We start from the raw sequence: 288,358 nt of genomic DNA, 5'->3' as shown, positions 1-288,358 counted from the left end.
GCAGTAGTTGGGTAATTTATTGAAGCAGCAGTAGTTGGGTAATTTATTGAAGCAGCAGTAGTTGGGTAATTTATTGAAGCAGCAGTAGTTGGGTAAGTTATTGAAGCAGCAGTAGTTGGGTAATTTATTGAAGCAGCAGTAGTTGGGTAATTTTTTGAAGTAGCAGTAGTTGGGTAATTTATTGAAGCAGCAGTAGTTGGGTAATTTATTGAAGCAGCAGTAGTTGGGTAAGTTATTGAAGCAACAGTAGTTGGGTAATTTATTGAAGCAGCAGTAGTTGGGTAATTTATTGAAGCAGCAGTAGTTGGGTAATTTATTGAAGCAGCAGTAGTTGGGTAATTTATTGAAGCAGCAGTAGTTGGGTAATTTATTGAAGCAGCAGTAGTTGGGTAATTTATTGAAGCAGCAGTAGTTGGGTAATTTATAGAAGTAGCAGTAGTTGGGTAATTTATTGAAGCAGCAGTAGTTGGGTAATTTATTGAAGCAGCAGTAGTTGGGTAAGTTATTGAAGCAGCAGTAGTTGGGTAATTTATTGAAGCAGCAGTAGTTGGGTAATTTATTGAAGCAGCAGTAGTTGGGTAAGTTATTGAAGCAGCAGTAGTTGGGTAAGTTATTGAAGCAGCAGTAGTTGGGTAATTTATTGAAGCAACAGTAGTTGGGTAATTTATTGAAGCAGCAGTAGTTGGGTAATTTATTGAAGCAGCAGTAGTTGGGTAATTTATTGAAGCAGCAGTAGTTGGGTAAGTTATTGAAGCAGCAGTAGTTGGGTAATTTATTGAAGGAGCAGTAGTTGGGTAATTTATTGAAGCAGCGGTAGTTGGGTAAGTTATTGAAGCAGCGGTAGTTGGGTAAGTTATTGAAGCAGCGGTAGTTGGGTAAGTTATTGAAGCAGCGGTAGTTGGGTAATTTATTGAAGCAGCGGTAGTTGGGTAATTTATTGAAGCAGCAGTAGTTGGGTAATTTATTGAAGCAGCAGTAGTTGGGTAAGTTATTGAAGCAGCGGTAGTTGTACTTTTAAGTGGTAATATTGACATGAACAGATTTAGTTGAGTAGTAAAGAATTGAGATGGATGGGGAAAGTGAGAGTGGAGTGGGTCTGGGGCTCTGAGAGGATTTAAGCACCATGGTCCAGCAGACTGACTGCTGCTGTTATGGGGGGAAATGGAAAATAACTTCTTGGACCTGACTGTTGAATTTCCACAGGGCTTCATTTAACTCTGAAAACTCCATCCAATACTGAGGATTCAGTGAAAAACCTCTCCTTTTCTCCTCTCTCTCTCTCTTTCTCTCTTTCGTGCTTTGTCTTTCTCTCTCTACTTTCTGTATTTTCCTCTTTACTCTCTCTCTCTCTCTCTCTCTCTCTCTCTCCTCTCTCCTCTCTCTCTCTCTCTCTCTCTCTCTCTCTCTCTCTCTCTCTCTCTCTCTCTCTCTCTCTCTCTCTCTCTCTCTCTCTCTCTCTCTCTCTCTCTCTCTCTCTGTCTCTGTCTCTCTGTCTCTCTGTCTCTCTCTGTCTCTGTCTCTCTCTGTCTCTCTCTGTCTCTCTCTGTCTCTGTCTCTCTAAGCCCAGCTGGGTATCATTAACGCTGAATACAGTCCAGATAGTCTTGCCAGCCAGACAGTCAGGGAGAGGGTCACTAGAATCAGGGCTGGGAGTGACACCAATTGAGAGTGTGTAGTGTTTGAGTGTGTGTCACACAGAACCCTACAATTGTGTTGTTGATTTGGACTTCATCCTTACATTATCATCCTAGGTAGCACATATGGACCTGCCATCATTGTATATTATCTTCCCTTCTCCCCCTCCCTGCCATGTGTCACACATTAGCATTACACATAAATGCACATAATGGAGTCTTGTGTTCTCCAGTGTTTCCTCTCCCTCCCACCTCTCGTGTGTGTGGCGTGCATGCGTGGCGCGCTTGTGTCACAGTCTGAAACTTTACAGACTATTTTTTTACATGCCTCCACCTGGCTCTGGTTTTGGATATAAAAAAAACAACTACATTTGATTAGGATTTCATGCATTCCCATCCAAATGAAATCTCTGCTATGGCATGTTATGTTATGTTATGGGCTTAAGGGGAAACTAGAGAGGCTGTAATCAGAAGCTGATGTGGCTGGTCATGGTAGCTTGTCTAGCGTATGGCTGCATACACACACATACACAGCTCCAGCTAATGAACGCATGGCCAATAAAATGCTCTCTGCATTGTTTTACTTTCTGTTAATTTGCCCCGCCTGTCTGCCCAGGTTGCATTGCTCTTGTTGTGCAGGAATGTACCAGTCATAGCTTGTACTTTCATACCCTTGAATTAATCAAATGTTTAGATTTTTTATGTTTTCCAGAGAAGAATAGTTTGTGGATATAATTGTATGTTTGCATGTGCGTGTGTGCAGTGTACACGCATGTTTGTGCTTGTGTGGCCAGCGTGTGTGTGTGTCAAATCAAATGTTATTGGTCACATACACATGTTTAGCAGATGTTATTGCGCGTGTAGTGCAGTGCAGTAATATCTAACAAGTCAAAAATAACAATTACACAACATATACCCAATACACACAAATCTAGTAAAGGAATGGAATTAAGACTATGAAAATATATGGACATGCAATGTCAGAGCGGCATAGAATAAGATACAGTAGAATAGTATAGGATACAGTATATACATATGAGATGGGTACTGCAAGATATGTAAACATTATTAAAGTGACTAGTGTTCCATTTATTAAAGTGGCCAGTGATTTCAAGTCTATTTATATAGGGCAGCAGCCTCTAAGGTGCAGGGTTGCGTAACTTGGGGGAAGCCGGCTAGTGATGGCTTTTTAACAGTTTGATGGCCTTGAGATAGAAACTGTTTTTCAGTCTCCCTTTCCCAGCTTTGATGCACCTGTACTAACCTCGCCTTCTGGATGATAGCGGGGTGAACAGGCAGTGGCTCGGGTGGTTGTTGTCCTTGATGATCTTTTTGGCCTTCCTGTGACGTCGGGTGCTGTTGGTGTCCTGGAGAGCAGGTAGTTTGCCGGTGATGGTGGTGTGTGTGTGTGTGTCACCCTCTTAGCCCACTAATCACTACCAGATCTCAACACTGACTGAAGTTGGGAGTAAATTATAGCTTTCAGATAATCTCTCTGCTTTTTCTCTTCTCTGTCTAACAGTCTGTTTCAGAGGCAGATATCTTTCAGTCAAGCTCTATGGTGTATTAATGTACAGGGAAAGATGTAAAGATCTCAGCTCCGATATGCACAATCATGACACTTCCTGAAGCCACATCATAGGATAGGTTAGGAAAGGTTAGATTCTGTATAAAAAAAAATTGGTTTACACAACCTGAATACAAGAGGAAGAGGAGGGTGCGGAAGGAGAAACAATTAGGGGTCACAGTTTATATTATTCTGTATGTATTAATTCAGCCTTCTCCTCGTTCATGTGTAACTAGGAACATTCAGGACCTCACATCCTAGTGGTTGACTGTGTTTCAAAGCAGGCTGTGTATAGTGGCAGGTAGTGTGTTTCAGAGCAGGTTATGGGTAAGTTGTAGGGATGCCCCTTTAATCAAGGCTGACTGGTGATTTCAGGCTGCTATCATTGGTCTGTACAGCTTTACTTCACTGTAATTGGCCACTATAAAAGATAACTACCCTGCCTGGCGCACTACACAGTCGGGCTGAGGGAAGGTAGACCCTACACACACATACACACACACACGCAGAGACAGAATTACACACATTGCAGACTTTACTCAATGGTCTCAGGTTGTGCAATAGAGCCCAGTTGGTTCCACAGTAAATCAAACCTCTCCATTCCTCTTCCTTTACTGTCATTAAGCTCTCCTCCATGCACAGAATACTGTACATAGACTTACTTTTACAAGTATATTCAACAGTTGTTCCTACACCATCAAATGATCTTAGTTGCATAACCATTTTTCACTCTGCTTCCATTTTGCTGTCGTCCTTTGCCGTTATTGAGCTGATCACCCCATGAAAAGTCTGGAGCAAATGTTATTCACATCGCAGTTCACTTTTACTCTGAGCGTGGGCTTGTTCCACAGCCACTCTCCTCTCTCCCCTTCTCCTTTCTCCAGTCGTTCTCTCTACCCTTCTCCTCTCTCCACTACTCCTCTCGCTCATGGCATAGCATGTGAGTGCTGCTGACAGTAGAGCCAGGCAGGACAGGGCAGAGGGCCAGGGCAGAGGGCCAGGGCAGAGGGCCAGGGCAGAGGGCCAGGGCAGAGAGCCAGGGCAGAGGGCCCATGGAACTATGACAATGTACCCAGGGAACTATGACAATGTACCAGGGTGTGGCAGGGGCAGGACAGGGGACCAAGGCAGGGGACTAGAGCAGGGGACCAGAGCAGGGCACCTCTGTGTGTTGACTCTACCGGTTCTCCCATGGTGCAAGGACCATCAGCCCTCTGTTTGACCGTGAGAGGACGAGGGAAGGAGAGGAAGTCTTTCCAGGAGAAGATGATTTGTTTCTGCACATCCAAAACCCCTGTGCAAACAGCATAAAACCCACATCCCCTCTCTTTTCAGTCCCACCTTGTACTAAATACAGTGTGCAAGGTTTGATCAGTAGTAGCAGACCGTTTCAGTTCACAGACAGTGCTCACGTCTTGGTATGTGTCTGTCTCCACACAGTCAACATAAAGGTTTCTGTCCAGTGCAGCCAGTTCATGATATCTGTAGCTGAATAAAGATTTCCCAATTCCAGCCCCACAAAGCCCAGTCTGTGGTTTTCTGACAGGAGTATCTGTCCTTGGCCACTTCCTGTTCTGAGCCTGGGGGAACCAATAGTTTTGGAGAACGTTCTTTTTCCCAGCACCAGAAGCAACGTTCTGGTCTTCATATTCAGGAACAGCAGACTAAGTTGCTGTTCTGTACAACTTCAACCCACTAACTTCACTTTAACCTTTATTTAACTAGGCAAGTCAGTTAAGAACAAATTCTTATTTTCAATGACGGCCTAGGAACAGTGGGTGCCTTGTTCAGGGGCAGAACAACAGATTTTTATCTTGTCAGCTCGGGGATTTGAACTTGCAACCTTTCGGTTACTAGCCCAACGCTCTAACCACTAGGCTACCCTGCCGCCCCACTTTACATGAACATACATTTGGAGTTAAATTAAAGCAAGAGGGAGTGACAGAGCATGATGATAGTGAGAACATTTCTGATCCAATCTTCAAAATAAAACATTAATGAAAAGTAAAAACATTCATGAAAGCTTTTAAGCACAGTAATATGTCTGTCCCATAGGTTTTACCACTGTGAACCTGTGAGAAGTTAAGTCAATATTTCTGACTGGTCGGGTTCTGGTGGCAGGGGAGTGGTGGGGTAGTAGGAGGGTGGGGTTAGGTCCGGTGGGAGGAAGGGGAACTTGATGATGGTGGGCAAAGGGGGTGGGTGGGTGGCTGGGGGAGGCTGAGGACTTCTAGTACTGGGGAGTGGTTGGGACTGGTGGGACAGCAGACCACCTGTAACCATGCTAGCCCAGGACCTCTCCTAGCTGTCCCACCAGTCCCAACCACTCCCCAGTACTGGAAGTTCTCAGCCTCCCCCTTTGCCCTTTGCCCTTTCTCACTGTCTTCCTGGCAGGTGGGATGAGGTGAAGCTGGGAAGAGGTGGATGGGAGGTTAAGCTGTATGGGGATGTGGGATTGAGGGTTCCTGTGGTGTTTCACAGCCATTTTTATTTTACACACATTGTCATGTCCAAACCTTAAACAACGTACCAAATTGTACCATTGTGTATTTTCTTCTGCTAATTCCCATGATTGTTTGAAAAAAAATTTTTTAACAGGAATACTTATGCAGTGCTTTGACCAGCTGTGTGTGTGTGTGTGTGTGTGAGGGAGGGTCAGTCAGTCAGACTTCTCAGTCACATCAGCCTATTCATCAGTAGGAATTATCCACCAGCCTACACACACAGTCCACACACACACACACACACACTGCCACGTCTCACCTCCCTTTAATTATCCAGATGTGTCACTTCAACAAAGAGTCCATTGAAGGGGAATACGTCCATATTTTATACAGGGAGAGTAGACTCTTCTGTGGTAGAAAAATATACAAGGAAAACTTTAGTTTATGAGTCTTTCCTTTTGACAGTTACATAATGTATTGCTCTGGGAGCACAAGACAGGGCACTGTGTTCAGATAGAACTATACTGAACAAAAATACACACGCAACATGTAAAGTGTTGGTCCAATATTTCATGAGCTGAAATAAAAGATCCCAGAAATGTTCCATATGCACAAAAAGCTTATTTCCCTCAAATGTTGTGCATGAAAGTGTTTATATCCCTGTTAGTGAGCATTTCTACTTTGCCAAGATAATCCATCCACCTGACAGGTGTGATTTACCAAGAAGCTGATTTAGACCTCATGATCATTACACAGGTGCAGCTTGTACTGGGGACAATAAAAGGCCACTCTAAAATGTGCAGTTTGTCACACAACACAATGGCACAGATGTCGCAAGTTTTGACGGAGTATGCAATTGGCATGCTGAGTGCAGGAATGTCCACCAGAGCTGGTGACAGAGAATTGAATGTTAATTCCTCTACCATAAGCCACCTCCAACGTTGTTTTAGAGAATTTGGCCTCACAACCGCAGACCACCTGTAACCATGCAAGCACAGGACCTCCACATCCGGCTTCTTCAACTGCGGTATTGTCTGAGACCAGCCACCTGGACACCTGATGAAACTGAGGAGTATTTCTGTCTGCAATTAAGCCTTTTTGTGGGGAAAAACTCTTTCTGATTGGCTGGGCCTGGCTCCCCAGTGGGTGGGCCCTATGCCTTCCCTGGCCCAACCATGGCTGCGCTCCTGTCTAGTCATGTGAAATCCATAGATTAGGGCCTAATAAATGTACTTCAATTGAGTCATTTCCTTATGAACTGTAACACAGTAAAATCATTTAAAAAATTGTCTTTTTTTCTCTTCAACGGTTAAACCATTTTAGACAATTATTATATCTGTACTTATTATTTAGGATCCCGTTTGGATTTTATTTTGCAGTTTTGAGTTCATAAAAAAGAAAACTGTGGTCTCTCAATTTATTTTCATCTTTCTCTGTCTCACTCTTTCTCTCTGATAACCCCATCAGTGATTTGACCTCCACACCTCAGACTCTCCAGGTATCAGATATGGCCCTTGTGAGTGCTTTGTTTGACTTCTCTCCCACCGGTTCAAGCCTGCTTGATTTCCTTTGTGGCCGCCGTGAAAGCATTGAGAAGTGCTTTGCTGTCTGACATTCGTTTGTTATTCTAAAGATGACTTTGATCTGAGTTTTCTGTTGACTGTTTGACTTTGTCAGACAGACATGCTCTGAGACGCCCAGCTTAATCTGTTATTAATGCATATATGGTAGGGTGGACCATAAGGTTGAACTCCCCTTCAGGATTTAGTACAGAAATAGAATCAAGCATTTAGTTTGCCCCTGTCTCATGATGTCAGTTTATTTGACAGCAGTAATGAGGGACAGACAGCATTGGACCAAAGCACAACCGTTCACTTGCTTTGTTAAATATCAATCCCCAGCCTCTAACCCTATACCCTATCCTCTACCCATGACTTCTATTCCCTGCATGCTCCAGTTTAGTGCACACTGTCAAGCCCATTGCATGTATCAGAAGTCAACTGTATAATATGTGCACACTATGCACAGTATGGTACATACAACTCCAACCAGAGCCCAGTGAGTAATATAGGCTTTGAGAGCTGGTTTTGGGGAGGCCCTACTTAGTAAGTCTAGGTTGATTCCTGCAGGAGCTATAGGAGTGTATGAAACCCATTCCTGGGTAAAATTAGCCCTATAGTCGGCCCCGGCAGCCCCATAGAGCAGGCTGTGTACTAACACACAAACACACACACACACATACACAAACACACGACAGTAGACCCCTAGCAGCAAGCCCACTTGAGCAGGCTGTGTGAGGGGGAATGTGAGGGACAGTGTATGGCAAGACACAGGTCCTGTCTGTCCACTCTGCCCCACTCCGGCCCCTCACCTTAGGCCTAGGAGGGGCCCTAACTCCCCCTGTGCCTCCTCCTGTACCTCGTTCTGTCCTAATACCTCCGCCTCTCTTCCTGTCTCCCCTGTTCCTCCCCTGTCTCCCTCTACTCCCCTGAATTTACCTCCAGATCAGAAGATCCAACAAATCTCTCTGCTGTCTATAGGGCCTAGTATAGTATAGCTGCAGAATGATAGTTAGTTGGACCCTGAAGAGCTGGGGGGTGAATAGTCTGATCCTCTCCACCTCATTTTAGTCAGGAAGTATTTTAATCAGTGAGGTGAGACGTCGGGCTTATGCACCTGTCATCTCTGACCTGTGGACATACTGTACCTGTGCTCTCTTCTTTTTTTCTTCCCTCTCCCCCTCCCTCTCCCCCCCCCCCCCTCTCTCCAGTACTGACAGCCTGTCAGTGAGAGGTGAGTGTAACTGAACAGCAGCTCAACCATTGGACTGTAGAAACACTACTCTCAATAGTTTTCTGCATCAGAATAAAACATTGTCAAGAGCAGTTACTCACTGATCATTACTGAAAGCTTGATCTCAGCTCCTAACATGTCAGCAAACTTTTACAGACATTGCAAAAACATTTACCGAAAATGGCAATTTGGACTTGATAACTATCGTAACTTTTCACATGAAAAAGGAATTTGAGTTTAAAACGATACTGGTGAGTGGATAAGTGTTCCATGCTGCTATGAAATGAGAATGAGCAGAAGTTTTCCATAATGGTGAATGTGAGACAGCCCATAACCCTGTGTCCTGTGTGTCAGAGCCTGCTCTGATGTTACCATAGCAAAGCCTTGTTATGAGACAACAGCCCTACGCTCCTTGCAGATACCTACCTGGATGGAGAATACAGCTCTTACTAAGAGAGAGAGAGAGAGAAAGGGGCAGTGGTGTAAAGTAACTAAGTAAAAGGACTTTGAAGTACTACTTAATTAGTTTTTCTGCATATCTGTACTTTACTATTTGTATTTTTGACAACTTTTACTCCACTACATTCCTAAAGAAAATATGTACTTTTTACTCGCATCCATTTTCCCTGATACCCAAAAGTACTTGTTAAATTTGGAATGCTCAAGCAGAACAGCAATATGGTCAAATTCACACACACATCAATATAATGTGTTGTCATTACCACTGCCTCTGAACTGACGGACTTACTAAACACAAATAATGTGTCTGTAAATTATGTCTGAGTGTTGGTGTGCCCTTGGCAGTCGGTAAATTAAAAAAACAATTAAATCGTGCCATCTGGTTGGCTTTATTTAAGGAATTTGAACAGTGGTGGGCCGTCAGGGCCTGCAAGGCCTTCTCTGCTGGCCTAAACATCATCAGAATATAATTTTTTTTTAAATATATTTTCCCACATATGTATTAAATTATTCCCCAGAGTAAGAGTTATACACTTCATTTCATAGCTTTCCTCTTGGTTGCACTGCTTCCAGCCCCAGGTTGAGATTTGGAGGGCTGGTCTTTATGTTAGATCTTTTATCCAATCATATTCAGCCATCATGTGTTGCCAGGGGTCTAAAATCTGCCCTCAGGCCTTCAGAATCAACAGTGCGGGCGCTTGTCGCTTATAGTGAATGGAAATGAAAATTTAGTGTCAACCAATCAGCTTTAGAGTTGGCTATTGTACGCCTGCTGGCTGGCTCCAGTGTTACACAGGAGCCAGCTAGCAGGCGTAGTGCGTGCACGTCTTTTGATTGGATTACCAATATTGAGAGGCAGGTCCTATGGAGATCTAGGAAACTGAATTTGATAAACGAATTAATTCGCGTACTACTAAGCTGTTTTTTCAACCCACAATGGCGGAAGGAGGAGAAGATATCGATTTGGTCGAGGATATAATTATAACGCCATTCTCAAGACGAACTTTTCAAGAAAAGTTAGACATTGTAAGGAGAGGTTGCCTGACGCCACAAAGCCTGTCACAGGCGGGAAAGGGCTTCGTTCGCTCGCCACTTTCAAAGTTTCAACTACGAGCGCTGTCAATGGCTCCTTGGCTCCGAGAAGCACTGCAAACTGTACTGCTGGGAATGCCTATTATTTGCAAGTGATCGATTTGGTGTTTGGAGCCACACTGGCTTTGCAAACTTGAGTTGTCTAACCAAGGCAGCAACGAGACACCAAAGTACGGCTGGGCACTAACAAGCAATGTTGCTTTTGAAAACTTTTGGGGACACCGGAGTGGATCTACAGCTCAAAGAACACGCGCGCAGGGCAACGGAGCTGCACAATGAAAAGGTGAAGGGAAATATTGAAAAGACTCATTGATTGTGTCATGTTTTTGGGTAAACACTGTTTACCCAAAAATGTCAATTTGTCAATTTCAAGGTGACGCAACGCCTGGTTATACTGCGTTTCTGTCTAAATGTATAGTGTCTAGAGCCATGGCATCATAATGAGGTGGATTAATTCGGGTGGGACTGTGTAATACCTCACTGAAGGCCCAGGCCCCAGGCCCACGGCACGCCACTGAATTTGAAGTATGACAGTTGAGTACTTTTTCCACCACTGTACTTACACTACCGGTCAAAAGTTTTAGAACACCTACTCATTCAAGGGTTTTTATTTTTACTATTTTCTACCTTGTAGAATAATAGTGAAGACATCAAAACTATGAAATAACACATATGGAATCATGTAGTAACAAAAAGTGTTAAACAAATGTAAATATATTTTATATTTGAGATTCTTCAAAGTAGCCACCCTTTGTCTTGATGACAGTTTTGGACACTCTTGGCATTCTCTCAACCAGCTTCGTGAGTGGGGGGAGTCACCTGGAATGCATTTCAATTAACAGGTGTGGCTTCTTAAAAGTTAATTTGTGAAATTTCTTTCATTCTTAATTAGTTTGAGCCAATCAGTTGTGTTGTTGCAAGGTAGGGGTGGTATAAAGAAGATAGCTCTATTTGGTAAAAGACCAAGTCTATATTATGGCAAGAACAGCTCAAATAAGCAAAGAGAAACGACAGTCCATCATTACTTTAAGACATGAAGGGTCAGTCATTACGGAAAATTTCAAGAACTTCGAACGTTTCTTCTTGTGCAATCACAAAAACCATCAAGCGCTATGATGAAACTGGCTCTCATGAGAACTGCAACAGGAATGGAAGACCCACAGTTACCTCTGCTGTAGAGGATACGTTTATTCGAGTTAGCTGCCTCAGAAATTGCAGCCCAAATAAATGCTTCACAGAGTTCAAGAAACAGACCGATCTCAACATCAACTGTTCAGGGGAGACTGTGTGAATCAGGCCTTCATGGTCTAAATGCTGAAAAGAAATCACTACTAAAGGGCACCAATAATAAGAAGAGACTTGCTTGTGCCAAGAAACTCGAGCAATGGACATTAGACCGGTGAAGATGTGTCCTTTTGGTACCAACCGCTGTGTCTTTGTGAGACACAGTGTTGGTGAACGGATGATCTCTGAATGTGTATTTCCCACTGTAAAGCATGGAAGAGGAGGTGTTATGGTGTGGGGGTGCTTTGCTGGTGACACTGTCAGTGATTTATTTAGAATTCAAGGCACACTTAACCAGTATGGCTACCACAGCATTCTGCAGCGATACGCCATCCCATCTGGTTTGCGCTTAGTGGGACTATAATTTGTTTTTCAACAGGACAATGACCCAACACACCTCCAGGCTGTGTAAGGGCTATTTTACCAAGAAGGAAAGTGATGGAGTGCTGCATCAGATGACCTGGCCTCCACAATCCCCTGACCTCAACCAAATTGAGATGGAGATGGTTTGTGATGAGTTGGACCGCAGAGTGAAGGAAAAGCAGCCAACAAGTGCTCAGCATATGTGGGAACTCCTTCAAGACTGTTGGAAAAGCATTCCAGGTGAAGCTGGTTGAGAGAATGCCAAGTGTGCAAAGCTGTCATCAAGGCAAAGGGTGGCTACTTTGAAGAATCTCAAATATATAATATATTTTGATTTGTTTAACACTTCTTGTTACTACATGATTCCATATGTGTTATTTCATAGTTTTGATGTCTTCACTATTATTCTACAATGTAGAAAATAGTAAAAATAAAGAAAAACCTTTGAATGAGTAGGTGTTCTAAACCTCTGTGCAGGCCAGTCAAGTTCTTCCATACTGGTCTCGACCATCCATTTCTGTATGGACCTCACTTTGTGTACGGGGGCATTGTCATGCTGAAACAGGAAAGGGCTTTCCCTAAACTGTTGCCACAAAGTTGGAAGCACAGAATCGTCTAGAATGTCATTGTATGCTGTAGCGTTAAGATTTATTTTCAATGGAACTAAGAGGCCTAGCCCGAACCATGAAAGACAGCCTCAGACCATTATTCCCCCTCTACCAAACTTTACAGTTGGCACTATGCATTCGGGCAGGTAGCGTTCTCCTGGCATCCGCCTAACCCAGATTTGTCCGTCGGACTGCCAGATGGTGAAGCGTGATTCATCACTCCAGAGAACGCGTTTCCACTGCTCCAGAGTCCAATGGTGGTGAGCTTTACACCACACCAGCCGACGCTTGGCATTGCGCATTTTTATCCTAGACTTGTGTACGGCTGCTCGGCCATGGAAACCCATTTCATGAAACTCCTGACGAACAGTTCTTGTGCTGACGTTGCTCCCAGAGGCAGTTTGGAACTCAGTAGTGAGTGTTACAACCGATGACAGACCATTTTTACGCGCTTCAGCACTTGTCGGTCTCGTTCAGTGAGCTTGTGTGGCCTACCATTTTGCGGCCAAGCCGTTATTGCTCCTAGATGTTTCCACTTCACAATAACAGCACTTATGGTTGACCGGGGCAGCTCGAGCAGGGCAGGTGGGATCCTATGACAGTGCCGTGTTGAAGGTCACTTTTACCACCACTGGAAAGTTGTAGAAAGGTTTGTGTGTGTGTGCACGCATGTTAAAGCTCTGTTACACAATCACATTGTTAACCTCAAGGAAGGGAAGATAGGACAGATTTTAAGAGTATTTCAACAGAACAGGGCCTTGGTAAATGGAAAATTTGTTTTTTTTCATGCTAACTCTATGTCCACTTTTACATGAGAGCTGTTCTCTCTGGCCACATGGTAAATACCTCTCTGACTCTCCCTCCCCAACACATGACACAAGCCACCAGCTGTTTGTGTTTCATTAACTGTTTAAGCCCAGCATTAGCACCTATATATTTACCCTTATAAGGAGGCCAGTGTCTTAGTGTGATATGGCTGTAATCTAATACAACAGGAAATGAAGCACTTCTGAAAGAGAAACTAACTCGATGATGTTTGTTGATGGTGAATGCACAATGAGGCTATTCAGAGGTCAATGGGTTTTGGTGAAGGGGAGCTGTTGAGAGAGTTTGTACAGTTTTACAGCTGTTTGGTTCTCTGATTAGCTGATTACAATAACATGATTACAGTGATGTGTGTATTTGTGAAAGGAAGGATGGTTTAGAAATCGTATACCGAATGTCTGACGACTTGCATGAAAGCAGGATTCCTTATATTCTGGAATTTAAGATATCATAAATGTCTATTGGTTTCTAGGAACTGTATAGAAATGAAGAAGTCATTCTGTAATGTCGGGTGTCATCAGAGTTCCATCTTGGCAGTGGTATTGGGCAGCAGATCTGAATATGTATCCCACAGCCAGAATACAACTCTGTTATATTGTATGAAACTCCAGGTTTTAACACTGATATCTGGCAGTGGCCTGGTTATTGTGAGGTTCCTAGGTGGTGTAAGTGTGGTCTCTGGGTGTAGAGGTATGTGAGTGTGTGGAGGATGGTGAGTATGTGTAAATGTTTACTGCAGAGGGCACTTAGAGGTTTAGTGGAGGGGTGAGTGTGTGTGGAGGATGGTGAATGTGTGTAAATGTTTACTGCAGAGGGCACAGAGAAGTTTAGTGTGTGTGTGTGTGTGGTCATGTTTAACTATACTTGTGGAGACCAGAAGTCCCAACAAGTATAGTAAACAAACAAAAAATGTCAAACTGGGGACATTTTGTTAGTCCCCACAAGTTAAAATGATATTTCTAGGGGGTTTAGGGTTAAGGTTAGAATTAGTGTTAGCGGTAGGAGCCTGGGTTACATTTAGGGTAAGGTTTGGAGTAAGGGAAGTAGGAAAAATAGGATTTTGAATGGGACTGAATTGAGTGTCCCCACAAGGTGAATTATACAAGACTGTCTGTGTGTGGGTGTGTGTGCCTGCGTGCGTGCGTGCGTGTGTGTGGTTGTGAGGAGTACTGTGCTGCTTGAGCCTGACATGTTGATCTATCAGCCACTCCTACGCAGCCTCGCACCGCCAAGAGAAAGTTGTTTGGCCAGGGATGAACAGCCGGAAATGTCCTACACACGTGCCCCTTTGGCCTAGGATGAAGACCAGGGAACCTCCCCTTTGGCTTTCTGATCTCTCCAGCTTAACTCTATACAGTCCATAGTAGAGGTCGACCGATTATGATTTTTCAATGCCGATACCGATTATTGGAGGACAAAAAAAGCCGATACCGATTAATCGGCCGATTTTTTATTTATTTAAAAAAATAAAAATAAAATATATATATATATATCATACACACACACATTTTTGTAATAATGACAATTGCAACAATACTGAATGAACAATGAACACTTTTATTTTAACTTAATATAATACATAAATACACACACGCACACAGCTCTGAAGTGACAATGATACTGAAGAGTCTGCTTAGGAGACAAATACTCTCAACTGTTTGAATAAAAATAGAGTTTAAGTTACCTGTGATGAATGTTGAAAACAAAAACTTTAATTTCTATATGCAGGAAATCCTATTTTAATAATGGGCATGGTAAGAATTGATAACCAAAGTGCGAGTCATAATTCCCATGACACCTAGCAAAATCTGAAAAGCAGTTCCTTCATTTATTCCATAGGATATATTTAGATTCACTTAAAATAAGGTCTGTGTTTCGTGTAGGCTTACATCACCGTGCCAATTTTATAACTGTGTAGATATCCATAGGACAAGGTAACTCTGATCAATATTGGCTAAATATAAGCGAAGATACAAAAAAAAGTAATTGTAGAGTGGATTTATGAAAATATGTTGACAAACGTTACCTTATCCTAGTGAGATTTACACGGGTGTCAAAGCGTCAAGGAGGTTTAAGCCTGCACGAAACACAGACCTTATTTGAAGTAGATCAAGACATTCTCTATGGAAGACATGAACGGTAAAATAACGAAGGAACCCCTTTCAAATTCAGTTATTACAGGAATTATAACGCGTCGACTATTTCTCTCTAAACCATATACCTTTGACTAATCCGGAAACTATCACCTCGAAAACAAAACGTTTATTCCGTCCGTATTTTATCTAACGGGTGGCATCCATGAGTCTAAATATTCCTGTTACATTGCACAACCTTCAATGTTGTCATAATTACGTAAAGTTCTGGCAAATTAGTTCGCAAAGAGCTTGAAATCGGCCCCGATTAATCGGCCGACCTCTAGTCCATAGTACACTCTTCACCCCTCTGCCTTTCTCTTCAAAACAACACTGCCACTTTACCTAAGGTTCCGAAACTCTATGAATTTACATGGTAGTTGCATAGGTGCAGTGTATTGACATTGCATTTCCACATTGTTACATGGTACTTCCAACTGTTGCTGTCCAAAGATTACAATCTTGCTAGAGAAATGTTCACTTTTATATAAACAGAGATAGAACAACCACTAATGATTCTGCTCCAGTCGTTCTCCTTCTTTAAATGGTGTTTGTTACATAAGAAGCTATTAACACAGTGAGATCGCCACATCCTTAGACTGTATGTAATTATGTAACAATCAGTTAGAATGACAGTAAAGCATTTACATGTGCAACCCCGACTCTCTCCCCCCACACCTTTTACTGGATCATTATTAGTGGTAGGTCAGACAACCACATGAGACTAGAGTAAATCACTGAGTGGACATCGACATTTCCTCTAAGGTAAGAGGAGATTAGACCATTGGCTGTTTGGGGCTGTTGAAGAGAGGAGGCGTGCTGGACCTCTCTCTCTCTCTCTCTCTGTCCCTCGATCTGTCTCTCTTTCTTTCTGCCTCTGTCTCTCGCTCTCTCTCTCTGTATCTCTCGCTGTCTCTCTCTCGCTGTCTCTGTCTGTCTCTGTCCCTCTATCTGTCTTTCTCTGTCTCTCTCTGTCTCCCTCTCTGAAATGCTGCCTTAATTTATTCCTGCCTCCTTCTGTCTGAAGTCCTCCCTAACACACACACACACACACACACACACACACACACACACACACACACACACACACACACACACACACACACACACACACAAACACAGCCAGGGGATGGAGAACTACTGAATAATGTTACACACACACACACACACACACACACACACACACACACACACACACACAGCCAGGGGATGGAGAACTACTAAGGAATGTTACACACACAGCCAGGGGATGGAGAACTACGAAAGAATGTTAAAGTATTTACATTTAGATGTATGGATATAGTTTTATGTACAGTTTTATTACTCAGCGCTGGCTACTGTAATGTTGAATTATCCCCGCCATTTTAATATGCTTTCACTCTTCACTCGTGGTAAGATAATGAATGAATGGAAATTCCACTTTCAGACAGCAATTATTGTCTTTATTGAGCAAATGAAAACCATTCCTCCAGTAAAAGCTGCAGCTTTCCCTTGAACCTCTCAGATGATCTGGTTCCCTGGAGGAAAGACATGGAACTGCACCAACTGCCTGAATATACCACATGGATCCGAATACAGACCCTAAAACTTCTGTTTCATTTCACCACAGTCCAAATACTTCAACTTGTATGACATATTCTGACTGTTGTTTTCTCATTGATTTCAGGTTTGAAGACCCTCTGTGTGTGAAAGTGTGTGTGTGTGTGTTTGGGATGAAGTGCCTGTGGGGGACACACTTTCCGCTGATCATCCTGCTCTACTTGTTAGGAGACGTCACCTCGCAGGTTAACCCAGGTGAGTGTTGGCATGGGAACGGTATGGGGAACGTTGTGTGTGTGAGCATGTGTGTGTACGTTTCCATTTGGTGGCCTTAACTGCTACTGCTGTCTCTTTGATGTGAGTGGGACTGTTCTGTTGTCCATGGGTCTCTCCACTGTTCTGTTGTCCATGGGTCTCCACTGTTCTGTTGTCCATGGGTCTCTCCACTGTTCTGTTGTCCATGGGTCTCCACTGTTGTGTTGTCCATGGGTCTCTCCAATGTTCTGTTGTCCATGGGTCTCTTCACTGTTCTGTTGTCCATGGGTCTCTCCACTGTTCTGTTGTCCATGGGTCTCTTCACTGTTCTGTTGTCCATGGGTCTCTCCACTGTTCTGTTGTCCATGGGTCTCCACTGTTCTGTTGTCCATGGGTCTCTCCACTGTTCTGTTGTCCATGGGTCTCTTCACTGTTCTGTTGTCCATGGGTCTCCACTGTTCTGTTGTCCATGGGTCTCTTCACTGTTCTGTTGTCCATGGGTCTCTTCACTGTTCTGTTGTCCATGGGTCTCTCCACTGTTCTGTTGTCCATGGGTCTCCACTGTTCTGTTGTCCATGGGTCTCCACTGTTCTGTTGTCCATGGGTCTCTCCACTGTTCTGTTGTCCATGGGTCTCCACTGTTCTGTTGTCCATGGGTCTCCACTGTTCTGTTGTCCATGGGTCTCTTCACTGTTCTGTTGTCCATGGGTCTTCACTGTTCTGTTGTCCATGGGTCTCTCCACTGTTCTGTTGTCCATGGGTCTCTTCACTGTTCTGTTGTCCATGGGTCTCTTCACTGTTCTGTTGTCCATGGGTCTCTTCACTGTTCTGTTGTCCATGGGTCTCTCCACTGTTCTGTTGTCCATGGGTCTCCACTGTTCTGTTGTCCATGGGTCTCCACTGTTCTGTTGTCCATGGGTCTCTCCACTGTTCTGTTCCCACTCTAGGGGTGGTTCACTGAGGGAAAGTGTGATGTCAATGAGACGACCAATTATATTTTACAAGGAAACCCAGTGCCAAATTTGGTGTGCAGAGATGGAGCACTAACACCATGGCAACAGCAAGCAAATCAGTCAAGTCTTGAGAAATGCAACGACCTTGCAACGACCTTGGACCTTGGATGTGTCACAACATTATGGACTGTAGTATGTGTCACAACATTATGGACTGTAGTATGTGTCACAACATTATGGACTGTAGTATGTGTCACAACATTATGGACTGTAGTATGTGTCACAACATTATGGACTGTAGTATGTGTCACAACATTATGGACTGTAGTATGTGTCACAACATTATGGACTGCAGTATGTGTCACAACATTATGGACTGTAGTATGTGTCACAACATTATGGACTGTAGTATGTGTCACAACGTTATGGACTGTAGTATGTGTCGCAACATTATGGACTGTAGTATGTGTCACAACATTATGGACTGTAGTATGTGTCACAACATTATGGACTGTAGTATGTGTCACAACATTATGGACTGTAGTATGTGTCACAACGTTATGGACTGTAGTATGTGTCGCAACATTATGGACTGTAGTATGTGTCACAACATTATGGACTGTAGTATGTGTCACAACGTTATGGACTGTAGTATGTGTCGCAACATTATGGACTGTAGTATGTGTCACAACATTATGGACTGTAGTATGTGTCACAACATTATGGACTGTAGTATGTGTCGCAACATTATGGACTGTAGTATGTGTCACAACATTATGGACTGTAGTATGTGTCGCAACATTATGGACTGTAGTATGTGTCACAACATTATGGACTGTAGTATGTGTCACAACATTATGGACTGTAGTATGTGTCGCAACATTATGGACTGTAGTATGTGTCACAACATTATGGACTGTAGTATGTGTCGCAACATTATGGACTGTAGTATGTGTCACAACATTATGGACTGTAGTATGTGTCACAACATTATGGACTGTAGTATGTGTCACAACATTATGGACTGTAGTATGTGTCACAACATTATGGACTGTAGTATGTGTCGCAACATTATGGACTGTAGTATGTGTCACAACATTATGGACTGTAGTATGTGTCACAACATTATGGACTGTAGTATGTGTCACAACATTATGGACTGTAGTATGTGTCACAACATTATGGACTGTAGTATGTGTCACAACATTATGGACTGTAGTATGTGTCGCAACGTTATGGACTGTAGTATGTGTCACAACATTATGGACTGTAGTATGTGTCACAACATTATGGACTGTAGTATGTGTCACAACATTATGGACTGTAGTATGTGTCACAACATTATGGACTGTAGTATGTGTCACAACATTATGGACTGTAGTATGTGTCGCAACATTATGGACTGTAGTATGTGTCACAACATTATGGACTGTAGTATGTGTCACAACATTATGGACTGTAGTATGTGTCACAACATTATGGACTGTAGTATGTGTCACAACATTATGGACTGTAGTATGTGTCACAACATTATGGACTGTAGTATGTGTCGCAACGTTATGGACTGTAGTATGTGTCACAACATTATGGACTGTAGTATGTGTCACAACATTATGGACTGTAGTATGTGTCACAACATTATGGACTGTAGTATGTGTCACAACATTATGGACTGTAGTATGTGTCACAACATTATGGACTGTAGTATGTGTCACAACATTATGGACTGTAGTATGTGTCACAACATTATGGACTGTAGTATGTGTCACAACATTATGGACTGTAGTATGTGTCACAACATTATGGACTGTAGTATGTGTCACAACATTATGGACTGTAGTATGTGTCACAACATTATGGACTGTAGTATGTGTCACAACGTTATGGACTGTAGTATGTGTCACAACGTTATGGACTGTAGTATGTGTCACAACATTATGGACTGTAGTATGTGTCACAACATTATGGACTGTAGTATGTGTCACAACATTATGGACTGTAGTATGTGTCACAACATTATGGACTGTAGTATGTGTCACAACATTATGGACTGTAGTATGTGTCGCAACATTATGGACTGTAGTATGTGTCGCAACATTATGGACTGTAGTATGTGTCGCAACATTATGGACTGTAGTATGTGTCGCAACATTATAGACTGTAGTATGTGTCGCAACATTATGGACTGTAGTATGTGTCGCAACATTATGGACTGTAGTATGTGTCGCAACATTATGGACTGTAGTATGTGTCGCAACATTATGGACTGTAGTATGTGTCACAACATTATGGACTGTAGTATGTGTCACAACATTATGGACTGTAGTATGTGTCGCAACATTATGGACTGTAGTATGTGTCGCAACGTTATGGACTGTAGTATGTGTCACAACATTATGGACTGTAGTATGTGTCGCAACATTATGGACTGTAGTATGTGTCACAACATTATGGACTGTAGTATGTGTCACAACATTATAGACTGTAGTATGTGTCACAACATTATGGACTGTAGTATGTGTCACAACATTATGGACTGTAGTATGTGTCACAACATTATAGACTGTAGTATGTGTCGCAACATTATGGACTGTAGTATGTGTCACAACATTATGGACTGTAGTATGTGTCACAACATTATGGACTGTAGTATGTGTCACAACGTTATGGACTGTAGTATGTGTCACAACATTATGGACTGTAGTATGTGTCGCAACGTTATGGACTGTAGTATGTGTCACAACATTATGGACTGTAGTATGTGTCGCAACATTATGGACTGTAGTATGTGTCGCAACATTATGGACTGTAGTATGTGTCGCAACATTATGGACTGTAGTATGTGTCACAACATTATGGACTGTAGTATGTGTCACAACATTATGGACTGTAGTATGTGTCACAACATTATGGACTGTAGTATGTGTCGCAACATTATGGACTGTAGTATGTGTCACAACATTATGGACTGTAGTATGTGTCACAACATTATGGACTGTAGTATGTGTCACAACGTTATGGACTGTAGTATGTGTCGCAACATTATGGACTGTAGTATGTGTCGCAACATTATGGACTGTAGTATGTGTCGCAACATTATGGACTGTAGTATGTGTCACAACATTATGGACTGTAGTATGTGTCACAACATTATGGACTGTAGTATGTGTCACAACATTATGGACTGTAGTATGTGTCGCAACATTATGGACTGTAGTATGTGTCGCAACATTATGGACTGTAGTATGTGTCGCAACATTATGGACTGTAGTATGTGTCGCAACATTATGGACTGTAGTATGTGTCGCAACATTATGGACTGTAGTATGTGTCACAACGTTATGGACTGTAGTATGTGTCACAACATTATGGACTGTAGTATGTGTCACAACATTATGGACTGTAGTATGTGTCACAACATTATGGACTGTAGTATGTGTCGCAACGTTATGGACTGTAGTATGTGTCACAACGTTATGGACTGTAGTATGTGTCGCAACATTATGGACTGTAGTATGTGTCGCAACATTATGGACTGTAGTATGTGTCACAACATTATGGACTGTAGTATGTGTCACAACATTATGGACTGTAGTATGTGTCGCAACATTATGGACTGTAGTATGTGTCGCAACGTTATGGACTGTAGTATGTGTCACAACATTATGGACTGTAGTATGTGTCACAACATTATGGACTGTAGTATGTGTCGCAACGTTATGGACTGTAGTATGTGTCACAACATTATGGACTGTAGTATGTGTCACAACATTATGGACTGTAGTATGTGTCGCAACATTATGGACTGTAGTATGTGTCACAACATTATGGACTGTAGTATGTGTCGCAACATTATGGACTGTAGTATGTGTCACAACATTATGGACTGTAGTATGTGTCACAACATTATGGACTGTAGTATGTGTCACAACATTATGGACTGTAGTATGTGTCGCAACATTATGGACTGTAGTATGTGTCACAACATTATGGACTGTAGTATGTGTCGCAACATTATGGACTGTAGTATGTGTCACAACATTATGGACTGTAGTATGTGTCACAACATTATGGACTGTAGTATGTGTCACAACATTATGGACTGTAGTATGTGTCACAACATTATGGACTGTAGTATGTGTCACAACATTATGGACTGTAGTATGTGTCACAACATTATGGACTGTAGTATGTGTCGCAACATTATGGACTGTAGTATGTGTCGCAACATTATGGACTGTAGTATGTGTCACAACATTATGGACTGTAGTATGTGTCGCAACATTATGGACTGTAGTATGTGTCGCAACATTATGGACTGTAGTATGTGTCACAACATTATGGACTGTAGTATGTGTCACAACATTATGGACTGTAGTATGTGTCGCAACATTATGGACTGTAGTATGTGTCACAACATTATGGACTGTAGTATGTGTCACAACATGATGGACTGTAGTATGTGTCACAACATGATGGACTGTAGTATGTGTCACAACATTATGGACTGTAGTATGTGTCACAACATTATGGACTGTAGTATGTGTCACAACATTATAGAGCTGCTTTCATTAAATAGAAGTTTAGAATTGTATAAAAGAGCAGGGCACAGGGCCAAGCAATAGACCTAGGAGTGTGTGTGTGTGTGTGTGTGTGTGTGTGTGTGTGTGTGTGTGTGTGTGTGTGTGTGTGTGTGTGTGTGTGTGTGTGTGTGTGTGTGTGTGTGTGTGTGTGTGTGTGTGTGTGCACTTGCGCGTCTGCACGTGCGTGTGTGCTTTGAGGTCTTTTACAGCTGTGGCGTGGCAGTCTATACTCTGAGGGAGATATTTGGACAGTCAGTCCTCCACATTAACATAGCTGTTTAATTACATCCTGCTCAAGGCAAACTACAAACACACCAGAAAATGTTTCACTAACTCGTCTGGGGCGCCTCAAAGTAAACAAAGGCTATGTTTCATATGCTGTAAACTTGTATTTATCTGTAGCATGGTGCAGAGAAATGACAATTCGTTTTCGTGGACTTTCATGATCATACATAACAACTTTAACATATCTTTTAGTGGAGTGACACACACACTTGACACGCCCTTCTCTCCATTCGTGTGTGTATTTTACAGCCTACAATGTGGCTGATCTTTAAGACTAGCATGTTGCTATAATGGCAGGCTGAGCGAGAGAGTAGGTTTTAAGAAGAGGGTGTTCTCTCCAAAGGGACAGGGCAGTGGTGGGTGCTGTGGTTGTTTTCAGGCCTCTACATCTCGTTATGACTGTTGATAGAAGTCTCTGATCTGGTAAACCAGATATACAGCAGAGTGGATCATCTTGACAGTATCCAGCTTTCACCTATCTCTATTACTCGATTTATAGTCCAGCGTTATACCGTTTTTCTCTCTTGCTCCATCTCTACTCCAGCCTTATAGTCCCTCTCTATTTCTCCTCCATCTATCTCTACTAAAGCCTTATTCCAGAGTCTCTATATGGCTCCCAGTCTACAGCGAAAAGCTTGTCGCCCACTCAGAGTGGAAATAGGAAAGACAGAGATGGTATAACAGCACTGTTCAAGGATTTTAAAAAGGGGAAAGTTGGCATCACCTTGCCTCTCAGTGCTACTAAATGCAGCCATGCAAATTTCATGCATTCTGATATTTATTTTTCTTCATCCATGCAACAGAATGGTAGTTAGACACAGTAAGACCTGTGATGGAGTCAACAAGACTCATAGCAAATCTGTTGAGTGACAAAGGACATAAAGATATAGCTTATTGGACAGACACACAATTCCCTCATCCATTCTTGCGTTTAGAAAGTCTTTGTCTAGTCTAGAGGATTTGAAATATGGAAAGAATGATGATTTCTCCCTCACTTGTCTTCAAAATGATTGTCCCACAATGGGGCATATTTTGGATTTAGAACATTTTGTTGAATGAATTTCAATGAACTTTGGCCATGTTCCGATCCATTAGTACTCTGCACTCCACCACTTCTAAGTGGTCAACAACAATCCCAGCAAATACACATGGCAAGCCCCTTTCAATGTACATTCCCGCTGTCAGAATGTCTGGAATGCATTAACCACAGACTCCAGTGGGATAGCTGGATCCTCTGCATGCACACACACACACACACACACACACACACACACACACACACACACACACAATATGTCATCAACTCCCACCAAGGTCAGGTCGTCCAGTTGTTTTAGGTTATCTTGAGCCTCTGCGATATTGCTCTCATAGTAATACAATAGAAAGCTTATGAGAGTTTACACGAGACGGTCACAAACTAAATTGACTATAATATCAGAATTGATGACTGGGGGGGTGCGTGCGTGTGCTTGGATCCTGTGGTTAGACAGCAAACACTATGAAACAAGCCTGCCTTTCACTGGCCAGGGCACATAGAAAAAAATAAGTGGTGAGAGAGGGAAAGAAGCCACTTGGAGCAGGATCGGTGTGTGTATGCTGTGTGCGTGCATGTGACCTGTAAGAGTGTATTAGCCAATAGTGACGTTACAGGGTTCGTCTAGCTCTCTCTCTCTCTCTCGCTCTCCCCCTCCACCTCTGTTCCATGCTTTAGTTTAGGATGGAGTCTGATTTAGCCACTGGTAATGACTCTTATTTTCACCAACTACATCCCAGGAAATATCAAACACTTTCTCTGCCTTCTCCTCTATTGTCTGTGGGCTGAGCCATTGGATCTGTCTGGCTGTAGTTGATGGAACATTACATTATTATGCATCAGTTTGCTTATTTTCACCAAGTGAATCCCAGATAATGTTGTTGTTCAGAGTTTCATTCTGTTGTATTTGTGTCCTGCTGTGACAATAACATCATGAGCTTCATTCACACAATATTAAGTAATAAGACACGTAAATAATGTGATTTTTCAGTTACTCTAGTCTGAAATCAATAAACTATCAATGCATGCAAATTCAGGCCTCGTCTTCCCCTATTTCTCTCTTTCTCTCTCTGGTTCTCTTTCTCCCTGCCTCTGTTTGCAGTGGACACCTGTATGTGAATGGACTCATGTTTCTCTTCGTTCATCAGACCAGTGGTGAAATACCATGGTCAACTAGCCCAACCTCCACCACTCATTAGGGAAATATTTACATCACGCAAAAGAGCACAGATCTGTGAAAAATGATCAAATGTACTATAATCTGCAGCGTGATTTCATTTGAAACATTATTATTTTACCAGAGGTGAGTAAACTGCAGTAAAATTGTTATGGATGTTTTTCTCACTTATGGAAGGGTTTCCCAAACCTGGGGGGCCAGGATCGAGTATCTGAACTGCCTGGAGAGCCAATTAAATGTTTCCAAATACAACACATGAATCAAAACGGACATTATTATTGGAGGAATTGCAGATGTTATCACATTTGATTGCAATTATATTACCAAGATGACCACTAATAGACTGGAAATATGAGAAGTGTGTGATGATTGTGGCTTACGTCTGTCGGGGCATGAGGGAGGGGAGGGATGGAGGAGGTCAGGGGAAGATAAAGAAAGGGGAAGGGAAGATCGGGGATCTGCAGAGGAGACGGCAGTCTCACATCAGAAATAATTGTTTGTTTTGGGACTGATCTCTTTCTGAATTGAATCTCACCGTCACTGCCAGGATGAACTCTGCAATGTTTCCCCATCTTGACTTTTTAAGCAAATATTTGGAAGAGAGAGGGAGGACAGAAAGGAAGGATAAAAAGCGAGGGAGGACAGAAAGGGCCTTGAGCGTTGTGTGTTCTGTGTGCTGTTTCTGGCAGTTTCACAAAGACTTTCCTGTGTCTCAGACAGAGCTGAGCTGAGGGGCCATGCTGAAGGGAGAGTCCCCCTGGCCTGCACCACCACCTCTACTCCCTGTGACCATCCATCATACTGTACACTACAGTATACGCAGAAACACTCTCTCTATCTCTCTCACCAAGTGTCCCCTTGCATTTCCTCTGCCTCTCCTACTGACCAGTCAAACTTGTGCACACTCACTGTACACCCACACACACACACACTGTACACCCACACACTCACACAGGACATCTATACAGTTTGATGAAATGTTCTGCATAATCATCTAAGACATTGGTTGGGTTGTATTCAAGTTAATTGTTAACATCAGTTTTCTACTGAGTAGAGAAGACAGTTGAAGCAGTGATTATAAACCTCAATAAATATTCCATATATACCCAGCCCTGCTGGGATAATATTGATGGAAAATCACCTTTTATTTTTACTCTTAGAAACAGCAACAAAAGTAAATGATATTCTATTTCAGGCTTGTAAAAGTGAATAGATACCATCTACACTGAGTATACAAAACATTAAGAACACCTGATCTTTTCATGACAGACTGACCAGGTGAAAGCTATGATCCCTTATTGATGTCACTTGTTAAATCCACTTCAATCAGTGTATATGAAGGGGAGGAGACAGGTTAAACAATGATTATAAAACCTTCAGACAATTGAGACACAGACTGTGTATGTGTGCCATTCAGACAGTGAATGGGCAAGACAAAACATAAAAGTTTTTTTTATTGTAGAAGAAAGTAGTAGGCGGGTGTATGTCTTCTGTGATTAGACAGATAAGCCTGGTCAATACAGACTATGTGTTTGTCTGAGAGCTCAGCACTCCCACCAGTAACACGGAACCCAAAACGGCTGCGCGTGTGCGCCATCGTGCATGTATGTATTTTGTTCCCCCACACCAAACGCGATCACAACACGCAGGTTGAAAAAATATCAAAACAAACTCTGAACCAATTACATTAATTTGGGGACAGGTCGAAAAGCATTAAACATTTATGGCAATTTAGCTAGCTAGCTTGCAGTTGCTAGCTAATTTGTCCAATTTAGCTAGCTTGGTATTGCTAGATAATTTGTCCTGGGATATAAACATTGAGTTGTTATTTTACCTGAAATGCACAAGGTCCTCATCTGACAATTAATCCACACATAAAACGGTCAACCCGAATCGTTTCTAGTCATCTCTCCTCCTTCTAGGCTTTTTCTTCTTTTGACTTTATATTGCGATTGGCAACTTTCATAAATTAGGTGCATTATCGCCACGACCTCGTTCGTCTTTCAGTCACCCACGTGCCATCTCCTCATTGGTTATACCCACGTGGGTGACTGAAAGACGAACGAGGTCATGGCGGTAATGCACCTAATTTATGAAAGTTGCCAATCGCAATATAACCTGCTTCTATAAACCAATGAGGAGATGGGAGAGGCAGGACTTGCAGCGCAATCTGCGTCACAAATAGAACTGACTTCTATTTTAGCCCTTGGCAACGCAGACGCTCGTTGGCGCGCCCGAGCAGTGTGGGTGCAATAATTTAATAATATACATTTCTACATTTAATTTGCAATGCTCGCGCACGCGATGCGAGCAGTGTAGTCAGCCTGTAAAAGTTAATACCATACACCTTTGTGTAGCGGAGGTGGTCCAGACCTGAATATTTCTTAAGCTATTGCCTATATTAGGGTATCCCAACCTGCGACCCGCGGGCCGGATTTGGCCGTGTGTGGTTTTATTTGGCTTCCCAAAGAACATTTTTTTGGGAGGTTACATTTTCATTGTTGGTCATAAACTGTAAAAACACCAGGAAATCAGCTCCAAGTGATTTTCATTTGGGGAATCTGTTCCCAAGTATTTCCATGCATAGTAGAGAGATGTGATCATTTACAAATGTAAGCAAGGTTTGAAATTAATGTTTTAGTCAAATATCATATCTGTTTGGGCTTCTTGCGGTCAATTTGCAGTCAACAAATTATTTGTAATTATGTTCTGGCACCCCGACCAAAGAAATCGCCCCGCAGCTGAATCTAGTAGATGATTCCTGGCTTACAGATGAAGTCGGAAGTTTACATACACTTAGGTTGGAGTCATTGAAACTCGTTTTTCAACCACTCCACAAGTTTCTTGTTAACAATCTATAGTTTTGGCAAGTCGGTTAGGACATCTACTTTGTGCATGACACTTAAGTCATTTTTCCAACAATTGTTTACAGACAAATTATTTCACGTATAATTCACTTGATCACAATTCCAGTGGGTCAGAAGTTTACATACACAAAGTTGACTGTGCCTTTAAACAGCTTGAAAAATTCCAGAAAATGATGACATGGCTTTAGAAGCTTCTGATAGGCTAATTGACATAATTTGAGTCAATTGGAGGTGTGTACCTGTGGATGTACACTGCTCAAAAAAATAAAGGGAACACTTAAACAACACAATGTAACTCCAAGTCAATCACACTTCTGTGAAATCAAACTGTCCACTTAGGAAGCAACACTGATTGACAATAAATTTCACATGCTGTTGTGCAAATGGAATAGACAAAAGGTGGAAATTATAGGCAATTAGCAAGACACCTCCAATAAAGGAGTGGTTCTGCAGGTGGTGACCACAGACCACTTCTCAGTTCCTATGCTTCCTGGCTGATGTTTTGGTCACTTTTGAATGCTGGCGGTGCTCTCACTCTAGTGGTAGCATGAGACGGAGTCTACAACCCACACAAGTGGCTCAGGTAGTGCAGCTCATCCAGGATGACACATCAATGCGAGCTGTGGCAAGAAGGTTTGCTGTGTCTGTCAGCGTAGTGTCCAGAGCATGGAGGCGCTACCAGGAGACAGGCCAGTACATCAGGAGACGTGGAGGAGGCCGTAGGAGGGCAACAACCCAGCAGCAGGACCGCTACCTGCCAGAGCCCTGCAAAATGACCTCCAGCAGGCCACAAATGTGCATGTGTCTGCTCAAACGGTCAGAAACAGACTCCATGAGGGTGGTATGAGGGCCCGACGTCCACAGGTGGGGGTTGTGCTTACAGCCCAACACCGTGCAGGACGTTTGGCATTTGCCAGAGAACACCAAGATTGGCAAATTCGCCACTGGCACCCTGTGCTCTTCACAGATGAAAGCAGGTTCACACTGAGCACATGTGACAGAGTCTGGAGACGCCGTGGAGAACGTTCTGCTGCCTGCAACATCCTCCAGCATGACCGGTTTGGCGGTGGGTCAGTCATGGTGTGGGGTGGCATTTCTTTGGGGGGCCGCACAGCCCTCCATGTGCTCGCCAGAGGTAGCCTGACTGCCATTAGGTACCGAGATGAGATCCTCAGACCCCTTGTGAGACCATATGCTGGTGCGGTTGGCCCTGGGTTCCTCCTAATGCAAGACAATGCTAGACCTCATGTGGCTGGAGTGTGTCAGCAGTTCCTGCAAGAGGAAGGCATTGATGCTATGGACTGGCCCGCCCGTTCCCCAGACCTGAATCCAATTGAGCACATCTGGGACATCATGTCTCGCTCCATCCACCAACGCCACGTTGCACCACAGACTGTCCAGGAGTTGGCGGATGCTTTAGTCCAGATCTGGGAGGAGATCCCTCAGGAGACCGTCCGCCACCTCATCAGGAGCATGCCCAGGCGTTGTAGGGAGGTCATACAGGCACGTGGAGGCCACACACACTACTGAGCCTCATTTTGACTTGTTTTAAGGACATTACATCAAAGTTGGATCAGCCTGTAGTGTGGTTTTCCACTTTAATTTTGTGTGACTCCAAATCCAGACCTCCATGGGTTGATAAATTTGATTTCCATTGATCATTTTTGTGTGATTTTGTTGTCAGCACATTCAACTATGTAAAGAAAAAAGTATTTAATAAGAATATTTCATTCATTCAGATCTAGGATGTGTTATTTTAGTGTTCCCTTTATTTTTTTGAGCAGTGTATTTCAAAGCCTACCTTCAAACTCATTGCATCTTTGCTTGACATCATGGGAAAATCAAAAGAAATCAGCCAAGACCTCAGAAAAAAATGGAGCAATTTCCAAGCGCCTGAAGGTACCACGTTCATCTGTATAAACAATAGTACGCAAGTATAAACACCATGGGACCACGCAGCTGTCATACCGCTCAGGAAGGAGACGCGTTCTGTCTCCTAGAGATGAACGTACTTTGGTGCAAAAAGTGCCAATCAATCCCAGAACAACAGCAAAGGACCTTGTGAAGATGCTAGAGGAAACAGGTACAAAAGTATCTATATCCATAGTAAAATGAGTCCTATATCGACATAACCTGAAAGGCCGCTCAGCAAGGAAGAAGCCACTGCTCCAAAACCGCCATAAAAAAGCCAGACTATGGTTTGCAACTGCACATGGGGACAAAGATCGTACTTTTTGGAGAAATGTCCTCTGGTCTGATGAAACAAACATAGAACTGTTTGGCCATAATGACCATCGTTATGTTTGGAGGAAAAAGGGGGAGTCTTGCAAGCCGAAGAACACCATCCCAACCGTGAAGGACAGCATCATGTTGTGGGGGTGCTTTGCTGCAGGAGGGACTAGTGCTCTTCACAAAATAGATGGCATCAAGAGGAGGAAAATTATGTGGATATATTGAAGCAACATCTCAAGACATCAGTCTGGAAGTTAAATCTTGGTCGCAAATGGGTCTTTCAAATGGACAATGACCCCAAGCATACTTCCAAAGTTGTGGCAAAATGGCTAAAGGACAACAAAGTCAAGGTATTGGAGTGGCCATCACAAAGCCCTGACCTCAATCCTATAGAAAATTTGTGGGCAGAACTGAAAAAGTGTGTGCGATCAAGGAGGCCTACTAACCTGACTCAGTTACACCAGCTCTGTCAGGAGGAATGGGCCAAAATTCACCCAACTTATTGTGAGAAGGTTGTGGAAGGCTACCCTAAACGTTTGAACCAAGTTAAACAATTTAAAGGCAATGCTACCAAATACTAATTGAGTGTATGTAAGCTTCTGAACCCACTGGGAATGTGATGAAAGAAATAAAAGCTGAAATAAATAATTCTCTACTATTATTCTGACATTTCACATTCTTAAAATAAAGTGGTGATCCTAACTGACCTAAGACAGGGATTTTTACTCTGATTAAATGTCAGGATTTGTGAAAAACTGAGTTTAAATGTATTTGGCTAAGGTGTATGTAAACTTCCGACTTCAACTGTATATGCTTTGCATATATGTGTGCATTTGCATGGGTGCGCACATACATGCTTGTACTAAAAGCTGAGTTGTGTTGTAGGTGTGTGTCGGTACCCTCTGGGGATGTCCGGAGGACAGATTCAGGATGAAGACATCTCAGCCTCCAGTCAGTGGTCTGAGTCTACAGCTGCTAGATACGGCAGGTACTGTATACACACACGTGTGCGGACACACATACACACCCACAGTGGAGGCTCCTCAGAGGAGGAAGGGGAGTACCATTCTCAGTGAATTTCATACAAATAAAATAGTGAAACATTGAAGTTAACCTTTTTAGTTAAGACTATGCTAAATATATTCACATCACCAAATAACTGATTAAAACACACTGTTTTGCATTGAAGGTCTACAGTATCCTCAACAGCTCTCTGTAGGGTAACACCATGGTGTAGCCGGAGGACAGCTAGCTTCTGTCTTCCTCTAGGTACATTGACCTCAATATAAAACCTACGAGGCTCATGGTTCTCACCCCTTTCTATAGACTTGCACAGTCATTATGTCAACTTCTGGAGGACGTCCTCCAACCTATCATAGCTCTTGCAGCATGAACTGACATGCTGTCCACCCAATCAAAAGATCAGATAATTAATCTATTACTGAAAGCATAAACTAAAGCTAGCTAGCACTGCAGTGCAGTGCATAAAATGTGGTGAGTAGTTGACTCAAAGAGAGAGAAAGACAATAGTTGAACAGTTTTGAACAAATGAATTTCTTCCTAAATTAAGGAGAAGCAAGAGAGAGAGAGCGCTAACTATATTTGGTTGTATTTTTTTAACTTTCATTTAGATAGCATATGCAGCTAGCTAGTTTAGCCTACTCAAACACCTGGCTCAAAAAGAGACGTATGCTATGTTAGCTAGCAGGCAATGGCTATCCAACACTGGAACTCTTCCAAGTCAAGGTAAGCTTTTGGTTTTATTAATTCATTGCCACCGGCCCACCGGTGTAACTGCTAATCTGCTTTCTGACAGTACACTGTACTGCATGATTGTAGCGGGTTTACTAATGAGTTAGTTCTAGTAGCTATGCTTACTATGATGTGACAACGATGTAGGATGTGTGTAGCGGTCATGATATGCGGGTTTGGTTGGAAAGGTATTTTTTGCCTGGTTACAGACAGCTGATGTGTTGTGCACAAGTCCACAGACAAGGTGAGAGGAGGAGAGCACATAGATGGTTGTGAGAAGGAATTATATATATATAACAAGCAAAGTGATTGTGCTGTTTTTATGTGGCTGCTATGAAAGTGAACTCTACGCCGATTCTGTTGAAAAACGTTTCTTAAACGGAAGCTAACGGAAAGAAGCAGGGATAAAAAAAATACCTGAATTTGTCCAATAGAAATTCACATTTTCAACTGTTGGACTAATGATTACTCCCAAAATCGTCTAGATGCAGGCAAGGGTGTGCAAGGCGGTATTGAATGTGTCACTCTGTCACCTTGACTACTCTCTACCTGTGCACCCAGCTACATTGTAAACTTTCATTCATAGGCTAGGTTGTAGCAACCTCATGATGGTGTCATGACGTGTCCCTTTTTGGGTTTAGCTAGTGGCTTCCCCCTCTCTCTCTCCTACACGAACAGCCCTTTTCTACTGTTACGAATAAAAACCCCTCTTGAAGAAATCCTCTTCAGACCGTGCATACCTTGGTCAGCTGAGGGGGCAAAGGTTTGAGTAGAGACCACAAACATCTCAGTTTAAGCTAAGGTTGTAATGGTTGTTGAATTCCTAACCATACCACGTGGAGCATTGGCTACACTCGGGAAATGGTTCAACTGAGACTATCGATCCTGACAGAATAAGAGCAAATCTTAGATACTAATCACTAGTCTGCAGCTAGAAATTATGTCAACCTGGGATGCGAAGACTGACAACTGCCGAAACATCTATACCTATGAGAACATTTCTGAATGGTACTCTGAAGTATCCATTCTAACCACGAAAGACTTCAGGGAAGCAGAGAGAGACGCTCGGACGAACTCTCCGACAGAAAGACGGACAATTCCAACAGAGATCACGACGACACACTGAGCGTAAATATATATTGATTGTAATTATTCCAGAATGAGTGAGCGTTCATGTGCAGAGGATTAGCATTTCAATTAATATAATTATCAACTGTGTAGTGACTAATTTTTGGCTTTCCCGCCCTTCTCAGTCTACACCCACTTCCGTTTGTCCACCAAGCCGTCATGCTTAGCCCACTAGGGAACCTCCCCTATCATTTCCTTGTAACCATATCTACTGTGTTGTTTGTTTAATGCATTTCTGTGATTATTTAGTTAGTTAGTAAATAAATGATTAAGACAATTGGTGTATGGATGATTCATAGTAAAGGCTGGGTTTGTGCAGATAACCAACCATTTACGATGTTTGGAATGAGACTAATGTGAGGTAAAGAATAATTCATTAATTAGAAGACTAATTGATCAGATATTAAAATATCTGAAGAGTTATATTAGGAAAATTATAACTTTGTAATCTGAAGATTTTCCTTGGTGCCCCAACTTCGTAGTTAATTACATTTACATGATTAGTTTAATCACGTAATAATAATTACAGAGAATTGATTTGATAAAATAACAGTCTTCACTTTAATGATGCCAAAGACACGACAATGGGTATAGGGGAAATTAGAGTATCATGTAGTAGCCTAAACCTATTGATGTTACATTTATCTGGGTGAATAGAATATGAATTACAGTCATCCATTATGCTGTAATAGAAATAAAGCCATGCTCATAACAACAATAATCATCCTCCCTCATCTTAAGTTGCACCGGCCGCCAGTGACACACACAAACACACACACATACATCCATAAATACCTCTCAATTTCGATTGTGGACTGGACACATGCAGGCTCCCCCACAACTACACACACAAACACTCATGCACATTCATATACACTCGCATACAGTTTTCAAGATTGTGTGTGTTTTCAGTTAACTTTGTATCAGTTTCTGCTCTCTGTGTGTAAAAAAACACATGGTTAAGCCTGGAAAGAGCGAGAGAAAAAAATAAGAAACAGAGAGAGTGATTGTGTGTGCGTGTGCATGTGTGCTTGTTGGAGAATGGGTGGCCTGCTCTCATTTTTAGAATAATGATGTAATCTAGGTTCTGTTCTGGACAGCATAGTTTTATTCTGGCCTAGCCTCCCCTCTCCCCTGCCAGCTCAACCCTACATTAACACTTTCACATTAATTTACGACAAATGTGTTTGTTTAACAGACTGTATGAACTGACATCCACCCACCACACTCACTTTCCACTGACCTCTCTCTCCCTTTTCTCTTCCCTTTCCCTCCATCTCTCTCTCTGTTCCCTCCTCCCTTTCTCTATCTGTGTTCACCGCCTCCCTTTCTCTCTACTCTCCTTTTTATTCCTGTTCTCTCCCTCTCCTGCCCTCTTTCCACCCCTTTCCACCCCTTCCTCTCTCCCACCCCCTCCTCTCTCTCCCACCCTCTCCACCCCCTCCTCTCTCTCCCACCCTCTTCACCCCTTCCTCTCTGTCCCATCCTCTCCACCCCTTTATCTCCCACCCTCAGGTTAGACTTTGAGGAGGGTGATGGTGCGTGGTGTCCAGAGATAACGGTGGAACCAGACAGCCTGAAGGAGTTCCTCCAGATAGACCTGCGTTCCCTCCACTTCATCACCCTGGTGGGCACCCAGGGCCGCCACGCAGGGGGCATCGGCAACGAGTTCGCCCAGATGTACAAGATTAAATATAGCCGTGACGGCAGCCGCTGGATTTCCTGGAGGAACAGGCATGGCAAACAGGTAATCAGTCAGTCAGTCAGTTATTGAATATTGATTTACAAGATTAATGATTGAGAAGGAGGACAGGAATATAAAAATGTTAATACATTGATAATGGTAATATTGGTGATTTGTGACGTCACTCTCGGTGGTTAAGGGGAACTGGAATGTGTGATTTATTTCTTATTAATTAGGCTAATTGGTTGATTGATTAATATCTGTGTGTGACATGGCTGTAGGTGATAGAGGGAAACAGGAATGCATATGACATTGTGCTGAAGGACCTGGAGCCTCCGATCATCGCCCGCTTCGTGAGGTTCATGCCCGTCTCAGACCACTCCATGAACGTCTGCATGAGGGTAGAGCTCTACGGCTGTGAGTGGCTTGGTAAGACAGATGGAGAGGAGAAAGGGATAGGAGGAGGAGCTCCCTACTCTGAGCCATAGGTAGACAGAGTTGGGCAAACTCACTGCCTAGGCTTTAGCTCAGTGGGCTAATGCAGTCTCTCTCTCTCTCTCTCTCTATTTCAGATGGTCTGGTGTCCTACAACGCCCCAGCAGGAGAACAGATGAGTCTGGAGGGCCAGCCTGTCCACCTCAATGACTCGGTGTATGATGGAGCCGTCATCTACAGGTGGGTGTGCATAACTCCTTTTCCTTCTCGTCCTCCCTCGTCATCTTGCTCCTCCTCTTTTCTCTTTTCCTTCATCCTTGTCCTTATTTTTTCCTCCTTCTCATTCCGCCTCTCAATATATCCCTCCTCTCTCGGTTCATCCAAACTCATTCTCTGTTCTTCCTCCTCCTCCTTTTGTCTTTCCTTCACCAACCTCTGAGCCTTGGTTCTACACTGGCCCTGTTGTTGCCTGGTTGCCATAGTTCTGGCAGGATGTAGACCGTGGCATGGGTCACTGTGGTTATGCCACACACACACACACACGTCATTTTTCTCTGTGCAGTTATGCAATGGAGTGTTAGGAACACACACACACACAAACAATTACACCCACGGATGGCTTCTGATCCATGAATGCGTGGGAGTTTGATTAAGTGTCTTTGGAATTAAACCTGACGTCTTGGGAGAATAAATTACTATTTGGGTATCCTTCCTTTCTGTGTTAGTGTTTGAGTCACTGTGTGCTGAACAATATCCTCCATTACACTGCCATCAGTTTGTCTCTGCTATAGTAGTCAGGAAGTCTCTCTCCCTCGCTCTCTTTCTTTCTCCTCTCACTCTCTGAGTTTGAGTCTGTTAAAGTAGTCCAAGAAGAGAAAATGGCTGTTTTGACACCACAGCCAAGATGAGATATTGAGGGTGGTGGATAATATGATGCTACCACCTAGTGGTGGGTGGAGGGAGGTTGAACAAACACATAGTGAAATAGTTTCTCTCTACCTTCCTCCTCACAAAATAAATATTTAGCATTGTAAATAAAATTTGTAATTAAACATGAAACTAGTCATTATTGTGTGCCAAGCAAGGTTGTCAAGTAGTTGTTTACATGTCGCCAGGTCTCCTTAAAAGGATAGTTCAGCCACAGACTCTCTTGTTCACCACAGAAACAAAGTTTTCTAGACATTTTTACTTTGTATTTTGACTACCTCAAAATACTCCAACACTGAGCTCTATCTTCATCTCCTCTCCCCTTTTCCTTCTCCATCCCCAGTATGACGGAGGGGCTAGGCCAGCTGACTGATGGAATGTGTGGATTAGATGACTTCAGCCACAGCCACGTCTACAATGTGTGGCCTGGTTACGACTACGTGGGATGGACCAATGAGAGCTTTCCCAATGGATACGTGGAGATCATGTTCGAGTTTGACCGCACTCGCAATTTCACCACCATGAAGGTGTGTGTGAAAGGATTGGGGGGAGGCAGACAACCTCTTTTTTTAATTTAACCTTTATTTATTTAACTAGGCATGTCAGTTAAGAACAAATTCTTATTTACAATGACGGCCTACCCCAGCCAAACCCTAAACCGGACGACACTGGGCCAATTGTGCCTGTTGTGGTACAGACTGGAATCAAACCAGGGTCTGTAGTGACGCCTCTAGCATTGAGATGCAGTGCCTTAGACCGCTGCGCCACTCGGGAGCCCCATTTCTTGCTACTCCAGCTGGCATTTCAAGTGTTCACCACCTCCCAAATAACAGGCATTGCATTTCTAAATCTTTCAGCTTCTTGACCCTATTTCCATCACCCTAAAATGTTTTTCCTGCAGGTTGACTGTAATAACCTGTTTCACTGTAACAACATATACCCCTCTTGCTCTCCCCTCTCTCTTTCTGTCTCTCTCTTTCTCTGTTTCTAGGTGCACTGTAACAACATGTTCATGAAGCATGTCAAGGCGTTCCGCCAGGTGGTGTGTTACTTCCGTTCTGAGGCTGACTGGGAGGCCACGCCCCTTTCCTTTAGTCCAGTGGTGGATGACGTCAATCTCAGCGCCCGCTTCGTCACCATCTCTCTGGCCAATCATATGGCCAGCGCAATCAAGTGCCAGTTCTACTTCGCTGAAGCCTGGATGATGTTTAGCGAAATCACCTTCCAGTCAGGTAAACATGTGTACCGGTACACACACCTCAGATCACCTCCAACTCATGTATAGAGAACACCCCTTTCAATATGAATCTGTAAACTATTATCTGTTCTTTGTTGTGATTCACGTCTGTCTCTGCTCTTCCAGACACAGCCATGTACAACACTACCCTGGCTCCCCCCAAGACTGGCAGCAGCCCCCCCACTAACACTCAACCAGGTCAGTGCCCACTCCACATGCATCACACAAACACAAGCTGTAACAGTTTTTACCTTTTTTAACACACACTCCCACCCGTGAGCAATGCATTTCGTGCAAAGAATTTCCTGCTTTAATTATGTAATCCAATCAAATGATGTCTTCCTCTATCCCCTCCCCAGGGGATGACCCCACCCACAAAATAGATGACAGCAACACCAGAATTCTGATTGTCTGCCTGGTGGCCATCATTCTTATCCTTGTCGCCATCATTGTCATCATCCTCTGGAGGCAGGTCTGGCAGAAGATGCTGGAGAAGGTGAGAGATGCCACCTGGTCACACATACATACAAATTAGTTTTGCCTGAGTTAAAAAGCATTTTGATGCTCCATATCTCTGAATTGTGAACGTTAGTTATTGTGACTGTTTGTTACTATCCGGAAATGTAAAATATTATTAAAAGTTGGGTAAATAAATCCTACCATGTGTTGATCAATCAAGGCTGGTCAGATGTGTCTCTTTACCCCAGCATCCTTTATTCTAGGCCTCGCGGCGGATGCTGGACGATGAACTAACTGCTAGTCTGTCACTACAGAGCGAGACGTTCGCCTACAGCCACAACAACCCGACATCATCGTCAGCACCCAGCGAGCAGGAGTCTAGCTCCACCTACGAGCGTATCTTCCCCCTGGGCCCTGACTACCAGGAACCCTCACGACTCATACGCATGCTACCTGAGTTCTCCCACACCTCCGAGGATGCCGGTGAGTAGACCAGACACACAAGGCAGAGTTTAAATGACCAGAAAAGACATGAGAGAGTTGAATTAAGGAGGTTGAAAAATGAGCATGAAGTCACCCCATTGTGTATGATGATGTCATATTACTGAATCTACCTTCAACTCTTTTCTCTGGTATCAGCTTTGATCAGCACAGCAGTGACAGCCTCCAAGGCTCCCACTGCAACAGTTGCTCAGGACGGAGTCCCTCACTATGCCGAGGCAGACATCGTCAACCTGCAGGGCGTAACCGGGGGCAACACGTACGCGGTCCCTGCTTTAACCATGGACCTGCTGTCAGGGAAGGACGTGGCAGTGGAAGAGTTCCCCAGGAAACTGCTCACCTTCAAAGAGAAGCTGGGCGAGGGACAGTTTGGAGAGGTTTGTGTTCTCTGGACATTACATAGTAATCAATGCCATGTTTGATTTACATTATTTCAACTAATTTCTTATGCACTTCTGAGATTAACAATATTGATCAGGGTCATTAATTAGATTAATCTGGTGATTTAGGCTGAAGAAAAAGCTTGCACAACCTTTGTGGCTCTTTAGAACCATCGTTAGTAACCACTAGATGTTGTGTGTTGATCAGAGTCTCCAGGCTCTTCAGAACCATCGTTAGAACCATCATTAGTGACCACTAGATGTCGTGTGTTGATCAGAGTCTCCAGGCTCTTCAGAACCATCGTTAGAACCATCGTTAGTGACCACTAGATGTTGTGTGTTGATCAGAGTCTCCAGGCTCTTCAGAACCATCGTTAGAACCATCATTAGTGACCACTAGATGTTGTGTGTTGATCAGAGTCTCCAGGCTCTTCAGAACCATCGTTAGAATCATCATTAGTGACCACTAGATGTCGTGTGTTGATCAGAGTCTCCAGGCTCTTCAGAACCATCGTTAGAACCATCGTTCGTGACCACTAGATGTTGTGTGCTGATCAGAGTCTCCAGGCTCTTCAGAACCATCGTTAGTGACCACTAGATGTTGTGTGTTGATCAGAGTCTCCAGGCTCTTCAGAACCATCGTTAGAACCATCGTTAGTGACCACTAGATGTCGTGTGTTGATCAGAGTCTCCAGGCTCTTCAGAACCATCGTTAGAACCATCGTTCGTGACCACTAGATGTTGTGTGCTGATCAGAGTCTCCAGGCTCTTCAGAACCATCGTTAGTGACCACTAGATGTTGTGTGTTGATCAGAGTCTCCAGGCTCTTCAGAACCATCGTTAGAACCATCGTTCGTGACCACTAGATGTTGTGTGCTGATCAGAGTCTCCAGGCTCTTCAGAACCATCGTTAGTGACCACTAGATGTTGTGTGTTGATCAGAGTCTCCAGGCTCTTCAGAACCATCGTTAGAACCATCGTTAGTGACCACTAGATGTCGTGTGTTGATCAGAGTCTCCAGGCTCTTCAGAACCATCGTTAGAACCATCGTTAGTGACCACTAGATGTCGTGTGTTGATCAGAGTCTCCAGGCTCTTCAGAACCATCGCTAGTGACCACTAGATGTAGTGCATTGATCAGAGTCTTCATGTTCCGTCTCCCTACAGGTCCACTTGTGTGAGGCAGAGGGCATGAAGGAGTTTATAGATGAGGATTTCTCCTTCAACATCAGTGACAACCAGCCAGTACTGGTTGCTGTTAAGATGCTCAGAGCAGATGCTAACAAAAACGCCAGGTGAGGGGAAGCACACTCCTGATTAGAGAACACAGTGAATGTCTGCCTATGCCGCTCCCAAATGTATTGACCACGTAGACATGTTTTGAGTGATTCCTCCAGCACATGTTTTATGTGTGTGTTTTGGGATTAATTCCTATTTATCATTCAAAGCTCTCACAGTCTCCCTAATGACCTCTAACCGCTGACCTCTGTGTTATAATCAGGAATGACTTTCTGAAGGAGATTAAGATCATGTCACGTCTGAAGGACCCCAACATCATCCGTCTGCTGGCCGTGTGTATCTGCAGCGACCCCCTCTGCATGATCACAGAGTACATGGAGAACGGTGACCTCAACCAGTTCCTGTCCCGCCATGAACCTGAGGGAGAGATAGCACTCATCAGCAACGTAACCACTGTCGGGTAGGGATAAGGGGATGGAGGCTGGGGCAGGGGTGTGTGTGTAATCCTGTATATCTCTTCACCTCTCCTGGTGCTGACTCTCTCTCTCTACATCTCTGCCTCTCCTCTGCTCCAGCTACAGTGACCTGTGCTACATGGCCACTCAGATTGCCTCAGGGATGAGGTACCTCTCCTCGCTTAACTTTGTCCACAGAGACCTGGCCACGAGGAACTGTCTGGTGGGGAAGAACTACACCATCAAGATTGCTGACTTTGGCATGAGCAGGAACCTGTACAGTGGAGACTACTACCGCATCCAGGGTCGGGCCGTGCTGCCCATACGATGGATGTCCTGGGAGAGCATACTGCTGGTGAGGACTGAGGGACGGAGGGAGAGAGGGAGGGAGAAGCTGGTGAGACGTGGTGGCCCCCTGGTGGTCTTATATGGAATAGATACCTTAGTTCACTTTTCTTTTTTTTTTCTTTTTTTTTACCTTTATTTAACTAGGAAAGTCAGTTAAGAACAAATTCTTATTTACAATGACGGCCTACCAAAAGGCAAAAAGATTCCTGCAGGGACGGGGGCTGGGATTAAACATTTAAAAAAAAATATAGGACAAAACACACATCACGACAAGAGAGACAACACAATACTACATAAAAGAGACCTAATACAAGAACATAGCATGGCAGCAACACATGACAACACAGTATGGTAACAACACAACATGACAATAACATGGTAGCAACACAACATGGCAGCAGCACAAAAAATGCTACAAGCATTATTTGGCACAGACAACAGCACAAGGGCAAGAAGGTAGAGACATCAATACATCACGCAAAGCAGACACAACTGTCAGTAAGAGTGTCCATGATTGAGTCTTTGAATGAAGAGATTGAGATAAAACTGTCCAGTTTGAGTGTTTGTTGCAGCTCGTTCCAGTCGCTAGCTGCAGCGAACTGAAAAGAGGAGCGACCCAGGGATGCGACTGGCAGAACGGGTGTTGTATGTGAAGGATGAGGGCTGCAGTAAATATCTCAGGCCTCCCCCTATCTAAGAGGGTTTTATAAATAAGCATCGACCAGTGAGTCTACAGAGACGGGTATACAGAGATGACCAGTTTACAGAGGAGTATAGAGTGCAGTGACGTGTCCTATAAGTAGCATTGGTGGCAAATCTGATGGCCGAATTGTAAAGAACATCTAGCCTCACGAGAGCACCCTTACCTACCTATCTATAAATTACATCTCCCTAATCTAGCATGGTTAGGATGGTCATCTGAATCAGGATTAGTTTGGCAGCTGGGGTGAAAGAGGAGCGAGTACGATAGAGGAAACTAAGTCTAGATGTAACTTTAGCCTGCATCTTTGATATGTGCTGAGAGAAGGACAGTGCACTGTCTAGCCATACTCCCAAGTACTTGTATGAAGTGACTACCTCAAGCTCTAAACCCTCAGAGGTAATAATCACACCAGTGGGGAGAGGAGCATTCTTCTTACCAAACCACATGACCTTTGTTTTGGAGGTGTTCAGAACAAGGTTAAGGGCAGAGAAAGTTTGTTGGACACTAAGAAAGCTTTGTTGTAGTGCGTTTAACACAAATTCCGGGGAGGGGTCAGCTGAGTATAAGACTGTATCATCTGCATATAAATGGATGAGAGAGCTCCCTACTGCCTGAGCTATGTTGTTGATGTAAATTGAGAAGAGCGTAGGGCCTAGGATCGAGCCTTGTGGTACTCCCTTGGTGACAGGCACTGGCTGAGACAGCAAATGTTCTGACTTTATACACTGCACTCTTTGAGAGAGGTAGTTAGCAAACCAGGCCAAAGACCCCTCGGAGACACCAATACTCCTTAGCCGGCCCATAAGAATGGAATGGTCTACCGTATCAAAATCTTTGGCCAAGTCAATAAAAATAGCAGCACAACATTGCTTAGATTCAAGGGCAATGGTGACATCATTGAGGACCTTTAAGGTTGCAGTGACACATCCATCACCTGAGCAGAAACCAGATTGCATACCAGAGAGAATACTATAGACATCAAGAAAGCGAGTCAGTTGATTATTGACAGGGCAAAATAGAAATAGGCCTATAACAGTTATGATCAGCTTGATCTCCCCCTTTAAATAAAGGACGAAACGTGGCTGCCTTCCAAGCAATGGGAACCTCCCCAGAGATGAGAGACAGGTTAAAAAGGTCAGAGATAGGCTTGGCGATGACAGGAGCAGCAACCTTAAAGAAGAAAGGGTCTAAACCATCTGACCCCGTTTTTTGGGGTCAAGTTTAAGAAGCTCCTTTAGCACCTCGGACTCAGTGACCGCCTGTGGGGGAAAGTTTTGTAGCGGGGCAGGGGGAAAAGAGGGAGCAGCATCGGGGCTAGTTGCATTAGAAGGGGTGGGAGATGAGGAAATGTTGGACCTGCAAGGAGGCATGGCTGAGTCAAATAGTAATCCTGACTTAATGTGGTCAGTGGTGATTAAAGAGCTCAGCCATGTGCTTATTGTCAGTAACAACCACATCATCAACTTTAAGGGACATGGGCAGCTGTGAGGAGGAGGGTTTATTCTCCAGGTCTTTAACCGTTTTCTAGAACTTATTGGGGTTAGACCCACAGAGAGAGAACTGCTCCTTAAAGTAACTAACTTTGGCCTTCCGGATAGCCTGAGTGCACGTATTTCTCATTTGCCTGAACGATAGCCAGTCAGCCTGAGTATGCGTGTGCCGAGCCTTTCGCCAAATGCAATTGTTGAGGTGGAGTAACTCTGCAAGATCCCGGGCGAACCAGGGGCTGAACCTGTTTTTAATTCTCATTTTCTTTATGGGGGCCTCTTTGTTAATAATACCGCTGAAAATATCAAAAAAGCCTGAGGGCAAAGGGGGGGGGGGAGGGGGGGCATGTTCCTAATGTTTGGTATACTCAGTGTATGTTTACTGTAATGGGCCTGTGAATGAGGGCTTTGGTTATCAGTTGAACTATCCTCTTTTTTAAGCCCCTACAAATCATCTAAACTCAATAACTTATGTAGCCTAATGTCTGTTGTTCTGCCTCTTCACTCCCAGGGTAAGTTCACCACAGCCAGTGACGTGTGGGCGTTTGGGGTGACGCTGTGGGAGACCCTGACCTTCTGTAAGGAGCAGCCTTACTCCCAGCTGACTGATGAACAGGTCATAGAGAACACTGGGGAGTTCTTCAGGGACCAGAAACGACAGGTGAGAGACACACTCAAACTGACTCACTCTCTTTTGCTGCAGATCTACCTGCCTATGTTCTACTGTATTGTACCTGATTGTCTTCTCTATATGTTGTAGATCTACCTGCCCCAGCCAGTGCTGTGTCCTGACTCTTTGTATAAGATCATGCTGTGTTGTTGGAGAAGGAACACCAAGGAGAGGCCTTCCTTCCAGGAGATTCACCGAGTGCTGCTGGAAAGCCCAGCTTAGGGCCCGAACCCCTGGGCCAGCACACACACACACAGACAGACAGACAGACAGACAGATGAAACGCATCAACAACACATTAAGCATCGGTCTATAAGTCAAAGGGTCAACTCAGTTCAACTTCGATGCACAGAAAAATTACGAATGGCTGTCTGTTGTCTCAGCTAGAGAAGTAAAAGTGAAATCTAGCAATGAAAGTTCTGCACTTTTTAAAATGTATCATTTATTCCAAATGGTGCTAGAAATAAGTATAAAGTTTCCACCTTGTTTAATGCAGTGTAATGTAATGCCACGTCTATGAATTCAATTGTGTTTTCTTTAAGAAGACTGCTTGAATGTAAATCAGATGTCTTCATTAAGCAAACCATCAGTGTTCAGTTTGGAGAATTTTGATACATTAAAAGTTTTCTTTTTCTTTTGCAAGGTTATTCATCTCAGTCACTCTGACCGTTTCTTTGTACACTTTGCTTAGAGCTAACAGGGATAATGGTAATGTAGTCAATGCATTATATGACTCTTTACATGATCCTGACTTACTATCACCCATTTTGAATCTGTTGACAATGTGTCATATAGATATAACATATCTAATCTGTTGGCTTTGAGTAAAGAGTTACAAGTGATGAACAAATTTATAACAGGCAATAACCATTATTCGACCATATCTCAGCTATAGTACTCTCTGGCAGTACACTTTGCCACAGTGTCTGCCAGTGATATTTGACCAAGAGTGCTCAAAGACATTGGTGTGTATGTACTTCAATAGATCTTGTTAAATCTCAAATAGTAATATTTTGTATTGATATTTATATGTATTGTTTATATTTCAGTTTGCTTTCTGTTTATATATTTGGGTACTGATCAGCTTCTTTTTGCATGGGAAAATTTGTACAAAGTTGTACGTTGTGCAATTTTCAAGATTCAGTTTTGTAGTTTTGTATTTCGTTGAACATCTCAGTCGAGAGTAGTTTCAGAAAATGACAGTAGGCTTTGTGGAATGTGGGGTGGACAAATGTTGGTTCTCATTCATATTTGTGACCAAATCACTGTCCAAATCAGATCGTAGATCAGCTGCAATAGTGCTGGTCCATGTTCAGTCCATACTGAGCAGATTATAAATAAACTGCATTAGTGCTGGTCCATGTTCAGTCCATACTGAGCAGATTATAAATAAACTGCATTACTGATGGTACATGTTCAGTCCATACTGAGCAGATTATAAATAAACTGCATTACTGATGGTCCATGTTCAGTCCATACTGAGCAGATTATAAATAAGCTGCATTACTGATGGTCCATGTTCAGTCCATACTGAGCAGATTATAAATAAGCTGCATTACTGATGGTCCATGTTCAGTCCATACTGAGCAGATTATAAATAAGCTGCATTAGTGCTGGTCCATACTGATCAGATTATGGTGCTAATCAGGATCCAGACTGGAGGGGAGAGGATGTGCTAACTAAGTTCTGATGGGTCTTTGTAGGAAACAATGCTTCTAGAGAGAAAGATTTTTTAAATGGTTAGTGTGTTTGCTACCTTTGTACAACAAATGTTCTATGCTATCATTGTGTTGTATTGAACGTGTTAAAATGCACAGTTGTTCTGAACAGGACAACAACTGTTTATGATGTATCTCTGTTGAAAGAGAGTGAGAGCTGAATGGTGATTAAAGGGTTTCTGAATACAGTTACAGTGAGGATGATAATCAGTCAGAAGGATTTCAGACAATCTCAACTGCACACAAGGACAGTTGTTGTACAACAAGACCGTTACTATAGTAACTATTATGATTATGCAATTCTTTCACCATTAGCTTTAGGTTTGAACCCTAAATGACTTCAATATGTTATCAACCTGTCTCCAGTCTTCATGGTCTACAGGCTTAGTTTTGATGTCCTGCTTCCTACAATCACACACAGATGCAACTTTACTCAGGGGCCTTCTCCTTCTTATCAGCAACCTTCGCCCCTGGACCTTATTATTCACATTCTGGTGTCATTATGGGCCATCTTTATAGGTTGTGTTCAGTTATAGGCTGAGACACAAATCAAACACTATTCAAGTTTTAATGTAACATGCACAAGCACAGTGAAATGCTTTTCTTGCCAACTCAAAACCCAACTATGGGCTTTCAATAACAATGTATAAATAGAAAAAAAACACGAGAAATAAGAATAGGAATTATGAACTACACGATCAAGTAAGTAAGCGTACTATATACAGAAAATATTTTAAAAGTCAGTTGTTTTATTTCTGTATTTCATTTATCATTTTCTGATTCTCTCCTGACCATGAACTGACTTTATATTGCCCTGTGGGAAGTATATTTGTACATATATTGTAGTCCATAGTAATGGTTTGATAGTCAGTAGTATGGATGAGGCATGCATTGATATATATCCTTAAGACCAAAATGGGACCCATTCACAGCATCTCAATGTTTCAGCTTGTTTGAATGCTTTATTGTATTATTACAGAATTTGCATCGATAAAGCAAATGAGGGCATACTTATTGTATAGTAATGAAGTTGTATAGAGGTTATTAGTGTGTCAGTGCACAAGAAAATTAAATAGTGGTTGAGTTTTATAAGATCTTTGTACTCAAATGGGGTTTTTTTATCAATAAAAACATTGAATTTTGTCTCATTTGTCATGGTGATAATTTGTTACAGACGAAATAAAACAAATCACCTAAATGATGCATTGTCTATTGTTTTGATTTACAATAAAGTCTACATTCATGTGACCAATGGATATAGGTTTATGTGAATCACAGAGTTCAGGATATGAATATGTGACACTTCGACAGGATTTTCTACTCAACCATTTCTTATTTTCCTATATCTGGGCTGACAGTAGTCTAAACGCTATTGGCTGGGGCTGGGGCTAGGATGTCGCCCAATCATACCATAGGATGCGGTTGTAGCAAGGGGCAGTAGTCTGATTTCAACGTCGTACTCTACAGTTTGTGGACAAATTGTTGCTGTATTTATATATAATTATATTGATTTAAACCAAGGGCGTGTTAGTTACCGGAGCGAACACGTAAATATACACGTCTTGGTTTTATTACTGTATCGGTGAAGGAAACAAGTTTTTTGCAACTTTCTCTTTCTCCGCTAGACTAGTGGACAGCGCTGTAACTGCAAATAGATTAGCGTCGTCACTAGTTACCACAGCCACCCCGCCTATTTCTACAATGTATTTTCTTTAAAGTGTGATTTTAAACCTAACCGTATCCTTAACCTTATGCCGAACCCTGACCTTAAATTAAGACCAAAAAGCTAATTTTATATATACAACTTTGACTTTGTGGCTGTGGTAACTAGTGAAACCAACCCTTTTCCTGGAGCGCAACCTTCCTGCAGGTTTTCCCTCTAGCACACCTTCCCAAAAGAGTAGAGGCAAACACGGACCAACTCCATGTTAATGCCCATGATTTTGTAATGAGATGTTCAACGAGCAGGTGTTCACATACTTTTGGTCATGTAGTGTATAGATAGATAATCATAAAGACATCTGTTTGGGTCATGTAATCTTATTTTATGAACTTTTTATACATCACCTGAGAGAGTAGTTTTTGTAAAGACATTGAGGACACTGGATCCATCTGCCCTTCACCAACTGCCTTTTCATAGCAACACTTCATAAAAAATTAACACCACAGTTTCTATGACAATAGTTCTGTCCTCTTCCCTGGAGATTTTTTTTGCTCACTGCTGATTCCAGAGTCACCTCTACTATTCTGCTTACCTCAGGGTTCTTCTGACCTCAGGGCTCTGTATTGGAGAGCCCAGTTGACTGTGGTGGTGTCTCTTATCACTTCTGTATTGATGACCAACCTAACCTACAGCATCCTGCACTCTTTCCCCACCCACCTCTGGAACCTGCTCATGCACATTCTCTGGCTGGTGTGTGTGTGTTGTGTGTGTGTGTGTGTACGTGCGTGATAATAGTATTTGTTTAAAGGGGAATTTTACTCAAATAATTTGTTCCACAAAACTGTGCATGTCAACGCTCAAGTTTTCAAGATGTATTCAGTTTCCAAGATATACAGTGCATTTGGAAAGTATTCAGACCTTGACTTTTTCCACATTTTGTTACTTCACAGACTTACTCTTAAATTGCTAAAATAGATTTTTTCCTTAATCAATCTACACACAATACCCCATAATGACAAAGCAAAAACAGTTTATTTATAAATTTTTGCAAATGTATAAAACCTTTAAACTGAAATATCACATTTACATAAGTATTCAGACCCTTTACTCAGTACTTTGTTGAAGCACCGTTGGCAGCGATTACAGGCACACCTGTATTTGGGGAGTTTCTCCAATTCTTCTCTGCAGATCCTCTCAATCTCTGTCAGGTTGGATGGGGAGAGTCGCTACACAGCTATTTTCAGGTCTCACCAAAGATTTTCAATCAGGTTCAAGTCTGGGCTCTGGCTGGGCCACTCAAGGATATTCAGAGACTTGTCCCAATGCCACTGCTGTGTCGTCTTGGCTGTGTGCTTAGGGTCGTTATCCTGTTGGAAGGTGAACCTTTGCCCCAGTCTGAGGTCCTGAGCTCTCTGGCGCTCAAGGATCTCTCTGTACTTTGCTCTGTTTATCTTTCCCTCGCTCCTGACTAGTCTCCCAGTCCCTGCCACTTTAAAACATCCCCACAGCATGATGCTGCCACCACCATGCTTCACTGTAGGGATGGTGCCAGGTTTCCTCCAGACGTGACACTTGGCATTCAGGCCAAAGAGTTCAATCTTGGTTTCATCAGACCAGACAATCTTGTTTCTCATGGTCTGAGAGTCCTTTAGGTTCCTTTTGGCAAACTCCAAGCGGGCTGTCATGTGTCTTTTACTAAGGAGTGGCTTCCTTCTGGCCACTACCATAAAGGCCTGATTGGTGGAGTGCTGCAGAGATGGTTGTCCAAGTGTCACGTCTGGAGGAAACCTATCTCCCATCTCCACAGAGGATATTCTGGAGCTCTGTCAGAGTGACCATCGGGTTCTTGGTCACCTCCCTGACCAAGGCCCTTCTCCCCGGATTGCTCAGTTTGGCCAGGTGGCCAGCTCTAGGAACAGTCTTGGTGGTTCCAAACTTCTTCCATTTAAGAATAATGGAGGCCACTGTGTTCTTGGGTACCTTCAATGCTGCAGACATTTTTTGGTACCCTTCCACAGATCTGTGGTTCAACACAATCCTTTCTCGGAGCTCGATGGACAGTTCCTTCGACCTCATGGCTTGGTTTTTGCTCTGACATGCACTGTCAACTGAGGGACCTTATATAGACAGGTGAGTGCCTTTCCAAATCATATCTAATCAATTGAATTTTCCACAGGTGGACTCCAATCAAGTTGTAGAAACATCTCAAGGATGATCAATGGAAAAAGGATGCACCTGAGCTTAATTTCAAGTCTCATAGCAAAGGGTCTGAATAATTATGTAAATAAGATATTTCTGTTTTTGTTTTTTAAAAGCCTGATTTCTAAAAGCCTGATTTCTCTTTGTCATTATGGGGTATTGTGTGTAGATTGATGATGGGAAAAATATGTAATCCATTTTAGAGTAAGAATAAGGCTGTAAGGTAACAAAATGTGGAAAATGGGAAGGTGTCTGAATACTTGTCACGTTCTGACCCTAGTTATTGTGTTAATTGTTTGTTTTAGTGGGTCAGGACGTGAGTTGGGTGGGCATTCATTGTTTTGTGTCTGGTTTGTCTATTTCTGTGTTTGACCTGATATGGTTCTCAATCAGAGGCAGCTGTCAATCGTTGTCCCTGATTGAGAACCATATTAAGGTAACCTGTTTGGTGTTGGGTTTTGTGGGTGATTGTATTTCGTGTCAGTGTTCGTGCCACACGGGACTGTTTTCGGTTTGGTCACGTTTGTTGTTTTTGTATCTTGAAGTGTTCAGTTTACTTTCATTAAATAATGAACACTTTCCACTCTGCGTCTTGGTCCGATCCCTACACCTCCTCTTCAGACGAAGAGGAGGAAATCTGCCGTAACAATACTCCCGAATGCACTGTATTGCTTTCATCATGATGATGAGTCTGATCTCTCTTGCTTATTTGGATAGATTAGAATCTTTACCAACTTATTCACCTTGACTCAGTAAAATGGAGCGGAGGCTCTGGTATGTACACACACAGACACACACACACCGACTCACTCACACACACACACACACACACACAAAATGTAGCAGAGGCTCTGGAATTTACCACAGATAACATGCCCTCACTGGTATGTACAAGCATCAATAGCACTTCTACCTCTCACAGTGAACCATTGAAACAGATTACCTTTCTGTATTTATATCGCACACAATATTAGCGCTCATCTCTGTTTGTATTTTAATGCTGTGACTTAAGGATTCCATTTTAAGGGTTTGATTAATCTATACCTCTTTTAATTGTGCAGTTCTGGCTGTTTATGCAAAAACCTGATTCTGGATCCTCGTGCTAAATACCAAAGTCTAACCTCAAGCCTGGGAAACAACTACACACACCCTCACAAGGTAGGCTATACAAACCACAGATATCCAGTCAATCCAAGCTAACTGGCTAGGCTATAGCTGTACAAACCACAGATATCCAGTCAATCCAAGCTAACTGGCTAGGCTATAGCTGTACAAACCACAGATATCCAGTCAATCCAAGCTAACTGGCTATGCTATAGCTGTACAAACCACAGATATCCAGTCAATCCAAGCTAACTGGCTAGGCTATAGCTGTACAAACCACAGATATCCAGTCAATCCAAGCTAACTGGCTAGGCTATAGCTGTACAAACCACAGATATCCAGTCAATCCAAGCTAACTAGCTAGGCTATAGCTGTACAAACCCAAGTCAATTCAAGTGTGTGATACTGTACACATTAAAAGTTGTAAGCCGTTTTCACAACAACCTCAAGTTATCTGAATCTGCGACATAAACATCACATATTTCTATTGTTCTGTTTTATAAATACAGTACCAGCCTAACTATTTTTGAGTACTAATCTACCAACCAAGCAAGATCTCAATTACAATCATATCAGCTTGGCAAGTATTGATATGCATTTGTCTGATTATATTACTCGTTAGATAATTTTGAAGTGGTGGATTGTAACTGTAGATTAACATTGCATCCGTTCAAATGATTAAATATTAAGTAATTATTCTATCTGTTGGGTGTCATGACTTGCGTTTCTATTCTTGTTAAATCCACTCCAGAAAGCCATTTGCCAGACCATACTATCAGTCAGCAGGTTGTTTAGCAGCAGTCCCCTGCTGTGTCTGATCGCCTCTCTGTTCCCTTCTCAGATGGATATTGACGGGACATGTCAGATGCCCTGTATGATAAACTACTGGAACTGGAAGACAAAGTGCACAGGAAACTGAAGGAGGAAAAGAAGGGTATTAGAGCAACTCCACAGTAGCCTGAATGAAGGAACACTGGACAAGAGATAACTCCTATCTAATGGACAGACACTCCTATCCTGTCCTGCAGATGACTGAGGCGATAAAAAACGAATCTGATTGACACTATGTCATTGATGGAAGTGATGAATACTGTTTGCCTTATTTTTCTACATTGGCAGGCCTCAAAGACAATGAGTGCTGGTATTATGTTCCAATTTGATTGCCACCATGTCACTCATTGCTGCTGCTACTAATGTATTGTATTTGTATTGCATGTATTGTCACAAACACATTTTAAAGTATGTGTATTATTTAATGTATCAAATAATGTAATAACATTCCAATAAACCATATGACTTTTATTAATGATGTCTGCCCCACTGATGCCCTGAATGACTTTGTGGATTCAAAGTGGTAGACCTACGCTAACTGTAATGATTTTGTTCATTTTAACCAGCATATAGGGCCTACTACTGTAAATGCATGATCCACTTCACATAATTGTTTCTCTGGCTTGCTTGTTTTTTAGTGCTGTGATAACAATCAATAAAAAGGTTTCACCAGACATTGAAATAAAAGCAAAACTGCACATAGCTTACTCACAGCATAGGCTACACAAAAACAGAAATATTCACATGACGTGCCATCACTGTCTAAATAAATGCATAGTGTCAATCAATCCAAATTGCGCCACGATTGACTGTTGTCTCCACATGCAAATCCTGTGCGGTCCATTGTTAAGAGGCTGTCAGCAGTAGGTCTACTATCCCCCATAAAGTTCACATATGTGGTCTGTGTGATCCAGTCCCCTGTCCTCTGTGGTGTCCCGCCGGGGTGCGCACATGTGTGGTAGTGTATCTGCTCCGGGGGTGGCTGGGCGCACACCCAGCAGCTGTCGTCCTCTGCCGGAGCCTCTGTCAGCATCTCCTCCTCGACACCGCTGAGTTTCGGGTTGCAGAATGCCCAAACCATGCCGCAGAAATACACGAAAAACGACCCCATGACGAAGACCATGAGAGCGTAAGATTCGATCATCGCCTTCGTAACTGCAGATGTCATCGTTCATGTGAATTATGTTGTGCGTAATTAATGTGCATACACTTTCCACCAACCAAACACTTCTCTCTCTCCCCAGCAACAATAGGCTGAAGCAAGCAGATAAATCGCCGCTATAAAATGATATAGAGAGCTATAGAAATCCAGACAAACATTGATATCCCGCCAGAGATGACTTGGAAAGGTAGTAAATGGCTTTGATCCAGCCTCGGAGGAGCATTCCCTCTGCGCAGTCTGATGTGATGTCCTGACAGCTCAATGACAATGACAGTCACTACTGTCCCGTCTGTAGAGCGGTGGAGATCATGAGCAATGGCTATCAGGGCTCAAAAACATGATTCATCATATTCTTATTTCAGAGAGGACAGCATCCTGGGATGGGCTAAACCTTTAACAGAACCAGTCATGGCTAGGGTGGGCACTAGGCAGACAGAAACAATTGGATGTAAAATGGAGCTTCCCTCTCTGGAACGAACCCCCTTTCATCTGTGGTGACAAAGTAGTACCATTCCTCAGAGTCTGGTTGATTCCTCCACTATGGACATGGCTAGACTATGTCTCTCAATGTACATAATAATGTTGACCGACATCAGGTAGGAGTTATGAGGTTATCACTATATAAATGAGTCATCTCGCAGTGTTTGTCATTATACCCTGATGAAGACAGCTTGTCTGTCGAAACGTTGGACATAAATATTTCTCTCTATTTCTTAGGAGTTATCAGGTGCTTTATGCACTCCTAGCAGGAAAAATACACCTATTTAGGTCTGCGTCCATATTAACCAAGTGTCTTAGAGTAGGAGTGCTGATTTAGGATAAATGTTGCCTTTTATAATGAAGCAGATTATTATGGACATGACCTGATCCTAGATCAGCACTCTGAGACACTTGATAAATACAGGCCCAAATCTCAGCACTTCAGAGGCCACTCCACACAAATAGCATGTTTATACCCTCCATAGGCTACAAATAGTAATTCAAACCCTGATTAATCCTCTTTGTAATAAGATAGAGACATAATAAGACACAAATCTGTTAGGCAGTGGGCCTGGCTCTTCTCCTCTGACTGAAAAGTAACCTATGGCTGCCATCTGCTGCCCTTAAATGATCTTTTCAGACCTTTCCTGTTTGACCATGACCCCTTGTTCCCTTTTAGCTAGCAGCATCCCATCTAAAGGAGTCCGCATACTAGCTGGCCCTCATACTTTCTGTGTCACTCACTGTAAGTTGCTGATCAGCATTCCTCCCCATATGCAATGAAATTATCAATAGCCCCTAGGGCCTATAAATCAAATCAAAGTGTATTGGTCATATACACATGGTTAGCAGATGTTATTGCAAGTGTAGCGAACCAACATATACTGATACTTAAAAGATCACAAATGATTGACTGTTCTGAATTATGCACAGATGTCTCAGGTCACTACCAGAACAGTGTTTTAGATTTGTAAGTCAGACTTGGTCAGGCCTAGGCCTAATTGACATTGCAAAGAACTGTGGAGGCATTCTATGGAGCAACAATGTTGCAAAATGTTTGACAGTGAATATGGCTATTAGGTGTGTGTGTGTGTATATACAGTGGATTTAGAGTATAGAAAGGGTGGGAAAGATCTCCCATACAAGCCTCATACAAAGTAAATGCTTGAATGCAAATTGAAAACTACAACAGACAGCATGAGCATTCATGTTTGTCAACTGGAGAAAAACTAAATTATTAACTCTTCCCTCGTTGTGGGTATGGTAGTTTATTTGAGTGAGCCGCCCCTTATGTTTTTCCGACACTCTCCCTCATCAAAGAACTACACGCCCCAACTGGCGCCAAAGTTTGTGTCCCGGATGTCTATCACGCCGGAAGAGAAGTAGGTTCTTTCCTCAGCCATCTTGTGGCAACATCTAGCGAAGTGTTCGCACCAAGCCTCGTAGAATCGGAGGAAAATCCTGCTTAAGGGGCGCCATCATGCCCGGACATATGCAAGAAGGTTTCGGCTGTGCCATAGCCAACCGATTCGACCAACTATTTGACGACGAGTCGGACCCGTTCGAGCTGTTGAAGGAGGCGGAGAACAAGAAGAAGGAGGCTCCTGTCCCTGGTGCCGCCAAGACCGCGGCGCAAGTTGCCAAGCTCCAGAAAAAGGAGTCCCAGAAAGACAGGAAGGTCGTCCCTGCAGATAAGAAAGATGAGCCTCTGGCACCGGTGACTCTGAAGAAAGATGGTAAGACTGTTTCCCGCAATAGTTGTCCTCTTGATCTGCAAAATCGCAGTTCGCCCTGGATAGTTAAGTATTAACTTTAAGTTAGCTAGCTAGCAATGCGTTCAAAGCCTCCATGAGGTCGACATGATTCCCTTTGTCAACTAAAGTTGAAACGCGTATCACAGTCGTTGCACAAAAAAGTCACGACAGTGTAACTAGGTGTGGTACAGTATTGTGCCCCCTGAAAAAGAACTTGCAGGCGAACTTGTTTTGCTGCCAATATTAAAACGCCTCTGGCCTTGTTTAGCCAGGATTGTTAGCCGCAAGTTAATTAGCTAACGTTAGCTAACCAAAGTCATTTGCTAGCTTGCTACCAACTACCCGTTGACCAGTGTTTGATTAGTGCATACTTATTAAATGCACGATTGGCGAATTAATTTTTTTGCAACAAATTGTTTACCTAACTAACGGTGAATTCACACCGGGGTGTAAGCCAACTTTCACATGTGAAGCAATCGTGCTAGGTTAAAATTGAGGATTGTTTTCTAACTAGTTAACATACGAATTGGCTAGGTAGTTAACTTGTCTTTTGCTACCTGGTTGCATTAACCCGCGTCGTGACCAACCTCGTGGCCCAGGTTTGGAGTGTGCAACAGCGGCAGCCACCTAACTGTCACTCGCTAAATGGCGCACGACATTGTTATCGACTAGGCAGGGAATGATGTCATCTTGCGTAGCGCGGTTGTGAATATGGGCGTTTTGTGTTAGTCTCAAATAAAGAAGCTTTACGAGTATGCTTTCTTCTGCTACTCGGTAAACGAACAAGGTGAGCAAAGGCGATATATATTGACCAAACAATTACATTGTCGTTTACGTCTGCGTGAGTAAACTAGTGTTACTCGCCTATACATTGTCATGGTTAGTGTAAAATAGGAGGCCCCTGTATTTTGTTAGCAGCCTAGTTACACCAGTCAGAAGCAAAGTAAAAAAAAAAAAAAAAAAATGGAACCCCAAGAGAAGAGACAGGTGCATGCACCAACGTGCGTTCAGCTGCTGGTGGTGCATGGTGTGGGAGTCTATTTTGGTCAACAGTGGGAGGGACTTGTCAGACCAGTCTCAGAGCATGTTTTCATCTGCTGTGTACTGGCATGGTGGATAATACAAAGCTCAACCTCAGTTTATGTTTGTAAAGAAGTTGACATTTTATTTAAATTCTCTGTATTTTAATAGTGTGCCCTTAGCACATCATCCTGCTCTCTTTTGGAGTTGGGTCTTGAGAAAGGTTCTAACTGTAGTCTCCATTAAACCCCTGTTTTGAGTTATTTTTTTGTAGAGAATCTTTGGAGAAAATTAGTATTGTACTTGTTTTATTGGGGGATCGATTACTAACTCTCCTCTGTCCTGTCCTACTCCAGGACCTGGTCCCAGGAGGATGGGTCCCAGACGCGAGGGTCAGGGCCCCGCCGGGGGTCCACCCCGTGAGGGCCAGGGCGAGGGCCGCCCCCCTACAGACAGACCCCCCCGGACAGACAGGCGGCCGCCACGCCGTTTCGAGAGGCCCCCCGGCGGAGAAGATAAGCCAGCCGAGGGAGGAGAGTTCTCTGTGGAGAAGTGAGTACTGGGTAGAGCAAGGCTGGGTTCAGTTGGCACCAAACGGGAGTGTTTTGAAAAGGAGTGAAAGGAAGAGATACTAACCCCAACAATAATATGACTCAGATCCCTGTGGGTGCAGGCCTTTGTTGCAGCCAAGCAGTAACCCATCTGTAACCCATTAACTTTCTCAGTATGACAGCAGTCAAAAATGGTAAATTGTTAGCTCGCGCTTACATGGTGTCACATAAACAACGAGACGTTGCTGATATTGTTTTTTGCTTGTGATGTAGGGTCTGTTCTCTGTGATGACATTTTGTGCTAGCATTGTCACTGTCTTATTTTATCTAAACGGTGCCGTCCTTTCCTGTCTCAGTTTCATTTGGTGGTGGCTCGGTCACCTTCTCAGGGTGCACCGTTCTGACTTTTTTACGCTTAAGCCTCGAGGGTGTAGGTTCAGGCTGAGGCTCAGAAGAATAATCATCAAGATGTCATGATTAATTTCTTCCCCACCATCTGAGTCGTTGTCATTGGGATTTTGTAGAAACGCTAACGCAGCATGTGCATCCATTCGTCTTGGTCCATTATGGACGCTTTCACTGTGTACTCCAAGTAGGCCAGAGTGGACTGATAAAACTGCTTGGATTTGGTGGACTAATATAGGGTACAATATAATTTAGAGATTATAATTAGTAGATAAATACAGTAGAATGGCCTGCCCTGTCTTTCATTGACAATTGGTGATTACATAATTATGCATTGTTTGCTTCCCTGTGCTCATCCACTCTTCTCCCAACTGGGCACAGCACCTTCAACTATCGGGAGAAGTAGGGGCAACGGGAAAACCCACGAACTTAAATGACATACCCTCCTAAAACTGGATATAACTCCAGTTCTGTTTGTGATATTAAGATTCTAGCGACAGTGTGTAATATAACTTTTTAGGAAATGTCAAGTACGGAGGGGACATGATGGCAGAGTAATAATTTTATTTAAATTCATGAGCAGCCCAATTGACTGCTTTAGCAGTTCTAGTGATAAGACTGATACAAACGACAGAACCCACACTGGCCTTCTAATGTAAGACAGTATTGTTCTCGCTTAAAAAATGTAAACTTACCAGTCGTTTATTGTGTAAACAAAAGTGACCCCCTTCTCTATTTGACAGGAATTTTTCCCTTCAGGCTGTCAGAGGTAACCCAAACTTACCTTAATTATGGGTTCCACTCCACCACCACTCTACTGTTAAGTTACAAAGTCATGCCACCTTCGCTGATGGTTTTTCACCTTGCCACTTAGATTAAACTGTAACCACACAGCAGGGTGTGTATGTAAAGAGTGACAGTAAACATATAAAACCCTGTTATGATGCATTTCAAATACGCATTTTCCATTGTGGAAAGAGTTGCTGATCTATCATGAAGGCCAGGGGATTGTTTTATTGTTTTACTCACAATTCAACAGTGATTTGTCTTAAGTTAGAATCCTGCATCGGGTCGGATACCCATGGTTCCCTATCGGTGAGTCGCAAAAAATATAAACTGGTGGGTGAAATGAACATTCTTTCAATATGTGGGTCGGGTCGTGGTTCAGAACAATTACATTGTGGGCTGAAAACATTTTAAATCAAGATAATACACCTTTTTTAAACCCAGGAGCTTATTGGGTTGCGAATTCCATTCTGTGACCGGTGAGCCCGGCATAAGGCTATCAGCCATGCACGCTTTGAGTGTGTGGAGCTGGAAACTGTCCCTTATTTGTGTGGTGCCAAAACATTCTAATTTGTCCACATGCAGAGATCATATCATGTTCCCTCTCCTCACGTGAGAATACGACACGTTACCAAGTTAACTTCCCCTGGATAGCTTAGCTCACGCAAAATGGCTAGCATAGGCCTAATTGGAGACACAAAAGAAAGGTTATGATAAGGGAATAGGCTACAACACCATCGCGGAAACAGTTGCTGCGCGAGTGGAATCCCAATTTGGGAGGATGGATAACAATGCGGTACCTGCTTGCAAAGTGCAAGGCCTATTTGTTTGCGATAATTCAGTCATTACATTAATTCAGGTGTTCGTTCATTGGACCATATGCAGGCTATATACCGTGTAAACCAGTGCGGCTGTTAAGTTTGATAAGCCTACTAAGTAAATGTAGCCTATTTTTGCAACCTATATTCCATTCTGGGAATGGTTTAATTAGGCCTAAACTATTTGATAATCTAAACAATATTTCATCTAAAGGTATTGTTTTAGGACAGCTATTGGCTTTCATTACAGGTAAGAAGGCTATTTAGAAGGCTCTCAGTGGTTTGAGTGACTTGTTGCATTGTGAAAAGAAAAATATTTTTTTATTAATTCATGGTATGGTTTCTGTTTATCCAAATGTTGAATAGACATGCAGACAAATTAATTAATGCAGGGAAGGGGAATAATAATAGTTATGCCTACTACTCTGGAGTCATAAAAACAATGAAATATATTGATGTTATATGGCGGGTAACGGATCGGCTCACAGAACAATTCTATCTATCTGGGTGGGTCGGGTTGCGGAGAAAACTCTTTCCTGATATTGGGTGGGGCTCGGAATTTATGTGGCCGGGGCGGATGCTGCTCCAAAAAACGGATCCCTGCAGTACTCTAAGGAAGGATGGAATTAAGAGTGCATTTTGGAGGTATTCAAACAGTGCCTAGGGAAAGGTAAGATCTGTATGGCTATGGCATAACACTGTTTCAGTGTAGTTCACAGTATTGGTGATTTTTCACACATTGTGTTTTGGGTCCTCATTGTACCACTTAATGTTGTTATATTTTCCATTAAGATGTCTGCTCTATTCGTTACATTTCTATGTGCAATGTTTCACCTCACTGAATACACATCACCTGTACCTTCCTGTGAGGCAGCCTGCTGATTGGTTGGTTTCCTTGTCTGTCCAGGCCCATTGGTGATAGGCAGATGAGAGGACGTGGAGGTGGCCGAGGTGGTATCCGTGGCGGCAGGGGCCGGGGCATGGGCAGGAGCGACGGCTTCGACGCCAGAGGAAAGCGTGAATTCGACAGACACAGCGGCAGTGATCGATCGTACGTCTTCTGTGCCATGTTGTGAATTATGTATTAACTCCGGGATGGATAAGTCATATCTCATTATTAGGCTGATTTCCTACTCCGGATCTGAATGGCATGCTCAATGGAGAATCTCTTTTCTAACTCGATTTTTTTTGTCCAGATTATGAGGGGATAAAAATAATTTTAGGGTCATTATCCATTGAGATTGCTTTGTAGTCCATGACTAGGCTTAATCTTTGTCTGGAGAACTGGTGCATTAGAACTACTTATTTGAAGTATAAGAACTATATATATTTTTTTATTTTGTGATAAACTATGTTTTTGCTGGAGAGACTATTGATGTGAAGCTGTGCGCTAAAGCCCATGTTGTTTCAGCAGCCAGAAAGGTGAGGAGAAACGTGGAGGAAGTGGATCTCACAACTGGGGCACCGTCAAGGATGAGATGGGGTGAGTAGCACAGCCGACCTAGCACAACACATTTTCTCTATCGACTTTCTCAAAGGCTGTCTGCAAACCTAAAGTGTTTTGATTTACCTTGTTCAGTTGTGTGTAAACTAAGTCAACGTGTTGAGTCAAGACCCCTGGTCTCTATACTGTCCTGGTCACCTGTCAACATACTCAATGTATGAGAGCTAAACTTGTTTTTTTCCTCTCCACAGCGAGCACGACCAATCGAACGTGACCGAGGAGACCCCCGAGGGAGAGGAGCCTCGGCCTGCTGACTCTGAGAACAAGTGAGTTGAGGGCTGAGCCTTAAACAATTTCTCCCTCTTCTGCCCAGTGTGCACTCGTTCACTCCCTCTCAGGAATTTAAAAGCACAGTCTGGATGGGTTCTCCACCATATTTCTCATATTCTCCTGCCAGTTGTGTGTTCTCTTTTCTGCTGTGTGTTGTAGGGAGAACGAGGTTGGTGAACCTAAGGAAGTGGAACCCAAGGAGATGACTCTGGATGAATGGAAGGCCCAGCAGGACAAGGAGAAAACCAAGGTGGAGTTCAACATCCGCAAGGCCAACGAGGGAGCCGACAGCCAGTGGAAGAAAGGATACGTGCTGCACAAGTCCAAGGACGTGAGTAGACTGTCAAAACCACAATACTGACTTAGCCTCCATTTTTTTATTTTACATGACCTATGTTTTCGTCCCTCTCCAATAAAGGAGAAGAAAGCTGATGCTCTTATTGAAGCTGCGGTGGAGGCTGAGGCAGTTGCCCCTAAGGTGAGTATCACATCTGACAGACGCGTGCACTCTCTCTCTCCCCATGAAAATTAAAGGGAGAGTGTGATATTTTGGAAATTCTGGCTCTTGTTCTGTCTACCACCTTGAACTCATGGATAGCAGTTGGAAGGAAGCTGAAGGTTGATTTGTAAGCTATTGCTAACTAGCGTTAGCACAATTACTTGAAGTTCACAGAAACAGCGAACATGCTTGGATCTAATCATCACAACTCTTATCTAAATGATATGAGCGCACATCTGCTTCACGCCGTCTGAACTGACTGCTGTCCGGCAAAAAAATAACAGTTTCCCGGGCCTCCCGGGTGGCGCAGTGGTCTAGGGCGCTGCATCGCAGTGCTAGCTGCGCCACCAGAGTCTCTGGGTTCGCGCCCAGGCTCTGTCGCAGCCGGCCGCGACCGGGAGGTCCGTGGGGCGACGCACAATTGGCATAGCGTCGTCCGGGTTAGGGAGGGTTTGGCCGGTAGGGATATCCTTGTCTCATCGCGCTCCAGCGACTCCTGTGGCGGGCCGGGCGCAGTGCGCGCTAACCAAGGGGGCCAGGTACACGGTGTTTCCTCCGACACATTGGTGCGGCTGGCTTCCGGGTTGGAGGCGCGCTGTGTTAAGAAGCAGTGCGGCTTGGTTGGGTTGTGCTTCGGAGGACGCATGGCTTTCGACCTTCGTCTCTCCCGAGCCCTTACGGGAGTTGTAGCGATGAGACAAGATAGTAATTACTAGCGATTGGATACCATTAAAATTGGGGAGAAAATGGGATAAATAAAAATAAAAATAAAAAAGTTTCCCGGTAACCATAAATCTATAGCACTTTCAGCACAATAAAACACGTAAAAAATAATTCTCAGCTCTTTATGAACTCTTAAAACAATCCAAATATGACGATTTAATTGACACAGTAACATTAATTTAATCTGTCTGCACACCTCCAACAGTGTCTGTTCTCCCAGGGTTCTGTGGGAACATCCCGCCTCGGAGAAAGCCACAGATAAGATGTGCTTGACCCCTGTGATAGCCCACAGATGGTCAGCCATCCAAACAATATCATAAATGGTGATCGAGTCATCATGCTGGGCCTTGGCATCTTCATTGTTAACATTTGTTCACTCTATTTTTAGACTATACACGCAGTGACTTTACAAGTGTATCCATGAGTTCATCCGAGTCTGGTTAAGTATAAAAAGGATTGATTGTCAAAATCTTGCACTATCCCTTTAACACAGAACTCACCAGAACGATTGTCAGTGTGCACAGTAAGGGGCCGGTTGTTCGCTTGCTGTCGGCTAGGTGGTTTTAGGGACTTCCCACCGGTGGGCAGCTGACGGTTGTCATGCCTATTTCTACATGTAGAATTGGTTTGCAAATTACAGCCAGCACTCTGTTCAGAGGTGCTAAGTACTTTTGACCAGCAGACGCTAAACAAATCCTACTGATCTGTCCGTGCCATAAGAAGACAGAATGTGGCTCAGGCGTGTGTTCTGTCATTGATGATGTTCTCTCCCCCCCCCCCCGGTCTCTCAGGCTGAGGACGATCACCACTTCCGGAAGCCGGCCAATGACATCACAGCCCAGCTGGAGATAAACTTTGGGGACCTTGGACGCCCCAGCCGTGGTCGTGGTGGGCCCCGTGGTGGCAGGGGGAGCCGAGGGCGCGGAGAGGGTAGAGGAGAGTTCCGTGGAGAGTTTCGTGAGCCCAGGGAGCCCCGCGAGCGTGATAGTGGAGCCCCCACCAGGCCGACCCGTGGAGGACGCACTGACAAGGTAAAGAATACTAATTACTACTAGTCTGTTACAGCTGCTGTGGAAAGGATTTGAGATTAAAAGGAATTTGGATTAAGTACAACATACATGGTCATTTCACTGTATATGTCTGATCAATCTCATTTCCTCTTGTTTTTCCAACCCTCTAACCCTCCTCTCAGCCGAGCGGGGTGATTGTGCCCAATGTGGATGATCCAGAGGCCTTCCCGGCCCTGGCCTAAGATGGAGCGGCTGCCCCATAGGCCCCCAGGAGCCCTTAGCAGTCCCCCCAAGCAGACCCCTAGGCCCCTCTACGAGGCTCGCATGTTTCTGGATCCTTCAGCAGAAATGGTATGATGGAGATGACCGTCATCGCTCATGACACTCGCATCTGAGGACTGAATTTTACCCGTTTTGGAAAAAAGAAGAGGGGGGGGAAATATGGAAAAGAAAAAAAACAAAGAAAAAAGAAATGGACTTGTTGCTACTTCCGGAGGTTTTGTACTTAGAAACAAGGTAGCAGGGACGTTTTCATTCGGTATTTTTTTCAGAGATTATGCGTTCTTCATGAATAGTTTTTTTTGTATTGCTGCTTGAAAATATGCATTTCCAAATATGAGGTATGAGAAGAGTTATCCTTTTAGCTTGTGGTGTCCCATAGCTGTGGAGGGATGGAACCGAAGCCAACTAGCTCTTACCATACTGGGTATTTCTGAAGAAGTTTCTGCATCATCACTCAGTAAGATTTTAAGGACTGCTTTAGTTCTAGGGTTTTATGTATTATAATTTTTTTAAAGTAAGGCCTAGACCTCTGATGTAGGCCTGTAAAAGTAAACTTTTTTTTCATGGTAAGAGCTCTTCGAGTGATTGTATTTCTGATGGTGCAGATAAGGACATGCCTTGATCGTTGATCTAGTGATTGTACCTACACCCAACAAATTGTTAGAATAGAGCCTAATTCACTTATGTATTAAAAGGTATTTTGTATAGAAAAGAGTTTCCAAATGACTCAATAGATCACTTGCAGGGGGAAGGAATACTTCAATTATTTAATATGTATCACTGACATCTTTGATCGTGTGGCTCCTAAAGGTGAACATTGTACTGTTTCGGTACAATGTACACACTCTTGGGCTGTGTCTCAATGGTGTACCATGGCTTCCTCCTTGTTTCGTTGATACTGATCTGGAAACACAGTTAACATATTAGTTCAGGTCCAAGGAAAGAAGAGGAAGCCAATTTTAGTCTATTGAGCTGTGACCTCGATCATTTGGAAGCCTTCAGGCCTTGCACTGTTTTAACACTCCACTCCAGGGCAGAGTTCAGCAGGGCACCGTGTCACACAATGTTAAAATATAAATATACCTAATTATAACAGATGTGCTCTTCTGAAATGTAGAGTAAGAAGTCATGTCAGCTCTACTCGTGGCATTTCTATCTGCAACGCTCTGTACATCGCACCCTGCTGAACGGGGCCCAGTATACTGATACAATTGTGAACCTGCTCCTGCAGTATTTCCTGTGGTGGTTGAATATCCTCCATTTTGATTTTTACCTCTGGTTCCCTACTGTGGCACTACTGCGTAATTGCTCTGAAAGAAATACAGTTGTGTGTGGATCAGCCAAATGCTCTACAGATCTGTGTGAACTCTAACCCTGCTATTATAGACCTCTGTCGGTAAATAAAGAAGGTCGATTCATTTTTGCGTTGTTGACTTAAATTCCGACACATGTATCGATACAGAATCACACACACAAGAAGCCATTTTGTGAGTTGGTGCTTGCCACTGACATGGTGAAGTCTGAAAATGTATGTCCCACTGCTGTGTTATGGTAGTTTGGCTGATACAAAATGAAGTCCTAAAACCAACCTGGAAGTCCTGACTCATTGTGTACCATGTGGGTTGTGTCAGCCAGGCTAGTTTAATGGTGCACTGGTTCCTGAGTATAGTGGAATTAAGAAATTAAACATAGGGCCAATTCACTTAATTCTGATGGCAGAAGTTTTAGCTCCCTGACCGTGTAATTTGGCTGTATGAATTGAAAGCTAAGACCTTTCTCTGCGCCATCTACAGTACCGGGGCAGCAGGTAGCATAGTGGTTAGAGTGTTGGGGCCAGTAACTGAAAGGTTGCTAGATCGAATCCCCGAACTGACAAGATAAAATTCTGTCGTTCTGCCCCTGAACAAGGCAGTTAACCCACTGTTCCTAGGCTGTCATTGTAAATAAGAATGGTATTAACTGACTTGCCTAGTTAAGTAATGGTTACATAAATAAGTACCAGTCAAATTTTGGTCGCACCTACTCATTTAAGGGTCTATTTTCTACATTTTAGAATAATCTTGAAGACCTCAACAATAAAATAACACATGGATTCATTTTAGTACCCAAAAAAGTGTTCAAGAGTAAATATATTTGAGATTCATCAGTAGCCACCCTTTGCCTTGATGACAGCTTTGCACACTCTTGGCATTCTCTCAACCAGCTTCATGAGAATGCACCTGGAATGCTTTTCCAACAGCCCGGAAGGAGTTCCCACATATGCTGAGCACTTGTTGGCTGCTTTTCCTTCATTCTGCAGTCCAACTCATCCCGAACGATATAATTTGGGTTGAGGTCAGGAGATTGTGGAGGCCAGGTCATCTGATGGAGCACTCATCACTCACTGGTCAAATAGTCCTTATACAGCCTGGAGGTGTGTTGGGTCATTGTCCTGTTGGGAAAAAATGATAGTCCCACTAAGCGCAAACCAGATGGGATGGCATATCGCTGTGGTAGCCATGCTGGTTAAGTGAGCCTTGAATTCTAAATCACTGAAAGTCACCAGTAAAGCACCCCATCACCTCCATGCTTCATGGTGGGAACCACGCATGCGGAGGTCATCTGTTCATCTACTCTGCGTCTCCCAAAGACATGGCGGTTGGAACCAAAAATCTCAAATTTGGACTCATCAGACCAAAGGACAGATTTCTACCGGTCTAATGTACATTGCTTGTGTTTCTTGCCCCAGGCGAGTCTCTTATTGGTGTCCTTTTGGTAGTGGTTTCTTTGTGGTAATTCGACCGCGAAGGCCTGATTCACGCAGTCTCATCTGAACAGTTGATGTTGAGATGTGTCTGTTACTTGAACTGTGAAGCATTTATTTGGGCTGCAATCTGAGGTCCCGTTTTCCGAGGCTGATAACTAATGAACTTATCCTCTGCAGCAGAGGTAACCACCTGGGTCTTCCTTTCCTGTGGCGGTCCTCATGAGAGACAGTTTCATCATAGGGCTTGATGGTTTTGTGATTGCATTGAAGAAACCAATTGCTTATTTAAGCTGTTCTTGCCATAATATGGACTTGGTCTTTTACCAAATAGGACTACCTTCTAAATACCACCCCTACCATGTCACAACACAACTGACTGGCTCAAACACATTACGAAATTCCACAGATTAACAAGGCACACCTGTTAATTGGAATGCATTCCAGGTGACTACATTATTAAGCTGGTTGAGATAATGCAAAGCTGTCATGAAGGCAAAGGGTGGCTACTTTGAAGAATCTCAAATATAAAAAATATTTTGATTTGTTTAACACTTTTGGTTACTGCATGATTCCATGTTATTTCATCATTTTGTTGTCTTCACTATTATTCTACAATGTAGAAAATAGTACACATTTAGAAAAACCCTGGAATGAGTAGGTGTCCAAACTTTAGTTTTGTAGCTAAACGGGGTGCTCAAAATGCCCTGTATGACGGGTCGCCACTGTATATGTATATTATTGATAGATATCAGACAAAAGCCGTTGTTCAAGTGGTGAATCCGTCATAGATATATTTTTTACATCAACATATAAAGAAACAATGATAATCATATACCATAGGCCTATAGTCAATGTTTTAAGTAACCTATAATAAAAACAGAAGAAAAATAATAATACAAATAAAGTTTCCAAATTGTTGCCCAACTTTCGGCTTACATTTCACCATGCAATAAGCTTACATACCAGCAAAAAACGTAGTTTCCCCTTCCTGTCCTTACTTTTATGGCTGCCACACTTCCGTATAAATGTTTTCATTTCCTTTCATCCATTAGCACTGTCTTTCCATTGGCAAAATCTCATACCACTGTAATCGTTAGTGGCTTGTCCTTAATCCAATTAAATAGCATTCATGTTCTTGCTAATAAAAGTTTCAATTTTCTAAAGGAATCAGTCTAAAAGGGTTCAGAACCTTGTTTCTTGCTGGTAAGTTTAATAGAAACAGCCCTGGATCCACTGTTATCTTGCAATGAAAGACTGAAAATTCCTTCCAGATGAATGACCAGAATCTGGTTATAGATGGGCAACCCTAGAAACTGTGTACAATGCATTCGGAAAGTATTCAGACCCCTTCACTTTTCCCACATTTTGTTACATTACAGCCTTATTCTAAAATGAATCTACACACAATATCCCATAATGACAAAGTGAAAACCGGTTTTTAGAAATTATTGCTGATGTATTCAGACCCTTTACTATGATATTTGAAATTGAGCTCAGGTGCATCCTGTTTCCATTGATCATCCATGAGATGTTTCTACAACCTGATTGGAGTCCGCCTGTGGTAAATTCAATTGATTGGACATAATTTGGAAAGGCACACACCTGTCTTTATAATGTCCCACAGTTGACTGACATTTACTCCTGAGGTGCTGACCTGTTGCACTCTTGACAACCACTGTGATTATTATTATTTGACCCTGCTGGTCATCTATGAACATTTGAACATCTTGGCCATGTTCTGTTATAATCACCACCCGGCACAGCCAGAAGAGGACTGGCCACCCCTCATAGCCTGGTTCCTCTCTAGGTTTCTTCCTAGGTTCTGACCTTTCTAGTGAGTTTTTCCTAGCCACCTTGCTTCTACACCTGCATTGCTTGCTGTTTGGGGTTTTAGGCTGGGTTTCTGTACTACACTTTGTGCCATCAGCTGATGTAAGAAGGGCTTTATAAATAAATTTGATTGATTGACAGTGCACGTCCAAGCAAAAACCAAGCCATGAGGTCTAAGGAATTGTCCATAGAGCTCCGAGACAGGATTATGTTGAGGCACAGAACTGGGGAAGGGTACCAAAATGTTTCTGCAGCATTGAAGGTCCCCAAGAACACAGTGGCCTCCATCACTCTTAAATGGAAGAAGTTTGGAACCACCAATACTTTTCCTAGAGCTGGCCACCCGGCCAAACTGAGCAATCGGGGGAGAAGGGCCTTGGTTGGAAGTTGACAAAGAACCAGATGGTCACTGACAGAGCTCCAGAATATTTTCTGTGAAGATGGGAGAATCTTCCAGAAGGACAACCATCTCTGCAGCACTCTACCAATTAGGCCTTTGTGGTAGAGTGGTCAGATGGAAGCCACTCCTCAGTAAAAGGCACATGACAGCCTGCGTGGAGTTTGCCAAAATGCACCTAAACGACTCTCAGACTTTGAGAAACAAGATTGTCTGGCCTGATGAAACCAAGATTGAACTCTTTGGCCTGAATGCCAAGTGTCACGTCTGGAGGAAACCAGACACCGCTCATCAACTGGCCAATAACATCCCTACGGTGAAGCATGGTCGTGGCAGCATCATGCTGTGGGAGGCACTGGGAGACTAGTTAGGATGGAGGGAAAGAATAACGGAGCAAAGTACAGAGAGATCCTTGATGAAAACCTGCTCAAGAGCATTCATTGGACTCATCAGACCAAAGGACAGAGGTAGTCACCTGGAATGCATTTCAATTAACAGGTGTGCCTCGTTAAACATTAATTTGTGGAATTTCTTTCCTTAATGCGTTTGAGCCAATCAGTTATTTTGTGACAAGGTAGGGGTGGTATACAGAAGATTAGCCCTATTTGGTAAAATACCAAGTCCATATTATGGCAAGAACAGCTCAAATAAGCAAAGAGAAACGACAGTCCATCATTACTTTAAGACATGCAGGGCAGTCAATACGGAACATTTCAAGAACTTTTAAAGTTTCTTCAAGTGCAGTCACAAAAACCCTCAAGCGCTATGATGAAACTGGCTCTCATGATGACCGCCACAGGAAAGGAAGACCCACAGTTACCTCTGCTGCAGAGGATAAGTTCATTAGAGTTACCAGCCTCGGAAATCGGCACCTCAGATTGCAGCCCAAATAAATGCTTCACAGAGTTCAAGTAACGGACACATCTCAACATCAACTGTTCAGAGACTGCGTGAATCAGGCCTTCATGGTTGAATTGCTGCAAAGAAACCACTACTAAAGGACACCAATAAGAAGAGACTTGCTTGGGTCAACAAACACGAGCAATGGACATTTAGACCGGTGGAAATCTGTCCTTTGGTCTGATTAGTAAAATTTGCGAATTCTGGTGTGCTGCCCACCGTGTAGCATAGAGGTGGGGGTGCTTTGCTGGTGACACTGTCTGTGATTTATTTAGAATTCAAGGCACACTTAACCAGCATGGCTACCATAGCATTCTGCAGCGATACGCCATCCCATCTGGTTTGCGCTTGGTGGGACTATCATTTGTTTTATAACAGGACAATGACCCAAAACACACCTCCAGGCTGTGTAAGGGCTATTTGACCAAGAAGGAGAGTGATGGAAGGCTGCATCAGATGACCTGCCCTACACAATCACCCGACTTCAACCCAATTAAGATGGTTTGGGATGAGTTGGACCGCAGAGTGAAGGAAAAGCAGCCAACAAGTGCTCAGCATATGTGGGAACTCCTTCAGGACTGTTGGAAAAGCATTCCAGGTGAAGCTGGTTGAGAGAATGCCAAGTGTGCAAAGCTGTCATCAAGGCAAAGGGTGGCTACTTTGAAGAATGTAAAATGTAAAATATATTTAGATGTAACACCTGTTTTGGTTACTACATGATTCCATATGTGTTAGTTCATAGTATGATGTCATCACTTTTATTTTACAATGTAGAAAATAATAAAAATAAAGAAGAAGAAACTTTTGACTGGTACTGTACAGTTGAAGTCAGAAGTTTACATACACTTAGGTTGGAGTCATTAAAACTCGTTTTTCAACCACTCCACAAATTTCTTGTTAACAAACTATAGTTTTGGCAAGTAGGTTAGGACATCTACTTTGTGCATGACACAAGTCATTTTTCCAACAATTGTTTTCAGACGTATTATATCACTTATAATTCACTGTATCACAATTCCAGTGGGTCAAAAGTTTACATACACTAAGTTGACTGTGCCTTTAAACAGCTTGGAAAATTCCAGAAAATTACGTCATGGCTTTAGAAGCGTCTGATTGGCTAATTGACATCATTTGAGTCAATTGGAGGTGTACCTGTGGATGTATTTCAAGGCCTACCTTTAAACTCAGTGCCTCTTTGCTTGACATCATGGGAAAATCAAAAGATATCAACCAAGACCTCAGAAATGAAATTGTAGACCTCCACAAGTCTGGTTCATCCTTGGGAGCAATTTCCAAACACCTGAAGGTACCACGTTCATCTGTACAAACAATAGTATGCAAGTATAAACACCATGGGACCACGCAGCCGTCGTACCACTCAGGAAGGAGACGCGTTCTGTCTCCTAGAGATGAACGTACTTTGGTGCAAACAGTGCAAATCACTCCCAGAACAGAGCAAAGGACCTTGTGAAGATGCTGGAGGAAACGCGTACAAAAGTATCTATATCCACAGTAAAACGAGTCCTATATTGACATAAGCCGAAAGGCTGCTCAGCAAAGAAGAAGCCACTGCTCCAAAACCGCCATAGAAATGCCAGACTATGGTTTGCAACTGCACATGGGGACAAAGATTGTACTTTTTGGAGAAATGTCCTCTGGTCTGATGAAACAAAAATAGAACTCTTTGGCCATAATGACCATCGTTATGTTTGGAGGAAAAAGGGGGAGGCTTGCAAGCCGAAGAACACCATCCCAACCGTGAAGCACGGGTATGGCAGCATCATGTTGTGGGGGTACTTTGCTGCAGGAGGGACTGGTGCACTTCACAAAATAGATGGCATCATGAGGAAGGGGAAATTATTTGGATGTATTGAAGCAACATCTCAAGACATCAGTCAGGAAGTTAAAGCTTGGTCGCAAATGGTTCTTCCAAATGGACAATGACCCCAAGCATACTTCCAAAGTTGTGGCAAATTGGCTTAAGGACAACAAAGTCAAGGTATTGGAGTGGCCATCACAAAGCCCTGACCTCAATCCTATAGAAAATATGTAAGCAGAACTGAAAAAGCATGTGAGAGCAAGGAGGCCTACAGACCTGACTCAGTTACACCAGCTCTGTCAGGAGGAATGGGCCAAAATTCACCCAACTTATTGTGGGAAGCTTGTGGAAGGCTACCCGAAACGTTTGACCCAAGTTAAACAATTTAAAGGCAATGCTACCCAATACTAATTGAGTGTATGTAAACGTCTGACCCACTGGGAATGTGATGAAAGAAATAAAAGCTTAAATAAATATTTCTCTCTACTATTATTCTGACATTTCACATTCTTAAAATAAAGCGGTGATCCTAACTGACCTAAAACGGAATTGTTACTATGATTAAATGTCAGGAATTGTGAAAAACTGAGTTTAAATCTATTTGGCTAAGGTGTATCTAAACTTCCGACTTCAACTGTATGTGCCACTTCCTGTTTTGCATTTTAAACACTTTGGGGTTCTTTGAGGGTCAAACGTATTAAGAATGTATGGGGTTCTATGTTGTCTGTGTAAAATGTTGTACTGGAACTCTTTGAGCCTGTAACAGCAGAATGTGGTGTTGCATGAGTAGATACATGCTGCCCATTCCTCCTTGTCATAATCCATCTCAAGGTCCCTCCAAGATTCTTTCTACATTATCTATATTGTGTTTATCCCAAGTATGAATTGACTCAAAAGTAGTAGATAAAACCCTTTGAGTCTGTGAATTGGGGAAACATTTATCAGCTGGACCGCTCATTGACGCATCTGGAGGTAATGTCTCTCTAAATAAAGAGTTCAACTTGCAAGAAACAATAAAAGTAATTTTTGCGGGATACCAAATGTAGCTTAGATTTGTGTAAAAGACATAAAGACATTGTTTGAGTATAGGTCATGAATAAATCTGATCTCTCTGCTGTGTCATGAGTTGAAGGTACTGTTGTTAAAGCCTGAAAGCTCTAATTACTTGTCAATGATGAGCATATACACTACATGGCCAAGAGTATATGGACACCTGCTCATCGAATATCTCATTCCAAAATCATGGGCATTGGTCCCTCCTTTGCTGCGACAACAGCCTCCACTCTTCTGGGAAGGCTTTCCACTAGATGTTGTAACATTGCTTCCAGCCACAAGGACATTATTGATGTTGGGCGATTAGGCCTGGCTCGCAGTCGGCGTTCCAATTAATCCCAAAGGTGTTCAATGGGGTTGAGGTCAGTTGTTGTGCTGACGTTGCTTCCAGAGGCAGTTTGGAACTTGGTAGTGAGTGTTACAACCGAGGACAGACGATTTTTAGCACTCTGCGGTCCCATTCTGTGACCTTGTGTGGCCTACCACTACGCGGGCTGAGCCATTGTTGCTCCTAGACATTTCCACTTCACAATAACAGCACTTACAGTTGACCAGGGCAGAAATTTTACGAACTGACTTTTTAGAAAGGTGGCATCCTATGACGGTGCCACGTTATAAGTCACTGAGCTCTTCAGTAAGGCCATTCTACTGCCATTGCTTGTCCTATGGAGATTGCATGGCTGTGTGCTCGATTTTATTCACCTGTCAGCAATGGTAGTGGCTGAAATAGCCGAATCCACTAATTTGAAGGGGTGTCCATATACTTTTGTATATGTAGTATATTTGGTAAAAATCTCAACATGGGGAACAAAATTAATGCTAGCACTTAAAGGGGCTGTAGCCTTTTCAATTTTCAATTACAGCATTATTTAATCTGAAGTTATTCTTCTGCTATTTATTATGTTACCAATAATATTTACATGTTAATATTATGTTCTGATTGCAATGATTATGTCTCCTCTTAATAAAAAGCAATCTATTAGCTGTCCGATAGCACATTCTGGTGGAATGACTTGTCCTGCACTTTGTTAAAACCCAGTGTGCATTGAGTGAATATTGGCAAAATATTTTGTTTCCTTTCTAAACATAGCAATGTGAATGCAAAGAGGACTCAGACCACAAAATAGGTGAAGTGAATTGGCAAAAGAGTTGAGTCCTCATTCAAAGGCAAGGGCAGTGTGAATACAAGGAAAACTAAGTTCTTTAGCTTTTTTACCTTATAGTTCACTTTAAAGAGGACAGTATGTGAGAACACCCTTAATCAACATGATGCAGTTCATTCATTTAAACAAGTTAAAGAATGATCACAATGATAAGCTTTTGAATAAGTACAAACATTATGTGAACCCATTGTTGGGGGGCATGTGTAATCTGGAGGCGACTGTGTTGACCACTAGACCAACCTCCAGTACAACATTCATTTCTGACATCAAATTAACTACATGCCCCTTTACCATATGGTCCTTGTACCATTCTCTCTTTTCAGACAATGACAAAGCTTGTATTGTGTTTCTGGTCATTCTCATAAGCTTCACATCTCTGGTTTTACTCTTTGCTCTGTATAAATGTACTCCAAAAAGAAGTGTTTCTACCTCAACACTTACTAAAGTCACTTTCACATCATGTAAAGAGCCAAATACCTTCCCCAACTCTGGTATATTTTATTATTCTGAATTATGAGGCTATAGTCTCTTTCAAATCCTGCTACTGCAGTAATGTTTTATTGGGTATTTGGATTTAGGTCTTCAAAAGATCTTGAACTTAACATAGGCCTACAATAATTACATTGTTAGTAATTTGTCAATTAGTTGGTGATTATGCTAATGCTAGTGCCTGTTGCTAATGAAGACAGCAATTTTGAACCATTGTATATGTTATGTTGCCAGCCACCCATTTGCATAACAAACCACTGTTAAACTGTATAGTACATCATGCTTGAAAGCTAAATAGGAGACAACTACAGTATCTGAAACCGTTTATCCATCTAATCTGGATCCCAATATCTATCTCTTATTTATCTCAGAATACATGCCTGTTTGCTCACCGCAGGTTGTTTGTGTGTTTTGCTTATTGTTGCTCTCTGATTAACTGTAGACTTGAAATGCAGGCTGATTTTAGTTGATAACCAAATGTAACTGTGATTCAAAGACCCCCCAAAATACTTAAAAGTCCAACCTCTCTTAAAGTTGAAATGTCAAGGCAATTTTTTTTCTCCACAATGATTCCTCTCTTCACAACTATAAAGTACCTGTACTCTCTCTAAGGATCCAGGATGCTAAGTCTGACCCTGCATATCCCAGTACTATTGTAGAGCAGTGGAGGCTACTGAGTGTAGGACGGTTCATAATAATGGCTGGAAATCAAATTTTAAAAAAATTGTCACATGCGCCGAATACAACACGTAGACCTTACCATGAAATACTTACTTACAAGCCCTCAACCAACAATGCAGTCCAAGCTTCTTTGACAATATATATAAGAATGTATCAACTCTACAAGCAACACTAGACTCTATTATTATAGTGGGAGATTTTAATACGGTCTTAAATACCTCTATGGACCGGAGGGGAAATCACACTACAAACTATCACCCTCAGGCACTTAAGGAAATCAGGAATGTCATGGATATATTGGAATTAGTGGATATATGGAGACTTAAATACCCTGACCTAGTGAGATATACATGGCGGAGGCTTAATCAAGCTAGTCGCCTTGACTACTTTCTTATATCATTCTCTCTGGCACCAAAAGTTAAAAAGTGTTTGATAGGGGACAGAATGCGGTCGGACCATCACATAATTGGCATATATATTACTCTTACAGAATTTCCACGTGGGCGAGGATATTGGAAATTTAATCAAAGCCTACTAGATGATAAATTGTTTAGAACTAGGACAGAGGAATTTATAACTGACTTTTTTAGACATAACATAGGTACAGCAGATCCCCATATTGTATGGGACACTTTTAAGTGTGCCTTTAGAGGCCATGCAATTCAGTACTCATCTATAAAACAAAAGCAATTTCGATCAAAAGAGTCCATATTAACAAAGGAAATTGAAGGACTAACAGTACAGTTAGATAACAATAAAAACGGTACCATAGAGGCACAGAATAAGTTAGAGGAAAAACAAAAAGAAATGGAGGAACTTATTCAAGAAAGATCCAGTGTAATATATTATAAAAATAAAGCGAACTGGATGGAATATGGGGAAAAATGCACCAAATTCTTTTTCAATCTTCAATATAGAAATGCTACCAAAAAAAAACGTATTAAAACTTGTTACAAATGATGGAGTCACGCATGATTCACCAAATGATATTTTGAAAGAGGAAGTAAAGTACTTTAAGAATATATTTTCGTTTCAGGCTCCTCCATCTCCACTAACTGAAACTAATTGTATGGATTTTTTCCCTAATAATAATGTAAAATTAACATCTGTACAGAAAGACTCATGTGAAGGCCTAATTACAGAGGAGGAACTACTTGATGCAATTGGGGCCTTTAAGGATGGGAAAACTCCAGGACTGGATGGCATACCAGTGGAAGTATACAAACATTTTTTTGATATACTCAAAGGACCATTATTAGCTTGTTTTAACCACTCCTATATAAATGATAGATTATCAGACACGCAACAAGAAGGTGTGATATCATTATTACTGAAACAGGACCCAAGTGGTATATATAAAGATCCAGTCCATTTAAAAAATTGGAGACCTCTTACACTTCAGTGTTGTGATGCAAAAATCCTAGCAAAATGCTTGGCGCATAGAATAAAAAAAGTTTTGTCAGATATTATTCATCCTAATCAGACAGGTTTTTTACATGGACGATACATTGGAGATAATATAAGGCAAGTACTGGAAACAATAGAACACTATGAAATATCGGGGACACCAGGCCTGGTTTTCATAGCTGATTTTGAAAAGGCTTTTGATAAAGTACGACTGGAGTTTATATATAAATGCCTAGAATATTTCAATTTTGGGGAATCTCTTATAAAATGGGTAAAAATTATGTATAGTAACCCTAGGTGTAAAATAGTAAATAATGGCTACATCTCAGAAAGTTTTAAACTATCTAGAGGAGTAAAACAAGGTTGTCCACTATCGGCATATCTATTTATTATTGCCATCGAAATGTTAGCTGTTAAAATTAGATCAAACATTAATATTAAGGGATTAGAAATCCAGGGCCTAAAAACTAAGGTGTCATTGTACGCTGATGATTCATGTTTTCTTTTAAAACCACAACTAGAATCTCTCCACGGCCTCTTAGAGGATCTAGATACATTTGCTATCCTCTCTGGATTAAAACCAAATTATGATAAATGTACCATATTACATATTGGATCACTAAAAAATACACATTTTACATTGCCATGTAGTTTACCAATTAAATGGTCTGACGGTGATGTGGACATACTCGGTATACAAATCCCAAAAGAAAGAAATGATCTCACTCCAATAAATTTTTATAGAAAGTTAGCAAAAATAGATAAGATCTTGCTACCATGGAAAGGAAAATACCTGTCTATTTGTGGGAAAATCACCCTGATTAACTCTTTAATCATATCACAGTTTACCTATTTGCTTATGGTTTTGCCTACACCTAGTGACCTGCTTTTTAAATTATATGAACAAAAAATATTCAATTTTATTTGGAACGGCAAGCCAGATAAAATTAAAAGGGCCTATTTATATAACGAATATGAATTCGGAGGGCAGAAATTATTAAATATTAAAGCATTAGACCTCTCACTAAAGGCATCAGTCATACAAAAGTTATACTTAAATCCAAACTGGTTCTCTAGTAGATTGGTACGAATGTCTCATCCTATGTTCAAGAAGGGCCTTTTTCCCTTTATTCAGATTACACCTGCTCACTTTCGGTTGCTTGAAAAGGAAATAATCTCCAAAATATCTTTATTTTTTAAACAAGCCTTAGAAAGTTGGTTGCAATTTCAGTTTAATCCACCTGAAAGGACGGAACAAATAGTACAACAAATCTTGTGGTTAAATTCAAATATAGTAATTGATAAAAAAACTGTATTTATCGAAGAAATGTTTAAAAAAGGTATAATTTTTGTGAATGATATCATAAATAGGACTGGTGGAGTAATGTCACACATGCAGCTAACACAGACATATGGAAATGTCTGCTCTACCCAAAATTACAACCAATTAATTGCAGCATTACCACAAAAATGGAAGAGGCAGGTGGAAGGGGATAAAAGTAAGGAACTTGTATGTCGGCCTTATATTAAAGAACATAAATGGTTAAAAAAAAGTGTGATAAATAAAAACATATACCAATTTCATTTAAGGACCAAAAAACTTACAGCTGTGCCATATAAATTGCAAAATAGTTGGGAAGAGATTTTCGATGTACCCATTCCATGGCACATGGTTTATGAATTGATACGCAAAACAACGCCGGATTCAAAACTTCGAATTTTTCAATTTAAATTATTGTACAAAATTCTTGCAACTAATAGAATGTTATATATATGGGGGATACAATCTTCCCAGCTCTGTAGATTCTGCTGTGAGGAGGCAGAGTCATTAGACCATTTATTTTGGTATTGTCCGCATGTAGCTCGTTTTTGGTCACAGGTCCAGGAATGGTTGAAGAATTGCAACATTTGCGTAGAACTAACGCTACAGATAGCAATACTGGGGGATTTGAAAAGCCATAGTCAATCAATCAATAATATAATAATTATTTTAGCAAAAATGTTTATTTTAAATTTACAATCCGTGGAAGCTATGAGAATAGGAAGATTCAAATCTTTTGTGAAGCATCACAGCACAGTTGAAAAATATATGGCAAATAAAAATCCGAAATGGATGATGTTGGAAGATAGATGGGAAAGGTTGAGTGGAGCTGAAGGGTGGGACTAATAACAAGATAAACAATGTAGGGCATACGGGATCTGTGAAATGTGTATAGGTGCGGAGCTATTGTGAAATAGCACAGTTACAAGTGGAAATCAAACTGGATGGACAACAGAAATAGAGGAAGGACTAAGAACAAACAAGAGAGAACTATTATAAAGTAGACTGTGTCTGTAAAATGTGTATAAGATGTATAAATTGAAGGTAAAAACAGAAATGTTTATCAGTTTACTCCAATTGGGGGATCGGTGGTAGGGTTTGCGGGGAATAATAATAAAGGTATACTCTTTAAAAAAAGTATGTATGTCTATGTAGGTATGTGTATGTATATATGTGTATATGTATGCATACGTGAATGGATATATATATTTACCCAAAAAAATATGGGGGATTGGAAATGATGCAGACAATTACATTGGAAGCAACATTCTTTCCGCAATATTAAGCTGATCCACCCCCCCAAAAAAAAATAAAAAAAATAAAAAATAAATAAAATAAAAAATAAATAAATAAATAAATAAATAAACAATGCAGTTCAAGAAATGATTTACTAAATAAACTAAAGTAACAAATAAAAAGTAACACAATAAAATTACATAACAATAATGAGGCTATGTACAGGGGGTACCGAGTCAATGTGCGGGGGTACAGGTTAGTCGAGGTAGTTTGTACATGCAAGTTGAGGTAAAGTGACTATGCATAGATAATAAACAGCGAGTATCAGCAGTGTCAATGTAAATAGTCCGGGTGGCCATTTGATTAATTGTTCAGCAGTCTTATAGCTTGAGAATAGAAGCTGTTACGGAGCCTTTTGGACCAAGACTTGGCACTCCGGGTACCGCTTGCTGTGCGGTAGCAGAGTGAATGGTCTATGACTTGGGTGACTGGTGTCTTTGACAATTTTTGGGCCTTCCTCTGACACCTCCTAGTATATAGGTCCTAGATGGCAGGAAGATTGGCCCCAGTGATATATTGGGCCGTTCACACTACCCTCTGTAGCGCCTTACGGTCGGATGCCGAGCAGTTGCCATACCGGGCGGTGATGCAACCGGGCAGGATGCTCTCGATGGTGCATCTGTAGAACTTATTGAGGATCTGAGGACCCATGCCAAATCTTTTCAGTCTTTTCACTAAACATAGAAACACATAACATAGAATGCCCACCCCAACTCACGCCCTGACCATACTAAACAAATACAAAAACAAGGAAAACAGGTCAGGAACGTGACAATGGCCTATTTATTGCCTTAACTCCCATATCTTACCTCATTTGCAAACACTGTATATACTTTTTTCTATTGTGTTATTGACAGAATGTTTGTTTATTCCATGTGTAACTCTGTGTTGTTGTTTGTGTCACACTGCTTTGCTTTATCTTGGCCAGGTCGCAGTTGTAAATGAGAACTTGTTCTCAACTAGCCTACCTGGTTAAATAAAGGTGAAATAAAAAAAAGAGCAGCTTAAAGTCACTGTAAACTGGGGGAATTGTAACAGGACAGTTATATTGTATTGGACTTAGCGATTGTACTGGTAATATAATACAATATAACTGTTTGTTAATGAGAATAAAAGTCATTAAATTCTGAGATGAAAACCTTCAGCGCTGGTTTCAAAGACTCAGATAAGACCTTTTGCTGGACTGAAGTGCACTTTCAATCAGGACTTTAAAGTTACATTCCCAGTCACATGTCTTTGTTTAGTTCCTAAAAAAAATGTAAACATTACTTTTCCCATCATACACCACGCTGTGAGCGAACAAGTCATCAATGCGCCTGCTCAGAGCACAGTTGATGTGGGTGAAATATGGCTACAGTGCTACTTCAAGCGTTGGAGCGCGCTGAGATAGCGAAGCTACCAAAAGCTGTTCAAAATAAACTAGAAAAGTTATTTTCTGATCTGCAATATGAAATAGATTCCCTCAAGTCACACCAGGAGCAATTTAGAGTCGATAGTGGTAAGTTATATCCGAATAAGTCATTGTAATGATGTGTACAACTCCAGCTCGCTAGCTAACGTTATCTAGGCTACGTAGCTAGCTAAAGACAGAATCACAGATAAATCTGTCTCATTGTTCTTTCACCGGATGTATACATTTGAAGCATCCGCTTGGCGTTTCTACTCACTACCAAATATGATAGTGAGAGGAAGCCCTGTTGCCTGCAGTGGAGAAGATGGAACGGGATGGATTTTGGCTGACATTGTGCTAATTTTCTCATTGATTAAACATTTGATCTCCATACAATGTTCTGTTCCCAAAACTAGAATATGTTACGAACAGAGTGGACTAAGTTTTGTAGACTTTTCTCTTTGCCAAAGTGTTATTTTTAAATTGTGTTTAGTAAGAGTGAAGTTATTGCGCACTTGCACTATAGAGTAGGCGTTCCCTAACGGAAATATGCGCATGCGTGTTAGTACGCGCCAATAGGATCTCGCTAGCTCGTGCTTGGCTCCGCCCACCTCCAGGCTTGTTCTACCCACCATGACACATTTGTTCCCATTTGAAACGACGGGCAGTGGTATATCTTGGTTTAGTTATAAAAAAATATATTTGGTATCACAGATAGAACAATGAGGTTTAGTTAAACAAATATTTGACAGTGTACGTTCGTTAGCGCAGAACGTGGATGGCCTTTGCCGGCTGCATCGACAACTGTTTATCTCACAAGGCATAGTGATATGATGGATTAAATAATCATTAGCTAGCTAGGGTAGCTAGCCAACATTGTTAATCAGCCATGTCTAAATTGTTTAGCTAGCTAGCTTACTGGCTGACTTTGGCAACGTGGTGGATGACTAGTTCGTTTGTTGAGAAGTTCTCTATACTCCCAGATAACTTTATTAAACTACTTTGATTTATCATTTCGCCTTCGAGACAAGAGCAGCAAAGTTAACATGTGTTGTCACTCTTGTAGAACAACAGTTCTTTGAGAAAGTGCAACGTCTTGAACAGAGTCAGGAACAGTTTGTGACCCAGACTGAACAGCACCACAAACTCCGAGAGGAGTTCACCAAGATCGGTAAGTGGAACTAGCTTCTTGATCCACTCAAAGGCTCTTTACTTACCACTGCAGTACATGTACAGTATGTAAACCCCAGTATGTGATTCTTTGCAATTTACTGACCATTTCCCAAGTTTGACCTTTGGTCAAGTACATCCCATCATTGGGGATGATGATCCACCATTTTATGAAATTGAATTTTTTTCTATAGATGAAGAACTCAAGAGTGTACTAGAAAAGAATAAAGAGTATGAAATCAACCAAGAGAAGTTGACATCTGAACAGGTGAGAGCCTCATGGTCTTGTCACCTCTTTAATGCTTTGTGTAGGGCTAGGCAATATATAACATTAATTCAATTTATTCAAATTCGTTTTGCACGATATTCCATATACTTCTATCACATGAATGAACTTGTATTTTTAGTTTTTATAAGTGTTTATCTACACATGTTCTTATGTATTTTTGGTCAAGTCTCCTAAGCTCCTTCTGTGCTGTGTGAACCTTCCATTTACACCAGAGATCTGAATGTAATGACGAGATGCGCATGCCTCCGCCCTAACAATGGGAGTCGTTGTTAAGGCGGCAAGCTTATATCCATAGAATAACATTGGGCTTATTTTGGTGAGAGTGAAACCTCTGTTAGTCTCTTCCTCACTGTTTGCACACACCCTGACCAAGACCCTGCCACTCACAACAACAAAGATAAGAGATAACTTCTTCCTCTTTGACAAGCAGTTTCAACTTGCTATGTGCGGTTTGGTACAACAGAATTAGTCATATTGACACCAAAAATCATTGAGACATTATTTTACTGTAATAGAGAATTTAAGCTTTCTAATGACACCCTTTGGAAATTAATGTTATTCTTCTGTCACGCCTTGGCATTGCGGCATTTCAACCAAAGACGACTAGCTGTCTAGTCTGTTTTTCTAAATGTGAAATAAGCATAAAACATAATTGTATAAGGAATTGGCAACTCGTTCTCACTCTGAGAAATAAGGTAGGCCACTTGATTTCATTATCTAGACAAAGTGGACAGGCTAACATGCTGTTCAAACAGTTAGAGACGGACAGAAGGGTGTATTCATAACAATGAAACTGTTCTGCCTTGTTAGCTAGCAAATCGATCCAAGTTGGTTAAACTTGAACTATAAAGATTAGCTGGCTACTCACTTGCACGTGGTCTTGTGCTTAAGGGATTGTTTATGAGACCTGTGTTAATTTTCTATGTTTCCTACAAGAAGTTAGTCAAAATTAGTGAATGTGTATTATTCATGGTTCTGGTTACATTTGCAACAAAGGGTATTTGCGTAGACAGCCTTGAAAGCAAGAAGAGTGATTATTGCAAAGAAAAGGCAGGTTGGACTATTTTCATAAAATAAATCAAAATCAAATAAATGTTGTTTGTCACATACACATGGTTAGCAGATGTTAATGCGAGTGTAGCGAAATGCTTGTGCTTCAGTTCCGACAATGCAGTAATAACCAACGAGTAATCTAACCTAACAATTCCACAACTACTACCTTATACACACAAGTGTAAAGGGATAAAGAATATGTACATAAAGATATATGAATGAGTGATGGTACAGAACGGCATAGGCAAGATGCAGTAGATGGTATAGAGTACAGTATATACATATACATATGAGATGAGTAATGTAGGGTATGTAAACATTATTAAGTGGCATTGTTTAAAGTGGCTAGTGATACGTTTTTACATAATTTCCATCAATTCCCATTATTAAAGTGGCAGGAGTTGAGTCAGTATGTTGGCAGCAGCCACTAAATGTTAGTGGTGGCTGTTTAACAGTCTGATGGCCTTGAGATAGAAGCTGTTTTTCAGTCTCTCGGTCCCTGCTTTGATGCACCTGTACTGACCTCGCCTTCTGGATGATAGCGGGGTGAACAGGCAGTGGCTCGGGTGGTTGTTGTCCTTGATGATCTTTATGGCCTTCCTGTGACATCGGGTGGTGTAGGTGTCCTGGAGGGCAGGTAGTTTGCCCCCGGTGATGCGTTGTGCAGACCTCACTACCCTCTGGAGAGCCTTACGGTTGTGGGCGGAGCAGTTGTCGTACCAGGCGGTGATACAGCCCGACAGGATGCTCTCGATTGTGCATCTGTAGAAGTTTGTGAGTGCTTTTGGTGACAAGCCGAATTTCTTCAGCCTCCTGAGGTTGAAGAGGCGCTGCTGCGCCTTCTTCACAACGCTGTCTGTGTGGGTGGACCAATTCAGTTTGTCCGTGATGTGTACGCCGAGGAACTTAAAACTTACTACCCTCTCCACTACTGTCCCGTCGATGTGGATAGGGGGGTGCTCCCTCTGCTGTTTCCTGAAGTCCACAATCATCTCCTTTGTTTTGTTGACGTTGAGTGTGAGGTTATTTTCCTGACACCACACTCCGAGGGCCCTCACCTCCTCCCTGTAGGCCGTCTCGTCGTTGTTGGTAATCAAGCCTACCACTGTAGTGTCGTCCGCTAACTTGATAATTGAGTTGGAGGCGTGCATGGCCACGCAGTCGTGGGTGAACAGGGAGTACAGGAGAGGGCTCAGAACGCACCCTTGTGGGGCCCCAGTGTTGAGGATCAGCGGGGTGGAGTTGTTGTTACCTATCCTCACCACCTGGGGGCGGCCCGTCAGGAAGTCCAGTACCCAGTTGCACAGGGCGGGGTCGAGACCCAGGGTCTCGAGCTTGATGACGAGTTTGGAGGGTACTATGGTGTTAAATGCTGAGCTGTAGTCGATGAACAGCATTCTCACATAGGTATTCCTCTTGTCCAGATGGGTTAGGGCAGTGTGCAGTGTGGTTGCGATTGCGTCATCTGTGGACCTATTGGGTCGGTAAGCAAATTGGAGTGGGTCTAGGGTGTCTGGTAGGGTGGAGGTGATATGGTCCTTGACTAGTCTCTCAAAGCACTTCATGATGACGGAAGTGAGTGCTACGGGGAGGTAGTCGTTTAGCTCAGTTACCTTAGCTTTCTTGGGAACAGGAACAATGGTGCCCCTCTTGAAGCATGTGGGAACAGCAGACTGGGATAAGGATTGATTGAATATGTCCGTAAACACACCAGCCAGCTGGTCTGCGCATGTTCTGAGGACGCGGCTGGGAATGCCGTCTGGGCCTGCAGCCTTGCGAGGGTTAACATGTTTAAATGTTTTACTCACCTCGGCTGCAGTGAAGGAGAGCCCGCAGGTCTTGGTAGCGGGCCGTGTCAGTGGCACTGTATTGTCCTCAAAGCGAGCAAAAAAGTTATTTAGACTGTCTGGGAGCAAGACATCCTGGTCCGCGACTGGGCTGGTTTTCTTTTTGTAATCCGTGATTGACTGTAGACCCTGCCACATACTTCTTGTGTCTGAGCTGTTGAATTGCGACTACTTTGTCTCTATACTGGCACTTAGCTTGTTTGATTGCCTTGCGGAGGGAATAGCTACACTGTTTGTATTCGGTCATGTTTCCGGTCACCTTGCCCTGGTTTAAAAGCAGTGGTTCGCGCTTTCAGTTTTGCGCGAATGCTGCCATCAATCCACGGTTTCTGGTTTGGGAATGTTGTAATCTTTGCTGTGGGTATTACGTCGCTGATGCACTTTCTAATGAACTCGCTCACCGAATCAGCGTATTCGTCAATGTTGTTGTTGGACGCAATGCGGAACATATCCCAATCCACGTGATCGAAGCAGTCTTGAAGCGTGGAATCAGATTGGTCGGACCAGCGTTGAACAGACCTGAGCGCGAGAAATAACACGTAAAAAAACAAAATACTGCATAGTTTCCTAGGAACGCGAAGCGAGGCGGCCATCTCTGTCGGCGTCGGAAGTTAATTCCAATAATTACATTATTAGTCGGTCTTGTGGTTGTGGAAGGCATATATGGGGCGGCAGGTAGCCTAGTGGTTAGAGCGTTAGACCTGTAACCGAAAGGTTGCAAGAGTGAATCCCCGAGCTGACAAGCTAAAAATCTGTCGTTCTGCCCCTGAACAAGGCAGTTAACCCACTGTTCCTAGGCCGCCATTGAAAATAAGAATTTGTTCTTAACTGACTTGCCTAGTTAAATAAAGGTTAAAAAAAATGTATAATTTCAAAAGCCCTGAATTCATTAGATTATTGCTGACTGTTTGAAATGCAATGTTAGACCGTTATTTAGAGAGCTTATTTAGAGAACATTACAACAATTTATAATTTTTAGGCCATAGCAACCAGCCCTAGGTTCGTGTTGACACCTTTTTTGGGCTTGACATTGACTTAAACATCTTTATTCTAGGCCCAGCTCTGTAAAGCCAAAAATGAACTGGAGGCAGAGAAGCGGGAGCTTGTGCGTACATTGGAGAGGAGATCCCAGGAAGTGGACTTTCTGAGTGGTATGGATAAATCTATGTGGAGAGATGTAAACACACAGACACACACTTGATCTAATGTCTATTGGATTTATTTTTTTAATTAGAGGACCTGCAGCGCCTCAATGACAAAGTGGCAGAAGTCAATGCCTCAAAGATGGGGCTGCAGCTCAAGTTGGACGAGCTTGAATCCTCAGAGGTCAACATCAAGGTGAGCCTATTTGAACGCTCTGTAGCTCGTGGCCACTTGAATAGGACCCACCTCTCAAGGAAGGTGTTGAAATGATCTAATACATGTATATATCATATGTAATCCATGCTGTTGTGCCGGTTCCCTCAGTACCGTGAGAAGCGTATGGAGCAGGAAAAGGAGCTGTTGAGAGGCCAGACGGCCTGGCTGAACGCAGAGCTCAAGGCTAAAAGTGAGGAGCTGCTGGCTCTTTCACGCCAGAAGGGCAACCAGATCCTGGAGCTGAAGTGCAGCTTGGAGAACAAAGAGGATGAGGTAAGAACATGACAGTTTAAAATATATATACACTGCTCAAAAAAATAAAGGGAACACTTAAACAACACAATGTAACTCCAAGTCAATCACACTTCTGTGAAATCAAACTGTCCACTTAGGAAGCAACAATGATTGACAATAAATTTCACATGCTGTTGTGCAAATGGAATAGACAAAAGGTGGAAATTATAGGAAATTAGCAAGACACCCCCAATAAAGGAGTGGTTCTGCAGGTGGTGACCACAGACCACTTCTCAGTTCCTATGCTTCCTGGCTGATGTTTTGGTCACTTTTGAATGCTGGCGGTGCTTTCACTCTAGTGGTAGCATGAGACGGAGTCTACAACCCACACAAGTGGCTCAGGTAGTGCAGCTCATCAAGGATGGCACATCAATGCGAGCTGTGGCAAGAAGGTTTGCTGTGTCTGTCAGCGTAGTGTCCAGAGCATGGAGGCGCTACCAGGAGACAGGCCAGTACATCAGGAGACGTGGAGGAGGCCGTAGGAGGGCAACAACCCAGCAGCAGGACCGCTACCTCCGCCTTTGTGCAAGGAGGATCAGGAGCCCTGAAAAATGACCTCCAGCAGGCCACAAATGTGCATGTGTCAGCATATGGTCTCACAAGGGCTCTGAGGATCTCATCTCGGTACCTAATGGCAGTCAGGCTACCTCTGGCGAGCACATGGAGGGCTGTGCTGCCCCCCAAAGAAATGCCACCCCACACCATGACTGACCCACTGCCAAACCGGTCATGCTGGAGGATGTTGCAGGCAGCAGAACGTTCTCCACGGCGTCTCCAGACTCTGTCACATGTGCTCAGTGTGAACCTGCTTTCATCTGTGAAGAGCACAGGGCGCCAGTGGCAAATTTGCCAATCTTGGTGTTCTCTGGCAAATGCCAAACGTCCTGCACGGTGTTGGGCTGTAAGCACAACCCCCACCTGTGGACGTCGGGCCCTCATACCACACTCATGGAGTCTGTTTCTGACCGTTTGAGCAGACACATGCACATTTGTGGCCTGCTGGAGGTCATTTTGCAGGGCTCTGGCAGGTAGCGGTCCTGCTGCTGGGTTGTTGCCCTCCTACGGCCTCCTCCACGTCTCCTGATGTACTGGCCTGTCTCCTGGTAGCGCCTCCATGCTCTGGACACTACGCTGATAGACACAGCAAACCTTCTTGCCACAGCTCGCATTGATGTGCCATCCTGGATGAGCTGCACTACCTGAGCCACTTGTGTGGGTTGTAGACTCCGTCTCATGCTACCACTAGAGTGAGAGCACCGCCAGCATTCAAAAGTGACCAAAACATCAGCCAGGAAGCATAGGAACTGAGAAGTGGTCTGTGGTCACCACCTGCAGAATCACTCCTTTATTGGGGGTGTCTTGCTAATTTCCTATAATTTCCACCTTTTGTCTATTCCATTTGCACAACAGCATGTAAAATGTATTGTCAATCAGTGTTGCTTCCTAAGTGGACAGTTTGATTTCACAGAAGTGTGATTGACTTGGAGTTACATTGTGTTGTTTAAGTGTTCCCTTTATTTTTTTGAGCAGTGTATATATATTTTTTTATAGCTGTACATTCTGGGTATCATTATTCATCTATTGAGTATGGAGTCATTCACATATCAAAAACAAACTATTACCTGACTGGCTTCTCCCCCAGTACTCTGTCAACATTATAGTTGTCTGTTTTTTTTTGTTGTAGTTGAACAGAGTCCAGGACCAAGTGACCAGTTTGAAGACTTCAAATGAAAGCCTTCAGAAGCAGGCTGAAGACATAATCAACAAACTGAAAGAGGATAAGGAGCAGCAGGCTAGCATGGAGGAGAAGTTTAGAAATGAGTTGAATGCCAACATAAAGCTCTCCAACTTGTATAAGGTATGTAGAACAAGTCTTGGATTTGTTTTGGATTCCAATGGATAGTCCATAGCTCCCTAATAATGGCGGTCGTCATTGCTACCTTGATGTTTTTTTTGTAAGTAAACTTTTGGGGAACATTTTAGTTAACGGGAGCATGCAACATTTTTGTGGTGGATGATGTGAAGCATTGAATAAGTAAGTGCATTGTTCCTTTCCCAACACTGGCCAACAACCCTTTACCTTGTCTTCCCAGGGAGCTGCTGCTGACTCTGAGTCCAAGAGTGAGGAATTGAGTGGGGCTGTAGAGGAGCTGCACAAGCTGTTGAAAGATGCTGGAGAGGGTGCGAGAGAGACCACAGACACCATCTCAATGCAAAACCTTCAGACATGGGCACTTGGTTTGCTTGTCACAAGTAGGCTACCATTATCCTCTCCTTTCCTCTCTACAGCGAACAAGGCCCTGGAGGTGAGGTTGCAGGAGATGGATGACTGTCGGGACAAGGAGGCTGCTGAGCTGAAGGAGAGGATCATCAGTTTGGAAAAAGAACTGGAGAATGCCAACGAACTGCTGTCTGACACCAAGCTCAGAGGTCAGGCCTTAGACACAATATCTTGCCTGATTCTACTGAACAGTTGACTGGGCGTTGAAATTGCTTTATTTTGCACGATGTCTCTCAGAATTAACCCATTTACCAGCAAGTTTGATGTTATTTGAATGAGCATTCGATGGCTAATATAAACTGTCCACTGACTGATTTGTGTTAGGTTGATGTGGCTTCTTTGGTCACGCTCTGGAGACCTCAGTTTGAAATGGAGGATGAACTTTGACCCTGTGCATGGTTGTGTGTGTGTCCAGGCTCTGCCGGTGCAGCCTCAGTGCTGTCAGAGGAAACGATTACCACCATGTCCCCGACCGCAGTCGCCGTGGCCAAGATAGTCAAACCTGGCATGAAGCTGACTGAGGTAACGCCACAGTTGCACTGCTTTGGTGACAGAGGACTCTTCTATGTCACACATTTACACATTTTCATGTCACATATTTACTTAACATTTACAGAATTAATCTGCAGAGATTTACTTTGCAAAGAAAACGGTTATATTAAAACACATTACGCTCATAGTACCAATGTTTGAGGGTGGGACTGTATAACTGTTTGAGCGACCTCTTCTCTCCAGTTGTACACAGCGTATGTGGAGACCCAGGAGGCACTGCAGCTGGAGCGTGTGGAGAAGAAGCGGGTGAATAAGTACTTGGATGACATAGTGCAGGAGGTGGAGGCTAAGGGTCCCATCCTCAAACGCCAGAGGGATGAGCATGAGCGCATGCAGAAATCTGTGGCCAGCCTTTCATCCAAGCTGGAACAGGCAGTTAAGGTGTGTGGGTTTTAGTTTGTGCATTTTATTATTGCCATACAGAGGACCAAGAGACCTTTGTTAGTCAAACATCTGAGGATATGTAAGGATTAGAAACCAATCCAGTGAACTCATGGTAAATGCAATGGCTTGGGATGGTTTTGAACTGCACTAAACTGTATCATCCAGAATGTCTAGGGTAAGTGGAAAATAATGTATTTGAGTTGGTATTGGTGAACTGCACTGCAATGTATTTTAGTTAGTTTTTGTCACATGCACTAGTACAGTGAAATGCCTTTTCTTGCTTGCTCTTTCAAAATCAATAAACAAAAGTAAAGTAGTACGAAAAATAAGAACATGAGAAAGTAATTAAAGTACAGTGCCTGTCAAGTTTGGACACCTACTCATTCAAGGGTTTATCTTTATTTTTAGTATTTTCTCATTGTAGAATAATAGTGAAGAAATAAACTGTGAAATAACACATGTAATCATGTAGTTACCAAAAAAGTGTTTAAATAAATACAAATCATTTTTAGATTCTTCAAAGTAGCCACTCTTTGCCTTGATGACAGCTTTGCACACTCTTGGCATTCTCTCAACCAGCTTCACCTGGAATGCTTTTCCAACAGTCTTGAAGGACTTCACACATGCTGAGCACTTGTTGGCTGCTTTTCCTTCACTCTGCGGTCCAACTCATCCCAAACCATCTCAATTGGGTTGAGGTCGGGTGATTGTGGAGGGCAGGTCATCTGATGCAGTACTCCATCACTCTCCTTCTTGGTCAAATAGCCTGGAGGTTACACAGCCTGGAGGTGTGTTGGGTCATTGTCCTGTTGAAAACAAATGATAGTCCCACCAAGCGCAAACCAGATGGGATGACATATCGCTGCAGAATGCTGTGGTAGCCATGCTGGTTGTGTGCCTTGAATTCTAAATGAATCACTGACAGTGTCACCAGCTAAGCACCATCACGCTTCCTCCATGCTTCACGGTGGGAACCATACATGTGGAGATCATCCGTTCACCTACTCTGCGTCTCACGAAGACATGGCGGTTGGAACCAAGAATCTCAAATTTGGAATCATCAGACCAAAGGACAGATTTGCACCAGTCCATTGCTCGTGTTTCTTGACCCAAGCAATTCTCTTCTTCTTATTGGTGTCCTTAAGTAGTTTGAACCCTGGTTCGAATCCAGGCTGTATCACAACCGGCCGTTATTGGGAGTCCCATAGGGCGGCGCACAATTGGCCCAGCGTCATCCTGGTTTGGCCAGTGTAGGCCGTCATTGTGAATAGGAATTTGTTCTTAACTGACTTGCCTAGTTAAATAAAAAAAAGTTGTCGTTTCTTTGCAGCATTTAGACCATGAAGGCCTGATTCTCACAGTCTCTTCTGAACAGTTGATGTTGAGATGTGTCTGTTACTTGAACTCTGAAGCATTTATTTGGGCTGCAATATCTGAGGCTGGTAACTCTAAATAACTTATCCTCTTCAGCAGAGGTAAATCTGGATCTTCCTTTCCTCTGGCGGATCTCATGAGAGACAATTTCATCATAGCGCTTGATGGTTTTGGGACTGCGCTTGAAACGTTCAAAGTTCTTCATTTTCCGTATTGACTTAATGTCTTAAAGTACTGATGGACTGTCATTTTTTTTTTGCTTACTACCTCATGAAGCTGGTTGAGAGATTGCCAAAAGTGTGCAAAGCTGTCAACAAGGTAAAGGGTGGCTACTTTGTTGAATATACACTTTTTTTGGTTACTACATAATTCCATATGTTATTTCATAGTTTTGATGTATTCTCTATTATTCTGCAATGTAGAAAATATTCAACATTTTAAGAAAAAGCCTTGAATGAGTAGGTGTGTCCAACCTTTTGACTGGTACTGTATATAACGGGTCAGTTCCAGGGTCACTGCCAATACCACATTTTACAATGTGCAGGGAAACTGGAGGGATAGAGGTACATACAGTTGTAGAAAATATTTAAAATAAAGAAAGCCTTGAATGAGTAGTTTTGTCAACTTTTGACTGGTACTGTACAGCTGAAGTTGGAAGTTTACATACACTTAGGTTGGAGTCATTAAAACTCGTTTTTCAACCACTCCACAAATTTCTTGTTAACAAACTATAGTTTTGGCAAGTCGGTTAGAACAACTACTTTGTGCATGACACAAGTAATTTTTCCAACAATTGTTTACAGACAGATTATTTAATTTATAACTCAATGTATCACAATTCCAGTGGGTCAGAAGTTTACATACACTAAGTTGACTTTGCCTTTAACCTGTCTAGGACTGGGGTTCCTCGCCAACAGCCAATAAAATTGCAGGGCGCCAAATACAAATCAACAGAAATCTCATAAATCAAATTTCTCAAACATACAAGTATTAGGCACCATTTTAAAGATATAATTCTCGTTAATCCAGCCACAGTGTCTGATTTCAAAAATGCTTTACAGCGAAAGCTCCACAAACGATTATGTTAGGTCACCACCAAGTCACAGATAAACCCAGCCATTTTTCCCGCCAAAGAGAGGAGTCACAAAAAGCACAAATAGAGATCAAATTAATCACTAACCTTTGATGATCTTCATCAGATGACACTCATAGGACTTCATGTTACACAATACATGTTTTGTTCGGTAAAGTTCATATTTATATCCAAAAATCTTATTTTACATTGGCGTGTTAGATTCAGTAGTTCCAAGACATGCAGTGATATTGCAGAGAGCCACATGAATTCACAGAGATACTCATAATAAATGTTGATGAAAATACAGATATTATACATGAAACTTTAGATACACTTCTCCTTAATGCAACCGCTGTGTCACATTTTTTTAAAACTTTACGGAAAAAGGATAATCTGAGAACAGCGCTCAGAGCCCAAACCAGCCAGAGAAATATCCGCCATGTTGGGTAGTCAACATTATTCATATATAAATATTCACTTACCTTTGATGATCTTCATCAGAATGCACTCCCAGGAATCGCAGTTCCACAATAAATGCTTGTTTTGTTCGATAATGTCCACCATTTATGTCCAATAGCTTCTTTTGTTAGGGTGTTTGGTAAACAATCCAAAAGCGCGATCTGGTCCATTCGGCCGAAACATTCAAAAAGTTATATTACAGGTCGAAGAAACTTGTCAAACTAAGTATAGAATCAATCTTTAGGGTGTTTTTATCATAAATGTTCAATAATGTTCCAACCGGAGAATTCCTTTGTCTGTAGAGAAGCACTGGAACGAGAGCAACCTCAAGTGAAAGCGCGTAACTGAGAACGAGGCTGTAGGTAGACCCCTTAGTAAAACATCTCCCATCCGGCCCCCCTTCACATGAGCAGCCTGAAACCACGTTCTAAAGACGGTTGACATCTAGTAGAAGCCTTAGGAAGTGAAAAATAACCCATATCCCATTGTGTATTCGATAGGGGTGAGTTCAAAAACTACAAACCTCAGATTTCCCACTTCCTGTTTGGATTTTTTCTCAGGTTTTTGCCTGCCATATGAGTTCTGTTATACTCACAGACATCATTCAAACAGTTTTAGAAACTTCAGAGTGTTTTCTATCCAATACTACTAATAATATTCATATATTAGCATCTGGGACTGAGTAGGAGGCAGTTCACTCTGGGCATGCTATTCATCCAAAAGTGAAAATGCTGCCCCCTATCCCAAACAAGTTAAACAGCTTGGAAAATGTGTTAGATTCTTTAGGCTTTAGAAGTTTCTGATAGGCTTATTGATATCATTTGAGTCAATTGGAGGTGTACCTGTGGATGTATTTCAAGGGCTACCTTCAAACTCAGTGCCTCTTTGCTTGACATCATGGGAAAATCTGGTTCATCCTTGGGAGCAATTTCCAAATGCCTGGAGGTACCACGTTCATCTGTACAAACAATAGTACGCAAGTGTAAACACCATGGGACCACGCAGCCGTCATACCGCTCAGGAAGGAGACGCTTTCTGTCTCCTAGAGATGAACGTACTTTGGTGTGAAAAGTGCAAATCAATCCCAGAGCAACAGCAAAGGACCTTGTGAAGATGCTGGAGGAAACAGGTACAAAAGTATCTATATCCACAGTAAAACGAGTCCTATATCGACATAACCTCAAAGGCCGCTCAGCACTGCTCCAAAACCGCCATAAAACAGCCAGACTACGGTTTGCAACTGCACATGAGGACAAAGATCGTACTTTTTGGAGAAGTGTCCTCTGGTCTGATGAAACAAAAATAGAACTGTTTGGCCATAATGACCATCGTTATGTTTGGAGGAAAAAGGGGGAGGCTTGCAAGCCAAAAAACACCATCCCAAACGTGAAGCGCAGGGTTGGCAGCATCATGTTGTGGGGGTGCTTTGGTGCAGGAGGTACTGGTGCACTTCACAAAAGAGACGGCATCACGAGGATGGAGAATTATGTGGATATATTAAAGCAACATCTCAAGACATCAGTCAGGAAGTTAAAGCTTGGTCGCAAATGGGTCTTCCAAATGGACAATGACCCCAAGCATACTTCCAAAGTCGTGGCAAACTGGCTTAGACAACAAAGTCAAATTATTGGAGTGGCCATCACAAAGCCCTGATTCTATAAAAAAATGTGTGGGCAGAACTGAAAAATTGTGTGAGCAAGGAGGCCTACAAACCTGACTCCGTTACACCAGCTCTGTCAGGAGGAATGGGACAAAATTCACCCAACCTTTGGTGGGAAGCTTGTGGAAGGCTACCAGAAACGTTTGACCTAAGTTAAACAATTTAAAGGCAATGCTACCAAATACTAATTGAGTGTATGTAAACTTCTGACCCACTGGGAATGTGATGAAATAAATAAAAGCTGAAATAAATCATTCTCTCTATTATTCTGACATTTCACATTCTTAAAATAAAGTGGTGATCCGAACTGACCTAAGACAGGGAATATTTACTCTGATTAAATGTCAGGAATTGTGAAACTGAGTTTAAATGTATTTGGCTAAGGTGTATGTAAACTTCCGACTTCAACTGTATGTATAGGTGTAAGGTGAATAGGCATCGGGATATATGATAAACAGAGTAGCAGCAGCATATATGATTGTGTGTGCATGAGCAAATCAAGTGGGTGTAGAATATGCATAGACAGTGCAATAATAAAATGGAATGGTCGATGCAGATAGTGTGGACATTTTGTTAGCTATTTAGTAGTCTTCTGGCTTGGGGATAGAAGCTGTTCAGGAGCCTGTTGGTGTCAGACTTGATGCTCCGGTACCGCTTGCCTTGGTTGGTATTCGTGAACTGCACTTGCCTATGATATGCACTTATAGTGTGTCAGAAACCATTCAGTGGACTTATAACTAGTTACTGTGTTTCAGGAGGTGCACCGTCTGCAGAAGGTGACTGACGAGGCCAACAAGCGCTCTTCTGTCCTGGAGAGAGACAACCAGAGGTCTGATGTGCAGCTTGCAGACATGGGGCAGCAGGTAAGGCCCAAACAGAACATCCTGTCTATAACCTCGCAAACCTCACTATTGTCATAGAATTAGGTGTGGGAAAATCAATAACAATGTCGATCATAAAGTGATGGTTTTAAGAATACAGGTTTGGGACATAATCAATAACTTTTTCACCACCTCCCCCACCAGGTCCGTGTCCTACTCATTGAGCTGGAGGAGGCGCGTGGTAACCACGTAGCCCTCGACGTGGAGGTGAGCTCTGCTAACATCAGCAGCACGTCGGAGGTCATCACGCAGCACCTGGTGACGTTCCGTGGGGTGGAGGAGCTCCAGCAGCAGAACCAGCGCCTCCTGGTGGCCCTTCGAGAGCTCAGCGAGGCACAGGAGAGGGAGGAGGAAGAGACCACTGGCACCAAGTGTGATATACTTAATTGTCCATATTCTTTGCAGATCATTTATGTTTTGCTTTCAACCCAAGCCCCCAAGATAAGTGTCCGACTGTCCTTTTCTCCATCCAGAAACGACCCACTAGACTAGATACTTTTGTGGATCTGACATTGTTGGATGGGCATAAGCAATATGGTAGTAGCTCCTGCTCCACCTTCCCCTTTGGTTCCCCTGTGTCAGTAAAATGTTTGTCTGTGGATAAATAAAGGTAATTCCAAACCCCCCCCCCCAGGTGCAGTGAGCTGGAGCGCAGTCTGGAGAAGGCCCAGGCAGAGCTGGAGGCTCTGCGAGAGCGGCGGGGCCACCAGATGCAGCTGGCTGAGTCCATCGTTAGGCAGAGAGACATGTACCGAGTGCTGCTGGCCCAGGCCACCGGAGTCAGCTTCCCTCAGCAAGGTCGGGTTCAGATTAATTCACATACATTTCCTTCTTCAGGGCCTGATGAGGCTAGTGTAGCAGAAATGTATATGTGGGTGCATGAATAAAGTACTGGAGCAGCATATACCGTGTGCAGGCTTTTGGTTCTTTAAGAAGTAATTTTTGTCCCAGGCCCGGTGGGAAACTTTGCGATGTGTATATATTAATTACATACTGACCTCTTGTCTCAGGTGCAGCAGCTGCTGAGGAGTTCTCTAGCACCCCCCGCCGCTCCCCAGCTGCCACCCCCACCACACCCACTGGAATTATTACTATGGCAACAGAGTCAACTGAGGTGGTAGAGGCCAAGGCAGCCCTCCGACAGGTGAGCCCCCACAATCCTCTGCGCTGTTTTACACGTTTTCTTAGTCAGTCACTAGAGGGCAGTATACACTTAACTACAGGAATTCTATGTCAGTCTACCATTTAACATTGAGAATGGAACTATGCATATCAGTGTACATGTATATACAGCATTGCTTGATACATCAAACATTATCTGTCCTTTTTGTTTCACCAAACTGCCATGTTATGATAGATCACAAACAATATCCTTCAATTAGTTTTATACAAAATGGTTGCATTACTCTTATCTAAAGGAACATCTTGTTTGGTGTGTTTTAGTTGCAGGAAGTGTTCTCTTCCTATAAGAGGGAGAGGTCTGAGAGTGACAAGGCCCTGGTGGAGCAGAGTGAGAAGCTACAGGAGCAGGTGTCTGACCAGAGATTCCAGAATGCCAAGATATCCACCCAACTGGAGTTTACCTCCAAGAGGTAAGATAATTGCACATCACTTTCAGGTCACTATTCAACACAATGGCACATGATTAGGGTTGTACAATTCTGTGAACTTTGCCCAAATTCCCTGGTTTTTCAAAAATCCTTGGAATTTGTGGAAAGTTACTGGAAATTTGCAACCCTTTCAGAATAAAGTGTTTTGGATATTTTGTCTTTCTCTGAATGTGGAAACATGGAATTTATTTCAGATTTTTTTGCAAAGTTCACTTGATAACTTACTGAACCTGTCTGGTGACGTACCCCCCCCCCCCAGGTATGAGATGCTTCAGGATAATGTGGAGGGCTACAGGAAGGAGATTGCCTCTCTGATGGAGAAGGGACAGAAGATGGCTGCTGCAGCCCAGAAGAGTGAGCAGACTGTTCACACCATGACCCAGGACCTGAGGGTTGCTCAGGAGAAACTAAACATGGCAGAGGTGTGTGTCCCTCATGTTTGTGTGTTCCAAGTATTTTGTTCATTGTGTTTGAAAAAAATACAATACTTAGTCTCACTCTCGTAATGTGTGTGTTAGTGGTTTGCGCCATCTTTCTATACATGTATTACATCTAGTTTCTAAGCCACAGTTGAGTTGAGTGTTTTCCTCCTCCAGGGTTGTGCTGAGAGCCTCAGGAAGGAGAGAGAGATGCTGAAGCTAGTGGAGTCCAGACTGACCCAGGAGAAGGAGACCATGCAGACCCAACAACGAGGACAGAACATGCTGCTCACCAACCTCAAGACCATGGAGGTACACACACACACACACACACCGATCTCAAAACAATTGATACATCTCACACTAATCACTCATAAAATGGTTGAGGCACTGTTCTCTCTGCGTTCGTGTCATGTTTTAACTGTTCTCCCTGTGTGCTCATCCAGGCCACGTTGGAGCGCTCCGAGACAGACACCAGGCAGCGTCTGAACGCCCAGATAGAGAAGCAGGAGAGGGAGATCAGCCAGCTGCAGAAGAGACTGGAGCACGAGGTGGAGCAACGCCACCTGCTGAGCAGAAACCAAGATGTAAGTCCAACCAACAATCATCCCAAGTCCAACTACAACCCCCCTCTCTCCTTGGATTTTATATCTACCTGGGTTCTATTCCTCTTTCTCCTTTAATATAACACTTATACTTTTTTCCTCAAGAGACTTGCTTCAAAAAGGCAGAACTCAAGCATTTGTTACATACCATACACAAAATCAACCCTTCCTCGCCTTTCCCCATCCAGTTGCAGCTGATGGATGCCAAGAGGCAGCTGGAGACCCAGACGGCCCTGCTCCAGAAGACCAGGGATCAGCTGAGTGCTGCCCAGCTGGAGGTGAGCTCTCTCAGGCTGCAGCAGGGCAGTGGAGAGGGTGGTCGTCTGTCCCTGAGCTCCCCGCCCACTCCCATGGGCATCAGAGGTAAGAGTACATACAATGTACAGAATCACATCAGGTTCACTGCCTTTTGAGACATCATAGAATGTTCTGGAACCACCCATAGAAGTTCTTGTAGCCTGAATGTTGGAATGGCTCGAATGTGGATAGTACTCAGTTTTCTTCAATACAGCCACTTACACAATTACTATTTTAAGAGTGTTTAAATCCCAGTTTGCTGTCCTGTCGAAATAGCCTCTGATATTTTTCAAATTTCCCAGCTAAATGTCAGACTTGCAGTCATGTCAGAAGCTAGCAGATTCATCACTTATTAACAACAGGTGCACATTCCAATTAAACATGTTTTGAAGTTCACTTTCCTTGCTTTGTCTAACACTGTCATGAATCTATCAAATAAGTATGGATGCACGATATATCGGTGAACATATCGGAATCGGATGATATTAGCTAAAAATGCTAACATCAGTATCGGCCCGATGTCTAGTTTAACACAGATGTGAAAAACCGATGTCAAAGCTGACGTGCATACCTATATAACGTAGGTACATGACATAATGGCGCCATGTAAAATTTTGCGCTACACGTGCAACACAGCATTCCCAACCTAGCCCACAATGTCTGCTGTGTGGATCGAGCAGTCAACGAGTCGAGCAGTCATTTGAAAGAGTAAAAAAAATTCAGCGAGACAACTCCAAGGCGAAATCCATTTAACACCAAGGTAATGGAATTCATTGCCCTTGACAATCAACCGTTCTGTCGTGGGTAATGTTGGCTTTCGCGACAGTAATAGCTTCACTGCTATTAGCTTCACAACATACTATGGAATGCTGTTTGGGTCTTTGTGTGTCAAAGATACACGCAAATAACACTGATGCGTTTTAAATATGATTTTTGTTAGACACGTCAAATAACAGTTCTATTATAGAATGTGTGTTCTGAAATTGCACGTGCAAGCCAAGCCCCACCACTACTATCAGTAGCACTGTCAAAGCTGTACAAAAAAGTCTGCAAACACCGGCTACGAACGATGTGTTTAGAATACCGCGTTGGTAATGAAGCATTATTTGTTTGACCGCAACTTCTGGGCTGGCTAGCTTTAGCTTTGTACCTAGCTAACACCAGTACAACCAGCCTGAAAAACAATGACCAGTTGAAACTGCAGTCATTTTCATTATTCTTAGCAATGATTTAGGAATCCTTGTAAGTATTGTTGTTCGCCTATTGAAATTTAACTTCGGTTCATGTAAATAAATAGCTAGCCAGCTACTTAACCCTGTTGCCCAAAGCTAACGTTAGCTAGCTACTTAACCCTGTTGCCCAAAGCTAACATTATAAGCAGCCAGCTAGCTTCATCTGGCTAGTGATGCTCGACCATACCAGGTTATGTGTTGTGAAGCTAGCCACAATAAGGATTAGGCACAATAGTGGAATTTGCTGTTTACCTTCAAATTAAAAGTACCTTTTTGAAAGTGATGCAGAAGGTTAGAATTGGTGGAATCATGCCATATTTAGACTTGATAATGTTAAACAAGGTTGGAATGTGAATCAATGGAATATCAATATACTCTGTGACACCCAAAAAACACAACTGTGAAGAGTTGACGCAAATATGAGCATTGTAGCTCATAGCTCTTATCGCATGACTGAAGTCACCTCCCCAGTCATTCATATTGCACTGTACATCTTTACCTAAGGATTGGGGATCAGTCTACTCAATACCCAATATATTTTTTCCCCAACGTCCTCCTCAGAGTCCTCAGACTCCAAACATCCACGCAGTATTGCAGTATTGTTTTTCCTCGAATAGTGTTCCAATAGACAGGTTGACAATAAATGTGTCTCAATTCACAGTGGTTTCAGAGTCCCGCAATAAAAGCTACGATGCTAATGTTCTGTGTCTCACTGAGTAGACTGGTACCCCATGTCATTGATCCACAATCCATAGGTAAGGCTGTACAGTGAATTAAGTGTATATATATATATTTATTTTTTTACCTTTTATTTAACTAGGCAAGTCAGTTAAGTACAAATTCTTATTTTCAATGACGGCCTAGGAACAGTGGGTTAACTGCCTTGTTCAGGGGCAGAACTACAGATTTTTAGCTTGTCAGCTCAGGGATGCGATCTTGCAACCTTTCGGTTACTAGTCCAACGCTCTAACCACTAGGCTACCTGCCGCCCCCAGTGCAATTCTAAAGTATAATACATCCGGTGTGATTTCAACAGATTTTTGTCATTGTCTTTTGTTGATTTTAAATAACATTCCAACCTCGTTTAGCATGATCTATTCAATAATGGCATAATTCTACTATTTGTATTCATTTGCATCACTGTCAATGACATACTTTTATTTTGAAGGCTAACTGCAAGTCCCCTGTTGTGGCCAATCCCTATTGTGGCTAGCTTCACATAGATGAGTCGGACCACCATTAACTTCTTAAGGCTAGATCCCTAGCCAACATCCGCTGAAATGGCAGAGCGCGAAATTCAAAAATATTTTTTAGAAATATTTTACTTTCATACATTCACAAGTGCTATACACCAAATTAAAGCTTAACTTGTTAATCTAGCCATCGTGTCCGATTTCAAAAAGGCTTTACAGTGAAAGCACACCATTTGATTATGTTAGGTCAGCGCCAAGTCACAGAAAAACATACAGCCATTTTCCAGCCAAAGATAGGAGTCACAAAAAGCAGAAATAGAGAAAATTAATCACTAACCTTTGATCTTCATCAGATGGCACTCATAGGACTTCATGTTCCACAATACATGTATGTTTTGTTCGATAAAGTTCATATTTATATCCAAAAATCTCAGTTTACATTGGCACGTTATGTTCAGTAATGTTTTGCTTCCAAAACATCCGGTGATTTTGCAGAGAGCCACATCAATTTACAGAAATACTCATAAACTTTGATAAAAGATACAAGTCTTATGCATACAATTAAAGATATACTTCTCCTTAATGCAACCGCTGTGTCAGATTTCAAAAAAGCTTTACGGAAAAAGCACACCATGCAATAATCTGAGTACAGCGATAAGCCACAAAAACAAGCCATACAGATACCCGCCATGTTGTGGAGTCAGTAAAAGTCAGAAATAGCGTTATAATTATTCACTTACCGTTGATCTTCATCAGAATGAACTCCCAGGAATCCCAGTTCCACAATTAATGTTCGTTTTGTTCGATAAAGTTAATCTTTATGTCCAAATACCTCCTTTTTGTTCGAGCGTTTAGTTCACCAATCGAAATTCACAAGGCGTGGACAAGTCCAGACAGTCAAAAGCTTTCTATTACAGTTCGTAGAAACATGTCAAACGATGTATAGAATCAATCTTTAGGATGTTTTTATCATAAATCTTCAATAATGTTTCAACCGGACAATTCCTTTGTCTTTAGAAATGAAATGGAACGCAGCTCACTCTCACGGCCGCACGCATGACTTAGTTCATGGCATTCTGCCAGACCTCTTAGTCAAACAGCTCTTATTCTCTCCCCCTTCACAGTAGAAGCCTGAAACAAGGTTCTAAAGACTGTTGACATCTAGTGGATGCCTTAGGAATATGCAATATGACCCCATAGACACTGTATATTCGAAAGGCAATGACTTGAAAAACTACAAACCTCAAATCCAACCAGGAAGTGGGAAATCTTTCTCAGGTTTGTTGCCTGCCATATGAGTTCTGTTATACTCACAGACATTCAAACAGTTTTAGAAACTTAAGAGTGTTTTCTATCCAAATCGACTAATAATATGCATATATTAGCTTCTGGGCCCGAGTAGCAGGCAGTTTACTCTGGGCGTGTTTTTCATCCGAACGTGAAAATGCTGCCCCCTATCCCAAACAGGTTAATCAAATAAGAACTGTCTTATAAATTAGGGTTATTTTAGATGACACCTAGCTATATAGTTAGCTAGCTAACGGATAGCTACTGAAACAGATTGTCGTTTTTGGGGAAGAACATTGTTTGCATCCATGAGCTAGCTAGCTTTTTTTTATGACCAGCACTGTAGGTGCGCGAGACAACTTTACCAGCATCATAGCATACATATCGTTGTGACTTTTGAAATACGAGTGATTGTGTAATAACTACATAAAACATTTATGAATGCGTTAAATTGTGATGTGCAGTCATATTTAGGTCCTGATTAGTCAACAAGCTTTTTTTTTGACATGCAAAGACCCAAACGGCGTTCCATAGAAATCCTGATTGAGAATGATACGACTGAACAACGAAACAACAATTAAGTGAAAGAAATAGGTTTTGATTATGTTTTACTGGTAATGGGGACATGCGTACATGCCATCAAAATTACATTTTGGTCTGTGTGTGTGTAGCCTTTTATTTAACTAGGCAAGTCAGTTAAGAACAAATTCTTATTTACAATGACGGCCTACCCCGGCCAAATCCAGACGACGCTGGGCCAATTGTGCGCCATCTTATGGGACTCCCAATCACGGTTGGATGTGATACAGCCTGGATTCGAACCAGGGACTGTAGTGACGCCTCTTGCACTGAGATGCAGTGCCTTGGACCGCTGCCTGTGTGTGTAAACTATTTAACTGTACTAGAATGATTTTAAAAGGCAGCTAAAATTAAATATCGATTATCGGGTTTTTTGGCAAGGAAAGTATCGAGTATCGGCCAAAAATGTAATTTCGGCGCATCACTACACATATGTTGTGGGTCAGAGTGCAGTTATTTAGTTTCATAGCAGAAACGTTTGTTAGCATGTTTCCTTATTAAAGCTGTGGGATGTGTCCTAGTTTTCCATGTAGCTATAGGTCAGTGTCTACAGCTATGCTTTCATTAGTTTGTCTTATGACATTTTATAGGAAATGTAGTAAAACAGGCTAAATAAAACCCTGAAACAGTCCTGGAGGGTGTGTTCTGGAGCATGCACCATTAGCGGTGTTATCGTGGTTTTATTAGGGTTCTCGTTCTATGCTGCCCATGCTAGCTGTGCTCTGTCTGTGACACTTACCTCTCCTCACCTCATCTTTTCATCTTTCCCCCTCACCTCTTAACTCCCCACCCCTCAAGGTCTCCAGGTTTCAGAAGGGGACTCTGAGGATCTGCGTGGCCGCCTGAAGCAGGCAGAGACACTGGCAGAGGAGCTGACAGAGCAGCTGAGGACAGCCACCTCCAGCATGGAGCTGTACAGAGCCATGGCCCAGAGCCTAGAGGAGTCCCTGGACAAGGAGATGCAGGTCATTACTCCACCCTGGCCCATAAGTCCTTAGTAGGATACTACCCTGGCCCCTAAGCCCTTAGTAGGATACTCATGGATACCATTGTACTGTATGTAGACTTCCAGTCATTGCGCTAATGCTTGTTAGTATTGGCTCACGAAACAACTTTTAACTTCTTCATAATGTATGCAGAGACATAAAAATGACTAAGTTAAAAAAAAAAACACCATGACCTTCCAACTTTAGTCCTCAAACAATATCCCTCATACCCTTATTCAGACCGCTATCATAAACAGTACAGTCCTAAATCCCTCTGGCACTCTCTCCCTCGTCTCTCTAGGTGACAGAGCAGGCTCGGTCTGCCATTGAGGAGCGTGTGAAGGAAGCCCAGGAGCAGCACCGTCAGTTGGAGAAAAAGCTCCTGGAGGCAGAGAAGGAGAAGCAGGGCCTACAGGAGGAGAAGATGAAAGCCCTGGCCTCCGTGGAGCAGCAGGTATGATGCAGAGAGGACCATTGCTAAACATCTATTCCCTTACAGTGCTTTATTATGACTATTAAGGGAACATTTCCACACTGTATAGCTCAAATGGTAGCTGATGCGTTCTGTATTATTTAACCACATCCAGTGCGCACGTAGGTGCTGGGTTCACACAATGCGTGGGTCCCCATTGTTCCACACATTTAATTTCTAAATTTCTGTTTTCCTTATCCCTGTGTGTGTCAGGTGGCTGTGCTGAGGAGGAATCTGAGCAGTGTGCAGGCGGACCACCAGGAGGCTCTACAGATGGCGGCAGTGGTAGCAGCCCAGGAACAGCAGGCCATGCTGGACAGCCAGGAGCAGGTGAGAGGGAGAAGTGGGCCGTGGCTAATTGGCCCTTATCTTGTTGCAGTGGTGTCCCAACTTTTCATATGGCTTATCTGACAAAGCTATTTGCTACCTTGTTTTCCGCATGCTTGCTATAGAGCATTACCTAGCTTGATTGTCGCTAACCATGTAAACTGTGATACTGGTTCATACATCCATATCAACTACATTATGTATTGCATTCCAGCTAGAAGGTCAGCTAAAGCTTGTCTATAATGCTGGTCTTCTCCCCTTCCAAGGCCAAGCTGGCGTCGGAGGCACAGGATAAGTATGAGCGTGAGATGATGCTCCACGCTGCAGACGTGGAGGCCCTCCAGGCAGCCAAGGCCCAGGCCCTGCAGGCAGCCACGCTCAGACAGCAGCTGGAGGAGAGGGCCCAGAGAGCCTCTGCTCAGCTGCTGGAGGCCAGAGTCTCCTGGGAAGAACAGGAGAGGATCCTCAAGGTATGTATTTGCAGTCGATTGATTGCAGTCAAAGGAGATGCTTATATTATGAATAATAGATATGGTGTTGGTGGCAAATGGTTAGAAGTGTAGATGGTGATAGTGTAAAATATATTTTTATACTTGTTGGAAGCTAGCTAGTGATTGTAAACTGCCACTCACTTTTGCAAGGGTTGTACAGTTTACATAGTTGGTGTGCACCACAAGGCTGTAATGTGCATGAACTCTCTCTGTCAGGAGGAGATGTCTAAGGTGGTGTCTCGTTCTGAGGAGCTGCAGAGGCAGAACAGCCTCCTCCATGAACAGATTCAGACCATGAGCTGCAAGATGGCCGCCACCCTGCAGCGCCAGGCCAACGAGAGCCCTCTGAACATCTCCCTCACGGAGGAAGGCAAGTCTCAGGACCAGGTCCTTGAGATACTCAGGTAATGGTCTCTCTTACCCCCTCCCACCCCCCCATTTTAAATCCAATTTCACGCAATTACTTCACTCCTACAACACCCTTTTTTCTCATCATATCCTCTGTCCCCTCCCTGTCACGCTGCAGGTTTGTGCGCCGAGAGAAGGAGATAGCGGAGTCTCGATTCGAGGTGGCCCAAGGAGAGAGTCTTCGTCATAGGCTGAGAGTGGAGCACCTGGAGAGAGAGCTGAGAGAACTACAGGAGAGCCTTAGTGCTGAGAGAGAGCGAATGCAGGTGAGCTGGACACTATGGACAGCCAATGATATATGGCTTCATAGGGTAGTTTCCTGGACCCAGGTTAAGCCTTTCCTAGACTAAAATGCCTGTTCAATGGAGAGTGGAAAAACAGATTTTGTTCATAAATGGAGAGGGTGTGGGTGAGAGGGCAGTTTAAGATGATAATATCTCAGTGCTGCTTATGATCTTTAACCCCTGACCCCAGGTGACAGCTAAGACCCTGGCTAAGCACGATGAGCTGATGAAGAAGACTGAGACCATGAGTGTCCTGATGGAGACCAACAAGATGCTGAGGGAGGAGAAGGAGAGGATGGAGCAGGAGCTCCAGCAGACACAGGCTAAAGTAAGATAGCAGGTTTACTTTCTCAGTGTCAAAGCACCAACCTTTGGTTGTGATAACAAAACCCTATCTTAAGTCATTTTTCTCTGGAAACCTTCTGTGAATTTGGTCCCTTTTTTTTTGGGGGGGGGGGGGGGGGGGGGACTTGTTTTAGGCAAGAGGCCGACCGAAATTAAAAAAAACATTTTTTTTCTTTTTTTCTGTTTTGATTGACATTTTCTTCATATCTCTCTCCCTGTCTGTCAGGTGCGTAAGCTGGAGTCGGACATAATGCCCATGCAGGAGTCCAACGCTGAACTGAGTGAGAAGAGCGGCATGCTGCAAGCAGAGAAGAGGATTCTGGAAGAGGACATCAAACGCTGGAAGGCCAGAACACAGGTTAGTGTTGTTCCTTACACAATTTGTCTCAATCATATTATAACATACCCATGAGATATTACTCAATGACAGAAAACAAATACCCCCACCCCAAATAAAACTATAAAAACATTCTCAAAGTACGATTCCTTGTGACTCACAGTTTGTCTAAGGTCCGAAAGCCTGTTTATTGACTTTGGATTTGAAACGTAATGTGTTCTGTTTAACTCCTGTGTGACCCTATAGCACCTGGTGAGCCAGCAGAAGGACACAGACCCAGAGGAGTACAAGCGTCTCCACTCTGAGAAGGAGGCTCACCTCAAACGCATCCAGCAGCTCACTGAGGAGACGGGCAGACTCAAGGCTGAGGTGGCCAGGTGAGAGTTAGCCTAGTCTGTAATACAAACAGAATATATAGCCTGGAATCCAAAACTGAATATCGCTCAGTTGGACTTTTCTGTTATTACATGGTACCAACGACAGCCAGGAAGCTGAATTACAAAATAGGCTCCTCATTGAAAAGCACCATGCTACACAATGAATTGGCAAGCAACGCAAGACATAAAAATTGAGAATCTGCTGATTGTACTATAAAAAGTATTTTGGGATGTTTTATATTAATGTATGATCTCCCTGTAGGAGTGGTGGCTCTGTGACGTCCCTGCAGAGCCAGGTGCAGATGCTGCGTGAGGGTCTGGGGAAGGTGAGCTATGAGAGGGATGCTCTGAGGAGGAGTGTGGAGGCCAAGAACCTGGACAACCAGGAGAAGTTACGCACCATCACTCAGGTCAAGAAGATCGGACGCCGCTACAAGACACAGTATGAGGAGCTCAAGGTGGAGCACGACAAGGTCAGTTGGTGAAACACCTGGTACCTGTTCTGGTTTTGTACAGGGCAAAGTAAAAAAAAATATATATATATTGATTTGTAACTAAGCTGTTTCATGAAACACAGCCTTGAATTCACTTAGACTCCCAAGATTCAGAACAAGATTAATCTCAATTGTTTTCTCATGAAACTAATAATACCCTTACTCATGTTGTCATTGAATAACAAATGTGCTGGTCTAGGTGGGATCAAGTTGAACACTCAATGTCTAACCTGATGTCCTTGATTTAAATAGACATTCCCAGTGTGTGAATTCTGCCATAATGTATTCAGTGTTGGACTGATCTCCTCCAGATGGTGTTTGAGGCAGCGTCCACCCCAGCCCAGGAGCAGGAGGCCCAGCAGGCCTCAGCCCAGGAGTTCCAGGGTCTGAAGGACTCCTTGGGACAGGCTGAGACCCGGACCAAAGACCTGGAGGGACAGCTGGACAACCTCAACAAGGTCAGAGCAGTGTTTTCCCTATACTTTTTTTCCAGGCAACATCCACAATAACTTTCACCAAAATTGTAAATGCCTATTGGGCAGAGGGTTAAGAGAAACACTGGCTCAGAAAGGGTGGTAAAGGTACCTGGTTGTATAAAACCATATTCCCAACACAAACCATGGTGTGTTCCTCTCAGGCGGTGGGTGAGAGTGAGGCGGAGGTGCGCGGGTCGCAGGAGCAGGCCTCCAGGCTGCAGACAGAGCTGACCAGGCTGAGACAGGAGCTGCAGGAGAAGGCCTCCCAGGAGGACACCCTCAGACAGCAGATGGCTGAGAAGGAGGAGAAGACCAGGAAGGCTTTTGTCGGGGCCAAGCAGAGGATCAACCAGCTTATGGGTAAGAGGCCAGGCCAGACAAACCTGACTGTGGCTCAAGCTTGAGTGTGGCTGAGGTTTGCAATGAAGTATACAGTTGTGGCCAAATATTTTGCCACCCTTGCACTTTTCTTAAATGATTCCCTCTTTCTTCTAAAATAAGTTGCAATTGAAAACACTTTTGGTCTCCACACCTTGTTATTGGATCTTCAGCATTGCATAACCAATTTAATTTTTGTGAAATTAAGTTTAGAATTTTTATTTAGTCCATGCCAATTGTCTTTATTTTTTAAGTAATTGGCACCCTGGAGCTAGTACTTGGTTGCACAGCCTTTGGGCAAGATTACTGCAGACAAATGAGCCTGCTGCACCTTTCCACTAGCAATTTGGCCCACTCTTCTGAAGCAAACGGCTATAATTCTTACATTTTTGAGAGGTGCCCTACATCAACTGCTGTTTTCTTTCAAGTATTTGTTTCGGTATTTCACTTATGGGATATTCCCCCAGCGTATTCGTCAGCAGCCTTTATTACACTACGCCAGCCATTATTGGCTGGATGTCGAGATGACGTGTGCGTCTGGGAAGGGTGTCCCTCCTACCCTACAAAAAGTCCAACCCAGTATCTGAGTCATTCAAACACCTCTTCTCGCTTTTCATTAGAAAGCTTACCTCGACACGACGACTGCGTTTTCCAGAACTAGCTTAACTGTTTACAGACGTGCGCTTACAACTCGCTCACCGGGTGCTATTCTCAGGACTGAGCGGCAGTGACAATTTTCCTTCACCATAGTTAGAGGGAAATGATTTGAGGGAGGAACGGGTAACTCGTTCACGACCAAGTTAGCTGTATCCAAACAGTGACTAGTCGTTAGCAAGCTAGCCACCGGTAGCTAGCTTTGGTAGTTTTACTTCAACAAGAAAAGTTTATTAGCTACACTGAGCTATCTTTTCTGACCTGTTTCGGAAACGGGATCCGGCCATCACACCGAGTGCCGCCATCAGAGATAGCTAGTGATTAGTGGGTTATCGGACTAGCCTACCGAGCTAGTTTTTTTTCCTGACAGCTAAAAACATAGTACCCAAGCTATGGCGACAAAATGCATCTCCCACCCCAAACGAGGAAAAGCTCCCTGCACGAATCTGCTCCTGTGGAAACAAGACATCGGCCAAAGACACCCACTCAGTATGCTACGCTTGCCTTGGGCTGCAACATTTCCAGGAAGCTTTAGCCTTCCCTGGCTCCTGTCTACACTGTGCCCTCTTCACTGTGAAGAGCCTCCGTCGCAGGCTAGCATGCCAAGCTAGCCTGAGTTAACAGGACCCTAACATGGGGGGCCGGTGTCCCTGATGGCTCACCAGAGGTGATGGATATCCCCACAGCAGTGATCTGTATTACCAAAGAGCTGTAATTTTGATATATTGGTCCGCAGAACATTTCCCCCAGGATTTAGACTTGTTTGGGTGGGTTTTTGAGAAGTTCACTCAGGCTTTCTTGTCTCCTTCAGCAGTGGGGACTTCCTTTTACCAATGACCAAATTAAGCGTTCAAAGATTATAACCCCCTCCCTACAACCAAACATGGGGAGGTTTGATAATGCTGTGGGCTTGCTTTGCTGCTTATGGTACTGGGGACCTTGAACGTGTACAAGACATGGAATCAGCAGAATATCAAGATATTTTGGAGTGCAATGTTCAACCCAGTGTCCAAAAACGGGCTCTTTATCAAAGGTTGTGCTTCAAATCAAATAAGATTTTATTGGTCGCATACATATGGCACAGCAGATGATATTGCGGGTGTAGCAAAATGCTACAGTGCAGTAGTATCTAACAATACACAATCTAAAGAATGGAATTAAGAAATGTATAAATATTAGAATGAGAAATGTCGGAGTGGCATTGACTAGAATACAGTATATTCAAATGAAATTAGAGAAACCGTATGTAAACATTATTCAAGTGACCAGTGTTCCATGTCTATGTACATGGGGCAGCAGCCTCTAAGGTGCAGGGTTGAGTAACTCGGTGGTAGCCGGCTAGCGACCATGACTAAGGGCAGTGTACTAGCTGGAGGCCGGCTAGTGATGGCTATTTATTTATTTATTTTTATTTTACCTCTATTTAACTAGGCAAGTCAGTTAAGAACAAATTCTTATTTTCAATGACTGCCTTGTCAGCTCAGGGATTTGATCTTGCAACCTTTCGGTTACTAGTCCAACGCTCTAACCACTAGGCTACGCTGCTGCCCCAGTCTGATGGAAGCTGTTTTTCAGTCTCTTGGTCCCAGCTTTGATGCACCTGTACTGAACTTGCCTTCTGGATGATAGCTGGGTGAACAGGCTGTGGCTCGGGAGGTTTATGTCCTTGATGATCTGTTTGGCCTTCCTGTGACATCGGATGATGTAGGTGTCCTGGAGGGCAGGCACTGTGCCCACGGTAATGTGTTTGGCAGACCGCACTACTCTCTGGAGAGCCCTGCGGTTGCAGGCGGTACAGTTGCCGTGTCAGGCGTTGATACAGTCCGACAGGATGCTCTCAATGGTGCATCTGTAATAGTTTGTGGGGGTCTTAGGGGCCAAGCTGAATTTCTTCAGCCTTCCGAGGTTGAAGAGGCACAGTTGCTCCTTCACCACACGGTCTGTGTGTGTGGACCATTTCAGGTTATCAATGATGTGTACGCAGAGGAACTTAAAGCTTTTCACCTTCTCCATTGTGGCCCGTTGATGTGGATGGGGGCATGTTCTCTGCTGTCTCCTGAAGTCCACGATCAGCTCCTTTAGTTTTGTTGAGGGAGAGGTTATTTTCCTGGCACCACTCTGCCAGGGATGATTGAGTTGGAGGCGTACATGGCCACACAGTCATGGGTGAACAGGGAGTACAGGAGGGGGCTGAGCACGTACCCTTGTGAGGTCCGTGTTGAGGTTCAGCATAGTGGAAGTGTTGTTGCCTACCTTCACCACCTGGGGACGGCCCTTCAGGAAGTCCAGAACCCAGTTGCACAGGGCGGGGTTCAGACCCAGGGCCCCGAGCATAATGCTGAGCTATAGTCAATGAACAGCATTCTTACATAAGTATTCCTCTTGTCCAGATGGTATAGGGCAGTGTGCAGTAAGATGGTGATTGCATCGTCTGTGGATCTATTAGGGCGGTATGCAAATTGAAGTGGGTCTAGGGTTAAGGTGGAGATGATATGATCCTTAACTAGCCTCTCAAAGCATTTCATGATGACAGAAGTGTGTGCTATGCGGCGATAGTCACTTAGACTGGGATAAGGAGAGATTGAATATGTTTGTAAACACTCCAGCCATCTGGTCTGCGCATGCTCTGAGGACGTGGCTAGGGATGCCGTCTTGGCCGGCAGTCTTGCGAGGGTTAACACGCTTAACACGCTTAACTTCTTACGGCTGAAATCCCGCTAACGGGATCGACTTGACAACAGCCAGGGAAAGTGCAGGGCGCCAAATTCAAACAGAAATCTCATAATTAAAATTCCTCAAACATACAAGTATTTTACACTATTTTAAAGATATACTTGTTGTTAATCCCACCACAGTGTCCGATTTCAAAAAGGCTTTACGACAAAAGCACACCAAACAATTGTTAGGTCAGCACCTACTCACAGAAAAACCATTTTCCCAGCCAAAGATAGGAGTCACAAAAAGCAGAAATAGAGAAAATTAATCACTAACCTTTGATCTTCATCAGATGACACTCATAGGACTTCATGTTACACAATACATGTATGTTTTGTTCGATAAAGTTCATATTTATATCCAAAAATCTCAGTTTACATTGGCACGTTATGTTCAGTAATGTTTTGCTTCCAAAACATCCGGTGATTTTGCAGAGAGCCACATCAATTTACAGAAATACTCATAATAAACATTGATAAAAGATACAAGTGTTATGCATGGAATTATAGATCCACTTCTCCTTAATGCAACCGCTGTGTCAGATTTTTTTTTAACTTTACGGAAAAAGCACACCATGCAATAATCTGAGTACGGCGCTCAGAGACAAAAACAAGCCATACAGATACCCGCCATGTTGTGGGTTCAACAGAAGTCAGAAATAGCATTATAAATATTCACTTACCTTTGATCTTCATCAGAATGCACTCCCAGAAATCCCAGTTCCACAATAAATGTTTGTTTTGTTCGATAAAGTCCGTAATTTATGTCCAAATACCTCCTTTTTGTTCGCAAGTTTAGTTCACAAATCCAAATTCATGAGGCGCGAGCACTAGGTCCAGACAAAGTCAAAATGTTCCGTTACAGTTCGTAGAAACATGTCAAACGATGTATAGAATCAATCTTTAGGATGTTTTTAACATAAATATTCAATAATGTTTCAACCGGAGAATTCCTTTGTCTGTAGAAATGCGATGGAACGCAGCTACCTCTCACGGGTGCGCAAGACTAAGCTCATGGCACTCTGCCAGACCTCTGGTTGAAACAGCTCTCATTCTCTCCCCCTTCACAGTAGAAGCCTCAAACAAGGTTCTAAAGACTGTTGACATCTAGTGGAAGCCGTAGGAAGTGCAATCAGACCAAATCTACACTATCTTGGATAGGCAAAGAGTTGAAAAACTACGAACCTCAGATTTCCCACTTCCTGGTTGGATTTTTTCTCAGGTTTTTGCCTGCCATATGAGTTCTGTTATACTCACAGACATTCAAACAGTTTTAGAAACTTAAGAGTGTTTTCTATCCAAATCTACTAATAATATGCATATATTTCCTTCTGGGCCTGAGTAACAGGGAGTTTACTCTGGGCACCTTATTCATCCAAGCTACTCAATACTGCCCCCCAGCCATAAGAAGTGAAATGTCTTACTGACGTCAGCCACAGAGAACAAGAGCCCACAGTCCTCAGGAGTGAGCCGCGTCTGTGGCACTGATTCCCTGCCACATACGTTGTGTCTGAACCATTGAATTGCGACTCCACGTTCTCTCTGTACTTGATTGCCTTACGGAGGGCAAAACTGCGCTGTTTGTATTCAACCATATTCCCAGTCACCTTGCCGTGGTTAAATGCGGTGGTTCGCGTTTTCAGTTTTGCGCGAATGCTGCCATCTATGCACCGTTTTTGGTTTGGCTAGGTTTTAATAGACGTAGTTCCTGATGAACTCAGTCACCGTGTCAGTGTTATTCTCTGAAGCTACCCGTAACATATCCCAGTCCGCGTGATCAAAACAATCTTGAAGTATGTATTCCGATTGGTCGGACCAGTGTTGAATAGACCTTAGCACGGGTACTTCCTGTTTTGAGTTTCTGCCTGTAGGAAGGGAGGAGTAGAATGGAGTCGTGATCTGATTTGCCGAAGGGGGGCAAGAGAGGGACTTGTAGCCATCCCGGGAAGGGAGACTAACAATGGTCGAGAGTTTTTGAAGGGCGAGTACTAGAGGCAATGTGTTGGAACTTCGGTAGCGGTTTCCTCAAATTTGCTTTTGTTAAAGTCCCCAGCTATAAGAAATGCTCCCTCAGGACATGTGGTTTCCAGTTTTCACAAAATCCAGTGTAGTTCCTTAAGGGGCGTTGTGGTATCGGCTTGAGGGGGAATATACATGGCTGTGACTATAACCAAAGAGAATTCTCTTGGGAGGTAATACGGTCGCTATTTGATTGTGAAGGTCATCCAGCAGGACAACAACCCCAACCACGCATCCAAAAGCACCCAGGAATGGTTCAAGAAGAAGCACTGAACTGTTCTGGAGTGGACAGGGAAGAGTCCAGATATTAGGAACCCCTCAAACATTAAAGAATTAGAGCAGTTGCTGCTGAAGAGTGGGACAAATTACCAGTAGAATGGTGCAGCAAGGTTATTGCTGGCTACAATAAGCATTTTTAAACTGTTATCTTGGGCAAAGGCTGTGCAGCCAAGTACTAGCTCTATGGTGCCAATAATTGTGTTCATGCCATTTTGTCTTTATTTTCTAAATAAAGTTAATATTTGTTAAGTTTTACAAAAAGGTATTTGGTTCTGCTGTGTTGTCCAATAACAACCATATTTGAGAAGAAATAGAGAATTATTTTAAGGTGCAATATTCAGAAATCGCCATTTCAAATCAAATTGTGTTTGTTAAATGCACCGAGTACAACAGTTGTAGAACTTACGAGCCCTTCACCAATGCAGAGATTTACACTTTTTTGACATCTTCCAAATAAACGAAAGGAAAAATTGTAACACAATAAAAATAACAATACTGAGGATATATACAAGGGGTACCGGTATCGAATAGTTTGCGTAATTTCAGTTTGACAAAACAAGCAATGTATAGTGTAGAGAATCATTGTCACATCTAAACTGCTGTGAAATATCACAAGAAGCATAGAAATAGTGTGCACTCACATTTTTGTGAATTTGGTCGGGTCACACAAAAAGTTACATATTGCAGCTTTAAGAAAAGTGCAAAGGTGCAAATATATTTGTCCGCAACGGTATGTGAATGCTGATCTCTGATATTTTCTGTCTTGTCATGAAATGTTAGCAAAAAAAGGGGGACCTTTTGACCCTATCCCATCCTCGTCCCCAGGCTCCAAGGACCAGCTGCAGAAGGAAAATGAGGAGCTGAAACAGCAGAGGGAGGAGCTGGAGGTCAGAGTCAGTGCTCTGAAGTCCCAATACGAGGGCCGTCTGAGCCGCCAGGAGAGGGAGCTGCGGGACCTGAGGGAACAGCAGGAGAGACACGGAGAGCAGAGGGATGAGCCTCCTGAACAGGGTCCCAGCAAGGTGAGAGATGGAGGCATATATTTCAATAGAGCACTTGTGCTTTCTACCTGACTAGCCTGGATTGCTATTGATTTTTCCTCTCCTACCTATAGGCTCAGGAACAGCAGAGGACCACAGAGCAGCGAGGACCACTGAAGACCACCCCAGCTGCAGACCGGGGCAGGTAAAGTTCTCACACACACACACACACACACACACACACACACACACACACACACACACACTCTCTCCCCCGCAAACACACTCACTACACTTGGGTAACTTGTGCAATGATGTTTTCATCTGTATTTCCCCTTCCCCATAGCGCCAGTACCTCTGAGCCCCCTACTGCCAACATCAAGCCCACCCCTCTGGGAGCTCAAGGCCCCAGCAAGCCCCCTGCCATCCCCGGGAACAAGTCCACCCCCCGGGCAAGCATCAGGCCCATGATCACACCCGCCACCGTGCCCACCCCCACCCCTACTGCCACCGTCATGCCCACCACACAGGTGGAGAACCAGGAAGGTGAGTTCTGTGGAACCAATATCACTGTTGGTGTGATGTGAATGTTATAGCATTAATATTTGAGTATTGGTCATTTTTAAAGCGCAGGATGGCTGTCTGAAGGATAGAGAATCAGACCGCAGACATGGTATTTCCATCTCTGAACCGTATTGACCCTGTCACCTGTGACCCCTCCAGCCATGCAGTCATCCGAGGGCCCGCCTGAGCATGTGACTGTTTACGGCAGTGCCAGCGGTTCAGTACGGTCAACCAGCCCTAACGTTCAGACCACCAACCCAATGCTGGTGGTCCAGCAGACCCAGACCCAGACCACAGCCTTCGTCCAACCAACACAGCAACAGAACCTGCCCCACACTGAACCAGCCAATCAGGAGCAGCCCCCGACCCCAGTCATGGAAGCGGCACCCAGTGCGCAAATGGAGAGGCCGTCGACGTCCACAGCTGTGTTTGGGACAGGTGAGCGTCTCGATTAAATCTAACCAGGAGTTTCTATAGATTTGGGGTATAGTAGTGTTGTCTAACTAAGCTTAAGGGTTGACAATGAGTGAAGTTCTCACTGCATTACCACTGGTTCTCTAATATTGAAAGAACTGCATATCTACCAAGTTAAGCTAGAATTGTGTATTTTTCAATTCTCCAGTTTCAGCCACCCCAGGAACAGCCTCCATGTCCAAGAGACCTCGTGAGGAGGAGCAGGACAGCTCTATGGTGGCTGACACAGACAACACCCAGGAGGACCCCTCTGAACCCCCCATCCCCAAGAAGCTACGCATCATCCAGAGAGTCGACCCAGAGGAGCCAGAGGCCCAGGAGGAGGTGCTGGCTGAGGGCAGTGCAGAGGGACTGGTGCCTGGAGAGAGCCAGGAAGCCCCAGAGACCAGCCAGGTATGTGTGTACTACCCATCCTCTCGAGAGGCTGATATGGTCTTTCAGTCTGGTTTGTGTGTCTAATCGTGTGTGTGTCAGCAGGTGGTGGAGGAGTACTCAGTACTAGAGGAGGCTGAGGAGGTTACAGCGTCTCAGTCTGTCCCTGTAGAGCTGCTCCTGTCCGAGACCGCATTCATCTCATTTTCATACGACGCCAACGAAGAACCCCCCCAGCACGATGTCATCGTCATAGTGACCGACTCTGAGAGCGAGGACGAGCAGCAGGAGGAGGTGGAGGATGATGAGGAAGAGGAACCGGTACGGACTGAGGGAATCGACTGTTGTTGATTTGAAATATTTTAGTTGCTAGACACTTTAACTGATCCTTCGCTAAGCCTTGGTTACTGTTACAACATTTTCCCGGGAAGCCCAATTCCCTTTTCTAACCACTGGCGAAATCCCCTCACAATGATCTCATAGTGTGTTTTTAATACACAATGAAATTAAACTGACTACCCCTTGCTAATCAGGAGACTCTTGGGTATGTCACGGTGGATTGTCATTGCAATTGCTTCACAGGAACCTGGTAAAATGAATGTTGTTGTTGTGTTGCTAGCCACTGGATGGCTCTGAATGCACTGTCAGCATGCAGTCAGTTGCTATCTAGCACTCTCAAATCGTATCCAGATGTCGACAGCAGATGGGATTTCTATTCATAGCATGGATAACTTAGCTAGCTAACATACATTTAGAAAAAAGCCTAGTTATGTTAACTGGCTACTTAGCTAGCTAGCGTTAGCAACGTTGAGTGGTCAATAGAGTGAAGGCTACTTAACCAGCTGAGCTAGCAAACAATGTAACACAAGTATAATTTTGTATTCTAAAAATATTCTAACAGGCTCTGCATTTCCGGTTATCACAGTAGCAAGTACCCCTGGTGTAGTGTTAAATTATTTAGCCATTTAAACAATTTGTTTTTGGATGAAAACTCAGTTTTTGTTATGCCCTCAATGGCTTTCATGCATTTCAAATGTGAGCTTGCCTGAGGTGTTTGCTCTCTCGCTGTGATTGGTTGCCCAACATTTGGGGCGGGGCTTAGCGAATGGTCAATTGAACTCCCTCAAATCCTAGCAAAATCTTGCCTAAAATGATCTGAGAGTATATGGCACTTAGAAATCTGTGGAACTCTATTTGAAGGGATGAAAATGTTGATATGCAGCCCATACTCAATGTTAAATTCAACTGACTGTTGATTGAGACCTTTTACATCCTCTCTTTAGGACTATGATGAAGAGGAGGAGGATGACGAGGAGGAGGAAGATGAAGATGATGGAGGGATGGGGGATGAAGGAGAGGAGAGCAATGAAGGGAGCGGAGATGGCAATGAGGCATATGAAGGCGAAGACACAGAGGTAAGATACACACACACACACACACGCGCGGTTACAAACTTAATGATGTCATATCCAGCATGTGTTTTGTAATTCCACTCTCATTTCCTGTCTTGCACCCACTCCCTAATTCTTTCCAACTGTCACTTCTCTCTGATGTTACATAGCCAGGCAATGTTGTAACCAAAGTTGTGTGCACATGCACTTTTTTCTGTGTGACGAATTGGTGCCTCACCAGTGCTCTTGCTACACTCTGCTACCTCATGTCTGTGTTGTGATCTAGAGTGACGGTGTGTGTGGGAACTGAAGGTCCTGGAGGGTTGGCAAGGGAGAAGGGTGGGTGGAGGGTGGGGGCTTTGTGGTCAGGGTGTGGGTGCAGAAGAAAGCGGGGCACACCCTCTGTCTAGCTAGCTGTAAAGTTACTAGACCTCTAAGGGAATGCCTGTACAAGGGAAATTAATCATAATCAGCATGTGCGGCTTACCACAACAACACTGCAGGGCAGTAGATAGTGCGTGGGAAACATCCTGTAACACCCTCTTTGCTCGTCTTCTCTCTCTCCCACTGTGTGCCTCCCTCCCTCCCAGGGTCCTGATGGGACGGATCCAGGCACGGAGACGGAGGAGAGTCTAGGAGCATCTGACTCCACCCAGCGCCCGGCTGACTCCCAGACACACAGCTGTAAGACGATGGAAACTATGTCACACACTTGTCTCCACAGTCAGTTAGACATCTGACACTTGAGTGACAGAGAGATGTAATATGTTGGTGTCTGTCTGGATTGAGAGATACATTTTTGTTGGTAGATTAACCAAGCCAGTAGATTCAACATGTCGGAAACTGATAGACATGAGCCTATTTTACAATATTATTGGTGTATCTGTTAGTTCAACAGACAATGATTCAACAAGGAAAGGTGACGCGAACTGCGTCTGTCTGGAGAGATTACGTTTGTGTTGTGATTTTGATGTAGGAACTCTGTCAAACTAAACCACAGTGTCGTCTCCTGTTCTGTCAGTCGAGGGCAGCAGCAGTATGGAAGCCTTCTCAAGCGACCCAACCAGCTCTGCTCCCAGAATGCACCAGTCTCCACGGAGAGCACCCCACCCGCTGCCCCCCCGCCTCAACATCACCCAGGAACGGGGACCCCCCGCTCAGGTACAGGTTTGTGCTTATGACTCAATATAGCCAGTTACACTGTGTGTGTCTGTGCTTAGACAATTGTATTGCTGTTTTTGTGGTATGGTTACATCTGTGTAGTACCGAGTTGTGTGTGTGTGCCTTACAGCGCCCCATGCGTCGCCAGTCGGTAGGCAGAGTCCCTCAGCTCACCCCTGGGATGGCCAGCGGCGGAGTAAGTCACAATATTGGAGTAAGTCACAATATGGGAACAGGTAGCATAGACTTCCAGGCACTAACACTAGTTAGCAATGGCTCGTGAAAACATCCTTCAACTTCCTTTAAACTGCCCCTCAGACATATACAATTGTATACATGAGTTTATCTGTTTAAGTAGAACATTTCGCGCTATCCTTTTAAACTGCAACTCATGTGTTCTGTTGTCAGTGTTTGTATAATATAGATCCCAGATGATATTTCAGTTCACCGATTTTATTATCGGCTGATGTTGGCCTTTTTAGCGCTATATCGGTATCGGACGATAATTCTACCGATAACCGATATTTAATAAATAGAATGGGGGGAAAAGGGAATCTCAATCTGAAATGTGGCCATTCTCACAATCTAATAAATCACCATTTGAAGAATATTTCTTTGACAATTCTTCTTTTGTATGGCAATTTAGGAAAAATCGATGTGTAAAAATATAACTTTCATTTACCCGCTGTAAAACAGTATATCGGCAGATGTATCTGTGAGTTTTGTCCCCCGCAAAAAACGGTATCGGACCCAAAAATAAATTTCAGTCAGGCTCTAGTATAATGTTCTTTCCTCCCTCTGCCTTCCTACAGCAGCACTTCTTTGACGATGATGACAGGATGGTTCCCAGTACTCCTACTCTGGTGGCGCCACACCGCTCTGACAGCTTTGCGGAAGCTATCCAGTGAGAAACACACATCAGCAGCTAAACACCACTAGTAAAGTCCCCATAGGAACCCCATAGTACTTCTAACCTCTTCTCGCTCTCTATGGTCCAGTTCTCCCCAGGTGGCTGGTGTACCCCGTTTCAGGTTCGGCACCCCAGAGGACCTGATGCCCCAGACCACCACCTCCCACTCTGACCTGGGACATCTGGCATCACAAGGAGGTACTGGACTGTACTTAGGCACACCTCATCCCTTTTCTATTTCTCCATACCCTACCATTGAGACACCCCCACGCTCTCTGTCCTCATACACACCACTGAGATCAACATGTTAGTTATATTCTCCTCTCACTGTTTTTCTCAGATACCTTTTAGAGACATTTGATTAGGAGAGATCTTACTTTTGCCATGTCCATCTCTCTTTGGTGAAGTCAAGTGTGTGTGTGTATGTTGTAGGTCTTGGGATGTATGATAGTCCTCTGTTCCTGCCTGGTCATGAGGATGAGTCTGGGGGCCTCAGCGTTCCCACCACACCCCTGCAGGTGGCTGCACCAGGTACAGTACACACACACTAGGGTGACCACATGTCCCTGGATTGTGCGGGACAGTACTGCATTTTGGCCCTTTTGTCCTTCAAACAATCATGTCCTGAATTTTTTTTACATTTTATTTTAACAAAACAGAAATAACGAAAAGCAAAACATACAATAATCCCGACCCTCGCCCATGATTGGAGGACCTCAGACATTTACACTGTATATTTGCCAATATACTTATTCCACCCTTCAGATAGCCACAGATAAACCAATTTTTCCCAATAAATCACAATTCTACCATTTCCTCTTGCAATGCATCCCTCCATTCTCCCATGGTGTCACAATAGGGACTTGATCCTCCCCCATCTGCAACATTTCTGCTGAAATTGCCCCCCCCCCCCCTTTTTTTTTTTTAACCCAAGTGCACAATGTTTCCTGTTGACTGACTGGTCTTCAAAGTCCCCCAGCAATACAGTTTGCAGGTCCAACCACACCTAGATATTATGTCATAATAAGCATTACTGGACCTGACTCCAAAAACAAGCCACCGATGGACAGTACCAAAAGAGATGCTCTGTTGATTCTGTTTCCGCATGGCAGTCTGCACCGGTCTGACTGTTGAATACCCCGTATACTGAGCATTGTTTTTGTAGTGAGAATTTTAGATAATAGCTTTAATTGAAAATAACGAATTGATGCATCAGTTGTATTGTATATCAGTTCATAAACCCGATGGTATTGGGACGTCGAAAATCTGTTCCCAACTATCTTGAATTTTATGAGGCATAGTTGTCAACCCTCTTGACTGTTAGTGAAACTAATACATTTTACGATTTATATTAGTAATTTTCAGCCATTTATGTTTGTTTTTTTGGTGGATGACAAACTAATTCATTTCCTTCTCTTTTAAGTAATTGCCTTTTCCATTTTTGTGGCAGAGCTGCAATGAGTTGGTTATTTTGTATTGAGCATACAGTACATCTCCTTAAGTGGTTGTATGACACAATTCTTCCGGCATTGTTTACAATGTCCTGTATTTAATCAACAAATTCAAACTGCACTAATTTATGGGGGGGAAAGTTGGTTTGTCAAGTGTTTGTCACATTCCAACCTGTCTCTTGTGGTCAATGAATATATACACTACCGTTCAAAAGTTTGGGGCCACTTAGAAATGTCCTTGTTTTTGAAAGGAAAGCACTTATTTTTGTCCATTTTAAAATAACATAACATTTATCAGAAATACAGTGTAGACATTGTTAATGTTATAAATGACTATTGTAGCTGGAAACTGCAGATTTTTTATGGAATATCTACATAGGTGTACAGGGGCCCATTTATCAGCAACCATCACTCCTGTGTTCCAATAGCACGTTGTGTTATTAGTTGAGTATCTGGAGCATCAGCATTTGTGGGTCCGATTTACAGGCTCAAAATGGCCAGAAACAAATAACTTTCTTCTGAAACTCGTCAGTCTATTCTTGTTCTGAGAAATGATGGCTATTCCATGCGAGAAATTGCAAAGAAACTGAAGATCTCGTACAACACTGTGCACTACTCCCTTCACAGAACAGAGCAAACTGACTAACCAGAATAGAAAGGGGAGTGGGAGGCCCCAGTGCACAACTGAGCAAGACGACAAGTACATTAGAGTGTCTAGTTTGAGAAACAGACGCCTCACAAGTCCTCAACTAGCAGCTTCAGTAAATAGTACCCGCAAAATGCTAGTCTCAACTTCAACAGTGAAGAGGCGACTCCGGGATGCTGGCCTAGTCTAAAGTAGGCCAGTTGTATTGCTTCTTTAATCAGGACAACTGTCTTCAGCTGTGCTAACATAATTGCGAAAGGGTTTTCTAATGATCAATTAGCCTTTTTAAAATGATAAACTTGGATTAGCGGACACAGGAGTGATGGTTTCTGATAATGGGCCTCTATACACCTCCGTAGACATTCCATTAAAAATCAGCCGTTTCCAGCTACAATAGTCATTTACAACATCAACAATGTCTACACTGTATTTCTGATCAATTTGATGTTTTAAAATGGACAAGAAATTTGCTTTTCTTTCACAACAACGACTTTTGTAAGTGGCACATTTGGGCAGTCTTGACACAACATTTTGAACAGAAATGCAATGGTTCATTGGACCAGTCTAAAACTTTGCACATACACTGCTGCCATCTAGTGGCCAAAATCTAAATTCCACCTGGGCTGGAATAATACATTATGGCCTTTCTCTTGCATTTCAAAGATGATGGTATAAAAAAAAATACAAAAGAACGGTTGTTTTTTCTTTGTATTATCTTTTACCAGATCTATTGTGTTATATTCTCCTACATTCCTTTCACATTTCCACAAACTTAAGTGTTTCCTTTCAAATGGTACCAAGAATATGCATTTCCTTGCTTCAGCGCCTGAGCTACAGGCAGTTAGATTTGGGTATGTCATTTTAGGCGAAAATTGAAAAAAAGGGGCTGATCCTTTTAACAGTTGTGCCTTGTTTAAAAGTGAATTTGTGGGATATCTTTCCTTAATGCGTTTGAGCCAATCAGTTGTGATGTGACAAGGTAGGGGTGGTATACAGAAGATAACCTTATTTGGTAAAAGACCAAGTCCATATTATAGCGAGAACAGCTCTAATAAGCAAAGAGAAATGACAGTCCATTACTTTTAAGACATGGTCAGTCAATCTGGAAAATGTCAAGAACTTTTAACGTTTCTTAAGTGCAGTCGCAAAAATCATCAAACGCTATGATGAAACTGGCGTTCATGAGGACCGCCACAGGAACGGAAGACCCGGAGTTACCTCTGCTGAAGAGGATAAATTCATTAGAGTTAACTGCACCTCAGATTGCAGCCCAAATAAATGTTTCACAGTGTTCAAGTAACACACATCTCAACATAAACTCTGGATAAGCGTCTGCTAATTCTCTCCCCTTCCCTCCAGTGTCCATATTTGCAGAGGTCCCGCCATCTGACAGCACGGAACATGCCTCTCAGTCTGTTCCCATGGTAACCACCTCAACCCCAGGCTTAGTGGTGGCCGAAGGACCAAGTCCAGGGGACGAGAGGGATGATGTCTTCATGGCGCCTGGGGGAGACCTGTGAGACCACCTTGCTTACTCTATGAAATTCATCAAAAGTAAAGCTTCAAATTGTATAGCTGACTGAACTTGAACCGCAACAGTAATAATAGTGTGATCCTCCATAGTGAATGACCTGTGTGTGTTGTGTATGTGTCCAGTGTGGAGGTGTCTCTGGAACCTGTAATGTCTCGGGCGGGGGAGATAGAGGAACCTGCCCAGGTCTCAGACGACTGCGGCCTGCCTTCTACCAGCCAGGAACTCTCCTCCAGCTCTCCAGGTACTGACCCCAACTCTCTACAGTACCAGACCCGCCAACATGCACACATTTTGCGTACCAACTACGCAATTCTCTGTCCGTGTATGCAGGTACGAGATCCGAGTTAAAAGTAAGCAGAAATGAATAGGGCCTGTTTATTTACTTATTTTTTTTAAATACATTTTAATCAAAATAAATCCACTGAGTAAATCTAACATCCCGATTTCCCGAGCTGCAACACACAGACATGTACTGAGTTTGTGTAAATGGACATGGAGATTAATACATCATTATTGGACGTAGCTACCCCCTTGTCTGCCCCTCTTGTTTGTTGTGATGCTGAGTTTGCCGACTGTCAGCTGTACGTAAACACATGAACAAATCCCTTTTCGACTCCGTGTGTTGTGGAAAGGTAAACACTAATTGTTTCAAGCTAACGTTAGCGAACATAAGATGGACATTCGGTGGGCTCTAAAGTGCCAGCAGTTCACTCACGTTTGCTAGTGAAAGAAATTAAATGCGTATACGAGAAATAACTGGTTGCATTTGTGCGAGTGTGATATACTGTAACGACCCTTGCATCCACGACAGTGCGTGTGCTTGGCCGGTGAGCGCGTTCCTGTAAGACGTAGAGTCGCAAGCTAGCGCGAGGACGCGCTCTTTGAAAGGAGGGAGTAGTGTAACGACCCTGGGTTTATAAGCGTGGAAATCGACTGCCGCACGAGCATGCTTTTGCGGTACAGTCGATAGCGCGCCGGACCTCGGGCTAGAAGGTCGAGGCCTTTGTGGCCTATTTCATTACAATACTTTTAATTCTGCATCCCATTAAAATAATTTCCATCTCCACAAGACATTATTCCCGCTACAAGACTGGTCACCATGGTTCCAAAGAGAACACCCGCGGTTACCATAAATCTAAATTATGTATCGTGCTTTAGAATCAGCTGTAGTTATGATGATCACTGATCATTTCATTGTTATGATGAATAATATTATTATTTTTTAAAGATTTGTTACGTGGAGTCCTTGCTAAACAGATTCCCCTTGTGGTAGCCTACTGAACAGCGTTCAGATTCCCTTTGTGGTAGCCTACTGAACAGCGTTCAGATTCCCTTTGTGGTAGCCTAGCGAACAGCATTCAGATTCCCTTTGTGGTAGCCTACTGAACAGCGTTCAGATTCCCTTTGTGGTAGCCTAGCGAACAGCATTCAGATTCCCTTTGTGGTAGCCTACTGAACAGCATTCAGATTCCCTTTGTGGTAGCCTATTGAACAGCATTCAGATTCCCTTTGTGGTAGCCTACTGAACAGCATTCAGATTCCCTTTGTGGTAGACTACTGAACAGCATTCAGATTCCCTTTGTGGTAGCCTACTTAAGCTTTGTGTAGCCAGTTTGCGGTCTGTGTCGATGCAATAATTAGTTTTTTTTCTTTCAAAATGATTTCGCTTTTAGTGTTGATTAGGAACCGTGTCTAAAAAGCCAATACTTGTGAGCTGGCCCTAGTGATTGGCCCTGTTTGAGAGGTGACAAGCATTCCTCTACTATAGAGACTAAACTTGGGGGCATGTGCTAAGAAAGACGTTATAGATAATTATCTCCATTCTACACTGTACATGTAATCTCCAAGAATAAAGGCCCTTTGTGTTCTTTCTAATTACATCTTGTTAGTGACTTTTACCATGTGTAAATGGAATGCTGTCAGAAATTATTCCATCCTTTTATAGACTTGATTTGGTACATTTCTATAATTGCGAATAGACTCGCAAACAGCACACGAGTTGAATCTCCAATTTTCTGTGCGCGTCTGGTACTCTAAAAAGTTGGACAGGGTTGACAGGTCTGCAGTACTCTAACCTCTAACCTATGGACCCCTTATCCACTAGCTAACCCTCAATACCTTACCCTACCCAAGCCAAGAGGCCTACTCTATACCCTTACCAATACCCCTCCATTCATACTGGTTGTTGGAATTGTATTTTGTCTACATTCTAGTAGTGAGATTCCTCTAAAATTTGAGTATTAATACTGGTTTTATAGGAGCTTGGCTCTGACCTCGGAATGTTTAATTAAATGGTCCATTGTCTATGACTAGTAGGTCGTACTGCTTTCTCAGTTTTGGCTGTAGTAGCACCCAGTGTTAGAATGAGTGTAACTGCTCCCTTTGTCTCTCTGCCTTAGACACTAGTAGGACTCAACCCAAACCCTCTAGACCAGGACACAGCCGACAGCTCCAACGCTGGACAGAGAACCGCATGAGGAGAGGTGAGAGAACAGACAATTATACTGTACACAGCTCTTAATACAACATATAAAACCAAGTCGAGATTCATTGTTGATGTTAAATCGATTTTAATAGTCAAAAAATACAGAAGAGAAACGTTTAATCTAAAATGATCTGTTACATTAGCATCGTCTTTACATTATACAGGCGCTGTACAGAATCAGAATGACTTGTTTTTACATTGGTAAAGCAGACCTTTGTCTTATATCATTATGTCTCGTTTGATGGGAACCAGGGACGTTGCCATCACGGGGTGTAACTGGGACTGGGAGGAGATTTGCCCGATAAACAACCGATCAGAGCTCCTGCCCCAACATAATTTCCATCTCCACAAGACATTATTCCCGCTACAAGACTGGTCACCATGGTTCCAAAGAGAACACCCGCGGTTACCATAAATCTAAATTATGTATCGTGCTTTAGAATCAGCTGTAGTTATGATGATCACTGATCATTTCATTGTTATGATGAATAATATTATTATTTTTTAAAGATTTGTTACGTGGAGTCCTTGCTAAAACATTGTGGTATTGGTTTTATGAATAATGATGCTAATAAAGTTTGAGATCCATTAGGAAAATGGTGTGTCAGTGAATCTGTTTTTGAATGTCCCTGCTGTTTCTCCTCAAACTTCCTTTGGACAGTTGAAAAAGTCTTTGGCTGAGTTCTTCTGGGGAGCGGAGCTCACCGGGGGAGTAGCTATGAAAGGTCGCTCATCTCCCATATTGACGTTGTAGTATTTGGCTGAAAGACACGGGAAGAGGGTGTGTTAATGTGAGGAAAATATGGGCTCACTTGAGGTCTGGACTTGTAGTCATTTGCAGAGTACCCTTGTTTTGACTTGAACCATGCAAAATATAAAACTGGCAAAGGAAAATGTTAATCACTTCATATGTCCAAGAATTTTCAAGTTTGTGTAATAATATGATACTGACAGAACCACCAACAATGATCCATGTTTTGTCAGAAAAACATGACCTGTGGGAGGCCTCTTAATTGGCCACAGCAGACTCTGAGCCTCAATTTAGTGTATCTTAATGACAATGACTAGACAGACAAACACCTCCCTCCTTATGGAGTAAGAAAGGGCTGCTGTTGACACAAACTCCTAGGACAGGATCAGGACCAAGCTGTGCCAGCAGACCCATCTACTCCACCCTCCTCTCTCTGACCCACCCCACCCAGACACATGGGGCTCAGACGTGTCCAACATTACGTTGTATAAGGTCTAGTCTAGGACTGGATTTTTACAGCAGACCGACAGGTGCAGGGTTTTCCACCAAACCATTTATTTAATTTCTTTCATCAAAGACAGGGTACAGGCTCTGATTTGGTTAATAAAAATATTATCTTGGCTAAGTACTTACAGCGTGAGAAGAGGTAGTAGTTGTATCCCTCTGGTTTCCTGTGGGTGGGGATGGACACGGCGGAGGTCACGGTGGACGGGAAGCCTCTCCAGCTCAGACGGATGTTGATCTCCTGTCCCAGCAGGGGCACTGAGAGGAGAGACCGTTCAGTTTAGTGAATGACAAATGTCATTATTGAGGAGTGACATTTGAACTGGAACGTTTGTCTAGGTGTCTTGGAGTACAAATTCCAGTTTGAGGAAATTATGTAGTTCTTAAATTTGTCATGTTGCAATCTGTCAGTTTACTTCTAATAAAAACATTGTTGCGACATCCCACTACAATCTGATTCTGCACCCACACAACCTGACTATTGTGATTGCTTTCTCTAAATAACCTGTTTACATTCGGTGAACCTCGTTTCCTCTTTCTCTTACCCTCCTTCCGAGCCGCATCTCTGAGTCTTTATAGAGAACTAATGCATCTCAGATCAAATAAAACCTGTCCGTGACTGGTTTTCAAGGTTCTCACCACTGCCTGCCTCAGTCTGATAAAATGTTCAGTGAAAGGACTGAAATGTCAAGTTGGGCAGCTCATTACCTGCTTGCCTGGCAACACGGTTGCGTACGGTATGAACAGAGTAGTGGACCTTCCTGCCGCATGTAGGGCTGATGCCAGACTGGTAGGAATACTTCTGCACCAAGCCTCCTGGAACAGACAATCATACAGATATCAGACGTGGTAACTCAGGATACTACGGATGACATGGGCATGCTTGTTTGTTGTGCTTTACCAGAGACAGCCGAAACCTATGAGTAAATATATTATCACTGGCTTTAGCAATAAAAATATTCGAATTCGAATATTTATATCAGAGTTAATATTGTTGCATTATGGTGTTAGTCACAGGAGGTTGGTGGCACCTTAATTGGGGAGGACGGGCTCATAATGGCTGGAGTGGAATGGTATCAAATACAACAAACACATGGTTTCCATGTGTTTGATGCCATTTAATTCGCTCCGTTCCAGACATTATTATAAGCCGTCCTCCCCTCAGCAGCCTCCACTGGGTAAGTAGTGTACAGCAGTCAGTCACCTCTCTTGAAGAAGTAGACAGACTCTCTCCTCTTGCGGTACTCCGGCACAGACAGGGCAGCCGTGATCTGTCCTTGCAGCCCATCGAAGCCCACCCTGATCAGCTTGGGGTAGCCGGGCTCCATCATGCCATTCTCGAACCTCCAGTAGTTAGAACCCTATGGAGGGGAGAAGACACATAGATAAACAATTTTGTTCTCTATCAACTCCACTTAATGTAGTATAAAAGTAGGTTTTATAACACTATGTTTGGGATAGTCACATTCTAGGCCTATTGAACAGATATTACTGACTTGAAGTGAAGGGTATGACAAAATGGAAATTCTCCCATTTTGCTTTGGGTATCTTATGTTTTAATGTTACATAGGTGGTGTACCTTGAAGAAGTATGTCTTGCCCTGGCAGTTGCAGCGGGTGAAGACTGTGTCGATGGGAGAAGGGACACCCCACACGTCTGTGATCCCACGGGCAGGTCCAGGCACCCTATTGCTGTCCAACACCCAGAAATAGTGTCCTAAAGAAGGAGGACAGTGGAAGCAACACTGGTATTATGGTATGTCCATCTGCATCAAGTCCAATTACTTTTCATCCTCAATCTATTTTTTTATTTAACTAGGCAAGTTAAGAACAAATTATTTACAATGATGGCCTACCCCTGTATTATAGACTAGAAGATAGATACTAGAGGGTTGTCTTACTGTAGCTAACCATCTTTACCCTTGTAAATGAACGTGAAACATTTACAACATGTTTGGGGTTCTCTTGGGTTTGAAAAATAATCAGTGTCACATCTATAAAATGTGAATAAGAGCTGAAGGACAGTCCAGTCACAACATCACAAAGGCCTGACAGACAGGGTGCAGTCTGGGAATGCAAACCCAACATCTGGTGTGTCTGGTACATAGACGTATGTAATTACAGTATCTAGACCAAGTGTTATGGTCTGGCACTGACCTCTGAAAACCACCACGGTCCCATTCCTCAGCGTAGTCACCGCGCCGACGGGACGACCGCTGCAGATGTTGGTGTCATTGTGTTCATCTGGAGAAAAAGGAACCACATGAGGACTAATAAGAAAAACAAGTGAACCAGGACCATTTGAATTGTCTGTCCAAGTGTTAATTGGCTAAAGGGGCAATCAGCAGTTGCTACAGCAATTCTTTTTTACTTATAAATGAATGACATGTACCCATTGATTCCTGAAGAATATAACAGTTCATGAGCTTAGTTCAGCTGTCGTACTTTATCAGAACCCAAAATATAAGCTTGTTTTACTCCAATGTTTATAAACAAAGTAAATGTAAACAAACACTATATAGCCTCAACATGGTTAAAACTATAATTTTGATATCAGGGTTGGTCAGTCCTTTTATCCATAGTCTATATTTCTCCCATCCCTCAGCTTTTTACTTAAACAGTGGCGTGAGAATGCTTTGTTTTTGTTTCAACTGCTGATTGCCGCTTTAATGTGACCTCTTTCTGTTTTTCTCTGAAGGAGCGGAGTACTTTTTTCCAAACCACAGAAAGTGCTGGACTGTCTTGTTAGGCTATGGGAAAACTGTCACCTTTGACTGTCACCAGTTAATATAGTGCAGCTCCACTTGGCAAGAGGAAGCTCTTTTCATCCAAGATAAGTAATACAATCCCATTCTACACATTAAGGAAAGGATAGGCTGGCAAATCTACCTAGTAATAAGGCTGGTGACTACCATTGTACAGTAATGAGGCTGGTGACTCTACCATTGCCCAGTAATGAGGCTGGTGACTCTACCATTGCCCAGTAATGAGGCTGGTGACTCTACCATTGCCCAGTAATGAGGCTGGTGACTCTACCATTGCCCAGTAATGAGGCTGGTGACTCTACCATTGCCCAGTAATGAGGCTGGTGACTCTACCATTGCCCAGTAATAGGTGCTCTACCACTTTGACTGTTTCTTTGCAATAGTATTAAAGTAAGACAAAGCAAGGTCCAACATGGTTAAGCTTACCTGCTTGGTAGTCCCTGGGGTTGTCTGTGCCCAGATCTTGGTTGATATCAGTGAGGGTGCTGGGCCGTGTAGGACTGGGCTTGGGTTTCCCTGTGGGTTTGCTGGGCTTGGGTTTCTCCGTGGTTTTGTTGGGGGTGGGTTTGATGGTGAGGACGAGAGTGAGCTTCATGGGGTCGGTAGTGGTCTCCTCTGGTGCGGCCTCGTCTCCTTTCTCTTCATGTTCCGTTGGGTCTGTTGATGCGGCCTGAGGATCTGAGGTGGGAGGCGTTGCCAGATCTCCAGTCTGGGGGACACTGCTGTCATCAAAACTATCTGGGGTGTCCCCTCTGCCAGGTTTAGCTTCGGGACCACTCTCAGATGCTGGTGCCTCATTCTCCTTGGAGCTGTCCTGCTCTGAGCTTGGGGTATCTCCTTTAGTGGCACTGGGTGTCTGGTCAGGCTTGGTGGGGGGGGTGGTGCTGTCTAGAGATGCAGGGGTAGCCTCAGGATCCTCTGTACCCTGTGTGGGGCTGGTAGAGGTTGGGTCGGAGGCTGGTGTGGTGGCAGCATTCTCTAGGTTTGAGGGTGTGGGTTCAGAGTCCTTTGGCAGTGTGTTCTCAGATTCTGCCTCCTGACCCTCAGGGTCCAATTCACTCTGTCCTTCAGATAGGAGTTCAAGGGTGTCCTCTGCAGGAGTAGGCCCAGGCTGGGGCTCTGAGCTCGGGAAGACCTGGTCGGAGGCAGAGGTGGGCTCAGAGAAGGATCCAGGGGGAGTTGTGTCTAATGCAGACGGGCTGCTGCTGGAATCAGGCTGTCCCTCAGGAACACTGGAGTCTGTGAGTTAGAAAAACATGAGATTTGATGTCTGTCAGATTTTGATTTGACTCCAAATGACTCAAAGTAGATTGTGAAACACCTTGTCAAATGCAATTTCCAGGAACAGTGAAATAGTGATATGTGTGATATACACCTGAAACCCCACCTCTTTAAGGAATACCTAGGATAGGATAAAGTATTCCTTCTGACCCCCCCCCCCCCCCCCCCCCCTTAAAAGATTTAGATGCACTATTGTAAAGTGGCTGTTCCACTGGATGTCATAAGGTGAATGCACCAATTTGTAAGTCGCTCTGGATAAGAGCGTCTGCTAAATGACTTAAATGTAAATGTAAATATGGCTCAGCTATCATCTCCCAAACTGTGCCCAGATGCTGTGGTGTGTATTGTTGGATTCGAAATTGTGAACATTGAGATATTAAAGACATGATAGATCAGACGCATAGTATATTAAGGAGTGAGATCTGTAGAAAGACAGAGTGGCTGTGGATTGTGCTGGGTGGACGGGAGGAGATCAAAGGATTGCTATAGGGGAGGCAGATGGACATCTGTGGACTAGGTGAAGGAGGGGTTGAGGTCAGGAGGTGAGGTCAGATCCCCTGAAGGGAGTAATAAGGGTTTAGTATCCTGTTACCCTCTTCCTGTGGAACCATAAGAAGGAGGAGTGTCTTAAGTGGGATATACAGTGGGGCAAAAAAGTATTTAGTCAGCCACCAATTGTGCAAGTTCTCCCACTTAAAAAGATGAGAGAGGCCTGTAATTTTCATCATAGGTACACTTCAACTATGACAGACAAAATGAGGGGAAAAAATCCAGAAAATCACATTGTAGGATTTTCAATGAATTTATTTGCAAATTATGGTGGAAAATAAGTATTTGGTCAATAACAAAAGTTTATCTCAATACTTTGTTATATACCCTTTGTTGGCAATGACAGAGGTCAAACGTTTTCTGTAAGTCTTCACAAGGTTTTCACACACTGTTGCTGGTATTTTGGCCCATTCCTCCATGCAGATCTCCTCTAGAGCAGTGATGTTTTGGGGCTGTTGCTGGGCAACACGGACTTTCAACTCCCTCCAAAGATTTTCTATGGGGTTGAGATCTGGAGACTGGCTAGGCCACTCCAGGACCTTGAAATGCTTCTTACGAAGCCACTTCTTCGTTGCCCGGGCGGTGTGTTTGGGAGCATTGTCATGCTGAAAGACCCAGCCACGTTTCATCTTCAATGCCCTTGCTGATGGAAGGAGGTTTTCACTCAAAATCTCACGATACATGGCCCCATTCATTCTTTCCTTTACACGGATCAGTCGTCCTGGTCCCTTTGCAGAAAAACAGCCCCAAAGCATGATGTTTCCACCCCCATGCTTCACAGTAGGTATGGTGTTCTTTGGATGCAACTCAGCATTCTTTGTCCTCCAAACACGACGAGTTGAGTTTTTACCAAAAAGTTATATTTGTTTCATCTGACCATATGACATTCTCCCAATCTTCTTCTGGATCATCCAAATGCTCTCTAGCAAACTTCAGACGGGCCTGGACATGTACTGGCTTAAGCAGGGGGACACGTCTGGCACTGCAGGATTTGAGTCCCTGGCGGCGTAGTGTGTTACTGATGGTAGGCTTTGTTACTTTGGTCCCAGCTCTCTGCAGGTCATTCACTCTGTAGGTCTGTAGGTCCCCCCGTGTGGATCTGGGATTTTTGCTCACCGTTCTTGTGACCATTTTGACCCCACGGGGTGAGATCTTGCGTGGAGCCCCAGATCGAGGGAGATTATCAGTGGTCTTGTATGTCTTCCATTTCCTAATAATTGCTCCCACAGTTGATTTCTTCAAACCAAGCTGCTTACCTATTGCAGATTCAGTCTTCCCAGCCTGGTGCAGGTCTACAATTTTGTTTCTGGTGTCCTTTGACAGCTCTTTGGTCTTGGCCATAGCGGAGTTTGGAGTGTGACTGTTCGAGGTTGTGGACAGGTGTCTTTTATACTGATAACAAGTTCAAACAGGTGCCATTAATACAGGTAACGAGTGGAGGACAGAGGAGCCTCTTAAAGAAGAAGTTACAGGTCTGTGAGAGCCAGAAATCTTGCTTGTTTGTAGGTGACCAAATACTTATTTCCCACCATAATTTGCAAATAAATTCATAAAAAATCCTACAATGTGATTGTCTGGATTTTTTTCCCTCATTTTGTCTGTCATAGTTGAAGTGTACCTATGATGAAAATGACAGGCCTCTCTCATCTTTTTAAGTGGGAGAACTTGCACAATTGGTGGCTGACTAAATACTTTTTTGCCCCACTGTATATACCTGTGATGGTGAGAAATGTTTGTTTGGCTGTCTGAATTACAGCTGTAAAGATCCTTTGGCTTGGTTAAGCTTCTCTAGTGTCTGAGTTATTTACTCTGAAAAATAAGAACCTAACAGTATATATGCATTTTGTAAACTCCTGTCCTGACTGCACAATGAAGATCGAATTTAATTGAATCACTTACCTGCTGTCTCAGTGGGAACCACCTTGGCTGGTTCGGCAAGGTAGGGGTTGAGGTTGGCCTCTGCTGGTGGGGTCCCCTCTTGGCCTGGTGTTGCCTCTGGATCCAATTCCTCAGGGAAGGGTGTGTAGTCCCCCTCTAAAATGGCCTCTTGCTCAGCCTCAGGAGAGGGAACAGGGAGATCTGGCCAGGTCTCACCCTTTATATCTGTGGAAGGGAATAATGGCAAATTAATGTAAAATTCACAATCACACATCTTCTAACTAGCAATTCAGCATAGGCTGAATAAAAAGTGAATTTGTAGCGATGTTGAGAAACATTGAAAGGGAAAAAAGTTTCTCTCACCATCTCCCTGTTCATCCTGGAGTTCTGGTTCTGGAGTGACCAATGGCATGAACTGGTCATCTGACAAATTTGAAAATGAATTTAACTGAGTTATAGGTGGCATGTGTAATTACACAACTCTGTGTCTCTGATATTTTCCTATTTTTCTAGTTCATCCTGGCATGTCTTGAATCAAACCACAGACACTGATGACATTCCAGGCTGGAATACACTTCTACAGTGCCAACGGATCTGTAGTGGGCTGGCCAGAGTGTATCAATCCAAAAACACCCTGTTTTGTCCCGAATCGACCTTTGTGTTGCAACCCACATATAACACTCCCATCTCCTCATCCATCCTGGCCTCATCTCTCCTTTCCTCACTTCTCTCTTTGATTGAGACTGTGCCTGTTGCCCTCCTCCACACGGCCCACTCATAATGACATTATTTCCCCATGTTTCTCTTGGCCGTTGGGGCTGGCACGGACACAGAGCTGCTGGCTACCTCTGAGGAGACATGGCCTCCGGGCTCCGGCTCAAGTCACAGCTAGAGAGAATGTCACAGCAGCAGGACAGGCAGCCAATCCAAAATATCTTGGAATCACACTCTCTTCCATTTTTGACTGGTCAGGAAAAGTTCAAAAGATCTGTGTTTTTCATTAGACAATATTACTCTCTTATTACAGGGAATGTTTTGACTTTGTCGTTGGAAGATGTTGGGCTGAGTGAATAATTGTGAAAATTCAATTTTCATTCTTATTTAGGGCTGAAGTGTTGGTTATCCATCTCCTCAGTAAGGTTGTTCTGAAGACACTGACCTTCATTTAGTTCCTCCTGTGGATTGGGAGTCATCTCTGGCTCCTCATTTGGCTGGATCTGGGGAGGCTCTGGCTCTGGTGTGTCAACCAAGTACTAAATGAGTCAGAGTATCCAAAAGCAACAAACTTTCCTATAATATCTCAAATCTATTATCATAATTATTGCTTTATGAAATATACCTTTTGGTTTGTTATCAATTACGTTATTGCATGAGCTAGTCTTCGGTGTTGTACTGGCTGGTTTTGTGCTTGTAGTGGTAAATACTAAAACAGAAAATAGTTAAGATGAACAGACAGGCTTCTGCATTTTAACATGCATAACGATATTGATATGAATATACTGCACGAATAGTGCCAGCATGCCTATCTTTAAATAAAAGCTATACCTTTTGGTTTTTCATCATTTACGTTATTACATGAGCTAGTCTTCAGTGGTGTTGTGCTGCCTGTTTTTTTGGTGTCTAGTAATTATTAAAAGAGAAAATAATGAACTGACGTAGGCTACTGCATGAGTTTAACATTTACATGCATATTTACATGCATAGTGCCAACATGCCTATCTTTAAATCAACTAACTCTAACCACTTTTTCATTGTAAGTCAATACTATAATTTATACGATGTTATTTCATATTATACATAATATTTCATACATTAAATGATATGCTATCTTTACCTGTGGATGCAATACAGAAAAGTTAGTGTCTACAGAAAGTATTCACACCCCTTGACTTTTTCCACATTTTGTTGTTACAGCCTGAATTTAAAATGGATTCAATTGAGAATTTTTGTGACTGGTCTACACAAAATACCCCATAACTCAAAGTATAATTACTTTTACAAATTAATAAAAAATACAAATTAAATGAGATGTCTTCTGTCAATAAGTATTCAACCCCTTTGTTATGGCAAGCCTAAATAAGTTCAGTGGTAAAAATGTGCTTAACAAGTCAGCTTAATAGCATTTAACATGATTTTTTAATGACTACCGCATATCTGTACCCTACACATACAATTATATGTAAGGTCCCTCAGTGGAACAGTGAATTTAAAACACAGATTCAACCCCAAAGACCAGGGAGGTTTTCCAATGCCTCACAAAGAAGGACACCTATTGGTAGATGAGTAAACGTTTTAAAAAAGCAGATATTGAATATCCCTTTGAGCATTGTCAAGTTATTAATTACACTTTGGATGGTGTATCAATTCACCCAGTCACTACAAAGATACAGGCGTACTTCCTAACTCAGTTGCCGGAGAGGAAGGAAATCGCTCAGGGATTTCACCATGAGGCCAATGGTGACTTTAAAACAGTTACAGAGTTGAATTTCTGTGATAGGAGAGAACTGAGGATAGATCAACAACATTGTAGTTACTCTGCAATACTAATCTAATTGACAGAGTGAAAAGAGAAAAGAAGGAAGCCTGAACAGAATACAAATATTCCAAAACATGCATCCTATTTTCAACAAGGTACTAAAGTAATACTGCAAACTGTGTCAAAGCAATTCACTTTTTGTCCTGAATATCAAGTGTTATGTTTCGGGCAAATCCAATTCAACACATTACTGAGTACCACCCTTCATATTTTCAAGCATAGTGGTGGCTGCATCATGTTATGGGTATGCTTGTAATAGTTCAGGACTAGGGAGTTTTTCAGGATAAAAAAAGAAACGGAATAGAGCTAAGCACAGGCACATTTCTAGAGGAAAACCTGGTTCAGTCTACTTTCCACCAGACACTGGGAGATGAATTCCCCTTTCAGCAGGACAATAACCTAAACCACAAGGCCAAATCTATTATACACTTACCAAGAAGACAGTGACTGTTCCTGAGGGGCCGAGTTACAGTTAGACTTAAATCTACTTGAAAATCGAGCGCAAGACCTGAAAATGGAGGTCTAGCAATGATCAACAACCAATTTGATAGAGCTTGAAGAATTTTGAAAATAATAATGGGCAAATGTTGCACAATTCAGGTGTGGAAAGCTTACCCAGAAAGACTCACAGATGTAATCACTGCCAAAGGTGCTTCTACAAAGTATTGACTCGGGTGTGAATACTTATGTAAATGAGAGATTTCTGTATTTCTATTTCAATAAATTAGCAAACATGTCTAAAAACATGTTTTCACTTTGTCATTGTGGGTTATTGTTTGTAGATGGGTGAGAATACATTTATTGAATCAATTTTGAATTCAGGCTGTAACGCAACAAAATGTGGAATAAGTCAAGGGGTATGAATACTTTCTGAAGGTACCGTACATGCAAAAAAAACATGCATGGTTTCAGTGTAGAATTGTACTTCAGAAGACCATGTTAAGTGTGTTTGACATTTTACTAACCTTCAATACCACACTGGCTCTTGTAATCTGGGCAGCACTTGCTGTAGCGAGCGCAGTCCGGATCACAGTCACACTGCCTGCCTCTCTTAAAGGATTCGCCACACCGCCCTTTACACGAGTCACCTGGTACACAGACACAGTCAGACATACAGTACATCCATTATCACACCAGTCCCCTCCTGGTTATGTTATAACCCATGCATAATACCTGTACACCCATGTGCGTCTATATCATCTAAAAACATGTCACGCATTCTCATGGGTTATTATGATCCACATCTTGTTTATCATAATGTAATGTCACTTGGATACCACAAATAAATAGATAAAAGTCCTTACTGGTGGTGCACTGGGATTCGTAGTCTTTACAGCACTCCTCGTGAGTGAGACAGTCATAATCACACTGGCACATGTAACCTCTGTAATACTCTCCTCCACATCTCCCACTACAGCTTGCTATACAGAAAGGTCAACAACATAAATAATATTTTGTGTCATTCAGTAGTCTAGCACACAGTCATGGAGATATATCCACAAAAAGACAGTCACAAGTCACCAGCTATGACAACAGTATCAACATCATTCCAACAATAAGGCCTTGTTACATGGACTTGTCACTTGTCACACTGACAAGATAATGGTGGAATCCTACATTACAGAGCCAGAAAAAACTATTTCCCCCTCCTAGTTAATCATTTGTGAATGAGTAAATAGAAATCAGTGTATATAAAGCATATACAGTCTGTTATACTTTTACAGAAAGAAATTCAGTACGCTCATGGTAATTTACATAGTGACAACATGCATCCTTTTCATCTCTAATGGAGGTTAGAACAATTTAGAGTAAAACCCAGAAACGCCACACATCAGAAAACAAATCAAAGCAATTTACATATGCAGTGATTAGAAATACTCACACTGAGCAGAATTGAATGGGAGAGCACAAGCCAGCAGAAGAAGAGCAGAAAGAACTGATGGAGTCATCTTCACAGGTGTTCTCTGTTTCAACCTGAGCAATGGCATTCAGACAGACAGAAAGGAGAGAAGAAAGAACATCACAACTCAATTAATTTATATTCCATTATAAATCATATAGCCTATACACAATGACTTAAGAGTGAAAGGTCTCACTGTACCTTGAAAGAGTGAACCTCCGTCCAGATCCTGCTGAGTCCTGCACTGTGTCTGCTTTTATAAGAAATGTGAGAGGCAGGCTGCCGGTTTCTTCTCTGACAGGGATTCCCGTTAATTGGAGAATCCGGTCCAATTAAAACCCACAAGTGATTCGCAGACTAGACTCCTACGCACTGAAGGGAGGGAACCCTAGACTGCACATTTCTCCCTGCACATTTTGAGTAAGAGTTGGACCTGCTCCAACACACGTGTTTACTGTGCCAGTCAGATGACATCACTCAGACTGGTGTACCCTTTTCTTTCAAAACAAGATTACAAAAAGAAGTTCAGCAAAAGGGTATTACATTAACTCAAGATAGGCTTATGCTATTTATTTAGTCTTTTCAGATCATTCCTATGAATATTGGCTAAGGTGGCAATCTGAAATGGGTAGGGTTATTCTATCTTTTTCCGAATTCAATAAAATTCTGTTTTAATCTCAAAATTCAATCAAGGAAACTTGAATAAATATTTTGTGTTCAGATCCAAAATATCTTTTGCCACTATTTTTCAGGAAGAAGTAGCCTATTTCATTCGATTAGGATATTGCATGATTATGTGATTATGCAATGATTATGGTAATATTTTACTAGAAACGAATAGACTGGTGGGACCACGCCAGTCTTCTACTCAGAAGACTGTTTTTATTCTTAGAATGATTGGTGTGGTTTAGCCTGTGTGGTCAGGCTGGTCACTGGTTGTTACTCATGCCACATATAAATAAAAGTGTGATTTAGTGAACTTGACTGTGAGACTGCCTTTGAAAGGCAGGACAAGTCTGTCAAAACCATATCCATGCCCCATTGCCAAGAAAACAATGTGTCATAATGACACATGGGATCAATGTTATTCTTAATGCTAAAAACCTAGGCCTACCTGATTCAATGCAGATGTTGATTCAATGCTGACCGGTCACTGAAATGTTTAAGTAGCATAGCCACTTATCACATCAAACTCAGCTAACAACAAATGTTCCCATACCTTCAGAGAACATTACCTAATGTTTTCTTAAAAATGTTCCAGTGATGTGCAAGGACAGTTTCCAAGAGGCCATTCCCTTAATAATGTCAAACAGAACTTACCCAGAAAGTGGTTACCATGTTCTCAGAATATTCAATATTAATATGTCTAGACACGTTTTATTGGAACCTTGCAAAAATATTCCTGTGTCCAGTTTTCTGAGGGTTAGGAGATTATTCCATCAACGTCACACCAAACATAAACAGAACATGTTCTCAGAATATAAGATATTAATGTTCTAGACACGTTTCATGCAAACGTTGCAAGAACTCTCCTGTGTATCAGTCATCAAGATGTCACCTGATGGTCCCAAGGGTAGCACTACAGGTTAAATGAGACATTGACATAGACATGGTGGCCTAGCAGGAAGATCATAATGCTGTGAACCAAAATATTGTGAGTTCAAATCCCAGGTGAGGACATGTTGAATAAAAATTACAGTATAAATGAGCATGCCCATGTAATCACGTACAGGTACCTGCCAAAATAAAGGACACAAACATCGTAATAGGGTGTTGGGCCACCACAAGCCAGAACAGCCTCAATGCGCCTTGGCATAGATTCTACATGTGTCTGGAACTCTATTGGAGGGATGCGAAACCACTAGACACAAACTATTACTGACCTATATCCATCCTGCCCTGCCTTTCTAAAGTCTTCGAAAGCCTAGCGAACAAACAGGTCACCGACCATCTCGAATCCCACCGTACCTTCTCCACTATGCAATCCGGTTTCCGAGCTGGTCACGGGTGCACCTCAGCTATGCTCAAGGTTCTAAACGATATCATAACCACCATCAATAAAAAACAGTACTGTGCAGCCGTCTTCATCGACCTGGCCAAGGCATTCGACTATGTCAATCACCGTATTCTTATCGGCAGACTCAACAGCCTTGGTTTCTCTAATGACTGCCTCGCCTGGTTCACAAACTACTTATCAGACAGAGTTCAGTGTGTCAAATCGGAGGGCCTGTTGTCCGGACCTCTGGCAGTCTCTATGGGTTGCCACAGGGTTTAAATCTCGGGGCGACTCTTTTCTCTTTATATCAATGATGTCGCTCTTGCTGCGGGTGATTCTTTGATCCACCTCTACGCAGATGACACCATTCTGTATACATCTGGTCCTTCTTTGGACACTGTGTTAACAAACCTCTAAACGAGCTTCAATGCCAAACAACACTCCTTCCGTTGCCTCCAACTGCTCTTAAATGCAAGTAAAACTAACTGCATGCTCTTCAACCGATCGCTGCCCACACCTGCCCGCCCGTCCAGCATCACTACTCTGGACGGTTCTGACTTAGAATATGTGGACAACTACAAATACCTAGGTGTCTGGTTAGACTGTAAACTCTCCTTCCAGACTCACAATCCAAAATTAAATCTAGAATCAGCTTCCTATTTCGCAACAAAGCATCCTTCACTCATGCTGCCAAACATACCCTCGTAAAACTGACTATCCTACCAATTCTTGACTTCGGCAATGTAATTTACAAAATAGCCTCCAACACTCTACTCAGCAAATTGGATGCAGTCTATCACAGTGCCGTCCGTTTTGTCACCAAAGCCCCATATACTATCCACCACTGCGACCTGTATGCTCTCGTTGGCTGGCCCTCGCTTCATATTCGTTGCCAAACCCACTGGCTCCAGGTCGTCTATATAAGTCTTTGCTAGGTTAAGCCCCGCCTTATCTCAGCTCACTGGTCACCATAGCAGCACCCACCACGCGCTCCAGCAGGTATATGTCACTGGTCACCCGCAAAGCCAATTCCTCCTTCGGCCGCCTTTCCTTCCAGTTCTCTGCTGCCAATGACTGGAACGAACTGCAAAAATCACTGAAGCTGGAGACTCATATCTCCCTCACTAGCTTTAAGCACCAGCTGTCAGAGCATCTCACAGATCACTGCACCCGTACATAACCCATCTGTAAATAGCCCATCCAACTACCTCATCCCATTACTTTTATTTATTTTGCTCCTTTTCACCCCAGTATCTCTACTTGCACACGCATCTTCTGCACATGTATCACTCCAGTGGTTAATTGCTATTTTGTAATTATTTAGCCACTATGGCCTATTCATTGCCTTACCTCCCTTATCCTACCTCATTTGCACACACTGTATATAGACTTTTTCTATTGTATTATTGACTGTATGTTTGTGATTCCATGTGTAACTCTGTGTTGTTGTTTGTGTCACACTGCTTTGCTTTATCTTGGACAGGTCGCAGTTGTAAATGAGAACTTGTTCTCAACTAACCTACCTGGTTAAATAAAGGTGAAATACATTTTTTTAAATAAAACATTTGGCAGTTACTGTGCCTTCAGAAAGTATACACACTCCTTGACTTTTTCCACATTTTGTTGTTGCAATGTGGAATTGGAATGGATTTAATTGTAATTTTTAGTCAATGATCTACACAAAATACTTTGGAATATCAAAGTTAAAGAAACATTCTAACATCTGTAAAACATGTATGACAAATAAAACCCTAATATATATATATCTTGATTATATAAGTATTCAACCCCCTGAGCCAATATAATCACCTTTGGCAGTGATTACAGCTGTGAGTCTTTCTGGGTAAATCTCTTAAGAGCTTTGCACACCTGGATTGTACAATATTTGCACATTATTATTTTAAAAATTCCTCAAGCTCTGTCAAGTTGGTTGCTGATCATTGCTAAACAGTCTTGCCATAGATTTTCAAGATGATTTAAGTAAAAACTGTAACTAGGCCACTCAGGAACATTCAATGTCATCTTGGTAATCTGTCATCTGTCTGGGGTCTGGGGCTCCTCTCCTGGGGGTGGACCTTTTTTGCAAGAGAAACAGCTGCTAGTGCACCACATATGCGACCTTGAACACAATAACAGGCAGGTTAGTGACATTTGCCACACATTTGCTCCCAACTCCCTGCATGCTGTTTTCTATGGCTGTTGAGTGTAATTAATGAACTGAGACAGAAACACTATCTTAATTCAATCCTGCAGCAAGAGGAAATGTGAATTATAATTCATGTACATTTTTGTAGGGGTTGATACATTTTTCGTTAGAACAAATCAAGTCATATTTTTAAGAGGAAATTACTAACTTTAGAATCCTTTTTAAACCTTAAATACACTACAATTTGCATTTCCTGTTATGTATCTGCAACAACAGAGTGATCAAATTAAGATAGCAGATCGTACATAGTTACTGTGCCCCACAGACTTGGAATGAACTCCAGGGCACAGTTAAGCTGGATAGTTTTGTCCCCTATGCTTGCTTCAAGGCATTAATAGAACACCTGCTCATACAGGATTGCACTTGTTTTGTTTAATTGCTTTATTAGATTGTTGTTTGTACTTTTTCCTTATTTTTATGCATCTTGTATTTTGTATATTAATCTGTATTTCAAGCAGTAAGAAGGCAGTAAAATATTTGGACCGCAGTCGCGCACAACCATTAGGTCTTAATTCTCACAGCCAGACAGCTCTCTTGGCTCCCCACTTTCTTGTCGTGATCAGCACACTTGTAGAAGCCTGTGCCTGCACTGGTCACATTGTCTATGGTCATCTCTGTAACTTTCACAGAAACAACCTCTATCTTTGTAGATGGTGGTCTGGCTAGGTTTGCGGAACTAGTACTGGCATCACATCTCCCTCAGTGACAGGGTGAGCAGGGCCCAGAATGTTAATGGAACCTGTGAGACAGAGAGGACAAGAAAAGACACTAGACTACTACATCTAGTGCAGATTATCTGGTATGTTATGGATAATCTCCATTGCACAAGGCATTTGCCCCCCCCCCCCCCCCCCCCCCCACAATGCTGCCAATGTATCAGTGATCAGTGATACAGGTGGCCTGAATCACAGATCACTGTGACGTTGCCGCTCTCACACCAGTACAGCCCACAGTAGAGAGAGGCTGCATGCTCCAGGAACCTCCTTCCTGACAGTGCCCTCTAGTGTCTGACACCCAGACCTAACTCCAAAGTCAGTGAGCTGCCACAATGTCCAGTCTGTGGAGTTACTCTCTGTGGAGTTACTCTCTGTGGAGTTACTCTCTGTGGAGTTACACAGCAGGGCACTGGAGAGAGAAGCGCTCCCTTTGGAAGTGCTGTTGGCTGCTGGGGATCACTGCCAGGGAAGGTGGGGGGCGGGGTTACTGAGTAAGATCGTGGTTGAGCCAGCCTGGCACCAGTACCCACTGCCGTTGTCCCTGGCAACTACAGTGATGTAGTAACTGTCTCCACAGACAAGGCATTTGGGGTGATAACTTTGTGAGGTGTGTGTCTGAACCAGCGATGTCCAGGACCAGTTAGCACCTGTTTTCAAACTCCATCTTAAGGACATAGACTCCTTTAAGTAGATGGCTGATCCAGAGGTTCAAACATACACAAGCTCCCTGATACTGGGAGACCCTAGAGAAAGAGGGATAGCACAACCAAATGACCTGGATTGCAGCTGAGATTACATTAAAAGTACATAGCGCAAGTGATCAATGCTTTTCAAGATTTTGCGCAGATTATTACAGCAATTGTGAAGATCTCCACAGACCGCCTACAGTACCTTTGCATGATATCTTAAACAAACATGCGTTCTATGATTGCATAAGACATTTACAGTGCCTTCAGAAAGTATACAGCCCCCTTGACTTTTTCCACATTTTGTTGTCTTACAGCTGAATTTAAAATGGATAAAATGTATATTTTTTTGTCAATGGCCTACACACAATACCCCATAATGTCAAAATGAAAAGCTGAGATGTCTTGAGTCAATAACTTTCAAACCCTTTGTTATGCCAATCCTTAATAAGTTCAGGAGTAAAAATTTGCTTAACAAGTCACGTAATACGTTGCATGGACTCACTCCGTGTGGCAGACATTGAATATCCTTTTGAGTATGGTGAAGTTATTAATTACACTTTGGATGGTGTATCAATACACCCAGCCACTACAAAGATAGAGGTGTCCTTCCTAACTCAGTTGCCAGAGAGGAAGAAAACCGCTCAGGGATTTCACGATGAGGCCAATGGTGACTTTAAAACAGTTACAGAGTTGAATGTCTGTGATAGGAGAAAACTAAGGATGGATCAACAACATTGTAGGTACTCCACAATACTAACCTAATTGACAGAGTAAAGAAGGAAGCTGGTACATAATACAAATATTCCAAAACATGCATCCTGTTTGTAACAAGACACTAAAGTAATACTGCAAAAAATGTGTCAATGCAATTAAGTTTTTGTCCTGAATACAAAGTGTTATGTTAGGGACAAATCCAATACAACACATTTAAAAATATATATATATTTAACTAGGCAAGTCAGGCAAGTCTTCTTATGGCTGCAATCCCGTTAACGGGATGATATGAGAACAGCCTAATTAATCACTAACCTTTGATGATCTTCATCAGATGACACTCATAGGACTTCATGTTACACAATACATGTATGTTTGTTTGATAAAGTTCATATTTATATAAAAAAATCTGAGTTTACATTGGCGTGTTACGTTCACTAGTTCCAAAAACATCCAGTGATAGTGCATAGCCACATCTATTCAACAGAAATACTCATCATAAATGTAGATGATAATACAAGTTATACACATGGAATTATAGATATACCTCTCCTTAATTCAACCGCTGTGTCAGATTTCAAAAAAACTTTACGGAAAAAGCAAACCATGCAATAATCTGAGACGGCGCTCAAAACTATAGTCAAATTAGCCGCCATGTTGGAGTCAACAGAAACCAGAAATTACATGATAAATATTCCCTTACCTTTGATGATCTTCATCAGAATGCACTCCCAGGAATCCCAGGTCCACAATAAATGCTTGATTTGTTCGATAATGTCCGTTATTTATGTCCAATTAGCTACTTTGATTAGCGCGTTTGGTAAACAATTCCAAAGTCACGAAGTGCGTTCACTAAAACGTGACGAAATGTCCAAAAGTTCCGTAACAGTCAGTAGAAACATGTCAAACGATGTATTGAATCAATCTTTAGAATGTTGTTAACATAAATCTCGAATAACGTTCCAACCGGAGAATTACATTGACTTCAGATGAGCGATGGAACGGAGCTCCCTCTCATGTGAACGCGCATGTTCAAAGAATGGTCACCTCATGGCAGTGGTGACTCATTCCTGTCTCCTTCGGCCCCCCTTCACAGTAGAGTCATCAGACAAAGTTCTACAGACTGTTGACATCTAGTTCTGTTATACTCACAGACATAATTCAAACAGTTTTAGAAACTTCAGAGTGTTTTCTATCCAATACTAATAATAATATGCATATATTAGCAACTATGACTGAGGAGCAGGCCGTTTACTCTGGGCACCTCTGTGCACCTCTGTGCACCTTTCATCCAAGCTACTCAATACTGCCCCTTCAGCCACAAGAGTTTAAGAACAAATTCTTATTTAAAATGACAGCCTAGGAACAGTGCCTTGTTCAGGGGCAGAACGACAGATTTTTACCATGTCAGCTCGAGGATTCGATCTAGCATACCTTTCGATTACTGGCCTAACGCTCTAACCACTAGGCTACCTGAGTACCACTCCATATTTTCAAGCATAGTGGTGGCTGCATCATGTTATGGGTATGCTTGTAATCATTAAGAACTGGGGAGATTTTCAACAACAAAAAAATAAACAGGGAATAGGGATAAACACAAGGCCAAATCTACACTGGAGTTGCTTACCAAGAAGACTGTGAATGTTCCGGAGTGGCCGAGTTACAGTTTTGACTTGGCAACAACCAATTTGAAAGAGCTTGAATCATTTTGAAAAAAATTATAGGCAAATGTTGCACAATCCAGGAAAGGAAAGCTCTTAGAGACTTAACCAGAAAGACGGACAGCTGTAATCGCTGCTAAAGGTTATTCAAACATGTATTGAACCAGGGGGTTGAATACTTACCTAATCAAGATAAATTAGTTTTATTTTTTATACATTTTTTTTTACAAATAACATTTTTCTTCCACTTTGACAAGGTTGAATAAATACTCTTACATTAGTTTGTAAGATAGCCTTAACTTAAGGCTATTTACTGTATTACAAAACGATTATTCAATTGTTTGGTTGACAAATTCCAGTTTGTCTACAAATTATTAATGTATACAGTTGAAGTCGGAAGTTTACATACACCTTAGCCAAATACATTTAAAGTCAGTTTTTCACAATTCCTGACATTTAATCAGAGTAAAAATTCCCTGTCTTAGGTCAGTTAGGAAATGTCAGTTATTCTGAAATGTCAGAATAATAGTAGAGAAAATGATTTATTTCAGCTTTCATCACATTCCCAGTGGGTCAGAAGTTTACATACACTCAATTAGTATTTGGTAGCATTGCCTTTAAAATGTTTAACTTGGGTCAAACATTTCTGGTAGCCTTCCACAAGCTTCCCACAATAAGTTGGGTGAATTTTGGCCCATTCCTCCTGACAGAGCTGGTGTAACTGAGTCAGGTTTGTAGGCCTCCTTGCTCGCACACGCCTTTTCAGTTCTGCCCACAAATGTTCTATAGGATTGAGGTCAGGGCTTGGTGATGGCCACTCCAATACCTTGACTTTGTTGTCCTTAAGCTATTTTGCCACAACTATGGAAGTTTGCTTGGGGTCATTGTCCATTTGGAAGAACCATTTGCGACCAAGCTTTAACTTCCTGACTGATGTCTTGAGATGTTGCTTAAATATATCCACATAATTTTCCTTCCTCATGATGACATCTATTTTGTGAAGTGCACCAGTCCCTCCTGCACCATAGCACCCCCACAACATGATGCTGCCACCCCCGTGCTTCACGGTTGGGATGATGTTCTTCGGCTTGCAAGCCTCCCCCTTTTTCCTCCAAACATAACAATGGTCATTATGGCCAAAGAGTTCTATTTTTGTTTCATCAGGGGGGGACATTTCTCCAAAAAGTATGATCTTTGTCCCCATGTGCAGTTGCAAACCAGTCTGGCTTTTTTATGGCGGTTTTGGAGCAGTGGCTTCTTCCTTGCTGAGCGGCCTTTCAGGTTATGTCGATATAGGACTCGTTTTACTGTGGATATAGATACTTTTGTACCGGTTTCCTCCAGCATCTTCACAAGGTCCTTTGCTGTTGTTCTGGGATTGATTTGCACTTTTCGCACCAAAGTACGTTCATCTCTAGGAGACAGAACGCGTCTCCTTCCTGAGGGGTATGACGGCTGCGTGGTCCCATGATGTTTATACTTGCGTGCTATTGTTTGTACAGATGAACGTGGTACATTCAGGCGTTTGGAAATTGCTCCCAAGGATGAACCAGACTTGTGGAGGTCTACAATTTCATTTTTGAGGTCTTGGCTGATTTATTTTGATTTTCCCATGATGTCAAGCAAAGAGGCACTGAGTTTGAAGGTAGGCCTTGAAATACATCCAAAGGTACACTTACAATTGACTCAAATTATGTCAATTAGCCTATCAGAAGCTTCTAAAGCCATGACATATTTTTCTGGAATTTTCCAAGCTGTTTAAAGGCGCAGTCAACTTAGTGTATGTAAACCCAATGGAATTGTGATACAGTGAATTATAAGTGAAATAATCTGTATGTAAACAATTGTTGGAAAAATTACTTGTGTCATGCACAAAGTAGATGTCCTAACCGACTCGCCAAAACTATAGTTTGTTAACAAGAAATTTGTGGAGTGGTTGAAAAACGAGTTTTAATGACTCCAACCTAAGTGTATGTAAACTTCTGACTTCAGCGTTCAGGTCCTGAAAGATGCAGGTATAAGGGCTGGAATACTTGACAGAGAGAACTTGTTGCGAAGGGGAGTTCCTTGTGATACATCAGAGAGAGTGTATTTTGTATCAAAATACAGCACTGAAGCAGAGAACATTCAAAGAATCATTAAAAATAATTGGGGAAACATCTAAAGTGATACGCTACTACGCCATGTCTTCCCTGAGCCACCAGTCATAAGCTTTAAGAGATGTCCTACCCTAAATGACAAATTAGTCCACAGCTATCTTCCTGGTGACTCTCAAAAAACTTGGCTTGACCACAAACCCAAGGGCTCTTTTAAATGTAACCAGTGCAACCACTGCAGAAATATTGCACAGAAAAAGTATTTTGTTGACACAGCTTCTAAAATGGAGTATTACGTCAAGCATTTAATTAACTGCAAAACCACTCATGTCATCTATAGATTGAAGTGTCCACAGTGCAAGGTGTTCTACATTGGACGGACAACGAGACGCCTTCAAGACCGCTTAGAGGAACACAAGTACACCATACGGGTAGGCAATGAAGACTACCCCATGGCAAGGCACTACAAGTCCTTACACCATGGCAACCCTGCCTCCCTACAAGCTATGGGTATTGATCATGTCCCGGCCTCAATTAGAAAAGGGGACCGTCTTAAACAGTTAAACCATAGGGAAAGTTTAGTGATTTACAAACTACAGGCTACTAAGTACCTTGGTTTAAATGAAGATATGGATTTACAAACTACAGGCCACTAAGTACCCTGGTTTAAATGAAGATATGGATTTACAAACTACAGGCCACTAAGTACCTTGGTTTAAATGAAGATATGGATTTACAAACTACAGGCCACTAAGTACCCTGGTTTAAATGAAGATATGCATTTACAAACTACAGGCCACTAAGTACCCTGGTTTAAATGAAGATATGCATTTACAAACTACAGGCCACTAAGTACCCTGGTTTAAATGAAGATATTGATTTACAAACTACAGGCCACTAAGTACCCTGGTTTAAATGAAGATATGCATTTACAAACTACAGGCCACTAAGTACCCTGGTTTAAATGAAGATATGCATTTACAAACTACAGGCCACTAAGTTCCCTGGTTTAAATGAAGATATGGATTTCTCACCCTTCCTGTAGGGTCGTGATAGGTCCATTTGCTGTCATCTAGTGGACATTTTGCTCAATTGCCCTCAGCTATGTTTAGACTGTTGTTGTTCATGTTTGCTGTGTTCTAGTGTACTATGGAATATATTGCTCTCTTATTCTTGACACTTCTCCCAGTCATATTTAAGGTTAGAACTACCTTTCTAAGTGTTCTGATACTTATAGCTTGGAGTTGAATTTTTTGATAACATAGCTACAGTATTTAACTTTTTAATGTGTATAGTATTGCTTACTAGGTGTGTCCAAACAATTTTGTAACCACTCCCTCTTCTAATTAGGGCTAATTGGAAAAGCATTTCAAAAGAGGACATTGTATTATTGCTTTGTACTCCCTGACGAAGGCCATGCAGCCGAAATGCGTCGTTTAAAAAAAAACTGTTTCTATTGAACATGCCATACAAATAAAGGTATTTTAATTAATTATATGAAGAGTGCCTTGGTCCTCCTTTCTTTTTGATGACCAATTTACCCCTTTTACCAAAGAGCACCTTCTGTCTACCAAAATGTACTATTGTGTCCCTTAGTAGCGCTTCCCTTCCTCCTCTTTCTACTGGTTGAAAAACGAGTTTTAATGACTCCAACCTAAGTGTATGTAAACTTCCGACTTCAACTGTATGTTGGATTCACATCTCCATCTCACCCAAGAATGAAAGTTAAAGAAGAGGACTAAATCAAATCAAACTTTATTTAAAGTGTAAAGTTTGATTTGTTTTAGTCCTATTCTTTAACAAAAACATTTTTTAAATAGTTTTTATTAATTGGTTTTTAGATCGCAACAGAATCACAACAAACAATATATACATTTCACCTAACAATCAACATTTCATAAGACACTGTAATTGGTACAAGTCAGTGTTGACCCTAAGAAATAATAATACCAAACATATATTTTTGGTTGAGATGGAGAATTGAATCCAACATATTTTTTATTTAACCAGGTAAGTTGACTGAGAACACATTCTCAGTTACAGCAACAACCTGGGGAATAGTTACAGGGGAGAGGAGGGGGGATGAATGAGCCAATTGTAAGCTGGGGATGATTAGGTGACTGTGATTGTATAAGGGCCAGATTGGGAATTTAGCCAGGACACCAGGGTTAACACCTCTACTCTTAAGATAAGTGCCATTGGATCTTTAGTGAACACAGAGAGTTAGGACACCCGTTTAACATCCCATCCGAAAGACTGCACCCTACACAGGGCAAAGTCCCCAATCACTGCCCTGGAACATTGGGATATTTATTTTTTAGACCAGAGGAAAGGGTGCCTCCTACTGGCCCCCTAACACCACTTCCAGCAGCATCTGGTCTCCCATCCAGGACCAACCCTGCTTAGCTTCAGAAGCAAGCCATCAGTGGGATGCAGGGTGGTATGCTGCTGGCAAATGTATTAATTTGTAGACAAACTGGAATTAAAGCCAGACTAAATCAGTGGCACGGATCAAACTATCCAAGCAGAAAATTAATCTGCATCTGCTTCAAATGTTGATATTTGGTTGTGTTGAAAACCAAACACAATTCAATACCCAAATTTGTCTACAAATTAATAGTTGATATGTTGGATTCACATGTCCATCTCAACCAAAAATCAAAGTTAAAGAATGGAGTTTAATCTAATCAAACTTTAAATACACTTTAAATAAAGTTTGATTGGATTTAGTCCTATTCTTTAACTTAGATTTTTAATTGAAATGGAGACTTGAATCCAAAATATGAATGATTAACTTGAAGATTATATTTTATATCAACCCAAGTTTGAAACCCTAGGCCTATGTATTGTACATTTTTTTGTTGAATCCTGGGTTAAATATAAACTAGCTGCTGATGACTTGCTTTGCAAATGCTTTATAGGCCTAAATAGTATCACTGATGTAACAGTACTTTATAAGTCATATCATTTCATTTGCTCTCTTAAACCTACCCTTTGGAATGACTTCGATAGCAACAGTGAATATATGTCGTTATTAAGACATCGCTCAATAATCATTCTCACGATAGATAGCACATTGGTAGTAATCATTGAGTAAGGGACAAATATAAAAGCTAAGCAGGCTTGGTTAAAACCCTCGATGGGAGACCAAATCAATAGCTGTAGATCAACTGCCCAGCCTATTTTTAAAAAAATATTTGTTTTATAGTGGACATAACGTTGAAGATCTGACGTTGTAGTGGGGGGTTAAGTGCATTGTTCAAGTGCATAACGGCAGGCAATAGCATCTAGGATTTGAACCCAGCAACCCTCTGGTTGCCAGCTCATTACCTACAGATTTTTCCTGTCAGGCCCGGGATTCGAAGTGGCAACCCTCTCTAACCGCTAGGCTACCTCAGACTGTAGGCCAGTCCAATTGACTCGCATCGAGTCTGGCTGAAAACAGAAAAGTAACCTAGTGTGATGTTTTGCACACTCCAGTTTTCCATCCATAGCCTTTGAATTGTGTTGAAACGTGTGGGGGTCGCCACTATTTAGACCAATATCATATATTGATCAATTCAATTGACAAATAGTATTAGTTTCACGGTTGCTTCCAGTAATATCTGAGTCCACCAAATATGCTAGCCCACTGTCTCCTATTATTTCAATGATCTCCCTCCACCTTCCCTTCTTCCACCGCCAAGCGCTCTCTCACGTTATACTACTTCTCACAGTGCGGGTTGGTAGCAGCAGTCGTATGCCCTGGTGGAGCAGTCGGATGCTTGGTGGAATGCTTGCGAGACAAGCAATCCGTTCCGGTCACTATTGAAAAAGAGAAAGGGGCGGTGATACATGAAGAGACATGGCTTCTAAAGAGATAACTGCCTCTTGTTTTGTCAGTGTGAGCAGGGATATTACAGGTAGGAATCACCATTCCTATCACCATTATTATCATATGTATGATGCACCGATTCTGTCTTTGACCATTGCCGTGTATGTGGTGGTCTGCGACTGGACAGAGGCTTTGGAGGTTTATGAAAAATACTGCTTTCATATCTGCCAACAAGTGTTGTGAATTTTTTTTGTATTTTAAGCTACACGCGCATTGCATTAATTTGATCACAAAGTTAGAAAGTTGTGTAAAGCAAAGACATCCTGCTTCCTCAGGACTCAGGATAAAAGCCCAGCCGACTGATCATGTCAAATCTCTAGCCCATAGGAAAAGAGGCGTTGTGAAAATCATCGTGTGTGCATCACGCATGGATTTACTCACTCATAATGCTATCTGCATTCATAAATTCATGCCAGCTTTTAAGAATAGGAATTGTTACCGTCTCAGCGTGTTGGCAGTAAGCTTGCTCTTTTTTATCTGCAGTTTGTGTGTGAAAGATAGAGGGGGAGCAGTATGCATTTTCTTGGCAACAATTTGTATGTATTCTTTGCTTTCCTTTCCTTTATTGAATGAGACAGACATGGCCACTAACCTACACTGCTCTTTCAGAGTATGATTTTATACCAGTGTATCCCAACCATGCTCCTCAAGTACCCCCAACAGTACACATTTGTATTGTAACCCTGGACAAGCACACCTGATTCAACTAATCATCAAGCCAACAATGAGTTGAACGAGGTGTGTTTATCAAGGGCTACAGCGTAAAGGTGTACTGTTGGGGGTACTCAAGGACCAGGGTTGGGAAACACTGTTCTATACAGATGACAAGGCTGCCATTGAATTGACACCAGCTTACATCTCACAAACTTACACCATCAGGACTTAATCACACTTTCACTCACCTACACCACACACACGTGCTCACATTAGCAGGGAGGTTCTGAATTAATTACTCCTAATGGCTCTATTAACCACACTGTGATAATTATTCCAGTGGAATCCCTGCCTCGCAATCCACCCATCTGCCAGCCAGCCACCCCCATCTGCCTCAGAGAGTTAGACAGCTACAGAGCATTAGACCCCAGGTGGCCTTCTGCCCTGGCCAGCACAAGGTCATCATCTGTATGGAGACAAAATACCACCTCTGTTTAAACAGTCATCATGATGTTCAGGTCATCATCTGTATGGAGACAAAATACCACCTCTGTTTAAACAGTCATCATGATGTTCAGGTCATCATCTGTATGGAGACAAAATACCACCTCTGTTTAAACAGTCATCATGATGTTCAGGTCATCATCTGTATGGAGACAAAATACCACCTCTGTTTAAACAGTCATCATGATGTTTAGGTCATCATCTGTATGGAGACAAAATACCACCTCTGTTTAAACAGTCATCATGATGTTCAGGTCATCATCTGTATGGAGACAAAATACCACCTCTGTTTAAACAGTCATCATGATGTTCAGGTCATCATCTTAATAATCAGAACATTACTCTAACTATCCTGTCAGAAGAATCAGCAGCATTCTTTCATTTGACAGTGCATTAGTCACAGGTGAAGTACAGTATATTCAGTGCCTTGGTTTGTTATCCATAATCTAATACCTTTCACCATGTCACTCTCTCCTCCTGTCCTCCTCTCTGGTCTTGCCCCTGTCTCTCTGATGGTGCCTCTCTGTCAGTGTGCCTGTCTGTCTGTGAAGGGATGTCCTCAGGCCCAGCCAGGTTATCTGCAGGAGTGGGGGGGGGGGGTCACACATCTGACTGGGATTATATGTGACACACTGGAGCAGAGAGGAGCCATGTGGTGTTGGTAGTAGTCATATTGTTCACATAAGGTTGGAGTTTGTGTGGGAATAAATTGTCTGGCATTGTATTTTGAATCTCATTAATAACAGAATGAATGAGATTGCAGGTTTTCGCCTTTGAAACACACAATTAATAATAAGATGTTTGTTGGTTTATTTGCATGATTAGATAATGAAATTACAAAAGCTATTTTTGTTTGCATAATACAAGGCAATTAACAGGTGATAATGGAAAAAATACAACAAGAAATAGAAAAACTGGAGAGAAAATACAGGAAGTGTTTTGTCTCCATCCACTCTCACCAAGTACTGTATTTCATCTCTGGTTTCCATATTCTATTAAAATGTATTTTTAAATCTATTTTATGGCTTCATTCTGTCCTCTCTCACATATCCTCGTTTTACGGGAAAATTTTTGTGTGCATGCCATTGAAAATATTGCTGTCTTTCACGTTTTAATGAAAAATACAATTCGTTTTGGAGACTCAAGGGTTTTCTCAATCAATAGCATAGTTTAAGATACCAGAAGCAGGGTCATATTCTACAAAATAGACAGTGACTGTGTTTCTGTGCAGCCTCTGATTATCTCCCTGTTTATAAAATTCCAGTATGTCAGTTTTAAATGAAAAGGTTGGTCCGCCTTCAGTCGGTTGGCGAAAGGGCTGTCCACTTGAAGGTCAAGCTTGTCTCTCTCACTTTTCTGATGTGCTGTATACTTGGTTGATTTGTGTGAAATGTTTGCTGTGTGCATTCGTGTGTATCTGACCTTGGATGTTTTTCTATTTACAGAGAGTATCAGGAAGATTATTGACAAGTCCTCAACCAAGTTTATACGTGGCATTAAGCTTGAAACCAAAAATGGCAAATCAGAGGATAGGATACTGGTGAGTAGTGTCTGAATAAGTTACACTGGTAAAAACAGCAGTTGCTGTATTGATATGCTGACTGAGTGGGTGGTATTCCCACAGATGATTGTTGAGCTTTTGATATAGAAGAGCTCTCCAGACCATCCACACACAGTACTATTCCACCCCTCACTACGCCAAAAAACAAGTCTGATACAGTGGATGGATACTACATAACACATTGGATGGAAACCTGATGGGTGGTCTATGAGAGACATGATGCAACATAGGCAGTATTGAAGTGCAATTAATTGCTATGGTCAATTACATACTGAGCGCAAGCTATGGCCAGACTGGCCACATGCCATGAATATATTAAGTTGATAGGTTTCTGCTTCCCCATCCCTGGCTGTGCCTGGGCTCTGTATTGGAACAATGTAGGACAGAGAGGTCTGTAATAGCAGCAGCTTGGGGAGGCTCTGTCTCTCTGAGACACTGGCGGTGGAGGCAATGCCGGGCGCGGGTGGACCACTGCCTTTGATTCTGGGTGCTTTCATCAGAGTATGTGGGGCAAAGATGTGAAATCTCCATTTGTGGAGCTGCAGCCTTGCCAGCTCACAGGACTAAATCTGGGCCAGTGAGCTCTTTTAGTATAGATCACAACCTGTGTGAGTACAGCAAATAGGGAGAAGTATAAGAAACAGACCGACCAAATAACAAAAGCTGCTCAACACTTTTAGAAAGAAAGGTGCTATCTAGAACCTAAAAGGGTTCTGCGGATGTCCCCATAGTAGAATCCTTTGAAAAAAAGCTTTTGGTTCCAGGTGGAACCCAAAAGGGTTTCTCCTATGGGGACTGCCGCAGAACCCCTTTGGAACCCTTTTTTCTATGAGTGTAGCAACTCCACATAAAACTGCATTGAAATGTTTTCATGTTTTTGTGCTCCCCAAAAACTACCACAAGCCTTCCCCTTAACTCCCTGATGAGGCAATGGGCTGATCCCCCAGCAGGGCAGGCAGGCCTTGGCAGAGAGTCATTCCCTTGATGACTGCTTAATGATTCATTATGGTGCGAGTTGGAAGAGTTTTGCATGTACCCTTTGCAATTCAGTGTCTTTGGTATGTCTGTCTATCTGTCGGGACTATGTTATCTCTTCAGTCCCCGCTGTCCAATCTCTCTCTGCTAAACTGTTCCTTTTTTTTTTTTACTCTGAACTGTCTGTAATTGTAGTCTCTGTGGGGCTGAGGCTGAGGAGAGGGTTAGGATTTAAGGTGTCAAGGGAACGGGAAGTGTGAAATGCTTGCTTGCTATTAGGCTTGGGCTAGGGTTAATATTTTATAGCAGGTTCAGGATGGGGCTAGAGCCATTGTTTTTATTTCATGTCATGGTCAATGTACTGTAAATGAGGCTTTGGTTTCCTTGATTGTGAATTATTTAACCAGGATACTTCCAGTACTTGTTTGTGTATAACAGTCGCCTCTCCCCCTTATCAGTCTAATAAGAAAAGACAGGCATCTCTGCTCCAAAAACAGACACATGCATAATGATATTCCACGATAAGTGTGGTATGTCCCTTTGATCTGGAAGACTTTGATGAGGACTGTCCTGGGGGAACTGTCTCCCCACCCTTCTCTCCTGGGGGAACTGTCTCCCCACCCTTCTCTCCTGGGGGAACTGTCTCCCCACCCTTCTCTCCTGGGGGAACTGTCTCCCCACCCTTCTCTCCTGGGGGAACTGTCTCCCCACCCTTCTCTCCTGGGGGAACTGTCTCCCCACCCTTCTCTCCTGGGGGAACTGTCTCCCCACCCTTCTGTCTTGGGGGGACTGTCTCCCCACCCTTCTCTCCAGCATGATTTACTTGTATAAACTCATATGGTACAGTACGCACACACTGTCTCCACCCCCTACCCAGGATACCTCCCCCCAACTCATCACGTTAATGTGATACTATCTGCACATTTTAATCAACTCCTTCAGACACAGTGTCTTTGAAGTGACTTGTTGGAAATGCAGGAGACTCTTGCTCTCTTTTTCTCTATTTCTCTCTCTAACATCAGACACACCCCTCGTTGTGGGGGGTTTGATGTTGTGTGTGTGGGTGTTGTGGGGGGTTTGATGTTGTGGGGGTTTGATGTTGTGTGTGTGTGGGGGGGTTTGATGTTGTGGGGGGTGTGTGTGTGTTGTGGCTGCCGGCAAGTGTTTGACTCTGATGGGTAGAGTCAAGCACCTCTCTCTCAAAATGCAACAGAGAGGGGGAGCCATCATTTAATTACAGCTTTTCAGTAAGAGGGCATACTGTGTACTAGTGTTACTGGGGAGAGAACAAATGAGAGTGATAGCCACAAAGAGAAATGCAGAGGAGAAAATGTTCCTCCATCCCTCCTCAGCTACTTCTCAGAGAGCTGTTTTAAAGGGGCATCAGAGAGGAAGGGGGAAATGATCAGGAGTGAAGGACGAGAGTCTGAGAGAGGAAGGGAGAGAACATCTGATAAATATGTTTGTTTATCTGATGAAAATGTTACACTGTGCTTGAACAATATTTACTAAAGATTCTTCATTCTCCCCAAAAATATGGACAGAAGGAGCATGAGACTAGGGCATAGAGATTGTGTTTGTAGCTCAAGGGGATTTAATGTGTGAGCGTACGTTTACAGTACATCTGTGTGTGGGTGTGTGCGTATGTGTGATTTATTTGAATGACTTCCCTATGTAACTATTATTGTTGTAATAATTTCTATAGAGCATCTTAATGCACAGCCTGCGAATGCAATCCTCCCCAGGGTACAGCGCAGCCCATCCATAGCATGATGTTATGGAAAAAATATTCCTACCCAGATCAATAGATGAATACAGAGAGGACTCCACATTTCACTCGGCATTACCATGGCAACCCATCAGAGAATCTGATGCCCTTAGCGAGTCTTGAGTGTGCAGTGAACTTTTGCTCAGGATGGATTTAATTTGTTCCTGTTTCTCTGGCTGTCTCAGGTTCTCACAACATGGAGACTCTATCTCCTGGTTGCCAAGGTTCCAACAAAGGTAGTGCACATGATCCGTATGTACAGTATTTACCACATACCATGCACATAATTATCAGCATGTTAACAAATAGGTGCAAAATGTGGCGTTCATTGCAGATAGAGGTGACATTTAACTTCTTGGAGATCCGAGCCATGAACAGTCACCCAGAGCATCAGGTGAGTAACATAATGCCAGGTGAACTGAGGTTTTGAATGGCCATGTTAGTGCATTGTCCCTGTGGCCTCTTCATTACAACTGATTAGTTGTCTAAACAAATTTATTGTGGAGTGTCAATCATCTCAACATCTGAGTAATTATTTGAAATCAGTTAATCTCATTATTTGGCATAATGGAGATATGAGGATCTTCATTCCTGTAAGTAGAGCTACTGTAACCATATATTTCCTGCAGTTAACTGTCAGTTATCCATTTCAAACTTCAGCACTATGCCATCAAAATCACTGTGGTGCCTGTATCACTCAACAGTCATTGAAACTATGCTGTTTCTGTGCAGGTCGTCATAGACACGGACAAGTCCACTTATTCCTTGTGGCTACAGTCACGTGACCACCTCAGTCATGTGGTCAGCCATGTTAACTTTGCCCTGTCCAGAATATTTAACAACTCTGTGTTTGCGTAAGTGTCCATTCTCAGACAGCACAGACTCCTTTACCAGACAGTGTTGAAACCCAGACAAATAAGTAATGTTAGCTAATTTGTCCCTTCTAACTTAAACCTCCTTTTGTCCTCTCTCTCTCTTTCAGTCCCTCCATCTGTCATTCAGACAGTGAACTTTCTGAGGGAAGCAGGAAGTACTCCCCCAGCTCAGAGACGTCTATGGAAACCCAGAGGGCCTGTGGTAAGAGACTCACAGGCAGGAAGGCAGGCATACAAAGACAGACAGACAGACAGACAGACACACAGCATAAGCAGGCATGTGCACAGATAGGGCTCTACCTGTGCAGAGCACATGCCCCTTTGCCTTTCCAGTCTCCAAAGTGCCCTTTTGGGTGGTGGTATAATTTCCCCCAAAATTATAATTTTCGAATAAATATTTTGTCATTGTTGTTCGGCAGTCATCGCGTGCGCCTGGTTGTGCCTGTTTCCCAGTCTGCCCTGTACGGAGATTGTGCGCACCTGGTATCCGAACATGCATGGCTTGAGAGATGCGGTCACTGGTCATGTGTGTGTTCGTGTGTGTGTGGCTAGCTACCTTTTTTAAATATCAACAGTACTGCCACTGTAGCATAACATTTGATTAACACTTGATTCAGCCTACATCATCATCACTATTCAGTCTGGTTGGCTGATACGCTCAGCAGAGAGAGGCAGAAAGACAGGAGCGACTGCATCATCGCCCTCTGACTGAACTCCATCCCTCCTTCAGTCAGGTTATGCACGTGTGTCAGGGCAGCAGCAACGCAGGTAGTCTAGACTCTAGCTAACCATCATATACAAAAATATCCACACAAGCCGCTAGCTAGCCGTACATTATGAGTTAGGCGATTATTAATATTATATTATGAACTTATTATTTGATTCGAGCATTGAAGATAAATCACAGTCAGTCAAATAAATCGAGCTAGCTAAATGATCAGCTGTAAGCCCACCCTCTTTTCCAGATGTCAATCACGAGGCACTGTATTTAGCTTGCTTATGTGTGATGATGACTGAGTGTGTTGTTGCAGAAATAAATAGGTCCATGGTCAACAATGTTATACATTTGGAGATATGAATTGTGAAGGGGTGCGGCCATTTTGAGCACATGCCCCTTGAAAGGTCTCTTCACGTACCTCTGCATATGAGACAGATTCAGGAAGATGATAGACAGTCATAGGAAATTGTTGAGTAATTTGATTAAGAGACAAATGGATAGAGAAACCCACTGCACTACATACAGTGTATAGCACATTTACAGTTGACATTTTAGTCATTTAGCAGACACTCTTATCCAGAGCAACGCACAGTTAGTAGATTCATCTTAAGATAGCTGGGTTCACAACTATATTTTTACACAGACATTGTAGAGTAATTGCACTGCTTGTTGTCTCTCTCTTCCCTTCTTTCTTTTCCCTCTTTCCCTCTCTGAAATAACCAAGTGCTATTTAAACACTCACCATCCGCTATTTTTCTTCCTCACTGTCTGTCTCAGGAGGGTTTTCGGAGACCTACGCTGCCCTGTGTGACTATAATGGAATCAGCTGCAAGGAGGAAGTGCAGTGGGTAAGCGCAATGGGAGTGGGCCGGTTGTGTGTGAGTGCACAGGAGAGGTATATACAACACTGTACTTTCAATTGAGGGGGCCATATACTATAGCAAGTGGACTCATGGGTAATCTTGTTCCTAGGATGTGGACACTATCTATCACTCCCAAGACAACAGGGAGTTTAATCTAGTGGACTTCAGCCACCTGGAAAGCAGGTGAGAGAAGAGGAGAGGGAAAGAAAGACAGAAAGAAAGAGGGCATAACTCTATCAAGTTGATGCTGCTGCAGCCTTAATAAATCCAGTTGCTAAATATATATTAAGGGTATTATGAAATGTACCTGTTTCAGTGCAGTAATTGTTGTGTGTTTATGACAGGGACTTGGCAGTTATTGTGGCATCAATGGCGTACAATACCTGGTTCACCAAACTATACTGTAAGGACATACGCATAGTAAGTATCCTTCTGTCTGTCTCTCCTTGTGCTTTAAATGGTAATTGATATTATTCAAGTTATTATGCGTGCAATGAAATTAGATCATTTCTAATTTCAGGGGTCAGAGGTCACTGAGCAGGTTCTGCACACCCTCAGTAAGTCCTCCAGTCTGGAAGAAATCACTCTGGAGAATGCTGGGCTCAAATCGTGAGTTTTCCCTTGCTTTACACTTCTCACCCATACTTAAAAAAATAATAAGAATTGTGTTAGAACCTTAAACTAAAAAGTGTTTGTGTGTGTCATTGTGTCTATGTCCAAATGTGTGTACTGTATATTGTGTATGTTGCAGTGACTTTCCTCAGAAGCTGTCAGTTGCGCTCTCAGAGAATCCTGCTTCTGTCATCCACTCTCTGAATCTGGCCCACAACACACTGGACAACCAAGGTACCAAGCAGATGCCTAACTTCCTGTTTGACTTCCACACTAGTTTGACTTCCACATTATGTTTGTTTTAGTGACATCTCTCCTCCTCTGGTGTAGGTGTGGCTAACCTCATCCAGCAAGTGTGTCGCCTCAGCAAAGGACTGCGTCTCCTCAACCTCTCCAAGACCTTCATCAACTCCAAAGGTTTAGACTGCTTCACCTCTCCATCCTTCCATCGCTCAATCTCTCCATCTCTCTACTTTCCACACCCGGAGAGAAGGCCCCACCCCCCTGTCCTACTCCATGTTGCATAAGCATCCTCCTCTACATCTCAGTGTCCCCTGACGTTAATACAAGGCAGTAATTCAGCAAGCAGGGACAGTCAGCTGGAGAATCAGTTAATGAACACCTCCAACTGTGTTTGGGTTTGACGAAGCAGCAATAGCTGATGGAACATGCCACTAAGCTATGCATGCATGCTACTTTTCTAGTTGAGGTGATATAAACCTCTGTACCTCCTGTAATTCCCCCACCAACATCTCTGTGTGTTAACGTAATGTTTTGTCTACTCTACAAAGCTTCAAGAGTCATGATATGCCCCCACGGTAACCATCCTTCAGGTAGAATGCTCTGTGTTACTCCCCCACTTTTTAAATATTTTGAATTGGAATACTGAATATTGAATTAAGAATTATACTTCACACAGGTACGGATGAGAATCACATGACTAAAAATATTCTGAAACTGGATTTTTTTGTTGTGTAAACTGTGTACATTTGCATTAGCTAGCTGAATGCATCTCTCATGGCTTCCCCCTCCCTCTCTCTGTGTGTTTCAGGTGTGGTGTCTCTGTCTCAGGCTCTGTGCTCCAGTGATGAGTATTCTAACTCTCTGCTACACCTGGACCTGAGCAAGAACCCTGGGTTCCTGTCTGGGGAGGATGCCTCGGTTAGAAAACACACACACATACACTTATACATACACTCATACTCTGTAAACAAACCAACAGTATAGTAAATGCACTGCTGATGCCTTATGAGTCAGTTTCTCAGTTAACCATATTTTCTCTCTCTTTCTTTAGAATCTGTGCCTGTTCCTGTCCCAGCCTAATTGTCTGGTCCATTTGGACCTGTCTGGCACTGACTGTTCTGTTGACTCGGTGAGAATCTAGTGTCTCTGAGAATTTGATTGCACACTTATAGAATTAAGCATTTTAAAGAGTTTATCTGCAACTTCTGTCTTTTTCTTCCTCTATAATCCCCAACCGCTGTCTTTTTATCTCTCCCACTAAACTGCACAACACAACTCTCGCTTCTCTCACGTAGCTATTTGGGGCTCTGCTGAGGGGTTGTTGTGCCGATCTCTCCTACTTGAATCTCTCCAAAAATACCTTCTCCCACAGGTTAGTCACATCCTTGAGATGAACTATTTCTTTGGTGTGATGTGGCAGAAAAACGCTTTGAGGCTCGGCGTGAGGATGGAAGGCTAATTTTTAGCAAGGGATCTTTTTTTTCTTAAAATCCTCAGGCTTGATCTTTCGCTCTCTTTTACTTTTCACTCTTATCTGTCTTATCTCTGTCGTTCTCTTCAATGTGAAATCAAAAATATGCTTTGTGGGAATCACTGGAACATTGTGTTCCTTTCTGTAGTTGTGTCTGTGGTTTTAAACTCCTAGAGCTGTCTGCATAGATAAGACTCATGAATATGAAGCAGAGCTATTTATCATCTGACCCCACTTGCTCCCTCCTCTTTGACCAGCTCCATTGTCTCTGTCTCATTCCATCTGAATACGCTCTCCACTTCATACCAGTCTCTTATTTACCCAGACTATCAACAATTTACCACTCACCTTCTATCGCTTTTCCCTCCCACTCCATCTCTACTTCTTCCTCTCCTCTCTCATTCATCTCCCTCTGACCTCGCTCCTCTCCCAGGAAAGTGAAGGAGACCCTGCCGTTGTTCCGTCAGTTCTTCAGCTCGGCCTTCAGTCTCACCCATGTCAGCCTGGCCTCTATGAAGCTGCCCCCTGAGGCCCTGAGGTCAGTTCCCCTATTCTCCCCTGGTCTCTCTCTCACACCTGCATCTCACTGGAGTGACTGGGGCCTGGCTAGCTGGTCACCATGACAAATGACACTACGTTAAAGGGTGTGAATATCCAGAAAGAGAAAGAAGCTAAAAGGTCTTTGTTGTAAACACCTTTTCCCCTTATGTTTATTTGTCCCTCTCTCTTTCTTTAGGTCTCTCTTCATCGGTCTGACCACAAACCCTCACATCAATGACCTACACCTGGACATTAGTGGCTGTGAGGTACAAGTCTGTCACTCTGTACACAACATTCAATTCCTGCTGGCCTTTATATAATTGACCATGTCTATCTCTCTGGCATTCATTGCTTATGTTTCCAATAAGGACTTACTGAGCAGTAGCTATAGATGAAAACTATGTCAAGGTCTCCTGTTATTGTGCTTTGAATGTCCTCCTCCTCTCACACATGCTCTCTGTCCTGTCTGTCTGTCTGGTCTGGTCTGGTCTGGTCTGGTCTGGTCTGGTCTGGTCTGGTCTGGTCTGGTCTGGTCTCAGCTGAAATCTGCAGGAGCTTCTGTGATCCAGGAGCTGTTCCCTAGGCTCTCCTCCATCGCCACTCTGGACATCTCGGACAACGGTGAGCAGAATGACAGACTGCACCACTATGGCACAGTGTGATACTCTGCACCACTCAAGCTAGTTTTGTGTGAGGGGGTTGTCTGTTTGAGCTTGTTTTGTATGAGGGGATGGTGTGTGCTTGATGTAGTTGTGTTTACAGGGCTGGATGCAGACCTTCTCTCAGTTCTACCAGCTCTCTCCAGACACACCTCCCTAAAGCACCTGTATCTGGGCAAGAACTTCAACATCAAGAGCAGGTACAGTACTACAGAGGCACTCTGTGTGTGTGTCAGTTTGCATCAGAGCTTGATTTTCCTCAGGCAGACTAGGATGATTACGATAGCAGCAGGAAATGACTAGTGCCAGAGCTCCTGCTGAGTGTAGCCTGAACTGACTCTCTCCCCATGGATCTATGTACAGGGTGCTGGATGAAATCCTACACAAGCTGGTCCAACTCATACAGGAGGAGGAGTGTGTGAGTGAGAATGCGTCACAATTCACACATCATTCACACATTACACACAATTGAATATTCACTGATTGTACGGAAACACATTGTGAAATACTGATATTCTCCACACACACAGACTGTATTGTACATGGTATTCTCTCATACGTACACACTCTTTATTTTCTACAGTATAGTGTTTCCCTTCGAGTACCTTGTATTCAGACCCTTTGACTTTTTCCACCTTTGGTTAGGATACATCCTTAGTCTAAACATTTTTTTATTATTCCTCATCAATCTACACACATTACCCCATAATGACAAAGCAAAACAGTTTTTTAGAATTATTTTTCTAAGTTATTTTATTTTTGGGGGGGAGGGAGAAATATCACATTTACTTAAGTATTCAGACCCTTTACTCAGTACTCTGTTGAAGCATCTTTGGCAGCGATTACAGCCGTGAGGCTTCTTGGGTATGAAGCTACAAGCTTAGCACACCTGAGTTCTCCCATTCTTCTCTGTAGATCGTCTCAAGCTCTGTCAGGTTGGATGGGGAGCGTCAGAGCTATTTTCAGGTCTCTTCAGAGCTGTTGGATCGGGTTCAAGTCCGGGGTCTGGCTGGGCCACTCAAGAACATTCAGAGACTTGTCCCGAAGCCACTCCTGCTTTGTCTTGACTGTGTGCTTAGGGTCGCTGACCTGTTAGACTCTGGCGAAGTTTCACCTTCCGAGGTCCTGAGCGCTCTGGAGCAGATTTTCATCAAGGATCTCTCTGTACTTTGCTCTGTTCATCTTTGCCTCGATCATGACTAGTCTCCCAGTCCCTGCCGCCTAAAAACAGCCCCACAGCATGATGCTGCCACCACCATGCTTCACTGTAGGGATGGTGCCAGGTTACCTCCAGACGTGACGCTTGGCATTCAGGCCAAAGAGTTCAATCTTGGTTTCATCAGACCAGAGAATCTTGTTTCTCATGGTCTGAGAGTCTTTAGGTGCCTTTTGGCAAACTCCAAGCGGACTGTCATGTGCCTTTTACTGAGGAGTGGCTTCTGTCTGGCCTCTCTATACCATAATGGCCTGATTGGTGGAGTGCTGCAATGATGGTTGTCCTTCTGGAAGGTTCTCCCATCTCCACAGAGGAACTCTGGAGCTCTGTCAGAGTGACCACCGTGTTCTTAGTTACCTCCCTGACCAAGGCCCTTCTCCCCCGATTGCTCAGTTTGGCCGGGCGGCGAGCTCTATGAAGAGTCTTGGTGGTTCCAAACTTCTTCCATTTAAGAATGATGGAGGCCACTGTGTTCTTGGGGACCTTCAATGCTGCAGACATTTTTTTTATACTCTTCCCAGATTATGTGTTTGACGTAATCCTGTCTCGGAGCTCTATGGACAATTCCTTCGACCTCATGGCTTGGTTTTTGCTCTGACATGCACTGTCAACTGTGGAACCTTATATAGACAGGTGTGTGCCTTTCCAAATCATGTCTAATCAATTGGATTTACCACAGGTGGACTCCAATGAAGTTGTAGAAACATCTCAAGGATGATCAATGTAAACAGGATGCACCTGAGATCAATTTCGAGTCTCATAGCAAAGGGTATGAAAACTTATGTAAATAAGGAATTTCAGTTTTTTCTTTTTTATTAATTTGTATATCACTCCATGGACCTCTTACTGTGGGCTGTAACATATTGTGCCCTCTGAATTATTTCCTTTCTGTACAAAACTGACACATCACTCTATTACAAATGCTAAATTCCTCAGTTCCTCCTCAGCACTGCTGCCACCTGTTCCTAGCTGTATTTAACCATCTCTCTCCACTGTCATCTCCTTCTCCTTTATTTTTCTGTCATCTGTTCTGTCCTACCCTTTTCTTCTGCTTTACCTCTCCACTGCTCTCCACCCTATCCCATCTCCCTCCATCCTCACCCTCTCGCTCCCCTCTTCCCTGTCCCTCCCCAGGCCCTCCAGTCCCTCTCCCTGGCTGACTCGCGGCTGCGTTCTCGGGGCACAGTGCTGGTAAACGCTCTGGGCAGCAACACCTGTCTGCGAAAGGTGGACCTGAGTGGGAACAGCCTGGAGGACATTGGAGCCAAGATGCTGAGCAAAGCCCTACAGATCAACACCACACTCAGGCAAGAGACAGAGACAGGGAGGGAAAGAGATAGAAGGTATGGTTGTGTTTGACACTGGTTATCCCCTGTCCTGACAGGAGTGACTTGGTTGGATGGTTGTGGTTGTGTTTGACACTGGTTATCCCCTGTCCTGACAGGAGTGACTTGGTTGGATGGTTGTGGTTGTGTTTGACACTGGTTCTCCCCTGTCCTGACAGGAGTGACTTGGTTGGATGGTTGTGGTTGTGTTTGACACTGGTTCTCCCCTGTCCTGACAGGAGTGACTTGGTTGGATGGTTGTGGTTGTGTTTGACACTGGTTCTCCCCTGTCCTGACAGGAGTGACTTGGTTGGATGGTTGTGGTTGTGTTTGACACTGGTTCTCCCCTGTCCTGACAGGAGTGACTTGGTTGGATGGTTGTGGTTGTGTTTGACACTGGTTCTCCCCTGTCCTGACAGGAGTGACTTGGTTGGATGGTTGTGGTTGTGTTTGACACTGGTTCTCCCCTGTCCTGACAGGAGTGACTTGGTTGGATGGTTGTGGTTGTGTTTGACACTGGTTCTCCCCTGTCCTGACAGGAGTGACTTGGTTGGATGGTTGTGGTTGTGTTTGACACTGGTTCTCCCCTGTCCTGACAGGAGTGACTTGGTTGGATGGTTGTGGTTGTGTTTGTGTTTGACACTGGTTCTCCCCTGTCCTGACAGGAGTGACTTGGTTGGATGGTTGTGGTTGTGTTTGACACTGGTTCACCCCTGTCCTGACAGGAGTGACTTGGTTGGATGGTTGTGGTTGTGTTTGACACTGGTTCTCCCCTGTGCTGACAGGAGTGACTTGGTTGGATGGTTGTGGTTGTGTTTGACACTGGTTCTCCCCTGTCCTGACAGGAGTGACTTGGTTGGATGGTTGTGGTTGTGTTTGACACTGGTTCTCCCCTGTCCTGACAGGAGTGACTTGGTTGGATGGTTGTGGTTGTGTTTGACACTGGTTCTCCCCTGTCCTGACAGGAGTGACTTGGTTGGATGGTTGTGGTTGTGTTTGACACTGGTTCTCCCCTGTCCTGACAGGAGTGACTTGGTTGGATGGTTGTGGTTGTGTTTGACACTGGTTCTCCCCTGTCCTGACAGGAGTGACTTGGTTGGATGGTTGTGGTTGTGTTTGACACTGGTTCTCCCCTGTCCTGACAGGAGTGACTTGGTTGGATGGTTGTGGTTGTGTTTGACACTGGTTCTCCCCTGTCCTGACAGGAGTGTGACGTGGGATCGTAACAACACCTCAGCTACAGGATTCCTGGATGTGGCTCGAGCCCTTGAACAGTGAGACTGTTTGTGCTTACCAACACACACACACACACACACACACACACACACACACACACACACACACACACACACACACACACACACACACACACACACACATACACATATACACACACACACACACACACACACACACACACACACACACACACACACACACACACACACACAGACTTCTAAGCAAGACATTTGATTTAAATAGGATCCGAGAGACATTGGGGTACCTGAAGTTCTGTCTAATTTACATTCACTGTTGTTCTGAGTATTTTCAGAATTAGCTGGCTAATATATAAACTCAGGTACACAGGAACCAAACCTAGCTTACTTTACACACACAGGACTAAACACGTACTTGTGAGGGTCAGCCAGAGAGCTTTGACTTCCCCTTAATCAGGCTGCAATAATCAAAGCATTACTCATCCTATCACAGTGCCATAGTCCAGCATAATGTGGGGGAATTCTGGGAGTTCTGTCCACTGGGGATATTAAGGCTTGGGTCTCTAACTGTTTTTCTGCAGCTCTTTTTCTATTTCCTTCCTTTCTGTCTCCTTTCTAACTCAAACCCCTTCTCTTTCTTTTAACTCTGCCGGTGGGTTTTCTCTCAGTAACTTCACCTTGCAGTACATGCCCCTCCCCCTCAGTGACATCAGCCAGGCGCACCGTAGTACCTCGGAGAGGACAGAGCAGGCACTGACCAAGGTGGGCTTCTGATGCTACCCGAGTTCATCTGCACCCATCTCAATTCCTCCCTCCATTCCTCTGTTAACCATCCTCTCATCTAATCTGCTCTGTCCTTTCCTCCCCTGCTTCTTTTCTCTACAGGGGATCTAGCATCACCAACCCTTTCCTGCTTTTTCCATTTCAAATTACACTGCTTCATTGAGATTACCACACATGACCATATTGCCAGTGTGAGTGAATGGTTTTTATCTGTGGTCATCAGATCCAGCGTGCTCTGCTGCGGAACAACCAGACTCAGCGCTTCTCTCAGAGACAGGCTCTACGGCTGCACCAGGGCCTGGTCACCAGCACTGCTGAACAGGTACATACAGCATATGTATATTATTCATGTGTGTGTGATTGAGAGAGAGTGAGTTGAGCCATCACGAGAGCAATATGTGTGTATTGTAAACCTGTATGTCTTTTACTGACGTTCCTCCTGCTTGTCTGTTCTCTGTTTCCCAGGTGATGGAGCGTCTGAGTGTGTGTGTGCAGCAGCAGGTGTGTGTGCTGCGTGGAGTAGGGGAGATGGAGGAGATTCAAGCTGCTAAACAGGTGCTGAAGGAGGCCAGAAACTCCCGTGCGGTGAGTGTGTGTACATGCCTGAATCATTTCTCTAACATCTGGAGTGTAGGTGAGTTTAAAGTGTTAATTGTATGTCTTTGTGTATTCATATGACCCCCCAACCGTCTCTCAATTCAAATTCAATTTCAATTTAAGGGCTTTATTGGTATGGGAAACATATGTTTACATTGCCAAAGCAAGTGAAATAGATAATAACAAAATTGAAATAAACAATAAGAAATGAACAGTAAACATTACACAAAAGTTCCATGAGAATAAAGACATTTCAAAAGACATATTATGTCTATATACAATGTTGTAATGATTGCAAATAGTTAAAGTACAAAAGGGAAATTAAATATAGGTTGTATTTACAATGGTGTTTGTTCTTCACTGGTTTATCTCTCGCCCTTTTTATGTATTTTTTTTCTCTCTCTCTCTCTCAGCTGTACCCCTCTCTCTGTGAGCTAGCTCATGTGCTGTCAGTAGACGGGCCAGTCAGACAGAGACTGGACCAACTGGCAGGGGAACTGACCAAAGCAGCTGACAAGGAACTACAGGTATACTGCTCAATACTGTACATCACTCATTCAACATCATCTGTTTACTTACTCCTTCACCATTTCTTAATCAAACATAGACATAGTTGTTTATTTGTTTGTTTAATTGGTTGTTTGATTGACTGATTGACAGGTGATTGTTGATTCCATGGTGTCTCTCTGTCGTGAGTTGTGCCCGCTGTCCTCCTCTGCAGCGGAGAGATTAAGTCCTCCGCTCTCGTCTGTCTCGGAGCGCGTCTCCATCCCTCGCGCCGCCATCCGCACAGCCTTGATGGAGAGAGCAGCACAGGACATTCACCGAGCGCTGGAGTAAGGGGGAGGGAGGGAGAGGGGGAGCTGAGGGAGGAAGATAAGCAATGCAGCCTTCTTTGTTCAATTGAATCAGTGTGGGTATCTGTGAACTTATTCTACCATACTCTCTTCTCCCTCCTCTCTGCCCTGCCCTCCCTCTCCCTTTCCTCCCCACACTTTTTGTCTCTCTCCCCCTCTCTCAGGGAGGTGAAGCTCTCAGTGGTCTCCTATCTCACCAACTCCATCGTGGATCAGATCTTGCAGGAGCTCTACGCCACTCACAAGACTCTGGTATAGACACGCTGCCATCTGTCTGTGTCTCTGTCTATCTATATGGGCTTGTCACCTTTTGCTTACAATTATTGGTAACGATTTACTTGAAAGGGGTATACAGGCATTCATAACACCATAACACTTTTGCAGTATCATTCATAGAAACATTCATAACACCTTTATTAAACCAGTCAGAACACATTTATGAGTGTTGCAGTATTATTCATAACAAACTTCATAATACATTTATTGAAGTGTATTGTCTGATCCCTGTCCCAGACGCGTCGGGTGTCCCAGGTGAAGCGCTGGGAGGTAACATGTGACGGAGGAACAGGTCTGAGGTCACACAGACACAGAGACTCTCTGGACCTCACAGATGATGAGATGGGCACCAGTATAGTGAGCATTGTGTGTTGGGATTGTCTGCTTAGGGTGTGTGTATGGTATGTGTGAGCGTATGTGTTTTGTGATTGTCTGTTTGGGATGTGTTTGTTTGTTTTTGCTTCTACGTCTTTCTCTGCCTTCTCTAGGACACAATTGCCATTAAGAAGCATAGCTCTAGAACTAGACGTATTCGACCTGTCTCTACCAGGCTGAGTGAGTATGTCTCCGTACCACTATCTCTCTATCCTTCTCTTCCTACCTGCTCTCTTTTAGACGTCATTAGTGACTGTCTGTTTTCCTCTCCCGCTCTCCCTTTCTCCTTTCCTCTCCTTCCCTCTCTCCTTTCCTCTCCCTCTCTCTCCTTTCCTCTCCCTCTCCCTCTCTCTCCTTTCCTCTCCTTCCCTCTCTCCTTTCCTCTCTCTCTGAGAGAGCCATTTATGGCTGATGTGCATGCCAGCCTAAGCCCATTCCTGCATCAACATACAGTGCATTCAGATAGTATTCAGATGCCTTGACTTATTCCACATTGTTTTACGTTACAGTCTTATTCTAAAATTGATTTAAAAATGCTTTCCCTCAATCTACATACAATATCCCGTAATGACAAAGTGAAAACAGGTTTTTAGAAATTTTGGCAAATGTATTGAAATGTATAAAAAGATCCTCTCAATCTCTGTCAGGTTGGATGGGGAGCGTCGCTGCACAGCTATTTTCAGGTCTCTCCAGAGATGTTCGATCGGGTTCAAGTCCGGGCTCTGGCTGGGCCACTCAAGGACATTCAGAGACTTGTCCCGAATCCGCTTCTGCGTTGTCTTTGCTGTGTGCTTGTCCTGTTGGAAGGTGAACCTTCGCCCCAGTCTGAGGTCCTGAGCGCTCTAGAGCAGGTTTTCATCAAGGATCTCATACTTTCGTTCATCTTTCCCTCGATCCTGACTAATCTCCCAGTCCCTGCCGATGGAAAAACATCCCCACAGCATGATGCAGCCACCACCATGCTTCACCGTAGGGATGGTGCCAGGTTTCCTCCAGACATGACGCTTGGCATTCAGGCCAAAGAGTTCAATCTTGCTTTCATCAGACCAAAGAATCATGTTTCTCAAGATCTGAGACTCTTTTAGGTGCCTTTTGGCAAACTCCAAGCAGGCTGTCATGTGCCGTTAACTCAGGAGTGGCCTCCGTCTGGCCACTACCATAAAGGCCTGATTGGTGGAGTGCTGCAGAGATGGTTGTCCTTCTGGAAGGTTCTCCCATCTCCACAGAGGAACTCTGGAGCTCTGTCAGAGTGACTACCGGGTTCTTAGTCAACTCCCTGACCAAGGCCCTTCTCCCCCGATTGCTCAGTTTGGCCAGGCAGCCAGCTCTAGGAAGAGTCTTGGTGGTTCCAAACTTCTTCCATTTAAGAATGATGGAGGCCACTGTGTTCTTGGAGACCTTCAATGCTGCAGAAATGCTCTGTTACCTTTCCCAGATCTGTGCCTCAACACAATCCTGTCTCTGAGCTATACAGACAATTCCTTCAACTTCATGGTTTGGTTTTTGCTCTGATATGCACTGTCAACTGTGGGATCTTATATAGACAGGTGTGTGCCTTTCCAAATCATGTCCAATCAATTTAAATTACCACAGGTGGACTCCAAGTTGTAGAAACATCTCAAGGATGATCAATGGAAACAGGATGCACCTGAGCTCTATTCTGAGTATCAAAGCAAAGGGTCTGAATTCTTATGTAAAATAAGGTATTTCTGTATTTTTTATTTTTAATACATTTGCAAACATTCTAAAAACCTGTTTTCACTTTGTCATTATGGGGTATTGGGTGTAGATTGAGGATTTTTAATTTTTTAAAATCCATTTTAGAGTAAGGCTGTAACATAACAAAATGTGGAAAAAGTGAACTGGTCTGAATACTTTCCAAATACACTGAATTTGAGTGCATTTGCTAATTGTTGTAGTTTTTAAACAGTATGTCTTTGAAGCACCGTTGACAGCGCCACATGACTCCTATGGGAACTTCTAGCCCCTCGCCACTTCCTTCTCCATTTATCTCGTCATCTTTTCATCTTTTTTCTCTCTCTTTCAGGCCAGTGTGATGACTCCAGCTCCTCCCCACCCCCCTCTGCGTCCTCTTCTTTCTCTTCTTTCTCGGCCTTCTCTCGCTCTACGTCCTGGGAGGGGCTGTCTGAGCTCCCTACCCAAGGTGCACCTCTCCATCATGTGACGCGGGTTAGGCCAAGGCCCCCACGGAGGCACCGAGCAGGACATGCCCCCTCTGACACAGTAAGAGGAAGCTGACCTCAGCATCTCACCCCATATGGAGTATATAATGTTGCTACTGAACTGCTCAGAATGTTTGTAATACTTGCCTGTGAATATGGAAATACAGGATCTATAATAACTTATATGTGAACTTTAAAAACTCTGAGTAACATAGAGATACTTGCATATTAATAACACAGGATACAGATGTTATTAGCATAGATAATGACAACTAAAAAGATAATATTCAATTATGATACATGCATCATTTATAACTTGTGGCCATATTAATTTGCTTATTAAATAAACCAGATATGAATATTGATACAGGTTTCTAACTCTCTGCTGTTCATATGTGCTTGTGTGTGTGTGTGTGTGTGTGTGTGCTCATGCGCATATTCTATTCCATTAGAGCAGTGGTTCCCAAACTGTTTATAGTCCCGTACCCCTTCAAACATCCAACCTCCAGCTGCGTACCCCCTCTAGCACCAGGGTCAGCACACTTTATTAAACATAAGAATGAGTGTGAGTTTTTGTCACAACCCGGCTCGTGGGAAGTGACAAAGAGCTCTTATAGAACCAGGTGTCGTGGCAATTTCCTGTATTACCAAATGAGGAGAGTTACAAACTTCATCTTTAATAATGTGTGAGCTTTACTATAGCCCTTTGACTCTCAGATCAATTCAGTGTCTATAATGAATTCTGAGAGTCCCTATAAAAGAATACCAAGATATTTTATAGCCAAGATACACCACCTTAGTCGACATGACAAACCACAGATAATAGGAACTCTTCACAAAGGGCCTTTTACTTGAGAAAGGAGTATCCCTTAGCCAGATTGCATTCACTATAAATTATCGCTCAGTTTGGTCTCTAAAACGAGGTTCTAATCTCGTTCCTGGTACTTCATAGTACAAAAACATTACCTCACTATCTGGAATGCTCTTTAGGCTTTATTGGCCAAAGACATCGTAAATCTCCTCTGTCAGTGCTATCTTATAGAGGCCCATCCTCAGTGGAACACTGAACACACAATAGTTGACAGATTATATTCTGTCGAATGAAACAACCATTCTAATGCAATACAAAGATTATAATATAATCTTACAAGCACTATAACATAATCTCGCAATTTTTTCACGACACAGGGCACAAATAATAATATAAAAAATAATCATTATTTTGGTTCTTTATTTAACCATCTTACATATAAAACCTTATTTGTTCATTGAAAATGGTGACTAACTCACCACAGGTTAATGAGAAGGGTGTGTTTGAAAGGATGCACATAGTGGGGCAAAAAAGTATTTAGTCAGCCACCAATTGTGCAAGTTCTCCCACTTAAAAAGATGAGAGAGGCCTGTAATTTTCATCATAGGTACACTTCAACTATGACAGACAAAATGAGAAAAAAAATTCCAGAAAATCACATTGTAGGATTTTTAATGAATTTATTTGTAAATTATGGTGGAAAATAAGTATTTGGTCACCTACAAACAAGCAAGATTTCTGGCTCTCACAGACCTGTAACTTCTTCTTTAAGAGGCTCCTCTGTCCTCCACTCGTTACCTGTATTAATGGCACCTGTTTGAACTTGTTATCAGTATAAAAGACACCTGTCCACAACCTCAAACAGTCACACTCCAAACTCCACTATGGCCAAGACCAAAGAGCTGTCAAAGGACACCAGAAACAAAATTGTAGACCTGCACCAGGCTGGGAAGACTGAATCTGCAATAGGTAAGCAGCTTGGTTTGAAGAAATCAACTGTGGGAGCAATTATTAGGAAATGGAAGACATACAAGACCACTGATAATCTCCCTCGATCTGGGGCTCCACGCAAGATCTCACCCCGTGGGGTCAAAATGATCACAAGAACGGTGAGCAAAAATCCCAGAACCCGGGGCCTCCCGGGTGGCGCAGTGGTCTAGAGCACTGCATCGCAGTGCTAGCTGCGCCACCAGAGTCTCTGGGTTCGCGCCCAGGCTCTGTCGCAGCCGGCCGCGACCGGGAGGTCCGTGGGGCGACGCACAATTGGCATAGCGTCGTCTGGGTTAGGGAGGGTTTGGCCGGTAGGGATATCCTTGTCTCATCGCGCTCCAGCGACTCCTGTGGCGGGCCGGGCGCAGTGCGCGCTAACCGAGGGGGGCGGGTGCACGGTGTTTCCTCCGACACATTGGTGCGGCTGCCTTCCGGGTTGGAGGCGCGCTGTGTTAAGAAGCAGTGCGGCTTGGTTGGGTTGTGCTTCGGAGGACGCATGGCTTTCGACCTTCGTCTCTCCCGAGCCCGTACGGGAGTTGTAGCGATGAGACAAGATAGTAATTACTAGCGATTGGATACCACAAAAAATTGGGGAGAAAAGGGGATCAAATTAAAAAATATATATATAAAAAATCCCAGAACCACACGGGGGGACCTAGTGAATGACCTGCAGAGAGCTTGGACCAAAGTAACAAAGCCTACCATCAGTAACACACTACGCCGCCAGGGACTCAAATCCTGCAGTGCCAGACGTGTCCCCCTGCTTAAGCCAGTACATGTCCAGGCCCGTCTGAAGTTTGCTAGAGAGCATTTGGATGATCCAGAAGAAGATTGGGAGAATGTCATATGGTCAGATGAAACCAAAATAGAACTTTTTGGTAAAAACTCAACTCGTCGTGTTTGGAGGACAAAGAATGCATCCAAAGAACACCATACCTACTGTGAAGCATGGGGGTGGAAACATCATGCTTTGGGGCTGTTTTTCTGCAAAGGGACCAGGACGACTGATCCGTGTAAAGGAAAGAATGAATGGGGTCATGTATCGTGAGATTTTGAGTGAAAACCTCCTTCCATCAGCAAGGGCATTGAAGATGAAACGTGGCTGGGTCTTTCAGCATGACAATGCTCCCAAACACACCGCCCGGGCAACGAAGGAGTGGCTTCGTAAGAAGCATTTCAAGGTCCTGGGGTGGCCTAGCCAGTCTCCAGATCTCAACCCCATAGACAATCTTTGGAGGGAGTTGAAAGTCCGTGTTGCCCAGCAACAGCCCCAAAACATCACTGCTCTAGAGGAGATCTGCATGGAGGAATGGGCCAAAATACCAGCAACAGTGTGTGAAAACCTTGTGAAGACTTACAGAAAACATTTGACCTCTGTCATTGCCAACAAAGGGTATATAACAAAGTATTGAGATAAACTTTTGTTATTGACCAAATACTTATTTTCCACCATAATTTGCAAATAAATTCATTAAAAATCCTACAATGTGATTTTCTGGATTTTCTTTCTCATTTTGTCTGTCATAGTTGAAGTGTACCTATGATGAAAATTACAGGCCTCTCTCATCTTTTTAAGTGGGAGAACTTGCACAATTGGTGGCTGACTAAATACTTTTTTGCCCCACTGTATCTCTGCAATGTTAGGTTGTATTCGAGAGAGTCTCAGTCTTAAACAATTTTCCACACACAGTCTGTGCCTGTATTAAGTTTTCATGCAACTGAGGGCCGAGAATCCACTCTCACATAGGTGCGTGGTTGCAAAGGGCATCAGTGTCTTAACACATCGATTTTCTACGGCAGGATACGCTGAGCGCAGCCCTATCCAGAAATCTGACAGTGGCTTCTGATTTTAAATTACATTTTCACATAACTGCTTGTTGCAATTTTGATGAGGCTCTCTTGTTCAGATATTGGTAAGTGGACTGGAGGCAGGGCATGAAAGGGGTAACGAATCCAGTTGTTTGTGTAATCCGTTTTGGGAAAGTACCTGCGTAATTGCGCACCCAACTCACTCAGGTGCTTCGCTATATCACATTTGACATTGTCCGTAAGCTTGAGTTAATTTGCACACAAAAAATCATACAATGATGGAGAAAATACACGAGAGTTCAGGGGCCTTGCTTTAACAAAGTTAACCATTTTCACTGTAGTGTCCAAAACGTCTTTCAAGCTGTCAGGCATTCCCTTGGCATCAAGAGCCTCCCGGTGGATGCTGCAGTGTACCCAAGTGGTGTCGGGAGCAACTGCTTGGACGCGCGTTACCACTCCACTATGTCTCTGTCATGGCTTTTGCGCCATCAGTACAGATACCAACATGAGCAGCAGCTACTTTTGGCTACATACGGACCGTTAGTGGAATTCCCACGAGAGAGTAATGGTTAATGTGATTGGATGTTAATTATTTGACTAGCCTACCTGTATATGACATTGTGTTGTTATTTCGCTGAACACTAGATGGTTTAATTTAATTTTTGGCAGTGAAACGAGGCTACTCAGGTGAGAGAAAAAAAACTCTCCCAAATGTTTAGCCTCGTTGGAAAATATAAATGGACTGTTTGAAAATGTGAAGAAAAAATTGTTCTACAAAATGTACCCCAGTTTGGGAATACCTGCATTAGAGCAATTATTCCTGTAATTAACATAATGATAATACAAAAACTTTTAATTGAATGAATTTATGACTCATGCTTAATTCCCACCGTATAGCATATTCCCAAATACTGGGGCCTCCCAGCTCCCGGCAGTGGCAGCATGCTGCTCTATTTTCAGGATGATTTGGATTGTGTCCAGGGTTGTCTATACTAAGTGAATTACTCCAATTGGGTTAAGTCATCTCTCCAAAGCTCTGTAGTATAATCCATTTGTATTATTACCAACAGAACACTTTAAAAATTAAACCGTACCCCCCCCCCAAAAAGTACTTTGATGTTTAAAAAGGCTTCTGAAGTTTAATGTCCACTTTTCAATTTCAGACTTGATTTTCCCTTACATAAAATGTATCAACCCCTACAAAAATGTCCATTAATTATAATCCACCTAATAATTAACATTTCATGTTGCTGCAAGAAAAATGTCTGCTGTGAGAAACTGGTGAAATTAAGATCCTACATCTATCTGTATGGTCAATCTAAAATATGGGTGTTTTTCTCTGTCCCCAGCAAAATGGAGCTGTCACCCCTATTGATCATGGACTCCCAGATTTCTACACCAAGAGAGTGCTCCCTGATAGGTAGATCTCCCCCTCTCACTTTCTCTCTCTCTCTCCTACACACCTCTCTCTCTCTCTCTCTCTCTCTCTCTCTCTCTCTCTCTCTCTCTCTCTCTCTCTCAATGACTAAAGGCAATTGGAGTGAATAGCACACCATATGCATGATCTAAATTACATGAATCCCCCAAAGAAACTACAACCTAAGTCATTTAGCATAGGCTCTACTTTCCATCAGTCCATTGACTGCTTTCAGGAGAAGGACTTTACAGTAGGTGAGCTCTGCCTTTAGTAATAGTTTTAGAGAGTATCCTCTCCGCCTGTCACAGGCTGGCAGAATAATGCTGGTCCATGCTAAAGTACACCCACACAACAGATCATCTTGTTAAGTTTATGCTTTTAGTATTATTACATTTACTGTTAAACATATTTCTAAAGTAATGCACTCTGGATAAAGCATTGTGTGCCAGGAGTGGTATCCTAGCAACATCCCTTGCTGCTGGGAAGTGTTATTAAGTTTCAGTGAGGCAGCAGCCCAGCAGCCCTCTTTTTTGGCTGTCCCCATAAACCTTTTTGGTTCCAGGCAGAACCCTTTTGGATTTCATGTTGAACCATATGTAGAAAGGGCTCTACATGGAATCCAAAAGCTTTCTACCTGGAACCAAAAGGGTTCTACCTGGAACCAAAAAGGCTTCTTCAAATGTTTATCCTATGGGGACAGCTGAAGAACCCTTTTAGATTCTAGATGGCACCTTTTTTCTAAGAGTGTTTGGGGGTCTGATGATAGAGAGAATAATAAAAAGTGCAGGTGCTGACTAGGGACAAACTGAACAGATATGTATCTTAAAAAATATAGACAAACTGTATTTTTACAGCATAGCTATGGTCAGTTTGTCTCTCATAACATCTGCTTTTTGTCTTTACCCTTTCTCTTTTTCCTGTTTCGCTCCCCTCATCTCTCTTTACCCTCTCCATCTCTCTTTCCCTACACCAGTCAGTTGTCCTCTCTCCATAAAGCCCACTCCCTCAGACGAAAGAAGAGACGCAATATGCTGGCCATCTTTGGTTTCCGTAGGAACCGCAACTCAACGCTCTCCAATCAGGGGCCAGATTCTGGCGGAGACGGATGTGGGGAAGAGTGTCGCACTGTCACCATGGCACCCACAGGGTTTGTGAATCCTCATTATCATACATACACACTCTCCCATGTAGTATGATATATGCAGCTGCAATCTGCACAGTATGATATACAGTTGAAGTCGGAAGTTTACATACACTTAGGTTGGAGTCATTAAAACTCATTTTTCAACCATTCCACACATTTCTTGTTTACAAACTATAGTTTTGGCAAGTCGGTTAGGACATCTACTTTCTGCATGACACAAGTAATTTTACCAACAATTGTTTACAGAAAGATTATTTCACTTATAATTCACTGTATCGCAATTCCAGTGGGTCAGAAGTTTACATACACAAAGTTGACTGTGCCTATAAACAGCTTGGAAAATTCCAGAAAATTATGTCATGGCTTTAGAAGCTTCTGATAGGCTAATTGACATAATTTTAGCCAATTGGAGGTGTACCTGTGGATGTATTTCAAGGCCTACCTTCAAACTCAGTGCCTCCTTGCTTGACATCATGGGAAAATCAAAAGAAATCAGCCAAGACCTCAGAAAACGTTTTTTAGAGCTCCACAAGTCTGGTTCAACCTTGGGAGCAATGTCCAAACGCCTGAAGGTACCACGTTCATCTGTACAAACAATAGTAATCAAGTATAAACACCATGGGACCACACAGCCGTCATACCGCTCAGGAAGGAGACGTGTTCTGTCTCCTAGAGATTAATGTACTTTGGTGCAAAAAGTGCAAATCAATCCCAGAACAACAGCAAAGGACCTTGTGAAGATGCTGGAGGAAACAGGTACAAAAGTATCTACAGTAAAACGAGTCCTATATCAAAATAACCTGAAAGGCCGCTCAGCAAGGAAGAAGCCACTGCTCCAAAACCAGCATAAAAAAGCCAAACTACGGTTTGCAACTGCACATGGGGACAAAGATCACACTTTTTGGAGAAAAGTCCTCTGGTCTGATGAAACAAAAATAGAACCATTTGGCCATAATGACCATTGTTATGTTTGGAGGAAAAAGGGGGAAGCTTGCAAGCCGAAGAACACCATCCCAACCGTGAAGCACGGGGGTGGCAGCATCATGTTGTGGGGGTGCTTTGCTGTAGGAGGGACTGGTGCACTTCACAAAATAGATGGCATCATGAGGGAGGACAATTATGTGGATATATTGAAGCAACATCTCAAGACATCAGTCAGGAAGTTAAAACTTGGTCGCAAATGGACAATGACCCAAGCATACTTCCAAAGTTGTGGCAAAATGTTTTAAGGACAACAAAGTCAAGGTATTGGAGTGGCCATCACAAAGCCCTGACCTCAATCCTATAGACAATTTGTGGGCAGAACTGAAAAGGTGTGTGCGAGCCAAGACGCCTACAAACCTGACTCAGTTACACCAGCTCTGTCAGGAGGAATGGGCCAAAATTCACCCAACTTATTGTGAGAAGCTTGTGGAAGGCTACCCGAAACGTTTGACCCAAGTTAAACAATTTAAAGGCAATGCTACCAAATACTAATTGAGTGTATGTAAACTTCTGACCCACTGGGAATGTGATGAAAGAAATAAAAGCTGAAATAAATAATTCTTTCTACTATTATTCTGACATTTCACATTCTTAAAATAAAGTGGTGATCCTAACTGACCTAAGACAGGGAATTATTACTATGATTTAATGTCAGGAATTGTGAAAAACTGAATTTAAATGTATTTGGTTAAGGTGTATGTAAACTTCCGACTTCAACTGTATATGTCAGTGTTGCTGCATCTTCAGTCACTTTATTACATATCACCCACCACTTTATGAATGTATATATCTCATTCACTCTCTCTTTCTCTCTCTGTCCATCTGCTCGAATGATGGGCATTAAGTGCATGCTCTGTGGGCCCTGTGTGCTACTAGTCTAAATCAGTGCTGGGATGCAGCTCTGTGTTGACATGAGGAATGAGCATGCTGCCGGAGAGCACACCCTTACAGAAAAAACACATGATTTTACATGTAGAAAATCACATGATTTCACAGGAAATTTAAAGTCAAAACACGTGTTTTTGAAACACTACACCCATTTTCACATGTAGGGTGTGGTGTACTGCAGGGCAGTTCTCTAGGCCCTCTACCTTTTTCTATTTTTACCAATGACATGCCAGTGGCATTTAACAAAGCCTGTGTGGCCATGTATGCTGATGACTCAACTATATAAGTGTCAGCAACCACAGCTAATGAGGTAACAAACACTTAACAAGGACTTACAGTCAGTTTTGGAATGGGTGGCCAGTAATAAACTTGTCTTGAACATCTCTAAAACTAAGAGCATTGTATTTGGTACAAATCACTCCCTAAGCTCTAGACATCAGCTGAATCTGGTAATAAATGGTGTGGCTGTTGAAGAGAGTTGAGGAGACTTGGTTTTACCTTAGATTGTAAACTGTCATGGTCAAAACATATAGATGCAATGCTTGTGAAGATGGGGAGAGGTCTGTCCGTAATATACAGTGGCAAGAAAAAGTATGTGAACCGTTTGGAATTACCTGGATTTCTGCATACATTTAACATAAAATTTGATCTGATCTTCACAACAATAGACAAACAGTTTGCTTAAACTAATAACACACAAATTATTGTATTTTTCTTGTCTATATTGAATACATAATTTAAACATTCACAGTGTAGGTTGAAAAAAGTATGTGAACCCCTAGGCTAATGACTTCTCCAAAAGCTATTTGGAGTCAGGAGTCAACTAACCTGGAGTCGAATCAATGAGACGAGATTGGAGATTTTGGTTAGAGCTGCCCTGCCCCATTAAAAAAAACACTCACAAAATTCGAGTTTGCTTTTCACAAGAAGCATTGCCTGATGTGAACCATGCCTTGAGCAAAAGAGATCTCAGAAGACCTAAGATTAAGAATTGTTGCTTTGCATAAAGCTGGAAATGGTTACAAAAGTATCTCTAAAAGTCAGTCCACGGTACGACAAATTGTCTATGAATGGAGAAATTTCAGCACTGTTGCTACTCTCCCTAGGAGTGGCCATCCTGCCAAGATGACTGCAAGAGCACAGAGAAGAATGCTGAATGAGGTTAAGAATAATCCCAGTGTCAGCTAAAGACTTACAGAAATCTCTGGAAGATGCTAATATCTATGTTGACGAGTCTACAATACGTAAAACACTAAACAAGAATGGTGTTCATGGGAGGACACCATGGAAGAAGCCACTGCTGTCCACAAAAAACATTGCTGCGTGTCTGAAGATCGCAAAAGAGCACCTGGATGTTCTTACACAGCGCTACTGGCAAAATATTCTGTGAGCAGATGAAACTAAAGTTGTGTTGTTTAGAAGGAGAACACAACACTATGTGTGGAGAAAAAAAGGCACAGCACACCAACATCAAAACCTCATCCCAACTGTAAAGTATGGTGGAAGGAGCATTATGGTTTGGGGCTGCCTCAGGGCCTGGACAGCTTGCTATCATTGCCGGAAAAAGGAATTCCCAAGTTTATCAAGACATTTTGCAGGAGAATATAAGGCTATCTGTCTGCCAATTTGAAGCTCAACAGAAGTTAGGTGACGCAACAGGACAACAACACAAAAGACAGAAGTAAATCAACAACAGAATGGCTTGAACAGAAGAAAATACACCTTCTGGAGTTGCACAGTCAGTCCTGACCTCAACCAAATTGAGATGCTGTGGCATGACCTCGAGAGCGGTTCACACCAGACATCCCAAGAATATTGTGGAACTGAAACAGTTTTGTAAAGAGCAATGGTCCCAAATTCTTCCTGAACGTTGTGCAGGTCTGATCTGCAACTACAGAAAACGTTTGGTTGAGGTTATTGCTGCCAAAGGAGGGTCAACCTGTTATTAAATCCAAGGGTTCACATACTTTTCCCAACCTGCACTGTGAATGTTTACACAGTGTGTTCAATAAAGACATGGAAAATTATAATTGTTTGTGTGTTATTAGTTTAAGCAGACTATGTTGTCTATTGTTGTGACTTAGATGAAGATCAGATAAAATGTTATGACCAATGTATGCATAAATCCAGGTAATTCTAAAGGGTTCACATACTTTTTCTTCTCACTGTATGTTCTGCTTTTTTGACACCACACTCCACAAAGCAAGTCCTGCAGGCTCTAGTCTTGTCTTATCTTGATTACTGTCCAGCCATGTGGTCAAGTGCGGCTAAGAAAGACCTAGTTAAGCTGCAGCTGGCCCAGAACAGAGTTGCATGTCTTGCTCTTAATTGTAATCAGAGGGCTGATATAAATACTATGCATGCCAGTCTTTCTTGGCTATGAGTTGAGGAGAGACTGACTGCATCACTTCTTCTTTTTATAAGAAACAATGTGTTGAAAATTCCAAATTGTTTGCATAGTCAACTTTCACACAGCTCTGACACACACACTTACCCCAGCATAGTCCCCAGGTCCAGAACAAATGTAAGAAATCATACAGTATTATATCGAGCCATTATTGCGTGGAACTCCTCATCTCATATTGGTCAAATGAACAGCAGACCTGGTTTCAAAAAACAGATAAAGCAATATCTCATGGCACAACTCCTCTCCCCTATTTGACCTAGATATTTTGTGTGTATGTATTGATATATCGCCATCACCATTCTGTTGCATCTCATAATCTGAGTGATAGAAGGGCAACAGCTGTCATCTTCATCTGTGTACACACACTGGTGTCATCTGCTGTCCTTTTGTATGTGTTCTATCCCAATATTCAGTGGTGTAAAGTACTTAGGTAAAAATACTTTAAAGTACTACTTAAGTAGTGTTTTGGGGAATCTGTACTTTACTATTTATATTTTTGGAAACTTTTACTTTTACGTTTAAGAAAATAATGTACTTTCTACTCCATACATTTATATTTTTGGAAACTTACTTTTACTTTTAAGAAAATAATGTACTTTCTACTCCATACATTTTCCCTGACACCCAAAAGTTCTTGTTACATTTTGAATGCATAGCAGCACAGGAAAATGGTAAAATTCACGTCTTTTAAAGAGAATCCCTGGACATCCCTACTGTATCTGATCTGGTGGACTCACTAAACACATTCTTTGTTTGTAAATTATGTCTGAGTGTTGTAGTGTGCACCTGGCTATCTGTATTTTTTTTTTTTTAACAAGACAATCGTGATGTCTGGTTTGCTTAATATAAGGAATTAGAAATGATTTATACTTTTACTTTTGATACTTAAGTATATTTTAGCAATTACATTTACATTTGATACTTAAGTATATTTAAAACCAAATACTTTTTTTTACTTTTACTCAAGTAGGATTTTACTGGGTGACTTTCACTTTTACTTTACTTTCATTTTCTATTAAGGTATCTTTGCTTTTACTCAAGTATGAGTTGTCCACACTTAATCAAATACAATCCAGGGGCCACAGAGCAAATTCTTGGTTGACTCTGTCATTGTTTCTCTGACTGTCCTCTTCTCTCTCTCTCTCTCTCAGGACAGCCACTGAGAATGTCTACACACTGCTGCAGCCCCCTCTCTCTGCTGCCAGGGCAGGCTCTCCTGGTGAGGGGGGTGATGTGGAGGACCAGAGGTTGGAGGAGCCAGTGGGCCTGAGCCTGCAGCCAGTGCAGAGCATACCACCACAGCCTGGCATGCCAGGTAGAAGACACCCCTTCTACTCACTCAGCCAGGTACAGTATATGCTGTATCACTTGTGGTACAAAACACTCCCCCTATTTTCTCTGCTCCTGCACGGCAAGAGGTACCGGTGCATCAGGTCTGACACCAACAGGCTCTTGAACAGCTTCTATCCCCAACCAATACGACTGATAAATAGATAACAAAATAGCTACACGGACTATCTGAGTTAACCTTGTATCTTTATTGACTTTTTATCTAAATTTTTGCACTGCCTCTATGCACACTCACAGCGCCCTACACACCCATATACACTGTCAATCCAACACACACTCACTCCATCGTTTGCTCTCTCACACAATATGCACATACATTTATACTGACTCTACACACCCGCACGCACACTCACATATAAGCTGCTGCTACTCTGTTTGCCTGGTCCCCTTACCCCCCCTCCCCCCAAATACATATCTACTTCCATCACTCCAGTATCCCTGCACATGTATGCTTGCTTACTTACTTACTTATTTTATTGTGTATTTCCTATTCTTATTTCTCGTGTTTTTTTCATTGTTAGTGTTATTGATTATTGCATTGTTGGGTTTTGAGTTTGCAAGAAAGGCATTTCACTGTACTTGTGCATGTGACATTAAAACTTGAACTCGTACTGGTTGATGAATTCATGATTATAATATCTCTTCCCATCTTTCCTCTGTATTTTTTTTACAGCAATCAGAGCTAGAGACAAAGCACGAGCAACCTGCAGATACAGACAGACAGGTGGACAGACAGTGGACAGAAGACAGATGGGTGGACAGACAGTGGACAGAGGGGAATCACACAGACAGAGAGAGAACATTAATAAGACCGGCTGACAGACAGGCTGAACGGCACTGGCCAGAGGACAGACTGTCAGACAAAACATGGACAGAGGGAAGAACGGCAGAAAGACAGATGGACAGATATTGGACGGAGAGCAGGCATACAGATAGACACATGGAAAGACAGTGGACAGTTGACAGACACACACCGAGACAGATCGACAGACAGTTTAATCGAGATAGACAGTGGACGGTGAGCAGACAACAGACAGACAGAACGTGGGCAGAGGGTCGACCGAAAGACATACAGATAGACAGACAGTGGATAGACAGCAGGCAGTCAGGCAGACAGACTGACAGACAAGCCCAGGGACAACATCTGGCTCAGAGACTTCTGCCCCCTTACCCATCAGACAGGACTCCATCACCTAAAAGTGAGACTGACTCTCAGAAAAACATGGACAGACAGAAGTACTCTGACACACAGACGGACAGGCACCTGCGCTCAGACACTGCTGTAGGACAGGTGGAAGGGTGGAGGGATGGAGGAGGGGTTCCCCCTGGACGGGTTTCTACGAGTGCATCTAAACCAGACCCTCCTTCCCAGAGCAGCAAACCTAACCTGTCCAAACTGAGACAGAGACATCTACAGGAGAGCTCTGGTACTGCACCCTTCTCTTACACACCGTGTTGATTTAATGTATCTGTTTCATTATTTATAATATTGTAGAGTGTGATATTATTGCTCCATCTTTATCTGCTTGTGCAGAGGAGGAAGCAGGCGGAGAGAGGGATTGTGGAAGAATGGAAAGGAAAGAGAGAGAGAGAGACAGAGATGCAGAGGGACAGCCTCCTCCCATTCCTGAAAAGGTGTCTGTCTTTTCATATTCATCTGGCTGTCTTGTTTATGTGAATACATTAGTATACTGGTGGATATGTGTGTGGTTATGTTTAGATTTGAATTTATCATTTTATTGGTTTTGTGCCCGATTTATTTTCAGCCAAAGACATCATCCTATGTGTCTTCTCCAAACGAGTATGCCAATGAAAGGCCGATCCCGCCTCCTGCACCATCTGCATTCAGAAAGCCATTGCTGGGATTGGCCTACAGGGCTGTCAGCCAAGGTATTAACAAATTAAGCCAATATAATTTTGTCATTATAGTCAAAGAGTATGACGGTGTACGATTGACTGTGGTTTATGGTGTGCAGGTGAGGAAGCAGTGAGGCCTCAAGCCCCCGTGAAACCCCAGAGGAACAGAAAGGCTATGTCTTGTGACACAGGTACACCTGTCTATCAGCCTGTCTATCTGTCAGCCTGTCTGTCTATTGTCCAATAGTGTGTGTGTGTGTGTGTGTGTGTGTGTGTGTGTGTGTGTGTGTGTGTGTGTGTGTGTGTGTGTGTGTGTGTGTGTGTGTGTGTGTGTGTGTGTGTGTGTGTGTGTGTGTGGATTAATGTGTCTCATGATCACACCCTGTATGACTGTTACCTTGTATTTCCTGTTTTCATTTACCCCAGGCACTGACAGGGATAGCCCTAATAATCTTGAGAAGCCCCCAAATCGCAAACCCCCTGTGAAAAAACCTAGACTACCCCAGAACAGAAACAAATCCTTGGACTATCCTGGTATGTCTTTCTCTCTTTATGTGTGTGAGAGTAAATGTGAGTATGTGTTTCCTCTCATACATTATGCATAAAAACAGCTACATTTCTTGGGATACAGCTAAGTTTGTGTGTGCGTGTGTGTGTGTGCATGCGTTTTTGTTTCAGACTAAAACTAAGCAACGCTTTCAATCACCTTCAGTCGGAATAGAATTCAAACATGACTTCGTTGTTGTTAATTATCTTAACAAATCGTGTTTTATGAGATTAATCAGGAATGTCTCTCGTTCGGTTCTATTCCAGACAGTGTCAACTTAGCGTCTGGTAACAGCAAGCTGTTGTGATGGCGATGGAATTCAGCTGCTTCAGACTGACCAACCAGAGGGTTGTCATGACAACTGGGCAGCATTTTGTCCAATGTGAAGAGGAGAGAGACAGGAGGGAAAATCTAGACTAGAGAGAGAGGGGACCCAGATAGAGGGGGAGGGAAAGATAAATGGCTGAGAGTGCTAAATGATAAGGACATCGCCAACCATCACTTACCTACTGCATTATTATTGGAACACACACGGCCTATTACTAGTCTGTCTCTGTCTGTACCTTGCCTTCACTGTCTGTTTTCCTGTCATCTCAATGGAAACCTGTGGAACTGTTTTGCAGCTATTCGAAATGGTAGTTACTACTTTTGAACATCAAATTCATTGTTGTCTGCACTTAAAGAATTGCCAAAACACTGTCATGCTATAATGCGAAGGGGCCAAACTTTGGAACGTTGTTATTCTCATCATTCAGAGTTGCACTTTATTTTGTATTATTCATATTAACTAAGCTATGTGGCTAAGCTGGACTAAAGAAAGGCATTTGACTTTATTGGAATGTTATGCATTTTGACTGCTGTGAACATTGATTGCCATGTTTGAAACTTAAAAATTAGTTGTTGCTTATTATTAAATGAAACTTGATTATTTCTATTTAGTTCTGCTGTCATGGACTGAAAGGTAATATATTTTATAGAACAATTCAATTGAAAAATTATGTGTGAGTATACTGTATGAATTAATAAAAATGCTGTACTGGAAGACACATTGAAAATGTTATATTTTTTATGGTTTGGTTCGTAATAGGATAATGAACAGGTAAATGATTTCTACCTTCCAAGCTGCATTCATTATGCCTTAACCACAGTAATACCACACTGGGTTATATTATCTCAACCAGCAGAGTGGCATCTACAGTAAGTCTCCTGTAATTCTCTCTAACAGCAGGTGGCGACCAACCCCAACGAATGAGAGGAGGACCACTCAGTGACAGAAAGACTCATAGGCTGCGTTCACATAGGCCCAATTCTGATCTTTTTTTCACTAGTTGGTCTTTTGACCAATCAGAACAGCTCTGAAAAAGATCGGATGTGAAACGATCTGATGTGATTGGTCAAAAGACCAATAAGTGGAAAAAATATCAGAATTGAGCTGCCTGTGAAAACGCAGCCTATTGAATACCAAACACATGAGCTGCTGAGAAGTCTTGCTGGTTGCCATTAGCAATCATGTCATGGCCTTATTTCTAAAGATGGTGGAATGAGTCAAATATTGGCTTTGGCTGGCTGGTGTGCTAAGTACGCTGTGATGCCATGAGACATACTAACGAGCTATGCATATGGAAATTAATAAGCTGCTTCTATAAACTGTAACTAAAACTTGAAAGATGCTTCTCATAAATCTCCCACCCTGCCTAACTTCTTATATTGAGGTTGGAATGAATGGGTGGGTGGGGAGCCGACTGAGAAAAGACACTGGATCTTATATTGATCTCTTTTATCATTGGCTTTCATGCACTTGGCAGTTAATCATCGTGATTAGAGACATGAACACTTACTTTAATATCCTGTCTTGGACATATTGACTTAATTTGACTGTCTGGGCTCACTGTTCAACCATCTCTCAATATGAAGGGAAGTATTGTATTAGGCTACATTTACCTTCATTTTTATTACTAACAGCTTATACCAAAAAACGTTGTAGTTCCAAATTAAATACAGCCAGTGTAAGGCAGGTTATCAGGACAGGTTTGGTACCAACAATAACTTGATCATGTTGAGTCAGGATGACGAAGAATGTATTCGAGAGTATCTGTTGTGTGTTTGTGCTTCCCTCTTCCAGTTGTTGGGAAGACACATCATCCATAACAGGAGAAGCCTGTATCAATCCTACCCAGAATTATTACTTTACCGTTATTAAGCAACATAATCACATATCATACAGAGTACTGGGAAAGGGAGAGCATGTGTAGGTAGAGCAAAGGGAGAAGCATGGAAATAAAAGCGATGAAAGCAGAGCAATGTGCACACTGTGCAGCATCTAAACATCTTTAACCCATTTTAGCCCCTGTACTGTATAGCTTGAGGAGGGATCTGTGTGAAAAAACAGGATAGACAAAGGGACAGACCCACAGACACATTAGGGTAATGGATTCTGTACTGTATATTACACCAAGTTTATGAGAGACACAGACAACACAAAGAATGTTGTAGAAATATGATAGACACCAAAACAGAGATATGTATTCAGAAACACTGACATATGCAGGGGAATAATATACAGTACATTTTATCTGTACCTCTACTGTACACACACAACCATAGACAAAAAGAGACTAGGTAGGGCTAGAATGTTCTAAATGGTTCAGGCTCTCCCATAGTTCTAGGAGTATACCATCAAATCATATATTGTGGTGGGCAGGGCAGGTCCTTGTCGTTCTGCCGCCATAGGCGAAACCAAAACATGCACCCCCTGCAAAACTAGAATAGTCCCAGTTAGCAAAATAACGTTGAAAATACGTATTTTCCAGACGTTGAAGTTAAGTTCAATTTAGGTTTTGAATGAAAGGTGAAAATATATTTTACATATGTTTAAAATACATATTTTCCAGGACGTTGAAAAGGCATCTTTACAGGACGTTGGAAAATACGAATTTTCCAGAAGTTTAAATCAAGTTCATTTTCGGCTCTGAATTAAAGTTGAAAACACTCATTTTCTGGATATTCAAAATATGTAATTTTCCAGATGTTGAAATCAGGCAAATGTTTGGTTCTGAATGAAAGTTGAAAATAAGTCATTCATAGATTTTTTAAAGTGTAACCTTTATTTAACTTGGCAAGTCAGTTAAGAACAAATTCAATGACGGCCTACACCGGCCAAACCGAGATGCTAGGCCAATTGAGCACTGCCCTATGGGACTCCCAATCACAACCGGTTGTGATACAGCCTGGATTCGAACCAGGGTGTCTGTAATGGCGCCTCTAGCACTGAGACGCAGTGCCTTAGACTGCTGTGCCACTCAGGAGTCCTTAGATGTTTATGTTTGGGCCAAATCAAGGCTGGTCCAGACCGGACAAAATCTGAACCGTACATAGACATCTATGATTGGTTCAGATTTGGTCTGGACTGGACCAAAAATCTATGTCCGTGGACGTTGAAATCAAGGCCGGTCTGGACCTCACCAAATCTGAACCAAACATAGACATTTATCATTAGTTCAAATTTGGTGAGGTTCAAACATAGACGTCTATAATTGGTTCAGATTTGGTCTGGACCAGACCAAAAACCAATGTCTGTGGATGTGGAAATCAAGGCCAGTCTGGAACTGCACCAAAAAAAGACGTCCAAAAGGCGTCGCCTTCGGTAAGTGCTTACTGAGGTGTAGCCTTCAGTGTTGCCTGAAATTAAATTTTATGAAGGCTCATCTATGTGGTAAGCGTTCCATTTGTAAAACACCGAAAAACGATGTCCAAAAGACGTCGGCTCGTGCTTGCTGGAGTGTAGCCTACCATGTAGACCCGCAATGGAAATGTATGAATGCCAATCCATGTTGTAGGCTCACCGTTTGTAAAACAGGCCATTACATTGACTTTATTAGTCCTGATTCCAGTGACTAATCAATTTGGCTATTTACGCTCTGAATATCAGTTACCCAAATGTATCAGTAGTTATCGCGAGGCTATTTGCAATGTGTTTACACAGCGGGAAATGCAGAAGTATTTGATTTTTCGCATTGATCAGCTTGTCAAAAAATTAAGGATACAAACTTGAAACCACTGATCATGACAATGGGGTGAAACTCCTGGACAACAGTTGTGATTGTCTATTCCGTATTGTCCATTTTACTTTGACCTGTCCTGATTTTAGGATATGCTGTTTGTTAACATCGCAGCGATTTTTTATTTGATTGAGCACAATTTAGGTTAGACTATTTGATCGGAGAAACCTGAATGATGGAAAAAAATTCCTTCTCATTACATTGTCATACATGTTATCTCCAGCCTGTAGACTACAGAAAAGGACACATACTCTTTCTACCATATCCTATATCTGCTACATGATTTATGTCCGATTTTTTGGGGGGGACAGAACGTTAGTGGAGCGCTGCAAAGGCGCGCTGGGAATGGACAAAAAAAATATTTTTTTGCGCCCCTGCCTTTGATAAAGTGGGAACTGCTTATCAAAGGGCGGCATCATCGCGTACCTAAAAACCCCATATTCCACTGGTTGAGAGAAATTGTCATTGTTGTGGGGCAGAATTATGTGAGGTTTTATGTGTTGTTGTTGGAGGTGCGTCTTGGTCAGTTTAGCTCAGAAAACGCCCGCTCATAATCCAGCCTAATAAACAGGCCGACCGTGGTGGTGGGTGATGTTTTCTGAAATTCCAGGCACTCGCAGTATGACACAGTCTTTCTGGATTGGTTTCATACGTAACTTCTGTTTTTGTGCTCTACTTTGGAGTTTGTTTGACAGCCCATAGAAAGATGGAATTCAATTATCTGACTCTGAAGATGAACTCAGTGCTGTTGAGACACTTCATTTAATTTTTATCTGTGCCTTCATTCACTTGTATGAATCTTTTTTTAAGGTTAAAATAAGCTAAATGATCTGGCAAAGACGTTAGACAATTTATCGTGGTAAAAAAAAAGTAGAAAAAACTATGTTTAAATGAATTATCACTCAATATAAGATATTTAGGTATGCTTAGATTTCACTTTTTGCAGTGTTGGCACTTGGCTTGTTTTTAGAGAGCTTTGGGTTTGAACAAAAAGGCAACCTAGTTCAGGTTCAAGTTCCTCACTCATACTTTCTGAGAGTACAGTGTCTGTCACCGCTAAGTGGTAGTCAATAATAATAATAAGAAACATGTCAATGAAAAGGTTTAAATTGGTTCCCTGGCTAACAGTTTATGAAAGCTCAGGGATTATATGACGAGATGTAGTTTAATGTAATTATAACCATGTCTGCTAAAGGTCAGGAGTGAGCTGTTCACCCCGTTGTCATAGGAACTGTCACCCTAATGACAGGCATGACTGCCTTCAGGGCTACATCAGAGCCCAAACAGCAGCCTCTTTTAGATCTGTCCACGGCTTACTGTAACTTCCACTGTGTTGTTACTCCATGAGGGCCTCAGGGATTCCTTGTGTTTGGTGGTAGTGTAGCTGGGTATTACATCCAAACAATGACAGACAGTTTGGCAGAGAAGACTTGGGTTTGAAAAACCCTCCCCAATTCTATCATGTATTAATTCTGTTTAAACTGCCAGTAAAAAGCAATTAAAATTGCAATGAGCACAATTGTTAGATGCTCCACCTGAAACTGAAAAAAATGTGTCACCTCCTCATGCCCACTTGTGTACCATCACCCGGCTTATAGCAAATTACACTTTGTACCTGTGTGTTTTTTTCATAATAGGGCTCTATACACCCATAGTAAAGAGAAATGGCAGCCTGTGACTGATGTATGTGATTAATTGTGATCAATAATTTACAGTAGACATTATAGTGTGTGTCTGAGTGCCGCCCGTGCCCCCGCTGTCGGAGTCTGACAGGTCGCACATGTGTTGACTCACTCCACACAGAGCTGACGCCCTCTCAGCTGAAAAGACTACCGGTAATCACAATCATTATCAGGCTTTAAATACTGCTATTACAATTCTCTGCAGTTACTTTTGAGCTCCTGTCCCTCTGTGTATATACAGTATTACCTTCAACCCCACATCTAGTGCCAAGCATTTAAGATGACCTTTTCTATTTTTAAAAACCTTTTCTCAATCGATTTGTCAAAACTGTGCATTGAGTGTTGTACAGTATTATGTGATTGTCTTAAAGGTATTTTAAAGATTGAAATATAGCTATACAGAATTAACAAAACTATCTCCCTAGCATTGCATTACAAGACCATAATGTTGGTATTAAATTAGATTTTGAATGTTGAAAGACTACAGAGTAGCATGAATATAGACCAGTAGAAGAGTGATGGGAGGGATAGATGAACGATGAAGGGAAGGGTGGAGAGATCGAGGAGGGAGGGAGGAGGAATAGTGAGGGGAGAGAATTAACAGATTTAGTGTCATCTCTCAGTCTGGGACAGGATCCAATTTATCGACCACCTTAATCCCTTCATCCTTTTCTTCCTCCTCATCTCTGTCTACTCCATGTTTTTCCTGTCTGTCTGTCTGTCTGTCTGTCTGTCTGTCTGTCTGTCTGTCTGTCTGTCTGTCTGTCTGTCTGTCTGTCTGTCTGTCTGTCTGTCTGTCTGTCTGTCTGTCTGTCTGTCTGTCTGTCTGTCTGTCTGTCTGTCTGTCTGTCTGTCTGTCTGTCTGTCTGTCTGTCTGTCTGTCTGTCTGTCTGTCTGTCTGTCTGTCTGTCTGTCTGTCTGTCTGTCCCCTGTCTTTTCTTTGTGTGTCTGTTTTTTTAGTCATTCATCTATTCAGGTGGAACTAATGGTGATTTAGTGGTACAGCTGTTATCTGCAAGTATCCAAATTAAAATGAAGAGTCGTTGCCATGGCAAAAAGTGGCAAAGGTGAGTTGCAGCACATAGTATCACAGTCTGTGAGGAATACCCGACATGGAACAGGTACGGATATTTGTGAAATAATTGTAGGGAAGTTATAGAATCAAGATGACTGAAGTTAAGCGCCTACACATCTAATAGAAACACGTATTAAAACATGTACCGTGATCGTGATTAACATTCGATTGTGGTAAATAACTTAGTACCATTGATCTGTGTGGGGTATAGACACTTCGGGGGGGGGGGGGGGGGGGGGGGGGGGGGGTGCATGGGGGACGGACGGACTATTGACAGCTTTTGTCTACATTACAGATGGTTTATTAAAGTGCGGGTATCTGTTAATCTGACACCAGTTACAGAAGCAGAATCAGCTCTCTAATCCCTTGACTAGCCTGATAATCCCACTCACAACAATACTCAACAAGTGGACACACATACACAGACACACACAAAGACAAACAACATACATACTATACAAACCGATGCCAGACAGCTCAGTCATAGTACTATAACTAGTACTAGTTTTCTTTTCATTGGTAACTCTCATGGCCATGAAGTGGGGTGAAATCGATTAATCAAATGTGGAATCTACCAGTAATATTGTAATACAGTAGTTTTATAAATTCATGCCAAAGAACTACTGTTTTTGAGAGATGATATGAAAACATGCACCATGTCTGTGAGGAAAGGGGAGGGAGGGGTGGGGGAGTGAAGGAGGGAGACTTAAATGGGCTAGATACAGTAGGGTTTAACAGTTGAAGTGGTGGATTAGATCCCTTTTACAATAATAAGGAGATTGACAGACACAGACACACAGGGGATGGAAGGAGGGTGGAGGGAGGGAGGGTGGAGGGAGGGAGGGAGATAGACGATAAACAACTGTTGCAACAGTGAATAACGGAGATTGATTTGGGGAAATAAATAACTATAAGAGGAGAACAAATTGCAACAACTAAAGGGTGAAACCATGAATTATTTGTAGTAGAACATTATCTGACTCTTTACCTGACGGTTACTTGTGTTTCTTGTGTGTTTTTTACAGTACAATGTTTTATTTGATATTGTTATAGGCACAGGATATATAGTAGGAGAGGCATGGACAAAATCAGTAATTTCATGTCTAAAGCAGAAGAATAGGGGCACGGCAGGCTTTACTGGGTGCATGGGAGGTGAGATAGAGAGTGAAGGAGACAGATCCTGCGAGGGAGGGGGCCCCCTTATGAGGTGAGATGTGTAAGCCTGCTGCTTGTAACAGAGTTAGCCAGGATAAGGACATGTATCTGTGGGATCAGAGGGAGTTAGAGGGAACCTCCAGACCACAGCCTCACACCATCTGTCTCAGTCAGAAAACAGGCCATGTTGCACTTTTAATCCCTCATGTCCAATGTTCCCTCTAATATTTTGGGGCACTGAGCAAATTTTAGGTCTTGTGAGTGGAAATTTGAAAGTTGTGAGAATTTGTGAGAATAGCCTTACAGTTTTAGACAGAAGCCAATAGGCTATTGTGGCTATTTGAGCATAATGCAGGACTACCAACAAAACCAATGGACCAAATCCCATAACATTTTCACATTGAAATACACTACATGACCAAAAGTATGTGGACACCTGCGAACATCTCATTCCAAATTCATGGGCATTAATATGGAGTTGGTCCCCCCTTTGCTGCTATAACAGCCTCCACTCTTCTGGGAAGGCTTTCCGCTAGATGTTGGAACATTGCTGTGGGGACTTGCTTCCATTCAGTCACAAAAGCATTAGTGAGGTTGGGCACTGATGTTGGGCGATTAGGCCTGGTTTGCAGTCGGCGTTCCAATTCATCCCAAAGGTGTTCGGTGAGGTTGAGGTCAGGGTTCATTGCGCATGGTGATCTTAGGCTTGTGTGCAGCTGCTCGGCCATGGAAACCCATTTCATGAAGCTCCCGACGAACAGTTCTTGTGCTGACAGTTCTTGTGCTGATGTTTCTTCCAGAGGCCGTGTGGAACTCGGTAGTGAGTGTTGCAACAGGGAACAGACAATTTTTACGTGCTATGTGCTTCAGCACTCGGCGGTCTCGTTTACACTTCACAATAACAGCACTTACAATTGACCGGCAACTCTAGCAGGGCAGAAATTTCACAAACTGACTTGTTGGAAAGGTGGCATCCTATGACGGTGCCACGTTGAAAGTCACTGAGCTCTTCAGTAAGGCCATTCTACTGCCAATGTTTGTCTTTGGAGATTGCATGGCGGTGTGCTACATTTTTGTCAGCAGCACATACTTTTGTATATATAGTATAGCTTTTGATTTCTATGCTATAGCCCACAGTAGCCTATATGTGGTGTTCAATGGAGGCCCACATCGCATGAGACTTTTAAAACGTTTTTTTACATTATGAAGAACTTGAGATTAATTATTATTTATTTCAACTTGGTCTGTAACATTATTGGCCTAATAGGTGACTGTAAATTGCATTGTACTTTGTTTTATGATGCAAGAAACCAATTTACTAAATAAAAGTAATTATTATTACCATATTGAGAATTAGACAAGGTTGGCTACCCCTCTGCCTATTGGCTTGTTTGCATATTCAAGCCTGTCTCAAAATACAACACTACCTCTTAACATAAGCTTTTTACCTGACTGGCTTTTCAAATAAATGTGGTCTACACATTTTGTGCTCTTGTAGGAAGCAGTAACTCCCCATTGTTGACCTATACTTATCTATAACAGGGCTAATAACTCGCTAACTAGCAAAGAATATCAACAAATGTGCACATGCTGAACTGATCTGAAAAGCGCATTCACTCGGGGCTCATGGGCTACCCTAACCAATAGAATTCTACTCCATTGCTCTCTGGCTCTGCCTACAACAAAATCACAGACTCAATCTTGCAAGTTAGATTTGTTTTGGTTTGTTGCATTGAAAAGAGCCTGATATAATGTTCATTCGATCACAGAAAAAGTGTTGATCTGTATAGTGCAAAGTAATAGGGCGAACTCAGTGAAGTTCAATCTCTTGCGTCTCTGTGTGGCCTGACATTTCTTTTGTGCGGCAGTCTTGGAGGCGGTGCGCGGCCGCATACCCGCCGCATACCCGCGCAGCTTAGAGGGACATTGCTCAGGTCCCTCTCCTCCATTCTCCTCTTTCTCTACTATCCTTTTGACACTTTGACCCAGGACAGGAGCTGTTTTAAGGTATTAGGGTAAACAAACCGGGATGACTGTGGGGTCAGCGCTGTGCTGAGGGGTTGGGTGTCACTGGCTCCGTGGCTAACCATTGCCCTAGGCCAAAGCCCTCTGCTCAACCCCATGACACAAGGAGCTGTGAAACTGTTACTACACATATTACACTAATCAAAAATGCATATGCCAAATAGAGTGATTATTACAGTAACACGTGTGGATAACAGCTAGGAAGACAGACTGATCCATTTTTTAATGCCACAGTAGTCCCTAAAACAAATGCTGCTCGTATTATTTCAGAGAGGTGATGCAAGTATTACTGTTCAGGAGCAAGTGCTCAGAACAAGGGATATTACAAAGGAGAGAAAGATACATGTAGGTTGGATATGGACTGAAACAGAGTGAGCTTTGGGGATTGTGATTTGTGGTATCATACAGTATGTGAGGTGTCTGAGTTATGTTGATGATTATATGAAAATAGTGTTTGAGATGTGGCTCCTGAATGATGAGAGGTGAGGTGAGGAGGAATGTTGGAGCTGTTGTGTGCGCTAGGGGTGGTAATGCATTTGGCATGAAGTATGAGGTAAGTTCCTCTATATCTCCCTCTCTCTCTTTGTCCCTCAGACTCACGGTAGGCCCAGTTGGTTTAAACGTTAAGCTTTCCCCCGGAAACATGACAGGAGATAGTGATGGAGAGATAGAGGTAGAGGAAAGGGGGGTAATTGTTTTTGCAGTTCTAGAAACAGTAGGATGGTCTCTGGTGGCTGTACCTCTGTCTGCTTGACTGTGTTGTTCTTACACCCCAAGGCTGAATATCTGATTGATAAATCGACAACATAATTAAATGTTTTGTGATGGACAGAGTTAAATAACATGGTCTAGATTTAAAAAAATCTCTGTGCGTCTTTTTTTTGTATGTGTGGTTGTCTGTGTGTGTGTGTGCCTGTCTCGGTATATTATTGGTTTTGTTTACCCTCCAGATCAGATTTGGGCAGACAATATTAACTCACTGATTCCTTAACGAGACGTTATTAAGACACAAAGAGACTCCGGATTAACGAGTTTAGCTTTTGAGGATCATTAAAAAGTGCTTGTTATGCTTCTCTCAGCTTGATGAATTTCAAAGGGGTGAAAAAACAGAGATTATACTGTTTCTAAAGGCTAACTCCAAGAGACAACATGGTGTGAGGGGACATGGGGTCTGGGATTTTGGGGGGACAGGCGAAGAACAGAGACATGGACCATGGCCAGATATTTTAATATCTCTTGCCAGTGCCTGTGGCAATTTTGAGTTTATTATTTAATGTGGAAAGTCAAATAATGATTTGAAGTGAATTGGCGTTATTTCGCTTGATTCATTTGCTCCACAAAATAGCTTTCTAGTCCCTTCCCCAGATATCAGATACAAAATAAGAAAGTTACATTTTGAATGAGAATGACTCACTTAAATGACACTGTAGCGCTTCGAAACATTATCATGTATTTATCTTCTTGATTTCTGTCATTACATCATTGTTACGCATTTCTTTTTTATAGGTCATCATAGTGTTTCAGTAGCGGTAAGTGGGAAATGGGAGAGCGGGATACCTACAGTGCCTTCAGAAGGTATTCATACCCCTTGACTTATTCCACATTTTGTTGTGTTACAACCTGATTTCAAAATGTATTAAATATATTTTTTTACCTCACCCATCTACCCACAATACCCCATAATGACAAAGTGAAAACATGTTAGAAATTTTTGCAAATGTATTGAAAATGAAATACAGAAATATCTATTTTACATGTTCACACCCCTGAGTCAATACATGTTAGAATCCCATTTGAAAGCGATTACAGCTGTGAGTATTTCTGGATTAGTGTCTAAGAGCGTTGCATGCCTGGATTGTACAATATTTGTACATTATTCATAAAAAAAATCTTCAAGCTCTGTCAAGTTGGTTGTTGATCATTGCTAGACAGAGATTTTCAAGTCAATTTACGTCAAAACTGTAAATAGGCTGTTCAGGAACATTCAATGTCATCTTAGTAAGCAACTCCAGTGTATAGTTGGCCTTCTGTTTTAGGTTATTCTCCTGCTGAAAGGTGAATATGTCCCCCAGTGTCTGTAGGAAAGTAAACTGAACCAGGTTTTCCTCTAGGATTTTGCCTATGCTTAGCTCCATCCGTTTCTTTTAATCCTAAAAAACTCCCTAGTCCATGCCGATGACAAGCATTCCCATAACATGATGCAGCCACCACCATGCTTGAAAATATGAAGAGTGATACTCGGTGATGTGTTGTTGGATCAAACACGCTTTGTATTCAGGACAAAGTTAATTTCTTTGCCACATTTTTTGCAGTTTTACTTTAGTGCCTTATTGCAAACAGGATGCATGTTTTGGAATATTTTTTGTACAGGCTTCCTTCTTTTCACTCTGTCATTTATGAGTAATTACAATGTTGTTGATCCATCCTCAGTTTTCTCCTATCACAGCCACTAAACTCTGTAACTGTTTTAAAGTTAACATTGGCCTCATGGTGAAATCCCTGAGCGGTTTCCTCCCTATCAGGCAACTGAGTTAGGAAGAACACCTGTATCTTTGTAGTGACTGGGTGTATTGATGCACCATCCAAAGTGTAATTAATAACTTCACCATACTCAAAAGGATATTCAATGTCTGCTTTTTATTTTACCCATCAACCATAGGTGCCCTTCTTTGCGAGGCATTGGAAAACCTCCCTGGTCTTTGTGGTTGAATCTGTGTTTGAAATTCAATGATCGACTGAGGAACCTTACAGATAATTGTATGTGTGTGATACAGAGATGAGATAGTCATTCAAAAATCATGTTAAACACTATTATTTCACACAGAGTGAGTCTTATTATGTGACTTATTATGTTTACTCCTTACCTTATTAAGGCTTGCCATAACAAAGGAGTTGAATAATTATTGACTCAAGACATTTCAGCTTTTCATTTTTTATTAATTCGTAAAAAAGTCTAAAAGCATGATTCCACTTTGACATTATGGGGGTATTGAGTCCAGGCTAGTGACAAAAAAATCTAATTTTAAATTCAGGCTTTAACACAACAAAATGTGAAAAAACTCCAGGGGTGTGAATATTTCCTGAAGGCACTGTAGTCAGTTGCCCAACTGGATACATTCAACCGAAATTGGTCTTCTGCATTAAACCCAATGCCTCTGAATCAGTGTCCACTGTGTGGAGGTAGAGAGCCCATCAATCAAGTTTCAATACAACCTTTGTAAAAGCACTAAGAAGTCTCTCTTAGTCTTTCTATTACAAGATCACTTTTGATAAGCTGTCAACATGGCTATCTTCATAAACATGTGTGTAGCAGTCGCAGTTCACTGGAGCAGCAAATGGGAAGCAAGTATTTGTCATGAAGCATTGATAAGGTGACATCATGACATGCCCGGATGAGCACGCTCCTTGTGGTGTTACCACCACACGCTTAACATGGTTTATAATATGATCTGACATGTGACTACTGATGGGTTTGCATGTGTGTGTGGAGAGTTTGTTTGGGGGATGGCTGTAAGTGCATGGGTGTATGTTGATGCAAAAAATATTACATTTTAAACAGAGTTAATGGTATTTTTGGCAATGACAAAAATGTGGGGGCTAGTGGAGTCGGGGGGACAGAATGAGCGAAAGAGAGGGGAGAGAAGGAGAGAGAGAGAGAGACAGAGAGAGAGAGAGAGAGAGAGAGATTTGAACCATGGTTACAGAGAGCCGTGGCTCTAGAGAGGGATATTGGGGTGAGAGAGAAGAGGGGAGTGTGATGAAGAGGGAGACAGGGATTTGCAACAGAGAGGAGAGAAAGAGAGGGGGCAGTGACACTCAGTGACAGAGTGTCATATGCACTCACATGTGCACACACCCTCTCTTTTTTGTCTCTCTGTGAACGTGTGTCGGTAAATCCGTCAGTCAGTATAGTCACTTTTGTGGGGGGAAATGGTGAGAGGACATCCAAATCAATCATCCTATCTATGACCTACGGTAAGAACTTTTTTTTCAACTACACCTCCTCTTCTCCTTCCCTCTCATTCCTCTCTCTTTCAGGCCTTTATCTCTCCTAGTGTCATTCTACTTTTTTCTCTCTCTTTCCCCATGTCTCTCTGTCTTTCTGTTGGTTCTCTCTCCACCTACTCTGGGCTGAAGCCAGGTTGAGGCCTCTGTGGTGCCCCACAGTTTTCCCTCTCTGTCATGGTCCATAGTGGACATCAGGGGCTACAATTAATGTGTGGAACCAGTAGAACCATCTGTCTGACATGGGTTGTCATTATTATTATTTTTACAGTAAATATGATGATTATCATCAGTATAGTAAGTGCTGATACTGATTAAGTATTCGTTGTAGAAATAGTTTGGGATGTTGTACTACCAATTTTGAGGTTGTTGTTCCGATTTCAAATGTTTTATTTTCAAGAAGAACTATAGTACTATATTTCGAAATGTGCTCTTGTACATGATCAGACAGATTTTCAGTTTGTTTATGTAATTCTTGTGTGGTAATTAGCCCAAAGTTTAAGTTTCTAAGTGTTCTAACATAAAACAAGAATACTAGAAAGACTGAGAATTTTCTTTGAATTTAATATCTTTTGACATGTTCAGTGAATGTTGGAGAATGTATTTGAAGTCTATGTTTTTCTGTCATTAATATCTATTTATAAAATATTCAGTTAGATTATCTTCTCTGTACAAGTGTTTCTTCATTAAATGACCCTTGAGGAATAAAACAGCAGAGAAAAGTTACAGGTCTTCATTCAGTCACAACCTTAGCTTTGAAATAGTTTTTGAAATTTGGGCTTGGAAATCTCTTCTGTTATGGAGATTATGAAAAGTGAATGCTTCTCGAATTACTGAAATGTGCTTTGACCTGTTATGTTATCAAATGAATGAATGTCATTCCATTAAGAAAATACTGAAGCTATGAGATGGGTAGAAGTTCTATCCTATTGCATTGCTTACTGATTTGTCCCTGAAATTCAGATAGCTTTGAAATTTCAGACAGCAAAATTTTTTAGTTGGACTTGATGATGACCAAATTCACCCCATAGTCAATTATATCAACATCACACCATTCCAGTCATATGATGTCACAGATTGTGGCAAAAAAGTTGACGAAAGTATTAGGTGTATAATATGGGTATACATATCTCTCTTGTTTGATTATGCCACATCAGACATCAGTCTTTGCTGCATAACAGCATGTTTACTACCGGTTTATAACAGGAGTCTGAGTTATATAGTACGACAAGAATGCAAGCTGACAAATGTCTATACAAATATAATTGCTATTAGTGGGTTGAGGTCGATGTAGGAATATCCAAATCATGTTTATTTGTGTGTGTGTACATGTGTGTAAATGTGTGTGTTTGTGGGGGGCAATGGGAATCTAACGAGGATTAGTCACTTAATACTTCAACATACTAACAGACAGTTGGACACATACTCACACTGGAGAAGAACACTACCTCACAAGTGTAAATTCACTTGATTGGGTGCACAGGGTGAGAGTCCTGATTTCTCTACTTTCTAGAAAGTTGCAGTAATTGTTTTGGATCTAGTTCATTACTTGTACATACTCAGACAAATTGTAAGCCATAGAGAGAGAGGTCTGGTAAAGAGCTTCTTCCGTCTATGGCCAGATTGTTGTTCTTGTGTTGTTTCCCACATCCTGTCCTCTTCTCTCTCCTCTTCTCTGTCTTCATTAGAGATGTTATCTTGACCTCAGTTCCTGTCTACCTAACACATAGAGATGTTGTTTTAATGACTTTACATCAGCTTTGAGAACAATCACCTATGCCATTTTCTCTCCCTCTGACAGGACCAAGAAGAAACACACACGGACACAGGAAGACTGTTTTTTCCACAGAGGACAGTCGCCAGTCAGTCCATTATTGGACACCAGGGCTGTCTGAGAGTCTGGAGGCATCAAGCCTGTTGTTGTGTATGGACTGCTGCTGCACTAAGACAGAGAGGTGGATTAACACACAACCCTGACACACGGACAAACTCAGTCTGCTCCCAAAGCCGTGGCCATGTCATCTCCTTCTCTCCCCATGCCCTCCCTCCCCCCCAGTCCACTGGCCATGGAGTACCTCAATGACTTTGACCTCCTTAAGTTTGAGGTGAAGCCTGACACTCCTCCTCTCCCTCCCCCCTGCACATTCCCCAAGTCTAGCCTACCCCACGACCCCTCCAGTTCCCCTGGTCCCTACACCAGCCTCAGCTCCAGCCCATACAACTCCCTGCCCCCTTCTCCAACGCTGAGCGATGCCCACCCACCTCCCTCAGCCTCTTCCTCCCTCTCCCCTTCCTCCTCCTCCTCCATCTCCTTCCCTCTGTCCATCTCAAACAGCTACACCTCTGGCATCAGTTCTGGATCTCAGGGGAACGTGGAGGGTAGCCCCTCCCATGGAGGTGCCCAGGGTCCTAACCCTGCCTCTTTGGAGGACCTGATCTGGCTCGCAGCGCTGCAGCAGCAGTTTGGAGGGGAGGCGGGGGGACCTGCGTCCCTGCTGGGAGGTGGGCCAGAGCGGGGAGACAGAGAAAGAGGGTCGGTCGGCAGCTTCCTGGGCTGTGAGGACGCTGTGGAGGCTCTACTGAACTCAGCTGCAGCAGCTGTAAACTCACAGGTATGTAACACTGTCTATATTGTCTGTGGATGTCTGTAAATGATATGTTGTTATTCACTTTTGATAGTGGGTTCGTAATGACATAGATAGACTATAATCAATGTTTGTATTTCTCTTTTTCTCTCCCTCTTTCTCTCCCTTTCTCTCCCTCTTTCCAATCCTCCACTGTGTATTCTCGCTCTCAGTTCCCAGTGCTTTCCCAGAGTTCCAGCAGTAACCTGGGGGATTCGGGTAGTGACAGTGGAGGTGACATTTCTTGCGCCAATGGGACAGATATGTGTCATCGTCCACTCCTCTACCTCTCCTCTGGCCCTCAATTGCTCCCCAACACCAACCCCTCTTCAGCATCCTACCCACAACCCCAGAGCCCCTCTGACCGACTTCACCATCCACATCATCATCATCATCACCACCCGCACCACCCCATCCATGGCCATCATCATCATCATCATCATCATCACCTCCAAGTAATTAATGAGTACAGGGGGCATGACAGTATGAAACAAAATATAGTAGAATAACCGAGATAAGCGAAACGAGAAGGCTAGTAACAGGCTAGCAACAACAGCGCCATTACTGGATGGAGCAGGAGCATATGGGAGAGGGGATGGAGATGTGATAGAGGGATCATGCTGTAAAGGATTGGGATTAGAACATTAGAACATGATTAAGTGTGCTTGCCGTGTACCTGCTATAAGTATAGAAAACATGCCTCTACTCTGAGATGACAATGAGTTTATCTGTAGACATTCCTTGTTCTAAAATGCATTGTTTGTCCTGCAGGCAAGTACAGAATATTGGATTAAATGTAATAAAGGTTGCAATAATTCTCCTTTTAATAGATACAAGTAATTGTACTACATCAACATTGATATATGAATTGTGTTAAAGCTAATACTTACTAGGCCACATCAATAACTCCAGGGTTTTGAATTGATTTGATTTTGATTTTCCTCTAGCTGTTCTAGAGTTGAAGGAGCTATGTGTGGGGCTGGTAATGCTATTGTGTGGAATGTTCAGTACTGTTCTATAGCTGCATTCTCCAACCAGGTGTCTGAGAGAATCTCTGTACAGTATGTGGAGCAGAGTGTGAGCTTATGATAATATCTGCTATTATTGCTGTGTATAACCCTGATTACTGTCACTCACAATCAGTCAGATTATCTGACAGATTATGGACGTGATACCAACATGTGCCCCCTGACACACACAGCTAGGCACACTCTCACATCACGCACAGAACCACACATGCACAACTCAGACACACACACGCACACACACATGATCACAGTATCATTTTGAAATAGAATAACAGATTGAAGTCTCGTGTCAGTATTGTAGGCCTACTTATAACTATTCCACTATACACTAGCTCCATCATATTTCCTACTAAATATATTGAAAGTCAGTCAAAATGTTTTAAGTCCTATCTATTCTGTATAACCGTAATTCATGTCAACGTTTGGAAGTAACCACCTCTCCCTGTGTCTGTGTGCAGTGTGGTGGGGTGGATGAGCGTTTCTCAGACGAACAGCTGGTGAGCCTATCGGTGCGGGAGCTGAACAGACACCTGCGTGGCGTCAGTAAGGATGAGGTGGTGCGTCTCAAGCAGAAACGTCGCACGCTAAAGAATCGAGGCTATGCCCAGTCCTGTCGCTACAAACGCTTGCAGCACCGCCACGCACTGGAGTCCGAGAAACACGTCCTCACACAACAGGTAGGACACACACACACAACAAAAACACACCACTGCCAACAACTACAAAATAAAAGCTCTAATAACTCTCTCCTGTCCGTCTCTCTCCTCAGTTGGAACAGCTGCAGTGTGAGCTATCTCGGGTCCTGAGGGAGAGGGACACCTACAAGGCTCGCTACGAAAAGCTTGTCAGTACAAACGAGGCTCCACCTACCCACGCCAACAACCCCCCCTCACCACCCCCTAACTACTTCCTCTGAGGACATACTCAGAGGAGAGGACATAAAAAGTGAGGGATGTGAGTGGGGTGAAAGAGCAGGTCAGCCTAAATAAGGCCAGCACTGGGAAATCAGACTTTGGGAGGAAGGGTTGGGGGTGTGTGTGCGTGTGTGGAGGTTGTGGAGGTTGTCAGGCGAGTAGTGGGGTTAGGACTAGGCCATATATGACTGTGAAATCAACCCGCTGAGCTGGCACTTGACTGTTAACTTAGGGTTCGAATCGAGCCTTCATAAACAGGACTAATGGTGAAGATTTCAGTTTTGATATCACGGTGACGTTCATAGTAGCACAAAGACTCAATGAAACATCTTCAGCATGCATCCTGCACTGGTGAAATCAGGGCATCGAAGGTCACAGGTCATTCTCAAACTGAACAAACACCATCGTATCATTCATCAACCTTAACACTATCAACCTATCTATGCACATTTATTTCAAGCAGAACAAATTAAAAGATGAACTGATATCCAAACAATGGTTGGGTTGAATCCAGCCCCTGACATGCACACTGTGATGGTGTAGGTTGACTGGTCTGAGTAGTGCTGTGGTATTGGATGTGTGGTGGTGTATGATCTTCAAGTGTCCATGGCATGCAGTTGTACTCGCCAGCGAATATTTCACAGTTGCCTACCAAGGTGTTTTTGCTCACCAAGACTTGTTACCCACTATCACATTTTTAAGATGAATAATCATAGAAAAATAATGTACAAGGATCCTTTTTCTGATAGAATTCCTGTGGTTGTGCTAAATGAAAAAATTGACATAAACACTCATGTATAAAGTAGATACATAAAAAAAGAAAAATTAAAACAAATCCATACTTTGCTTGTTGAAAATAACATAACTTTTTGTCATAATGACTATGAAGAATAATTGCAGTGTGCTATCTGTGATTCGTGAACAAACCTCCAAGAGACTTCTTCTGTCATCCTGTACTGTAGGATTTCCACAATCAATCAGTTGACTCTAACATGTGAAACAAGAAACTGTGGTTGCTGCAGTTGTTGTAGTCAAATAGGTCTGTACAAAGAACATCCCCCCAAAAAAGGCAACAGAGTGCTAAATGGACTGTGTTGCTGTGTTTTGTCTTCAAGCTTTTATAATACAATCTAGGTTGTGCTGAAAACACTTTTGTAAGAGAGCGACAACCATAATGCAACAAGCACCACAGAGCTGGACACTGTGGATTCTTAAAAAGTGGGGTGAAATGCAAGAAAATGTGGACATTCCAAGACACCTCTCTTAACCAGCTCATGAAATGTTACCAGGGTAGCTACATTAGAGCTAATTGTTTTGGCTAGGTGTAGGTTAATTAATTGATTTATCTGTTTTATTTATTCACTTATTTATTCACAGTATTTATTCATTGTTTATTTATGTACCAATTATTATTATTTTACTGGTTTACAATTTAATCTACAAGCTTAGTGTGTACTTTTATTTTCAAGCAGGATGAATCAATATTTTAATTATCTTTTTGATTATTTTCAATAGTATGACTACAATCATTATTGCCATCATGGTTGATGCTCCTACTGTAGTGTGGTTTCCTATGAAATAAAGACAATATTTTTATCATCCTTGGCAGTTTTGTAAATGTTCCAATCTTTTTCTGAATTTCTCTCTTTGTCTGTTTCACATGTACTTTAAACACCTAGTAATCGCTCTCTATCCCTTCTCTGTCCCTCCCACTTTTCCAATCTCCTGTAGACCTGTTCTCTTTACCAAACCTCTTCCATTTCTCTCTCCCTCCATCTCTCTGTCATTCTGTGTCCCTCTATAGAGAGGCAGTGACCCTGGCAGAGCGCTGTTTGGGATGACCTCACCCTCGGCCCTGCCTCCCTCTCTGTGTCTCTCGCTCTCTCTGGCCTGTATAATAGGGACAGGATTAGGGCTATAATAGCGCACTGACTGCTCACTGCCGGAGTCCATTGTAGCATTGTGTGCAGAGGACGTACACAGAGTAACATGAACACTCACCCTACTCACGCTGTTACACACAGCCACTCACACTTACATTCACTTACAACACGACATATGTTGAAATACACATACTTTACAGTGATGCTTAAATTAATCCACATTCATACAATCTCAGCTTGAAAATATCAGAGGTGAAAAATTGCACCCTTTTCCCCCCCAGTGTAAAATAATATTTACAGAGAGCGTGATAGAGAGAGACAAGAAACACCAACAACAGGAAACCCAGTGCTAAGATTTAGATAGCCTAAGAAGGCCTAATATGATAGGAGAAAGGCAGACAGAGAGCGAGAGAGAAAGAGAGAGAGCGAACGAGAGAGAGTATGTTAGAGGTTACTTCCCAGGGGATAAAGTGACCGCAGAAACGCACACGTGTATGAACACATGTACAGTACTTTGAATGCCCAAAGACACAAACATGTATATACGCGCGCGCACACACACACACACACACACTCAAAAGGGCAATACATGGTAGAGGTGCTGGAAGACAAAACTGTACTCTGCTGCGCCCTAGTGCCGAAAGTACACCTATTATTCCAAGTATCTGCAGCATCCAAAATATAAATTAGAGTGGAGTGAAATGAGCATCTTATCAGCAGATGATGATTTATGCTTTATCTGACCCATGTAGCTCCTGCATTCAAACATTTTATAGAGATGGACTCCACATGACATTTTCTCTACAGGGAAAATCCAGTCGACGCAGCTTTACATTCAATAGCCTAAATCAATTTTGACTAAGAAAATAAAAAGCTGGCAACGATCATTTATTTACACGTCATGTAAGTGAGTCATGATGCAGAAGAGACACTGCAGGAGGACCGAATTTACTGTACGAAAGCACGCTGTGGGGGAGAGAGAAGTGTGTTGTCTATGTAGCCTCTGAGTCTGTGCGTGTGATGTTTGTTTCTGAGCGCGCATGAAATAGAGAGAGAGAGAGAGAAAGTGGAAAAGAGAGAGAGAGAACCGTTTTTACTTTGTTGGTGCTGCGAGTCTTGTGCCAGGTGAGATCATCCTGTGGCTTTGAGGTAGAGCGCGCGGGAGTGAGAAGAGTGGGAGGGCGGGAAAACGCTCGGGAGTAGGTAAAAGTCGATTTCTGACCGGTGTATTTCACATTGCAGATGCAGACAGATGCGCTCATAGACATTATCAATATCGAGGAAACACTGGCTAAGGTAGGCGGGGATGTTTAAACACAATGTGCCGGGCAGCACGTAGCTTTTTAACTGTTTATATCGATGCAAATATGTCATAGTTTGCCTAACGGTTGCCTCACAAGACATCTGCCATCTGTGAGTGACACGACGTGGAAGGTGCTGGTGACATAATAGAAGGGTTTTGATTATTTGTTTATTTTTGAGCTTTAGATTTCACTAACATCAAATTTGTCATGGGCATGAGACCATTTAGTTCTTGAGTGGTTCTCTGCATCTCTTAATGTGTGTGTGTGTGTGTGTGTGTGTGTGAAGCGAGAGACAGACAGAAATAGAGAGGTTAAAATACAAAGGGAGATGGCAAGATAGAGAGGGGGAGACAGGCAGAGACAGTGCAGGTGTTAATGAGGGTCATAGATACAAAGCGGGATACAGTAATGTAAGAGCGTTCTATTTCAGGATCACACGGAAAGTGATAACATGTCAGGTACAGAGTGACTAGCCCACTCCCTATAACAGTCCAATTGGTGTCAAGTCTTCCTGGAGACAGATGAGGTTAAGGTAGTTCATTAGGAAGCACAGGCATGCGGACGCCACATAACCTTCCCTGCTGACGCCACATAACCTTCCCTGCTTTCTAGACAATTGACCATTTCTGTGTGTGTGGAAAACTGCTACAGAGTGTGGAATGTTGATGGAAATGTGAACACAAAGTCAGAATCTTGTTGGTCCATGTTGTATGTGAATGTAATGTGTATATTTATTTATTTGTCTCTCTTTTAGTGTGACAGTATGACTCTGTCCAGTGCCCCACCTTTACGCAGAGGAAGTACCCCTGTGCCAATCAAACACCAGCTCAGACGAGAGGAAGCAGTCCATGATGATTGTGATTGGACATCAGGGTTGGCTGGACCTTCTCCTCCAATCAGTTTCAGCCCGGCGAAGGATGAGACCATCGCCTCAGCGGCAGAGGGGAGACCCCCCTCTGAAGGGCCCTTTCGAATTGCCCTGCTGGGGCAAAATGGGGTGGGCAAGTCAAGCCTTGCTATCGCCTTGGCTGGGGATTTGGATAGAACTGCTTCTGTGGATTCTGAAGGTACATTGATTGGTGTTTGGATGTTGGACAGTGTTTCAACAAAAATAGGCCTATGATACTAACAGGTAGAGCGTGTGCAATGCATAACATCCCAGCAATGTGTATGTCTTGTAAATAAACATAAGCTAAAACCCTTCTTCCCCTCATCTCCCACCTGAGACTTGCCTGCTGTGTCTCTCCCTCAGGAGAGGGCTATATACGTACTGTTACCGTGGACAACGAGGACTGCACCATCCTTATCTATGACAACTGGAGGCAGGTGAGCCAAACTACATCTCTGTGGCCCCACTCTACCCCAGCCTTCTCTTTCCACTCCTTTACACTCCTCCCCTGTCTTATCTCATGGGTTAACTTTTAATGTGGGGGTTTTGGTGTAGTTTTTCTCTATGTTTAGTCATGAAGTGTTGCCCGATCTCCCTGTCTTTGATCAAGCAGTGGAAATATGACATTCCCATGTGGGAGTCTGTGATTGGCTGGGTAGGAAGCCTATTATCAGGTTATTTCCCACAGGATTACCTCTGTTTCTCCTGAGCGTGCTTCAAACACATGCGTTCATGGATGTGTGAGGGACAGTGGTTTAAAGTATTTAAGTAAAAATACTTTAAAGTACTACTTAAGTAGTTTTTTGGGGGTATCTGTACTTTACTATTTATATTTATATTTTGGAAAACTTTTACCTTTACTTCACTACATTCCAAAAGAAAATGATGTACTTTTTACTCCTTACATTTTCCCAGACACCCAAAAGTACTTGTTACATTTTGAATGCTTAGCAGGACAGAAATTGTCCAATTCAGGCACTTATCAAGAGCACATCCCTGGTAATCTCTACTGCCTCTGATCTGACTGACTCACTTAACACAAATGCTTTGTTTCTGAATGATGTCTGAGTGTTGGATATGCCTATGGCTATCCATAAATGTAAAAAAACACGAACAATTGTGCCATCTGGTTTGCTTAATATAAGGAATTTTAAATTATTTATACTTTAATTGTACTTTTGATACTTAAGTACATTTTTGCAATGACATTTACTTTTGTTACTTATGTATATTTAAAACCAAATACTTTTAGAATTTTACTCAAGTAGTATTTTACTGAGTGACTTTCACTTTTACTTGAGTAATTTCCTGTTAAGGTATCTTTACTTTTACTCAAGCATGACAATTGGGTACTTTTCCCACCACTGGTGAGGGAGGGAACTGCTCACTGAGCAGACGTACTGGGGACATTTTTATCCTTCTGCTTGTTCTGACTCAGCTGGAGGTTGGGTATTGCAAAATTATCTCTCTGTAGGAGGTCTCCAGTCTGGAATCACAAGAGCTTGTGAAGTTGTATTTTTCCTTTTCGTTTACCTTAATCAGCAAAATGTGAATTATTGTGTGGATTATAATTAATGGACATTTTTGAAGGGGTTGATACATTTTTTGTTAGGGCAAATGATTACAAACTTTAGAAGCCTTTTTCAACTTGATTACACTACAAGTTCGGAGTTCCTGCAACCACAGGGTGATCAAATTACAGTGTTTTTTATCACTTTGGTGCAATTTTCACAAGTATGTGGTACATTTTCATAACTCTAAGCATGAACATCAAAACAGATCATCAAAATGGCTCATGTTTCAAAACTCTAAGCACATTTCAATTTACTGAGTACAACAAATAAATTCACAGTCACTTGTTCACTGCACCAAATCTCTCTTTCAATTCAGATGCATTTTCAATCTAAGTATCTGCTTTTCAATATTCACTTTACTTTTTATATGATTTTCCTGCATTTTTTAACAATACAATTATCTATCACTTAACCATGTAGTGCCTAGTTAACATATATAGTTTGCTAACTGCTTAACACTGTCAATTTCTATATTTTAGCTTATACAATTTACATCAATTTATGTATGGATGTGGCTGTAAATACTACATCATCATTCTCCATCAGCCAGTCTGCTTCAATAGGACAAATTGGAAAGAGTCACTCTATGTGCTACCATTTGGAATTATAGTGCAGTATACAATGCACTGCTGAAATACCTGGGTTGTAACTTGTATATAACAACATTCAAATCATTATCTGACTTTCATTGATATGAATTTCATTGATGCACCGTAAGCTAATGAATTTCAAACAGAGAGACAGGCGATACCGTATCAGTTAACAAGTCACGTAAAAAAGGTGATCTTCTAAAATAATGCATGGGGCAGATAAATGGCATACAACACTGTGCTACATTTTTACAGTAGTGAACTGATGTACAATACCCTATTTCTGATGATTTGTCCTATGTACAGTACCAGTCAAAATTTTGGACACACCTACTCATTCCACGGTTTTTCTTTATTTGTACTATTTTCTACTTTGTAGAATAATTTCTACATTGTAGAATAATAATAGTGAATGAGTAGGTGTGTGCAAACTTTTGACTGGTACTGTATGTACTGTATAAGGATAATGAAACTGTGAGACTGATATATTTCTCAACATTCTCACAACCTGCCATTGGATACAAATGATAAAATAATTGTGCATGTCAAGTTTTAGTCAAATACTGTATGGAAAATTATATTTACCCGCTAATATTCTTTCTTGCTATTGGATTAAATGGTAGTTAAAATGACTAAATGGAGCCTATCATTATCTGATGTACAGTATTGGTGACTAAGCAAAATGTTCTCATGGTATTTCACGGAAAACGTAGATTTTCCATGAATGACTCAGGGGTGAAAGATGTGTGAAACCCCAATGAATGCACAATCTAAGGTCCTATAAGATAGGGGGATTACAAGTGCTATCCGTTTAGAGTTTTGTACTTAAGAGCTTTGGAAATATACAATGTGCAGTGATTGAAAAAAACAGTAAGATCCTACATCTGTAAGTGGATCACTGACGTTCTTTGGTTGTCTTTTAGGAGATACTGATCTTGGTGATGCTGCGCTGTCTCATCTGTTCAGAAGAGTTTGAGTTAACCTTTTGATGCAGTCTCAAGAGTGAAATCTTAAATTCCGATTTTAGAAATCAAATGTAGCTTTGCTCACACAGTGTCCCTGAAGCGTTTTCAGTGACTTATGAAGGATTCACTCAAAGGGCATCCAGTGTGTGTGTTTGTGTGTGTGTCTCATTGTATTCTCTGTGTGTGTCATCAGTAATTGACGTGGTTCCCAGTTGGTGTGGTATGGTAATTTGTCTCTAGGCAGCAGGGAATCATAGAATGAAAGAGCACAGGGCTTCGCTTTCACTCTTGACTGCTGCAGGCAGCAGGCTTTCACTGTATACCACTAGAACAATAATTTGTTTGAAATGTTGAAAAAACACAAGTACACACACTCTTTGATATGACTCTGTCTGTCATAGAGCACTCATCATGCCAGAGTTATAATTACATGTTCTTACTGACTGTCATTTACAAGGCTCTCAGCACAGCAGTCGGAAAATGTGGACACAAACCACATAAAGAAAGATTTTTAGGGAGGGAAGAGCTGCCTCCCTCTACCTCTTCACTTGGTGACTTATGTAGACCCATTGTAATGGGGGGGGGGGGGGGGGGGTCGAGTCATTTACATATCGGGATATTCTTTTTGACGATATATTGTTTTGACAATATCTCAATATTATTATTGCGCTAGTTGGCTGTACCTACACTAAAATTCCAGAATTTTTCCTTCATAAGTTGTTCTCATCTTCTTTTTACATAGGGAGCCAATTTCTTTTCAGCACTTTAATTTCCTTGATCAAAACTAATTTTCTCATGGCTCTCTTTTGTCCCTCTGCAGTGGACATATGGTGAGCAATATGTTTGGAACATCGAATCGGAATAAAATCACAGTATCGAATCGCAATACTTATAGAATCGTGAGAATAGCAATATGTATCGTATCGGCACCTAAGTATCGTGATAATTTTGTATTATGAGGTCCCTGGCAATTCCCAGCCTGAGTTTCTACCTGGTTTGAACATGCGTCCTTTGGCATGATCTTGTCCACATTCTGATTGTACCCACATTTTTTGATAGGTGTAGACAATTAAACAGGCACTGTGATCTGATTGTGATCAGATCTTCTTGACCACCTCTTGAGGTAGTCAGACACGCATTGTGTCTGGATGTACAAGTGTAGACCGATCTGGACAGTGAAACCATTTAAATCATCATTATCCCACCCTCTAAAATCATTGACAGGCGGAACTTTTCACATATGCCATCAATATGTGTCTTCAAATAAATAATTAAAGATTGTTTGGAAAATATACCAGTGAAATCATTTTCTTAAAGGGAAATCTGATCACAATGCAGACACAGTGGACGGATAAGAGACACGTTTTAATACCATGAGAATACACATTTCTGAAAATGTGGGCACAATCAGAATGTGGACAAGATCAGGACACAGGACCCATGTTAGAGCCAGCTATAAATTAGGCATATGATACATAGAAGTTTATTCTCATTAAAATTCCTATGACTAAATGAAAGATAAAGTGGTATGGTTGTGGTGATCTCTCTCCCTCCCTCTCTCTCTCAGGACCTGTCTGCTCTGCAGTGTGAGGTGTGTGTCCTGGTGTTCTCTGTCACGGACAGGCGTAGTTTCCACCGCACCGCCCAACTTCGCCTCCTCCTCAGGGAGACGCAGCCACAAACTCCCATCATCCTCGTGGGCAACAAGAGTGACCTGGTCCGTTCGCGCGAGGTCAGCACTCAAGGTGAGGCAGATTGGCCCTCTCTTTGTTACAGCACAGTGGTAGAGTGGTCGCCCTTTGTCGCTACAACCTCAACCTGCAGTATTCCATAGTGTATACCTTTTCCTACAGATGATCTATTCCTATAGATGCTCTCTTTTCTCATTGCCTTGTCTCTGCCTGCCATCTCCACCCAGTGTCGACAGGTTGAGTTTTATGCTGTATCTCTGCAGGGTACTGCGGTGAAGGGAGAAATATAGGAATATAGACAGAAAGTGGCACAGCATTTCAGCTGCAGTGCAGTGTGGGAGTATGGGAGGAAGGGACTGTGCATGCTGAGAACTGTTCATGAGATACTAAGAACATACCCACTGGATCCAGATCATCTATAAATCTTTGCTAGGTAAAGCTCCGCCTTATCTCAGCTCACTGGTCACCATAGCAACACCCACCCGTAGCACACGCTCCAGCAGGTATATTTCACTGGTCATCCCCAAAGCCAACACCTCCTTTGGACGCCTTTCCTTCCAGTTCTCTGCTGCCAATGACTGGAACGAATTGCAAAAATCACTGAAGTTGGAGACATATCTTCTTCACTAACTTTAAGCGTTAGCTGTCAGAGCAGCTTACCGATCGCTGCACATATATCACTCCAGTGTAAATTGTAATTACTTCGTCACTATTGGTCTTTTATTGCCTTACCTCCTTACTTCATTTTGCACACACTGTATACATATTTTTCTATTGTGTTATTGACTGTACGTTTGTTTATCCCATGTGTAACTCTGTGTTGTTGTTTTTGTCGCACTGTTTTGCTTTATCTTGGCCAGGTCGCAGTTGTTAATGAGAACTTGTTCTCAACTGGCCTACCTGGTTAAATAAAGGTGATATAAAATAAAAATAAATAAAAATACGCAAAAATACGCATTTCATCTAGATGTACATATCAACTGAGGATATGGCTGTGTGGTGTGTTAAGAAGACGTACCTGAGCTTGGCTGTATGGTCACCACAACCTATAACACACATGAACACAAAACTCTCTTTCACCCCCACCTGTCTATGTGATGTGTGTTGCTTCAGACTGCAGCTCCTCAGGCCTGGCTGTTTTTGGGATCATGTTATGAGTGTTGTGTAACCTCAGAACCATGTGGCCTTTGACTTATGAGGCAGAGAGCAGAGCAAGGCTTTCTGCATAATTACTTTCACAGGAACTGGGTGAAAACTCCCTTCCTTCTCGCTTTATAATATAGCTGAACGAGCGTGCACAGAAGAAAAAACATTAACTATATTGGTTCTCTCTTCCTCTGCTGTCAGGGATAATTTTATCTCTCTAATTAACAAATAAGATTTTAATTAAGACTAATTTGGGCAATTGCTTCTCATCATCTTTCATCATCTGGCTTCTCATTCCCTGTGATTTCTGTGTTGCACTCTATCTTTAATATGTGCTTTTTCCATCTTTTGAATAAATGTGTTCAATTATGTGTGTGTGTTTGTGTTTGTCCTAGGGATAGTAGTCTGTAATGACACAAAGAATCCAGAGAGGCAGGGATGTTTATATTGTAGTGTTTCTGAGGTCAACCAGAGGGGAGCTGGGCTGAATCACAGCACAATAAGATAATAAGAGGTGCTTCAACATGTAACTAATATGGATGAACCTGTGACAACAGCACATCACCGTGTACCCAATCTCATCCGAAATGCCCTCATCCTAAATGGGTAATGCGTTTACCACTGACAACTGTGCTTATTCTCTCTCGCTCTCTCTCTCTCAGAGGCCTTCACCAGTGCTACTCTGTTTGACTGTCTGTATGTGGAAATGTCAACCTCTCTGGACCACCGCACAGTGGAGCTCCTGGAGTCTACTGTGAGGTTAGCCAGAGGCCTCAGTCCAGTGCCCCCAGGGGCCTATGGGCACGACATGGCTGGCGGCATGGAGAGCATCACCCACCGGGCCAAGCGTTTCCTCGCTAGCCTGGTCCCACGCTACCCCCGTGAGAGGGAACGAGACGGGGGCAAGTTCTTCAGACAGAAGTCCCGCTCCTGCCATGACCTGGGAGCCCTGTGATCAGGGATGAGGGAAGGATAGAATGAGGGATGTATAGAAAGAGAGAGGGGTGGCTAGAGAGCGAGCAAGAGGGAAATAGCATGTAAGCAATTGCAAAATAGAGAGGGATTCAAAGAGGTAAATTATGGTGAAGAGAAAAGTGAGTGATGAGAGGAGGATACAGTAATGGGGATGACACATGAATGAAGCAGAGAAGACCAGGAAGAGAGAATGGCATTAAAGAAATGATGGACGTATCTGGGTTGATTCAGGTAGAAATGTTGTTGTAGAGAACCATAGAGAAGAGTGAATTAGCTGTTGAACCCCTGTAAATACAATCCTAAGCATCATACTGCAGTAGTTTGACTGATTCTCCATCTCCATTCCCATGTGATTTCATTGAGGGCCAAATAAAATACTCTGAGAAGTCATGAGAAAGGAAAGTGACTCTTTTTTATCTGGTTATGTGTCTCTGTGTTGTGATACTTCAAAGCCCAGAAACTTAATTGCATGCTTTTTGCAAGTGCAAGAGAGCAATCACAGTAGCAGCCCTGGTATAACATGGTTTTCACAGTGATTCAGATTTTGACGATTCACTTGCTTTTTTTAGTATCCAGACAATCTTGTATCCATGGGGATACAGAGAGGGGGTAGAGAAAGGGCCAGAGAGAGGGAGACAGAGACTAAACTTAGAAAAGGCATAAGATAGAAGGATTGAGGCGATGGAGAATGGAGCCAGGATTTATTGTATGTAGAGTGATCATTGCCAGGTTACTGTTGTCAAGGAGACAAAGAATCTTTGTGCCATATGAATTTTGTGTTCAACATTTCCCTTACAAAATTAGGGTACACTTTGGGGGGAATTAATTCGATTTCAGAATGTGTTTATTTTGGGGAGGAGGAGTGCCAGATGGCACTTTGTCAGATATCAGTATCACACAGCATCACACTACTACCCTTAGTTCCACTCTTCATTCAATCCCACTCACACCCACACTATTGAAGAGCAAGCATAGAAATAGAGTATATCATCATGGGTCTTCATATCATTGTCATGGACTTCATCAAAGAGAATGGGAGAACACTTCTGTAATCAGGAAGAAACAGAGTTGGAAAAATCACCACCTTTAAATGGTGCCATGAAATCATATTTTCTTTGTGACTCATTCCCTTGGCTCCAAACCCCTGGCTGGGAGCAATGGGGGTGGATACTAGATACTGGATACCTGAAACAGGCAACAGGCTCCCCCCTGTGGTTAGATAGCACACTGAACCAGCATACTGTTTTGTCTTAGAATAGCTTTTCTACTCAAGACTAAGCAGGTGTAAAATAAATGCCTGAGCGGAGTTCCCACATCCAATTTTAAGGGCAAACAAAAGCAAAGATGGTGGATAACGATGGGGATCCAGCTTTTGTCAAATTAACAAATTACTTTTTTGCATTTCAGCTAACCTTAACCCTTTTCCTAACCTTAATCTGCCGTTTACCATTGAATTTTTTTTGACAATAAGTAGTCCAGTGTCCCCTCCCCGATTAGAAAACAGTGAGCGAGAGGGGTGTCACACTTAATGGTCGTGTTTGAGAGCATCAAAACCGTAATATATCATGGGTAAATTGTGACTCACTGACGGATCGACAAATAATGAGTAGTTGATGCAAGGTGATTTGTAGATCAGTCAGTCGGCAGCCGCCTGCACCGTCGGCTGAGCTGTAGTCAATGAATAGCATTCTCATGTAGGTGTTCCTTTTGTCCAAGTGGGAAAAGGCAGTGTGGAGTGCATTAGAGATTGCATCATCCGTGGATCTGTTGGGGCGGAATGCAAATTGGAGTGGGTCTAGTGTTTCTGGGATAATGGTGTTGATGTGAGCCATGACCAGCCTTTCAAAGCACTTCATGGCTACAGACATGAGCGCTACAGGTCAGTAGTCATTTAGGCAGATTAGCTTAGTGTTCTTGGGCACAGGGACTATGGTGGTCTGCTTGAAACCTGTTGGTATTCCATACTCAGTCAGAGACAGGTCGAAAATGTCAGTAAAGTCACTTGCCAGTTGGTCAGCGCATGCTCGGAGTACACGTCCTGGTAATCCGTCTGGCCTGTGGCCTTGTGAATGTTGACCTGTTTAAAGGTCTTAGTCACATTGGCTACAGAGAGCGTGATCACAGAGTCGTCCAGCACAGTTGATGCTCTCATGCATGCTTCAGTGTTGCTTGCCTCGAAGCAGGCATAGAAGTAATTTAGCTCGTCTGGTTGGCTCGTGTCACTGGGTAGCTCATGGCTGTACTTCTCTTTCTAGTCTGTAATAGTTTGCAAGCCCTGCCACATCCTACGAGCGTCGGAGCCGGTATAGTACAATTCAATCTTAGTCCTGTATTGATGCTTTGCTGGTTTGGTGGATCGTCTGAGGGCATTGCGAGATTTCTTATAAGGGTCCGGGTTAGCGTCCCGCTCCTTGAAAGCGGCAGCTTTACCCTTTAGCTCAGTGCAGATGTTGCCTTTATTCCATGGCTTCTGTGTTGTCTTGGCTGTGTGCTTATGGTTGTTATCCTTTTGGAAGGTGAACCTTCACCCCAGTCTGAGGTCCTGAGCACTCTGGAGCAGATTTTCATGAAGGATCTCTCAGTACTTTGCTCCGTTCATCTTTCCCTCGATCCTGACTAGTCTCCCAGTCACCGTCACTGAAAAATATCCCCACAGCATGATGCTGCCACCACCATGCTTCACTGTAGGGATGGTGCCAGGTTTCCTCCAAATGTGACGCTTGGCATTCAGGCCAAAGAGTTCAATTAGATCAGAGGATCTTGTTTCTCATGGTCTGAGAGTCCTTTAGGTGCCTTCTGGCAAACTCCAAGCGGTCTATCATGTGCCTTTTACTAAGGAGTGGCTTCCGTCTGGCCACTCTACCATAAAGGCCTATTAGTGGAGTGCTGCAGAGATGGTTGTCCTTCTGGAAGGTTCTCCAATCTCCACAGAGGAATTCTGGAGCTCTGTCAGAGTGACCATCGGGTTCTTGGTCACCTCCCTGACCAAGGCCCTTCTCCCCCGATTGCTCAGTTTGCCCTGGCGGCCAGTTCTAGGAAGATTCTTGGTGATTCCAAACTTCTTCAATTTAAGAATGATGGAGGCCACAGTGTTCTTGGAGACCTTCAATGCTGCAGAAATGTTTTGGTACCTTTCCCCAAATCTGTGCCTCGACACTATCCTCATGGCTTGGTTTTTGCTCTGACATTCACTGTCAACTGTGGGACCTTACACAGACAGGTGTCTGACTTTTCAAATCATGTCTAATCAAATTAATTTACCACAGGTAGACTCCAATCAAGTTGTAGAAACATCTCAAGGATGATCAATGGAAACAGGATGCACCTGAGCTCAATTTCAAGTCTCATAGCAAAGGGTCTGAATACTTATGTAAATAAGGTATTTCTGTTTTTTATTTTTAATACATTTGCAAAACTTCGACAAACCTGTTTTTTCTTTGTCATTATGGGGTATTGTGTGTAGATTGATGAGGATTTTTTTTATTTAATCAGTTTTCGAATAAGGCTGTTACGTAACAAAATGTGGGAAAAGTGAAGGGGTCTGAGTACTTTCCGAATGCACTGTACAGTCACATCTGGAATTATTGCCTCCCTTGATAAAGATGAGCAAAAAATACTGAGCTGTAGGCCTTTTGTATGCAATTTTTTTGTGGGGAATTAAATTATTTTATAGTAAAACAATTGCTCAGAGAAATTGTTGGCACCCCTAATGATTATCATAAATACATTTAATAAGATGTACTCTGCATTAACATTCTACAGTGGCAATAAAAAGTATGTGAACCCTTTGGAATTATCTTGATTTCTGCATAAATCATGGTCATAACATTTGATCTGATCTTCATCTAAGTCACAACAATAGACAAACGCAGTCAGCTTAAACTAATAACACACAAATTATTGTATTTTTCTTGTCTATATTGAATATATAATTTAAACATTCACAAAGTAGGTTGGAAAAAGTAATGGAAAAAGTAAAGGCTAATGATTTCTGCAAAAGCTTTTTGGAGTCTGGAGTCAGCTAACCTGGAGTCCAATCAATGAGACGAGATTGAAGATGTTGGTTAGAGCTGCCTGCCCTATAACAAACACTCACACAATTTGAGTTTGCTATTCACAAGAAGCATTGCCTGATGTGAACCATGCTTCGAACAAAAGAGATCTCAGAAGAGCTAGGATTAACAATTGTTGACTTGCAAAAAGCTGGAAAGGGTTACAAAAGTATCTCTAAAAGCCTTGATGTTCATCAGTCCACGGTAAGACAAATTGTCTATAAATGGAGAAAGTTCAACACTGTTGATACTCTCCCTAGCAGTGGCCATCCTGCAAAGATGACTGCAAGAGCACAGAGCAGAATGCTCAATGAGGTTAAGAAGAATTCTCGTGTCAGCTAAAGACTTACAGAAATCTCTGGAAGATGATAATATCTATGTTGACGAGTCTACGATACGTAAAACACTAAGCAAGAATGGTGTTCATGGGAGGACATCACGGAAGAAGCCACTGCTGTCCAAAAAAAATTGCTGCATGTCTGAAGTTCGCAAAAGAGCATCTGGATGTTCGACAGCGCTACTGGCAAAATATTCTGTGGACAGATGAAACTTAAGTTGAGTTGTTTGGAAACACAACACAATGTGTGGAGAAAAAAAGGCACAGCACACCAACATCAAAACCTCATCCCAACTGTAAAGTATGGTGAAAGGAGCATCATGGTTTGGAGCTGCTTTGTTGCCTCAGGGCCTGGACAGCTTGCTATCATCGACAGAAAAATTAATTCCCAAGTTAAGCAAGACATTTTGCAAGAGAATGTAAGGCAATCTGTCCGCCAATTGAAGCTCAACAGAAGTTGGGTGATGCAACAGGACAACAACCCAAAACACATAAGTAAATCAACAACAGAATGGCGTCAACAGAAGAAAATACGCCTTCTGGAGTGGCCCAACCCAATTGAGATGCTGTGGCATGACCTCAAGAGAGCGGTTCACACCAGACATTCCAACAATATTGCTGAACTGAAAGAGTTTTGTAAAGCGGAATGGTCCAAAATTCACAACTGCTGAAAATGTTTGGTTGAGGTTATTGCTGCCAAAGGAGGGTAAACCAGTTATTAAATCCAAGGGTTCACATACTTTTCCCACCCTGCACTGTGAATGTATACACGGTGTGTTCAATAAATACATTAAAACGTATAATTGTTTGTGTGTTATTAGTTTAACTTCTTATGGCTGCAGGGGCAGTATTGAGTAGCTTGGATGAAAGGTGCACAGAGGTGCCCATAGTAAACTGCCTGCTCCTCAGTCCCAGTTGCTAATATATGCATATTATTATTCGTATTGGATAGAAAACACTCTGAAGTTTCTAAAACTGTTTGAATGATGTCTGTGAGTATAACAGAACTCATATGGCAGGCAAAAACCTGAGAAAAAATCCAAACAGGAAGTGGGAATTCTGAGGTTGGTAGATTTTCAACACAGCCCCTATTGAACAGTGGGATATGGATGAGTTTGCACTTCCTACGGCTTCCACTAGATGTCAACAGTCTGTAGAATCTTGTCTGATGCCTTTACTGTGAAGTGGGGCCGAAGGAGACAGGAAATAGTCAGGTCTACCATGACCTGGCCATGCTCTGACCATGCGCATTCACATGAGAGGGAGCTCTGTTCCATCGCATATCTGAAGTCAATGTAATTCTCCGGTTTGAACGTTACTGAAGATTTATGTTAAAAACATTCTAAAGATTGATTCAATACATCGTTTGACATGTTTCTACTGACTGTTACGGAACTTTTTGACATTTCGTCAGCTTTTAGTGAACGCGCTTTCTGACTTTGGATTTGTTTACCAAAAATAGCTATTTGGACATAAATGATGGACATTACCAAACAAAACAAACATTTCTTGTGGAAGTGGGAGTCCTGGGAGTGCATTCCGACGAAGATCAGCAAAGGTAAGTGAAGATTTATAATGCTTTTTATGAGTTTTGTTGCCTGCACAATTTGGCAGGTAACTGTATGGCTTCCTTTTGTGGCTGAACGCTGTTCTCAGATTATTGAATATTGTGCTTTTGCCGTAAAGCTTTTTGAAATCTGACACAGCGGTTGCATTAAGAACAAGTGTATCTTTAATTCTATGTAAAACATGTATCTTTCATCAAAGTTTATGATGAGTATTTATGTTATTTGACGTGGCTCTCTGCAATTTCTCCGGATATTTTGGAGGCATTTCTGAACATGGTGCCGATATAAACTGAGGTTTTTGGATATAAGTATGAGCTTTATCGAACAAAACATATATGTATTGTGTAACATGAAGTCCGAGTGTCATCTGATGAAGATCATCAAAGGTTAGTGATTCATTTTATCTCTATTTCTGCTTTTTGTGACTCCTGTCTTTGGCTGGAAAAATTACTGTGTTTTTCTGTGATTTTGCGGTGACCTAACATAATCGTTTGTGGTACTTTCGCTGTAAAGCCTATTTGAAATCGGACACTTTGGTGGGATTAACAACAAGATTACCTTTAAAATGGTATAAGATACATGTATGTTTGAGGAATTTTAATTATGAGATTTCTGTTGTTTGAATTTGGCGCCCTGCACTTTCACTGGCTGTTGTCATATCATCCCGTTAACGGGATTGCAGCCATATTAAGCAGACTGTGTTTGTCTATTGTTGTGACTTACTGTAGATGAAGATCAGATCAAATTGTATGACCAATTTATACAGAAGTTCAGGTAATTCAAAAGGGTTCACATACTTTTTCTTGCCACCGTATTTAAGAAAAATATTCTCAGTTTAAGGAACTGTATTGTGGCCTTTCTTGGCTTCTTGTTTCACTGGGGTATAAAAATGAGGTAACACATGTGTCACGAGTATTTTCAATCCCAATGATAATAACTAACAATTATTTAAGCTTTGACCAATCCCCGAGGTTTGTAAGACCCTGGGTTTAATAATAATTAGGCAAAGACTCAGCTTATGCAAAAGGTCCGTAAAGGTTATTCACGAGAACGTTCTAAAGTCAAAATACAAAGAACATGTCATTTTATAACTCACTCCCTCCCTCCCTACTTACGCACATACCTACACACAAACAGTAGGTGGGATGTATCCTTCCCCATAGTTCTCACCACTGTTTATCACTACCAAGCTGGCAGTTCCATTCCCCCGAGATTAGAGGGACCTTGATGGGACTCCCTTTCCTGCCGTAAGTTTCTCAGAGTTCTAGCCAGGTCAGGTCATACACAGTTTAATTGTTCTCGGTATTTTCTTAGTCACCCCACACACACATTTCTACTTGTCTCGACCAAACCTTATTAGACTGAAGTTTATTCTAATTCATTATACATATTACAGAATCTAATAATTACTAATAGTTACGTTTGTCTAATTATTCATTATATATGTTACATAATGTCATAATTACGTTTCAGGGTGGAATTCTTTAGTCATTACCTTTAAACATATATATTCCCTTATCAACATGTAAAATCCATTTGTCATCCATCACCATGGGGAAAGGCAAAGAACTCAGAAAATGAAAAGAGACAAATATACCAATTACACACTATTATGGTAACAATTAAAACCACTGAAACAGTGATAAACTTGCCTGGTAGAGGACCCAAGTCTATCTTGTCTTTGTGTATAGATCAGTACTTGTATTATCTATTTTATACAGTATTTTTTGCTTATCTTTATCAAAGGTGCCAATAATTTTGGATGTGACTGTGACGACCCTTCCACTCTGTCTGCCGTATTCTCTCTTTGTTCTTGTTTCCTTATTAGGATGTCGGTGGGCGGAGTTGGGAGGGTCGTCAGCTACATGGGAAACACCTGGGCCCACTGTCATAGGATAAATGCACCATTTCCCCATTCATAGGGGAGACTCTCTCCATGCAGACACCTTGATAGATTTTGTTGTGGCTTTTTGTGACTTTTTGGTTGTTTGCTTTAGCACCTTTCAACACACTGCATTATCACATTCATGCATGCCAAAACACTCACTTACACTACTGATTACTGATTACACACACCATTGTTTATTGCATTTAGGTTACTTTATTTAATAAATATATTTTGTTACTCCTTATCTCCACGTTGTCTCCCTTTTGTTACGGGCTTTGAGCCGGTTCGTGACAAGTGGGGGCTCATCCGGGATATTTGAACGTATTGGTTTGGGAGAACGTGGAGGTACGTGTTTGGTTTGCATATTTTGTTTGAGTCTGATAGGCCTAGTATTGGTTGCCTTTGTTGTTTGGTTTGTGTGCTGCGTTGGAGAGAGTATAATGGTTAGTTTCCCGGCCCTGCCCAGCCTGGAAACTCTTGTTCTTCTTTCTGTTGGGACATCGGTCTGAGGAGGTGAGTAATCGGCTGTGTACCTCAGTGGGAGATTTGGGTAGGGTAGTGGAATTTGCTACCCGGAGCTATAGCCTTTTACCCCTGATAGGCTTAGCGACGTGTTTCATTTTTGGAATATGTTGGGCATGGTTAATGTTTGTTATTTTTGTGTGGTGTCTGTGGACTGAGCAGTTGTCTCGGGGGCACATCCGTGGCTTGGTGGAATCTGCCAGCGTGCTGGGGGGTTTATTTCCTTGCCAGCGGGCTACAGTGCATAAATACCCACCGCAAATCCGCACGAAGACTAGGGTTGAGTTAATGTAGGTTTTGGGGAAGCTCCGTATCTCATCTCTCTTCTGTGGTGCTCAGGGTGATTGTTATTTCTTGGGTTGTGGTCTGGTGTGCTCAGCAGAGGGGAAGAGTGAGAATTTTTTTTGTAACTATGGTGTCTTATGTAGATGAGTTCATTCGCTTTCCATCAGAGGAATTGTTAGAATTAGGTACTAAAGAACAGCTTTTGAAGGTCGCTGAACACTACAAGGTTGAAATTCTGTGATAAACGTCTAAAGAATTCTATTAGGTTGATATTGAAGGCCAATCTGATGGAGAGTGGTATTCTTGAAGTTACCACTGGGCCAGCCTCTGCTGAGGAGTTATCTACCCGTAATGTTACAATGGCCATTCCATCGGTTAGTCCTAGTAGTCTTCTTTTTGAACAGCAGAAAGAACTGCTTCTGTTACAGCTAGAGTATGATCGGCAGCATGATCGTGAGAAGCTAGAGTATGATCGGCAGCATGATCGTGAGAAGCTAGAGTATGATCGGCAGCATGATCGTGAGAAGCTAGAGTATGATCGGCAGCATGATCGTGAGAAGCTAGAGTATGATCGTGTAAAGTATGAAAAGGAATTAGATATGGAGCATGCTAAAATCAAGTTGCAACAAGAACGGATAGAGTTGGTTAGGGAAGGAAAGATTTCAGGGGAGAGTTTGTTCTGGGAAGGTGACCCAGATGTACCTAGGGGTCGTTCCTCTTTTGGTCGTGCCCCGGACACAGTTGATATTGTTGGGAACTTACGGTTATTGCCTCAGTTTAATGAAAAGGACCCTGAGACATTCTTTTCGTTGTTTGAGCGTGTTGCTGACGCTAGGAGTTGGCCTGATTCTGACCGCACCTTAATGTTGCAGTGTGTGCTGACTGGTAAAGCGCAGGAAGCATATTCGGCTCTTAGTGTACACGACAGTGCCAGTTATGATAAGGTTAAAACGGCTGTGTTACAAATTTATGAATTGGTCCCTGAGGCTTACCGCCAACGATTTAGAACTTTAAAAAAGGATGATAAACAGACTCATGTTGAGTTTGCGCGACAATTATCTTTACAGTTTAATCGCTGGTGTTCGGCCTCTGAAGTTGTGACTCTCCAAGGGCTGTGTGATCTGATTATGTTAGAGCAATTTAAGGACACAATCCCTGATCGTATTGCCACATATATTAACGAACGAAAAGTAAAGAATGTCGCTGAAGCTGCGGTTTTGGCGGATGAGTATGTGTTGACTCACAAAAGTGTCTTTGCAGAGCCCCGTATTCGGAATGAGTGGGGGCGTTCGGATAGATTTGGGCTTCGCTCACCAAGACACTTTGGTTCACGGGCAGAGTTCAATTCAACTAGGGTTGAGCCTGACTCCCGTGGAAAAGCTGACTTTGGGCAAGAGTGTCATTACTGTCATGATTCAGGTCATTGGAAAAACGAATGTCCGGTTCTCAGGGAAAAGGACAAATTCAGTACGCATGATTACGTTAAATCTAAGCCTATGGCGTTAGCTGCGCCTGTTCCACATCAGTTCACTCATGACACATGGTCTCAGGCGCAGGTGAAAGTCCATATTCACCCAGGCTATTTACCTTTCATTACGGAAGGTTTTGTGTCTATATTAGGGAGTAAGGAATTGGTGCCAGTGAAGATCTTGAGAGACACAGGTGCCTACGAATCGTTTGTGTTGGAGTCTGTGTTACCCTTTTCAGTTGAGACTGATTCAGGGAAGAGTGTTCTAATTAGGGGAATAGGTTTGAACACTCTTTCAGTTCCCTTGCATAAACTGATGTTGGATTGTGGGCTGGTAAAAGGTGAGGTTGTTGTGGGGGTGCGTCCTTCGTTGCCTATTGAGGGTATTGACGTTATTCTTGGGAATAACTTGGCTGGTGAGAGTGTGTGGCCTGTCGTGTTTCCATCTCGAGTTGTTTCCATAAAGCCGTCAGTTGAGATTCCTGAAGAGAGTGTACAGAGCTCCCCAGAGATGTTCAGTGCGTGTGCAGTGACGCGTTCTATGAGTCGTGGCGAACTGGTCACTGTGCCGACTAATGAGAACCACAAAGAAGTATGCCACTGCTTTCCCTGTTATTCCGTTATCTGTTACCCACTCAGATCTAATCAATGCTCAACGGACTGACCCCACATTAGAAGAGTTGCGTGACCAAACAGTGCCTGTGGAACAGTTGGGAGATGTCGCCCATGGCTATTTTCTCCAAGAGGATGTCCTGATGAGACAGTGGGTGTCTCATGGTAGTCGTTTTCTGGGGGAGGCGATTAGTCAGGTTGTGGTACCAGTAAAGCTTCGTGAGTTGGTGTTGACAACTTCTCACAATGGTGTTGCTGGACATATGGGTGTGAGGAAAACATACCATCGCATATTAAGACATTTCTTTTGGCCTAGGTTAAAGAGGGATGTCTCTGATTTCATCAACTTGTCACACCTGTCAATTAACTGGTAAACTTAATCAAGCTATTAAGCCGGTACCACTGTTTCCTACTCCTGTACTCAGCCAACCTTTTGAGTATTTGATCATTGACTGTGTGGGTCCTTTGCCTCGTGCTAAAAAGGGTAGTAGTGGTGAAATGGCTAAAGAGAAGTTATCATCTTCACAGGAGAGGATGAAGGGCATATTTGATCGCCGAACTGAGCCTCGTCAGTTTTCTCCGGGTGACCAGGTTCTTGCTCTGCTGCCAATTGTTGGTTCTCCTTTTCGGGCCAAGTTTCAAGGTCCATATACAGTGGTGCGTCAGTACACTGAGCAAAATTACCTAGTTGCCACTCCAGAACGGAGAAAAGCACACCAGCTGTTAAAACCCTATTATGCACGTTCCTCTGAGACTGAACAGTGGGAGTCTACAGAGGACGGTAAACCTGTTCTTTTGGCTGATACCGTTGTTTCCTTGGGTTCTTATCATGCTAGATCTGTGCATGAGGAGGAAGATGGGCCTGGTCCTGACGATTGTATATTGCAGGGTAGATTGAAATGAGTAGTCTGTTACGTTGGGAAGTGGCTATGAATCGTTGGAAATTGTTAAATTAAGGACCTTGTTCTTTTCGTTGGAGTTTGTAGCTGATGTGGTCTCGTGCGCCCTGTTCTTGAATGGTTGTATTGTCTGGTTCTGTCGTTCCTGTCTGTTCCCTCCTGGTCTTGTATTCTTCTTTCCTCTTAAGTTGCTTCCTATGCATTAAGGTTGCTGAGGTCTGGGGAGTCTTTCCTCTTAAATGTTGCTTCCTATGCACTAAGGTTGGTGAGGTCTGGGGAGTCTTTCCTCTTAAATGTTGCTTCCTATGCACTAAGGTTGGTGAGGTCTGGGGAGTCTTTCCTCTTAAATGTTGCTTCCTATGCACTAAGGTTGCTGAGGTCTGGGGAGGAGGAGGTTGGCTGGGGCAAATTGGAAGTGTGAACATGTAACCCCTCATTAATTTGGGATGCAGAGGCTGTGTAAATTTGGGACGCAGAGGTTGTGTCAATTTGGGACGCAGGGGCCGGTATGTTGTTCCGGGGTCCTTGTTGGTCCCCGGTTTTATGGGGGGGAATGTGACGACCCTTCCACTCTGTCTGCCGTATTCTCTCTTTGTTCTTGTTTCCTTATTAGGATGTCGGTGGGCGGAGTTGGGAGGGTCGTCAGCTACATGGGAAACACCTGGGCCCACTGTCATAGGATAAATGCACCATTTCCCCATTCATAGGGGAGACTCTCTCCATGCAGACACCTTGATAGATTTTGTTGTGGCTTTTTGTGACTTTTTGGTTGTTTGCTTTAGCACCTTTCAACACACTGCATTATCACATTCATGCATGCCAAAACACTCACTTACACTACTGATTACTGATTACACACACCATTGTTTATTGCATTTAGGTTACTTTATTTAATAAATATATTTTGTTACTCCTTATCTCCACGTTGTCCCTTTTGTTACGGGCTTTGAGCCGGTTCGTGACATGACTACAATACATTGCATTGCCATAGTCAAATATGGGTAGGAAGGTGTCTTGTACAAGTCTTTTCTCAATGTAATATGAGGGAAGGGTCAATGCCGTGTTGGTTCTTTTTGATTTAATTCCATTGTCCTCCAAGTGTTGCTGAATCTCCCTGAATCTCCCTTCTACTTAATTTAATATGAGAAACAAGACCCCCCCCCAAAAAAAATAATAGTTGGACTTTTAGTTTCTTCAAAGACAGTTTATCATCTAACCATTGTGCATGCTGCAAGTCTTGCAGTCACTTGACAAAAGTCTTTGTCCAACTGCCCACAACTGAAAATAACTGCTCAGTTGTCATAAACCTTGGTCAACTCAGATAAATGTCAAATTTCTTATAATATAAAATAATTTCCACTTCCAAATGTATGTTTTATCTCAAATGGACCACCCCACATAGGTAACAACAACTGACAGTTAGATTTAATTTGTAACCCTAATGTACAGCAATCAAGTTCTGAAACTTTGGCAACTTATTTTTCATAACTGTTAAATGATGATGAACAGCAGACGATTTAATCCTTATCAGGACATGACAACTTCCTGTTTCTCAAGAATCTGAGAGAGTAAAGGAGGAAGAATGTGACCTCAAATCAAATGTTATTTGTCACATGCGCCGAATACAACCGGTGTAGACCTTACAGTGAAATGCTTACATACAAGCTCTTAACCAACAATACAGTTTTAAGAAATAAGTGTTAAGTAAAAAATAGATTAGTAAAAAATTTAAATATATTTTTTTAAAGAGCAGCAGTTTAATAACAGTAGCGAGGCTCTATCCAGGGACTACCGGTACAGAGTCAATATGCAGTGGCAAAGGTTAGTCGAGGTAATTGAGGTAATATGTACACTACTGTTCAAAAGTTTGATATCAATTAGAAATGTCCTTGTTTTTGAAAGAAGCAACTTTTTTTGTCCATCAAAATAGCATCAAATTGATCAGGAATACAGTGTAGACATTGTTAATGTTGTAAATGACTATTGTAGCTGGAAGCGGCAGATTTTTGATGGAATATCTACATAGGTGTACAGAAGCCTATTATCAGCAACCATCACTCCTGTGTTCCAAAGACACGTTGTGTTAGCTAATCCAAGTTTATAATTTTAAAAGGCTAATTGATCATTAGAAAACCCTTTTGCAATTATGTTAACACAGCTGAAAACTGTTGTTCTGATTAAATAAGCAATACAACTGGCCTTCTTTAGACTAGTTGAGTATCTGGAGCATCAGCGTTTGTTGTGCGACTGGTGCGACTGGCTTCCGGGTTAAGTGGGCATTGTGTCAAGAAGCAGTGCGGCTTGGTTTTGTTGTGTTTCGGAGGTCACATGGCTCTCGACCTTCGCCTCTCCCAAGTCCGTACGGGAATTGCAGCGATGAGACAAGACTGTCACGATCGTTTGTAGAAACGGACCAAGGCGCAGCGAATGTTGAGTTCCACATAATTTATTAATAGTGAAACTTAGCATAAACAATAAACTAACAACGAACCGTGACTACAGCGGTGCTACATACACTTACTCAAAATACAATATCCCACAAACACAGGTGGGAACAAACACTACTTAAATATGATCCCCAATTAGAGACAACGATTACCAGCTGCCTCTAATTGGGAATCATAACAAATCACCAACATAGAAACATGAAAACTAGAACACCCACATAGAAATAATAAACTAGACTTACCCCCCAGTCACGCCCTGACTTACTCCACCATAGAAAATAAGGACTCTCTATGGTCAGGACATGACAAAGACTATAACTACCACTTGGATACCACAACATTGGGGAGGAAAAGGAGTAAAAATAAATAAAAATGTAAGTAAATAGAACTTGGATTAGCTAACACAACATCCCATTGGAACACAGGAGTGATGGTTGTTGATAATGGGCCTCTGTACGCCTATGTAGATAAACGGATATTTCATGCCGTTTCCAGCTACAATAGTCATTTACAACATTAACAATGTCTACACTGTATTTCTGATCAATTTGATGTTATTTTAATGGACAATTTTTTTCTTCTTTCAAAAACAAGGACATTTCTAAGTGACCCCAAACTTTTGAACGGTAGTGTACATGTAGGTAGAGTTAAACTATGCATAGATAATAAACAGAGTCTAGCCACAGCGTAAAAGAGGGGTAGCGGACAATGCAAATAGTCTGGGTAGCCATTTGATTAGCTGTTTAGGAGTCTTATGGCTTGGGGGTAGAAGCTGTTAAGAAGCCTTTTTGACAATTTTTAGGGCCTTCCTCTCACACTGCCTGGTATAGAGGTCCTGGATGGCAGGAAGCTTGGCCCCAGTGACTGTAGTGCCTTGCGGTCGGAGGCCGAGTAGTTGCCATACCAGGCAGTGATGCAACCAGTCAGGATGCTCTCGATGGTGCAGCTGTATAACTTTTTGAGGATCTGAGGACCCATGCCAAATCTTTTCAGTCTCCTGAGGGGGAATAGGCTTTGTCGTGCCCTTTTCCCGACTGTCTTGGTGTGTTTGGACCATGATAGTTTGTTGGTGATGTGGACACCAAGGAACTTGAAGCTCTCAGCCTGCTCCACTATAGCCACGTCGATAAGAATGGGGGCATGCTTGGTCTTCCTTTCCTGTGGTCCACAACCATCTCCGTTGTCTTGATCACGTTGAGGGAGAAGTTGTTATCCGGGCACCACACGGCCAGGTCTTTGACCTCCTCCCTATGGGCTGTCTCATTGTTGTCGGTGATCAGGCCACTGTTGTGTCGTCAGCAAACTTAATGATGGTGTTGGAGTCATGCTTGGCCATGCAGTCATGGGTGAAGAGGGAATACAGGAGGGGACTCAGCGTGCACCCCTGAGGGGCCCCCTTGTTGAGGATCAGCATGGCAGATGTGTTGTTACCTACTCTTACCACCTGGGGGCAGCCCGTCAAGAAGTCCAGGATCCAATTGCAGAGGCAGGTGTTTAGTCCCAGGGTCCTTAGCTTGATGATGAGCTTTGAAGGCACTATGGTGTTGAACGCTGAGCTGTAGTCAATGAATAGCATTCTCATGTAGGTGTTCCTTTTGTCCAAGTGGGAAAAGGCAGTGTGGAGTGCAATAGAGATTGCATCATCCGTGGATCTGTTGGGGCGGAATGCAAATTGGAGTGGGTCTAGGGTTTCTGGGATGATGGTGTTGATGTGAGCCATGACCAGCCTTTCAAAGCACTTCATGGCTACAGACATGAGCACTACGGGTCGGTAGTCATTTAGGCAGATTACCTTAGTGTTCTTGGGCACAGGGACTATGGTGGTCTGCTTGAAACCTGTTGGTATTCCATACTCAGTCAGAGACAGGTCGAAAATGTCAGTAAAGTCACTTGCCAGTTGGTCAGCGCATGCTCAGAGTACACATCCTGGTAATCCGTCTGGCCTGCGGCCTTGTGAATGTTGACCTGTTTAAAGGTCTTAGTCACATTGGCTATGGAGAGCGTGATCACACAGTCGTCCAGCACAGCTGATGCTCTCATGCATGCTTCAGTGTTGCTTGCCTCGTAGCAGGCATAGAAGTAATTTAGCTCGTCTGGTTGGCTCGTGTCACTGGGTAGCTCATGGCTGTGCTTCTCTTTCTAGTCTGTAATAGTTTGCAAGCCCTGCCACATCCTACGAGCGTCGGAGCCGGTATAGTACAATTCAATCTTAGTCCTGTATTGATGTTTTGCTTGTTTTGGTGGTTTGTCTGAGGGCATTGCGGGATTTCTTATAAGGGTCCGGGTTAGCGTCCCGCTCCTTGAAAGCGGCAGCTTTACCCTTTAGCTCAGTGTAGATGTTGCCTGTAATCCATGGCTTCTGGTTGGGGTATGTACGTACGGTCACTGTGGGGACGACGTCATCGATGCACATATTGATGAAGCCAGTGACTGATGTGGTGTACTCCTCAATGCCATCCGAAGAATCCCGGAACATATTCCAGTCTGTGCTAGCAAAACAGTCCTGGAGCTTAGTATCTGTGTCATCTGTCCACTTATTTGTTGACGAGTCACTGGTGCTTCCTGCTTTAGTTTTTGCTTGTAAGCAGGAATCAGGAGAATAGAATTATGGTCAGATTTGCCAAATGGAGGGCGAGGGAGAGCTTTGTACGCTTCTCTGTGTGTGGAGTAAAGGTGGTCTGGAGTTTTTTTCTTCTGGTTGCACATTTAACATGCTGGTAGAAATTAGGTAAAACAGATTTAAGTTTCCCTGCATTTAAGTCCCTGGGCACTTGGAGCGCCGCCTCTGGATGAGCGTTTTCTTGTTTGCTTATGGCCTTATACAGCTCATTGAGTGCAGTCTTAGTGACAGCATTGGTTTGTGGGGGTAAATAGACAGCTACAAAAAATATAGATGAAAACTATCTAGGTAAATAGTGTGGTCTACAGCTTATCATGAGATACTTCCTTTATATTAGATTTTGTGCACCAGCTGTTGTTTACAAATATACAAAGACCGCAAACCCTTGTCTTACTGGAGGCAGCTGTTCTATCTTGCCGATGCAGCGTAAACATCGCCAGTTGTATATTATCCATGTCGTCGTTCCGCCACGACTCGGTGAAACATAACGTACTACAGTTTTTTATGTCCCGTTGGTAGGATATTCGTGATCGTAGCTAGTCTATTTCATTATCCAATGATTGTACATTGGCTAATAGGACTGATGGTAGAGGCAGATTACCCATTCGCCGTCGGATCCTTACAAGGCACCCCGACCTACGTCGCCGATATCTCTGTCTCTTTCTCATGCGAATGACGGGGATTTGGGCCTTGTCGGGTGTCTGAAGTAACTGGAACATGCTTAACACCCCAGCCATCCTACAATCTAAGCTTGATGCCCTCAATCTCACACAAATTATCAATGAACCTACCAGGTACCACCCCAAAGCCGTAAACACGGGCACCCTCATAGATATCATCCTAACCAACTTGCCCTCTAAATACACCTCTGCTGTTTTCAACCAAGATCTCAGCGATCACTGCCTCATTGCCTGCATCCGTAATGGGTCAGCGGTCAAACGACCTCCACTCATCACTGTCAAACGCTCCCTGAAACACTTCAGCGAGCAGGCCTTTCTAATCGACCTGGCCGGAGTATCCTGGAAGGATATTGATCTCATCCTGTCAGTAGAGGATGCCTGGTTATTTTTTTAAATGCCTTCCTCACCATCTTAAATAAGCATGCCCCATTCAAGAAATTTAGAACCAGGAACAGATATAGCCCTTGGTTCTCTCCAGACCTGACTGCCCTTAACCAACACAAAAACATCCTATGGCGTTCTGCATTAGCATCGAACAGCCCCCGCGATATGCAACTTTTCAGGGAAGCTAGAAACCAATATACACAGGCAGTAATAAAAGCCAAGGCTAGCTTTTTCAAGCAGAAATTTGCTTCCTGCAACACAAACTCAAAAAAGTCCATGGAGAATAAGAACACCTCCTCCCAGCTGCCCACTGCACTGATGACAGGAAACACTGTCACCACCGATAAATCCACTATAATTGAGAATTTCAATAAGCATTTTTCTACGGCTGGCCATGCTTTCCACCTGGCTACCCCTACCCCGGTCAACAGCACTGCACCCCCCCACAGTAACTCGCCCAAGCCTTCCCCATTTCTCCTTCTCCCAAATCCAGTCAGCTGATGTTCTGAAAGAGCTGCAAAATCTGGACCCCTACAAATCAGCCGGGCTAGACAATCTGGACCCTTTCTTTTTAAAATTATCTGCCGAAATTGTTGGAACCCCTATTACTAGCCTGTTCAACCTCTCTTTCGTGTCGTCTGAGATTTCCAAAGATTGGAAAGCAGCTGCGGTCATCCCCCTCTTCAAAGGGGGGGACACTCTTGACCCAAACTGCTACAGACTTATATCTATGCTACCCTGCCTTTCTAAGGTCTTCGAAAGCCAAGTCAACAAACAGATTACCGACCATTTCGAATCCCACCATACCTTCTCCGCTATGCAATCTGGTTTCAGAGCTGGTCATGGGTGCACCTCAGCCACGCTCAAGGTCCTAAACGATATCCTAACCGCCATCGATAAGAAACAATACTGTGCAGCCGTATTCATTGACCTGGCCAAGGCTTTTGACTCTGTCAATCACCTCATCCTCATTGGCAGACTCGATAGCCTTGGTTTCTCAAATGATTGCCTCGCCTGGTTCACCAACTGCTTCTCTGATAGAGTTCAGTGTGTCAAATCGGAGGACCTGTTGTCCGGGCCTCTGGCAGTCTCTATGGGGGTGCCACAGGGTTCAATTATTGGACCGACTCTCTTCTCTGTGTACATCAATGATGTTGCTCTTGCTGCTGGTGAGTCTTTGATCCACCTCTACGCAGACGACACCATTCTGTATACTTCTGGCCCTTCTTTGGACACTGTGTTAACAACCCTCCAGACGAGCTTCAATGCCATATAACTCTCCTTCCGTGGCCTCCAATTGCTCTTAAATACAAGTAAAACTAAATGCATGCTCTTCAACCGATCGCTGCCTGCACCTGCCCGCCCGTCCAACATCACTACTCTGGACGGTTCTGACTTAGAATATGTGGACAACTACAAATACCTAGGTGTCTGGTTAGACTGTAAACTCTCCTTCCAGACTCACATCAAACATCTCCAATCCAAAGTTAAATCTAGAATTGGCTTCCTATTTCGCAACAAAGCATCCTTCACTCATGCTGTCAAACATACCCTTGTAAAACTGACCATCCTACCGATCCTCGACTTCGGCGATGTCATTTACAAAATAGCCTCCAATACCCTACTCAATAAATTGGATGCAGTATATAACAGTGCCATCCGTTTTAGCCCCATATACTACCCACCACTGTGACCTGTACGCTCTCGTTGGCTGGCCCTCGCTTCATACTCGTCGCCAAACCCACTGGCTCCAGGTCATCTACAAGACCCTGCTAGGTAAAATCCCCCCTTATCGCAGCTCGCTGGTCACCATAGCAGCACCCACCTGTAGCACGCACTCCAGCAGGTATATCTCTCTGGTCACCCCCAAAACCAATTCTTCCTTTGGCCGCCTCTCCTTCCAGTTCTCTGCTGCCAATGACTGGAATGAACTACAAAAATCTCTGAAGCTGGAAACACTTATCTCCCTCACTAGCTTTAAGCACCAGCTGTCAGAGCAGCTCACAGATTACTGCACCTGTACATTTACATTTACATTTTAGTCATTTAGCAGACGCGCTTATCCAGAGCGACTTACAGTAGAGTGCATACATTTTTATTACATTTTACATACTGAGACAAGGATATCCCTACCGGCCAAACCCTCCCTAACCCGGACGACGCTATGCCAATTGTGCGTCGCCCCACGGACCTCCCGGTTGCGGCCGGCTGCGACAGAGCCTGGGCGCGAACCCAGCCCAGCCTGGGCGCGAACCCAGAGACTCTGGTGGCGCAACTAGCACTGCGATGCAGTGCCCTAGACCACTGCGCCACCCGGGAGGCCCATCTATAATTTAGCCCAAACAACTACCTCTCCCCCTACTGTATTTATTAATTTATTTATTTTGCTCCTTTGCACCCCATTATTTATATCTCTACTTTGCACATTCTTCCACTGCAAATCTACCATTCCAGTGTTTTACTTGCTATATTGTATTTACTTCGCCACCATGGCCTTTTTTTAGCCGTTACCTCCCTTATCTCACCTCATTTGCTCAAATTGTATATAGACTTATTCTTCTACTGTATTATTGACTGTATGTTTGTTTTACTCCATGTGTAACTCTGTGTTGTTGTATGTGTCGAACTGCTTTGCTTTATCTTGGCCAGGTCGCAATTGTAAATGAGAACTTAACTTGCTCAACTAAATAAAGGTTAAATAAAAGAAAATAGATCAGTACACATTTGTGGCTTGCTGGAGGTCATTTTGCAGGGCTCTGGCAGTGCTCCTCCTTGCACAAAGGCGGAGGTAGCGGTCCTGCTGCTGGGTTGTTGCCCTCCTACGGCCTCCTCCACGTCTCCTGATGTACTGGCCTGTCTCCTGGTAGCGCCTCCATGCTCTGGACACTACGCTGACAGACACAGCAAACCTTCTTGCCACAGCTCGCATTGATGTGCCATCCTGGATGAGCTGCACTACCTGAGCCACTTGTGTGGGTTGTAGACTCCGTCTCATGCTACCACTAGAGTGAAAGCACCCCCAGCATTCAAAAGTGACCAAAACATCAGCCAGGAAGTATAGGAACTGAGAAGTGGTCTGTGGTCACCACCTGCAGAACCACTCCTTTATTGGGGGTGTCTTGCTAATTGCCTATAATTTCCACCTTTTGTCTATTCCATTTGCACAACAGCATGTGACATTTATTGTCAATCAGTGTTGCTTCCTAAGTGGACAGTTTGATTTCACAGAAGTGTGATTGACTTGGAGTTACATTGTGTTGTTTAAGTGTTCCCTTTATTTTTTTGAGCAGTGTATATAAGGGAAGGGTCAATGGCGCGTTGGTTCTACTTTTGGCAATACTTTTGGTTCTACTTTTGGCAATTTTTATATTTAATTCCATTGTCCTCCAAGTGTTGCTGAATCTCCTCCCTACTTAATTTACTATGAGAAACAAGACTCCCCCCCCCCCCCCCCCCAAAATAACAAAACAATTAATTATTTAAGTTTCTTCAAGCAAGAAATTCAGTCACTTGGAAAAAAAGTCACTGCCCAACTGCCACACAACTGAAAACTTCACATTCAACTGAGATAAATGTCAAATTGCACTCACATCTTATAATATAAAGTAATTTCCACTTCAAATGTATGTTTTATCTCAAATGGACCACCCCACATAGGTAACAACAACTGATGACAGTTAGATTGAATTTGTAACCCTAATGTACAGCAATCAAGTTCTGAAACTTTGGCAATAACTTGTTTTTCATCACAGAGTCAAATGAGAATGAAGAACAGGATATGATTTAATCCTTATCAGGACATAACAAGACTTCTTGTTTCTCAAGAATCTGATAGAAAGAGTAAAAGAGGATGAATGTGATCTATATAAACCCAGTGATGTGTCTAGATAGAGGTATTGCTCCTGAGCCACACTCTGAAACCCCTCTTCAGTTCATCACCTGATTTTGAATCCAACCAGGTGAGTAGTCTTCTTCTAATTGTCCAATTCATCCAGATGTGTTATCTTTATTAATCTTCTCTTTCCCATTCTCCCTCTCTATGTATATCTGCTTTTTACATTTGCATACTTGATTACAGTGGTTTAAAAGTGTCAGTTCACAGATCACAACAATCACATTTTTGTTAGTGTACTGTTCATCAAATAATGATTCTGTTTCTCACAGCTGCAGCAATGGGAAATACAGGTACCCACATTGCCAATGCAACAGACGACAACATTAAGATTTCTGCAAAAAGTCAAAGTTGGAACTCCAAGACACCACTGTTAACATTGGTGGAGAAGTCCATGCAGGGCTCATGGACACCCATGCCAGAGCTACAACAGCATCAATGTTAAACTTCACTCGCAGTAACGACGTTTCCATCCAATTCATCCCAGCGAGAGACTACATCGACTGCCCTGCCTTCGGGGTCATGTTTGTCACTGGAAAAACAGACAATGGATATCTCTTCGAAACTACAAGGCGGTTAATTTAATTGAACAGCCTAGATCCTTCATCATCACCGCTAACAAAGCCATCAAGTATGCCAAGTCAGGAGAGATCTGGGTGGATGACCAGGGAAAAGATCACAAGCCTAAAACAGCATTTGACGTTTCTACTCAAAGTAAACAAATAACAGAAGATAAGGCAGTACAGATGTCTGAAAAATAATATATATTCTGCAATCCAAGCCAGAGATTTGCTCCAAAACCTACATTTTTAAACGTTTGAAAAATATATTTTTCAGTGGCCTGTGTAATTTGGGAAAATATATGCTTAATAAACACTATCAAGATGATCTTGCATTCTCGATAGTGTCTGTGATATTGTCACCACTTGAAATTCTAGCTAATAAAAACATTTATGATAAATGTGTGTAAATGTGTTACTCATAATAATGTTTGTCCAACAGGAAATACAGTGCATTCGAAAAGTATTTAGACCCCTTGACTTTTTCCACGTTGTGTTACGTTGCAGCCTTATTCTAAAATGTATTCAATAGTTTTTTCCCCCTCATCAATCAACACACAATACCCCATAATGACAAAGCAAAAAAAGGTTTTATCACGACTCAGGATATGACCCAGATGCAGTGCGGATGGTTCAGTTCTCAGATAATTTATTATAACACGGGGGCAGGCAAAGGACAGGTCGAGGACAGGCAGAGGTTTGTAACCAGGTCAGAGTCCGACAGGTACAGGACGGAAGACAGCTCAGTGTCAGGGCAGGCAGAAGTTCATAATCCAGGTCAGAATCAGGCAGGTACAGAATGGCAGGCATGCTCAGGGTCAGGGCAGGCAGAAAGATCAGAACCAAAATGAAACAAGACGAAATGGCAACAGACAAACAGAAATCAGGAGACAAAGGGCTGTAAGACAGAAGTTTAATCCTAGACACATGAAAGTTGGGATGTATATGGAGGGTGCACTGGAGCTGTAGTGAACACTGGAGCTGTAGTGAACCGATGCTTGAGGTCCGAGAAGACGAACAGCAGAGGGGCTAAGAATCTTTGGAAAAGGCAGATAAAAGGGGGTGAAAGTTTATGGGACTCCACCCGGAGGGGCAGATCCCGAATGGACAGCCATAGCCTCTGCCCGAGACAATAGCGGAGTGCAGGGGTCCGGTGGCGGTCCGCCTGTCGCCGATACCTGGTGGTGGTCTTGAGAAGAGGGGTGGTGTCGCTATCTGATGGAGGGAGACCAGTAATGAAGTCCAGGGATATATAAGACCAGGGGCATTGAGGAACAGGTGGCAGCCGGAGCTTGCAGCAGAGTCTTATTCTGAGCACACACAGTGCTGACGGCGATGAACATGGAGACGTCAGGAACTATGGTGGGCCACCAAAAACGTTATCATACGAGGCCAGGGTCCGACAGGAGCCAGGATGGCAGGCAAGTCTGGAGGAACGAGCCCCTTCCAGGACCGGGGAACGGGGCAGAGTCCAGGACAAACATCCCGTTAGCCGGACCTGGTTCTCTAAACCCCAGATGAGTGCAGCCGCTAGACAAGAGGTAGGGAGGGTGGTCTCTGGGTCCAACGGTGTAGCAGCGGGGCTATAGAGGCGTGAGAGCGCATCCGGCTTCACATTCTTGGAACCCGGACGGTAGGAGATGGTACAGTTGAACTGAGTGAATAGTGTCGTGGAAATAGTTCTTAAAAATATCTCTTAAACACTGGAGCTTGTGAGTTCAGAATAGGCTTCATTACAAAGTAACAAGCCGAGCTGTTCCGCGGGCAACTGTCAGGTCCCAGACTCGGAGATCTCTTTATATACAGTTTCAGTTTGACACATCATACATAGTCACTCCTCTTTATGTAAATGACCAACACCTTTTGGCTTTCTGCCACTATTGTTTCCTAGTCTTACTTCTAGTTTGTCTAAGCCCATCGTTACTTGGTTTCCCCTCCTCTTATTGGCACATACTCCAGGGCGTAGATTTTATTGGTGACGTGACCATAGTAATGATACAAAAAAGAATACACATATACACACATAATGCAGGTGCATGTCTGAGGATAATTATAAGGTTATGTATTATCTTCCCTTAAACCCATAATGATTATGTTTACTACTTTAATATTTCACAATACATGTACTGGAAAATTACCCATAATAGCAGGGCCCATCGAGCTTGCCTAGAGCCTCCACTCCTCCAACACCATTTTGACGCGAGTAGTTCTCGATTTCCCACGTCGTAGTTTCTCTCAGCGTGGTTAAGACGATGGGAAAGGAAAGCGCAGGGATGCAGCTTTTGGTCCTGGGCAGAACGCTGGGACAGGACGTCCCCCACTCCGACGTCCGAGGCGTCGACCTCCATCACGAACTGACGGGACAGGTCCGGATAGATTAAGATGGGAGCTGTAGTGAACCGATGCTTGAGGTCCGAGAACGACCGGTCAGCTGCTGGAGACCATGTGAACAGAACCTAGGGAGAGGTGAGTGCTGAGAGGGGGAAGCTAAGGTGCTGTAACCCCGGATGAAGCGGCGGTAGAAATGAGCAAACCTCAGGAAACGTTGCAGCTGCACTCTCGATGTGGGTTGAGACCAATCCACCACCGCTCTCACCTTGTCAGAGTCCATCTGAATATTTCCAGCAGCAATGGCATACCCTAGGAAGGAGATGGTGGAGCGATGGAATTCATATCTTTCTGCTTTAACAAAAAGCTGGTTCTCCAGGAGATGTTGGACCTGTCGAACGTGGAGGACGAGTTCTTGAACTGACCAAGGAAATCATCGCCCCCTGGAGAGGCTCGAAAGCCGAGGAGATGAGTGGTAGAGGGTAACATTTTTTTAACCATGATGTCATTCAGGCCGAGGCAGTCGATACACGGGCGCAGGGTTTTGTCCTTCTTCTCCACAAAGAAGAACCCTGTGCCGGCGGGGGAGGCAGATGGACGAATACTCCCTGCAGCAAGAGAGTACTCAATGTACCTTTCCATGGTCTTGGTCTCTATACCCGACAGGGAATAAAGCCACCCCCGAGGTGGTGTAGTTTCCGGGAGAAGGTCGATAGCGCAGTCGTAGGGTCAATGCGGAGGGTGAGATGTAGCGCGGGCCTTGTCGAAAACCTCCTGGAGGTCCTGGTACTCTGTGGCAATGGCGGAGAGATCCGAGGAAGACGTACCGGGGCAGGCTGCGCCGACTTCAGACCAGTAGCCCAGTCGATCAGCGGATTGTGCCTCTGGAGCCATGAAAACCCCAAAACTACGGGTGCGTGAGGGGATTCAATGAACAGGAACTGCATAGACTCACTGTGATTACCTGACACTCTCAGGTTAATGGGAAACGTATTGTGAGTGACTCTGCCAATAGAGCGCCCATCCAGCGCTCTGATGTCCATGGGAATAGAGAGGGGTTGTGTGGGGATTCCCAGCTCCGACACCAGGGTAGCGTCTATAAAGCTCTCGTGGACCCCAGAGTCAATGGGCACCCGGAGAGATTTGGACTGGTCACCCCAAAACAGGATAGCATGGAGAGGGGTACCTACTTGATGAGCCTGGTCTTTTAATAGATAGATAGATATGTCCTGTGTCCACAATACAGACAGCTCTTTACAAAACAAATAAAAACGGAAATATTACATTTACATAAGCATTCAGACCCTTTACTCAGTACTTTGTTGAAACACGTTTGGCAGAGATTACAGCATCGAGTCTTTTTGGGTATGACACTACAAGCTTGGCACACCTGTATTTGGGGGGTTTCTCCCATTCTTCTCTGCAGATCCTCTCAAGCTCTGTCAGGTTGGATGGGGAGCGTCGCTGCGCAGCTATTTTCAGGTCTCTCCAGAGATGTTCGATGTGCTTTGGGTCTTTGTCCTGTTGGAAGGTGAACCTTCACCCCAGTCTGAGGTTCTAGGCACTCTGGAGCAGGTTTTCATCAAGGATCTCTCTGTATTTTGCTCCGTTCATCTTTCTCTCGATCCTGTCTAGCTCTCTGTCCCCGCCTCTGAAAAACATCCCCACAGCATGATGCTGCCACCACCATAATTCACTGTAGGGATGGTGCCAGGTTTCCTCCAGACGTGACGCTTGGCATTCAGGCCAAGGAGTTCAATCTTGGTTTCATCAGACCAGAGAATCTTGTTTCTCATGTACTGAGTCCTTTCGGTGCCTTTTGGCAAACTCCAAGATGGCTGTCAAGTGCCTTTTACTGAGGAGTTCCACCTGGCCACTTTACCATAAAGGCCTGATTGTTGGAGTGCTGCAGAGATGGTTGTCCTTCTGGAAGGTTCTCCCATCTCCACAGAGGAACGCTGGAGATGTGTCAGAGTGACCATCGGGTTCTTGGTCACCTCCCTGACCAAGGCCCTTCTCCCCCAATTGCTCAGTTTGGCCAGGCAGCCAGCTCTAGGAAGCATCTTGGCTCCAAACTTATTCTATTTAAGAATTGTGGAGGCCACTGTGTTCTTGGGGACTTTCAATGCTGCAGACATTTTTTGGTACCCTTCCCCAGATCTGTGCCTCGATACAATCCTCATGGCTTGGTTTTTGCTCTGACATTCACTGTCAACTGTGGGACCTTATACAGACAGGTGTCTGACTTTCCAAATCATGTCCAATCAATTGAATTTACCACAGGTGGACTCCAATCAAGTTGTAGAAACTCAAGGATGATCAATGGAAACAGGATGCACCTTAGCTCAATTTCGAGTCTCATAACAAAGGGTCTGAATACTTATGTAAATAAGGTATTTCTGTTTTTTATTTTTAATATATTTGCAAAAATTCTAAAAACCTGCTTTTTCCTTGTCATTTTGGGGTATTGTGTGTAGATTGATGAGGATTTTTTTTATTTAATACATTTTTGAATAAGGCTGTAACATAACAAAATGTGAAAAAAGTGAAGGGATCTGAATACTCTCCGAATGCACTGTACAGTCACATCTGGAATTATTGCCTCCCTTGATAAAGATGAGCAAAGAATACTGAGCTATAGGCCTTTTGTATGCAATTTTTTGGAGGGGAATCATGTTATTTTATAGTAAAACCGTTGCTTAGATAAATAGATTTATTTATAAAGTAAAAAACTAAAATCTCAAAAAGAAAGGTGTCAAAATTGTTGGCACCCCTAATGATTCTTATAAATAAAATGAATAAAATGTACTCTACATGTCACGTGTGCTCCCTCTCCGACCTCTAGGTTACCAGGCTGCTCATTATGGCGCACACCTGGCACAATGGTTACGGGCATCTGCGTACAATGACACTCACCTGTACTCCATCACCTCCTTGATTACCTGCCTTTTATATGTCACTCCCTTTGGTTTCTTCCCCAATCATAATATTTTCTGTATCATGTTGGTGCGCTGTTCGTGTTTCTTGTTGTGTTTGTTTATTTATTAAATGTATTCACTCCCTGAACTTGCTTCCCGACTCTCAGAGTACATCGTTATAGAATGACGACTCAACAAAGGGAAGCATCAGGGAGTGTTTTTTTTGTTTGGTTTTTGTGTTGGAGGTGATGTCGGGTCCGGGTGTTGGAGCCGGAGCTACCTGGGAGGGCTCAGTGGGTTTGTAGGCTCCCATGCCTCAGCGGGTTCGATAGGCTCCCATGCCTCAGCTGGTTGAACAGGTTCCTGTGCCTCGACCGAGGCAGCCAGGGAGGTCTCAGCCGGCTCATCAGACTCTCACTCCTCAGCCGGTTCGTCAGGTTTCTGCACCTCAGCGGAGGCGATCGGTTCACTCCTGATCCCCGGGATCGTCCCTGTGGTTGGCGTCCTGCGGCTGGAGCCGAACGCGCCGGGGAGGGGGTACTGTCAGGTATGCTCTCTCTCCGGCGCTCTAGGTCTTCATGCTCCCGCGCCTTAGCAGAGGTGACCGGTCTGCTCCTGATCCCCGGGATCATCATCTTGGTCGGCGTCCTGAGGCTGGGGCCGCGCGTCGGGGAAGGGGTACTGTCACGTGTGCTCCCTCTCCGGCTTCTAGGTCACCAGGCTGCTCGTTATTGGGCACACGTGTCACCAGCATTACGCGCATCATGACACTCACCTGGACTCCATCACCTCCTTGATTACCTGCCCATATGTCACTCCCTTTGGTTTCTTCCCCAGTCGTCATTGTTTCTGTATCATGTTGGTACGCTGTTCGTGTTTCTTGTGTTCGTTTATTTATTAAATGTATTCACTCCCTGAACTTGCTTCCCGACTCTCAGAGTATATTGTTATACTGCATTAACATTCTACTTTTTTTAAATTAATCTGTTTAAGATACTGTATTGTGGCCTTTCATGGCTTCCTGTTTTACTGGGGTATAAAAATTAGGTAACACATGTAAAATCCATTTGTCATCCATCACCATGGGGAATGGCAAAGTACTCAGAAAATTAAGAGACAAAAATGCCAATTACACACTATTATGGCAACAATTAAAACCACTGGAACAGTGGTGAACTTGCCTGGTAGGAGGACCCAAGTGTGTCTGTGTATAGATCAGTATTTGTATTCAAATAAAATAAAATAAAATGTATTTGTCACATACACATGGTTAGCAGATGTTAATGCGAGTGTAGCGAAATGCTTGTGCTTCTAGTTCCGACAATGCAGTAATAACCAACAAGTAATCTAACCTAACAATTCCACAACTACTACCTTATACACAAGTGTAAAGGGATAAAGAATATGTACATAAAGATATATGAATGAGTGATGGTACAGAACGGCATAGGCAAGATGCAGTAGATGGTATAGAGTACAGTATATACATATGAGATGAGTAATGTAGGGTATATAAACATAAAGTGGCATAGTTTAAAGTGGCTAGTGATACATGTATTACATAAAGATGGCAAGATGCAGTAGATGATATAGAGTACAGTATATACATATACATGAGTAATGTAGGGTATGTAAACATATTAAGTGGCATTGTTTAAAGTGTTTAGTGATACATTTTTACATAAATTTCCATCAATTCCCATTATTAAAGTGGCTGGAGTTGAGTCAGTATGTTGGCAGCGACCACTAAATGTTAGTGGTGGCTGTTTAACAGTCTGATGGCCTTGAGATAGAAGCTGTTTTTCAGTCTCTCTGTCCCTGCTTTGATGCACCTGTACTGACCTCGCCTTCTGGATGATAGCGGGGTAAACAGGCAGTGGCTCGGGTGGTTGTTGTCCTTGATGATCTTTATGGCCTTCCTGTGACATCGGGTGGTGTAGGTGTCCTGGGGGGCAGGTAGTTTGCCCCTGGTGATGCGTTGTGCAGACCTCACTACCCTCTGGAGAGCCTTACGGTTGTGGGCGGAGCAGTTGCCGTACCAGGCGGTGATACAGCCCGACAGGATGCTCTCGATTGTGCATCTGTAGAAGTTTGTGAGTGCTTTTGGTGACAAGCCGAATTTCTTCAGCCTCCTGAGGTTGAAGAGGCGCTGCTGCGCCTTCTTCACAACGCTGTCTGTGTGGGTGGACCAATTCAGTTTGTCCGTGATGTGTACACCGAGGAACTTAAAACTTACTACCCTCTCCACTACTGTCCCGTCGATGTGGATAGGGGGGTGCTCCCTCTGCTGTTTCCTGAAGTCCACAATCATCTCCTTTGTTTTGTTGACGTTGAGTGTGAGGTTATTTTCCTGACACCACACTCCGAGGGCCCTCACCTCCTCCCTGTAGGCCGTCTCGTCGTTGTTGGTAATCAAGCCTACCACTGTAGTGTCGTCCGCAAACTTGATGATTGAGTTGGAGGCGTACATGGCCACGCAGTCGTGGGTGAACAGGGAGTACAGGAGAGGGCTCAGAACGCACCCTTGTGGGGCCCCAGTGTTGAGGATCAGCGGGGTGGAGATGTTGTTACCTACCCTCACCACCTGGGGGCGGCCCGTCAGGAAGTCCAGTACCCAGATGCACAGGGCGGGGTCGAGACCCAGGGTCTCGAGCTTGATGACGAGTTTGGATGGTACTATGGTGTTAAATGCTGAGCTGTAGTCGATGAACAGCATTCTCACATAGGTATTCCTCTTGTCCAGATGGGTTAGGGCAGTGTGCAGTGTGGTTGCGATTGCGTCGTCTGTGGACCTATTGGGTCGGTAAGCAAATTGGAGTGGGTCTAGGGTGTCAGGTAGGGTGGAGGTGATATGGTCCTTGACTAGTCTCTCAAAGCACTTCATGATGACGGATGTTAGTGCTACGGGGCGGTAGTCGTTTAGCTCAGTTACCTTAGCTTTCTTGGGAACAGGAACAATGGTGGCCCTCTTGAAGCATGTGGGAACAGCAGACTGGGATAAGGATTGATTGAATATGTCCGTAAACACACCAGCCAGCTGGTCTGCGCATGCTCTGAGGACGCGGCTGGGAATGCCGTCTGGGCTTGCAGCCTTGCGAGGGTTAACACGTTTAAATGTTTTACTCACCTCGGCTGCAGTGAAGGAGAGCCCGCAGGTTTTGGTAGCAGGTCGTGTCAGTGGCACTGTATTGTCCTCAAAGCGAGCAAAAAAGTGATTTAGTCTGTCTGGGAGCAAGACATCCTGGTCCGCGACGGGGCTGGTTTTCTTTTTGTAATCCGTGATTGACTGTAGACCCTGCCACATACCTCTTGTGTCTGAGCTGTTGAATTGCGACTCTACTTTGTCTCTATACTGGCACTTAGCTTGTTTGATTGCCTTGCGGAGGGAATAGCTATACTGTTTGTATTCGGTCATGTTTCCGGTCACCTTGCCCTGGTTAAAAGCAGTGGTTCGCGCTTTCAGTTTCACCGAATGCTGCCATCAATCCACAGTTTCTGGTTTGGGAATGTTTTAATCGTTGCTGTGGGTATTACGTCGCCGATGCACTTTCTAATGAACTCGCTCACTGAATCAGCGAATTCGTCAATGTTGTTGTTGGACGCAATGCGGAACATATCCCAATCCACGTGATCGAAGCAGTCTTGAAGCGTGGAATCAGATTGGTCGGACCAGCGATGAACAGACCTGAGCGCTGGAGCTTCTTGTTTTAGTTTCTGTTTGTAGGCTGGAAGCAACAAAATGGAGTCGTGGTCAGCTTTTCCGAAAGGAGGGCGGGGGAGGGCCTTATATGCGTCGCGGAAGTTAGTTAGTATTAACTATTTTATACAGTATTTTGTTGCTGATCTTTATCAAGGGTGCCAATCATTTTGGATGTCTGTACAGTACATTGCCATAGTTAATTATGGGTTGGAAGGTGTCTTGTACACATTTTCTCAATGTAATATGGGGGAAGGGTCAATGCTGCGTTGGTTCTACTTTTGGCAATACGCTTTTTGATTTAATTCCATTGTCCAAGTGTTGCTCAATCTCCCCTCTACCTAATTTAATATGAGAACCAAGACCCCCCCCCCCCCCCCAAAAATAACAAAAATAAGTTGGACTTTTAGTTTCTCCATTGTCTAACCAAGTCTTCAAGCAAGAAATGCAGTCACTTGACAAAAAAGTTACTGTCCAACTGCCCACATAACCTAAAATAACTGCTCAGTTGTCATAAACCTTGGTCAACTCAGATAAATGTCAAATTTCACTCACATCTTATAATATAAAGTGATTTCCACTTCCAAATGTATGTTTTATCTCAAATGGACCACCCCACATAGGAAACAACTGAGTTAGATTGAATATGTAACCCTAATGTACAGCAATCAAGATCTGAAACTTTGGAAACTTGTTTTTCATCACAGAGTCAAATGATAATGAAGAACAGACCATTTAATCCTTATCAGGACTTATTTTTCAAGAATCTGATAGAAAGAGTAAAGGAGGTAGAACGTGATCTCTATAAACCTAGTGATGTGTCTAGGTAGATATTGCTCCTGACCACACTCCGAACCACCTCTTCAGTTCTTAAGACATTGGCTCGAATCTAGGTTGTACCTTTAGATTTCGAGAAAATTAACTAAAGAATTTTTCACTTCTCTTATTGACTTCTCAAACCCCGGCCTGCGTGATCTGCTAAGTCTGCTCCGCTAGCGTTCCCGGAAGTCTTGCGATGTTGCATCTCTGAGTTTAGAAACTCAGTGACCAAGGTCTGAATCAAGGCCCTGAATTCATACTGTCCAGTCTCAACTAATCCTGTAGGTTATTCCAGAACCACAGCCCGTAAAATCAAAACACTGGTTTTTCGAATGTCTGTGCATGGATATGAGATTTTAATAAGTAACCAATCATGAACGAGCTGCTAAATTTCATAAGAAGGGTGGTATGGTGGAAGCTTCTGACAAATGGCCAGATACCAGTGCTGTAACATTCTTCTGGTTTAGTGAGGTCCAGCCTACACTCTGGTGTACGACACAATAGTGGGTGTGACACTTAGCATTAGTAATAAAAGCACACATGATAAACTACATCAAGATTGAACACAATGGAGGTAGCAGCATGCATACATACAGTCACATCTGAAATTATTGGCACCCTTGATGAAGATGAGCAAAAAATACTGAGCTTTAGGCCTTTTGTATAGATTAAATTTTTTTTGGGGGGGGGGGTTCTATTATTTTATAGTTAAACAATTGCTCAGAGAAAAAGATTTTATTTAACAAGTAAAAAAAAAATATCTCCAAAAGATGTCAAAATTATTGGCACCCTTAACGATTCTTGTAAATAAAATTAACAAAATGTAATCTGAATAAATACTACTTTAAGGTAATCCTAACATAATGTAATGACCTGACTAGATCATAAAGGAACAATTGTCCAGACAGGGGATTGAGTTTACGAATTGACGGTTTATTAACCCAACTTTACACAGGCTACTGTTTGGCCGTAGCCCACGCCAAATAAATGAAAGATAACCACACGCCATCCGTGACCTTCTCTTGTGAAGGCCAGACATAAGAGAGAGAACAAAGGCTAAACCTGGTCTTAACTTCCAATGCTCCATCCCCCTGCCCAACCCCCCTCCACGCCACTCCGCCAACCGCCAGGATGCCCGGCATCAGAACATTCCAGGCATTCCCGTGATTGGCAGATAGCAGGTTGATTGGCATGTCGGACCCCGCGAACACTGGGTACTGGTAAGTACAACACAACCACCTACCAGCCTAACACAACACACAGCTGTCTGTGCGGGTCACTACAATAATATCTATTCTGGAATCCAAGCCAGATTTGCCCCAAGGCCTAAATTCTTAAACATTTGGGAAATATATTTTTCAGTGGCCTGTGTAATTTGGGACAATATATGCTTAACACTATCAAGATGATCATGCATTCTTGATAGTCTGATATTATCACTGCTTGAAATTCTGGCTAATACGTGTTTTTTTTTATAAGGAAACATTACTGTGCCATTCAAAAAAAACTTAGATTGGACATTATGAGTAACACAACAGAAAATATATTGCTAAACATTACATTTTCAAAATACTTACCATATATACACACAAACGCATGTGGACAGCCCTTCAAATGATTGGATTCGGCTATACCAGCCACACCCGTTGCTGACAGGTATAGTAAAATTGAGCACACAGCGATGCAATCCCCATAGACAAACATCGGCAGTAGACTGGCTTTACTGAAGAGCTCAGTGACTTTCAACATGGCACCGCCATAGGATGCCACCTTTCCAACAAGTCAGTTCATCAAATTTCTGTCCTGCTAGAGCTGCCCAGGTCAACTGTAACTACTTTTATTGTGAAGTGGAAACGTCTTGGAGCAACAGCTCAGCCACGAAGTGGTAGGCCACACAAGCTCAGAACGGGACTGCTGAAGAGTAAAAATCATCCGTCCTCAGTTGCAACACTCACTACCGAGATCCAAACTGCCTCTGGAAGCAACGTCAGCAAAATAAATGTTAGTCGGGAGCTTCATGAATTGGGTTTCCATGGCCAAGCAGCCCCACAAGCCTAAGATCGCCAAGCGTCAGCTGGAGTGGTGTAAAGCTCTCCGACATTGGACGAAATGCGTTCTCTGGAGTGATGAATCACTCTTCAGCAACTTGCAGTCCGATGGACAAATCTGGGTTTGGCAGATTACAGGAGAACACTACCTGCCACAGTGCATAGTGCCAACTGTAAAGTTTGGTGGAGGACAAATAGTCGGTGGCTGTGAAATTCTAGACGATTATGTGCTTCCAACATAGTGGCAAAAGTTTGGGGAAGGCCCTTTCCTGTTTAAGCATGTCAATGCCCCGTGCACAAAGCGAGGTCCACACAGAAGTGGTTTGTCGAGATTGGTGTTGAAGAACTTGACTGGCCTGCAGAGCCCTGACCTCAACGCAATCGAACACCTTTGGGATGAATTGGAACACCAACTGCAAGCCAGGCCTAACCGGCCAACATCAGTGACCAGCCTCACTAATGCTCTTTCGGCTGAGTGGAAGCAAGTCCCTGCAGCAATGTTCCAACATCTAGTGGAAAGCATTCCCAGAAGAATGGAGGCTGTTATAGAAGAAAAGGGGGGAACCAACTCCATGAACCAATGCCCATGATTTTGGAATGAGATGTTCGACGTGTCCACATACTTTTGGTCATGTAGTGTATACTGTATATGAAATAGAAAAACATAGTAATCTAAAATAGATGTTTATACATATGAATCACTTTATTAAGGGAATGATTAGAGAAATGTGTTGTAGGGTTGATTTTACATGGTAAACATTTCATTAGACATGACACACAGCCAGGCTTCACAATTCCCATCTTAGAGAGCTCTGGCAGGGTTTGGAATGGTACAGTACAGGGGGCTCCTTACAGGCTGCAGGCCTGCAGCTTCTTGTCAGCCTGCTTCAGAGACACCCAGGTGTTGAGCATGGAGGCCCTCAGTTTGGACCACACCAGGTGGTCACTGAGCCCAAAGATCTGAGCTGCAAACTGGGCTGCAGCGTCAGGGGAGAGGACTGTGGAGCAGCCAAGACCTTTGGGAGAGAAGCAGTCAGGGTTAGGGTAAACACACAGATTCATTTCCAGGAGAATAACCATACATTACTGTACACACACAGCAAGACAGACCACACGGAGGGATATACTCACCGCTGGGCATGCGAAGGGATGACCAGATGTCCTGTGCCCCCCAGTCAGGGGTGATAGGAGGGCAATTGATGACTGGGTGGGCGGTGTTTCCTGACATCACTGGACCAAGGCCATTGCTTCTGCCCGCCACAGCCACAAACACAGTAGGTACTCCGTCTCCTGGGAAAATACTGCACATTAGCCCATCCATACAGAAGAGTAAAATGTATAATGTTTTATATTAGATAGGCATTATTTTAGCCAGTATACTGCACAGTTACTCCACATACCGAGCAATTATTCAAAATGTATGTACCACATAATCTTCCACTTTCAATAACCATAAGCAGGCAACGGCTTGTACAATCTATGTAGAGGGGTAGCTATGTTCTTTTTTGTCCACCCACACCAAATGCAATCAGGACACGCAGGTTGAAATATCAAAACCAACTCAGAACCAATTATATTCATTTGGGGACAGGTCAAAAGGCATTAAACATTTACGGCAATTTAGCTAGCTGCTGTTGCTAGCTAATTTGTCCTATTTAGATAAGCTAGCTAATTTGTCCTGGGATATTGTTATTTGACCTGAAATGCACAAGGTTCTCTACTCTGACAGTTAATCCACAGATAAAATGGTCAACTGAATTAATTTCTCATCATCTCCCCTCCTTACTTCAGGCTTCTTTTTCTTCTTTGGACTTTATATGGCGATTGGCAACCAACTTTAATAAGGTGAATTACCACAACCGACCTCAGTTAATCTTTCAATCACCCACGTGTCTATATGCTACTAAAATCCAATGAGGAGATGGGAGAAGCAGGACTTGGAGCACATTGAGCGTCACAAATAGAACTAACTTCTATTTTAGCGCCTGGCAATGCAAATGCTCGTTGGCGCGCGCAAGCAGTGTGTGTGCAATGATTGAATATCATGTATGTTTACATTTATTTTGCAACGCTCGCACATGCAACACAAGCGGTATGGTCAGCATGTTAGGGGTTGCCAGTAAGGTTAGGGCTATAATGCTGAGCTCAGCCCACCTTCGTATTCAGCTTTGATGCGAAGAGTTTCGTCTGGTCCTTTGTGTGCAGAGGTGACTCGGAGAACACAGTGGATTCCGTAGGAGCCACAGGCCTTCCTGATCTTCTCACAGTGGGCTAGGTCAGAGGTGGAGCCCATCAGAACCACCACTCTGCCACAGGCCTTGGGCTCCAGCAGAAGCTAGGGACACATACAGACACCCCATCAGTCTCTACTGAATGCCAGACCTAAACTATTTCACTATGGGCTGTACTTGTATCATGTCTCTGTGTGCGTCATGTGACAGATTAAAACAAACTGGGTTAAATTGACAAGAGGTTGTGAGGGAGTATGCAAATCTGAGATTACTCGGGTTGATCAAAGACTGGTCACAAAAAGGTTGAGCTTTTTTAAATGCTGGGATTCACGTGAGAATCCCATAATGTCTAGGTTATAACACTGGAATGGACCTCAATTAAACAGACAAGTTAATGTTAAACTATCTGGGCCCAGATTCACAAAACCTTCTTAAGAAGAAATTTCTTACCCGCCATTTTTTCCTTAACTATAGATTTAAGTTACATAAGAACCTTTTTGAAGAATAGTATTTACATGTCACCTTAACTTTTCGCTTAAGAAATTAGATTATTGAAAATACAGTTATTGGAAATGTTGTTAATTCCAAGATAGCTAAACCCTCGTCTTAAACTCAGGGCAGTGAGATAAAAAGCTCATGAAAGCAATTGTTTAATTCACAAACTGAATTTGAAAGTTTCAGTATTGATTATTTTAAACCCAAGAACATGTTTTAGAACAGTAATCTCAGTAAGAAATAAGATAACATGATTGCCATTGCTAGCTAAAATAGTTGCATAGCAATACACATCTTAAAGACATTTAAGAAGTTTGTATGAAAATCATTAATTCTTAAAATATTGTTGAGGAATTGCACTTACGAAGTTCTTATTTTTTCTTCTTCTTCTTAAGAACCTTAAAGTTTTTGCGTAAGAAGTGTTTTGTAAATCTGGGCCCTAATCCTCTATCATTATGGTATGTTGATTCAAAACAAACTAGTGGCTGTTGTCCTGATAAGAGATACAGCTAGTCAGCTCCTGTTATTTTAGGCTAAAGGGCACCGGACTAGTGGGATACACAAAGCTAGCATACCTTCACTCTTTCAGAGACCCACTCAAAGTTTTTCTTCACCATCTGCATAGCCTCAGGAGTCACCTCCTTCAGGTCCCGGTACACCTGCAGAGGACACAGGTTTATACTACAGCTAACATGGTGTAACTCAAAATCTGTGGTGGTTAAATTATGGCAACATTAGCATTTTTCCATAAAGGGAAGGCAGGATAGCAGCATTGGACAGAGCTATGCAGCAGACCATCTCACCTGTTTGTCTTTCTGCTGACTCCGATCTCCCGCAGGCCACAGCCTCCAGGAATCATTGTCAATCACGTCAGCAAGCACAATCTCTTTGGTGCGCACATTCACACCAAACTCAATCTGTCAAACAGTCAGAGAAATGCATGTTAACGGGAAGACATTCAATTCAAAACTTCCAGAACTAACTAAGAGCAAAACAATGGTGCACTTCATTACCTCCCCATACCATCTGAGGGTGATGCTGAGCCACATACCTTCATGTCCACCAGTGTGCAGTTCTGGGTGGCCCAGGCCCTCTCCAGAACCTCAAAGATGGCAACAGTGCTGCGGTTCATGATGTCCACCTCACAGCGGCCGATGTTGAGCCCAGCCAGAGAGAACTTAGTCTCCAGCAGCTGCTCCTCCGACCACTGAGGGTCATTGTTGGCATCATCCTAAGACAAACAAATAGTGACCAAGATTTCAGATAATGATGTAAACTGTAGAACACGGCAATATTTGTATGAAGGCTGATGATGGACGAAGCACCTAACTTGAAATGTTTTCACTTGAGCGGAAAATGAATGTGTGCAAATTAAGCAGGGAGATTGGATTAGCAGAGAGACTTTCTCTGATAATTTCTCTGCTGGGCATGATTGGACAGATACAAATACACACAAACACCTTGAAGAACATCTCCATTTTCAGAGGGGAGAACCTGTAGCCCTCCTTGACGCCTGGGTTCCTCTTCAGGAAGGATCCAGTAGCCACCCGCCGACAGACCCACTCGATGGGGATCATCTCACAGTGGGCCGCCACAAACGCAGTCTCAGACTGCTGCCTTACAAAGGCTGTCTTGATGCCTGAGGTATAAAAAGAACACCACGAGGACTTATTTCAGCCATTGGTGAATAAACAGCACCACTACTACAGCTGTGAAGGAAGCCAATTATCAGTCAATCAGGGAAGCCATTGTCTTCGATGAAGGGGAGGAAAGGGGGCTGGGGTGTGTCACGTTCTGTTTGATTAAAAGACGCATGTTCCGAATCAAGGAATTCATTTCCATAGTTTAGCTTACATCATGAGGGACACATTGAATGCAATTACCCCCATTTCTTTAAAAAATGTTGTGATATGGAGAGTCATTTCTGAACAGGGAGTGTTTAATAATGACTACCATGATCTCAAGTTCAAAATACAGGAATGCAACATGACCTGGATACCCAGGACAGCTAGCTGCCCAATGTGGTCAGTTACAGACAGAACACTCACTAATCATAGCTGTTTGTTTGCATTCTAGCCTGTGGACAAATGCATTCCTGAACGTTGGCACACTTTACTGACCCAGACAATATATATTTCTCACATTACCATAAAGCTTTAAAATTGATTACAGAATGTTATGAATATATGGAGGGCACATCTAAACTAGTTATCACACTCACCGACACATAACCAAACTCATCATTAGCATTAACGAACTACAATCATGAATGATAATTGAAAACACTGTAGCCTGAAGACTCACCCGCTTCCTGCAGTAGCTTGAAAACACAGCTCGTGGTTCTGTTTGCTATCGCGGCCTTGCCCTCCATCTGGTCCTTCCTCACCGCATTCCCGGCCGTGATTTGGTCCTTGGACTGGACCAGAACATGGCCTGGCTCATCCACGAGCTCGAATATCTGCTTGGTCTTTCCCTCATTTAGTTTCTGTCCAAGTTTCAGCACTTTAACAGAAAGCAGAAAAACATCAGTGCGAAATCGACGCTGAAACACTTATTTACGGGAATGCTGTTTGCAACTGAAGAAAAATATGTTGTACAAGTTTTATTTTACATGAAACCATACCTGATGCAGGTGCCATGTTGGTAGATAATCTGAAAACCTGAAAAATAAAGCAAGTAAAGTTAAATTAAAACAACAGTGTGGGAAATGTACACCAAAAATATCTTACTTTCATCTATAATTCTCGCCACTTTACCTGCAACTCGTGGATTCAGCGCAGAAAGAGAAATGTGCTGCAGGAGTCACGACTGATTTTCTGAATCCAGAAAAGCCAATTACAATTTAGTATCGATTCGGGAATAACCAATTACAGTAATGTAGGCCTCACCACGTGGGGAAAACTTTTTTTCCGCTGCTCACCCCAACATATCAGATCATCCCAAACACGGACATAGTTGTAAAATAAGTGTCTTTGAATTTGTACTTAGTATCTATTGAATACTTTCAAATAAATCTAATAACTTTATCACCAAAAAACATAGGGTGAATGACTGCATATCGGTTCTCAGTCAAAGTCCTAATCGATATGAGTTTGTATTACTTTCGCAATTTGACACGGAGTACTCCGTCTGTTGTCAGGGGATGTCAATGAAGTTCCCCATTTTGTATCCCTGTAGGTTGAGCCCGTTCGTGTAGCCGTAGCTCTGTTGTCAACACGTGTCCAGTGTTTGAGCGTGGAGATACACGCTGTGTGAAGTAGACAAGCACCGGAGGCGCAGGAATTTAAGAATGAGCGAGTTCGAAGAATCTGGCATCGGAGAAGAGTGCGGCGTTTTCGGCTGTGTTGCAGCAGGAGAATGGCCAACACAACTAGAAGTTGCCCAAGTGTTAACTTTGGGACTTGTAGCGCTACAACATAGGTGAGTTGATGTTTTCTAGCGAGCACTTTTGTATAGCCATCCGCTAATTACAAATTCCCACTATCTTGCCCATCTTGCCCATAATTGATTAGCCACACTGCTATAATGGTTACAACTTTCATCACTTTAAAAAATGCATTGTAGTGGGCAATGTCTCAAAACAACGTGGTGTGACGTCAACGTTCCACATTGCTTTGCAACTTTGTACATTGTGTTACATTGTTTCCCGTTAAAGTATGGCGATCTCTGGACTTCCTTGGAGTCCAGACTGCTAAATTTTTCCAATGCAGACTCCACTCAATATCTTTCGGGAAAGGTATTGTGTGCCACAACTTTCAGACGACTCCTATTGTATACAACAGCCAACTGGTTACAATGATGTTAACATCATTTGTAACATTCGGACGTGATTAGGCCTACCTGTTTTTGTCGGACAGAGGCTGCCATTGAGTAGACTGAGTTGATCTCTATAATGGGAATGTATTGGTCCTCCTCCAATTTGCACTGGAAAGCAATACTCTCAGCACAGCTGCTCCCAGTATCATTTTTCTTCACAATTCTACAGGTATCTAAAGAAAACAAGGATTCAAGAGGGCTAATACATCAGAGATTGAGTTGAGGGGTGAAATGCCTTCATCATTGATTCATCGATCACTTTTGTGTAGAAGTCTGATTCTTGACCTTGGTCCTCTCAAGTTGATTGTGCTGATGTGTTCTGAGAAAACATTTCAAAATGTATACTAAAGAATGTGCAGATTGCAATCTTATTGTTCTGCGTTTTGAGCACATGGATACACAGAATTCAAATTGCAGTTTTGGAAAGAAGGCTAGTGTTTTTGCACATTCTCAGCAGTTTTCGGACTCCTCTCACCAGCCCACTCTCCCATGATTAGATTAGGAGTCTTATTGGTAAGTCACAGGACTGACTCACACAGTCACACCGTCCATCATTAGTCTGTTACTGAGCCTTTGGTCTCGAGTGGATTTTAAAATGAGATGAGACATAATTGTGGATGGAGGAGGTACAATTTCAAACCTTGAATCAACGCTTTCCTTTTCAGTCCTCTTTTTGCAGTCAGATCCTGTCTTTTATCGGTATCAGAATTGTCTGGAAGGAACACAGAGGCATGCAACATCACTGTTAATGCACAATTTCATAACTTATTTTCCTCAACCAGGTTCTACTGGCTCCAACTACCAGCATTGGGGCCGATGGGGTTTATTTTTAATGTTATAGTTTAGGTTGTTATAGGCAACAAAATATGTGGGATATGTCTGAAGATGTGATGGCTTGCGTTGGAGTGTCTGCTATTTTTTTAATATAGTCACCACAAAACTACAGCTATGAAGGAAGCCAATTATCAGTCAATCAGGGAAGCCATTGTCTTAGATGAAAGGGTGCTGTGTTGGGTCACGTTCTGTTTGATTAATAGAAGCATGTTCCGAGTCACAAGGAATTCATTTCCACGGTTTAGCTTACATCATGAGGGACACATTGGATGTAGTTACCCCCATTTATTTTTACATTGTTGTGATATAGAGAGTCATTTCTGAACAGGGAGTGTTTAATAATGGACTACTGTGATCTCAAGGTCAAAATACAGGAATGCAACATGACCTGGATACCCAGGACAGCTGCCCACTGTGGTCAGTTATAGACAGAACACTCACTAATCATAGCTGTTTGTTTGCATTCTAGCCTGTGGACAAATGCATTTAGTGGTGACTTTTATATAGTCACCACTAAATGATTTGGAGTGACCTTAGGTTGATCTACAAAGGAGTCACTTTATTACCTGTGTGTGTTTGTTTGTCCTCATTCTTTGGGATAACCTCATAGCTTTGATCTGTGTAAGAGTTAACTGGAGAAGTCATGGCATCTGTGTCATTCTCATACCCCATCATGGCCCCAGCCAAAATGGCGCCAGCCTCTGCTTGTTCCTCATATCCCATGGCAGGTCCACTATCCGACCTGGTCAAAATGGCATCCACCTCGTCATAGAACCTCATGAGACGGCGTGGGTCTGTGCTGTCAGCCCTGCCTCTCTGTAGGGAGCGATACAGGTACTTGAGGTTCTTGTATTTGGTGTGACACTGCTTCCAGTCGCGCTCCACCCCCTGCTGCAGTAGCCGGCAGGAGATCTGCACAAAGATATCCCTCTTCCTGGTGGAGCTCTCCAGCTGCCTGCACACACCCTCCTCAGACCACACCTGGATCAGAGCACGCACCTCCTGGTCACTCCAGTTCCGGCCTGTGTCAGACACCGTTACCACGTGGAACTGCTCGGAGCTAGATTGATCCAATGGTGATAGATGGACTCCTAGGATGGGAGACAGAATGTAGAATAGAGTGAGCATAAGCAATTATGCCAAGCCCATGTACTGCACAGCATTTCAGAAGGCTTCTCTGCTATAGGTTATTTGATTACACATACCTGATTCCCTTTGGTTTTGGTCTGTGTCTTGCTCATAATCGTCACTGTTGTCATCTGAAAGATGCATTGTTCTAGAAATGTTAAAAGTAGGTCTAAGCAATGTATTCATTCAGTATCTCATCACCATCTGTAAACTTGGAGTATTATTTTTTTGGTTAAAATCTCACCATCGTCTATTTCAATAACCAGGTCTCCTTCAGGTTCTTTAGACTGTGTCTTGCCTTCCAGAGGGCCCAGCCTCCCAGCTCCCTGGTCCCCTTCAGGTCCTCTCTGCATATCCTGGTCCCCATCAAATCCCCTGTCCAGCACTATGGCCTCTACCTCATCAAAGAACTTCATGTACCTTCCTGGGCCACTTCCACTGCTGCCTGCAGCGTCATGGGCGCTCTTGGCTGTCTTGTACTCATACTTGAGGTTCTTGTATTTAGTGCGGCATTGTTTCCAGTTGCGCACCACTCCGAAGCCCCTCTGCATGCAGCGGGCCATCTCCTGGAAGATGGCCTTGTTGCGTAGTGTTCCTTTGAGGCGTTGGCGGATGTGGCGGTCAGACCAGACACAAAGCAGAGCTCGCACCTCCTCATCTGTCCAATGGCGACCCCCCTCAGGGCCCACGTATTGGGCATAAGGGAGAGCCTCGTGAAGAATCTGACACAGGCCTCCTAAACAAACACACACATTTTTAAAGGAATGTCAATCAGGGGATCCATTTTTGATATTGTCTGTTACTGATACTCTGGTTTATTTAGATTCAGTGTAACCCTTTTTCTAGGCTAATGGTATGTGACTCCAGTTATGTCTGAGTCAACATTTTTGTCATGAAGCGGCCTCTAATCTAAATGAGGGATACCTCAAAGATTATGCTAATTAGACTACTGCTGTGTATACTAAACATCTTCCGATTTTATTCTATTGTAAATTAGTCTATAAAAGTCCAGTGTGTCAGCATTATAATATTTTTTCTGAGCCAGTACACTGTTCCAGTTACCTTCCTGTATTATGACTGGGGAAGAGTGAGCCTCTTTCTCACTGGTCAGATCCTCCTTTTCCTCCCAGTCACTTTGGTTCATTTGGGTGTCCATCACGGCTGCTTCCCCCTGGCTGTAGTTGGTGGATGTGCCTGGCTGTTCAGCCTTCCTGTCCTGCAGTCCCAGCCTCCTGCACTGGGCCTGGCACTCCCTCCAGCCACGCAGCACGCTCAGCCCTTTCAGCTGCTCTGAGATGCATTCAAATGTGGCTCTACTGCATACACCTGAATGCTGAGCTGCTCCCAGCTCCCCCCACACTGACAGAAGAGCCAGCACCTCCGCTTCCCTCCACTGCCCTGCTGCACCTGTCTCTTCCACCTCTAGAATCTCCTCCTCTTCACCTCCTCTTTGTCTCCATGCTCCTTTCTCCATGTTTGAGCTGACCTGGAAATGCTTATTTCTCTCCCAGCCCCCCTTCCTCTGGTGCCTGGTTCCCAAGGCAACCAGGCGGTTAAGCCGAGAGGAACGCCCACCCAATCAAAGCAGCCTCACTACTGGCTTAAGCTGTGTGGTGTGGGGGAGGGACGGATGGATTGTAATCCGAGAAGCAGCTTGGCAAATTGGCTGAGGCTGCAGTGCAAGGCCACTCCATATAAGGCAACTCCACTGCAGATACACATAGCCCATCATTTTCCCTGTTCTAAAACACTTCTCCTTTACCAAACCGGTTAAGTCTGCCCTAAGACAGTATACATACAGAAAGCTAGCCTCAAACATGTTGCATCAAACAAATTGTCTGAAGACTAGAACCTAAATGTTATTCAAGCAATTTATTTGTCTTTGTTTATTTAGGGGTCAGGAAAGTGCTGGAATCGTCACAAGTAATGGAGTCAACCCACCAACGTACAACACCCTCAAGGTAAAAATGTGTGACATACAGAACCATTCAGTACGAAAACATGAACGAGAAACATGGCTATAATCACACTCATTCCAGATAATGATGATTACTCAACATCCTTTCAGTGTCCTCAAACTAAGCACAATACCACCACCTTTCCCCCAAAACACATTAACACGTCAACTAAAGTCTCAGACGGGGAGGGAACCTGCTGTACAGAAATAAGACAACAGTTATGTCATCACGTTAAAGCTTTACTAATCACATTTTGGCTACAATTTGTATTTATTTTTATGAATGCACAAGATCTTAGGAGTCAATGTTCAGTATGTGTGTCCAAGATGTCTGCATGTGTTATTGTTCTGATTTGGTATGCCGCTTCCCTTCACAGGGGATGGGGTTAGTGAACAATGCCTTTCCACCTGAGGACCTTCTGAAGCTGCGCTATGGTAACCTGGGCATCGGGCACACACGCTACTCCACCACGGGCATCTCTGAGCTGCAGAACTGCCAGCCCTTTGTGGTGGACACACTGCACGGCAAGATAGCTGTGGCACACAATGGGGAGCTGGTCAATGCAGCCGCACTGCGTAAAAAGGTGGGCCATGCTGTCATATGCAATGACTGTGTGTGCATTTGTTTATATTGTAGTTGATTATTGTGTATTTGTGTATAAGCATACATAACTGTGTGTGTATGGCAGGTGATGCGTCACGGCGTGGGTCTCTCCACCAGCTCAGACAGTGAGCTCATCACCCAGCTGCTGGCTCTGACTCCGCCCATGGAGGAACTGGATGCCCCTGACTGGGTGGCCAGGTCCATTCTATGGCCTTCTAATCCATTCCAATAATATCCCATTTCTTTTACCCCCTGTGAAGATCATCATCTTGATTGATTGTTTATTCTCTCTATTGCAGGATAAAGAACCTGATGCATGAGACCCCTACATCCTACTCACTGCTGGTGATGTACACAGATGTGATCTATGCTATCCGTGACCCGTACGGAAACAGACCGCTCAGCATCGGACGCCTCGTCCCCATTTCCAAACTCCACACTGCAGGTGTTTTTGGTCCTTCCTTAGCGCTGCATGGTATTTGTGTATCTTTGTCATGTGTATTTTCGATTTAACTAATCTACGCGCAGAGTTACTAATCTATGTAAAATTAGTCAAATATATTGGCATACTTGCACTTTATAATGGAGTGCAATGGTGCAGAATGATCTGTTTTTCTCTTTTCTAAACTGGTTGAATGGCTATTTTTACCCAGTAGGGACTTGCAACTTACCACAGGTAAGATAAATTACACATAAATTAGAATCACTTGCCTCCAACCAAATTATGATTCAGGCATTTTTTTGACTAAAGTGAAAATTCTAAATTGTATTTTTTGGTCCTGTGCAATTTGTAAATCAAACAAATACTTGTGTGAACACAAAGTAAAAAAATATATAAATAAGTCATATTATTTTAGAAGAAATAGTGAGTCGTGCAAGTCTGCCAATATATTTGACCGCAACTATATACAGCTCTGGAAAAAATGAATAGACCACTGCAAAATGATCAGTTTCTCTGGTTTTACTATTTATAGGTATGTGTTTGGGTAAAATGAACAGTTTTGTTTTATTCTATAAACTACGGACAACATTTCTCCCAAATAAAAATATTGTAATTTAGAGCATTAATTTGCAGAAAATGACAACTGGTCAGAATAACAAAAAATATGTAGTGTTGTCAGACCTCGAATAATGCAAAGAAAATTAGTTCATATTCATTTTTAAACAACACAATACTAATGTTTTAACTTAGGAAGAGTTCAGAAATCAACATTTGGTGGAATAACCCTGATATTTTTTTAGCCCCCTTTTTCTCCCCAATTTTCATGGTATCCAATTGTTAGTAGTTACTGTCAGGTCTCATCGCTACAACTCCCGCACGGACTCGGGAGAGGCGAAGGTCGAGAGCCATGCGTCCTCCAAAACACAACCCAACCAAGCCGCACTGCTTTTTAACACAGCGCGCATCCAAACCGGAAGCCAGCCGCACCAATGTGTCGGAGGAAACACTGTACACCTAGCGACCTGGTCAGCGTGCAGGAGTCGCTAGTGCGCGATGAGACAAGGATATCCCTGCCGGCCAAACCCTCCCTAACCCGGACGACGCTAGGCCAATTGTGCGCCGCCCCATGGGCCTCCCGGTCGCGGCCGGCTGCGACAGAGCCTGGGCTCAAACCCAGCCACCCGGGAGGCCCCATAACCCTGATTTTCAATCACAGCTTTCATGCGTCTTAGCATGCCCTCCAAAAGTCTTTCACATTGATGTTTGGTGACTTTATGCCACGCCTGGCGCAAAAATTCAAGCAGCTCAGCTTTGATGGCTTGTGACCATCCATCTTCCTCTTGATCACATTCCAGAGGTTTTCAATGGGGTTCAGGTCTGGAGGTTGGGCTGGCCATGACAGGGTCTTGATCTGGTGGTCCTCCATCCACACCTTGATTGACCTGGCTGTGTGGCTTGGAGCATTGTCCTGCTGGAAAAACCAATGTTAATTGAAATGCATTCCAACCTCTTGAAGCTGGTTGAGAGAATGCCAAGAGTGTGCAAAGCTGTCATCAAGGCAAAGGGTGGCTACTTTGAAGAATCTCATGTGAAATGTTTTTATTTGTTTAACACTTTTTTTTGGTTACTACATGATTCTATATGTGTTATTTCATAGTTTTGATGTCTTCACTAATATTCTACAATATAGAATATAGTAAAAATAAAGAAAAACCCTTGAATGGGTAGGTGTGTCCAAACTTTTGGCTGGTACTGTATATATAATTGAGAGGATGGATGATTGACAAGGCCATATTGTGTCCTCTGTCAGGTGCTGGCGAGGGAGACACAGAGGGCTGGGTGGTGTCATCAGAGTCCTGCAGCTTCCAGTCAATCGGTGCTAAGTGAGCTCTCATCACCAGTGACCAACCTCTTATTGCCATGGCAACATGTGGTCCTGTGGCTCACAAGCTTCTCTCTCTCTCTGTCTGTTCCTTAGATACTACAGAGAGGTGATGCCTGGAGAGATAGTCCAGATCTCCAAACACGGTGTGAAGTCCCTAAGCATCGTCCCTCGCCCCGAGGGAGACCTCCCTGCCTTTTGCATCTTTGAATATGTTTACTTTGCCAGACCAGACTCCATATTTGAAGGTAGGCATAGACAGTAGTTGTCCTGGCTAATAACACAAAAACGTTTTAAGTTGTGAGAGTAGTAAATAGTTTGGCTGGGAGGTTACAGCACATTACTTGCTTTTTAGCTGATGCCAGAGTAGCTATAGTTTCCTCAGTGTTTCCACCTGGTGTTGCAGGTCAGATGGTGTACACAGTCAGGCAGCGCTGTGGACGGCAACTAGCCATTGAGGCCCCTACAGAGGCAGACGTGGTCAGCACTGTGCCTGAGTCTGCTACTCCTGCTGCACTGGGATACGCGGAACAGGTGAGTCGTGGCACCTATTGAATGTTGATAGCAATAGGGTGCATATTCTGACTCGTGCATATTCATACAATATTCTAGGCTTCAGTTTGTACTCTTCTGTTCCATCTCTGCAGTCGGGACTGCCGTACGTAGAGGTTCTGTGTAAGAATCGCTATGTTGGGAGGACATTTATTCAACCAAACACACGCCTCAGGCAGTTGGGGGTGGCCAAGAAGTTTGGTGCGCTGACAGACAACTTTGCAGGCAAGCGGGTGGTGCTTGTTGATGATTCCATCGTCAGGGGCAACACCATCGCCCCCATAATCAAGCTGTTGAAGGAAGCAGGAGCCACAGAGGTGAGTGGCCCAGAGCTGTATTATTATCAGTCCTCCTCTTAATATCAATTATACTGCATGTTAGTCTCTCTCCTGTTTATAATGGTTGATTACTCAAGTTTCAGTAAAGTTTTATTAGTCGTATGTATGTGATACGCATGGTATACATCGTCCAATGAAATGCTTACTTGCAGGTTCCTTCTCGACAATGAAAGACTACATCGGGTCTCACATTGTCTGTAATGACCACTCATTTTGGTTGCTGACCTCCCCTCCCATAGGTCCACATCCGCGTTGCCTCCCCACCCATCAGGTTCCCCTGCTACATGGGCATCAACATCCCCACAAAAGAGGAGCTCATTGCTAACAGGCCAGAGTTTAAGGACATTGCTGGCTATATTGGTGAGATTTGGAATACTTATTATTCGATGTACTTATTATTCGACGTGTGTGTGGTCCAGATTTTAAAACGGTGATGTTGTTCTGTAATGTAGGTGCCACCAGCGTGCAGTATCTGTCAGTGGAGGGCCTGGTGTCAGCGGTGCAGGGGGGAATCCCCACCCTCCAGAAGGATGAGCGGATCAGCACCAACACCAAGGCCAGCAGGATAGTGGGCCACTGCACCGCCTGCCTCACAGGCAAATACCCTGTGGAACTGGAGTGGTGACCGCTGACCCCAACCTCAAACCACAACCACTATCTTGACCACACTACTGCTGTTATTGTACTTAACCTAATGTCTAAAGTGTGAACCTTAACCCTACTCTAACCAAGGAAGTGCCTCTTGGAGCCTACTTGGTCACAGTATGGGTGCCTGGGGCACGGCCTCACCTTGACAAGTAAACACAGAATTGCTGTAGCTACTAAATTGTTCCTGAAAGCTGTTACTGTTTGAGTGGTGCCTGGCCTGCTTTGGTCTGAAACCTTTGGGCCTTGATGCTTCCACTCTGGCAACACAATAACCTTATGCAGGTCAATGTATTACATTTCAACCCAGCCTTTTCATTCCACATAATATTCCATTGTTATTAAAAACTAGCATTCTGACCCCTTTCTCTCATTGGAGAGATTAGTTACAAGTGGCCTTATCCAGCTGTAAGACGCACAACTTAAAACCAAAAATTTTATGTGAAAACAACTTGCTTCCATTTAATTTAGCCTAAAACCTCTACTAAATAGACCTGCAACTGTATTTTGCTTATATCCTGTATACAAAGTGGTTGAATCCTGTTTCCCTACTTTCAGACTAATTACTGTCCCTCCCTTAAAGTGCATACTACACTGAACAAATATAAATGCAACAATTTCAAATATTTTACTGAGTTAGAGTTCATAAGGAAATCCTCAATTGGAATAAAATCATTAGGCCCTAATCTATGGATTTCACATGACTGGGAATACAGATATGAAACTGTTGGTCACAGATACCTATCCTTTGCATAGAGTTGATCAGGCTGTTTTTTGAGGCCTGGGGAATGTTGTCCCACTCATTAATGACTGCAAAGTTGATGGAAATTGACGGGAACACGCCGTCGTACACGTCGATCCAGAGTATCCCAAACATGCTCAATGGGTGACTTGTCTGGTTGTGTACAGATCCTTGCGACATTGGACTGTGCATTATCATGCTGAAACATGAGTTGATGGCAGCGGATGAATGGCACAATGGGCATCGGGATCTCATTCAAATTGCCATCGATAAAATGCAATCATGTTCGTTTCCAGTAGCTTATGCCTACCCATACCATAACCCCAACCATGGGGAACTTTGTTCACAACGTTGACATCCGCAAACCGTTCGCCCATCTGCCCGGTACATTTGAAACCAGGATTCATCCGTGAAGAGCACACTTCTCCAGCATACCAGTGGCCATTGAAAGTGAGGATTTTCCCACGGAAGCCAGTTACGATGCCGAACTGCAGTCACGTCAAGACCCTGGTCAGGACGCGCATGCAGATGAGCTTCCCTGAAATGGTTTCTGAGGAAGTTTTTCAGTTGTGCAAACCCAGTTACATCAGCTGTCCTGGTGGCTCATCTCAGACCATCCTGCAGGTGAAAAAGCCAGATGTGGAGGTCCTGGGCTGGCGTGGTCTGCAGTTGGCCTTACTGCCAAATTCTCTAAACCGCTGGAGGCAGCTTACGGTAGAGAAATTAACATTCAATTTTTGGGATCTTTTATTTCACCTCATAAAACATGGGAACAACACTTTACATGTTGCATTTATATTTTTGTTCCATGTAGATTGAAAGACTTTGAACATTTAATTAGTTCATTGTGCTTTCATTTTCCCCATCGTGATAAACATGTAAGAAAAAAAGCAATTAATGAATATAAAATACTTTTTTGAAAACCTTGTATATAAAAAAAAAAATACAATTTGAGTCATTCAGTATTTATTATGCACTCAGTTATGAAACACCCCCATGGCAGTAATAGCATCTATAGGAAATTCAATATATATACAGTACCAAACATTTGGACACCACTCATTCCTGGGTTTTTATTTTTACTATTTTCTACATTGGAGAATAGTGAAGACATCCAAACTATGAAATAACACATATGGAATCATGTATTAACCAAAAGTGTTAAATAAAAATATTTTATATTAAAGTAGCCACACTTTGCCTTGATGACAGCTTTGCATTCTCTCAACCAGCTTCATGAGGTAGTCACCTGGAATGCATTTCAATTAACAGGTGTGCCTTAACTTAATTAGTGTAATTTCTTTCCTTAATGCGTTTGAGCCAGTCAGTTGTGTTGTGAGAAGGGTGGTATACAGAAAATAGCCCTATTTGATAAAAGACCAAGTCCATATTATGGCAAGAACAGCTCAAATAAGCAGAGAAACGACATTCCATCATTACTTTAAGACATGGTCAGTCAATACAGAAAAAATTAAGAACTTTGAAAGTTTCTTCAAGTGCAGTCGCAAAAACTATCCAGCGCTATGATGAAACTGTCTCTCCTGAGGACCGCCACAGGAAAGGAAGAACCAGAGTTACCTCTGCTGCAGAGGATAAGTTCATTAGTTATCAGCCTCAGAAATTGCAGCCCAAATAAATGCTTCAGAGTTCAAGTAACAGACATCTCAACTGTTCAGAGTAGACTGTGTGAATCAGGCCTTCATGGTCAAATTGCTGCAAAGTAACCACTACTAATGGACAACAATAAGACACCAATCTGGTTTGCGCTTAGTGGGACTATCATTTGTTTTTCAACAGGACAATGACCTAACACACCTCCAGGGTGTGTAAGGGCTATTTGACCAAGAAGGAGAGTGATGGAGTGCTACATCAGATGACCTGGCCTCCACAATCACCCAACCTCAACCCAATTGAGATGGTTTGGGATGAGTTGAACCGCAGAGTGAAGGAAAAGCAGTCAAGAAGCTCTCAGTACATGTGGGAACTCCTTCAAGACGGTTGGAAAAGCATTCCAGGTGAAGCTGGTTGAGAGAATGCCAAGAGTGCACAAAGCTGTCAAGGCAAAGGGTGGCTACTTTGAAGAATCTAAAATATATCTTGATTTATTTAACTTTTTTGGTTACTACATGATTCCATGTGTTATTTCTTAGTTTTGAAAAATCTCCACTATTATTCTACAATGTAAAAATACAGAAAAACCACTGAATGAGTAGGTTTGTCCAAACCTTTGACTGGTACTGTATGTGTTATTTCATAGTTTTGATGTCTTCACTATTATTCTACAATGTAGAAAATAGTAAAAAATAAAAACCTTGAATGAGTGGGTGTGTCCAAACTTTTGACTGGTACTGTATATAAAAATACATTGCATAAACATTCCATTTCATTATAACAAATTAGTTCATGGTTATTGGGACATCCTAAGTATGTTTTCAAATGCAGATAAACAGCAGAGATGTTTTCAACTCTGGCATATAAAAAACTCAGGTAGAGGTGCAGGACAGGACAGCCTTTCTGTGGGTTGACATCATTTATACAGAAGCTGTCTCCTAGAGAAACTGGGGGAAAGAAGGGAGGCTGGTTAACATGACAAACAATGAAATGCATCTATTAAAGATTTAAACAACAATGCAGAACATACTACTTTCTGAATAAGGTCATGGTTACCTTGGCGAACAGCTACATTGGCACTCTGCCTTGACAATTGACTTTCCTGAGATGGGAGGAATAAATTATCATCAGAACTGAATCCAAAGTGGTCAATCAAAGATTAGACAAGTAGATTTTTTTCCCTGAGACTAAACAAAGCAGAAACAAACCTTGATGAATTCCAACAAATCGTCTGTATTTCTCTCTCTAGACAGCAGACAGAGACAAAAGCAATGTTAGAAAATAAGAGATACATTATAATTTTTCTTGGACTGCATGTACATTGTTTCTGTGGAAGACCCTTACCCAAGCAGGAGAGTGCTGATCAACATGCAGGCCAGACCAGGAGCCTTCAGCTTTCCTGACTGCTGCATCTGATGAGTGATGTTGGTGATGGGGGCTGTGGTGTGTATGAGCCAGACTGGCCTTGCGGGGGCTCCAGTTGTGGGAGTCACAGGAGATGTCCCACTGGTTAGAGGACAAATGGCTGTCTGAGCGGTTCTGGCACCTGAACATTTCTACCCTCTGGCGGAGAGATCCTGGGGAGTACACAAAGGAGCTATCCCTGAAACGTTTGGACTCTGGGGACTGTTCTTGGACCAGCTCCCTGCGACGCTTCCTCATGATAGAGTGGTGAGGAGACAGGGCCAGGGCGGCCAGAGCAGAGGAGGTTCCTCTGGTGGTCTCTGCTCTCCTCTCACACATACGGCAGGAGGAGGATTTGCCCTGACAGACAAGCTTGTGGTAGAGCTTCTGGAAGTCCTTGTCAATCTGCTTAGCAGAGTTTCGTAAGAGACTGACAGATGGGGAGAAGGAATCCAGGGAATAGTGTCGCCGGAGCCTTGGCTGGCCTGCCCTAGACTCATGATCAGATGATGATCTAGACGATTGGAGTTTCAGCTGGGAGGGACTGCAGGAGTCCAGGTGGTGGGGCTTCCTGTGTGACATCAGAGGCCTATGAAGAGAGGGTGAAGACGCAGGGGAAGATCTGGGCTCCACAGTGTTTCTTTGATGATATCCAGCAAAGCCCGACTTGGGGCTTCTATGGTGGGCGTTAGATGCTGCACGCTGGCCGTCCCAGATCAGCAGTCTGGCTCTGTAGGGACTCGGTGCTACTTGGGAGCGGTAGTCTGAAGACATCTCCATACTGACCACAGGGCATACCGCTGTGAAAAACCTCTGATGGGGAAGTGTGGGGAGGGCACACTTCCTTAGAGATGGACTGCTCAACCCTCCTGCTGTGAAGGTGTCTTCAGATCTGGCAGGACTGAAGACCAGGGTAGTGTGTCTAACCCTGGAGGATGGGGAAGAGGGCATGGACACCATGAAGGTTTGGTTTAAGGGGGGCTCCTCTGACTCAGGGCTCTCCTGTAGGGAGGAGTCTGCAGAGGAGAGAGAAGAGGGAAGGGAGGCTGCAGAGGAGGGAGGAGAGGAGTCTGCAGAGGAGGGAGCAGAGAGAAGGGAGGGGGCTGCAGAGGGAGGGGAGGAGGCAGGACTGGAGCCTGCAGAGGGGCGAGAGGAGAAGTCCATCACTAGAACAGGGTGGGGCGGTTGTCCGTTCCCTGAATCTGTACCCTTCCTGTGGGACAGCCTCTCTGCTGGCCATTCCTGGAGGTTGACCTTGGTCTGTGGAGGAGGATGGGTGTGGGTTGTCATTTTGAGGTTCAACTTTGGACTCTTGAGGTTACTCACATTCAGTATGGTGTTCTGAGATGTTTGGAGAAAGGATTGGCCAATGTTGAGGGTAGTCTTTCTGTGAGCAGGTCTGATGTTGAAGTTGCGGTTATTGAGGTTTCTGTTAGAGAACCACCTGAGCCTGTGGTACCTCCTCAAAACCCCTACAGCCACGTCGGACATATGTTGGCGCCGCCAGGCCTCTCCTACCTGGCTGACCATGCTGGGATACAGGTCCAGTAGAGTGCTACGTTGACTGCTCAGAGAGCGCTCCAGCTCCTCTGGCGCGCCCCACAGGCTACTCCTAGTCCCATTCAGTTTGGAATTATCCACCACTGATGGAGGCAATATAAAGGCATTTTATTAAATCAGAAATGTGTAAATGAACATGAAAAATGCTGTTGTAATTGTATATGTTTACTTTGACATGCTCAATACATACGCTATCGTTCAAAAGTTTGGGGTCACTTAGAAATGTCCTTGTTTTTGAAAGAAAAGCAAGTTTTTTGTCCATTAAAATAACATCAAATTGATCAGAAATACAGTGTAGACATTGTTAATGTTGTAAATGACTTTTGTAGCTGGAAACGGCAGATTTTTTATGGATTATCTACATAGGCCCATTATCAGCAACCATCACTCCTGTGTCCCAATGGCACATTGTGTTAGCTAATCCAAGTTTATCATTTTAAAAGGCTAATTGATCATAAGAAAACCCTTTTGCAATTATCTTAGCATTGCTGAAAACTGTTGTCCTGATTTAAAGAAGCAATAAAACTGGCCATCTTTAGACTAATTGAGTATCTGGAGCATCAGCATTTGTGGGTTCGATTACAGGCTCAAAATGACCAGAAACAAAGATCTTTCTTCTGAAACTCGTCATTCTATTCTTGTTCTGAGAAATGAAGGCTATTCCATGCAAGAAATTACTAAGAGACTGAAGATCTCGTACAATGCTGTGTACTACTCCCTTCACAGAACAGCGCAAACTGGCTCTAACCAGAATAGAAAGAGTGGGAGGCCCCGTTGCACAACTGAGCAAGAGGACAAGTACATTAGTGTCTAGTTTGAGAAACAGACGCTTCACAAGTCCTCAACTGGCAGCTTCATTAAATAGTACCCGCGAAACATCCAGTCTCAACGTCAACAGTGGAGACGACTCCGGGATGCTGGCCTTCTAGGCTTGTCCTCTTGCTCAATTGTGCACAGGGGCCTCCCACTCTTTCTATTCTGGTTAAAAGAAGGCAAGTTTTATTGCTTCTTTAAATCAGAACAACAGTTTTCAGATGTGCTAACATAATTGCAAAAGGGGTTTCTTATGACCAATTATCCTTTTAAAATTATAAACTTGGATTAGCTAACACAACATGCCATTGGGACACAGGAGTGATGGTTGCTGTTAATGGGCCCCTGTACACCTATGTAGATATTCAATTAAAAATGAGCCGTTTCCAGCTACAATAGTCATTTACAACATTAACAATGTCTACACTGTATTTCTGATCAATTTGATGTTATTTTAATGGACAAAAATGATGCTTTTCTTTCAAAAACAAGGACATTTCTAAGTGACCCCAAACTTTTGAACGGTAGTGTACATAAGTCACTATGGTTAATGTTCAAATCATTTACTTACAGTGGCTGTTCTCTGCAGCCTGCTGCATAACAGAATCATTACTGTTGACAGTGACAGCACCCTCATCTACACAATCATTGTTGTGATCATCCTGGTGGTATGAGATGTCCACCTGTTGAAAAACATAAGTACATAAGCTACAGTCAGAGTTGGGGATGTTACTTTCCAAATGTAATCCGTTACAGTTACCTGTCCAAAATTGTAATCAGTAATGTTTGGATTACAAACTCAGTAACATAAGCTAATTACATTCAGTTACTTTTAGATTACTTTCCCCTTAAGAGGCATTAGAAGAAGACAAAAAGATGTGTTTCTAATTGAATAACATCTATTGCAGGATAAATCAATGTTAAAGTTTACATAGCTGGCCATATATGGATGCTCAATTTTACTTTATGGGTTGGTTATGTAGGCTTCTTCAATCTAACCCATCGCTTTCTACTACATTAAATTATATGTTTATATTAACATATGATTTATAAGTCCAAAAATGGATGTAGCAACTACAGATCGCTCCTTTAAGTCTATAAAAAGTGTGCGAGTTTGAGCGTGTGTCCATTACCCCTATGGATTTACTTTTTTTAATCAGCATGAATTAGACTGAACGATAAAAGCCCACTTTTTATTCCATAGGCTGGGATCCGCACTATGCAGCTGTTGGAAGAGTGCATTTTCCCCTGGCTTTCCACTGGTTTCTTAAACAATGATTGATAGGCAGCTTAAACTTCTTGAATTCAACCATTATTGGGTTCAAATACACATTTAGATTTGTGAACAGCCATCCACAACAACCACAATCTGTAAGGCGCAAATAGCTAAATCAGAGAGTAGCCGTGCGATTTACATCAATGCGCTATGTAGATATCAATAATAAGTGAAATCCGTATCGCCGTAGACTACACCACTGCTATCATCCTTACCTCCAAGCATTTATTCAAGTTGGATAATTTTTGGATGCCAAAAGAAGTCGCGCCATTGGAAGACATAGCTTGGACTGTAGGCTACAAAAGCCTATTCCTGCTCTTTTCCTGTGATCCATCAAACACATTTGGTGTGTCATCATAGTGGTCTCTGACTTGTGGTCAGACTTGCTCAGGTGGAACAAACTTAAAACTTGCACCTTTTTTTTAATGCTGATTTGAATGTCATTGAGAAGTGGCAAAATATTTTTTTCCACAAACATCCTTTCTGAATTTAAAAGTAATCCTCGAAGTAATCATCTAGTTTTTCAAAAGTATCTGTAATCTGATTACAATAGTTTTGCTGGTAATGTAATGGATTACAGTTACCATTTAAAAAAACCACAAATTTAATACATGTAATCCGTTACTCCCCAACCATGGCTATAGTACTGTGGGGTGTTAACATCTGGTTAGACAAGTCTCCAAAAAGACAGATCTGTTCTGCCCACAATCAGTTGTCGCCATATGTACCTGGAAGTCTCCAATGGTGTTCTGTGGCCTGTGTATTTCAGAAATATCTGAAATAACAAAAATATATGACAAATATACCTTCAGATCAATTTAACAATTAAGGGCTATATTCAATCCACATCGCGGAAGTTCAGCTTTACAGTGTGATTGAAATGTAAAGGCAATGTTCCCACTTTAGCGGAAAGTACCTTTACATTTATATTGCAGAATCTGTAACGCTTCAGTGCAAATCTCACAGAGAAACAACGTGTTGTAGTTCCTACCTCCGAGTGACAGCTCTGCCAGGTCAACTTCACTCTAAAGAGGAGGTGGAGTAAGAGGTGTGAGTGTGATCCAGAAACGTAAGAGATTCCTCAGAAAAAGTACCAAGTGGGTCTAAAATAATTAGCTACAGTACATAACGTCATATCTTACAAACCTTTGACAATCCCAGCTTTGATAGCTCCAACTCTGACTTGACCATGCATACTATCACCTCTTCTCCATCCAATGACAAGACACATGAAAACATCAGAACATTGAGCCAATTCGGTTGAGTGTAGAATTTGTACCCATTAATATAAAACTAGCTACTGTATATCGTTGTTGACAAGGCTAAACAATTATTCAAGTACTGAGAAGCAGATCATGTGTGTAACCATAGATAAGGATAATTAACTCGTGTCCATGGACATAACATGGACACTGGAGTTTAAGTATTCTTAGCTAACTAGTGTAACCATAAACGGACTGTTGTTTACCTTGGGGTGTTATGTCCTCCAGGTTCACCTCAGTCCCATTGTCATGCAGCTTTGAATACTGTTGTCAAGGAAAAGTGTAAATACTGGCACATTCTGAGGTTTCATCTGTTACAGGCCTAGTAGTACAGTGACATTGCTTACAAGCATTTCGCTACACCCGCAATAACATCTACTAAACACATGTATGTGACAAATAACATTTGATGAGAGGGTGCATTGCTTGTGCATTTCGTCCCGTGGCCTCAAGGGGGACAGTAAAAGAAGACTAGTTGGTGAGAGAGACTAGTTACTAGCTAGTTACAATAATACGATTTCAAAAATGTGCCTCTGCTCTGTGCTACTACTACTTGTTGGCTAACGCTAGCTGGGTTAGAGAACATCAATAGGGTGTCTTTGCTAATATGTTTGATTATCTAACCACATCGTCAGAAGAACACTAGCTAGCTAACTACAATGCTAGCAGGCATCTGGCTACCACGGTTAACGTTAATTATTTAGGTAACTATCGGCACATGTTCCACATACCTTTTGAACTATTCGCTCCAAAGTGTTACTGTAAATCTTGGCATTGCTCTTAAGCTTATTTTTGACCACGTCATCCATGTTGTCAGACAACGTTTTTATCAATTTAACATTACAATTCAAGCACTTTTTCTCCCTCATTCGTTTGGTTCTCTTCGGGTCCAAAGCCGACGGACGTCTTACGTTAGTCTCGAAAACCCGACGTAGGTAACAAGGGTCGAGTTTTCGAGATTAACGGACGTCGACTGCGACGTGAAAAAAGTTCAAATTTGCCGCAATAAAATACTAAATTATGATTGGATACTTCACGATGTGACGCAATATTTTCTACACGCTGTCATCTTCATGCGACAAAACGTACTGTAATGAAGCAGGCAGGGAGCGTGTCTCAACCCTCGACCTTCTAGCCCGAAGTCCAGCGCGCTATCGATTTTGCCCCAAGAGCATGCTCAAGCGGAATAGTCGATATACGCGCTTATAAACCCAGGGTCGTTACACTACTCCCTCCTACTCCCTCCTTTCAAAGATCGCGACCTCGCGCTAGCTTGCGACTCTACGTCTTATAGGAACGCCCCAAAATACTTTAAAGTACTACTTAAGTTGTTTTTTGGGGTATCTGTACTTTACTATTTATATTTTTGACAACTTTTATTTTTACTTCACTACATTCCTAAAGAAAAGTACATACTCTTTACTCCATAAATTTTCCCTGACACCCAAAACTTGTTAAATTTGAATACTTAGCAGGACAGAAAATGCTCAAATGTATATACTTATCAAGAGAACATCCATGGTCATCCCTACTGCCTCTGATCTGGCGGACTCACTAAACACAAATGCTTTATTTATAAATTATGTCTGAGTGTTGGAGTGTGACCCTGGTTAACGGTAAAAAAAAGAATTGTGCGGTCTTGTTTGTTTAATATATGGAATTTTAAATTATTTGTACTTTTACTTTTGATACTTAAGTATATTTTAGCAACTACATTTACTTTTGATACTTAAGTATATTTTAAACCAAGTACTTTTAGACTTTTACTCAAGTAGTATTTTACTGGGTGACTTTCACTTTTACTTTAGTCATTTTCTATTAAGGTATCTTTACTTTTACTCAGGTATGAAAATGTAGTACTTTTTCCACCAGTGCCCCACGGTAATTAAGAAAATGCCCAACTGAGTGGCTCGTGCTATTTAAGAAACACAAGACAACGGTCTCCAAAGTTAAATCTAGAATTGGCTTCCTATTTCGCAACAAAGCATCCTTCACTCATGCTGCCAAACATACCCTTGTAAAACTGACCATCCTACCGATCCTCGACTTTGACGATGTCATTTACAAAATAGCCTCCAATCCCCTACTCAATAAATTGGATGCAGTCTATCACAGTGCCATCCGTTTTGTCACCAAAGCCCCATATACTACCCACCACTGCGACCTGTACGTTCTCGTTGGCTGGCCCTCGATTCATACTCGTCGCCAAACCCACTGGCTCCAGGTCATCTACAAGACCCTGCTAGGTAAAGTCCCCCCTTATCTCAGCTCGCTGGTCACCATAGCAGCACCCACCTGTAGCACGCGCTCCAGCAGGTATATCTCTCTGGTCACCCCCAAAACCAATTCTCCCTTTGGCCGCCTCTCCTTCCAGTTCTCTGCTGCCAATGACTGGAACGAACTACAAAAATCTTTGAAACTGGAAACACTTATCTCCCTCACTAGCTTTAAGCACCAGCTGTCAGAGCAGCTCACAGATTACTGCACCTGTACATAGCCCATCTATAATTTAGCCCAATCAACTACCTCTCCCCCTACTGTATTTATTTATTTTGCTCCTTTGCACCCCATTATTTCTATCTCTACTTTGCACATTCTTCCACTGCAAATCTACCATTCCAGTGTTTTACTTGCTATATTGTATTTACTTTGCCACCATGGCCTTTTTTTGCCTTTACCTCCCTTATCTCACCTCATTTGCTCACATTGTATATAGACTTATTTTTCTACTGTATTATTGACTGTATGTTTGTTTTACTCCATGTGTAACTCTGTGTTGTTGTATGTGTCGAACTGCTTTGCTTTATCTTGGCCAGGTCGCAATTGTAAATGAGAACTTGTTCTCAACTTGCCTACCTGGTTAAATAAAGGTGAAAAAAGAGGTAAATATGACAGTGGGATGAGAGTAACTTATCAAGCCTTTTGTTGCTTTTTGTTGTTGCATGTGGTAATTTTGTGTCTTGTCTCCCTCTGGTGACTCCCACCCTGCTTGGATGTTTTGTCAGGCTTGTCCTGCAGGAAGAGATCCTCTCTGCTGGCTTTTCTCTGTGTGTGTTAGCCCTGTGGGGTGAGGCCTGTCCCTCCCCAGCCCTGCTCCGTAGCTGGAGGCAGCATGGGAAATGGACTCACAACATCTATGGCATCACTGAGGTGTTCTGCTGGGCCTGCTGCTAGCACTTCCCAGAGAGCCTCCTGTAGTCTACTGATGTGAGTCAGCCCTGAACCCTGATCATGTAGTTATAGCACTAGCTCTTCTGTTTCAGTGATATGAGTACAGAGGTACCTTTTACTCAATTTATCCAATTGTTCTTGCATAATGTCGTTTTTGTGCTCGCCTCACAGGACTGAATCCTCTGTGCAGCTTGGTCCTCCTCTGATGGAGACCACAGTTGAAGTAAGAGATGAGGATGGCTGTGTTGTTACTCAGGAGGAAGAACAGGTGTTTATAGGTGGGATGGATAGGGTGTATCTTCTAGACCAGGGGTTCCCAAACTTTTTGACTCCGGGCTCCCTTCCAGCGCTGGGGAACATCTCCTAACCCACGTCTATTTCTATGGGCACAAGCACTGTTCACTCCCGTCTTGTTGGAGGAGATATATTTTTAGGTTTAAAGCTTATCTCCTGCAATTCTACACATTTTGTCATGGGGTGCAGAGAACATGTAGCAGTTTTATAGCATTCTGTTTTTGCAATTCTATACAATTTGCCATGTAAACTCAGCAAAAAAAGAAACGTCCCTTTTTCAGGACCCTGTCTTTCACAGATAATTCGTAAAAATCCAAATAACTTCACAGATCTTCATTGTAAAGTGTTTAAACACGGTTTCCCATGCTTGTTCAATGAACCATAAGCAATTAATGAGCATGCACCTGTGGAACGGTCATTAAGACACTAACAGCTTACAGACGGTAGGCAATTAAGGTCACAGTTATGAAAAGTAAGGACACTAAAGAGGCCTTTCTACTGACTCTGAAAAACACCAAAATAAAGATGCCCAGGGTCCCTGCTCATCTGCGTGAATGTGCCTTAGGCATGCTGCAAGGAGGCATGAGGACTGCAGATGTGGCCAGGGCAATAAATTGCAATGTCCGTACTGTGAGACGCCCAAGACAGTGCTACAGGGAGACAGGACGGACAGCTGATCGTCCTCGCAGTGGCAGACCACGTGTAACAACACCTGCACAGGATCGGTACATCCGAACATCACACATTGGGACAGGTATAGGATGGCAACAACACCTGCCTGAGTTACACCAGGAACGCACAATCCCTCGATCAGTGCTCAAACTGTAAACTATAGGCCGAGGGAGGTGGGACTGAGGGCTTGTAGGCCTGTTGTAATGCAGGTCTTCACCAGACATCACCGGTAACAAGGTCGCCTATAGGCACAAACCCACCGTCGCTGGACCAGACAGGACTGGCAAAAAGTGCTCTTCATGACGAGTCGCGGTTTTGTCTCACCAGGGGTGATGGTCGGATTTGCGTTTATCGTCGAAGGAATGAGCGTTACACCGAGGCCTGTACTCTGGAGGGGATCGATTTGGAGGTGAAGGGTCCGTCATGGTCTGGGGCGATGTGTCACAGCATCATCGGACTGAGCTTGTTGTCATTGCAGTCAATCTCAACACTGTGCGTTACAGGGAAGACATCCTCTTCCCTCATGTGGTACCCTTCCTGCAGGCTCATCCTGACATGACCCTCCAGCATGACAATGCCACCAGCCATACAGCTCGTTCTGTGCGTGATTTCCTGCAAGACAGGAATGTCAGTGTTCTGCCATGGCCAGCGAAATGCCCGGATCTCAATCCCATTGAGCACGTCTGGGACCTGTTGGATTGGATGGTGAGGGCTAGGGCCATTCCCCCCAGAAATGTCCGGGAACTTGCAGGTGCCTTGGTGGAAGAGTTTGATAACATCTCACAGCAAGAACTGGCAAATCTGGTGCAGTCCACGAGGAAGAGATGCGCTGCAGTACTTAATGCAGCTGGTGGCCACACCAGATACTGACTGTTACTTTTGATTTTGACCCCGCCTTTGTTTAGGGACACATTATTCAATTTCTGTTAGTCACATGTCTGTGGAACTTGTTCAGTTTATGTCTCAGTTGTTGAATCTTATGTTAATACAAATATTTACAAATGTTAGGTTTGCTGAAATAAACGCAGTTGACAGTGAGAGGACGTTTATTTTTTTGCTGAGTTTATAATATGTATTCAGGTGATATTTAAGTGACTCAAACATTACTTATAAATGGGCAAAAAAAATTGCTATAAAACGTTAGCTGACATGGGCTAGTTGATCTGGACATTTCTGGCAAGTTATAAATAGCTCTAAGGCATGCAATAACTAACATGACAAGGAAAACTGGTGCTGCACTACCCAATTTCGAAGTTTCATCTTGTGCATTTCACTATTACAACTTTCAATTGTAAGTTGAAGGCCTGTCTGAGTTCCATGAAAAAAAAGTAGCATTTAAAAAAATATATATATATATTTTTCCAGTGGGTGGCTATTTTTCTGGTGTAAATGAAGTGTGTTTCTTCAGGGAAAGTGTCTATGGGGGAATTTATGAAGATCTACCAGAGGCAAAGAGCAGGTTCAGTGTCCCATAGTGCACATGTTTTCATTTTTAACCTTTATTTACCTAGGCAAGTCAGTTAAGATCAAATTCACAATGACGGCCTACACCGGCCAAACGTGTGCTGCCCTGGGCCTCCCAAACACATCCGGATGTGTTATAGCCTGGATTCGAACCAGGGTGTCTGTAGTGACGCCTCAAGCGCTGAGATGTAGTGCCTCAGACCGCTGCACCACTCGGGAGCCCTAAGAGATCTGCACTGAGAGAAAGACTCCAGTCTCTGTAGAGGGTACAAGTCATTAGGTTGTATTATTGTCACATACAAGTCAGTATCCCTTTTACATCAAGAGTTTACATATTTGTACATGCATATTTGTGTATGTCAGGAGACTTTAGGTCAGGCTGAAGGATGAAACCATCCAGGAGGACTCCAACTTCCTGTTTAGTGGAGGCGACTCACTGCAAGCCCTGCATCTCTGTGATGACATCACCACCACCGTAGGAGTGACTTCATCTGGGCTTCTGGAGGTTATACTGGACGGATCCTTCTCAGACGTCCTGTACCATGTTGCCACAGAAACACTGACTCTCCAGTTAGAGCACAGCTGGACGTCCCATCCTGTGTAAAATAAACATCCAGCAGACCCTGTCTCCTCAGCACAGCCCAAGAAACCGCATACAGACCCTGCAGAGACGCCACTGGGAGTTGTCATTTATTCTGTGAAGAGGGCTTTAAGATGTACTGTGGTAAGGAGACCAGAGGAGGTTGTAGAGATGGGTCATTCAGACCCTTTGAGGACCAATGAAAACTCAGACTCAGAGGGACCAATCATAAGAACAAGAAATACACTCACACAGGAAAAAAGGGAGCACAGAATCCAGCCACTCCCAGACATTTGGGTCCAATAAGAGGACAGAACACAACCATTCCTATGAGGGTGAGCTTGCAGTCAGACAAAGAGGTGTGTGGATGCCTCTCCAGTCCTGCTGGTCCAGAGAGGAGGCCCCAGGGCCACAGTGTTCATTGGTTCCCATTCCCACAGGATGCAGGCCCTGGACCTGTCACTGGTGGGCTGTTGTGTTATAGAGGGTCTCAGGACAGCATCGAGTCCTCTGCTGCTGTGTCCCGATGTGGAAGACTCATCGTGGTTGGTCAGCATCCACATAAAGCATCTGTTTTTTTGGTTATGTTTAATTTAGTCTTCTATTCTATGTCTATTCTACAGTGTATATTGAGGGTCTATGCTGTGTGTTATCTGTGTTTAATCTCAGGGTGCTATGATGGTTGTGTGTGTTAACTGTGTTTAATCTCAGGGTGCTATGATGGTTGTGTGTGTTAACTGTGTGTGGAGTCTGGGGAGACAGTGGGTGTTTGAGACTGGAGATGCTGTGAAGAGCTGTCCTACTGTGGACCCCCTCGCAGGCTTGGTGATGGTGGGGTCGCAGGATGGCCACGTCTATGCCCTTGACCCACAGGTGTGTGTGCGTGTGCGTGTGCGTGCGCATACCTTTCTTTCAAGTGTAAATCTTGCATCACATGCTCAGTACTGTATAATTGTGTTTTTGTGTGTATTCTAGGTTTGGCAGTGTGTGTGGACGCACCACTGTGGGAGTGGAGATGTGTTCTCCTCACCCTGTCTCGATCCCTCTCTGACAGCAGTGTGTCGCCACCCTTGGTGGAAACTTCCTCTGTCTCCATCCTGTGAGTGTCCATGCCTTCTTGCCTGCAAAAATCACAGATGCTTGTGTGTGAAGGAAAAAAGATTCAAACTCTTTTTCTGTTTCAGGACACTGGTATTGTCCTGTAGATGTATTCCAGGAAGACTACATTTTTCTCCATCCCAAGCTGCTTCATTGGAAACCTAATCATCGGCTCTGTGGATGGAAACATCTGCTGCCTCACCCACACAGGGAAAATGGTGAGAGGAAGAACTGGCACTAAGATAATGTCAATTTTTAGTCTTTCTCTTTAACATCTTCATTTTCACCAAGTAACTATTGATATTGTTCACTTATGTGTTTCATCTTTAATACTGTGTTTTCTGCAGCTGTGGCAGTATGTGACCAAGGGCAGTCTTCTCATCTTCTCATCGCCATGCATCATACCAGACAAGCAGAGCATTGTGTGTGGGTCACATGACGGGTGTGTGTACTGTCTGAACTGTGCTGACGGCTCATTGATGTGGCGTTTCCAGAGGGTGTACTCCAGCCCCTGTGTGTTTGAGGGGTCACCCTGAGGTATGGAAGGTACATTGGTGGGCCTGGCCTCCACAGATGGGACCCTGTGTGTTTGAGGGGTCACCCTGAGGTATGGAAGGTACATTGGTGGGCCTGGCCTCCACAGATGGGACCCTGTGTGTTTGAGGGGTCACCCTGAGGTATGGAATGTACATTGGTGGGCCTGGCCTCCACAGATGGGACCCTGTGTGTTTGAGGGGTCACCCTGAGGTATGGAAGGTACATTGGTGGGCCTGGCCTCCACAGATGGGACCCTGTGTGTTCTGGATGGAGAGAATGGAACTCTGAGAGCCTCTCTTTGCCCAGGGAGCTCCTCTCCTGTGGTGTGGCAGCGCTCCTGGTGGTCGAATGACGCAATGACTTTGTGTACTGTGTGGAGCCGACAGATGAGCTCAAATAGTTTCCTGAGATGACATGTATGACATCATGTATTTTTGTACTATGTTATAATATTAAAGAATAATATAGGAAACAAATGCAAAGTATTGATACTAATTTGTTGGAGGAATATGACTTGAGGCTTTGAGTTCAGACATCAGTATTTCATTTATAATTCATAACATTTGCATCACTTTAAAGATGTTCTCATGAATACCTTTTTTAAGTGGGACAAAAAAGTGCAATTATTACCCCAATTTTTTTTTCATACAACACTGTGTACACTACATTATTGCATACGACCAAAGGTAAAAAATAGGTAAATAAATGACAAAGTGACTGACTGAGCCTTACGGGCTTCTTTCTGACCAATGTCCTGGTAAAACCGCCTCTAACATACATCCATACTTACATCCATACATACAGATCATTACATTGAGTAGCGAGAGGAAGATAATGATGGAAGAAATATCCATTTGCTGTCAGTCACCAACAGACAGCCCAGCAGAGGTTCTCACAGCAGGGCTGATTGGTTCAGATCACATTGAGGTAAATTAAGAGGATGTGATATAGTTTAACTTGTCTAATGATGGGATTCAGAGAATGTGACTTTCCAAATGCTGGAGGACCATGTAAAGGCCTTATGGATCATCACACTAGCGGTGACTTGAGCACATGGGATGTTACAGCAGGCAGGTAGTCTCTTTCCATAGCAAAGCAAAATCCATGACACATTAGAATGCTGAGAATACTGTGCAATTCACAACCACCTGAACCTTGGTCTTTAGTGCTGTGTTTCAGTGCAGTCGACATTTGATTATGACAGATTTTAGTGTTATTTTACAAACTGCGGTGATTTTCAAACAACTTTGTTAAGGGATTTTTTTTTGTTTTTTTTGCAATATAGTATCTTAGACAGCTGTCACAGTCATCACGGGCACAGTGAGAATAGTTATACTAAGTACTGCTTTTGAATACAAGTTTAAAAAAATAAGCTTTTGTACATCGCAGACAAGGCTCAGAGATTACAAATATATTGTTTCATCACTGTTAAAATCAGTGCTTGAAATAATACCCACGAGAAAAGGTAACAGAAATATTGTTGTTCTAAGGGTGATACAACTGGGTGATCATCTGTCATGTTGGTTTATTGGTTACTGGTAGCCCTTAAAACACTGTTCCCAAAGTACCCTTGAATGAAGAATCTATATCCTTTTTCAGACCTGTGGGATTGATCTTTTCAATACATAAGCTTTTTTTTCTTGTATTATGTTAAGTGCATGATCTATTTACAGCCGTGGTGCTTTGATTGGCTACTGTTGGGAAGTAAGGGTTGGGATTGGCTATTGCAATGGCCAGCAGTGGCCATGATTGGCTACTGTAGGATCTTTTGACTTGTTGGAAGATATCATATAGTTGATAATATACAGCCAGGTAATCTTAAAGTTTGTGTTTTCAGGTGTTTGTATAAGTGCATGCTTGTACGGAGTGTTCGTGTTTGTAAATGTGTGACTGTGTTTATATTATGAATGTGAAACACACTTTTAATCATACAAGTACATGGTTATGGTGAAATGGGGGGAGGCTTGGGTTGAGGTTAGAGTGCAGGGGCAGATCAGGGGCAGAGAGGAGAGGTCGGGATGGTTTGGGACAGGGGTCAAAGTTCATGGGCAGTGTGTGTACAGTACTGATGCAGTGTAGAGGTTAGAGAGGAGGTTATTTGATAATCTGAGGGCAGTCACTCCAGGCCTTGGCCTTGCGCTTGGCCAGAGCTAACCAGGCCGGCTCAGTGGACACCTGGGGAGAGTCAGTGGACGGGAAGCGCTTGGTCACCTCCTTCACTGCAGGGGGCGATGGTGTGGAGTCTGCAATATCAACTGTAACACAAGACCCAGAGAGAAAGGGTTATAATGCATGCTGAGGACACCATAAAAGTGTATAATCCACACAAGTTTGATAACAGATTTGTTTGATTATGATGATCCAGATGTAATAGAATCATGTTTCATATGTGAGATATCCTAAATGTTTGATGTGATCTTGGGAAAGTGTGATGACAAACAGTTGTGAATATGAATGCTCTTACCTGTGACTGTGCTGGGCAGAGTGTTGGCTTTCTTCAGGTGGTCCCGGAGCTCAAAGCAGCCCAGGAGGGTGTCTGGTCTCTTGGCTTCCTCCGGTGTCTGTGATTTGGGAGGGCTGGTGTTTCCACTCCCCTTACCCTCTGAAGGACTAACCAACACACACTGTGAAACACATGTACCTTTTAGCAGACTGTCCCAGTCTCTCCTACTGCCCTGAATGCATTTCTCTCTCTGCATAAGCATAATCATAATGGTATGAAGGTAAGGACAGTAATGTGTGTTAAAGTGCAGTAACATACGCTGTCTTTGTCTTTGGCCTGTTTCTCAGGCAGTTTGGCCTCTCTATTGCTGTGGCACTCGTCTCGGCTCTGCTGGTGCTCCTTGAAGCCCTTCTGTTTCTGCAGCGCCAGCGTGATCCACGGAGGCCCCGCCTCCTTGTCCTGGACCCGTACGCTGTCTAACGAGTGCCTGCTCTGCAGCGATGGCTTCCCTTCTGTAAGTGGTGAGATGAGACAACCATCATACTTAACATCATACACACCAAATCACTCAAGTAATTAAAATGCAGGTGTGACATCCCTACTCGCTTAAAAAATCCATAAAATCTCTGTCATGGAGATTGGAGCACTAGCAGCACATGCGCTTCCCAAGGTGACACTAACCTTTCCTGATGAGCTCCGTTTTCCTGTCAGCCTTCTCCCTCCAGGGCATACTGATGGAGGGGAAGAAGGACCTCTTCTCCTTGGGCTCCTCCTCCCCCTGACCCTCCTGGCCCTGTCCCTGGCCGTTCCTGTGGAGCTGGGCCACAGCTGAGGTTTTTTCCCTCCTCTCATCTCGCCCCTCATGGCCAGCTGAATCAGCCCCCACCCTCGTCCTCTGGACCACTGCATCGCTTGAACCCCCTCTGCCCACCTTGGGGAGTGGAGAGGGGGGAGGGGTGGCAGGTTTAGGGGATGTGCTCGGTCTTTGGTAGAGTGAGGGTTTGGATGGCTTCTCCTCCTTGCTGTGCATGGAAGGGGTGGGAGACTTGCCTGCTTGGACACGGGGCTTTGGAAGACATACAACCATATGTCCAGGCTTTTCCCCAGGAATGCTCTCTCTGAGTGGAGACGCAGGGCTGGATCTATCAGAGAAAACTGAGGTGTCAGAGTCAGGGTCAATGGGGGTCAGAGGTGGGGGGACACCGTTGAAGCTGTCACCGGCGCTGTACCTCTTCTTCCTCTTGTCTGTCGACTGATCACTGTGAAAGCGGAGGGAGTAGTTGGTCCTCCTCAGCTTGATCCCAAAAGGAGAGGGCTGGCCCTGCTCCCTCCCTTCCTCCCGGCCGTCAGAGTCCTCTGATTCTCCTCCCAGGCTCACAGCGTCTGTCACTGACCCCTCAGGTCTGGGGGACCACTGGGAAGACCTGGGGACTATGAACGATGGGAGGTCTTTGGCAAACATGCACTCCCCTTTTCTGGCTGCGATCCGGACGGTCTTACCACCACTGCTCTGGGCTTTGCGGCCTGGGGCTGGTGAGGCTGCAGGGGGAACAGAGGTGCTGGAGGAGATGTTGGAGAGAGCAGAGGCTGGGCTTCCTCCTTCCTTCTCTTCCGGATTCAACACCTCAGAGCTCCTGCTGGAGTCGGCAAACTTCTTCCTGGCCGGAGTGATAGAGAACTTGGCGCTGGCAGACATGGTCTTCCTGAGGTTCGTATGGGGAAACGGACTCTGGTCCTCACTGCTGGGTCGGCTTTGGCTATGGGGGTCTGGGTATTCCTCATACTTCCCCTCCTCCGCCCCCTTAAATATCTTGCAGCGGATACTGGCCCACTCTGCAAGAACGGCTGCACTGGACTGGTCTGTGGACTCACTGAGGGATTTGGTTTTTCCAGACTTGCGTACTGGTGGGGTATTGCTCTTGGTTGGTGGTGGGGTTTCCATGGTAGCTTTCTTTTCATCTGCCAGACCCAGGAGAGACTTACAAGCGATTTCTTTGATATGGTCCAGGTTGACAGCAGTCCCACATAGCTGGGCACCTGTCACCAGGATGGCTGTGTGGCGGACATACTGAGAGGACAGGAGGGTGGGCGAGTCAGCTCCTCCAAGCAATGAGGCCTTGGCTCTCTCTCTGTGTTCAGTCACAGCGCTCCCCTGCTGACTGGAGGCCGGTATAACAGGCGTTAGGTTGACCTTCTGGAACAGGATCTGCTTCTCCCCAGAGGACCCTTTGACAGTGAACGGCCTCTGTCTCTTCTCCATCTCTCTCCAGCGCACCTCCTCTGCCCTCCTCTTCCTCTCAGGGTCAGAGCTGCTCGCAGCCGCTTCTGCACACAGCCTCTTCTCCTCCTCCTCCTCCTCCTCATTTTTCTTCCTCTCCTCCTCTGCAAGCAGTTTTCTCTTTTTCTTCAACTGCTTTTTCATTCTCTCTTCCTCCTCTTCTGCCTCTTTTAGTCTCTTTTCCTCATCTACACGAAGACGCTCTGCCTCCAGTTCACACTGCTTCCTCTTCTCTTCTTCTTTCCTACTTCTTTCCTCTTCCTCTTTCTTCTTTTCCTCTTCCTCCAGTGTCCTCTCCTTCTCCTCTCGTTGCATAAGCTCCAAATCTTCTCTCATCCTTCTTTCTTCTTCTTTCTCTATCCTCTCCTCTTCTTCTTTCATCCTCCTCTCCATCTCCTCTCTCTGCCTCCTCTCCTCTTCTTCTTTCATCCTCCTCTCCATCTCCTCTCTGTGCCTCCTCTCCTCTTCTTCTTTCATCCTCCTCTCCATCTCCTCTCTCTGCCTCCTCTCCTCTTCTTCTTTCATCCTCCTCTCCATCTCCTCTCTGTGCCTCCTCTCCTCTTCTTCTTTCATCCTCCTCTCCATCTCCTCTCTCTGCCTCCTCTCCTCTTCTTCTTTCATCCTCCTCTCCATCTCCTCTCTCTGCCTCCTCTCCTCTTCTTCTTTCATCCTCCTCCCCATCTCCTCTCTCTGCCTCCTCTCCTCTTCTTCTTTCATCCTCCTCTCCATCTCCTCTCTCTGCCTCCTTTCCTCCTCCTTTTTAAGTATACGTCCCTCTTGTTTGCAACATCGCTCCTCCTCTAACTCACACAGCCGCCACTCCTCTGCTTTCTTCTTCCTATCTTCCTCTTCCTCTCTGTGCCTCTGTTCTGCCAGTTCTCTCTTTCTCCTGGACTCCCATCTCTCCTCCTCCTGCAGTTTCTGCTTCTTGGTTTTCTCTGGGGGTGTCTCCTCCTCAGCGTTCCTGTGTTGGCTGTCTGCTGCATCTTTCTCCTCCTGCTGTATGCCAGGGATATCCACCTCTTGCAGATCCTGAAAAAAATTATGTATTTTGATTTTCTATTGTTGAGCTTTATCTCACTATTTTCAGTCTACATGACAATTCTATGTATGCACATTCAAACCAAAGAAAGACCACCAACTGTAAGGACCATGACCCCCTCTCACCTGTGTATACCGGTGGTGCTTGCGGGAGATCCTCTGGTTTTTGGGTTTGACAGACAGCTTATGCTTGGCAGCGGTGTTGTCCAGCCGAGGGACAGACTGTGTGACTCCATCCAGGTCGATGGACTCAATGGTGCCGATGGCTGGAAGAACTTGTTTGGACATGGGAGATTTCACTGGAGTGCTGGGGGCTTCAGCCTGGGGAGCTCCATGGCTCTCACCGGCCTCTTGGTCCCGACTGGCCCCCTGGTTGTCATAGAAACATAAAATTTTCATTCTCTTCCTATATTTCCAACACAAATTCTTTGAGTTAATACTGTATCATTATAAGCTAACAGTGAACCAAAGATTATGCAATTAATGATCCGCTATTACCTTTGGCTCTGTGTCCACTGGCTCAGCTTCCACCTGGGCTAAGACCCTCAGAGGGCTACTGGGCACCTCCTCTTCATCCGAGCTGCCCTCGTCTCCCTCACTCTTCCTCAGAGAGGGGGGCTTCTGGCCAAACTTGATATTCTGTGCTATCTGCCGCTACATTTTCCACACACACACACACACACACACACACACACACACACACACACACACACACACACACACACACACACACACACACACACACACACACACACACTTTGGGTTTGGTGTTAGATATTGAAGACAGCAGTAACGTTAAAGTGTCTGTTATCTGGGAGCAACAGCTGACTTACGAGGACATGGTAATTTGAGTCATCAACCAAGACTGTGAACATACATCTGAATGTGTGTGTGCCCGTGTGTTTAAGGCCCACCTGCAAGTTCCTGACTTTATCGGAGACGTTTTCCTGGGACATGGTTTGTTCTGGGCTGAGCTCCTGTACTGCTTCCTCTGGGATAAACACACTGTCGTGGGAGAGGGCTTGAGACCCAATGGGGTTCAGCTCCCTGCAAAGACATAATGGGAGCTACAGTTATAGCATGCTATTACAGTCAGTCACTCATTAATTCCTGACAAGATGTAGTATCCCTGAGCAAATTAATTTGCACAAACAGAAACCATTTCACACACTCTAAACTTCACCAATTAAAATCTAAAAGTCAGTCAAGCAGTTTATAGACCACATTTCAACTGAACTGCACCCCTTTCTCACCAGACTGAGATTTAGTCGAATCTGCCGACTCAAAAATAGATAACATTGCATGCCAAACGAGAAACCACATGATAATATATGTGGGATCCACGTTGGGTCTTAGTGGAAATAGTATTATAGGCTTTCTCTGTGGTATGGGTGTGGCTCAAGTCCATGCAGTCTAAGTTATTGATAAGATAAGACCTGTGTTCAGAGCTTGTTTCATTTTGAGGTGGGACCTGTACAAGCAATAGGGGGAAAACGGCAATGTAGAGCCAACTCAACTGCATTGCATGACCTCATGACAACATTATGAACAGTGTATAAATGCAACCTGGACTACTGGAGTATTTCTCATGATATCAAACAGAATGCATAGATGTCCTGTTTACCTCAGATGTTGATTGGTCTCATCATCTGAGATGACTCCGTTAGACACTTCCCCTGTGGTGAAGCTAGCCTTCAGCTCTGCTGTATCGAAGTCCCGCTCTTCTGCCTTCTTCTTCCTCTTCCCAAACAGGCGTCTGAGCGGCTGGAATTTGCCCTGTCGTCGCCTCTCTGCAGGCAGAAAGAGAAATGATAACCAAAGCCACACACTATCACCTTATCGCTCTTTATTTTCACATCCGTGGACTGTATAATTACATCTAAATGAGTGGCCCGTAGTGTGAGTGTGTGAATGTATACAAAAGAACTCCACAGCAGATGAGGTGAAGAGAAAACCTTGGATCGGTTGATAATACTTACCTTGAATAACAGAATGTGCTAAATAAAGTAGGAATAGTCAGAAGGACATGGAGGAAAACCAACATTCGAATCATAAAAAGGCTGAATCATTCTGACCTGACTGGACCATTGGAATTCAGGAAATCAATCACTCATTGAACGACTGTCTCTCTTTCTCATATGCAAACATACATTTGTTTCACTTGAACAGATACTCAAGGCTACACAGATACTCTTATCCAAAGCAACTTTAGACAGTTCAATACTGTTCATGTTATCAACACAGCATGGTGTGCTGTGGACCTTTGAGGTTCCAGGTAGTCTAATTCCACATAGATGTGATTTATCACTGACGTTTGCACATGCTCCTTCATCACAAAAATCTCTTCTATCGTAGCATGTGCCAAATTGATTCATAAATTGTCCCCAAGGATAGTTATTATACCAACTTCACTATACCAACAGCTGGGTGGTATGGAGCAGAGTATTCACCACCACAATTACTCATTACAAATCAACCTTGAAAATCCCAGCTATGTAATCGCATAACCAGAAGTTTACTACAAATGCAGAAACAATGGCGGTGAAGCTCATCATGACTGCCTGCTTATCATGACTGCCTCCTCGTCCTGTCTCTGTGACCTTGTCAGATGGTGTTTCATCTGAGCAGCAACTTAGCTGACCAACAGATCTCTTATTAAAGTGTGGGGAGCTCCTAATGTCAACAGTAAGGTTATTCTATTTTTGTGTTTTTATTTCCATTCGTTTTTTTGTTTTTGTTTTCAAATCAGTTTAGTTTCAGTGAGTTTTCAGTTCTGATTTGCTATTTTTTATTTAGTTTAACTTCGTTTTTATATTATTTAGTTTCAGTTTTAGGTTTAGTGTTAGGGACAGAAAGCATGCGTGGGAGCCTAGGAGGCATTTGGGTTATATTGTTTTTTGTTTGTTTTTGGGTTGTTACTTTATGCAACTGCACATAAGGTCAAAGACAGAAGAGAAAGCGAGACATCTCACCGGCACATTCTTTTCTGGTCGGGCAGGTATGGCGACCAGGGAGAGGACACAAAGTAGACCAGAGCCAGCTGTTCCCTCTCTCCTGTGAGCATGCCCGATATTATGGAGGAACTGTGTGTCATGCTCTGATCTGTTTCACCTGATTGTCTCCACCCCCTCCAGGTGTCGCTTATTCTCCCCAGTGTATTTATCCCTGTGTTTCCTGTCTCTCTGTGCCAGTTCGTCTTGTATGTTAGTCAAGTAAACCAGCGTGTTTTTCCCGTTCTCTTTTTGATAGTCTTCCCAGTTTTGACCCCTGCCTGACTCTGG

At 43.1% G+C, this 288,358-nt stretch overlaps 11 protein-coding genes and 1 long non-coding RNA gene across 27 annotated transcripts; 8 read left to right on the top strand and 4 right to left on the bottom strand.

The window, feature by feature from the left end:
- Positions 1–31,018: 31,018 nt before the first annotated feature.
- Positions 31,019–46,384, top strand: LOC120054290 (discoidin domain-containing receptor 2-like). Its single transcript, XM_039001708.1, has 15 exons — positions 31,019–31,113; positions 34,521–34,752; positions 34,971–35,118; positions 35,262–35,364; positions 36,395–36,578; positions 37,043–37,283; positions 37,415–37,486; positions 37,648–37,784; positions 38,011–38,234; positions 38,397–38,625; positions 39,795–39,922; positions 40,129–40,326; positions 40,442–40,676; positions 43,371–43,520; positions 43,620–46,384. Exons 1-15 carry the CDS (start codon positions 31,034–31,036, stop codon positions 43,749–43,751), a joined length of 2,493 nt encoding a protein of 830 aa, XP_038857636.1. The 5' UTR covers positions 31,019–31,033; the 3' UTR covers positions 43,752–46,384.
- Positions 46,385–54,063: 7,679 nt separating this feature from the next.
- LOC120054938 (plasminogen activator inhibitor 1 RNA-binding protein-like) lies at positions 54,064–63,726 on the top strand. 2 transcript variants are annotated; one of them, XM_039002700.1, is made up of 9 exons: positions 54,064–54,422; positions 55,817–56,012; positions 58,928–59,071; positions 59,435–59,503; positions 59,716–59,790; positions 59,954–60,125; positions 60,213–60,272; positions 61,808–62,047; positions 62,209–63,726. In XM_039002700.1, the coding sequence occupies exons 1-9, from the start codon at positions 54,167–54,169 to the stop codon at positions 62,266–62,268; spliced, it is 1,272 nt and encodes a 423-aa protein (XP_038858628.1). In that variant the 5' UTR covers positions 54,064–54,166; the 3' UTR covers positions 62,269–63,726. The 2 variants fall into 2 exon arrangements, with proteins under 2 accessions (XP_038858628.1, XP_038858627.1); XM_039002699.1 differs by having other exon boundaries at positions 59,432–59,503.
- Positions 63,727–78,750: 15,024 nt separating this feature from the next.
- On the top strand, positions 78,751–124,309 carry LOC120054935 (nucleoprotein TPR-like). Of its 7 annotated transcripts, none has more exons than XM_039002694.1 (49): positions 78,751–78,908; positions 79,867–79,971; positions 80,165–80,238; positions 84,214–84,310; positions 84,394–84,497; positions 84,627–84,791; positions 86,497–86,670; positions 86,906–86,993; positions 87,102–87,242; positions 87,509–87,615; positions 87,829–88,026; positions 93,353–93,460; positions 93,623–93,849; positions 94,113–94,276; positions 94,489–94,622; positions 94,922–95,070; positions 95,348–95,510; positions 95,685–95,819; positions 95,954–96,094; positions 96,301–96,475; positions 101,499–101,665; positions 101,988–102,140; positions 102,372–102,488; positions 102,752–102,955; positions 103,193–103,380; positions 103,503–103,650; positions 103,859–103,996; positions 104,240–104,371; positions 104,597–104,727; positions 104,990–105,200; positions 105,533–105,679; positions 105,859–106,057; positions 112,567–112,763; positions 112,856–112,926; positions 113,068–113,267; positions 113,445–113,723; positions 113,908–114,152; positions 114,237–114,452; positions 115,415–115,546; positions 116,113–116,206; positions 116,544–116,683; positions 116,814–116,879; positions 117,496–117,587; positions 117,682–117,791; positions 118,026–118,124; positions 121,050–121,206; positions 121,347–121,465; positions 123,624–123,707; positions 123,962–124,309. In XM_039002694.1, exons 1-49 carry the CDS (start codon positions 78,758–78,760, stop codon positions 124,012–124,014), a joined length of 7,089 nt encoding a protein of 2,362 aa, XP_038858622.1. In that variant the 5' UTR covers positions 78,751–78,757; the 3' UTR covers positions 124,015–124,309. The 7 variants fall into 7 exon arrangements, with proteins under 7 accessions (XP_038858622.1, XP_038858619.1, XP_038858620.1 ...); XM_039002691.1 differs by having other exon boundaries at positions 116,814–116,897; XM_039002692.1 differs by having other exon boundaries at positions 116,523–116,683; positions 117,499–117,587.
- Positions 123,771–136,296, bottom strand: prg4b (proteoglycan 4b). Of its 3 annotated transcripts, XM_039002696.1 has the most exons (15): positions 136,074–136,296; positions 135,855–135,946; positions 135,277–135,393; positions 134,938–135,060; positions 132,776–132,859; positions 132,596–132,670; positions 131,800–131,859; positions 131,458–131,661; positions 128,155–128,967; positions 127,121–127,207; positions 126,544–126,680; positions 126,169–126,325; positions 125,673–125,780; positions 125,094–125,222; positions 123,771–124,470 (listed from the first exon to the last, which is right to left on the bottom strand). In XM_039002696.1, the coding sequence occupies exons 2-15, from the start codon at positions 135,919–135,921 to the stop codon at positions 124,352–124,354; spliced, it is 2,280 nt and encodes a 759-aa protein (XP_038858624.1). In that variant the 5' UTR covers positions 135,922–135,946; positions 136,074–136,296; the 3' UTR covers positions 123,771–124,351. The 3 variants fall into 3 exon arrangements, with proteins under 3 accessions (XP_038858624.1, XP_038858625.1, XP_038858626.1); XM_039002697.1 differs by lacking the exon at positions 132,776–132,859; XM_039002698.1 differs by lacking the exon at positions 135,277–135,393.
- A 19,306-nt stretch (positions 136,297–155,602) lies between these two features.
- Positions 155,603–185,342, top strand: LOC120054289 (capping protein, Arp2/3 and myosin-I linker protein 3-like). The gene is made up of 37 exons (XM_039001706.1): positions 155,603–155,680; positions 156,019–156,140; positions 156,269–156,363; positions 157,657–157,727; positions 157,852–157,925; positions 158,087–158,162; positions 158,263–158,351; positions 158,494–158,588; positions 158,685–158,771; positions 159,406–159,515; positions 159,649–159,726; positions 159,893–159,969; positions 160,502–160,606; positions 160,805–160,874; positions 161,148–161,229; positions 161,371–161,467; positions 161,631–161,685; positions 163,618–163,790; positions 165,014–165,082; positions 165,694–165,787; positions 166,032–166,130; positions 166,274–166,393; positions 166,819–166,932; positions 167,066–167,241; positions 167,427–167,514; positions 167,776–167,895; positions 168,027–168,093; positions 169,961–170,157; positions 175,056–175,126; positions 176,097–176,270; positions 181,698–181,893; positions 182,570–183,323; positions 183,431–183,531; positions 183,663–183,786; positions 183,873–183,944; positions 184,180–184,287; positions 184,567–185,342. The coding sequence occupies exons 1-37, from the start codon at positions 155,603–155,605 to the stop codon at positions 184,605–184,607; spliced, it is 4,419 nt and encodes a 1,472-aa protein (XP_038857634.1). The 3' UTR covers positions 184,608–185,342.
- Positions 185,343–200,315: 14,973 nt separating this feature from the next.
- Positions 200,316–202,868, top strand: LOC120054288 (transcription factor MafA-like). The gene is made up of 4 exons (XM_039001705.1): positions 200,316–200,912; positions 201,098–201,392; positions 202,415–202,629; positions 202,722–202,868. The coding sequence occupies exons 1-4, from the start codon at positions 200,316–200,318 to the stop codon at positions 202,866–202,868; spliced, it is 1,254 nt and encodes a 417-aa protein (XP_038857633.1).
- Positions 202,869–205,991: 3,123 nt separating this feature from the next.
- Positions 205,992–213,863, top strand: LOC120054579 (GTP-binding protein REM 2-like). The gene is made up of 5 exons (XM_039002033.1): positions 205,992–206,045; positions 206,808–207,120; positions 207,306–207,379; positions 211,639–211,816; positions 213,571–213,863. The coding sequence occupies exons 1-5, from the start codon at positions 205,992–205,994 to the stop codon at positions 213,861–213,863; spliced, it is 912 nt and encodes a 303-aa protein (XP_038857961.1).
- A 34,722-nt stretch (positions 213,864–248,585) lies between these two features.
- On the bottom strand, positions 248,586–253,749 carry LOC120054934 (multifunctional protein ADE2-like). Its single transcript, XM_039002687.1, has 10 exons — positions 253,390–253,749; positions 253,257–253,293; positions 252,938–253,135; positions 252,094–252,272; positions 251,685–251,864; positions 251,437–251,550; positions 251,209–251,292; positions 250,062–250,242; positions 249,039–249,197; positions 248,586–248,923 (listed from the first exon to the last, which is right to left on the bottom strand). The coding sequence occupies exons 2-10, from the start codon at positions 253,270–253,272 to the stop codon at positions 248,757–248,759; spliced, it is 1,278 nt and encodes a 425-aa protein (XP_038858615.1). The 5' UTR covers positions 253,273–253,293; positions 253,390–253,749; the 3' UTR covers positions 248,586–248,756.
- LOC120054933 (amidophosphoribosyltransferase-like) lies at positions 253,578–263,191 on the top strand. The gene is made up of 11 exons (XM_039002686.1): positions 253,578–254,053; positions 258,306–258,372; positions 258,746–258,952; positions 259,058–259,170; positions 259,272–259,417; positions 261,225–261,297; positions 261,393–261,544; positions 261,703–261,830; positions 261,944–262,165; positions 262,426–262,546; positions 262,639–263,191. Exons 1-11 carry the CDS (start codon positions 253,923–253,925, stop codon positions 262,809–262,811), a joined length of 1,533 nt encoding a protein of 510 aa, XP_038858614.1. The 5' UTR covers positions 253,578–253,922; the 3' UTR covers positions 262,812–263,191.
- Positions 263,192–265,838: 2,647 nt separating this feature from the next.
- LOC120054932 (cell wall protein RBR3-like) lies at positions 265,839–272,654 on the bottom strand. 7 transcript variants are annotated; one of them, XM_039002681.1, is made up of 11 exons: positions 272,231–272,654; positions 271,706–271,763; positions 271,384–271,442; positions 271,229–271,262; positions 270,966–271,012; positions 269,533–269,644; positions 268,107–268,231; positions 266,529–267,848; positions 266,393–266,429; positions 266,241–266,286; positions 265,839–266,131 (listed from the first exon to the last, which is right to left on the bottom strand). In XM_039002681.1, the coding sequence occupies exons 1-11, from the start codon at positions 272,366–272,368 to the stop codon at positions 266,101–266,103; spliced, it is 2,007 nt and encodes a 668-aa protein (XP_038858609.1). In that variant the 5' UTR covers positions 272,369–272,654; the 3' UTR covers positions 265,839–266,100. The 7 variants fall into 7 exon arrangements, with proteins under 7 accessions (XP_038858609.1, XP_038858606.1, XP_038858610.1 ...); XM_039002678.1 differs by having other exon boundaries at positions 266,529–268,231; XM_039002682.1 differs by lacking the exon at positions 271,384–271,442 and having other exon boundaries at positions 266,529–268,231.
- A 5,618-nt stretch (positions 272,655–278,272) lies between these two features.
- Positions 278,273–279,773, top strand: LOC120054517. The gene is made up of 4 exons (XR_005477614.1): positions 278,273–278,553; positions 278,656–278,779; positions 278,865–278,996; positions 279,126–279,773. It is a non-coding gene; the product is annotated as an uncharacterized LOC120054517 (long non-coding RNA).
- A 1,636-nt stretch (positions 279,774–281,409) lies between these two features.
- On the bottom strand, positions 281,410–286,033 carry LOC120054287 (capping protein inhibiting regulator of actin dynamics-like). Its single transcript, XM_039001704.1, has 9 exons — positions 285,992–286,033; positions 285,594–285,731; positions 285,204–285,446; positions 284,229–285,068; positions 282,440–284,111; positions 282,077–282,267; positions 281,957–281,967; positions 281,780–281,925; positions 281,410–281,570 (listed from the first exon to the last, which is right to left on the bottom strand). Exons 1-9 carry the CDS (start codon positions 286,031–286,033, stop codon positions 281,410–281,412), a joined length of 3,444 nt encoding a protein of 1,147 aa, XP_038857632.1.
- Positions 286,034–288,358: the final 2,325 nt, after the last annotated feature.

Source organism: Salvelinus namaycush, chromosome 10 (assembly GCF_016432855.1).
Source record: "Salvelinus namaycush isolate Seneca chromosome 10, SaNama_1.0, whole genome shotgun sequence".
Classification (NCBI taxonomy): domain Eukaryota; kingdom Metazoa; phylum Chordata; class Actinopteri; order Salmoniformes; family Salmonidae; genus Salvelinus; species Salvelinus namaycush.
This window is presented reverse-complemented; position numbering and strand designations above follow the sequence as displayed.

Excerpts from the sequence above, each read along its gene's own strand:
- LOC120054290 (XM_039001708.1), top strand. The coding sequence starts at position 31,034 with ATGTCCGGAGGACAGATTCAGGATGAAGACATCTCAGCCTCCAGTCAG. Across the intron at positions 35,365-36,394 it reads GATGGAGCCGTCATCTACAG|TATGACGGAGGGGCTAGGCC; the intron begins GTGGGTGTGCAT and ends CTCCATCCCCAG. Across the intron at positions 40,677-43,370 it reads CCTGGGAGAGCATACTGCTG|GGTAAGTTCACCACAGCCAG; the intron begins GTGAGGACTGAG and ends CTTCACTCCCAG.
- LOC120054938 (XM_039002699.1), top strand. The coding sequence starts at position 54,167 with ATGCCCGGACATATGCAAGAAGGTTTCGGCTGTGCCATAGCCAACCGA. Across the intron at positions 54,423-55,816 it reads GGTGACTCTGAAGAAAGATG|GACCTGGTCCCAGGAGGATG; the intron begins GTAAGACTGTTT and ends GTCCTACTCCAG. Across the intron at positions 59,791-59,953 it reads CCTGCTGACTCTGAGAACAA|GGAGAACGAGGTTGGTGAAC; the intron begins GTGAGTTGAGGG and ends TGTGTGTTGTAG.
- LOC120054935 (XM_039002688.1), top strand. The coding sequence starts at position 78,758 with ATGGCTACAGTGCTACTTCAAGCGTTGGAGCGCGCTGAGATAGCGAAG. Across the intron at positions 84,792-86,496 it reads TGGAGAACAAAGAGGATGAG|TTGAACAGAGTCCAGGACCA; the intron begins GTAAGAACATGA and ends TTTTTGTTGTAG. Across the intron at positions 113,268-113,444 it reads ACAGGTGGAGAACCAGGAAG|CCATGCAGTCATCCGAGGGC; the intron begins GTGAGTTCTGTG and ends TGACCCCTCCAG.
- prg4b (XM_039002696.1), bottom strand. The coding sequence starts at position 135,921 with ATGACTCCATCAGTTCTTTCTGCTCTTCTTCTGCTGGCTTGTGCTCTC. Across the intron at positions 132,860-134,937 it reads GAGCCAGTGTGGTATTGAAG|TATTTACCACTACAAGCACA; the intron begins GTTAGTAAAATG and ends TTTCTGTTTTAG. Across the intron at positions 128,968-131,457 it reads GGTTCCCACTGAGACAGCAG|ACTCCAGTGTTCCTGAGGGA; the intron begins GTAAGTGATTCA and ends TCTAACTCACAG.
- LOC120054289 (XM_039001706.1), top strand. The coding sequence starts at position 155,603 with ATGTGGCGTTCATTGCAGATAGAGGTGACATTTAACTTCTTGGAGATC. Across the intron at positions 156,364-157,656 it reads GGAAACCCAGAGGGCCTGTG|GAGGGTTTTCGGAGACCTAC; the intron begins GTAAGAGACTCA and ends TGTCTGTCTCAG. Across the intron at positions 183,787-183,872 it reads CTACAGGGCTGTCAGCCAAG|GTGAGGAAGCAGTGAGGCCT; the intron begins GTATTAACAAAT and ends TATGGTGTGCAG.
- LOC120054288 (XM_039001705.1), top strand. The coding sequence starts at position 200,316 with ATGTCATCTCCTTCTCTCCCCATGCCCTCCCTCCCCCCCAGTCCACTG. Across the intron at positions 200,913-201,097 it reads CAGCAGCTGTAAACTCACAG|TTCCCAGTGCTTTCCCAGAG; the intron begins GTATGTAACACT and ends TCTCGCTCTCAG. Across the intron at positions 202,630-202,721 it reads AACACGTCCTCACACAACAG|TTGGAACAGCTGCAGTGTGA; the intron begins GTAGGACACACA and ends CTCTCTCCTCAG.
- LOC120054579 (XM_039002033.1), top strand. The coding sequence starts at position 205,992 with ATGCAGACAGATGCGCTCATAGACATTATCAATATCGAGGAAACACTG. Across the intron at positions 206,046-206,807 it reads TCGAGGAAACACTGGCTAAG|TGTGACAGTATGACTCTGTC; the intron begins GTAGGCGGGGAT and ends TCTCTCTTTTAG. Across the intron at positions 207,380-211,638 it reads TCTATGACAACTGGAGGCAG|GACCTGTCTGCTCTGCAGTG; the intron begins GTGAGCCAAACT and ends TCTCTCTCTCAG.
- LOC120054934 (XM_039002687.1), bottom strand. Across the intron at positions 251,551-251,684 it reads GCACACTGGTGGACATGAAG|ATTGAGTTTGGTGTGAATGT; the intron begins GTATGTGGCTCA and ends ACTGTTTGACAG. Across the intron at positions 250,243-251,208 it reads GGGTCTCTGAAAGAGTGAAG|CTTCTGCTGGAGCCCAAGGC; the intron begins GTATGCTAGCTT and ends ATGTGTCCCTAG.
- LOC120054933 (XM_039002686.1), top strand. The coding sequence starts at position 253,923 with ATGAGCGAGTTCGAAGAATCTGGCATCGGAGAAGAGTGCGGCGTTTTC. Across the intron at positions 258,953-259,057 it reads CAGCCGCACTGCGTAAAAAG|GTGATGCGTCACGGCGTGGG; the intron begins GTGGGCCATGCT and ends TGTGTATGGCAG. Across the intron at positions 261,831-261,943 it reads CACTGGGATACGCGGAACAG|TCGGGACTGCCGTACGTAGA; the intron begins GTGAGTCGTGGC and ends CCATCTCTGCAG.
- LOC120054932 (XM_039002678.1), bottom strand. The coding sequence starts at position 272,368 with ATGAGGGAGAAAAAGTGCTTGAATTGTAATGTTAAATTGATAAAAACG. Across the intron at positions 271,443-271,705 it reads GGAGGACATAACACCCCAAG|AGGTGATAGTATGCATGGTC; the intron begins GTAAACAACAGT and ends TGGATGGAGAAG. Across the intron at positions 266,287-266,392 it reads ATTTGTTGGAATTCATCAAG|GAAAGTCAATTGTCAAGGCA; the intron begins GTTTGTTTCTGC and ends CTCCCATCTCAG.
- LOC120054287 (XM_039001704.1), bottom strand. The coding sequence starts at position 286,033 with ATGTCCCAGGAAAACGTCTCCGATAAAGTCAGGAACTTGCAG. Across the intron at positions 285,732-285,991 it reads ATAAAGTCAGGAACTTGCAG|CGGCAGATAGCACAGAATAT; the intron begins GTGGGCCTTAAA and ends TGGAAAATGTAG. Across the intron at positions 285,069-285,203 it reads AGCACCACCGGTATACACAG|GATCTGCAAGAGGTGGATAT; the intron begins GTGAGAGGGGGT and ends AATTTTTTTCAG.